The following is a 243,802-nucleotide window of genomic DNA, read 5'->3' on the forward strand; positions in this document are numbered from 1 at the left end:
TAATCAACGATAATTAAATTTATATGCATCGGTATTGGTTAATTTGTGCAAACACATCATTTTAATTAGTGAAACGCATAATTTTAATGCTTTATACACTGTGCAGTATATTTTTTATTCCAATTAAGTAGGTACATCAGTATATAGTGAACACTATGTACCTATTCATATTTCAAAATTAATGAGAATAAAGATAAAAAAATGTGGTTGCTTTACCTACTGGGCTAAAAACTCTTTCGTGACAAATGGTACTGGCGACGTGTAATAATCTGTGGTAAGGGCGATGTTTGAAACAACGTTCTCGTGTCACCGCAAATTCATCGGTTTTGACAAAAATGACAGCATGTATAATATAAAAAAAATTCATGTGAAAAATAAAATGAGGCAAAATTCAATATAACATGTGACTTTACTAAACTTCAATTTTATATATAAGTAACATTTCTGTGATATGCCGGGACCCGATGTGAGAGCAAATGAAAATGTCCTCGGCGAGATGTCGACAGAGCCCACTGCGACTGTGCATAGTGGCGTAGAAGCGAAAACTGAAAGAAAGCTTACTGTTCTTGAGTCACATGGATACGTCCTTGGTCGGACCATTGGGTCTGGTTCTTATGCCACAGTCAAGGTACCAGATTATTCCTCAAATCGAATTGGCCTCGAAACATTCGTCAAAAACAATATTCATTCTGAAAGAATAGAAGGGATCTAAAATATACAGGACACGATTGGTTTTTGGACAACACTCGATATTCTTTTTGTAATAAATGGAACCTCGATTGGAATAGGCTGCAGATTATTGGATAGTATATCTTTCAGCTGATGATAACTATGATGTTTTGGGTTCCAAGTTTGCAACAGGCTTAACTACATCTACAGACATTTGTCTGACAGACACGCTTTAGTCTTTTTGTTTTCACACTATTTTCGCACTTCTAGCCCAATCAGCTATTCTTCAGCTTTCCAGTATAAAAAATAACTTTAAATAATCATTCGTAGGTTGCAACCAGTGACCGACATAACTGTCAAGTGGCAATCAAAATAATTAGCAAGTTCCAAGCACCTGGAGACTATCTGAAAAAGTTTCTGCCAAGAGAAATAGAAGTTGTAAAAGGTCTCAAACATGAGAACCTTATACGATTTCTACAGGCCATAGAAACTACCCACAGGTAATAAGATAATCACCTCATTTTTGTTCATCCATTAAATTAATTAGAATAAAACTGCCAAAAATAAGCCAGCCATTAATGATATCGATGCGCAAAGTTTTCGGGATTTAATAAAGCTAAATAAGGCTTTTTTATCATCCAAAGACTTCTCCTGCCTTGAATAACGCGAGAGGGAGTGTCAGACTCTTACTAACTAAAAACCACTCTGCTCATACTCGTGCTCTTTGAAGCGGAACCCCGGTACCCGTTAGGTAGTCCACAGCTCCGGGTCGGGAATCAGCCTTTCTGGGCCCCATCTGTGGTAGTCTGATGGCTCTTTGAGGCGCGTACGGAACGCGAATAACTTCTCCCGTCTAGGGTTAGGAACGAGTGTCACTTACTGACTAAAAACCACCCCCGTTCCTATTCCTATTTTAAACAGGGGGGTTAGATTATCCACAGCTCCGGGAAGTGGACCAGTACCTATATTTATTTTTTCAAACCCTCAAACCCTCCTTCTGCTTCTGCTTATTATTTCCAATTCCAGGGTCTATATTGTGATGGAATATGCCGAAAACGGCAGTCTCCTGGATATAATACGCAAGGACCAACATATAGATGAGGTGCGAGGCCGGCGCTGGTTCCGACAGCTCGTGGAGGCGGTTGATTACTGTCATGAACGAGGAGTTGTACATAGGTGAACTTATATTGCATATTATATCTTACAGCATAACTTACCTAGACCAAAGTGCAATAGAATGATTGTTGAAATACCAAGTGGTAATTTAGCTGTAGGGTTTTTTTTCTTTCTTATCTGTGCAGGTCGTCCCATAATTGAGAGTCTGATGGTAGTCTTACTAACTTACATATTTTATCTAGCTCGTCGAAAAAATAAGATAGATAGTCAAATTACTGTGCAAAATATAAGGAGACAAAATTAACAAAAGAAGAAATAAAATTTATAGGCGTTCGTCTTTTTTGTAAAAATGTTCCTAAAGATATCCTGCCACCTCTCTATTTCAGGGACATAAAATGCGAAAACTTGCTAATGGACCACGGCTTGAACATTAAACTTTCGGATTTTGGTTTTGCTCGAGGTCATATGAAGCCGAAGAATGGTGTATACGCGCTGAGTGAGACTTTCTGCGGAAGCTATGCTTATGCTTCACCAGAAATCTTGAAGGGAGTTCCTTATAGGCCACAAGATTCTGACATTTGGAGTATGGGAGTGGTCCTTTACGCCATAGTGTATGGAAGACTGCCTTTTGACGATACGAATTATACGCAGTTGCTCAAAGTAAGACATTTTTGATAAATTAACTAGGTTCTCTAATTTTCTCTATTCAGAGTTTCACAGATTTTTTCGGTCTTATGTTTCGTCTTTATCATATACGATTACTTTATTGACTGTCCTAAAATATTCGGCTAAACGTGCCTTTGCGGTGCTCCTATAAAGCTAAATAATACTTATGAGTATCTAGTACAGAAAACTTATTTCAACATTCACAGCAAGTACAAAACAAAGTATCATTTCCTCGCGAGCCGAAGGTATCAACGGATTGTCGCAAGCTGATCACGAAAATATTGGCTCCTCTGAAAGTGCGTGTGAAGATACCTCAGATCCTGGCGGACCCGTGGATCAACCCGAACCAGCCAGCTAAGGACGAAGAGGTGGATACAGCACAGGTGACATTTGATGACATTTGATGACACAGAATTTTAACATTTACATAATATCAAGGTCATCAGTGGCACATGCTTTTGTTTTAACTCATCTAATTCATTAGTTTCCAATGAAATCGTAAGTATTTTGTCACCGTCCCAATATTGTGCTCGTCTGATGAACGGAACTGTGTCCGTACTGGTTTCCAAAAATGTTTCCTAGGTTTTGTAACGTTATTGGTCCAGATATGTGGATAACTTTGTTCCTCGCCGATGCACAGGCGGATCCGTGGAAAATTCTCACTGTTAGGGTCGGTACGCGCTGCGGTTAACCCCAGTAAAAAGCAAAATTATGTTCTCTGAACTGTGCTACATTATAATTGAAATAAATTCCTTTCAAAAACTCCATTCTTGTTTAATTTCATTATCTACTAGTGACCCGGCTTCGCTGTGGTGCTATTTTTTTTCATCCTGATGGGATTTTCCATGAAGTCATACGAAGACACGACGACAAAAAACTAAATTGAATCAACCGATTAGTAAGCATCGTTTTGAATTGCATTGCTCAGTAATTTTAAAGTATAAAAAATAATAATTATTATAACTGGATAGCTTTTGCAAAAATTACCTCACAACGCCGCCATTTAAATGTATTTCCCAACGTTTCAGTTTACCTAGAATAGGCCCCAAAACCTTGCAATCCGCAACCATGCTAATTAAACCAATTTAAGTTGGAACGTAATAAGTAACGTTGTTTGTTCGACCGTTTTTCCCTCGTGGTCTCATCCACAACGGGTTACTGCCCAAGTCCCTTTAATTAGAGCTACACGAATAGTAATTACGTTCATTACGTTAAAAAGGTGTCATTTTTCAGGAAAACGCGCAAGTCAGCAAAGAAGAAATAAAAAGCGTGAACATTGGCACTGTGACTTTCGACAGGAAATTAGAGGAAGTGAAATAATAATATTAATAAAGCAACCAATCAGAAAATAGTGAAACATTTAAATAAACTAATTATGCTTTGTTATATTTTTTTGTTTTTTGTTTTGTATTATAAAAACCTACATCAGCTCATCTTGGTTCCATGGGAGGTGGTTAAAAACTTGTCGATATTGTAACCTACGGGATCCAGCATACATACATTAATTTTAAATGATAGAGGTTGAAATGATAATGGCTACTACTGTTTCACATAATACTTGAGCTACAGTTTTATCAAGTTTAAAAAACATGTAAGAAACAAACCTGCTTTATCTACGACTTCGTGTTTGCAGCCTAAACAATATGGCCCTTTGCTGAAATGTAGGTACCTACTAAAGTACTTTAGTTCACGTCAACATTCTCTATAATTCAAGTCTAAAAATAGGTTCAAGTAGGAACCTCGTTGCTCTGATCTACGCTACACACTTTACGATTTAACTGTGCAGTTTTAACTGTAGAGTCGAACTGTACAGTTAGGAAATCGTAACGATTTAGTTTCATTTCGTACAGGTAAATCGTACGGTATGATAGCGTACATAATGATTGCAGACGCTACTATGCAAAAAAATTAATGTTCATTTCAGAATTTTCAAAACAATAAAGTGATATTCATCACGCCTTTTTTTACCCCCGAAGGGGTAGGCAGAGGTGCACTTGCACATTACGGCACTTAATGCCACTATACAATATACACCCACTTTTCACTATTTACATTATTATAAAGTACGTTATACATACATTTACTTTTATTATAAGTGATATTTTAGTGCTTAAATCTTTGACTGCCAATAGAAAACTGTTGAAGGCTCACCCCCTATTACATGGGACTTATAACACAAATGGTGAAAAATGGCTGTATATTATTGTATAGCGGTAATACATGTCGTAATGAGCACCTCTGCCCACCCCTTCGGGGATAAAAGGCGTGACGTTACTTTTTTATAAAATGATATTTAGGTGCTTAATGATGTTAAAAATGTAAAAAAAAAGAAAATTACATACCAAATAGAAAATCTTAAAATATTTTATTAGCTAAGTAAATACTAAAAAGGTTGTGGAATTTATTATTTAACTTTCTTAGGGTTCATCCTCTGAGGCGGTTTAGGAGTACATACGTACTCGTCATCCTCTAACTTCAACGCTTCTACCTCCATTTCTTTCTTGGCTTTCACAATACACCAGTACGACACTCCGATGAGGATCACGTATATTACTGACGCAACCCAACAGTTCACCGCCACCTAATTTTAAATTACAAACTTTATGTTAACTTATTATGTAGATAAGGTGTTCTAAAATTATCTGCCACGGCTGGAATTGGTTTGAAGATTACAATAGTGAAGAAATTCCGTATTCAATTTGAGAACATAAAGAAGTTAAACGTTAAAAGTTGACTCTACTCTGCATAACGTGGTTCACAAATATGCACGATGCGTCTCAGACAGTGAAAGAGATAGGTCTTAGGTAAGCATCTACATCGGTGCTTGTTACAAGTGCGTTGCTGGCCTTCTGGGGATATTTTTAAGGGGGGAAAAATCATCCAATGACTTCTTCCGCCTTGGGCTAGGCGAGAGAGAGTGTCAGACTCTTACTGACTAAAAAGCACCCCGTTCCAACTCCTGCTTTTCTAACCGGAGCCCCGGTAAACCCGCTAGATACCTAGTCCGCAGCAGGCCTTTTGGAGATAGGGATGGACCGGGTGAATTGGGCTTCCTTGTTTATTAGTCTGTGATCTGCCGAAAAGACTAAAATAACTAACAACTAACCGCGCGATAATTGGCTTCAGTTTTCTTAATAAAATCGTCATAATCTTCATATTCTTCTTCTTCAACATCTTCTAAAAGCGTGACCACTTCGAGGTGATAACATATTCCCATGAAAAACTGAAACCAATCACCAAGAGTTCATAAACGATTATTGAAGCTTTAAAATGCTATAGGTACCTATTTAGGTATTTACTTAAATAGATACAAAAATTACCTATGTATTCCATACAACTCCATGCCGACATGATCTAAGATTATCTCATCCAATGACTTCTCTCGCCTTGGGCGAAGTTAGAAGGAATAAGACTCTTACTGACTAAAATCACCCCGTTCGTTACTCCTGCCCTTCGAGCCGGTCTTTACCGAAGATTATTTAATAATAATCTTCGGTTCTTTACGGTACCTCTTTCTTCGTCCGTCTATTATAATATAATTTTAGCGGGTAGGTATTTCTGCAGTTCGTTTGAAGTTCAAGTAAATACCTACCTACCTGGATACCGTACTCACCAATAGCAACTGTACGGATCCTGGTCTGGATACTTATTCTTACAGGCAATTACAGGCTGTTTTTTGTCCCAATAAAATACACTTACGGTAACCGGATAAGATAGGTATTTAATTTCTTTGATATTAGACCTACCTGAGTAGAAATAAATACCTATAATCTTCCTACACTACTAATTTATATTATCCCTATACAATGTGATAGGGGTGGGACTTCTAACCCGTTAACGCTGAGTACTACATCTAATTTTATCGACAAAAAAAAAAAAATATGGGGGGTTGAACCCCTAATTGAAAATATTGAAAAAATAGTGATTTTTTCGGTAAAAATAATTCACAAATAATTTTTTTTCTCACCAAAACATTATCAAACATATGAAAAAAGTAATGAATTAGTTAGCAAAGCTTATTAGCTACCGTTTGTCGTTTTTTTTTTTTTGTTTCTACGACGCATACAACCTTTGATATCAAAAAAAGTAAAAAAAATATTAAAATAGCCATAATTTTTAGGGGAGGGGATTCGACCCCTTCGACCCACGACTTTTGTCGATAAAATTAGATGTAGAACTCAGCCTTAACGGGTTAGAAGTCTCACCCCTATCACATTGTATAATACTACCTAACCTAAAGAAAACCAAATCTATTACCAGCTGTACCGCTCCCCATATGCTGAGCAGGCCACAACAAATTCCACAACTGTATAGATAACTCATTGCAAATGTGGCTAAATAAGTATTATAGAGATATTATAATATTACGCAGCTAATCGGTAAAAACCATTCAATTTGCGATTGATTCATTGACGTATTTATTTGTTGACGTTTTTAGAAGTCAGCAGTTTTGTCAGCAACACACAAGTTCTATGTTCTATCCAAAGAGTATAATAAGTATAGCGGTATAGTATAAGTATTTTTTTAAGTGGAGAAAATTATCCAATGACTTCTCTCGCCTTGTGTGAAGCGCGAGTGTCAGACTTTTACAGACTAAAAACCATCCTGTTCCTACTCCTGCTTTTGGACACGGTATAGTCAGGTAATAATCGGCTGAGACCAAAGAGCACTAAATTGTAATCGTTGATAAGTTCGGATTTCGAGTAGGTTTCAAAATCCTAGTCCTCTTCGATTATAACATAGACGATACAAGTAGCGTCGAATAATACCTAATGTAGGTAGTCAGTAGCAATCACTAGAATGACATCACTGTTCATCGTTGGGTTGCCAACCATCAGATACCTTGAATTTGTCCTACTTTGGGGCGTCGCAACGCATTCACCTTCCCCGTCTCGTAGGTCCGGTGCGGCGCCGGAGCGCATCGTGTGACATGCCACAGATATTTCTATGTAAGACGACTCAACGACACCACTCCGACGCCACACCGCCGCAACGCATCGTGTGCCCCCGCTCCCAGTTGGAAACAGAAACGCTAGGAGCAGGCATTAAAATGGCAGGTCTGGGGCTTACTAAAAGTGAATGAAAACTAAAAATAAAAGTCTAAAATTAAACAGCATTCAACATCAATACCTTTACTTCAAGAAAAACTAAGCAATGTAGTACCTACAATAATAGAATATATTATGTACAATTTATAGCATTCATTCATTTGTAATACTTATGCACAATAATTTCTGTTACTCAATTTGATACATTGATTTATGTTGGAACCACTTGATACTTAAATTATTATAAACCATTCACATTATAAGCAATGCAGGGCAGTCCCGACATTGATAACGACAAATTCAGTTGCTAAGTCGTCAATTTGTTACAATATAATTTCAACCTTATTAGTTTGTAATAAAGCTGAATATCTATTCATACAAATTTCGACTTAGCTTCCTGTGTCTGTTGTTAACAATGTCGAGACTTCCAGGGCCATCTATTAACAATAGGGTAAATCTTAACAGTTTTAAAAGGACAACAGACATGGAAGGTAAAGCATTGATCATACTATGTGGTTTTCTTTTAAATACTTTAAATAGAATTAATTTATTTATACATGGAGTCATGTTGTAAGAACATTGATAAATTACTTTGGATGTAATATTTTTTTTTCATTAAATGCTAATTTATGACAACCTTCATGTGTTGTTAACTTATGTCTAAAGTTCTAACTTTAACACATGGATGATATCTATTTTGTCTGTGGTCAAATCTGACATTGAGTAATTGGCTGGTAAGAACCTTTTGACCACAGATTCACAATCAAAACCAGTAAGGTTGGGTAAGACCTCTTTAGATAATATGACATAAAAATTAGAGGAGGAAACATTTTTGGGAACTCTGACTCAAAGAGTTAATATAAATAAATTATTAATGGAATGGAGTTATTCAACAGTAACATAACAACTTATACCTCCGCGCAGTAGCATAGATGACAATACCACTTTTTTCCCAACTTTTACATACTAACTGAAGAACGATTGTTCATCCAGAATTGATGTCCAGATACAACGAGTGTGATGACATATAGCAGGGCAGCGATCCAGCAGTTGTATGCATTCTGAAATTATCAGATATTAAATCAATTAATATGTAGTTAATGATTGAACTTGAGGCAATTTTAAGTTTTTTAGTTTCTTTCTTCATATGCCAATGATTTTTTGCTCAAACATTATTTTGTACTAGTAACAAAGTTTGTTTTTCTGTAAGATTAAATATTTCTGAAAACAATATGCACTGAAAATACTACAAAGAATCTTCAAAAATTGTGAAATGTCTTATCGGAAACAAGATCCACATTTGGGCCAGAACCAACAGATCTAGTAAGAATATGAACTGATTGCTATCAATGATCTTAATACATTAGTCAATTAAAGATAACAGAATAACTATCAAAGTGAAAATCATATTGAAATACTAGACCTTTAGCCTTGAATAGTTTCAAATAAATTGGAAGACAAATGAACAAGTTAATAGACACAGTTTTAGATTCCATTACACTTATACGTTGATGATACCTACGAGGAAGTTAAGATCAAGACCACGGAGGGCCAAGTACACAATAAACCACTTCAATCAACCTCTACCATTCTTATTAGCACTGATGACTAACCTGAGTGTAACCAGTCTCAACGTTGGTGATGAAACTCTCCATCGACGAGTGGTGCTCTTCAAGAGGCAGATCTTCTAACAAAGCCACTGCTTTGATATAATAGAAGACGCCCATCAAAGTCTGAAACATTCACGAGCGTTAGTACACCCTCGCAAGAATCTCAAGTTTTGTCAAGTAATAAGTGTTCTACTCACCAATTGTATGATTCCCCAGACGCTGAGGACGAGCCCGCATAGCGACAGCTTAGGACCACAGATTTTGCAGGCCATTTTATTGGTTTATTTATCAGAATTACGACCACTGTAAAATAAAATGGTATCGACCACTAGCTGTCAGCTGGTGTCAAAAAATGAACACTCACATGATCTTTGCATTCTGTGATTTGTCTATGGTTATTGTTGAATTTAATTTATTTATATTTTCATTTCATTTTATTTTCCATATTGAAATTATTTACAGCTTTCATATTTCTTTAATTAATATCTATAATTAGAAGTTTTTAATTCAATTTGATGGTAGAAAAAAGACACGTTTAAAATGGATTAAATAAATTCAAATTCAAATAGCGTAAAATGAAACGTTTTACATTATTGCCATTTTATAAGATATCCATAAATTTAGTAGTTTCTAAAAAAGTATCTAGGTATGTTCAAAATGTTATAATTTTTAATCCTGTGTATTAAGACACCCAAATTCTTAAGATATAACATTTTCACTTACGTAAATGGCATAATATCATAATAAACTCGTAACTATTTTAAGTTGTTGGTAAAAAGTTTAGTTTGACGGACTGGTACAATTACGTTCTTTGTAGCTGGCAATATATTCTATGAATGACACATTTTTCTCGGTCGTATCTACGAGAAAATAAATTTCGATAATGGTGGACCGTTTAGGTAGGAAAATAATAATTTAATTTCGTGCAATAACATTAAACTACTTAGAATGTGGCGGTGTAATTTGTGTGCGATCATCTAAAATAGTTACGTGGGATATCACTGTCATTGTTTGCTTGTCGCTCACTTTCCTTTGACGTCAAACTTTTATACCGTACTGCAATTTTTAAGTAGGTAATTTTCTTTTTTTCAGTGAACAGTGAGGCCAATGCTCGAAGGATTGCTATGGTTGAGAGCTGCTTCGGCAGTTCTGGACAGGTGAGCATCTGAAGTTACAAAATATAAGTTTTTACTAAGTTTAGAAGTTGTCGAGTGCCGTCATATTATCACCGACAAACTCGGCAAGATAAAATCTTCAGTACATCGTTCGTGTGGGATTGTTCTGACAGAAGATATCAAGTGTTTATCAGCATTGTTTTTCATCATTATACTTTTATATGCAGTGTTTCGTGCTTTCTTGTATCTGAATGTTATTTTTAACATTGCCATGAAAGCACTACAGAATATAATTAAATTACGTAGATTAGGGATTGATTAGCCTGTCCATTATCAGTTAGATTGTATGTTACTGTTCCATGATTAAGACTGATGCAATGAATCATGCTAGAATCGTATGTTGTTGGATGTTTTTACTACATGAAATGTGTTTTTGTTGAGATTCCTCATCAGATTCAAACAATATGTCTTATAAGAAAGAATGACATTGTTATCTAAAATAGACAGGCTTTATCACCTAAAGCCTGATGCATTGAAGTTGAAAATCTATCCAAAAAATTTGCATACATAAACTAAATATACAAACAAAAACACTACAGATTAATTCATTAGCAATATTGAAAGGTTTCCAATTGTAAATGTCAAGTTTTACATAATAAAGAAATCTTATAAGTTGTCTATTAAAGCAGCTTATTTGATGTTATATCATTTACATTTTTTTGAAGTGATATCTTGTACAAATATAATATGCATTTTATCTTTCAATTGTGTAAACAGCGTAACAACATTGGCATTGTAATAAAAACTTTTTGGTATCTGACAGATACCTAACCCTAACATATCCTGTGCAAATAAAAAAAAACATGTTACTTATTTTTTTTAATTTTTTTTTTTAGCCTCTGGCAGAACAAGGCAGGGTCCTTGTGGGAGAGGGTGTCCTGACAAAAATGTGCCGCAAAAAACCGAAAGCCAGACAGTTCTTTTTGTTCAACGACATACTTGTTTATGGGAATATTGTTATAAACAAGAAGAAATATAATAAACAGCATGTTATACCACTTGAAGAGGTGAAGTTGGAGTCTCTGAAGGATGATGGACGTAAGTTTCTGATTTCATTCACATAATATGACCAAAATTCAATCTAAACCTCTTAGAATTAAGATTGATTTTTGGACAATACTTGTATGGAGTTTCCAACATAGATTGATCCAGTTATTTTTTATATGTTTATGTTATGGCATATTTAACCTTGTGTCTGCCACAATAGAATAAAAAATGCATTGTGTTGTATTTAGATTAGCATTATGGTAGGCTTGAGTTAATACTATGATCATTATCTACCTATCTTATATTATGCACAGGCAACTGTTAGTAGTTTATTGTATTGTATTATTGAAATGTTTGTTTGTTTAAATATCTTATAGGATATGGATTATCACTCAGTTATACTATGTTTACATATCTTGGCTCCTTTGCAAAGGAAAAGCCTAATGACAAGTGACTCATGAAGATTTCCTCTTCTTTTTTTAAAGTTGATTAATGTTCCTCAATATGAATAAGTCACAGAAAACTTTAAGGAAAAACTTTGATAACTATTTTGTTTCTACCACATATTTTTTTAAACAATTCTATAGTTAGATATAAAACTAATTTAAAAAACTTACTACTTTTTTTAACCAGTTAGACCAGTTGGTGATAAATTACCAGTTATAACAGATTAATAGATAAAGATGATAATATTAATAAGTCTTTATATAATTTTAAAAAGTTAGTTACTTACTTACTTGTTAAAAATAAATGTTTTGGTTCTTTGCCCTCTAGAACAACTGATTTCAGGTCTTATCATAACTCTAATTATATCAGAAAGGTCAACACTATAATTTAAATAAAAAAAAAACAGCTGTATAAACATCATACAAGAATTTCTAATAAGAATAAGTTAACAAACAAAACAGTGTTATCTCAGTTACTGGAGGTATATGCATTTAAAATTTACTTGCTGTCTCAGTTATAGAGGTAACTATGATGATAAATCGAAAGAACGAATCCTAGATGAAGAGGGTTTTTTTACCACTAATAAAGGTAATACAGTGCCAATGTATTGGGACCTCAGTATGGGTTCTAGTTGTGGAGGTTTCTCATTAATCCAAATCCCACTTAACGAAGTTTCACTGTACAAATAACATCAAAATATTGTACATAACATTTGTGCATCTATAATAAAGCACAAACATAGGATTAACAAACCACACTTCAAATCTAAACATCAATAAGAATATGCACATTAAATTCAAAGGATTCAGGCAGTTGTGTTCTGCTGGCTGGTTTCAGTTTTTGAATTTTCTCTTTTTAATCTTAATTGCTGTTCTGAAGTACTACTTCTTGTAACCAAAATATTTACTTGATTCGTAACTGTATAGTAATGTGACAAATTCCAAATTATATTAAAAATAAAAGTGGTTAATAGATTATTTTATTGGTCAGCTGAGTCATTGGTGTGAATGGCCAGTGAATCATCATTAACATACTAATGTATTGCTACTAGATATTATATATGTTGACATTGATCTTGGAAAGCTTGTATGACTCAACAATGCATATATTAAAACCAACTACTCCCCCATTGGTATTGGTTGCACCAATATACTCTGCTTCTATTGGTCCTAGTGTAATATTTAAACCTTCTTGAAAATGCGCTATCCAACACCAAAATTGGACCAGTAGTTCCAGATATTAGCACATTCAAAAAATGTTAATTAAACCTTAGCTTTATACACATAACCTCACGCCTCTCCCATGGGGTAGGCAGACACATTGGAACACCAATTACTACGAATCTTGCATTCTTCTTTCACTTCAAATAGTCATCAGTTTTTTCATGCATGCTTGTCAGTTAAGGGTCGGCCCTTTTTTAATATTTCTCTTTAAGCTTCGTAATATTAGAATTATATAGTACCTATACAATGTGATAGGGGCGAGACTTCTAACCCGTTAAGGCTGAATACTACATCTAATTTTAACGACAAAAGTCCTGGGTCGAAGGGGTCGAATCCCCTCCCCCTAAAAATTATGGCCATTTTAATATTTTTTTTACTTTTTTTGATATCAAAGGTTGTATGCGTCGTAGAAACAAAAAAAAGATGACAAACGGTAGCTTTTTTAATATTACTCTTTAAGCTTCGTAATATTAGAATTATATAGTACCTATATAGATTAAACATACAGACTGACATAGTCCCTATTTTAATAGCTGAAAATGATACTGACATTCTTTATCTACAAAAGAATTGATAACATCATTAAATAATGATGATGACTTTGCTGTATAAAACTTATTATGCTTGTGTGAAACTATGAAGGTCATTTTATACTTTTATTATGTAATATTATAATTAAACTGTGTGAGAGATGTTATGTCACATTATAATTAAATAATTAAGATAGTGAATAGTGATGTATAAAAAATTGTTTCAGTTGACTAATTGCCACACTTGGAGACATTTAATGGTTACTTAAATTATTCCTTAGTAACGATTTTGTATCGAAAATAATTACTAAGGACTGGGTTAAGTAACCATTAAATGACTCTGAGTATGGTGGTTAATGCTTATGCAGCTAATGTACATGAAATATGAAAATATAAGACTGTCTGGATGCCGCAACGACTAAACATGGCGTCGTAGGTTTCATACCCACGCAGACAAAATTACAAGTGTAGGATCTAGACATGGAACACAAAATCTGTATTTCTAAATTTAAATAAACAAAATAATCTGTAATTTAATAATAAGTCGGGTTTGCTAGTGGTGTGTAGATACAAAGCTAACAATTTTAGACGTAAAGATCTTATAGAATCATCCACATGTTAATTTATTTTTAAAGGTTTTCCTGCTATAACTAATTTGATTATTACAAAAATATTATTATTTCTCATTTAGGAAAATACAACTGTACTCTAACCACAAGCCACATTAATTTTAACGCCATTTCCTAATATGGGGTATCAAAATTTAATATCAATTCCGTCCAGTCCAGTTGGTCAGTTAGGTTAATTTATGTATTCATGAAGTTTAGGACACAGACAAAGTATCTATTATTATTTATTAAATGTTTAGATTTAGATTTAAATTCTGAATATAAATTCGATTTTCGCGTTTTATCTTTGTTACAGAGCTCCGCAACGGCTGGTTAATCCGTACTGCATCCAAATCGTTCGCTGTGTACGCCGCGACAGCCACCGAGAAGGAAGAATGGATGGCCCACATAGAAAAATGTATAGAAGATTTGCTAAGGAAAAGTAAGTCTTATTCTTTGGTCATATGTTCCTTTTTCAATGTGTTTGTGCTTAAGATTACTGTATTTATATCTCTTTCTGATGCAATGAGAGGAGTCCCAAACAAGTTATCTAATTTGAATAATTTGAATAGCTTAACGTTTTCGGAAATGTCAAATATTGTAAATATAAACCATAAGGGTCCTCAATTCCTCCAAATGTGGTCACACTCCCAACTTCTTTTGTCACTACAAGTCCTGCCACCTGCTTGAACTAGAGTAACTCTTAGTACGAGTTTGCTTTACGTTGAACGAAAACGACCGAAAGCGCGTTCGGCGCTCTGATTGGCCAGCGCAAATGAACCAACCAATCAGAGCGCCGAACGCGCTGTCGTTTCGTTTGGATGGAGTGTATCTTACATTTACGATGTTTCTTTATAAACATTTCACATCAATATTAGCCAAATTATAGACAGTAATATTAATATTAAGTCTTTGACTGCCAATATAAAACTGTTGAAGGCAAATCCTCCGCTAACGTCGGTCACCGGTGACCACCTCGGCGTTCAATGTGTTAAGTTTCTAGTTGTCATATTCCTATCTTATCCATTCCAGTGTTCAGAGCATGCGGCAGTAAGATAATGAGGCTTCCATAGTTGTCATTTATTCCTATCTTATCAATTCCAGGCGGCAAGCAGCCTCCGTCAGAGCATGCGGCAGTATGGGTGCCAGATAATGAGGCTTCCATCTGCATGCATTGCAAGAAGACACAGTTCACTGTACTCAACAGGAGGGTGAGTTACTATCAATATAAAAAATATTAAATAAATAAATATTTATTTCATTATGTATTGAAAATATTATGTGGTTTGAGCATTACCTATGTGGTTAATGATCAATTAATTAAAGTACCGGGTGGGTTTTTCCAACCACTGTTACATTTAATTTATAATGAGCAACTTGAAAGTCAATGTGACACATCACACTATTATTATAATTGTGAAAGTTTGTTATAATGCTGAAACTACTGAACGGATTTTGATGAAATTGGATATACTTTTTATTCCACGCGAACGCGGGCGAAGCCGCTGACAGAAGCTAGTTATTATAATGTGTAAAAGTGCCGGAACTCCTTTTCCGTCTTGCTCCATTGTGATTACTTTGATTTAGCACTTTACCTTGTTCCCTGAAAAGCCCAAAAAGTCCTATCTACATAACACATTAATGAATCGCCAGATTTTATATCATATGAATAGTAACTACACACCCACCACCCACTAGTTTCATTTATCCTTCCTACATAACAAATATATAAAAATCAATTGCTGTTCGTTAGTCTCGCTAAAACTTGAGAACGGGTGGACCGATTTGGCAAATTTTGGTCTTGAATTATTTGTGAAAGTCCAGAGAAGGTTTAAAAGGTGAGAAAATATGTTTTGGGCGGTACGAAGTTTGTCAGGTCAGCTAGTAACAAATATTTTCACGGTACAATGTATTCCAGCACCACTGCCGCAAGTGTGGGTCGGTGGTGTGCGGGCCGTGCTCGTCGAAGCGGTACATCCTGCGCGGCCAGAGCGACAAGCCGCTGCGGGTGTGCCTGCAGTGCTACGACGAGCTCAACCGGGAGCGCGCCCGCCCCACCCAGCCGCAGCCTGCTAATATCACGCCCGGTTAGTTAACATGCAATTTTTTTTTTCAGTAGTATACTCTAATTTATTGTATTGCGGGATCCAAGACAGTTATTCATGTCTCTGAGATGCACTGTATTGCGGGTTCCAAGATAGTTGTCCATGTCCCTGAGACGCACTGGACTTCAGTGTTTCGATGTTTTCATTATTGTATGTACTGTAGATCTTGGCTTACAGGAGTTACAGGGGTGTTAAAACGTTGTGGCGCGCTTGACCTGAGAAAAAAAAACATGCTCTTTAAGTCATATTTTGGAATTCTTGCGTATAGTATTGAGACTTGTTGTAATCTTTCTTAGTTATTTTTAGCCCTATTGGCTCTTCAAACCCTGCAAGGAAGAATGGGTTTGCTTTTGGTAAATTCAGGTACTTCGGAATGAGAATTATCAGTACCTCTCGCTAAGTTTTCCTATATTTTTTATTTATTACAGTAATAAATATAGTTTGAAATGGATAAAGATAAATAATATTTATATACTAAAGATAAAATAAGAAAGTCGAAGATAAATGAAGATAGCCGACCTTCGATTTAATCGGTCATAATATCATAAAGCATCCGCATACAGATTCTAGAATATACGTATCTGAAATTGAGTACGAAGCACATCTTTTATTACAAAGTGACTCATAGTGTAACCGACGTAAAGTGAGTGTCATATCCATTATCCTCCATTTCCGTCCATTTTAAACCTACACCATGGTAACACAAATAAAAAATTCTACTGAATTTCCTACTAAATATATTCCCAACCCGCCAACTAAGACCGTTATCACCAAAACTAAGTCAATTTAAAGGTTTATTTACTCTCATATAACTGTCGATTAGATAAACGTGTAGATATGTTATCTGTACCGTAATTTTAATCGAAATTTGTCGCCAATATAATCCTTAACGTAGGAATTTTATATTTCCGGATCGGTAAATACCAAATTGTGTTCGTATGCAAGTTCTAGTTGATGTAATAAATATGGCTTTACTTTTAATTTTTGTAACGTCAGTTTAAATAATCACCGGACTCGATACAAAATCTCTGGATTAAGATCTGTGTGTGATCTGTTGATATTATTTGTATGAAGTTTCTGTTGAAAACGGTGATCACATCAGCAGCCAATATGTGGTAACTGCTGACTAAACTCTTCTTTTCGCACGAAGAAGGAATAATAATAATCAACACGCTTAATGCGGGTTAGCGATTTCAAGCTTAGAAATTATAGACCTAGGTTTCCTCAAAATGTTTTCCTACACCGTTTGTCAAAGGTGTCTAAAAAGTTATAGAAAGTACATATATCACTCGGGAAATGTTACATCGGTACTCGCCGTTAGTAGGTTTCGAACCCGCACCCTCATACTTGAGAGTGGCCGGACCACCACGACACGAAAACAAAGCCGACCCGGAACCGCGGATTATCTTGTGTTACCGGGGCTCCAACTCTAAAAGCAGGAGTAGGAACGGGGTGGTATCTAGTCAGTGAGTCTGACACTATCACCCAAGGGTGAAGCCAATAGATAATATTCCCCCCTAAAAAAAGGAAAAACGGTTTTAGATTAAAATTGGTTATCAATTACAGCCGTTATCCGATTCCGTAGTTGACCAAAAGGTGTAACATAAGTTGTAAATCCAATGACTCATACAAAATAAACAAATGCAACATATTCCCCTATTACAATGTTTAGGGAAAACCCTATTTTAACTGATCTATCCGCCTTTCCTGTTATTGCAACCAAATAATATCAGTCTCAATTGCTATGACAATTCTTACTTTACCAAATTGCTATTTAAACACGTTGTAATAGCACACTCTTAAGGTTCAAAATCCAATAAATCTATTAAAGAAACTCCCATCATAGGTACCGGGTTTTATCAGATCTACTAGCCCTAATCACATGATTAGAAGCTAATGAACAATTTATTATATTTTTCAGTAAAAGACACGGCCGGTTCTGGTGGAGATTCTTCAGCCGATGAGGATAGCGATGATGATGACGACCGCGTCACTGCCGAGGAGAAACACGATGAGGTGAGACCTTATAATTAGATAGTAGATAAGCAGTAATGTATGGGATACAGAACTCTTTACAAAATATATGGCTATCGTTATTGTAAATTTTATTACACTAGGATTTTCTCCTATGTTGTTGGTGCGTTTACAAGATAACCTACATTAAGTTCGAATTATGTACCATTATTTAATTGTATTCTGTACATAAGTAAATAAATTACCAATTCATAATATACAACCAGACCCAGAATAATAAATAAATCACATAAAAAGTTGTTCTGTGATTCTGTGTAAATTGTTGCTACTATTATTATTTTAAAATTTGTTTTATAAACTACATCGGTGACTAGACTATTATCTAGTATTCTAGACAATAATTAGGCATTTATATGGCTTCTTAATTATTCCAGATTAGCTGCTACGTTCATGTCATTATGTGAATATAAATTAGGTACCAAAGGTATCTTTCCATTTTGTAAGCCCAGATTATTATGTATTTAGCCTACATTATTATTTAGATTAACAATATATTGATTGTCATAGTAAATAGATGGCCATTTCACATAAAAAATAATGCTGGCCATAAATAAATAAATATATACATAAATTTTGAAAAGATTTGTACTATTTCTTTTTTCAATTCGATCTTGGCTTTAAATCCATAGCCTATGTAGGTTTGATGTTTAGTAACAGTAGCTCTATGGAGCTTTGGGGTTGTCTTCTGCACTGCAGCCTTGCGTTCTATTTTAGTATATTTATTTATTATTTGCTATATATTTATGGGATAGTTAATAAAACTGGTAATAATTCTATTATGGTATGGGATTTTAACACGTAGCTTAAATATGATAAGCTTTAATTATTAAAGAAGACTGTTTATATAAGCAGCAAGATTTTTATTATGAAGAATGAAATGCCGACTAATACAGTATTATTGGATGTTGGTCGAGGTCAAGAGGTCGAGTGGTTGTACCGATCCGCGTGTCTCGGGTTCGATTCCCGAATTTATTACAAAATAATATTATACATACTTCCTAAAATGTGGAAGTTTATCAGAATTGGTGAACAGTGAATATCACTTTTACCTCTTCGGGAAAAAGATGAGAGTACCAACAGTATGTTATTTATTTCTAGGGTTTTACAAGTTATAACGGTGTCAAAAATGGATATGGAAATAGAGTCACAACAGTATAGTACAGAGTGAGATTGTGTAAGTGTAGCGACTGCTATAGGCGTTTTGTTCATGCTTCACGACTTACAAACACGGCCAGTGTTAACTATGTATCCTATTTGCAGATTTACTTACTAGAGATACAGTTTTGAGATATTTTCTATGGAGCTAATATCAAAATCCTTCTAGCATTACAGCTAATGCACCTACCATGTCCTGTCAAAATAATCACACTTTCAATTATCGAAGCGCAGATCTACGCCAGATAGAATGTGTTTTCTATTGTGTCTCATATATATATATATATATATATATATATATAGCAAACTAGAGGTTAATCGTTTTTACTATATATTTAACTAACTTCTGTCAGCGGCAGGTAAGAGTAAGGTCCCTTCAAACGTTTTGACGTGAAGGAGTAACAATAAACATATGTACAAACTTTCGCAAGTATTCTTCTAGCTATTACTATTTAACGCAAAAAATATTATGATTATGATCATTGAATTAGTATTTCATACAAAATTCATACAGAAGTATCGTTTTTGATATTTAAATAATAGTATTGTAATCTACCATAATATATTTCTAGTAAGAAAATCTGCAAATAGACAAGTTGTTTAACATTGGTCAATAATGGTTGAGTTTGATGTGCTGTTTATCACATTCACAAGTACTCGTCCTTCATTGGAAATAGCTAGTTACATATGTACTATTGTATGTACCTACAGTTTACATATACACAGTCATCGCAGCAATGTATAAGTACTGTGATTTTTTTAAATATGTCCAAAATAGACATTTGCTTGGTCAATTGGTGTCAAATCTCTTATACGTGTTAGTGACGTTCCACGCTTTGATTGGCTGCTTCATGTTAAATCAACCAATCAGAGAGCTAAACGCGGTAACGTTTCGATTGCGTTAACGTCAAAATAAGTCTTACTCAGTAATGAGTTGTTGTAGTCAAATACATATATAGTTAATTACATATTATTTTATTGACTTCCTCACGTAACATAATAATTACTTTAGTATGTCTCACGAAAGCTATAATAAAAAGACATACAATTATATAGTGTTGAAATTTTGATTTCTAAGAGAACAAACTAGTTTATAAATCTTAACCTTAAAACACTTAAAACTAGATTTACAAATTGATCAAGCAAATGTTATAAAAAAACAAGAAACACATAGATAAAAAGCATAATTATTTACACGTATAAAATGCATTTCTGTCACACTAAAACATACCTTATTGGTATATGCATATGTTTTAGTTTGCACTGTCCATTACATTCCAACATAATGTCCTGTGTGGTTCTTCATATTTTGTTTGAGTTTGGGTTTACTTCATGTCAATAGATTTTTTTTCACTAATTCGTTTGTCGTGTTGGTTTTTTTACTCATCCATAGTGTTTGTTATCGTTTTTGAGCTAAAAGCGTATTTATTCCATGTTATTTCGAAATAATATTTGACATTTACAGCACTGGCGCACAAAGAATAATAATTATTAGAATTAAACAATTATTGTAATAGCAATTTATGTAAGCACCATTTAATAAAGTCGCACATTCTTGTCGATCTTGCAAATGTGCACTTTAAAATTCTTCAAAACTTAGTATGTGAACAAATATTGGCACAAGTTAAGACAATCTGAGCCTAATATTGTACCGTTATTATACAAAACATACAATGATGAGGCCATTTCACTGTAAAATAGATTATCCCAGCTAAAAAAGTGTGCTAAACCTAACTACATCAGAGATGTAACATGTCATTGATAACGTTTCATTTATATTTTTTAACTGAAAAGAGATTGTATGTTCTACTGAGCAGTACTCTAAGTACGAGTTTGCTTTACGTTTAAAGTATAGTATGTATGGATACAGTAGTTGATAAGAGCATCGCTAGCCTTTGTTTTAAATTAAAATTCCATATTTTGGGACTCATAGCCATAGCTTAGTTTACAATATACATTACCAAACATTCATTATAGTGTAGAATAGTTCACGTATTTGCTCCATCTCCATACAATACACATTAATACCGAATACAAATTAATATTATTCTTTTAATTTCCAGCCAAAGTTCTACGGTGACAGTGATAAGACTGAAGAGACTAACAACCATTCGTCCAAGGATTCCGCTAAGTGAAAATCTTGTTCAAGAGACCACTGTCCGTCAAATAAATTAAAAACAAGCAATTTTTAATATAAACACTTCATATATAGGATCAGAGTCCCTGCAATATGAAAATAACCTTTATTTCTAAAGTGTTACAGCTCAATTTTGACCCTGATCTATAAAACTCCCTGTGTCTAATTCAAAAGACTGTACTTTGTACATTCGGTTTCGTAACGTCCTTCCAATCACTTTGTGAACGGGATCAATTTATTAGACTTGTGAGTACTCTACCTGTGATCTATTTAGAATTTCTTCCGAAATTTTATCAGGCAGCCTATCAGCTAACTTCCTAAAGTAGGTTAGTATGAAAAAAACGTTGATGTTAGTAATCCAGTTGCCTTTTTGCTACTAAGGATTAAAACTACCGATTATTGCAATTAACTATTTGATATCGACAATTTCCATGAAAACAGTATTAAAACTGCGTAAAGTAAATAATTAAAATTAGCGTAAAAATTCGCAGAACAATCGTGTGACGCGATTGTTTCCCAATATTTGTTTGGACGGTCTCCGATTTTACCACAATGGCCTTCGAATTTTTTACCTTAGGAAGAATTTGCTAGAAAAAAATCCTGTATCATGGATTACTTTAGAGAATCGTTAACTTTTATACAACATTACTGACTGTGGTCAATGATTTTAAGAACGAATAAAATTACTAGACGTTTCGCTGGACTTGAACAGCTTTAAACCGCTCAAAAGTGAACTGAGGTGGAGTTTTTTTGTTTAGTATAAAAATCATATTTATTATTTGATAGTAAGACATCATGGTTATAAGACGTTTTTAACAATATTTAGGCTTAGTCATTTTATGTCAACATATTAATATTTACATACGTTATGTTAAGGTTATTTTATTGTAAACTTTATTACGGTCATATTATGTTTGCTTTTTCATTGTCGCTATTTATGTAGTGAAGAAAGCAAGTTTGAATAAGTTTCTATGAGTTCTTGAAGAGCTCTGGTGCTTGCTTTGTCTCTAAAGAGGTATTGTCAATTTAATATTATTATAACTATGTCCTCTGATGAGATGAATATAACATTGTAACTTTAATGCAGTATTTGGAATCAAGTGCAATCCCAATCTACAATAAAATCATTATAATTAACTTAAAATGTCATTACGATGCATATTCAACCTTCAAGTTTGTTTCAATATATTCAACATAATCTGTGGGAGCAATATTAGAAGTAAATGTCAATAAATATAAAGTTCTTTAATTAACTACGCTGGATAACGTAGAATTTATAACGAAGTCATGATTTTCCATGCATGATTTCCATGCTTTATACAAACGTTCCTTCCAATCTTCATAACTTGCTTTCTTTTTATCTACTTACTGCGGCAAATTGTTGAAAGAATTAAAAGTAAAAAGATTGGAAATACTTAGCCGCTTCTTAGAAATGTAATATGGTACAAATATTTGCATTTTGTCCAACAAACTATGTTAGTGGAACCTCTACATTTCTTAGCGGTCTGCAGTTGTTATGTTAGAAATTAAAGGCCTAGAATTTATACTAAAGGGGAATTGGGGAAATAACAGTTTTTTATGTATTTGTTGTTTATTTAAATTGTTTAACTTTCGCTTGTTCTTCTATGCAAGTTATTGTACGTGCCCGTAAAGGTAAAAAAAGACAAAATTATACTCGAAATCTACTACAACCGTGTGATGTCTGCGTAAACGCAAGAATGTTTTAACATTCGTTGCTGTTACATTTCTAAGTCGCATCACATTTCATTAAAATGTATACAATCCAAACTAATTATAGATTTGTATGTATATTAGAGTTCTAGTATATAAGAGGTGCATTAAGTTTTGTTTCAGTGCGAAACACGGTTTTTATGTTTAGGTATTTAACACGAAGCTTGCAACACCATCTGTAATGTAAGTGTTTCGTAAAGAAATTATTTATTAATTTAACATAGGCCTAAATGTTAAACGATTTACACAAGTTGTGTTAATTCCCGTAATACTAGTAAGTGAAAATTATGTTAATAAGATATTGTTTAATTTTCAGTTGACAAATATAATATTTTTTAAAATTATTGGTTTTTATTTTCGATAGCATATAATGTTCCCTGCCCAATCCTAAACCTATCCTCAAAGAATAATAAAACAAATATATGTCATATTCAATTCGAAGTACCAGGTGCCGCGTTACCGGGGCTCCGACTCGAAAGTAGGAATGGAGTAGTTTTTAATCAGTAAGAGTCAGACTCTCATTACCCAATGCAGCAGAAGAAAAAATCAAGGACTTCATAATAATTATAGTAAAAAGTGTATCAAGAAGTGGATAGGAGAAATCTCTACCTAAGGCAGTTGGTGGGACTAACGACGACGAGTAAACCCACCCACCAAAAACGACTAACTATCGGCTATTTTCTCGCTCAAGAAACGTACAATAGATATACTTTCCGTGTGAACAAAAAGAGATGCATATACAAACAGTTGATCGCTGACTTCACACTGCAGGCTAGCACTCGTTTCACTAGTTAAACATCTGAAATAAATCTTAAATATCGAAAGTATCGAAACTACTCACCCGCTCCCCGCGGCTCGCTAACTCATTTCTAGTTCTAGCTCTACTCGTTACTCGTTGCCGGTGAGACAAGCACCTGAATATAATTTAATGTAACACGAACAGTTGCAGTCGTCGGGCTACTACCAGTGTTAGGCTCACCAAATAACTTGCTGCCTTGGGTAATAATATTATGTTTAAAATAAAAGGGTTACTGAAATAATAACACCAATATGTCCGCCAAACATTTATTTTCCAAAAAGACATACAATACGTATCTCGCTTACAGCAGTCTTTCCTATCCTCATACATTTCATCACAGCTCGAACCAGTACAATCATTTTTGAGATTTTTCAAGTCTTTTTTCATATTTTCGTTACACTTACTTATTCTAATCACGACATAATTATATTAATGACTGATTTCAAAAATTGAAAAGAGAAATTACAAAATGGTATCGGGTACATTGATACTGACTGATTAATGATTTCTGAATCTACACACTACTGGGTAATTATTACGGAGAGAAAGAATACAGTTTATTATTAAAATACGACAAAAATTGTACGATTTCACTACAGATTACATTCTTCTATTGAAACTACTTTGTGATTATTTGATTACACACAATTATAATGAAACATCAGAAATGTTATACGGGGTGATCCATAAAACATTGAGCAATTTATGCGATTGGTTAAATAGACACCTATATCTTATTGCCGCCTATCCAATGGGATAAAGGCGAGCATATTGTATACATATATTAATAATCTTATTAATTCTAAAGTTGATTTTGCCGTGTGGCGACGTCAGAGAAGAAAGAATACATTTGACACCATCGCGACAGTCGACTAAAGGTACGCATCCACGCGTGCGATGCGTAAGAGAAGAAAGAATACATTTGACACCATCGCGACAGTCGACAAGTTTTGGAATTTGCTCCGTACGCATCGACGCGTGCGATGCGTCAAACATGTCGTCGCAGTTGGTTGAAGTGTACGAGCCTGTGGACGCTTTCCTTAAAGGACTACTTAGAGACTGGGCAGCAGCGTTCTCCGATAAACCTGATCGTTTTATAGCCATTTTAAATAACCTACCTATCTGTAGATTTAGAGAGCAGCAGCGTTCTCCGATAAACCTGATCGTTTTATAGCCATTTTAAATAACCTACCTATCTGTAGATTTGTTTACTAGAAGTATTTCTACAAAATGTCTCAAACAAATGCTCATGATTGATTTGTATGAAGCTTAAATAAAAATTCTCTAGTAACCAAATCTACAGATAAATGGGTTATTGAAATTTGCCGTTAAGACTGTGTACAAAACCCCTATTTGTAGAGGAGGCTCAAAGTCCAGCAGAGGACTCTTACAGGCTATTTATGATGATTTTATTGTTTTGATGATTATATCTAACTGTTTAATTAGCGGTATTAGCGGCCAGTTCAAACCACTGCCGCAGCGCGTCGCCCAGTACTGTTGGTAAGGCTGACATGTCGCGTAGTATCAAATAGAATGGGAACGGGAATGTGTCCAAGTACGAGACGAAGCCGGTGAGAGCGTTCGTTGTTGGGTCCAGTAGTGGCCGCCTGATGTCCATTATTGAGTCCTGGAAGAGAATGGAATGGTTAGTACAATGTTTATGAAATAAGATAGGTGTTTTGAGGACTTAGTATGAGTTTGTTTTACGATTTGACGAAACGAGACTGCGTGAATGAAGCAACCAATCAGTATCGAACGCGGTCTCGTTTCGACCGCGTTTAACCTAAAACCAACTCGTACTAAGTCCCCTGTTTATTGTACTAAGTTCTAGAGTTTGTCTATCCACATTTTGAAGCTTAACATATTCCATATTTAATTTGTCGCGTTACGAGATAATGTGACGTCATTTCTCACGTCGCGTCGTGAACAAGAACAAAATTGAATTTCTACTAAAGTTATCATAACAAAAAATAATTATTTCTATATTACCTTATTATCAGGATTATCAATGATGACATAAACCAAGAATATTCCCTGCTGCCTGGCCCGGCGCACCGCCTGCAGCACCCTGGTCTCTCCCTCAGAGAATATGCCCCTACCATCACTGACGATCACCAACAACTTGGCATTAACAGCATCACTCTTCATCGTCTGCTCTTCAAACAAGACGGTGCAGAAATCAAGCAGTTGTGCGATCTTAGTCTTAGTTTGTTCAAAGCGCAGTTGTTCTAGAATCTTCGAGCCGGAATGTTCGGAAAATTGCTCCGTAAATGGATGGAGTAAGTTCGGTTTTTCACCGAAACTCAGGACGGCTAAGTCACCGGATTCGAGGAGGTTCAACGCCTGGAAAAAGAAAATAGGAATATTTTAGAAAAACCCACACACATTGCCAAATCTTTCCTGAATAATCAATGGGTTTACATAGAAAAAATCACACAAAGATGTGATTCACCTTGCAGGTACATATTTAAAACTACAAATGCAACTTTTTTCTCTATATTAATAAAAACTAAAGTTCTGAATAATCGATTACAATCTAGCCTAAACAGACTAATAAGCAGTTTAATTCTAATCTAGTTTTATAATTTTATTGTAACTGTAGTAGTCAGTAGCAGCGCGACAATCGCCGCGTCGTGTGTCGCGGAATGCTGCTCATGAATATGAGCCTCGAGCATGGCTTGAAACTAGTCGAGTTCCTCGTCAAACAGTTACGTAAGTAAGCCGTTAACATGATAATTAATTTAGTTTTAAAATGTAAAAAATGTCAAATGCAACTGATTTCCAAAAACAATTCCCTCACCTGTGAGACGAGTGCAAGACTTTCAAAAGCGAGTTCCTTGCTCCTATTATCGGACATGGAACTGGAATCGTCGACGGCGATGGCGATCTTATATTCTCGTTTAGCTGGTTTAGTGCGACGGAGCCAGATGCGGTCCTTCCTGAAGTGGGACGCTATGTACGGGATCACACGACGCATGTTGATTGAGCGACCCGTTCTGAAGTCACCTGGTGAAGGAATTTAAGATTAATTGAGTGTGGTTTTGTGATGTGAATGATATTTTATAAATCATCGTCAGCCACAAGAGGTCGACTGCTGAACTTGAGATAAGTGAGGGAGAGCCATGCGTCGGCACGAATGGGCCGGCTCGACCGGAGTTATAACTCAGCCTCATGGAAACCCACGTGAAACAACTTGTAACGCTTCTGGTATTTCGGGTGCCCATAGGTGGCGGCGATTGCTTACATCAGGTGATCCGTCGGCTCGTATACCGGCTTATAAAAAAACATGGGGTTCCCGCAAGGATATTGGGATGAATAGGTTGAAAGCGATTTCCATCCAGCAGTTTCCTTCGACCTATATACACTTTGTCGTTCCACCACCTTACGTATTGTTAAAAATTAATTAATTTAAGTTTTTATATGTATTAAGGTTACTTTTGTAGCACCAACCAAAAAGTTCATATTATATGGATACTTTCATCCTTCAACTAGGCTTAGTGTAGTGTTTATTAGGCTTTTATGTTACTTCGAGTTTCATCATAGTATCAGTATTATAAGTTATAAAACATACCAGCTTTCCTCGACCTGCCAGTAGGCTCGAGCACAAGCCTCAGTCTCTCACACAGCGCCCGTGCGGCGGCCGCAGAGTCTCTCCACAGAGAGCGCCACACGGGGACCGTCCCGTGAGCCCGCGCGGGACCGCTGGCCAGCCACTGACGGATACTCATATACTCGTCTACTGACAAATCGTCCGCGTAGCTCTGGTTTTCGTTCACCCTGTGGGAGAATGTACCATGATGAATAAGGTGAAGAAATGAGTCGTTTGGAATAGTGTATTGTTTGTTGTGTTGATTAATTTTATAATTAAAGCCACACATAAGAATCATAGATGTTACTATATAGTAGCTATACACAGGTTGTCTACATCTGTGTTCAATTAATTTTATAATTAAAAATCTAGTACAATTTTTTCCTTTAACCATTACGATAAGTAAACGATTAAAAAATTTACTCACATCATTAAAAGATTTTGAACCTTATTTCTATATCAAGAAATCGCATATTTGGATGTCACTATTTATAACAAATCAATGGCTACCACATGTTCAACCCTTACCTAGTATGATAAGTAGTATCAATCCCCCTGGGCACGTGTGCAGTAACAACGACCTCTCCCTCCACCTCCACTCCGGTCTCCCCCGTAGGCTCCTCCCCTCCCTCATTCTTACTCCCACTCTTATCATCTTCCTTCTCTTTATTTCCTTCTTTCATCTTCTCTGGCTTCAATTCTTCTGCTTTCTCCACCTGAAGATTATTTTGTTAGTTACACTTCTTCATATAGATGGTGTTTAATGGATGGTTAAAGATTAGTGGTAAACAAACTAATGTTCTTTAAATTATGATAAAGGTTAATATTGTAAGAAATAAGTGATTGATTCGATGAAATGACGCTGCTATGATCTGTACCCTTAATTCGAGTTTGCTTTACGTTGAACGAAAGCGAAACGCTCTGATTGGCTAGTTCGAATGAACCAACCAATCAGAGCGCCGAACGAGTTCTCGTTTCGATCTCGTTAAACGTAAAACAAACTCGTACTAAGCCCTCTGTTAGAAAACAAGCACAATGACGACGTGGATGATCTGTACCCTTAATTCGAGTTTGCTTTACGTTGAACGAAAATGAAACGAGAGTGCGTTAGTTCATTCGCACCGGCCAATCACAGGGTCGAAAGCGCTCTCGTTTCAATATAGTTAAACGTAAAACAAACTTATACGAAGCCCTCTGTTAGAAAACAAGCATGATAACGACATGACGAATGAACGATTAGTGACGCAATAGTACAAGAGTATAGGAGTTTGAGAAACTAGATAGAAGTTCGCAAATGCAATATGGACAGGATGCTACCAGTTTAATGTTATTAATACTATCCGTGTATTTGAAACGGGAACAGTATCCTTAGTATTAGTTTGCTTTACGTTTAAAGTAATCGAAACGAGAGCGCGATCGGTGCTCTGATTGGCCGGCTCGAATAAACCAACCAATCAGAGCGCCGATTACTTTACCCTTTATAAGGCAAAGGGAATATTTTACCACTATGTTTACTTCAACGAAAAGTTCAGTGAATGTTACAAAAAGTAAATATTACAAACATTCGCTTTGCCTTATAAAGGGTTAAACGTAAACCAAACTCGTACTAAGGGTACAATATACAAATCACAGTACCCAATTTAATAAAACATAACTTTTCCAAATCATTTCACAACAAGTACACAAATGACGCCAAAAGCTTTATTACAGACTAGATTTAAAAACTACATTCCTATTTTACTCCCTTAACTCTTATGATCCTCAAAAATCCCATCACCAGCAACAGAACCACCACCATATAACCCTGGAACTATAGAATAAATAACCTGTAGTTCCTCTTCATCAATATCCATAGGAACTTCCTCGTCTTCCTTCAAAGGTTCAGCGTTTTCTTCCTCGTCTACTAACATTGGCTGCTCGTCCGCTTGTTCTTTTGTCGCAGCGTCTATCGCCTGCACAAGTTTAGCCGTGTTATAAATATGGTCTGATTTTGGGAGGAGTAAACCTGAAAATCTGATTTCTACTTTAGTGAAAGGCCGATCAATGTACAAGCCGTTTACATTAATTTTATTATATTTGTTTGCAATTTTAATTGAGTGTTATTGCCAAATCGGCCTAATTAAATATGTAAATTTTACAAGCGTATGTTGGACAATGCATAACGTTTACTTTATTGACAAACTTTCTGTAATTAATCTTCCCAAAGACATTTTATTTTACTGACAATCCTCTTGTGTGAGCTATTACAGTCTCGCACAATTAAATTAACAATTATATGTATTATAAAATCATGGGTAGTTTTATGTAGACATCAATTTTAGAGACGCGCATCAATCTTTTTGGAAATATTTCGCCATATAAACAGCGATTATCTACTGAAAACAATACGTGTATAACCTACGGTAAAATTAAAGCCCTTATTACCCGACTGCTATAAAAATAGAGTCAACAAAATCGGTCTAGTATAAGACATTGACCGGCCTTTCCACAAAATCTACAACACCACAACTCAACAGACACTCATACCTTGTAATCCTGAGCAATCTGTGTAACAAGCCTACTGTTCGAGCACATTACCTGCAAGTCATCCTTGTTGGCTTGCTTCACGTGTTGGTACGCGTCTGCCTGTTTCTCCGCATCCTCGTCGTTGGCGCCACCGTCGTCAGCGTCTTCGCGTTCCACGTTCAGGGTCTTGGCTTGTTTGTGTTTCTTTTCGTTGACATCACCTGAAGTGGTTGTGATGGTCGTTAATTAATGTTATTTAAGACGCAATAAAATTGTTTTAGTACTGGTGAGTAAGTGCAGGACTAACTTTGGATTGTTTGAGGAGAGTAAGGGCTCAAACTGTTGTGCATGGAAGTTAACTCATGCATGAAGGTAGCGCTTTGGGTGAGGCGATCAGTATCAGTAATCTTACTGACTAAAAACCACCCCGTGCCTACTCCTGCTTTTCGAGTCGGGAGCTCTGGTAAACCCGCAAGGCAGTCGGCAGCTCCGGATCAAGCATCAGCCTTATTGGACCCATCTGTGGTGGTCTGACGGCTTTTTGACCCTTGCTCGCCGTCCGCAGACCCACAAAACTGCATAGCTAGAATTAGTGACGACTTACCAAGCGTCCGTTCCTGATCAGTCTGACCAGGTTTGTTCTCGTGTTTCTTGCGTTGTTCCTCGGCGCGGTCGGTGCGACTCGCTGCTTGCTTCTCACCGCGGTGGCCCTTGTCACTCTTGTCTAACTCCGAACGACCGGTCGATTGTTTCTCTTCGGTATTTTGATCTTGTACTTGTTCCTGTGAAATGGGATCATTATTAGAATTGGCGTTCTTGAATTAGATTAGTTAAATGTATAGAGTAGTAATCTAATTTATTGCACTTGAATTTATAAGCGCATCTGCGGAACTGGGCACTGAGTTTCATTCTAGGGCAAAAAATTATGAAGATTTTAGAAATTCTCAGTTTGCTATTGCGCAAAGCGTCCAAAATGCCTCAGTGAGGAGTAATTACTAAAGACTTTGACTGCGAACAAAAATCTGTTGAAGGAAAATCCTCCGCTAGTGCCGGTCACTTTTGTCCTCCATGGCTTTTAATGTGTTAATAACTACAAGACTAATAACTTACAGAGAACCCTTCATAAATACAAACACTACTCACATAGGGACTAGATTCATCCTCCTTATTCTGTTCAGCATTAGTTTCCACATTATCATCCGTTCCTTTCTCCATTTGTGCGTTCTCAGCCTTATCTTCTGCAGTCGGGTCATTATTCGACGGATTAGCTTGAGGATTAGCTTCTTGATTCTTCTGTTCTACTTCGTCTTCTTCATCAATCTTCTCAGGATTCTTTGGCAAATCCTTTTCTTCATTTTCTGGTACTTCTGGTGTCTCCGTTTCTTCTGGTGCAGCTGCTTCTTGGTCTACTTCTTGACCGCCTTCTTTATCATCTTCGTTCTCTTGTGGTGTATCTTCTGGAGCGGGTTTTTCACTGTCATCTTCTTCTTTGTCTTTTTCCTGGTTGATAATTGTTTTGTTAGCGATTATTTTAATGTTGAGTGTAAAGTTTGTGGGAATTACCTTTCTGCTACTTTATAATTGTATACAGTTAGCTGAAACTTAATTCTCAACTTCCAATATAACATTATCGCCTATCACATCATCAACAGCACCTACCTTATCATCATTTCCTTCATCGTCCGCACCCTGGTCTCCTCCGTCCTCCTCATCATCAGACACGTTCAGTCCGTTGTTAGTGTCCTTGCCATCTTCACCTTTATCATCCTCTTTTTCAGGCTCCTCAGGTATATTGTCCTTCATCACATCAATGTCGAATGGATTCTCTGTTTCTGTTTCTCCCTCCTGTTCCTATGGTTAAGAATTTATCATGAATTATAGTATAAAAGTTTTTAGAATAAACAGTGACATTTCTAATAATATAAAAATGAATTGCTTTACGTTAGTCTCGCTAGAACTTGAAAACGGCTGGACCGATTTGGCTAATTTTGGTCTTGAATTATTTGTGGAAATCCAGGAAGGTTTAAAAGGTGAGAAAAAAATATTGAGGCGGTACAAAGTTTGCCAGATCAGCTAGATTCTAATAATTGTCTTAACTGCAATGTTATAGGTTTTGAGGCACGGCACTAGGAAATAGATAGGCCAGACAAAACCTTTAACAGAGCTAATGACAATAGGGTTAAATTCAAATGAAATATTGACTTTGTCTAGTTTAATATAAAATAGAAAACGATTAACCTTCAAAATATGACTTAACATCTTGAAGCAATGAAAACAAAACCAGGACTTACATCATCTCCTAAATCATCACCGTCGACGTCCATGTTTTCAGGGAGCTCAAAGTCTTCCGGCTCTGGGAGGGGCTGCTGGTTACCGTGGTAGGGATCCGTCTAGAGAAATAGATATAAAATTAAACAACCTGTAGGAAGGATCGGGTTGTGGATCTTTTCGTCGTCGTCGTTCTCCGTTAGAAACAAGTTCGTGCAAGCCCAGGACCATGTTTAAACCGGACAGCGGCGGCACGGAACAAAGGATCGCCGCCGCTTACCTTTGATTTTCGTGTTTAAACATGCTTTTTAACAGGAACGATCAGGTTTAATACATGTCGCGGGCGGCTCGCTGCTTCGCATTGCTGTCTTGCACAAATTGAATGGAGACAAGAAAAGTTTTTATAATACTAATTGTCAAATGCTCTCACACCCCTCAATTTTAAGACGCTCTCAAGACTAGTTCTGTCACTACCAATTCTTTATAAAACGACAGAGATAGCACGATATTTAAGTACAATTTTAAATTGAGTAACGTTTCATTATTCAAACGTAAGAGCCTGATTTACTACCGTAGATAAAGTTGGTGTTAAATGAATCCATTCATATTTTGACACAATTCATATGACATTAATTAGACTATCAGAAGCTTAACTAGAATTTATGAATCAGGCCTTAATTTTGGTTGTTTACCAATTTTTACTCAAAAAATTTTAATCTTCAAAGGACTTGAAATACGCCTCAAAGTACAAAACACTACACACAACATTAATTTCAATTCCATTACATCTTCCTCTCCTACATCCAAAAGACTTACCTGATCATCATCCAACTCTGGTTCTTCCATTTCATTGATATCTTTCTTCTTTTTCTTATCTTTGCCATCGGCTCCATCATCAGCACCCTGTTCCTGGTCATCTTTAGCTGACATCTCTTTCTCTCCCGTACTTTCTCCTTTACCCTTTTCCTCCTTATCTTTCTGTTTCCCTTGTTCTTCTTCATTTAATTCTTCTTCGTCTTCCGAACCCCAGATTTGTTGGTCAAGTCTGTTAAGAGTAAAGTTAAATTTTATTGTCAAATGCTGATTTAGGTCTTTTTGTAGTTTAGAATTCTTTAGTTAAATGATTTATGTCCAAATACTGAAACGCCACTCAATTTCGAGACGCTTTCAAGCATAGATCTATCACTACAAAATTCTTGTTGAAAGACAGATATAGCACGATATTTAAGGACAATTTAAAATTAAGTATGTATATTAACGTTTTAGTATTTAGGCGTTAAATCCAAAGGCATGTCTAATCAGGCAGCCAGCCAGCAACATTACATCCATTTATCCAATCATTATTGGTATTGTCATATATACCCGATTTGCTACACAATCAGTTGCAACAAACCCTTGCTCGTTTCGAACCACTTTAAGTAAAATCACAACAACTTAAGCTAGTCTTGAAATATCAACTTACTTGTCAGCAGCGTTATCAATATCACCCATTTGTTTGTCAGCATCATCTTCATCGTCCTCTTGGTCTGACTGTTCACCATCTACAATTTCATAATGACATTAGACACATCATTATTCTAATATAGAAGCATAAATAGTAGTTTCTTACAGTCGCATCCAAATAATAAAACCTACCTTTTTTATCAACATCTTGTAAATGAGAATCAAAGTCATCAGTCATATTAACTCCCTTTTCTTCTTCTTTACAATCTCTGTTCTCTTCTTTTTTCTCTTCTCCCGGTTGACGAGCATCATCTAACTGGTCCTGTGGAACAAAATTAACTTCATATGTAACTAAGATATGCGTAATTGAATTCGGGAATCGAATCATATCACTCAGTAAAGTAGATAAAATATCTAAAAGGATAACTGTCATTGAACGCTTAACTTACCTGATTCTCAATTCTTTCGGACACATCTTTCTGTCCCTCTCCTTCCCCAAGTCCCATGCCACCTGAAAACTTGCCAGAACCTCCTTCGCCCTCAGCATCATCCATGTCCAGGTCTGAAGGCTTGCAGAAACTGTAGACAACATTATACATTGAGATTTGTTGGTATTCATTTCTATTTTGTTCACTTATTATTTCTCCATCTATGTTCATAATGTTTTATCTATAATGAACATATACAACTTACCCTTTCGAAGCCAAATCCGAGAAGATCTTCAACAACACAGACAGCATCTTGCACGATACTCTGTGCACAGACACTTTCTGCGTCACAAAGTATTGGACAAACAACACAGTTTGCTCCAATATTGGCACCACTCTCATCACCGCCATCCTGACTTCTTCATCAACGTTATTAATGGCCAGATGTTCCACATAGTTTGAATACAATAACTGAGTCTTAGTAATAAGAGACTCCAATTGCAGCATTCTGGTATCGTTACTAAGTTTGTCTTGCAAATGTTCCTTCAAATGTTTGTCTTCAACTATGTCTTTAGACTCTTCTTTATCGCTCTTTATAATTTCGTCTATAGCGTTTATTACTTCAGCGTTTTCTGTGGTGTCTGGTGGTAAATGCTTCTTGTACACAGATTGAACGATTAGCAGCATCGTTGCTACCAAATCTTCTGTTTGAGTTACAAGTTGGTTGCTTGTAACTCTTGTCGGTTTTGGTGTAACGCGTTTGTCCAATTTGACCAATTCGCGAACTGTTTGCTTCAGATAACTTACTAGTTTGTTTATACTCTTTAGTAGAGGGTGACTTGGTGTATGTTCGAAAGAAGAGAGTTTAAATTTGAACTGATAGTCTTGCAACAAACTATCAATATCGTTGATCATATTTTCTATATTGACTTTACAGTCATTTGCGATGGTAGCATGAGTTTGTGACGCTAAAGGATTCTCTTTACCTTGCCCATTTTCTTTGGGCATATCATTCGATATTTTATGTAGCGTGTTCTTCTGTTTATTAACGTTTGTTATTAGGGCTTTAATTCTCTTGTTTAGATCGCGCCATTCGTCCGTGTTTTTGTAACAGCGAACTATTTTTGAGTCAGAAAGGACGTTGTCAAAATCTGGTTCGGTTTCTGAATCTATGCCTTTTTCGGGACAAGATTTGAGTACGGCGTTGAATTGTTCTAGGACAATGCCAGTGTTGGCGTAGCATTCTACGAGTAGTTCTATCTTGGATCTTAGTGAAGATACGTTGGTTTCCGTATCGTCAAAGTCTAGAGCATCAATTAGGTTTGTGGAAAGGTTGCGAAGGTCACAGAGGTAACGAGAATATTTCGATATGGATTTCTTTTGTGTGTTCGTTATTTTCTGGAAAAAAATTAAGTCGGTTTTAAAATAAAATAAGTTGTTGACAAAAGATGCATTCGTTTTTAAATAAATTTTAATGAAGCATACTTAAACTTTTATTTGTCCTATCACTGAAGCGGTCAAAATCTAAAAGATCGCTAATAGTAAATACTCTATTGAAATCTTTACATATACTGAACAATTTATGTAATTACAATGCTTTTTTATTATCTTGGGCTTTATGGAACAATTTAAAGATTTCCATCAATAAGTATGAGTAATCCCTTACCAACAACTGCGCGGCAAATCCTTTCACTCTTTCAATGTTCTGCATGCCCAAGTCCTGGTGTGGAGACTGCAGTGCCTGAGTGAGGGTCCTGTGGCGAGCGATGTTCTTCTGGAAGTACTTCTCGCAACCAGACCAGAGCAGAGACAAAGTGGTGTCGCATCGTCTGCAAAAATGTATAATTTTAAGATCGTTTGTACTTTGTGGAACCAGATGGAGCTAGTGTAAACCTCTCCTCTTTTTATCCAATAGGGAATTAGCTAGTGAAACACTATTGGTTATTACAATTTTCGATATTTACAGTGATTGGGCAAAAATATCTCTTCTTATATCTGGTGAACAAAAACAAAAACTGTAACCGATATTGCAGGCCTTTTTTTGAGGGGGGAAAATCATCCAATGACTTCTCTCGCCTTGGGCGACTCCAGAGGGGTGTCAGACTCCTACTGACTAAAAACCACCCCGTTCCTACTCCTGCTTTTCGAACCGAAGCCCCGGTAAATCCGCTAGGTACTGGTATACGTATATTCCATAACACAGGATAAAATACTAGCTCTTATACCCTAGTAATAACAGAAACCAGAAAAAAAACACTCACCGGCTCTTCAAATGCCCAACAGCAGGTTCCAAATCGACGGGCGGTATAGTGAAATCATATAGCTCTTTACCCGACGCAATGATCACTAACCCGGTACGGTAGTTAAGACCGAGTTTAGTCAAGTATTTGAATAGATCAGCTAAAGCTTTACGCTTTTGTTGTATGAAGTTTTTAGCTTGCGATGTCTGTTTTTCTTTTGGTAGGGATGTGTCCACCTGTTGTATAGAAAAATATTAAATAATCTTCATCGTCCTTATAGATCAGAATCATCATTATCATTGAATGTGATCATTAGTATCATCGATCATAATCGTCATTTTTTTATTAATTTACATCAGGCAACGAAACCCCATATTAATATTAATATTAAATATTAATACAATAAAATGCACGATGCTCATAATGAAGAGTCTCACTGTGAATCGAAACTAATAGAGGTTTTCTCCAGTAACCGTGATTTTTAGTTAATTTACTATGTCTCACGATAGTTACCTATTATAAAATTTACAACTTACCTCCAAAGACCCAAGATGTTGGCTGGTCTCAATAACGATGGTAACAAAATCGTCCAAAGCCTGCACCAGCGATGGGTATCCAGTATTCGTAATAGTATCCTTGCATAAAGCCTTGGTTTTGTCCAACAAACTTGCAATCCTTAGCAACAGGCTCCCATCTGCTATCAATTTGCTAGGCTGCTCCAATACAGATATGTATCGCTAATAAAAAATAGAAGATGAAACTTTGTGCATGATATAAAAAAATATTGTCTGTTTCACATAGGAAGAGTATGGTGACGTTTTGGTATTCGTTTAAAATAAAATCATATGACATTTTAATAATGAATCTTATATTTTTTTATCATTATCTATTCGGATTCATTGTTGTGTATTTTAATTATACTTTAAAAAGAAAACTGATGTTGACATCATTGTGTCACCATTAGACTGCAAGGTTGACGCGGTGGCTGGGCAACCGGCTGCCGCGTAACATGTAACGTGTACGATTCTCGTACGAAGCGACTCTATGTGATCTATAAATTATTACACAGGAGAAAATTCTAGTGTGAGGGGTTTTTTTAAATAACCATACCTTTCCTATGTGAAACGACTAAGATATAATGTTAGCTATGTGGTAAACAAACAATTGTATTATGTATACAAATTCTACCCCGCAACCGCTACGATTTATTAAAGAAACAAACACCAGTTGAATTAATTACTTCTGTGCACAATTGAACCTTAGTTTCATGCTTTTATTTTTTATAATATAAACTATATTTAGATGTAACAGGAGTGACTTAATTATTTCTACTATTAACTAGAATTATTTAATTAATTATTTAAAACATTTAAAGTGAGGTCGATCAATTTTATTTTTGTGGCATGCGCATTAATGACGCTACCATCTACCTCTACCTTTTATAAAATAAAACTGCCAAATCAACTTAAATTAAAAACATAGGCATCTAAAAAGAAAATATATAAAATCTGTGTGCCTTCTCCATTAAAACATGCGATATTTATGTAAATAATCAAAAATAATTAAATATGTAGGTTCAACTGCATACAGAAATTTTGCAACAAAAAATAAAATAATCTGAACAAGCAATACTACCTGCAAATGCTGTGAATTAAAAATAAAACCAGCATTAGTATGTGTTTAATACAGTGTCATTGCAAAATAATAGAAACAAAAAAAGAAAAATATTAGCTACAGTGGAATGGAGGGAACGTGCAAGTTATATTCAACCTTAAAGTCTTATAGTTATAGTCTATTTTACAGGTTCGAGGCAATGTTTGAGTGGTTTCGTTATTATTGTTAAGTGAAGAGAAGAATAAGAAAAAATAAAATCATTTGTTAAATTCCCTACCGCCTTACTCAGAGTCATTTAATAGTTATGTAACCCACGTACGTTAGCTATTGTTTTTGGAACAAAATCTTTACTAAGCAATAGTTGAAGTAATCATTAAATGTCTCTGAGTACGGCAGTTAGTGTTATTTAAAGCAAATAGTGTTATTTCTTATGTTTTATTATGTTTTAACCCATTATTTCATTTTAAAAAACAAAGTATTTGTCAATTTTAATTCATTATTAACTGGTATAAGAGGCAATATATCATATTAGTTTACTATTAGATGAAGTTAGTTCTACATGAACTTAAATTTTAAATATGGACTATGCCTCCTAAAGCAATTGTAAAGTCTTTGTCAAATTTTGCACAGGCGCGGTAGCATTAATCCCTGACCTTCTCTCTTTGACACTTTGATTGACGTTAGTGTATGGTACCCGTGCATTTAAACGTACTTATACGTACTCGTACGTACGTAAAGATAAATGAAAATATTTGTGTATGAAAAATAATTATTATTTACAAAAAAGATTCACACAAACAAATCGACACAAAACAACGAAAATCCTGCACAAAAAATGACAAGGAACCTCCCATAATTTCCGACTACAATAAAATACTAAATCCAATGCACATACCTTAATATTCCTGCAGACGAGCATGTAGTTCTGCACGTCGATCATGTAGGCGCCGCCCGTGGGGGCGTTAGCCGTCGTGGTACGCTTCGGTCGGTCCCAGATACCCACGTGGTCGCCTACCACTTCCGTCGAATTGTCCACTATACAGCTCGTCACGCTTTCTTTTAGAACGTTCTAAAATAATATTTAAGGATATGAGAATATGGTTGACTATCCTTTGAATTTGAGAAACAATTTTGGAGCATATTTCTTTCTAAGTAGCTTAAGTAGTACCATTTTAGGGCGGTTAAATTAATTGAGTAGTATTTATTATTCCTATTTAAATAGAAAATTTTACAAGAATATTGTGAAAGATGACAGTTTAAGCAAATATAAACTTTATCGCACTAAAAATAAAATCGACTTTTCTAGAGCAAATTCTGACCACAAAAAACACGCACATCAAAACATACTCAACCTTCAATCGAAACCAAACTTTAAGACTACACAATAAGGTTTAAAATCGACTATTTATATAGCTCCCTACCTCAAACTCCTTAGTATGTTTATGGAGAGCTTTATGGGCCTTTTCAACAGTGTCTTTAACACTCCAGTAACTAAGGTCTCGGTCCCAAGTGCATATCTTCACAAAGTCGCGCAATTTCTTCTCAATGGGAGCGCGCTTCTCTTTAATGTGGGCGGCAACTTGTGCGCTGAATTGCGCATAGTAGTTGTATGTGTTCCATAGGACTGCTAGGAGTTCGTCTGAAAGAGAGGGAAGGTAGTTGTAAATGAGTGTCTTGTGTGCTTTGTATAATGTGTGTTATACTCCTCCAGTCGGGATGCTGTCCGGAGCTGCGAAAAACCTAAGGGATTTACGGGGGCTCTAGTGTTAAGAAGGAGTAGGAACGCGGTGGTTTTTGGTCAGTAAGAGTCTGACTCTCCCCCTCTTCACCTCACCCGGGCGGAAGAAGTCATTGAATGAATTCCACCCCCTCAAAAAAAGACTAAACATAATTTTAGCTAATTTTCATTTATATTGATTTTAAATTATGTAGTTCAGTGGCAATGAGTTTGAGAGTCAATTTACTGCAAAAAATGTCGAGCTGAAATGTTAAGACTGCTATGATGAAAATAAAAAAATCTTAATTTGCTTAAACATTTGCCACATTGCCCACTCCGAGATTGAAGAAGAGCTATCATTAACATGGTTTTTTTTGGAAAATCATCCATTGACTTCTCCCGCCTCCTGCCCTAGACGAGGCATATCAGACTCTTACTGACTAAATACCACCCCATTTCAACTCCTGCTTTTCACGCCGGGCCCCGATAAACCCGGTAGGCAGCCCCCAGCTCCGAATCATCACAGATACCTCCACAACCCACGTAAAGATTAAAACAAAATTAAAACACAATAAATAAGCCTTACCTCTCCTCTCCGAAGGTTCCAAATGCACCAAGTGACAATGGTACACGAATATGATATCCAACCTTATTTCGTACTCTGCTAAGTTCGATTTTTCCATGAAGTCTTTGAGCACTGTAATGACTCTATCGGCCGGTACGGGTTCCGTTGTCGTGTCTAGGTATGAACTGATGACGGAATAGAGGTAGAACCAGTACTTATGTGCTTCGGATTGTTTCCTGAAAATGTTAGGTGCGGTTAGAATAAATTCGTCCTTATGTATAGAATGGTAAGGTTCAAATTGCTTTCATAACAAGTCTTATAACTGTAACTATCTTGAATATCTTTTACTTAGTTTCCTTTATAAAGTTCAAGGAAACGGTCTTTAAGATTAAAGATTCTACATATATTTTATTTTATTTAACACATTTCTCAAATGATAGATATAAAATGTTTCAAATAATATAACCTAACCAAATCATCTATTTTAAAACACATCATTAAATCTATCAATGTTCGAATTATGTGTCCTTAATCAACAACGCAATATATTGAACACAAACACATGTGTATACAAATATCATTTCTCACATACTACTCACCTATTATACAGATTATTAAGACACTCCTTCCAGTGCGCCATCTCTAGTTTCCTCCAATTTATAATCTGTTGTCCGACAGCCAGAGACACTTCGATCATATTGTTGCCTTTATGGGCGTTTTTGTTCCACTCCTCTATTTTATCCCGGAGCAACTCTAGTCCCGTCAGGAACCGACTCACCGGACTTGTTACCGGGAAACTGAGGATTCTGTTTACTATTACTATGATCTGAAATGTAAATGGTGTTTTAGTAAAATGGCACTCTAAACTTTGGCGAGAATACTCTTGTTTTTAAACATTCAATCTTTAATACTTCAGCTGGAAAAGTAATGACGCTTTACTTTAGTTTCAACAAGAGATGAGTTTATGTATCTTTTATTCTAGATGAACAAAAACAACGATAATCTGAACCAATCTATTGTTAGCATCCATACATACATACATACCTTCTATTTATAGACATCCATCTATGAGGCGGGCTGTTTTTGACAAAAATATTCAAATAAATTAAAAAAACTTACCTCCTTCAAAGTAGGGAAGTCTGGCCATTGATCAAGCAGTTCATTGGTGTTCTCTTTCACCCGGTGTAACAGTGGCACACACTGCTTGGTTTCCGAGACCCACGCGGATCTGTAGAAGTCTACCTTACTTGAAGAATCTAAAATACAAAAACAATCAGTTTAATATCACCCCTTTGATACAAAACCTAAATCCAGAATTCATGTTTTAACAGATATAAGGTATTCAAATATTGGTACATATCGTCATATCGTCACGCCTTTAAATCCCCGTAGGGTTAGGCAGAGGTGCACATTATGGCACGTATTGCCACTGTGTACACCCACTTTTCACAATTTTTGTTGTAAGTCCCATGTAATAGGTGGTGAGCCTATTGCCATATACCGGGCACATTTCCAGACTCCGTGCTACTACTGAGAAATTTTCGAAAACCGAAAAAATCCCAGTAATACTTCGCCCGACCCGGGAATCGAACCCGAGACCCCTTGCCCCGGCAGTCGCACTTGCAACCACTCGGCCAACGAGGCAGTCAAATATTGGTGTCCTAAGCAAAAATTGTAGTGTAGTTTTTACCCTACAATACTGCATAAATGTAATGTGTAAAGGTTCTTCAAACGAAATATTAGAATTAATTTGGAAACAGAAGAATGGAATATAAAAAATAACATCGTACCTTCCCCATCAACCTTATCCTTAATCTGAGCAATAAGGACCATCAAACTCGGCGATATCTTCCCTTCAAACTCGGCATCCAAAGCGTCCCACGCGTTATTTATAAGCCGGCTAAATGTGGGATACCTTTCCAAGAACGGACTGACGACGTCATTACCGACCAACTTCTTTCGGTCGGGTAACCAATCCGCTGACGTCATGTTACGGACTAAATTGGAATGCCATTTGTATACTAGGGAAATATCTTCAGGTGTTATAAGGAGTTTTTGTTTGGGTTTCTCTGTTTTTGGGGTCTTTACTGGTACTTGTTCGAGGGTTGGCGGTTTAAACTCTGCGAAGTCCTGGTCAGAGTAAGATGGGAACATCTCCATCATTTCTTCTAAGGCCATCGCTTCTTCATCTTCGTCTTCGCATTTTGATCTGGAAATGGTTTAAGTTGTTATGGTGGTTCTTAATAGATCGATGCTGATTCAATACATCGTTGACTGGGATCAAAATAATTAAATAATCTTTATCGCTTAAAACTGAGAGTACAACTGATTCCTTTGAAATTTAAATAGGTCAGTTTCCTTCTAGTTAAATTCAATACATTTTTTTTAAAACCTCAAAAACTATTTTTTCTATGAATTTTGTACGAAATAGTGCTTTATGACGTCACCAGATTTTTACTTAATTTGTAGAAAATTATCTAGAATAGTTCGAAAATTAAGTAGATCATCAAATCTATGAATGAATATGTGATTATTTTTGTATATGCAATGTTTTTGTTATGACTCTTATGTATACCGGGTTTGTTTACCACCCGAAACACCAGAGGCGTTACAAGTGCGTTACCGGTCTTTTGGGGGGTTATGGATTGTTGGGGATTGGGCAACCACTAGGTGTAACTTACTTAGTAACATATAAAGCTTCTTCATCCTGCTTTTTCTTCTCGATTTCCCTCTGTTGTTGCTCCCACGCCTTCACGAGCGCGTTGAGTGTAGTCAGAATGGATTCCATAGATATTCTGTCGATCTTGTCTAGCGCTGTGCAGTGCATGCGTATCTCCAGTAGGTTCATTTTCAACACCCTGTGGATAGGTTTCATAGTTAGAATACTTCTTAGTGCATAGGTCTCTTAAAAGGTAGTTTTATTAAGAGTTTTAGTTATAGTGCGCGCGGAACTAGTTGACTTGTAAAAGTTCATTTGTCTTTTGGTTGGTCATCATTGTCTAATCTCATATGCGTTGCAAGCAGTATGCAAACCGCCTCCTCACCTCTGTCGCCGAGCGGCTAACTAGTTCCGCGCGTACTATATGTATGATTTAAAACACATTTGCACAAATTGCTAGTTACGTACTTTGAACTGATTAACTCGGTACGTATTACCCGAAAAATGTAATAATCGGATGAGTCGGATATTTAATTTAAAGTAAAATCCCTCTTAGAAATATTTATCAACAGCTAAAACTATATACTTTGAAATTGGGAATAGATGCTATTGCAAAAACTAAGATACACATTTCTTTTTTATCCCAATGTTTTTGTATAATACAAAGAAGACCCAAAAAATATAAATAAGAAAACAAAAACACTTACTGAACAACCTCCACTTCAGCAGGATGCGTCTCTTCGCTAGCACCCATGACATTTCTAGCCAACAACTGACTGAAATTCATGGACAAAAACCTGTTCAAATGCGCCTCCCTACCGCCAATATTAGGTATATCATTGGGGAACACCATCAAATCATGTACAGCCTCCTTTAACAATGTACCTTGTTCGATCTTAACTAACAATTCCTTAGTCAAATCGTTCAAAGAGGTTATACTAAAAACGAGCTGCGATATGGAACTTTGCAAAGGCTTTGCTAAGTCTGGCATAGCTTCGGAATAAGTCTCTATTTTCTTATAAAACGCGTTGACGGAATACAGCCATGAAGAAGTTTCTTTGATGACTCTCTGTGCGGTTTGCAGCACTGTTTTGTTCGTGCTGTTGGTAACTATGACTCCGTACAGCTCTTTGCTTGCGTTTATCAGGTTGATTGTAATGTCATGTGTTGTTTTTGAAGATAGAACTGATTTTGTGAAGTGTTTGCAGTCCTGTGAAAAGAAGAATAAAATGTATTACACTATTTAAGTTGCAAATTAGACTTAAAATACAACATTCCCATTTTAACAAAAGACAAATAGGGCTCAACCTAATATAATATATGTATATTTTTGTTTTTTACCTTGTCTCACACTAGGAGTGCCTCCTGTGTGTTTTAACAAACATACAAATTCACATCACACCTAGACCCGAAGCAACAAGTTGCCCGTTCGGGGATCGAACCCGCTGCCCTTTACACAGCAGCCAGTTGCCCAGTCACCGCGTCAACCGTGCAGTCGAATATCAGATAAAAGTAGGCCACAATATCTTTACACCTAAATAAATAACAAAAAACCTATACTTACGTTAGCAAAACTCAAATACTTCGGCTCTTCAGGTCTGAAAGTATTACCAAGCTTATACTTGTTAACTTTATCAACCGTCCTTTGTCGGAGCTCCATAATAGTGCGGCAATGTGGGTGCACTTTTAACAAACCGCTTTCTTTGCTTAATTTGTTAAAAGTGACTTGGGAAGGCCTGTCTACACCGCCATAATAGTCAATGGAACCTGTCACTATACCGTGGAAGTAATAAACGCTTAACAAAGCATCAAACATTTTAATATCCTCCTCTATGTACTTGACTTTAAGTCTATATTTGGCTACACGGTCCATCGGAACGATTTCAGACAAAATCTTCGTTGTTAAAACACTTGTATGTACTGATAACTGTGTGGTGATCATTTTCATTCGTAATTCGTCTGTATTCTTGTTCAATAAGGTTAAAAGTCCATCGTACGCTATGTTCGCTTCGATTAGTATGTCGTCGAAGTTTGTGTGTCTGTATCGCGCTCGAACGTTTTCGGTGACGTTGAAACGTTTCTCCTCGAACGTTTTCGTTTCGTTCTTTAGTTCGAGAGCTGAGTATAAGAAGGTTATGAGTTGCTCGTATTTCTTCATTTCGAATTTCGCGTCTGATACCCTGCAATAGAGAATGTAATAATGTACATTTTAGCTTCAAATATAAAATGCTTGTATAATATTATTATGAAATGATTAAAAAGTTGAACATTTACCAAAAAAAAGGTTTTATTTCTTTATGCAAAGTTATAAATTTAGTGAAGTCCCCTTTTAAGCAATAATAGAGGAAGTAATAGAATAATTGATTTTAGTTTACCAAATTGGTACTCAAAATATAAAATACTTACAACTTGATCGATACTGCACAATCCAGTGTGGCAATATTCTTCCACAGGACATTCAACACAGTTCCCAGTTGCATGGAGTAGTTTGTTCTATCCTCCATCGACACAGCTTCATACGCCAACAAGTGACGCGACTCTGAAATATTAGTTACATTTTTATTTGAATTTCATTCAAAACCTAAGCTGGAATGATTGCAAGAGTGTTTATCTTCATAAAGGGGTCTTATGTTCGGTTCTCATGATAGGTAAGGTGTTGGTGAGATTTTCGATTTCATAAAACTGAAGTTTGAGTGTGTACTGGCAATAGGCTCACTCCCTATTACATGGAACTTAAGTGAAAAAGAAAGATTTGAAACTTAAGTGAAAGAAGAAACTCATTTAAGTTTTCACTCAATCGGTAGTCCTCTAGGTATTTACCTAGCTTCACTAACGGACAGACTGATTATATTTTTTCTGACGTTTCAAAAGTACCTGGATATGGTATAGCTAAAATAAATGCTTTGACTTTGTCAAATTTTAACCCATACAACATAAGAGTGACAAACTTACCAGGATTATCAGAAGACACGGTAAACTTCTGCATGTAATACGGAAGCAGAGGTAGATTATTGGACAATCTCTTGCTGTTCACTGGAATCTCTTCCACTACATCTTCTGAACTGGTGGGGTCGTAAGGAGTGAAGAACGGGGCGGGGTAGAAGGCAGGAGAATAGACCACGGCCTTGTAATACTCGTCCCAGAATTTTATTGGCAGTGATGATATCCTAAAAGAGAATTTGGATGTTATACTTTTGTCTTAGAGTGTGTAAAGTATTTGATATGCTATTATAGTGAAAGTTTTTAAAAGATGCTCTAAATTTTAAGTGAATTTTTAAACCAAAACTTTGAAATGGACAAAAACTGAAATAGTAAAATCATCAATTAATACTGTATTTAATTCCGATTCGCATGCAAACAAACATCATATGTATCAAACAACAGCTATTGGACGGAATTATTAATTGAAAATATTTACATAATACGTTGTCATATCGTCACGTCGCTTATCCCAGAAGGGATAGGCAGAGGTGCACATATGTAGCATAATATTTATCTTTACATATCAGAATATCTTACCTCTCACAAAGCACACTGCCATCATCATTCTGAAGCTTCAACAATACTTCCATCAGATTCAACAAAGCCTGAGGGAATCCTTTGGTCACCTTGCCCAAGGCGACCAAACTGGCCAGCACTTCCGAGCTCTCAATACTAACAGTCACTATGTCTCCATTCTTTGATATCTCCGTCAAAACGTTGAGGAAATCTCTTTGTAGGATGGTCAGGACCCTTTGGACCACATAGGAGATGATTGGAAGTATCTTGACGTGAGATCCTGGCTTCTCAATGGCCTTGCTCTCAACTTGCTCAAGGTTATTCTGAATTGTTTTTAGCTTTTCGCTATCCGGCACGTCTAAAGCCAATGTCATGTCCGTTACAGCATAATTGTCAGCTGATAGTCTATGCAGTTGTTTCGAAATTGGTTGGTTTAGGTCCAAAGAGACTTTGTTGTAGATCTTAGTCCTTTCCATACAAGCCTCATACTCTGCCTGGTTATCCAACAATTTCGGTTGGCCGTATGACTTGCGCAGTTTCTTGCTCAACTTCGTGTATTCCGTATTGTCTTCTTCAATAGACATTGCTATCACCGCTGACGAGTCATTGAAACGTCTGAGCAAGTTCTCACGGCCTGACAGTTTTAGTAAAGGATGTATCAAATGTTTTTGGACCCATTTGCTATGTGCGTACAGTAGAGGGACAATGTCTTCTCTCAACACTTTGCGCCGACTGGCTTCACCGCTTTCTGCAAAGATCTGTTCATGAGCCGTCCTAAAGAACCTCTCCCTCCAGCTCAGAAGTTGGAACATATTGCAAGCTGTTTCGTCATCCAAATTACTTCTGTTTATGCCTATTGAGATGAACTCGTCAAGAATAGCGAGATATCTTTGGCAGAACTTTAGTATCGGGTATTCTGGAAAATCGTCTGTTAACTTCCCTTCCATTACAGCGTTGGAATAATTAGCAACAGTAAATATTCCCTCAGGTGCAGAGATCTTCAAGTAGTAAGTGATCAGATTATTGTACAACGTGAGTCCCTCTCTGTTACCCATACGTATTTCCCGGTCCTCCAAACTGTATAATTCTGGGTAGTACTTTTTATACGCTTGTAACTCTCCGTAGAACTTGTACATTTCAAAGCATATGTCATTCATTGTCTCGACGTACTCAGCGTCAGTACCACGGCACTGTTTCTTCAAGATATTGTTGATGATGCCATAGGTGGAAGTGAAATAAGTCGGATGCACTCGTTGGTACACTGAGTACAAACCAAACATGACGTGTAGTGGTGATTCTATAGTGGAATTCTTAGTTTCTTGCACAGCAATATAGCAGAGCTGTTTGGCGATTTCAACTGGAGTGTTTCTACAGAAACCTTTTACTCCAGTAGTGTGGAATGTATCTGCGTGTACGATAGCCTTTTCATCGATTTTGTTTCCATTTACCTTTTCTTCCAAGGCCTTCAACATGGAGTTCTTCATTTCTGCGAGTGAAGCGTTCACGTTGGATGCAAAATCGGCGCCGCATCGTGGTTTGATGTACACGTCTGAGAAGCTGCTGATGATGGCAGTGGTGGCAGAAATACCACGGAGTAACTGTTGCCACGTCAGGTGAGCCGCTTGTAAGAGATGCGAAATGGTTGGACGATCGAGACCTGGAGAAAGAGAATCATTAAGTAAATAACTACAAAAGCCATGTCAGTAATGAAACTAAATTCTATCTAAGCTAAAATACATACCTTCAACAAACGTCTGCATCAGCTCGTGGCATTTAATGCACACGTCATGGTATTTAGTAGGCAGTCCACTTGAAGAGAGTAAAGCCCTCAAATCAAATAAGTTCTCAGTTTCAGATACATACGAATTCTGCATCTCATCTGGTCTTAGAAGAGATATCTCCACCCCTCGGTTCCTCATAGCCCTTGAGATCTCACCGTACTTCGGATCCATAGTGAAAAACACACGGAAATTTGGATGAGGTTTTATTTCGCTAAATTCTCCCCTTTCGGGAATGCTTAGTACTCCATTCGGTTCCAATAAACCGTTCAATCTATCAAGAACGGCTGCAGACGTAAGATTCACGTTGTCCAGGAGCAACCATGAACCTTCTAGCATGGTCTTCACAAGCAAAGAGTCCACGAACTCGAACTTTCCACCAGCATTTACTGATGATGCCTGTGATACTTTGTTCTGCAGCTTCTTCAAACTATTCACGATGTCATTTAATCTCTTGAGAACTTGTTCTTGACGCTCATTGTTTTGTATCAATTTCTCGCAATGAGCAAGAAGGAACTCAATCTTTTGGTTGAACTTTGCTGTATTCTCTTCCGATATTTCATTACTGGTAGTCTTGTTCAATTTTTGGTACTCATGCAGTTCAGTTATCAGAAGATTATTTTTCCATTCAAATGCTCTTTGCATTATCCACATGTTTCTAATCGTTTGTAACGTTAGAGTCTCAATTTTTTCGAACAAGTTCTCTAGATTTCTGTTGAAATCGACTTGTTCGAAACCACCGAGGAGATCTGAAACGTCCATTGCCGATGTCACTGGTATGACTTGCAGTTCGTTCCCTGTCAAGTCTGCAAGTACTTGCACAATACTGCTTTTGCCTGTGGCTGAAGGTCCAACTAGAATTGTCAACCAATTCATCTTGATGCTTTGGGCCACCGCTTTCAATATCGGCATTTGACTTCTAAGCACAAGCAAATTCGTGTCAAAAGATCGACGGTTTTTGAACTCTTTCTGATCTTTCCTGTTTAAGATTACGTCTCCAAACACTACAGTTGGAAGGCTGACATAGAACTGTGGATTGGGATCACTTCTCGGGTAGTCAGGAAGGAATATTTTATTATAGGCTTCGATCATTTTCTCCTTATCTTCCTGTGTTCTCATACGGTTCACGTAGAGCATATCGACGAATTTTCCAGGGGAAAGGATTTCTCGTTCTTTCTCGTCCAATATGATGGCCTCGCACCACCTCTGTATGTCTCTCAAGTTCATTTCCCAAGGAGCTCCTCTGTGGCCCCAAGACTGAATCTCCGTCACTTCATGAGCTACTTTGCAGTTGAATTCTACTATCTTGTGTAGAATGTCTTTGGGTATAGCTGAATACTGTGACTCCACAATGTATATCAAGTCTTCTTTAGTCAATGTATCGATATAAACTTGAGTAAATCGGTTCAAGAAGGAAACGGGTAGACCTCTGCGCGCTCCTCCTTGCTTCAAAGGATTTTGGCAGGCGAATAGTCTGGTCTGCTCTTTGACCTTGAAGGTTCTACCAAGTTCAGGAATGAATACTTCACCTCGGTGATCCAAGCAAGCATTAAGACCTTCGAGCACTGGTTGTGGAGCCAAATTCAACTCGTCCAAAAGAATCCAGTCACCATTTTGCAGCGCGCTCAAGAATGCACCTTCTTTGAACATGAAAGATCCATCTTCTGTTGGGAGGTCCGTTCCGAATAAGTCTGTTATATCCTGGGAAGAAAGGAAAAAATTATAAGAAACAGAATCATTAAAAATACCGAAAATATTATTAGTCTAACTAAGGAATACTCACAGTTTGGTCACTCAAATTGATCCGAACAACTTTGTGGCCGGAAGATTTTGCAAGTGCAGTCACTAAACTTGTCTTTCCAACTCCTGGGTTTCCTTCAAGCAGTATGGCTTTATTCAGCTGCAGCCCACGCAACAGTCTCAAAGTATTGGCACCAGTCGTTGGAGCCGTGAACGTGAAGTTTTGTTCGCCCTCAGTACTTCCTTGACCAACTTCAATATAAAATGGCTTGATCCCAAACTTCTCAGGACCACTCTCCGCCACAAACTTAGTCTGTTTGTTACTCAACATTTCTCGCAAACCTTCCATGTATTCACTTCCACTTGATTTTATTTGTTCCAACAATAAATTGATAGCATTTTTCCGAAGTAAAACTAGTGTTTCGGAATCAATGTGTCCCGTTAGCGCTGTTCCGAAACAGTCCAAGAATGTCATACAAGCGCCGTGGACATACGCTTCTGGAGTGTCCAAAAGACCTTTGGCAACTGTTATATTAATGAAGTTGACCCACGAGAGTAGATCACGGATACTGAATGGGAATTTGTTCGTCACTTCAGAGTTCTTCAACCAATCGGTGAAGTTTAGGATCGAAGTACCTATGCCTGAGCTACCATCTTCTTGGTTGCCAAGCGATACTCCTTTGTTAACACTCTTTTCGAGTACTTTCAATAAGTCTTCCCTGGATGTGACACTATCGCACCATATTTCGGTAAATCGGTTACGAAGAGCGGGTGACAGCTCTTTCTTACCGAAATCTCCTCCAGGGTTCATAGTTCCGATAAAGTGGAAGTTCTTATTCGCTGTGATGACAACGATGTCGGAATTGTTTTCCATACCTCTTTCAGCGAGTACTAGCTGCCTTTCAGGTTCTAGTAAAGAGTTCATTCTCTCCAATACACTGTCATCAGCCAATGATATTTCATCAGCTAGGAACATGTTTCCTGTCTCCATAGCCTTGATCAATGGTCCATCGACCCATTCGAAGAGTCTGCCATCGTTTTGGTACTGTCGTACAGGACGGAGGCCTCCTAGGAAATCTGAGCTTTCCGTGTGCATGTGGCAGTTGACTGTCAGTAACTGACATTTTTTCAGAGCTGCCAGCACTTGACATATTGTTGTCTTTCCACAACCAGTTTCACCGACCAGCAAGACTGGCTCATCGAAACTGAATGACTTTGCTATTAAGACCGCAAGTCTTCTCATATTGTACGTCCAGACAACGTGAGAGAACTCCTCAAGTTGGTTATTTAAAATAGTCTCCAGAATAGACTTGGTAACAGGAGACGTGGTTGAGTGCAGAGTAAAAAGATTGTCAGGGTTGACCTTCCTTTTAATATGTTTCTCTATCACTTCCTCAATAATGGATCTTTCGTCAGTCTGTCGAACTTTTCCAGCTAAGATGAGGTAGCCCTCGTCGGCTATGTGTTGATCCCAATCGTAAAATTTATCGTCAGTCAAAGATTCCTTAGAGGCACACTTGTATCGTTGGCCCCATCGGAACAAGTCTCTCAGTGTGATGAATCCGTCTTTGCCCTGAACGGCTGCGGAACCTCGGCGTCTAATTTGAAGATCCGCCATAACCGCTATCATTTTCTTACTATAAGCTGGAGGAACATGACATCTTTGGTGCAGTATAGTTTCCAATTCTTTCTTTGGTATCTCGTCGAAGTGTAACTCAACAAATCTGTTTCTAAACGCCCTGGACAGCGCTTTACGTCCACCGTACAATCCTGGAGGATTTTGGGTAGCGAACAACATGAAGTTGGGATCCGCTTTAACGACTTGTTGGGTTTCTGGTATGAACAATTCTCTATTGTCATCTAAGACTCGATTTAGAGCCTCTAAAACGTCACTTGGAGCTAAATTAAGCTCGTCTAGGATAATCCAGTATCCTTTCCTCATGGCTTCGACTAGAACGCCTTCTTTGAAGACTAGTTTCCCATTGGAGTCTGTGGCGTAAGACCCAATGTACTCTTGAAGGTCAGTATGTTCGTGGTTATTTATTCTGACGCAATAATTTCCTGATGCTTTAGCTATGTATGTGATGAGTGATGTTTTACCTACGGAGGTGTCTCCTTGCAACAAAATTGGTAATCGACCAAGGGAAATAATTCGAGCTATATCGCGAAGGTTCTTTCTAACTGTTGGGGTAAGGATGTATCCTTCTGGGATAGCTATTTCTAATTTGCCCTGAGGGATCCAGTGACCTTCGAAGAGCAAATAATTTTGACCCTTGACTTGTGGTTCGGGAATGAGTTGGTTTGTAACTGTTTTCACATTCTTCTTGCCGATGACAGCCCTGAGAAAAAAGGAATACAAAATTTTTATTTATGAATTTTCATACATGTTTTGTACAAAAAAATAATATATTTACGTACTTGGCAATCATGGCTTCTACTTTTGGATGCGATGAACTGTCCAATTGGGTAAGGAAGGATAAGCAGAACGCTTCGTAAAGAGATCTGGATACCGTTCCACATCTTGCTTTGGCTGCAGCCGTTAGAGCTCTGCATAATGTCCTAAGAGAATAATGAGGAGTATTGCCTAAAAACAAAAATAAGTTTAGAAAAAGGACTTTAAGTGATATTTATCTATTTATCATTTGTTAAACTTCTTACCTGATCCATCCACAAGACTCAATTTAGCTTCCTTCTTGATACTGGCGTAGAAATTGTATATAGCTTCCAAAACCCCGCCACCAAGATTCATGTGGTACAAATAGTCACCAATGAGCAACATCAAGTCGTTGCGCTCATTCAACTCATCAATAAAGAACTCCGTAAACCGGTTCCTAAGACCGGCAGGCAAGTCCTTTTTACCCACATCAGTTGCAGGGTTCATACAAGCGAATAGAGTGAAATTAGGATGCCGCTTTATGGGCACCTTATCCCCTTTTTCCAATAAATCAATGGTCTCACTTTTATCTTCCAGTAGCCCAGCTAAGCATTCCAAAATTTCTGCAGAAGCCAAATTGATTTCGTCCAGCAAAACCCAATGGCCTTCTTGCATCGCTTTGACTAGAGACCCTTCGATAAAAGCGAAGGTCAACTTCGATGCTGCCTTAACCTGCTGTTCCAATTTCTGCAGCTTAACCCCAAGAGCTACCCACTCTTTCAGCTTATCCGACTTCTCTATCGTCAGCCTGCCAACTGCCGCTTTCTGACTCTGCTTCATCAACGCCAATAAAGCAGTCCAATTTTCTGTGTCATAACAGGTTTCGATGTGGCCCAAAAACTTCTTGTTCTTGTCTACATTATAGTAATCACGGAAGAGCTCTTCAAAATAGAGCCTAATAGGCCGGATTACGTATTTTAGGTCGACGGGTTTGTACCCTCCGAGTAAATCAGCCGAGTCTGATTGTTGGTTCATGTTAATGACCACTAGTTTATTCCCGGTTTGTCTCGCTATGTACTGCACTGATGAAGTCTTGCCAGTACCCGTCTCACCAACCAGCAGGACAGGTTCATTGGAAGTCACGCAACAAGCGATCCGCTCAAGCAAGCAAGCTGACTGTCGCGTAAATGAAAACACAGTCTGTTTCGTATCAAAATCTATAGTTTCTAAGCTTTTCTCTACTCTTGGCACCTTCGACCTGCCCACTTCTAAGAAATTCGCAGTCAGTGATACGTTTGGCTTGTAATGTTTGCAGTAGAATTCTGACTTAGCTTCCACTATTCCGAGACATAAGCCAATTTTCTTGGACAATTCAAGTCTGTGTTCCGTTGAAGCCACGGAACAGGTGAAAATATCTAAAGCGTCCTGCAGGACTTTGAGTGCTGACTCAGGACTGGACACGTCGAAGCCGACTACTGCTCTAGAGCACCACTTCAACAAGTCTCTCGTCGATATCAGTCTTGACCCTCGCATTAGAATTAAATTCTTTTCTTTATCGCTATCCACTACTTCAGTAGTTTGAAGGGATGTGTCATGACTGCCTACTGAGAACATCATGAATACTTCGATCATTCTAGAACATATCGTTGTAAGTGCCGGGTACAGAGCTTGTATAATCTCTGCAAGTTCAGACCGTGATAAAGGCTCCACGTTTATTTGTGTCAAATGCTTTTGAAGCAATGTGCTAGAGTTGGAAATTTTCTTTTGGAACCCATAATTGGTTGTCAAAGTTCTAAAACAAAAGACGTGTGATAAAAATAATGAAAATGAACTTTAATTCTACAAGTATAGGGATTAGTTTGCCATCTTACCGTTGTGTGACGAATAGTTGAAAGCCTGGCGTTACTGGCAAGGAATCTCGATAGCCAGGAACGCATAGTGCGTTTCTTTCTAGAAGGGAACTGAGGGTCGACGCTACATCTAATGCTGCGCAGTCTATGTCCTCTAAGAGGAGCCAATGTCCATTTTGTACAGCCTAAAATAAACATGAAAATAGTTAAAGTAATTCTGTAATTCTTACACAACCTTTTCGATGCAGGCTAAGTAAATTATTGGGTAATGGAAATCCGTACATAAGTATTTACATTGACGCCACGCACACATCTGTTTAAACAACTTATTTAAAAAATTACAGACATTAAGAAATAAGAATATTCATTAACAACATGAATAAATAAATGACATTATTACACTGTTACCTAATTTTCAAACACATGACATAATACAGGTATAATTGTTTCAGCACTTTTAAGGAAAGCGTCCACAGGCCCGCTTCGTACGCATTCCGAATGACGTCATCAGTACGTATAGCATGTAGGCATTGCCGATGATGCGGTCCGTACGATGCGGGCCTGTGGACGCGTACCTTTATACGTAACTGGAAAGAAGGAAGCTTTATGGCAGTGGATGTGACATTAGAAGAAACACAACACCATAAAAGAATAATAAACATATTGTCAAAAAACCTACCTCAGTCAAAACACCAGGTCTCCACACAAATTCTCCAGGAATGTCAGTACATTGATGTGATCCTAATAACATACGGGAGTCCGTTTGGTCTCCGAGCTGCACCTTCTTGAAGGCCACACCCTTGCGGCCCGTGATAGCAGCCAAATGTTCCACGAGAGAAGTCTTTCCTGATCCTACTGGGCCCATAAGACTTAGGGCTTGTCCTATGAAGAAGAATTTGATAATAAGTTTATTTTATTTTTTTCCAAAATTTACAATGTGATATGGGTGGGAGTTCTAAGTTAAGGCTGAGTACTATACTAATAACTAAAATAATAATGGGGTATTGAACCCCCAATTGAAAAATTAAAATAATTTAGAAATGATATTTTTTTCTCACCAAATCATTATCAAACATATGAAAAAGTAATGAATTAATTAGCCAAGGTATATAAAATATAAAGCTACCGTTTGTCGTTTTTTTTTGTTTATACGACGCATACAACCTTTTATATCACATAAAGTATCAAGTTTGCCGTAGTTAAAAATAGCCATAATTTTTATTTATATATTATTTTTTTCACGATAAAATTAGATGTAGTATCAGCCTTAACTTAAAGTCTCATGTCGCATTGTATATATGAGGAGAATCTCTACCATTTAAATAAGAACTATTGTTAATCCTCTTACCTGAAGCAACAGCCAAAGCTAAACTCCTGAGATTATTGACTGTAGATTTCACTGGAACTAAATTTCCTTTTTGGACGTTATCTTTCTCAAAAATAGGTAAAAGTATACCGTCAATGTTTACCACATTGGGGCTTAGATCATCTTTCACTATTTCATCCATAGTATGGACCGGGTCCATAACGCCTTTTTCTAGAATTTCATGACACTCATATTCTTGAACTAACATTTTAACGGAGAATACCATCTGTTGTGTGTCTGTCATGTTTGCTAGGATTGCCATGCATTCCCGTATCATCCTGTTGGTTGTAAGAAATAAGGAATTACAAAAAGAACATTTAAGACTGAATTTGTTTAGTGCTCAGTTGAGAAAGAGGTATGAAGTAACAATACTTAATCTTTTTGTACAAACCACCAAGTGCCACTAAAAAAACTACCAAATCTGTAATTATAATCTTTCATTTGACTGCATGCTTGCACAGTGGCTCATTTAAAACAACTTCTTTATGTGATTCAAAACTATGGTTGCAGGTCCGAGTGCGACGCATACGTGAAATTATGTATTTGTAGATGCACCCACAATATAGAAGAGAATAGTAGTGTGGAACCACCGTTTTATATATATAAAAAAAAAAAAAAACAATTAGAAAAACCTACCATCGCACATCCGCCCGTCCATGATTACCGTACGTCCCAATAAACTTAGTCCAATCCCATTTTGCAGACATTTCATTTGGTAATTTTTTAAGCAATGTATAGCAGCATGTAATGACTTGCTTTTCAGCAATTTTTTGCCCATAGTCAAGCAATCTCCGCTTCTTTGGAGCCACATTATAGGAGTCTTCATGATGGCTAAATACTTCAAATGGAGGTACAGGATTGACTTCAAAATATTTCAATGCATATCTAAAATGGAAAAAGTGTTAAATCTTCTTTTTATCTCTATTTTTGACTTACCATAAAAATCGATTTGTGTAGAAACTATTCGTCAATGTCACGCCTTTTAACCCCGAAGGGATAGGTAGAGGTGTACATTACGGCACGTAATACCGCTATACAATGAACACCCACTTTTCACCAATTGTGTAATAAGTCCCATGTAATAGGGGGTGAGCCTGTAGCACATATGGGCAGTATAATTACAGACTCAGTGCTACTACTGAGAAATTTTCGAGAAACCGAAATAAACCTAGTTATATATTGCCCGACCCGGGAATCGAACCCGAGACCCCTTGCCTAGCAGTCGCACTAGCAACCACTCGTCCAACGAGGCAGTCTTAGAACAACAAGGCAGAAAATTCAAAGTATAAAAATCAATTTGTGTAGAAACTATTCTTTCAACAAAAAAGTTCTTCATCAGTACTCATAACCAGGAGTAGGCAAAGCTAAGAATAGATATTGATTTTAGAACTGTCTACCACTCACAGACTGAATATTTTATCAAAACCAGGCTCGCCTCAAGCCATATCGAGGTTAATAGCATTACACAACAACTGCATAGCATTTTGCATCTTTAATAACTAATTTTGTTGCCTGCTTTGTCGGCACGACTTCTAGCAAGGCATCTCTGGTAGTCTGGTTAAATTATCAGGAGCCTTATTACGCGTTTGCTTTACGTTTAACGAAATTGAAACAAGAGCGCGAACGGCCAATCACAGCGCCGAACGAAGCAACATTTCGATCTCGAAACGTAAAAAAACTTGTACTAATCCAGGCAAAGCACCCATTATTCGAGATTTTCGTCTCACCCAGTGTTTGGTAATAGGCTCAGCTACTATATGGGTATAATAGTGTGTGTATGTGTATTGTATAACATTATGTACTCCAGTACCAGGTGTACTGGTACTGCCAAGTCGCTCAATGACACTATGTAGAGTATAATTATAGTAAATTCACAGATAATTTTATTGATTAATATTATAAATAGTTATAAAATAAACATTTTTGTTCACTTACTGTAGAATGTCAGGATGATCACTCAATGCAGCTAGTATAATTGAATATTCTAAGTGACAATTCTTTTCCGAGTCACTATATGTTTCACTATTAATGTTAGAAAATACAGGTTTTAGCGGTATCTTAGCAGACACCAATGCAAGAAGTATACTGGATAAGTACTTCTTGAATAGTTTTGCATCATCGATTTTAAGAATATATTCTGATAGCTGTGTGACGGCATTTTTAATATCAAAAGTGTTGGAACTTATTGATTCCTGGAAAAAAAAAAAGAAAATCACATTTTAAATTTGGAAGAAAATAAGTTTTCTGATTTGAATGTCTTTGTAAGTAGAAGAATTTTGTAATGGTATGTTGCAATCGTACAATATTACATAAATCAGCATTTTTATGCATACTTTAGACTAATTAAATCAGTATATTATTAGAGGCCATGGCATTTGGTCCCTCGCTCCTTTATATTTATATTATTTGGTCCAGTTAATTAACTATTTTTATAAAAAAAATATGATTCATTGGTGTGATTAGAACCTACTTTTTTATTTAAAATATCCAAACGACATTGAGTTCCAGTTTAATAATAAAAAATGTGACAAGAACTGCAACGCACATTGCAAACACATTATCCAAACAAAGACTTTACACCTACATGATATCAAGGCTATTTTATTATGTCATCACTTTTTAAATAGACAGTTCCTCGTCATAAAGTACAGTCATCCAAATTATTTGGTATCCAGGTACGAAAATGGAATTAATAAATAAATATATTGTTATGCAATAAAGTATTGAGTATTGAGTATTGAAAATAAAGATTAATGAAGTACAGGGACAGTAGCTATTGTTGTACTTAATTTTATGTTTTTTTAATGAAGCCATTATTTGTCTAACTATTGGTTTGCTAAGTAGGCGACCCATAGTTACGGTCTCTGTACTGAATCTATATCTTAATTTTTTTACCTGTATACCAAATGACTTGGCTGACTGTACATATATTAAGGAGATGATTATATTTTACAGTATGAAAAGAAGTTTGAAGAAATTAATTAGATTTTTTGTATAATGACATTGCATATGTGGCAAAAAGCTCATTGATGATGCTGGAATTTCATTTAAATTTAAATATTTTTCAAAACTTATTTTCTATTTTATAAATAGTTTTAGTTAATGTATGTACTGAAATCTTCTGGTACAAGATTATATATACTATATTGGGTCTTAAATATTTTGTAATATTGGGAAATAATTGGATAATTGGAAAATGTGCATTTATTTCTCATACAAAGATTTACTGTCTATAGTCTGTCAATAGCTATAGATATAATGGAGGGTGGCCACACCCTCGTACTTGAGGGGTCCTTTGTCTCTGAACATATCAAGAGTACACCCACATGATACCTTTTTAAAATTTTCGCAATGTGGTGAAAAAATATTAAATTTTTATTAGAAAATATATTTTAAAATTATCAGACATATTTAAGGTAACACAAAGAGGTAGAATAATGCATATATATTTTCGCTATAATTTGTTATTGGCTAAAACAATATAAATACTGTAAAAACAATTATTTCACTACTAACCTGCAGTTCCTCACACAATTTTGTTAATTCTGGGGTTTTTGTTTCAGCGCCTACCGCTTTGAGTGCCATCAACATATTGCACACCGACATTTTATCATTCCGGTAAACAAAAAATAAAAGGTTTAAGACAAATATTTGCCTAAACAAAAATAAAAACGATTACCGGCCGCGTGTTTTGCATTTACAAAGCAAAGCAACACGTGAATTTTATGTCCATTTTAGCTGTCACGGTGACAGTGACAGCCATATGTATTGATTTTGATTTATTGATTTTCTGGTAACTTTTTTAAAATACCTCGCTGTTTTGTTTGAAGCTTTGGTATTTAAGCAACATACAATCAACAAAGAATAAATACAAAAACAAGCAAGCCTGCTTTTCACGTAGACAGCTTTTCACGTCTTACTTTTGGACTGCGGAAGATTAGTAGGCAGGGGTATAAAAAGGCGAATGAAATTAATATTTTTGAAAAAAAAATTTGCATTAAATTTGTAAATATAAATAATAATTTTAAACTTTTCTCTCATTCTGATCATGACTATCTAATAACGGTTACGGGTAAAATATAAAATTAGACTTTTATCTTTATAATATTAAGAGTGCTGTAACATGAGATAAACATTATAAGCAGTGGCGTAGTGTGCCGTGCTTTGCTGAGGCCTCGTATTACTGTTTGTTTGGGGTGCTCAGTTTTTTGAGGGTGGAAAATTTATTTATTTATTTATTCCATTTCCACACAGATTACATTTTAATATACTAAGCCCCACAAAACCGTTGTAATGGTTTGACTGTGGTATCGCTGAGTCTCCATGTTAATATGTTAAACATTTCTAAAAATTATATTTAATATAATTTTTTATATATAATATAATATAATTTATATTAATTAATAATTAAAATCATTGGATAATATGTTATCCAATGATTTTTCGCTCAAGCCTCAAAGAAGAAACTTAGCAATGATATAACAGCGAGTCTAATTTTGGGGTGATTTCCATTCCCTTCTGATGACATTAATTTTCCTATAGTTGCTTGCCAACTTTTAAACACATGACGAAAAAATAAATTCATTATTTGAACTATTGTACTTTGTGTTTTTATTTTATTGTTTTCGCAAGTCGGGAGGCCCCCGTACCATGAGCGCCCGTATAATTGATACGGCAGGTACGGCACTAGCGAGGCCACTGGAAGAGGTGCCAAGGCGTCCTCACCTACCGCCTGACTCAGGTGCTTACCGGATATGGGAGCTTCGGTAGGTTACTGTTTCTGATTGGGCGGGAGAAAAGCAAACAGTCATGATAGTTAAGGAGGTAGCGGCTGGTAGCGGAGCTCCTCACGCCCTAGCCGTCGCGAAAGACACTCCGGACCTCGGGCATCCCGCGACGATCTCCGGCCATCGTAAATGCGGGTCTGCGGATGTGCTCGCTGCCCGACCAGAACCCGACCCGTACGTTCGGCGTGTCGCGTTCCGCGCGCGCCTTTAAGAGCCCACAGATGAGGCCCAGTAGGACAGATACCTGATCGGGACCTGCGTAATGCCTAACGAGTTTACTGGGGCTCTGGCTCCAAAAGCAGGAGTGGTTTTTATTCAGGAGTTTGACACTCCCTTTTTATATTTATGAATCTATTTTTATATATCTCTTTTTATATCTATGGATCATAACAGCTGACTGACAGCTTGAGCTAACTGTCAGTACTGTCATTAATGTCAGTAATATTTTGAGCGGGACGGGACTCTTAATTGCAAAATTACAAACACAAACTTTAATCTAATTATTGATGTTTATAACTAACTAAAACCATATGATTAAACATGGACAATTCCCAAAGCTCTGACTTTTTATCTGAAAGCACCGATATATTTTGTAATAGCCCTGAAGATTCTGTGATTGTATCCTTTTAAAAGTTTTCAAAACAATATTCTACTACAAAATCTTTCATGTTTTATCAGTTTATTTACTTAACTCAAATATCAGGTGGACACCGCAAGTTACGAATCGCTGGTATTGAAAACAAAGGCATCATTTTCAAATAGTAAAATTGAAATAAAGAAATCGACTTTTTCTGTTTACTTTTCGAAACTTATTGAGGACTGCGGTACTTGTGTTTCACAGGTTGGTAAATAACTTTAGTACTTTACTTTCAAGTCTACTGTGTGTAAGTCTCGGTTTATAATGATTTACTTACTTCATAGAAGGATAGTGAGCTTGAGTCTTTTTAGGAACAAATATCTGTGTTCCATTTCCATACACAAGTCGTAAACAACAAATATAAAACCATTAAAACATGTAAATTTACTATTTCCACAGAGTTTAGATCTCATCACACAACTTTTAGCAGACACAAATATAAAGCAGAGTAAGTTAAAAGAGTACATGAATGATGCAGTCTGCCTCCTACAACTGCTCTCAGATCTAATAAAGCAGGTCATTGAGACTATGTCCATGTCTTGCTGTGCCATGAAGAGCTTTCCAACAGCTACTGGTCGCATTATTATGTTGGTGTTCACACATTGTAAGGATAGGTAAGAAAGAATTTTTATTCTAGTACGTCTGGTTGCTGAACTGGTGAAACTACAACAAAAGACTACATCTCTGTCCATTAAATACCCTGGCTAAAGTTCAAATTAAACTTATATCAAAGGAGACAACTGATTTCAATAATACAAGTCACTATTTTTTTATATTTTTTTAATGTTAAATGGGCCGACATTTGGCCGCTATCTCGCCTGATGGTAAGTGATGATGCGGCCTATGGTGGAGCACGTCTGCCCATAAGCAACCTATTTTTATGAGTGAATGAGAAAATCAAAATTTTTTACCACACAAAAAGGGTAATAGTAATGGTGAATAATTATAAAAGTGATCTTTGGCCAGAAAAAGCTTGAGAAACCCCAGAAACTGGTGTTGTACATATCTATTTGTTTAGTTAGAATATAAAGAGAAAGAAACTCATTATGGAGAAGAAACACATTCATGGATTTTAAGGACAACTTTAATACTATTTTTACTTATTACATAATATTCTATTCATATGATTTCAGTGAATCCATCTATGGCAGCCAGTTAAATTGTGTAGAGAAACAACTGAAGGATTTATTCAGAACTTGCCATGAACTACAGCTGACATATTTAATGGTTTTTGAAAAACATTTCATATTTGATTTAACTGAGAGAGAGGAAAGGGATATTCTTATTGAAGGTAAGATGATATGTAAAAAAATAGATTTACATTTTTAACAATAAAAACCAATAACTATGTAATATATAATGAATAAAACTAAAGTATCATATGATATCAGGTACATTTTCAATCTCTTTGTCTACATTTACATCTATCAAGGTTTCAAGTCTGACTCTTGGGTCAAGGAGAGTCTGAATTGCTAGGTAATAGGTCTTTCGGCTCCCCCACCTCGTCTTTAGGCCCTTAAAGACTTAAATGGTGAAATCTGAACCTATTAGGGATAACAGGGCACATGTTTGTATTGTACCCTGTTATCCCTTGATTGAACTTGATTTACTTAATTAATATTTAACTTATTTTGAATTCCAGCACTAGACATCAACTTAAAAATAGGTGAAATAGTAGAAAGTCTTGATGTGAAGACCATGGCTGAACAGTGGAAGGCATACACAGTGATTTGTGATAAATACTCCAATTGTTTAATGGATAAGAAGATCTATAGTAATTGCAGTAAGGTCCTAACTGCCATGGTTGCTAATAATATGAAAATAGCATTTGAGGTAAGTTTGTTCTTTTAATCTTCAGAGAGATGGGCAGAGATGCACATTATGATTTATCTAACACCTAGTTTGAATCATTCAAGATTTCTTTATAATAATGCTTTTTAGGAAATCCGATAAGGCTAATTGGATTTTGTAACTTGACTATAAAAACGCTAATAAATCTAATTAATAAATAAAAGCACTATAATAGATGACTGGAAAAAATATATTTTTTGAAAAAAAAATACTGCATGGTTGGCGCAATGGCTGGGTAACTGGCTGCTGTGCAACATGTAGTCTGGGTGTCATATGTATTTGAACTTGTATGTTTGTAAACTCACCCACGACACAGGAGAAACTGTCTAGTGTGGGGCAACGTTTTTTTTAAAGAGAAAATGCCTGAAGTGGCATTAAAATCCACTTGTACATATTTTTGTGAGTTTATATCAATAGTCCAATCCTTTTAATTTCAGGAAAGTCAAGAAGAGAAAGTAGTGATAAGGTCCCTGAAAGTGAGCAGTTTCATGTTGAAGATATTGTTGAGGGTGTGCAACACATTCAGGCATGCAGTCATGAAGGATTACACTCCTATTGTTGAACTCTTGCTGTATATTCATGTGTAAGTTACTTTTTAATTTATATATTCAAGGATTGGCTACAAAAAGCTTTACATAGAGAATGTTCATGGAGTAGCCTTTGCCCTGTAGTGGCTGAATCAAAATCTAATCATGGATTATATCGTATACAATATTACATACCAGTACTCTTAGTACCAGTTTGCTTTACGTTTAAAGTAATCGAAACGGGAGCGCTGATTGGTTTGTTAATTCGAGCCGGCCAATCAGAGCGCCGAACGCGCGAAAATGAGTTTTACACAAATATAATACAATGACATAAGACATAAGACCATGAATAATTGAACATAACATAAACCCTCTGGATGGATAGACAGGGGTACGGATAGTACATATACAATGTTACACCTACTCTCCTCTAGTTATGTTATGAATCCCATGTGGTATAGGGTTAGCCTATTGTCATATGAGACATAGAGACTATACAGATGATTTTGGAAAAACCGCAAAACACCCGAATAATTAAATTATTTAATACATAAATATATTCAAATTAACAAACAAACAACCAACAGTCTTTAATTTCTACAACCAGTTTACCTATCCTGACTCATGAGATCACAAAAGCGTAAACAAGGTGATAATTTTGTTTTTTTTTTCAGTAACAATGAAGCTTATCTACAAACAATGCGTGGGAAACCTGTGCAGTTTGTAACTCTCGTCAACACTAACGTGACTGCCCCGACACACCTACTGCTCGCCGAGTTGATAATGGATGATAAGTTGTTACAAGTATGTAATTAAAATAGATGTATTGTACATATATAAAGCTGAGTTTGTTTGTTTGTAAGAACGCGGTAAACACCGGAAGTACTAGTCCGATTTTAATAATTATTTTTGTGTTGGATTTTGCATTTATTGGGGAAGGCTATAAAACATCACGCTACGGGCAGAGCGGGTAAGCTGTACTATGAAGATGCGCCGCCGCAAAGTAGCTACATGAGGAAGCTACGCTGCTCCAGTATGCGTTGTATCGATAGTAGGGAAGCCATCCATAGCACGCATCTTTTCATATAAAAAACATTGCTTAGTTGAGTTCCACCAGTGCTAAGTTATGTTTACCAATGAATATGATAGGTGGAAATAAAACGCATCCACAGTAACGTAGCATAGCACGTCTATGGCGGAAAAGCACCCTTCAGCATCTTAAAAAATATGCTATAAATCAAAGATTTCTTTGTCGTCCAACATATCTGTTACCTATAAACACAATATAATAAAAACACAACACGAGTATCACAATAGAAAAACTATCTTCCTATTAATTATTACTTGTGAAGTAAATTCACACATTTATAAACAGTTATTGTTTTGTCATTTAACACTCGACAATGTCTGTTTAACATGTTTCTATTACAAGATCCGTTTATAGTGACCTTCAATATTTAATAGTACATAACACATCATTACTCCATTTTTATTGAAGTCCTAAGTAGAAAAGTGTGCCGACCCGGAGCTGCAGACTGCCTAACGGGTTACCGGGGCTCCGGCTCGAAAAGCAGGAGTAGGAACGGGGTGGTTTTTATTCAGTACGAGCCTGATACTTCCGCTCGGAGAAGTCATTAGATGATTTTCCCCCTTTAATAAAAAAATATAAAAGTAAAAACTAGAAATGTTAAATGTAACACACTTTTCATCAGTTGTGTCATGAATCTCATGTATTAGGGTACGAGTTACTATTACATTTTGAGACCCAAAAAAACTAAATAGTCCTTTAGCCTTGACAGTCGAATTTGCTATGCTCAACCAAAGAGGCAGTTTACTTCTACCTAATGTAAATTTTATTTTCAGGTTATCTATAACTACAATATCAATGAAATAAGAAAAGATGATAAGTTACTAGGCCTAATACTTGTAACACTGTCCGTTATGAAGATAGTAGCACAAAGAAGTGGAGACCAGACCTTACAAGTCCCGAAACATAAACTGGTCAATCTTGTATACAGTTTTCTACCTTATTGTAAGTATATATAATGGTTAGTTTGGTGTGATTTGATGGCTGAGTAGAATACATTTGTTACCAGTCATTATCCTTATCCTTTAGGCGATTCTAGTAAGAGCTATGAAGTAAATACAAAGAAGTGTCATAACTGGATTTCCATTTTTTTATGGCCTGATAGAAAGCAATCGGCGCCGCCCATGGATATCCGAAACACTAGACGCTTTACAAGTGCGTTGTCGACATTTTGCGCGTTAATAACCTTACTCACATAAGGAAACACAACTCAAGCTTTGTTTTACTTCGGTTTCCTGTAAGGTCGTGGTATCAATCCGGTCGATGGAGCCCCAAGCGAGAAATTACAAACCGCGCCCCTCCATTTTCCATCTAGCATTTCCCTTGCTACGAAAGCTTTGCTAATTGTCCACATTTTGGGTAATGTGCCACTTTCCGTGCGTTTATAACCTATCTACGCTTTTTTTAATATTAGGTATGTATGTCCTTGGACACTGCCGTTGAGCCAAGTAGAGTGAGTGAAACTGCGCACAAGTAGTTAGTAATAAATATCCAGATTTGGTTTATAAAATAACAGGCTACTACTTACTTCATCCTCGTTTATATTATATTACGCATTACGCATGGTTACTGAGAATTTCAAAATGGAAAGCCCAAAAACTCTGACATAGCGGGTACACTTGCTATATATTTATCTCCTTTTATCCCTAAAAAGATCAAATAGAGGTAAGTATTGAATTTAATGCGTTAATATCACGTTTTGCCAGTTGAGGCAGTTTAAATAACTCCTATTACAGTAGCTACAAGGTTTAATTTTCATTGGTCAGCCTGGAAAATATTTTATTGCTTTATTTTTCGTTTGTCCTTGCACATTTTATATGTGGTCGTGAATGGTCGTTTCTTTTATATTTTAGTACGTTCGTGACGAATTCTATTCTGTTTTAGGGAAAACATTTCCTAATGACGCACATGATATACGGTGGCATATTTATTTATGCTTTTTGTACTCTTCATTTGATTTTTACGTTTCTTTCCTCAGTAGGTATGGTTTTAGGGCAATAAACTTCCTTAAAACATGATTTAACCTGATGCCTACAGCTTGGTCTACGTGGATTACCACCCTTGTGATTTTATTTTGTAAAATAAAAGTAGCCTAAGTTACTCCTTAGTACATCAGATACCTGCCAATAAAAGTCCCGTCAAAATCTGTCCAGCTATTTCAGAGATTAGGTGGAACGAACAAATAGACAGACAGATTGAAAATAATTGTAAAAAGAAAAATATCGTCTATATATCGTATATATGATGTATGATGCATGTATTAAATACTTACTTACCAATCTTGATCCAAACGCTGCGGATCGATCTAAGGTTTTCCCAGAAACTATAGGTTCTCAAAAATCGATCCTAATCTAATAATTGGTTATGACCTCTAACCGATTTTGATATAACATGTGATTTTAATAACAATCTATAATTTCAGGTCATGTCTGGTTCAATATGGGACTTAAGTTCAAATGTGAGAAGACCAGTCGTCAATACCAAACATACGGCTTATATGAGCACTTACTAATGCATATGGTTGCATTAGCCGCTACAATGAATAATGAAGAAATTAATATGTTGGAAAAGAAAATGCTTGAAGCTCTGCTCAGCACTGAATGCTACAGTGCTATGTTTTCTGCTAACCTATGGGTGTTATTGGCCAAGTAAGTGTCTTTGTAGTTTTTGCGCTAAGTAGAGGGCGCTGTAATAGATAATGGGCGTGTCGTTGAGTTTTGTGACGAATTTTAATAGAGTAAAGTTATGTGTGTCTGGATCATTCCATTTGTCTTATATTAGAGAAACAAATACGGTGATTCATTGTATATAAGGTGTGAACAGTACCACTACCATAAGTTTGAAGCAATAGTATTTGTCGATAGTCGCTAGCGACGACGTACATTTTTTGTATGTAATCTACAACGCATCTACCAGTTACTTGTGAAACTAAAAATATTTGCTATACCTACAAAAAAATTACGTCGTTGCTAGCGACTATCTACAAATACTATTGCTTCAAACTCATGGTAGAGGTACAGAACGCATCCAAAAATCGCAAACTGGTGGTGGCAAAAAAAGTGTTTTATTTACAAAAAAATAATGAAGTTATGTTTATTTTATGTAATAATAGTAGTACTTAATCTTGTATAATGTTGCATGAATAACATGAAAACTAAAACGATTAAAATTATAAAAAGAAAAATTGTAGCGTTTTTCGCGAGCGTTCCGTTTACACCATGCATTATGTTGCTTATTTAAACGTTTTATTGTAAGATATGGTATTTTCTATTCATTTTATCAATATGCCATTTTAAAGATGTCTTATCATTTACTTTACGTGTTACTCATCCATTGTTTTTGTTACAGAATGACAAGCAGACAATACTTACTAACACAAGTAATAACATTATGCAAAATATATCAGAAACTAGAAAGTAATAATCGTCAATTTGTTGATTCGCCTCAAAGACTCCACCTTACTCATACATTAGCTCGATTATTTGAAATAATGCAGAATGAAGATAAAATGAAAGTGTATCACATGTTTTCTATAAAAGAAGAGAGGAATATAAGTTTGTGGGTCTGTCTAAAACTGAGTAATTTGTCTAATGATACGCAATTAGATAGTGAAATGGCTACTATGGAGAAATTACAACTAGAAATGCAAAGGCTTACTACTGATGAATATTGTAGCAATATCTATGAATTGGTAAGTTTCATCGTTTTATTATTATAGTAGTTGATTCCCGTCCTCGCGTTTTACGAACTTTGTGATAACTTTTTGTGCAAATTCATCAGCAAAGAATATCATTTCATGATCCACATTGGAAGGGCCAACTCCATATTGATAGAGAGTCAGCGACCAGAAAAATAAAGCTTGGTAGGTAACCATAGGTTTATTTGCGAAAAATCATGTTCTTCACAGTTTAAATGATAAATAATTACGTTATAAGGATACATATACGGGCTCGAAAATCAGGAGTAGAAACAGGGTGGTTTTTAATCAGTAAGTCTGACACTACTTCTCAATTCGCCCAAATTGGGGAAGTTATTGGATGATTATCCTCTTCAAACAAAAAGCTCAATAAAACCATTTAAAAAATACTTGTAATTGTCTCGGACCATATAAATCTGAAGACTAATTTGCTCTAATAATACCTGTTTTTTCGTTTGTCAAGTCGAATTTTTAAGCATTCCATTGCCAACAAAAAACTGTTAAAGGCTATTCCTCCACTAGTGTCGGACAACGTTGTCCGACATGGCGTCTAAGGTGTGAAAGAAGTTTAATTAATAGGTAAGTTATTTATAGAAATAAAAATATCAATTATCCGATGTCCTTCGCATGTTAGTCGTAGTTGTCGTTGTCTAACTATAGTAGCGTGACTGGTTATGACAAACGCAGTGTTCAAATGAAATAGGGCTCTTAATGGACGCCATGAACAATTCTCTTATCTATCACTTCACGTTGTAAAATTCTGTATTTTATGTTATATTGGATAATTTAATGATACTGTAATTACTGTAATGGTACTTACCTACAAGATATATGGATAGGCGCCAGGAGATCAACGTACTCGGTTAATGAGTATCCTTTATTTGGGGGGGGGGGGGGGGATATCATCCAAAGTCTTCTCCTGTCTTGGGCACTCCCGTGTCAGGATCTTACTGATTAAAAACCACCCCGTTTCTTCTCTGCTTTTCTAGCCAGAGTCGAAGCTCCGGTAACTTGCTAGGCAGTCCATAGCTCCAGGTCAATGAGTATCCCTAAGACGGAATTCTAGGAGCATTTTTTATCTTTGTTTAGTAACCGTTTTTTTTTGAGGTTATTTATATATTACTATTATTTAAAAACGGAGTAACAAGATCGAAACGAGAGCGCGTTTGGTGCCGATTGGTTGGTTCATTCGCGCTGGCCAATCAAAGCCCCATCTCATTTCGTTTTCGTTCAACGTAAAGCAAACTCGTACTAAGGGTACAGGCCGAAATACTTACCGCAACCACGAAAAGAGTAGGATGGTGGTAAATTCTTGTCTTATTTGGAAGATAATTAAAATTTCTAATTAATATTCTTCTAGATTTACTTTTCATTCATATATTTTTTATAGAATTTATCATGCGACAGACTAATGGATTACCTAATCATAATTAAGACACATTACACGCGATGCTATCTTTTTAGCTTTACGACTTAGAACAATAGTCACTTTATCATTATTACAGTTTTACAATAAAATCATAATTTGGAGATTTAATTTTGACATAACAATTGATAATAATGGGGATTCCCACTGAGAACCGTCTAATTCTAATTAAATTCAAATCTTTATCTACAATTATATTTTAGATTAAATTAAATACTGCGATGGTCTGGTGATTTCGCGATAAGTTTTCTTGAAATGTTTTCTGTTTACAAAATTCTCCCTCTTATTACGTCTCAAAATACTATCAGTTTGTCTCCTTTTGCCTACTAACGAGAATAATATACTTTATATTATTATTTTCAGATAAAATTAATGCATTTAGCATCTACATGTACAATTATAAGCAGAGAAAATGACATGGAAAACATATTACTTCAGTTATGGGCTAAATCATGCCCAAAGAACATAGTAGACATAGTCAAACGTATAGAAAATGCAACCTTATGGTACTATAAATATATAGAAGCGCTGATTGCACTCACATTTTCAATGGAACATGTATTCCATAGCAGTAGCAACAATTTAATAAAGGTAAGTTTCTAAACTACTTAGACAGAGGTGCACATTACGGCACTTAATGCCCCTATACAATGTACACATACTTCACAATTTGTGCTATAAGTCCCATGTAATAAGGGGTGAGCCTATTGCCATATACTGGGCACAATGTCAGATTCCATACTACTACTGAGTAATTTTCGAAATACCGAAAGAAATCCTGTAAGTAATACTTTACCTGACCCGAGAATTGAACCTGAGACCCCGTGTCCGGCACTTGCGACCACTCGAAGCAGTCAAACTACTTTATTTACGTTAAAATACTTAAAATAGCCATAATACAAACAATGATAAGTTTTACGAGTTGTCATATTAAAAGAAATGGTAATATTCTATTGTTGGTTAGACGCTTAAACATGTCGCGTGAAGGACGGTGTCACTTGTAACCGTTTTTCTTTGTAGAAGTCATCTTTTTAAGTATACACTGTTTTGGCATGGTACATTGGACTGAAGTCCACTGAATCTTCTCTGAAACGTGTTGTTTATCTGCGGGAAAATAATACTTGTCTAAGTTTTTTCAATACTTATTTCATAAATCAGCTTGTTTACGTTTTTGTCTCAGATCTCTAAGTAGATAGCTTCAAGTATTTAGCAATTAGATAAGTACGTGATGAAGGTCTTATATTTTTGTTCGGATAAACCTTGTACTGGATTTGTATCAGCAAAACAGATTAGTGACGGCCCTTTGTAACCAATTCACATATTTTTCAAAACAAACACTTCAACTAATTCTCATTTTACGATTTTAGGTTCTCCACATAATCTCTAGCATTGTCCAAACAGGGTGTAAAGAATTGAAACTGCTATTGATTAATATTCTATGCAAATTAGCGAATTTCGAAGCGTACGATGTGAATAAAAGTGCCGTAGATTCTTTACTGACACGAGCATTCAGTGATTTGTTGCAAGAAAACGACGTTACCGTGAAGAATAAATTATTCAATATGATGAGGATACATAGAAGTGTGAGGTTGGATCAAATAGTTTCTAAGATAGCCAAAGAAGATAGCTCATTGAGAGAAACTTGGAGCTGCTTTATAAGACATGGAAGACTAAAGAATGAAGATAATAACATGAAGGAACATTTACTATCGGCGATGGATTATAAATATTCTCATAAATGTATCGAAGATAGCAACTTGAGGGATTCAGGTTCCGTGACCATGCAGAAATCGTTGAGTAATAATTTCGATCTTGTTGATATGGACTCGCTGTTTGACGCTGAAAGCGACACAGAGCCCGCGTGCAAAAAAGCAAAACTAAACACCAATGAAGTGGAACAAATTATTTGCAGGCTGGAAACAGACGCATCTTTACTTTGTAAGATAAAAGAGAACATTTTCACTAATGAGTACTTGAATAGAATTAAAAATGTATGCAACAAGTTAAACAATATACTGGAGTGATGAGCTCACCTTTTGTTTTATTATGCTGAAACGAAATAAAACAAAGAGTATTTCACATTTATATTTATTGTTGTGTTAAAAAAAAATCTTTACAAATAAGTGAAATATAGTAATCATTATAATAACCGTACTTAAAACCAGTATTGTGGTTACACTGTCATAGAAGATCTTTTCTATAAGTTGAGTTACCAAACGTTCGATAGGGATAACATGGCGGTGTGTTATAGGTATGGCAGTGTAACAATACTGGTACACGAGAGTAAACTAAAATAGATTTAATTGATACTCGGAGGTAATAAGACCTTAGCTCACATGTCAAACAGTATCAACTATCATCAGTCGCACTTGAAATTTATGACTTCACCCTAAATCGCCGCAACACTTACACCTTGGTACAGTTGTACAATACCGTAAACCGAAGTATAAATGTCATGTAACACAGCAACAGTTAGTAAATAAATTCTAGTTAAATATTTATATCTAACATACATCATTCACATAGCTTAATCCTATTCGTCCTATTGATCTCTTCATAATTGTGATGGCGAAATTTTTACGAAAATACTTAAAAATTGGCTAACTAATAAAATTAAAATTATTGAATACATTGATAATATTGCCGTAACATGTACATACATAATGGGAAACGAGTAGCGGACGTAGCCATTTCAATAAAGCATAAAGCCTAAAGCATATCATACAGCTAAAACTTAAAGTATTACGAAGAAATAAATTATAGAAATAATACACGAGAGTAAACAATAATAATGTTGGAATTAATTAATTATGTGAAATAAGATCGTACGACATGTTAATATTAATACTTGGCGGACACATTTCCGAAGCCTTGACAGTGAACACTGTGTTTATACAATTTTTATATTCAAAATGTAATTCAATTTATTGATCCTAGATAATCGTGCTCTATCCACAGTGCAGTGAGATAATAGTCTGGCAACGAGTGACACGGAGTTTGATGGGGAACAAGTTTACTACATTAGAAAATGATTTCGACAAACAAAATGACAAAAGAACGAGGTCAGTCTCGCACAATCAGGAGGCGGTCACTCGTCGCAGACCATACAATATTTTGTGACGTACAAATGCAAATATTTCAGGCACCTTACAAATACGTTTACGAATGTATATTTGTGCGATATATCAAGTAGTTGTATTAAATATTTTGTCGTGATATCAACAATATCATCTTTGTAAACTACTAACTTTGTTTTTCTTGTCGATTTCGGTAATATTGCCTTGATCCAATTGGAATGATCGAGTCAGTGGACCGTTGAGTATGAAGCACACTGCTATACCATAATACCAACATTCTTAATATCACTTATTACCATTACAACCAATACTAAACTGGAACTATTTACAAGTTAAAATTGTGGAAAGTTCAATATACATGACAACAAAACATTGTTGTACTGTTTCTGGTATTAGTAATTCATTATCAAATTAAATAAATGTTTCAAGCTTACATCGACAGTTTGTTTAAATGTTCTGAGGATGTAAGTTTACAATATAATCTTTCGTAGCATACAAATACAAGCACCGGCTCAGAAAACAATAAATATTGCACATAACTGTGACATTTTCAATAAAAATGTGCAGTTTTTAACGAATGAGAATATTTACGTCTGACATTCAGTAATATAATTGAAAATATCTAGTATATACTAAGTTACGTCTAATAAGTTAGGATACAAAACTTACACATTCAAAAATACTTATTTACTTAGGCCAATTATATCTTAGCTTTAAAGTAAATGATTAAATACGTTCTTAGTTTGTGTCGATACAATTTAGATTACATGTGGCCACTTTCAACTTAAACTAAAAGTCTTGGCACAAATAAAATATCAGTTTGGATGTATAATTTGATACAATCAAATAAAAATAACAAGTTCTTGAGCATGATAAATATTAAAATGATTACGAGAAACTAAACTTCGCGAGTGGTGTATAAATGTCATCGTTACAATTATATAAATAGTTAAGAATAGCGTTCCATTAATCAGGTTTTAGAACAGCCTAAATTAAATAAAATTCTAACGTCTAAATACCCTCAGAACAATTAATTATGTATATAAAATTCAGTTCTTTATTAGGATTATTTGGCATCTATCACCAACATCGTTATTCTACTAAACATGGTATACGAAGGTGAGAATACCTAATCTGTTAATGCGCCTCATCATAACATAAATCCTTACAAAACGCGTACGTAACGCTGGTTTAATTTAATTCCCTGCCGAGCCTAGAGTTCCTCCTGTCCACACACACTAGCACTGTCCGCACTACTGCCACTCCCTCACCACAGCGCCACTAGCATTCCACTCTCGTATGGAGACGAAACCAATTACATGATAGCCTCTTACCTCGAACTTGAACAATACAACTACGTTGGATTTCTTTAGAGCCTGAAATGTATCCTTAACATTTATAAATCGATTCAAAAATGCAGCGAAGCAGAGAACACATTTTATTTGATTGCAAGAGAAATGACGTAAGAAGCGATCCGCGCGCGGCGCCAATACATAGCCCAATGTAATACCGATGGTCTGAAGCATTGTGGAAATGAATAAAGCGCTGATATGTCACTCATATTATTGCCATACTTGAGATAGTTATTAGACGCTGTACATGCGCACACTCCTTACAGCTTACTTCGACGTTTTCCAATAATATCGTAAGTGATCACCCTAAAGAGGCTTATTAATACTTCAAGAATCGTAAACGTTAACCTATGGCTAAATACATTTAGAAAATCGTAGGCAGTCTAACTAAACTTATTACCGATCGAGGAGTAATAAAATTACGTCTACGTCGCCATTTCATATTCGCATAACATCTCGAACTCGCTTCGTCTTGCAATAATAAAATCATGACCTCTCACGACGAGGTTCAAAAGTAATCATATGTCACAATACAAGTGACGTTCCTGCAAGAATTTATGAGCGGGAGCTCGGAGCTCCGTCAATCATAAAGGGAATGTAACGGAAGGCGTGTGTCCTGCACATCGCTGGCGGAGGTACGAGGCGCGGCGCGTGGTGCGGGCGGGCGACTTAGGGCGCGCGGTACGTGGCGGCGGCCGCGTGGCGCGCGTGGTGCTGGCACAGCGGGCGCGCCGCCAGCTGCAGGCCGGCCTGGTGCGCCGCCTGCAGGCTGGCCTGGTGCGCCTGCAGGCTGGCTTGGTGCGCCGCCTGCAGCGTGGCCTGGTGCGCCTGCATACTGGCCTGGTGGGCGGCCTGCAGACTGGCCTGGTGCGCGGCCTGCATCTGTATGCTCGCCTGGTGCACGGCCTGCATCTGTCCGAGGCTGGTCTGTGCCATCGGGTGCATCTGCAGGTACTGCATGGACGTGCTACTGTGCAACATCTGCAGCTCGGGCGGCATGTGATACAGGCCTGGAGTCTGTTGACAAACCAAATTGAAACATTAACTTATGTCCAGGTCTAATGTTTATATGCTGTAGTACAGTTTATGCTGGAGAGGTGTGACTTACATGATGCGAGTGTGCGTGTCGGTGGGGCGGCAGGGAGGGCCGGGCTCAGTAGGCGGATGCCTCCTTGTACTCGGAGTTGTCCATGGTGAAGAAGTCCTCGAGCTTCCATTGCAGAGTCTCGAAGGTGGGTCGCTTCAGAGGATCTTTATGCCAGCACTCCAACATGATCTCGTAAAGTGCTGCGGGACAATTCTGAGGACACGGCATACGGTAACCGTGCTCGACTTGATGTAAAACTTCAGCGTTTGTCATACCTGTTGATAAATAATGGATTTTGTTAATAAGTGCAAGTGCAATAAGAATAAGCCGTATTGAAGTTGCAAGTAATTTTTTTCGCATGTGTAGAAAGCAGTCAACCGAATCATTCGACGTCCTCATTTCAAATTTCATCGGAAGCCTTCAAAAGTTCAATTGAAAACCACTTCAGAAAAATGTGTAAACAAATTCATACAGATGAAAGATGCAACTTCATGACAGCTTGCAGAAACTACGGTTATTCGAAAGTGGAAGCACTCACCTGGATAAGGTATTCGGCCGTAAGTGACGAGTTCAGTCAAGAGGATACCGAACGACCAGACATCGGATTTAATGGAGAATTTACTGTAGTTGGCTGCCTCGGGCGCCGTCCATTTTATGGGGAACCGTGCGCCTACACGGGCCTCGTACTCATCTTCCTGTTAACGGAACACCATGTATGTAGGTTTAACGGACTCTTGTTTTACAATGCTGTGAGGTATGTGTGTGTGACTTGTCAATGGTGGAAGACCGTAGTACATTTTGATTGTCTTGTCGAACAGTAAAACTAGTTATTTTTATTACATCCGTAAATATCTGTACATACGGATGTACTCGGCTTTATATCCGTATGTATATTTTACCAAAAATAGACAAATCTACGACAATCTTATTTATACGCAGAACAAAGAAAATAATTTGAAAAATCCAAGCGAACACGAGTAAAAGTGGTCATACGTGGTGAGTTGTGTGATGGCGTTTCGTCAACCACAAGCAGTTTATCGTTATTTATTACTCATTGTTCTAATCAAATACATTAATTTAAACAGATTGCAGTAGAGGGAAAAGGCAGGTTTGTGACTCATGGAAAACCACACATACAAACATACCTTTTGTGGTGAGATAAAGTTTTGCCTGCTCAGTAAGTAGATGAAAATAAACGTCAAGGAAGGAAAAGCTAACCGCATTTGTTCTGTCGTAACTAACCAGAATAACTTCTTAGATTTACGTTTTTCGTAAGAAGTAAAAAGGGAACTGGAACTACGCAAGTTAGTCTCGCTTATTGTGTTCAAAAGGGGTAACAAATAAAACAATAAATATGAAAGGACTTACTTTGATAAGCCTCGCAAGACCGAAATCGGCGATTTTCACGATATTAGCATCGGCAACCAGCACGTTCCTCGCGGCCAAATCGCGATGTATGTAATTCTGTGATTCGAGATACGCCATGCCGGCGGCGATCTGCGCAGCCATGTCGATAAGCTGCTGCAGCTTCAGACAACGACCTTTGCCTGGTAAACGAAAAAAAGGAATTAAAATTTAATAAAAATCTGTTATTATTATTAGGTGAAAATGTACATTTTCAAAGGAACATTTTCGTTGATTATGAATTTAATGTAAATTACCTTGTAGATAGTCCAAAAGGGATCCATTCTTCATAAGTTCAGTGATGATGTAGATAGGTTCCTCGAGCGTACAGACAGCGTATAGTTGAATGAGTTTGTTGTGTCTCAGTTTCTTCATGATCTGAGCTTCTGCGAGGAAGTCTTTGGGATCCATGGTACCGGACTTCAAGGTCTTCACGGCCACTGGAGTGGTGTTGTTCCATAGACCTTCCCATACTTCACCAAACTGACCGTGCCCTAGTTTCCTCACGAACTTGAGCGATGAACGGTCGATTTCCCATTGATCGCGCGTTCTGTGCGAGAGACCTTCCGTCACTGGTTTCTCAATCTGTGAATAAATTTAGTAATATAATAATCTGTTATGATTAGTTAGGTACCTCATTAAGTCTGTTTACTTGATACCACCGTCGTTTAAGGAGAAAAACGTTTATAAGATAATCGATCGGTCAATTATAGTTAAACAGGCAATATTTTACTAAAAAAACTTAGATTCCTCAGAATTATAAATTCATAAATGCAATTTTAATAATGTTGTTTCTTCGTATCGTATTATGGACGTTGTGTACGTCAACGAGTACGTTTGATTATAATCATGGTGTGTTATTATTTTTATATCCTAACTAATTATTGTTAGGATATAGGTATACAGTAGGTAGTGTAAGACTGTAAATATGAAAGCGTCTGTTTGTAACGCTATCACTTTTAAATGGCTAATCTTATTTTATAGATATACTAGCTGACCCGGCAAACTTAGTACCGCCTCAATTTTTTTCTCACATACTGAACCTTCCCTGGGCTCCCAAACAATTTAACAATTTAATTTAATCCCAAAATTTGCCAAATCGGTTCAGCCGTTCTCGAGTTTTAGCGAGACTAACGAACAGCAATTGATTTTTATACGTATAAAGAGATAAAACTGTCTCCAATGTAAAAATTGAACCCTGGAGGTGATTAAACGCTTTTTTGACGTGAGCAAAGTTGACATCTTAAGACCGAACTTAAATTAATATTTCGGTGTGTATTTCGCTACCTTTTAAATCCTGGAATTTTACAGCGAACCTGAACGATGTGATTATATTATAGCCGATTAAATAAGTTTTTTTTACCCTATAACAATAGATCGTAAATGTAACAATGTCGATTGTCATCCAATTAAAGTAGTTTCATGTAATTATTCTGATCGGTTCAGTTGTTAGACCGTTTCTCACTAGTGTTTAGATCCTCAATTACGTTTTACGTAACGCCTACAGATTATAAGGCAGAACGCGTGTTATTTGTATACTTTCAGATATTTATCTTCAAGCTTTATTAACTGGAAATATTATTATTTATTACTACGAGGTATTCGTGGAAAGGAAACTATAAAGAGAAGTCATATTAAAAGGCAAACTGTCAGGATACCCGAGGCAAATTAGACAGAAGTCACACATAGATTATTCGCGTTCGATCAAGATCTGAATACAATATCGACATGAATGAGTAACCGTACTGGTGGCAAAAAAACTCTTTTGTTACTTGTTACATAATATTAAAAACTAAAGTTTGAAGTCTTTTATGAAGTAAATATATAAATGTATTGCTTTTATCTCCCAACTATGCGAGCTACAGGTCTGTCTAGACAGCAGACGGTATCGTCCTTTGGGGGTATTCATACAAAGAAGTCAATGGCCTGCATTTTCGGTCGATACGTCTAGAATCTTGTTTAAAGAACTCATTATGGAAACAAGGTTACATACTATGGAATTATTTGCTTCGAATTATAATAAATTGAATATTGCATTGAATATAATTTTATATTTTATAATAAACAGTTTACGTTACGCGGAACACGCTAAAAACTAATGTCTAATATGGGTTAGTAATATGTACCAATAAAAGTTTTAATTTGATACAAAGTAATTGAATTACTTCGTTCCAAGTGATCGTTAATGTCAAGTAGAAATGGAAACTAATAAAATTCGCACGAAACGGGGCTAAACGTAATTGGTAACTGTTCTCTTACTATAATACAAACAATGGGCAATACTTTTTATTAGTAGACTTGGTTTATTGTCGGTAAAAGGTGAGCTAACGTTATGTAAGTGTCTGACTTAAAAACGCAGTACACAGACTGAGTGACAGAGTGTCAGACTGTGAGGCGACACGGGCCGTCAAGGTTTAATGCAGACGTCCATTGCAGCGTACACTACAGCCACAATACCTACATAAATAATGGCACACTGTCGTATAGAGTTACAGAAAATTACAGGGCTTCTCAGGGTTACGCATATAAAATTATACAGTTATTTTGTAAGTAAACACAGCAAATACTATATACTATTTCGGAAAGAACGCCCGTCCACCGCTGGGTAAATGATGGATGAGAAAACTTTCCAAGTACCAAACTCGACAAACTTGATTTAACTTTAATCTTGTTTGTTTTTGTGGACCGTACTGCGAAGACAATGCGCGGCTCAGTTGGAAAAGGCATTAAATCCGTGCGTTATTATGTAGTGTTGCCATTTTTAATTCACACCGCGTTGTGCGTTTGTAACATGAGACTTTGGTGCTGTCCACCGACCGCGACCGTCCGTCTGGTGTGCCTGTCACGCTCCACTCCATTGCTTATACAATACCTACATGCTCGGTAAATACTTGCGACCCTTATACAATACTCGAGATGTACTTCAGAAATACCGTTTTTTGCCGAGGGGTGACGGAGCTAAAAGTGGTGTTGCGATACCACTTCAAGGCTAAGGGTGTTACAGCATGGTACGCAGAACGGGTTCAATGACAACGTTGGAAAGAATAGCTGATGTGGCAACGTATTGTTTAGTGATGTTGCGGAAGAGAACGATCCTAAATTTCAAAGCAAGCGTATTGTCGTGCCGTTGTTAGAGCTGCACTTTAATGGCAATAAAAGATAATAGTCATTGCTCATTACAGCGAATGTCGCAGGTTTATTGAAATGACGCGCTTTTCGTTTTCATTACATTATGTTGACGTTAATGCAGTCACATAAACCGCGTTACGAAGGCGATATTTTACGTTGGTAAATAAATAGTCAAATGCACTAATTGTTATGTATTACGATTTTTGGACATTCCTTTGAATGACGTCTTTGTAAAACAAATAGCTTAGTAATGTTTATTTTCCGCAAAAAGGACAAGAATGTCGTGAATGTTTAGTTTTTCCTGAACGGGTTTTAGCCTTTTAATATACGCAGTTTCGGCTGGTTCTAAAGTATTGGTATGAATAGTTTGGTAATATGTATATGAACTGAAAACTGAACGACCAAAATGCGGATGAAATTGCGGACAGAAGTTGCAAAATCAGTTTACTATAATACATATATAGTTACATTAATTACCTGTTAATAAAATAGTTATCAGATTACTCATCAACAGAAATATTCGATATATAAATATGATAACATAGAATTTGCCCTAAAGTAAAGGCAATAAATATGTTTGCTCGTGTGATTCGAAGGGCGTGAAATACTTGGTCAGACGTCATTGTATGCCATAATAACATAACACACTGAAACACGTTTCTGAACAATGTACGAGCCGAATTAATGAAAACCAAAGTATGCATACTAAAGAGCACGTATTAGATATACACGAGGCCTTAATTGAAAAATATAGTTTGCTAGTAAATATGATAATTTTATAACTCTTCCGCTTTGCCATAGGAAACAGGAATATCGAATTTATAACCGGCAAACTTTACCAAGAATTGGTTTCGCGTAAACGTTATGTGCTTAAAGTTGATGTAATAGACGAGTAAGGAGATAAGGTGATCGCAGAAAGTGCTATTTATGTTTATTACACAATCAATCATATTGAACAGTTAGAAGTGAAATCACAACTATGATGGATCTCGTAACAAGGAGCAAAGCAAAGCTCTACGCCAAAATAAGATGTAATAAATTAATACTATCAATTATTTATATACATGTAGGTGCTTAAGTGAAAAAACGACGATTGTAAAATTTAAAGTGATTGGTTTTCTTGGAAGTAAGGTGTTGCGGTTATCGATGCTAAATATGGTTATTTTCTCATCTGACTGCAGCTTCAAAATGAATTGTTTACCTATCCATAAGGCTTAGAATAGAGTGATTAAAATATTGAGGTCTCGCTATGTAGGTACTCGAGGTCTGAAACGAGGCAGTAAACCGCATGCTCGCCGAGAAATGGTGAGTATAAATAAACGCATGGAAACAATGAAATTCCGCAAATGCTAACAGTACACAGTTGATAAGGTAAAGAGTGAAGGGGGGCACTGCTGTACGAGAGACTTTTGTTACGTCACTTGCGTAGGTCAACCATTACATATTATTGCAGGTAGCCACTCAATTAACGAACTTGAGTTCAACATAAAGGCTAATTTACCTGTCGAAGGTGTACTTTACAACGGCGTGACAGGTATTTACACCTCCACAAAGCTTGAATCGACCATGCAGATAAGGCTAATTTCAAATACAAGTAATAACAAATGGCTATACTTGTATTATCTAGTCGTTTGGTTTGTCTTTGTAGAATTAAAGTTCACGAATACGTCCTTGAACTTTAACCGTCGGCAGCGACTGTCTCGATGCACAAGGCAACTTTATTTTTCATTTTTCATATCACCTTTGCTTTGTACAATACAACCGTTGGTACGAAAGTCGTAAAATTACAAAATAATTTGAAACCGTGTACGCTACTGCACTTTACATAACTTTCTATTTTAATGGCATTTTGTAATAGTTAACAAGACGTATGAGCAAATTAATTGATATGACTATTTTATTAAATGTACATGTGTACGGTAAATGTCGGGTATCGACGCATATACTTCCCTCCATACAATGTGAGTCCACACATCGATAAGAAGGAACCAGCCGCTAATTAGAAAAGTAAACACAATTGTTGCAACGAGACACAAAATGAACAATAGACCTCGTTTATAATTCACTGACGTCACTGCAAGGTATTTTATACCATTTTTTGATAAATACTAAATACTTAATTGCACTACCATTCATAAAGCGTAAAATGTACATTTCCAGGGGCCGTATTATGAACTTTTAAACATCCATGCAAGTTCCAGGCAATTCACTTCACGCCCGTAAACTGCCTGGCTAAAATTCGTATTATGACATACATTTATTAGGCCGCCTTCTGAATTGTTCACTTGGTCTATGGCTGGTTTGTAATATTTGCCGGCGACGTTCGGAAGTATACATTTTTATTTTCGGTAAGTTACGGTTTTCTTTTAGTATTGAAACATAAGATAATATATTTCCAAAACAGAAAATATCATAAAACAATACGTACAAAACATAGTGAAATATAAATCAAATAATATTGAGTTTGGATAACAATTTAAATTGGACTTGTACGTTATGTGATATAGATATAGTTTTCGAACGCAGCTTAAGCTTATTTTCGATACAAATGCGCGGCACCGGCGCGTTTAAAAAACGTGCTGTGCATAGGCCATTAGAAGCAGTAGGCACTAACCTTTTAAAAACTAAAAAAGGGACAGGAGGATATATAAATAAAACACCAATATTAGTATAAAATATGTATTATTCATCTTCAATAATTAGGAGAATGTCATCTTAGAATTGTGTAGGGGTCGGGGTACGTATATTTTTTTAGTATCTTTCCCAACTGAGATACCATATTATACAGGCTGAGATGCACGCCACTGTCGAATAACTGATAAAATCGCCTCATCTTCCAAGACTCTTCTGCCAATAGAGTTACTGCGACCAGTCGCAATCGTACAATTTACACAGCGATCCATGTCGTCAATATCCGATTGATAGGCTTAAACAGTTGTCCAAAATAGAGAGTCAGGTAATTTAGAGATGCAAGGTCCGTCAAAAGTCCTTTATAAAGCCTAGGTCGTGGGGTTAAACAATAAAACATGGAAAATACGTGCGCACTCAGAACGAAACACAATGAACGAGTGTCATCTGTCAATCGGTGACTGACTGATGTCAGACAGAAGTGTTGTAAGAAGTTTAAATCACAGAGTACGTTATACATAAATGATTATTTAGTTTTATATTATAACTTAAGTTTTCTCGCTTCCTAGATAGAAACAAGGTACCATATTTTGTGATTACCCTTAGAAAAATATGACGATTTTTTTAATATACATTTCAACTAGTTAACTGCTGGGCCCAAAAGTCCCCTTCTCCTTTATTTGCAATTTTATTCGGTTGCAACAAGTACTTGTTGAATTTTTATTTTCGATTTTCAATTTTTAACCGACTTCACCTGCACCTGCACCTCTTCCTTGGTAATGCCACGTCACCCACGTGAACATTCATGCCTGAGGTGGTATATTCTCCATTGTAGTTTCGGATTTCGTCAGACAATAAATGCCTCTTCTGTTGATGTCGATGGGAAGACATCTTCTGGATATTTTTGCAATTGATGTTTTTGATGTTTTTTTTTATGTTTTTTGCACAGGCATGAGGTTTAAGCACATCGCAAAGATTCGCACTAAATCTTCGGTAAGCCTATACCTTTTAACCAATTCACGGTCTTCGATCGAGAATGGGTCACATTGTTAGCGTATTTTACAATGTATGGCCATTTGGCGCCTCGGCTCCTCGTCAATACTTGCCAAAAATCAAATATTACCAATTTCTCACACATTATGTTAAAAACACTAAATAAAAACCCTAAAACAAACTTTTCAAAACTAAGCAATTCAGTTTAAGCTGCAAGTAAGGCGCTTTTATTGAATTGTTTTGAAAGTCGTAATTTGACAACTAACATGAGAATTGAAACGTCAAAATAGGGTTCATAATACGCGTAAACGCCAGCCAGCCAGCCAAAAGTCGTGCAGAAATCGGTTTGTATTGTCACGTGACCACTGACTGGCTGGCAGTAGTGTTCATAATACGAATTAGCCGGGCAATTCATTTCACGGCGTAAACTGACTGGAAATAAGAGTTCATAATACGGCCCCAGCTCCGTTTTTTGGACTTGAAACGTAGAAGTAACCTCCATTAAAAATGTTTGTAAAAATAATTCATCACTGAAGGTTTCCAGTGATCAGGTATAGGCTTCACCAACCTCGCAAGGTCGTAATTATCATCTTTTTGTACTAAACCATCTTTGATAACACACTCGCGATTAAAAACTCGTTTCTTAGTTTAAAAAATATGTAGTAGCAGACGCATTAAATTATACGTCTAGTGCAGTTCCTACAGTAGATAATTATTTGTTATATTATATCTTTGTAGATAAAAATAATTTGAACTATTCTGTAATACTTGTTTAATCGTTACTTCACGTTTTTCGCTCTGAAAAATTCGGTACAAGTCGTAATTTCCTTAGTAAACAATTACACAGTCAACGAATTAATCTCGATTGGAATTAGATTGACCGTTTGGTTTCATCAAATCTTTCTTGACCTAGTAATATAGCATTTTTAAACGTGTAGTTCTTACATGCAGAGCTGATAAACAGTTAAGTAATACAACACGTTTCATATAATTTTGTAATATTCAGAGTATTTGTAAATCAAAGTGTCGTTCCCACACGATTGCCGATGCCGATGAGATAACTCGTGATCGCCTAAACTGACTTTAATGATTTGCGAAAACAGTAATAAGGACATAGTTAATAGCGTCTAAGTTTATTTGCATTATGGGTTGAGTAATATATGGTAAAGGAGATGAGAAATAAATGTTGCTGACGTTGTTGTGACGGTGGAAAACATCAACAACAATGGAGTTGTCATCAAGCGGGATGGCTCGTGTTATGTACGCACTGTCCGTGACGAAAGTGGGGCCTTCGCGGCCTTGGCGCTAGGTCGATCGCGAAACTGGAACGGCGAATTTTGTGTGTTCGATGCTTAATATGTTAATTGTGTAGCATAATATTACAAACACATAAATTGCAAGATTGTTGTGAGAACAACGTAAACAAACATCACGTCACGATTTCCTCAATGACTTTCGGTGTATTGTATTTCGACAGTTATGTTAATTATATCATTCTAGAGGGGACGCGTCGCGCGCATTGCCAAATATTGGTACATGTCCTGACTCCAAGGTACATCATAATAATGTACATGTACATAATCAGCCCTGTGGTTACTAGATCAATTAAGGAGGCCGTAATGAGACAACATAAATTGCCATTCTGGTTTAACTGCAATAAACAAACAACGAAACGGTGACAGACTGTAACGTGTCGCACAGTCATTAAAAAAGAATCCGTAAAGCTTGCATTTAATTACGTGCTGGTGCGCCATCTCTGTACAATTATAATCAAAATGGAATTTACACGTGTTGCAAGGAGTGGAGCATTGTTAATTCGAAATACGCATCTGACGCAAATCTAACTTATAATTCGCTTCGATACGTAACTTATAAAATCGTTCTTATATAGTTTGAGAAAATAATTTGATACATAAAAATCCTTTCCGCAATTGCATTGTGAAATGATCGAGGGCATGCCGGAAAATGTTCATATAACAATAAATAAAAGTTTGAAAATGTTAACGGCCTTTACTGGGCCATGTACACTCGGTTTAAATAACTTAAATATGACGATGCTCTTTGTCCGAGAAAAGCAGAGTCCTTCGGTGAATTTAAAGTATCCTCGAGCTCGTTCAATGCCTTGTAATATTTCTCACGCGGCGGACAAAGGTTGACCCGTCGAAAACCATAAATTTTATAGTCGTCCCGATATTGAATTTTGCAATTTATGCGGCTCCGTTATAATAAATATTCTGCTTGTAATTCGTTATTTATTTCAAACCCGTGACCTTGACTCCACAACACTATGATTCCATGATTGTGCGTTTCTGTCAAATGTTGAGTTCAATCATTTATTATCGCATCGAGCGGAAGGTCGGGTCAAGCTCAAGTGTATGTGGTATTATGCATTCGGAAAGAATGTCAGATCACACTTGGCAGAATAACTGTTTTACAATTTTAATAAGGCTTCTAGCAATAACTGTTGACTATGGATAAGAAACGGGTACTGAATTAGATTTGTATTTACGATGTGCATTCGATATACGATTACCAGGGAATAGAAACGGACACCTAGTCGAAGAACATCCTGTGTTTATGTAAAACGTGAAACTTTATGTTTGCGTTACCTGTACGCAGGGTTTGTTGAGTGATACGCAGAGGCCGTCAGCGTCCTTGCTGTAATGCTCCACAAGTTCCTGCAGCGTACGGAAGGTAGTGCGCCTCGCGATGAAGAAACCGCCCTCATCCAACTGCCTGATGCGGTAATGCTTCACCGTATCTCCGTCTCGCACTGTGAACAACAATTATTCATTAATTTGCATTATATTGCAATACAAATTGCGTAAAACTGGGGTACGAATACTCATAGCGAATTAAATATGTTGTAAGTTCTACAATGTAATGTCATAATACGTAGAATTGATTAAGACTCGCATGATCTATATATGGATTGTTATGAATCATACATGGTTTATTTCAAAGTTCAGTGCGTTCAAACCGAAACAGAGCAAGCCGTAGCTAGTGGGCAGCACTTGCACCAAAGAAAAATATTAGTAGTACATTAAAAAACGCCGCAAACCCTGTCACCGATGAAATATAGAGCCATTCATGAAGCTAGCGCCACAGTGGCGAGCCAACGAGTTCAACAGAAATAAGAACAGTATATCCATCAAAATGTCTCAAAAAGAAAGTTTTAATTCTAGGAAGTCGCTAAGAGAGACTATCTGGCAATTTATCGGGGCATACATCTCGGGTTTTTGAGACTGTCATACTTATCTTAGGTCGTGCAACTTGCATCTCGACCTTGCTAATGCCACGCGAATACAGCCTGAATAATAATTAATGGGTGAGCTTCTGCGAAACGTCGCGTCAGTTTTTGGCATTTCGATTGTAGTTGATGAAGGTAATATTTAACTGACATTTAATCACGTTTTCATATGTTTAGAATTAGTAATGTTGTTTCGCTTTTATTTTCATATATGCGCTGGCGGTTATGTAAGTGTTACGATGTAAATAAATCTTGATTGCTGCTGATGCATAAAATGTAGTAAGCATACGAGAGAAAATATGAAATAAACGCAAATTGAGATATTACAACAGTGTTATCTGCGTTCGATTTTGCTGAAGTAATCCTATTGGTGATGATAAGTACGTGATCAATAAGAAAACAGAACTAGAAAGCCGTGTAACGTCCGCGTCTTAACGTGATTTGATTGAGTTTTAATCACATATTATTACAAGTTTTTGTGTATGGCGTTGCGTGAATGTGAGATCAATTTTCTTAATGAACCCTGCACTCTCTCTTCTAGAGCTTTATTGCCAGCATTCTTGAAGAAGATTCATCGGAATGCACCAGTATTTAACAATAACGTTTATGTAATATGTTTTACTATTAACAACAGAGCAGAAAGACGGAATTTAATTATAAATAATAATTTTGGGAGCAAGAACTAATAAATTTTCGAAAATATTCATTATGAATCTCGAAAATAAGAGATTACATTATCATAACTGGTTTCATTTCATTAATGGATTCTTCAACAATGAATAATGAATGCGCGACATTTTATCTTTGAAATAGATGGTAATTATGTCAGACACACATATAAATGAATAGTACATAGATGGTATGTTTATATGCTAATATTGGATGAACAATATTTGCTTGTTTTTAATAATGATACTTATGAATAGCGTGATTAAGTCGAAATCGAATTGATCTAAATTATCATAGCTAACATGTCGAGATTTTATTATTAAGGGAACCCTAAAATAGAGATGAAATGTCATAGCTTTAGTATGCAACAAGTTATAAAACTGGTACTAAATGGCATGTGGTAAAAGGCTGTAATAATACGCGTTAAGTTCTGACCAGGTTTTAGGTACTGACGAGCTGATTGTTATTAGGATTGTAGATTAAATAAAGGTCCAAACCTGTCTAGAGGTTCGCTCTCATGTTTTATGTGTAAGGCTAATTAATTTGTTCTATTTTGGCATAATATTTGACGAAGGAGTCCGTAGTGCTTAAAGTAAATCCGAATACCTCAAACAAACGACTCAATTCTAGCATTTAAAAGTGCAAAATTTAGCTGCAAATTCTTGGCGACTTACAAAAGATCGTATTCAACAAATTTCCAAATTCGGACGGTAACAAGCACATACGACATTGTTCTACGTGAAATTTTAATTTGCTGAAGTGAAAGAATCGAAACTTCACTTTCATTGATCGAGAAAGCAGTCGGGAAATTTATGCGACACCCGTACTAACTTAGAAATATGATTTTATATGTTAGCCGTACTGAATGTAGGAAGGTTTTTACGAGGGAGCAATTAGAAGGCTCTAGTGGTATTAATTCAATATGCAGATATAAATGTACGAATCAATAATAGGATCGCTCTTTCTAAAACATAAATAGATAATGCATCTCCCGACGATCGATTGTGAAAGTTTATTCGAACAGCACACTGTTAGGAAAGTGATACCAAAAGCACGCACAGAATTCTCCGATAGATATATAAAATTGATTCCGATAATTATAGCATTTCCTTTGTTCATAATTAATTTTATCACATTCAATATTCATGGTTATTCGTCGGAGACAATATTAACACACTTTCCTCATTTCCTGTGTACCCCAGGTGGGATATCGATTGAAGTTAAATATAGAACAGATTGCCGGAATGTAGGCCATAGCCATTTGAGACCCAAATATGAGCAGGAACTCTAGTGGAAAGGTTCTGCTTCACAAAACAATGGGTAAAACCTCGCTTTATATGGAAACGGTGGATTGGACAGTAAGTGACGCAGCATTTTATTTGAAAACAACTTTATCTTTTAAAAAAATAAGTACTATCTACTTGTATGACAATGAATACAGATTTCACCTTCGGTTTTATGAACGTCGCATAACACATACTTACCGAAATACAGATAAAAATGTGTATTCCGGGAAAAGTCATAAAACAAGTGGTATTACAATATTTTATAAACGGATTAGGCATGTTCATAATTTTTTTATCGAATTTATCTTGTAAATCTCGATCGTATTTACTTAATTTGACTTTGCGTAAGTAGTACTCAAATTATTTGAAATACGTACTAATCGGCATGGGCTTATTAAAGAACACAAACCGGAGCTAATGTAGATTGACTGCATAAATGAGAGAGTATTTTTATGCACTTCAGTTGAATTCTGTAGTAAATCAGACTTGTAAAAAAGGGAAACAATGTACAATAAAATGTGGAACGTTCTATCGAAGTCTTATTGTTCTTTGGACTGATTAGTTAGAAATGTAGGTATCCTTGTGTGGTATTCGACAGTTATTACATAAATTATGTTCTAAGAAACCACAAGAATAATAAAAAAGCAGCTAAACGTCCTTGATGTTACAACATGATGTAACATTGTCGCGCGACCACATTACTGCTGCTCCACATTACATCAACGCAATACCTAACATCTATTAGAAAATTTAATTAATAAATCAAAAGATTCCTACATCGCAAGCGTCCAAGGAATATTTTAAATTATTCTCGTTTACGTTCCTTTTATTTTTTCCTGCATCAATTAAAAAATTACCAGCAATTTTATGATCACGAGATCTCTTTTTTTTTATCAAGGTAACATTTTTGTTTTATGATGCACTAGCAAACTCCGGCGAACTCCGTTTCGCCACCAGATGGGCTTTTTTTTGTGTTTTTTTTTGCTATAAACCTCACGGTGCTCAAGTCCTTTCCAACGAATGCAAAACCGTGAAAATCGGTTCATGCTTTCTGGAGTTATAGCGTCAGGAAGGAAAACCAGACTTATTTTTATATAATAGATTAGAGGAAATCATCGGAACTATGGATCATCAATTTAATATGGATATTGCACATAATCGAATAAAATTAGAGGCAATTATGAATGATAATTATGGTTTATTTGTGTTTAATTTATTTGAAGAAAGTCGTTGAGTGAAAGACTAACTAACGTCAGAAGAAGTAGGTATCGTAAATAAAACTCCTGAACAGTCCAGTGTGCATCTTTAGAAAAAAACGTATTCTTATTTCAGTAAACAATATCGCAATTATCTCGTGGAAAATACAAGAACAAAACTGAACGCTGCGGAAAAACCAACGTAATTAAAGTTTAGTCGCGTTAACCTTCACAGCCAATTTTGTAACCATTATCCAAAGAAAATTATCTAACACGGTAACAAGTAAAAAGTTAACAAAACTGCAGAAGACTGCTTTTATTAGGTACTTGCTTCAAATGACTAAAAACAATTATTTAGAATAGGCAATTAATATCTCCACTCGACACACATTTTTAGTTTTATAGAGTCACATTTCATTCATAGCGGTTCGATTAAGAATGAAATCAACTAGACAAATAATAACCCGTATTTTATGCAAATGCTAAATAAATATCTCGGTTGTATAAGTCTGGTTGTACGTGAGAATAAGTTCATACATAGATGACACCGGTCACGTCTCGACGTTTTGTTCGGAATGCTGCAAGATGGCCGAGTAAATCAAAAATAGTTAAAAAGTGTGTAGCTAAAGCCTTGCATTTATAAACAATACTAATTAGCAGATATCGAGGCAGTCATTCAGTTGTTCGGTCTTTGTTCCCACGGCGCCTGAGCTAGGGGCCTTAGAAAAACTTTCAACCGGTTTGCGTGGTGATCGAATCGGCCAGAGCCATTGGATGCGTTTGTAACAGGATAGCACTTAGCACTATCCTGCGTGCCACAGGACGCACGATGAATCATACCCATCTAGTGCCACATTACATAAATATTCTTATATTTTCCGAGCAAATAGTTGATAATAAACGCTGTATAATGCAGTGTATGTAAATTAACGACATCCTATTAAGTTGAACACAGAATGTATTGTTTTATGATGTGTGTGTATGTGACGTGATATTACCTGATAGTGAGAAGTCATTATGGCGGCTTTCGGAGTCTCGGATGAGGAAAGCACCATGTTCGTTCTCGGGCAGGAGCAATTTCTTCTCCGCTTCGATTCGTTTTATTTTGCGGAAGTACCATCTGTAACAACATTGAAAAATATATAAATATGAGTTATCGAAATTGCGATCAATATTGAGGCCGTTGATAATAATCATAACAGCAACCATGCAGTGTTAAAATATAATATGTTTGTAGTATAAAAAGGTAAAGAGTATGAATCATATGGGCGAGAACATATAAAAGCAAAACGAATTTAAAATTGCATTACATTGCCTACGAGATGAACAGAAGTAGCAAAAACTAAAACAAACTCGAGTTGTAAAGTTGTAACAATGTAATTAATATTGAACATCTAGTTGCTGACAAACTAATGAATTGTCCATCTGAGGAGCATTTCATTACGTTGTACAAAGTGATTATCATTATAATGACAATATGACTGCATTATAAAGGACTGGTATCGCTCTCGTAGGGCGTTCAGAAAGCGGCTTGTCGGTGACTCAACGAGCACGAATGAATAGTATTCTGCATTCAATTGACGTACGCTCACTGCGTCCGCGCCGGAGACAAGCTTATTGTAGTAAGCGCTTTTAACATGAGCCCCACTGGCAACAATGAATCATAATTTGTCAACTAGTCGAAATAACAGAACTTGTACAATAAAAGCGGGACAAATTTTGTTCAAGCGATGCCGATGTTTAGAGACGAATCGCAATTATGATAGCCGTACTAATACATGAGTATAAATCAGGTTCATTTCTCATTGAAGTATTGCAAAACAAAGCTGTAGGGGTCTGACAATAGTATTGCATCAAATCCCGCGCGACAGACGGGCGAGGTCGACGGGCTCTTGATATAAAAATAGTATCTAAGTGGTACAGCTGTAAAACGGTAAACTGTCAGCAGTAAAAAGAGCCACGATCACTTCCACCGGTCATATTTTTAGAATTGCCGCAACATAATATAACAACCTTGTGGTTTAACCGAAAAGTGTAGAAACAATTACCTAGTACGTAAATTACTAATCTATTTACGTGAAATCTAAATGGATTTGGGTTATTTTTAACCGACTTCTTGTTTCGTTATTTTTGTCTCAATGGTCAACCGGCAACAATTACTAGATCTACTATTAATTCAGCTTTAGTTATCTTTGATAGAGTAGAGCTGATTGATAAATCATTATTCAATTAATCGACCAGAACCTTGTTGGTTTTCTTGGAACGAACGTCATGTGGGTGTTGAATGGTAAAGATGAGTGATAATTTTCAGAGGCTCAATGCCGATAATATCGTCTGGGTCTGTACAATCATTTCATCTTGTTCGTGACTGGAAAAACTGATTGATCTGTGATTACTATTGTCCAGTTGATTGTTCCGGCTGAGAATCACGGAGGACCCTCGTACTGCAATTAAATGGACGACTCACTACACGATATTAATCAGAAGTCTGATTACCTATTTGCGTAGGTACAGTTAGCATACAGAAGTGGGTTTGCAAGTGCTAGTTTCGTAACGCAATACACAAGAGGTACTCTTTTTAGTCATTTGAAATACCGATGCTATTATATCACACTTACTAAAATTTTTGTTAGTTCTATCTTACCGTTGTGTATAGAAACTTTACAAAAATAAACTTGATACTTTCAAGTATATAATGTCTTTTACACAACAGCTCGCTAACCGTTTTACAAGAATAAACTTACGTGGCAATATCTAAGAGCAATCGCAGAATAATGTGAATTTTTGCAATTCAGAAATGCACATCACAAAGGTCGATCTGCGACCTACTTTTGCCAAAAATCACATTAAAACCACGCAGCGTTACAAAATGATCAAATTATGTATTGACAAACATCTGTTGTTTTTATCCTTCAACCTATAGTAAGCCTAGCAGCCGGCGACTTGCAGCATAGTAGCATATTTCAATGGCCCAGCTGCATCTTGATCTAGTTAAAATTCTATAACCGTCAAACAGGCTATCCAGCCCATAACAATTTCAGATGATATTATAGAGGAAAATTATTATGAACAATGTCGCCGGAGCTATAAAAACGCGACATGAAAAGGGCGCCACGGGATGTAGCTACGAATACCTTCGACGGGACCTCGGCACGCACTAAGGGCATACTTAGGGTCATAGATCGGTAACTAACAGATAGCGTCGAAGGTTCTAACATGGAAAACGCACTCAGAATAGATTTATAATGCACATGTTTATTAAGCTAATTAATTTCCTTGATAATAAGAAATAGAAAGTGTTCAAAACGATGTAATCATGACTAGACAGAAAGTATGCTTCATTGAGAGGAGGTGTAACATTTAACTAAACTCCGCTCGTACAAGAAGAAATTATCTAAGCGAAAAAGATCTAGAAAGTCAATTCATAAGTCTATCTAAGCTGGTTTTAATTAAGAATTAAGCTGGTACTTGTTGACTACTCGTAAAGTGTTATACACCCTACCATTACTTAACTATTCATGGTAAGGATATTTAAATATATTTATTTTAGAAGAGGTTCCGGATAAAAAATTGAGCCGTTTAATGTCAACATCTATAAATCTCATTGTATCAGACAGAGACTACTAAATGGGCGACCTTGACCTCCTAAAGGCGAAGAGAAATCGTCATCTGTATCATGAATCATGCCCACATATTATTAAATATTAGATAGACCTTCTCTCTCTACACAGAATTCTGTATGGATGATATCACTTATCGATTTAAGGTAACTTGCGTAACTCTACCAAGAAGACAAAACAAAAAAAAATACAGATAACCAGTTAAAAGATGAACAATGTTCAGAATCATATCGATTAAGGTACTTTAAATAAGTTGAACAAACAAATAGCACATATTTGTCCCAAATGTCGGGCACACGACATCGATAGTACACAAGCATGGTCCCGATTTGATCAAACATATTTAAACAAGCTAGTTTTCCGCTATATTTATTCTAGTGGATACGTTTCAATTGCAGATTTTCGAAAGTTCAAATAGCATTGTGCAAATTTGACTAGCTTCTTTGTCTAGACTTCGGAAAAAGTTTAGTAAAAGTGTTAGTTTGTCAATATTAAATGTAATTTTACACGTGTAAGTAAGATAAATACATATGTTTCTGGGAATCACATTATTGTTTGTCTTTATATCAGAAAACTTAAAAATCGCTTACATAATTAACTGTCAAAGCATTGAATACTACGAAATAGAATGTCGTAGGCACGTTGCCAGATGCACAAGTGGGGGACGGAAATTCCTAATAAAATATCATTATTGGCTTTGTTATATAATCAAGTTTCCGGTTTGCAAACATCTCAATTAGAATAATCCTATAGTATTGATAACCCGCAGATAAATTATAAAAATTTGAAATGCTAATTTTATTTACGATAATTGCCAACATGTTGACCGACTATTATAGAGAACCACGTGCCGAAATTGAGGCATAATTCGATATCATCAACATTGTACCTATTATAATAGTTTTATCGTGATAACAAAATAATTTAATCCACTATCTCTGCCGTCAACGAAACGGTCTATGTTATATAAGAGGATTTGGTTATCAATGTGAAGAAAATTTGGTCTTAAGCCCTTTGACACCGAGACGCTAAATGGCGCAATCAGGGAGAATTAATTACGTGACTTTCGCTTACAATTTTATAATATAGCGAGTTAAGCAGAGGCGCCGGTCATCGACCTTCGCGTGCCGATGTAGCCACAACTTTTTTGCTAAGCCAGTCTCGCCTGGCTCCGGGTTGCTCGCTAGATGGGTAATCTAATTATAGGGTCTCACTCTCGGGATGGACAAGTAAGTTTGCCTTAAACTTCTATACTAGTTGTTTTTTCAGGAGATAGGGTGACACCGTTACAATAGGATGGTTATAGACTATCCAGTAACGACTTGATCAGCTCAGTGTCTTTAAAGCAGAACTATAAGTGGTCATTGTCAACTCACTGAAAGAAGAATGTGATACTGACAACTTGATTAGAAAATTACAGAGATAGCAGAGATGAAGAAAAGTATACACGTGTAACAAATGCTCAGTTAAAGTGGTCTATAATTACTGATGCGTGTGTACTTTAAGAATCAAGTGAAGTAGATTTAATACTGTAACAACTTCAACTTGCATTGTCAAGAGCCGTGGGAGAATTTTTTGTTAGAGAAGGATTTTACACTTCGTTAAATAATTTTATTGTTAGCATCCTTCATTTTTCCAATATTTTAAAAACTCTCACGAAATAACACACACATTAGAAATTTGAGGAAATTGAACTCCGGAAAAGTTAAGATGTGTGCTCCAAAAACCCCGTTTGAGGTAATTGTATTTGAACGGTATATTCACGGGCACTATGGGTTTGTCCGTTAGTTGTTTAGGCAGGAGACAGATAAGGATATCAGTCATACAAATGACGACATCGATTGAATTCACAATAAGACTTCCCAGATACCTTGGTAGCTTGCTAGGTGTTAAGAATTGTGACACAGATAATGCGGTACAAGAAACCTAGTCGCGATAACCAGAGGCTTTACAGGCACGATAGAAATCGTCATATCGGTTGCGACGGACGGTAACTGATAAACAAACCAGTCATCTGGACTACGTCAGAACAACCAAAACGGCACTGTTATTCCAGATATCAAACATTTAGAAATCTGTTAGCGTAGCGAGAACTATTAGCGAACTTTACAATGAGTCGTTAAATATTACTGCCTTCTGTTAATCAAGTAAGGGCATGATGCGAAACGTAAAATAAATAAGTAACGATAAGTACTGCGAAATGCTAATAGAAATAAAGTCTTTGTCGACAGTAATCATTCAATAGATACAGTAGTAAATGACGCGATTGTTTAAGGTAGAGGCTCTACTATTGATTGTATTTAAAGTGTAATTATGTGCGTGTCCTTAAGATATATTACCGAGCACTAAGGTTCGTTCAATCACTTTGATTAAAGTTCATTGTGATGTCTAATCACACGGATATAACCAGTTAATAAAAGTAGCAGTGTAACATGTTTATACGACTGCATTGCTGTTATAATAGTTAGTCGCATTCGAAAATGGTTTGCACGAAAACATCCGCAAGAGTAACAATTATCGGCGGAGGTCGGTGCGCCGGCGCAGGCGGCGCGCACCTCAGTCGTAAAAAGCAAAAACAAATCATAAAAACCAGTTGTATTGTTCTTTCGCAAGAGACGACCTCAGGCCTTTTGATAAGAAACGAGTCATTTTCATCGATTTTCTAACACGTGTCTAGTTTGTATAACAAAGAAACATTTGCAATGCAAAGTTATTGTTCGATAAACAGAGCGTTTGTCGGAGGTACGCAAACAGACTTAAACGATTATTGTGGTGCACTCTGTCCAGTACGAGAGTGTCATTGACAAAATATAATAAACGAAATGCTTCACGATTTGAATAGAAAGCGAAATGTAAGATATTGAAAAAGAAGCAAGTTAATTTTTAACGCTATGGAGACTACTAAGTGAGACGTCACGAAACGGAACCTAAATGTTGGACATAGTGAAAGTGAGTAAAAAGCAATTCATGTTACAAAATAATATTTAGGCTGTTTTAATTTTTTTATCAATGAGGTTACGCGATGTTTGGAAATACGCAATATATATTGTTGTGACAGCGCAGTGATAGTACTAGTATTCAGCTTAATGTTGTTTGTTTGTGCACAAGGAAAATGGAGTTGTTACTTTTGATTCTGATAGTGTTCCTTTTCGTCGTCGTCTTCAAAGGCCAAATCAGCTTGCATATTTTGATGCACAAATGAGCATAGCTGGCGTTCACAGGCACACACGGGATATTTCACTATTGCAATTGTATCACGAATTAATGTATCGAGTTCCATTTGGTAACAAAAGAATAATTATTATCAACACATAAACACATACACTCGATTTGTTTATTTAAAAATGATTTCATATTGAAATACATAAAGCTTACACGTCAACGTCATGTGCGTCTGCAAAACAAACACTAATGACGATAAGAAAACATTTACAATACCCTATCAATTTTAAATCAAAGTATTACTACATAATAAGATAAATGCGATTTCCTGGCGATTGATAAGAGATATAAAATACAGGTACAAGGTATACTACTTAAAGACATCGTTTCATTGTCAATAATTTATTATGTTGAAACGAACGGTATTTGAGTTTTTCACATTTTACCAAAGAAAAATTCACATATCGAATAAATTAAAGTTTTTCTCGAAAAGCAACAAGAAACTGTGAGAAACTGAAAAACAAGCAAATATTTCGATGTGAATGCGTTTGTTTCCGTCAAAGAAAGCGTATAGCCATTTGGTACAATAGCAGTGTTGATGCACATTGAGAACAACATTCTTGTTTTCAGAACGGTAGCTCCGCACAAACAAAGTTAACTGATGTCGAGGCGATGGAGAATGAAAATCACAGTATATTACGGTGAATTGAGATCTTTCTAGTTTTGCATCCATCGCTATTGCTGAAACCATGTTTACCGTGGGCGTCCTTACGAGCTTAGAACATGTTCGTGCATTATATTTATAGTAATTCACCCCATTGAAGCAGCAACTTGTGTAATAAATTTCAATTATTATGATAAGCGGTTTGTGTTGTGCAAGTAGAGTAATTCTCAAGGCTCGTCAGTGAAACTGGCGTCGATGCATCCGTTTGCCTCGCTGCACCACTACTGTTGCTATTTGTTTGTTTACTCCAAAGTATGTAATCCAAATAGATGTAGGAATTTCCTCTTGTAATTTATTTCCTACTCAAGATAATAAACACATGACTAATCTGTTTATTACGATTCGGCAAAACATGTATTAGTTCCGAGTTCAAACGATTGGTATGAATTATTCGTGTCCTAATTATTCAAGAAGATTGAGGAAGCGCATAAATTTTTACACAACAAAAGGTAAGTCAAAAATTCAAAGCACAGTCGCTTCCGATCAACAGGCAGTTAAGTTTTGTGTTGGCGTCACCTTCACAGTTTACTTCCTGAGCCTGTTTCCAATTGCCGAACTGTGGGGAGGAAGACAGCGGCCACCGGTGCACCGACCGGCCGCGCAACCGTAGCCTTGGACGCGAGCTCCCTGCATTCTAATCGGGCGGCCTTGCGGAAGCGCGTGCCTCGAACCCGCTCTCGTAACACGGCCCCTTATCAACAGACTCAACAAATCACTATATTGACAGTTATCGAATCCCTATCACAACGTGTTGGAATCAAAAGGAAAACCGCGACTGTATATTAACAAGGACCATAAAATTAATGTTGCGATTCCCGGTAGTGACCGATTAATTGGCTATGGATTTTTATGTTTCATATAGAGAGACCATCCATTGGAAATGGTTGGTACAAAGCTATGGACGGACGCGGGCCTTTCGTGAGGTGGTAACCAGTTCCACCCGCTGGACGGGTTGACTTTGGTAAGTAGACCGAAGTGGCTGGCACGGATAGCCACGTCCAAAAACATGAGTACGATAATAAACGACATATATCTATGAGGTTAGTTTTAGAGTGATAATTATAAGGAAGATGACAATATTATGTACCATGTTTACAAATTAATTACAATTTGTTACAGCATATTTTGGAAAATTGCCATGAAAATTTGCCTTGACCTTACTTAATTCGACATTTCGATCTCCTATGCTATTATGCAGTCTTCATTTAAAAGAAAGGTAAAAGTTACGTTTATAGTGTCATATTGTTATTGTTGTTGAATAATATATGGCAAAGGAAAACCGTGGAAACAGGACATATCTATCATAACCGAATAGTTTTACTTGACGTATAAATGCAATACAATTTTAACTCTGACATTTTCTTATAGAACTGATTATTACTTGAGCAATATTGGAATGCACTGTAAAATTGTATACATAATGGATCGGAGATCGAATGAACATCAAAAACATTTGAATAGTCAATTCTAGGTACGCTGTTTCGTGAGTACGTATTTATGAATTGCATCCTCGTTACAATAGAACAATTTGCTTAATTAGTATTCGAGGATTCATTACTTCGACATCATTTAAAATTAAGATATTAAAATCATGAATAACAATAACTTACGGCATAGTCTGTAGTTTCATGTACGTATCCAATGGCAAAGACTCCAGGTCTTTGTGGTTGACATTAGTTCCAGACAGACGTCTCGCCGTCCTCATCCAGCTACCTTTTTGCCGTCTGAAACCTTTCTCGCTTTTCAATAACTGAAGGTGACGTTTAACTATATCATGCCACTTCCATTTCACTGTAGCTGGAGAATCACTGGCGGCGTCTTCTTTACATATTTGTAAACTGTCACTAAATCTTCTCATATTTTGAAGATATATTTCATTCGATTTTGGCGGAAGACTCTTTCGTCTCTCGTCAGCAATAATGATTGAGTCCTGCGAATTTTGCTCTGCTATCCATTTCGTAATGAAATCATTTTTATCACAGACTTGCATTATCACTGGCTCTTCTTTGGGAGGCGGTGGTATCCAATCCAAACTGACCCATTGACTAGATTTAGGCTTGGATTTGAAAATTACATCTACCTCGTCGTCGCAGTCCGAAGAGCCAATCGAACATACAGACGTTTTTTTCCTCGGAAACCGAGAACGAATAGATCTGCCAGCGGGTGATATCTCGGGATTCAAACCGCTTTCATTGATTTCCTCTTTTCTAACATCCTGCAAACTCTTTAAACACTCAATATTAACGTAAGAGTTTTCGGAGCACGAAGAGTCAAGACTAAACCTAGGAGTACTTCGATGCACAAACTTAGTCCTAACAGTCACTTCCTCACTGCAATTTTCAACATTTCCGCCTCCAGTTTCACGTTCATTCGTCAGGGAAATTCGTCGTTCATTTGATATGTCGTTTTCCATTTCAATTATTTTGGTCATACTCGGAAAGTTGTTTTCTTTTTCAACTTCCATTATTCTACTTAATCTTTGAGGACATTCTTTGTCAAGCGACTCTGTACTATTTGTAATGGTTGAAAATGAATTATCTTCATTCAATTCTATTATTCGTGTAATCCTTTGCAAAGTCTCATTTTCGCCATCAGTACAAACTGGCGACGGCGACTTGTCATTTTGAAATTCAATAATTCGAGTTATCCTTTGTGGATGATCTCTTTCCGGCTCTACATTTATAGTAGTTGGATTTAAATCATCTAATTCAATAATCCTCGTTATTCTTTGAGGATAGTTATTTTCGGTTAATGAAACTGATGACTCAGAAATATTTGATTTAAAATTATCTCTCATAATTTCTGAATGACTATCTTCAATTTCTTTCATTTCTAAAATATCAGATGAACTTAGGAAAGAGGATGAACTATTATCCAACATTTTGGTTGTAGTAATATTACATCTTTCAATTGTTACCTTTTCTTCTCTAGAGTTACTGCGGCTCTTAGCTTTTTGTAAGGCGCTTTCAGTGAGGAAAACACAAGGCACTTCAACCTGCATAGACATTTTTCGTCTTCGAGTTGAATTTTCTTTTTCTTGATTAATGTCATTATCGACGTCTTCAGGAACCGCCGTATGCGGAAGAACAATTGGAGTCCCTGCCACCATACGCAAAAAATCTGTAACAGCGGCTATATGTGCTCCTGTTACAGCTCCTTGTAACTTAACACCGGATACTTGGTGAGGCACAAGTTGATTATCGCGTATACACCAAACTACGGGCAAAGCCCCTTCAGACACCATCGTCGTTACGGTCCAGAGTTCGTTTCGGTATTGTCTCTACTACCTATTGTTTTCAATAAATACAATAAAATATCAACAAATGTCACAATGGTAAAGTTTTAATTCACTGGTGCATATCCGGACTACGGCCTACACTTAAAAATTGAAAAAAGTTCAAGTAAGAGTGCACATAGAACTGTTGTCGAAAAGACGGCATAGCGCGAACGCGACGCGGTAACGGTGGTGGAGCGCGGCGTGCGTGCGCGTCCGGCGGAGGTCGCGAGAGATAAGGCGGTGAGAGTCGCACGCGCACCACTGCCGCCCGCCGCACGCCCCGCCACGCCACCGCACCATCACCTTCGATCATACATCAATTTTCATCCGATGCACTCCTCGAGGGAATTATGTAACGGTATGGATAACCCATTTTAACCGTTAACCAACCTAGTCGAATCATGGCTTAAAGATTTGGAGTTATTGAAAACACTCATTTGCTTTCAAGAGACCCGATAGTAAGTTCAAAACTAGATGCTCTTGCCAGAAAGCTGTTCAGTGTACTTGGTAAATATCCATTAATAGTTAGTCTAGACCGATGCCAATTGTTTCTTGTATTGCAATCTTCAATTTATTTGCATAAAATATGCAAGGACTGGAATTCAAGTAGGTTTGCTACGGTGACGTAACGAATACGCACCAAAATTAGTAAAACATTCGACGACCACGGACGTCGTTTATAGTCATTATCAACAATTTAGATTCTCAGTGATTAATAACTTATACTGTTTTCAATATTGTACATGGAATCGGATTTCATTGTTGCAAGTTAAGTAGGCAATCGAGAGCAAAAAGTCGTAAGTCACCCCATCTGATGTGGGGTCATCCTGTCGCATACAGTTAGGCCGCTTTGTGTTGGCCCTATTCGTGTCAGGACGGTCCATCACTCAGTCGTCGCGCCAGCCGATGCAATACCGCAAGCTTTATGCAAGCTCACCTTCTTGTTTGTAATATTCTCAGCGTGACAGCTGATCTTATTCAGTAAACGCATTGTTAGTTTCTTACATTTTAGTCACGAATTAAGTTGATTACTATTCTAGGACATTATTGAAAAGAGTTTTGGAATTTGATAATAAAATGCGAAGTTTTATTAACTGTTAAAATGGTTTTAGAAGGCAATAATCTTAAGAAACATTAAATGCGATAAGCTAATTAATAGCTGCTAGATAAATGTAGTAAATGTGCATAGATAGAGGCTACGCGTATACACATGTAACATCGTCATGCGCAAATGCCAGTGGACAGTTAGGCTCGGCGCCATCGCAGCTTGCGATGCGCCACCCGTATCTGGGACGGGCAAATCAAGTATTAATTACCCATACAACGCTTAATGAACCCTTTATAGTTAAACGTGGAAGACAATTAAACATTCCCTTAAAATAAATGTAAGTGCTTCAAGTACTTAGACCGAACTAACCACAATATTGCTATTTGCAATCACCAGTTTCATTTTATCGTCATAGGGAAATACTTAAGGTCGCATTAACTATTAGGTATCTCTATCCATGCTCATATTTCCATAAACTTAAGAATATGATTATTTCTCTTCACGGACTTACTGAATATTATTTATTCTTAGTATTCTGAGTTCATATAAAATTAAATGAAAAAAAATAATGAATCATTAGGAACCTAGAAAAAGTGCATACGACTGACCAGTTAAATTACCCATTATCTTAAACATACATATAAGAATATTCTATCATCACGATTTTTTCTTACGTAGGTGTATGCACGAATGATTATGAACGTGCGCTCAGATCCTGATAGCAAACAAACTCTCGCATCAGTTTCGAAGAATTGCTTTCCGTTCAATGAAACGGCATCGACGTTCAATTTGGGGAAGTCCAACGGTCAGTTACAGGAAAAAAATATATTATTTATTTAGATAGACTTCAATCAGATGCACTGAACAATAGACAAACATCGACCTTGTTGTCGTTTACGATGCTGCATTTGCTGCTTGCTCTTATGAATTAGAATTGACCAAAAGGTAGGAAGTTTATTTATTACTACCGTAGAACATTTTTAATGAAGTATGCGTTATATAAACGGAAGCAGCTTTGTAAAAGATTTGAAGCTTCTTCAATGGAATTTATTGTTTTGATCAATCACGTGTGATGTAACAGCGGATTTTGCGGTTGAAGGTTTACGTTATAAGGCTAATCAGTTATAAAGTTTTGGTGTTCATTTATGAATCACACCTCAGAAAATATTGACATTCAGCTGTATTTTATTTTGACAAAGCTAATTTAGGTAACGGTCATAAGAAAAAAAATGTAGCTTAATCATCAAATAATACCCGTGTCGTTTGGTGTACCTACCACTTATTAAGATGTCACTCTTCAGTCTGATCAAAATTCACTTTTGTCAATTTTTCCCGAAAGGTATTTGATAAAGATTACTAAAAAAACTTTCTTGCTTTGTTTTATCATCATAGAGTTATTTTGCACCTATCATTAACGGATACAATTTGGCAATACGTGTATTATTTTTTCTACTTTATGTGTGTGCATAGTCAACAAAGTTTTCTCATTGAAATTGAAAACCAATATTAGCACATGACACTGACAGTATTTATTTTAAATGGAAATATTGTTATTTATACCCCAGGAAAATAACATACTTCTTTTAATGTTGTTTCTTAAACGAGGGCAAGGACGAAAGCGTGTGTGTGTCACATTTAATCAGAAACAACGTATCAGTCGGGTTTTTTTGCATGAGGTTGAAATGCATTTACATATTTTCGATACATTTCAAAAGTGACGGGTGGAGTGTTAAGTATTTGAATGTAGGTAGCAATGCGTCACATCCCTACACAAACTCACAAAAGGGCTGTAAGAATGAACCAAGAAGGAAAAAGTCAGAGGAAAGTTTGCAATCAACTGCAACTAGAGCATGCAGTCTCATTGGGTCACTCATATACGTAGAAGATACAGATGCGTATTTATTACATCTGAAATCTAGGTCTCACGTACCACGCCGTGCAGAATCCGAAACACTATTTGTATTTTAATGCAAAATGAAAATTCATTCACCCCAAGTTGTTAAGTAACTTGGTTGCTACGCAAAATTCTAAGCTAACGCGCATTCCTTGAAAGTGAACATTAACATAAAATCCTGTAGACTTAATTGACACTGAAATAAATTAAGGATACGGACCATTTAAAAGAATTAAAATAATTCCACCATCATTACCTTCTCTACAGGAATGACAATAGTTCATAATGAAGCTTTGATCTGAGAGTGCTAGAGTATGCAAAATTTATGATGTGCAAATAAATCATCATACAAAATCTTCACATAGCTGACAAACAAGGATGACATACAAATGAAGATTTCTCTGCTGGTGTGTGTATTAATGAGGCGCTTTAATGACGTGAAGGTTGTCGAATTTGTTACTTATTGTATAATGTCGGCCAGTGATAGCACGGTTCGAGGAAGCAAGCGGTCAGCGTCGTCGCCGGCGCGGTCTTGGCGCCATGACATGGCGCCCGCTCGAGCAATTCGCGACGCGCGATTTTTTCTCGACATCATAAAATTATTAACCGTACCCCACGTCAAGTTATCACGCTACCGTTTGATTACTCATAGCATTGATAAATGAGAGCACAAACGATGTAGCTACGTACCTATATACTATGTACCTAATCAGGTAAGCCAGCGGGTAATTTAGATCGATACCATTGTTTTCCGATCAAATGAAACGCAACTCAATTACGCTAAGGGAACGAAAGGCTCGTGTTCCAACACATGTTAGTAATTATTGATGCTGTATGTATATTTAATAATCTATTTTGAACAGTAGCAAGTTAACGTGTGTACAAACACGTGCATATAAGAGCAAGCCTATCATAGGGCAATCTTATATAACTATCTACACACAAGGCAGGCATATTTTAAATTATGCATTCTATAATCACATACCCATCTAATGAATGGTTTATTTATTTTGCTGTGTTTTGAAATGTCAGTATTATTTATAGTTACATCGGGCTATTAAATATGTGAATATAAAGTTTTCGTTTCAGTTGTTGATGAAACGTAACGCTGCTGTAACTATGTAGTTATATGCAAATTACAAAAACCGACAATGACTTGACCGTAACTAATTGAGAGGATTTCACAAACGTTCTGCACATTCATTATACAGGACGTATTTTTAACATTGAATTTAACTAAAGTACGAACTGGACGCTGAAGCACAACGCTTCAGAATCCAGTTCGCGCAAGAACGCGCAGAGGTCGGCGTATCAAAAGATACATGACAGCTAAATAATAAACCTACCTACAAATGTAAATTAATTTTTAAAATGTTAAAATATTCAGGGGTCGCGTCATTTTTCATGAACGTTTTTGCAATGAAATGCAAAAACCAGCAATAAAATATGCGACATTGGTGTCATCAAATGTTTCCTCTGATTTGAATGTTGAATCATAGAATATTGTTTTAATGAAACCGAAGAACAAGGCTATAAATTAAAATTGTTACATTTGCATGCGAAAATTGTTCATCTACGTTGATTTCAGTCCGTAAATACCGCCCGCCTTTTGTTTCAAACCAAGGATAGTTTTCTAATTAGCATATTTTATTTCCTTATAGCGACAAAACTTTATTCAACCTGTACATACAATTGTTACTGCTGTTATCTATCTTTATTGGTATATATTCATGACACTTGTTTTCCAACCTTGTCAAAGTATAATATTACAATTAGTGAGCAGACATCGTTACTTTAAAGCCAGAGATGACAATATGAACAAAGTTGCGGACATGAATAATAAACAAGGAAAATACTGAATTTTCGCGTACCTACTACATTCATACATTTCCGGAAAACCAGTTTCTATACTGTGTCAGAATTGATAAAGTATTCATATTCTGTACCGCTGTTACTGTCATCTTCATGAAACTTGTTCATTAACTCCAGAAAAATGAGGTTTAAATAAACCACTTTCAGAAGCTTTTTATTTATGTACTGAACTACTTAAGGTTTAAACGAACAAGCGTGGGTTGAGGAAAGTCGTAAAATTAAACCGATTGTGTGCAATACCTATATGAGTTAACTATATAATAAATAACAGCTGATTTACAGCTCTGTTACGACCCGCTTACATCTTGTCTTCTAACAGAGAGAAATCCACGGTCAACTTGGCCATCAGGGAGGAAGATTTTCAAAGATAATTGCACATTTTTAGCACTAATGTGCAATTTAATTTGCCTGTCGTAACCATCTCCAAGGTACGTCAATCTGCAGATTACGGTTTAAAGCGTTCTAGACGCGGCTGTAGAAAGTTGCTCGCGGCGCGACTCTGCGGCGCCCGCGCATGTCCTGCGATCCGCATTCTCCCTACCAAGCTTTAAAATAAAACTAAAAAAATAAAAGCAACATCGTAAAATACAGTGTATCGCGGAGTAATGACTTTAGAAGATTAAGTAGGGAATAGAGAAGGCCGTGCCTAGAATGAAATAAAACAAGTCTCTGAAGACGACTTCGCAACGCCAGAGGACATATCGAATAAAATCTTAGGACGAACGTTTAGTATGGCTCGTACAGCAATGTAATATCTTACCTAAATATTTCAAATGTTTTTGTAGAAAAGGCTTGTAAGTATTGTCTAGATAAAAACCTTTGTCTTCACGTATGGGTAGTAGCCCAAAGCTACCACGATCCGTTAAGATTTCAATGTATATAAATATTCGTTTTCCTTAATGAACTTCGATACCGTATCGGAACATATTTCATTTAAAACCTAACTGCACACTCATCTTGTGTCATTAATCTTGCGATCCTCTTGTCGAGGATCCGATCTTTCTTTGTAAAGGGAATTACGTATAATTTTTTTTCTCTTATGAATGCATAACTGTGAAGTCGTGCTGGTCGAACATCTGAAAATTATGTAATAACTTAAATCGACTGATAATGTCAATTTAACAGAAAATGCAACAAAGAATAGATATTGTACAATTTCGACAAAGGACTACAGTGAAGTGAAAAGTGTCTTATGATTTCTTGAAAGAGAAGCCTTAACCTACATTTCAAAATGATTACAAAGGAATGTCACGAAGTAAGCAGCAAACAGTGTTTAGATAATGGTGGTGTATAAACAATCGCATCTGCGGTCGCTGCGCGGCGGCGGCGGCGGCGCGGCTGCGGCGGGTCGATGAACGACCTAGCTCAGTGTGAGGCTGTATCCTCGGCTGCCGACTGTGGACCCGCCCCCGTTCCGTCTGCCACAACACACCATAATAAACAACTCCCAAATCGAAATACCATTATAATAACGTATATTGCTTTTTAAATTGAAAAAAGAAAACAATGGCAAATTAGTATTTTCACAAGAACTCAACCAATTTGCGTTTATCTCTTAGTCAAGTCGAATTCGGTATCTAGCTAAGCACTAATAAAAATCAGCTTATTACATCAGAATATCTGATGTTAAGTTTTCTTTGAATTTTAATACAAAGATGTTTCATTGACGTGTTATGCATGTTATGAACGAAAAGTTACGAATAAAAACACATTGATGTCTACGTAATGAGCTGTAATTTATGGCGTAAGCCAATTGATGTTTATATCTGGGAGTTTAATGAACGACCTCACTTACACTTTTGCTGACATATCGTACCGGACATATCAATACTCTCTAGGCAATAATAATTACATTCGTGTTTGAGTGGTTCACGGTACACATACCAGTTTCGGTGACAAGTCGCAGAACTCTCACTTGCGGATGTCGCATCGCATCTCGTGTGCACGACGCTCCATTACCGATAAATTGGCACTAGCAAAAAATATCATTTTCGCTGTACGTTGACGTACATACGTTTCTAATCACATCATATCTGGGTCAACGGAAATTTACGACGCGAACGATTCACTGAAAGCCTTTTACATCACATCTCGACGACGGACACCTGGTACTACCAGGATCCGATCTGCATGAGCCGTACCCAGCACGCGCGCTAATTGGTGGGATGTTTTTTTGGATGTGGTTCGCTAGCTAAAATCGAATTAGATTCAAGATCATTTAAATATTAATTTGTAATGCAACGTCACATTCTATTTGATTTAAATTAGTAATTAAGATTAACAACGACGACATCGAGACTTATTAGGAGACAGTGAAAATGTAATGAATGACAGGCGCATTCGAGATCGTTAGATAGCTATGCAAGAGAAAAAAAATCTGGGAACAAGAGAAAGTATTCGTAAAATATCACAGTGAAACACTGCATCAAAACTGATCAATAATCATGTGTGGGTGTATACATCAGTGCAGTGATAATTGAAAGTGCCATCACTTGCAGGCACTCTGTACCAGATAGAAACTGTGTCAAGTCGTTTTCACGGTCTTGTCGATGTTCTATACAAAATTGACCATGACTTGGGATGGGCGCGTGTCGTACTTGTGTAGGTGTCTTCTAACAACATCCGTTCAGATACAATATCATTATTATCACAGCAGTATCACTGTTTTACAGTTAACCCCTTTGCAGATTATTTCGTGCATGATGTCAAAGATATAAAATGTCAGGAAAATAATACACACAAAGGCAGTTTGCTGGAGTACTAGGAACTGACTGTTGACACGGTTAATGTATTTCAAACGGTGTTTTGGCCTAATTTGTGGCAATTTACGTTGAGGAGTGTTGGAGCTCTATGGGGAGGTACCTTAGGCACGCACGCAGCATTACGCAGAACTCGAAAGCAAGGGAAACTACTTAGCGACCATTCTGTAATCTGCCCAACATGGTCATTTCAATTTCGTCATATCTGGACACTTTCTAAAGAAACTGCAACATGTAAGTAATAACTGTGGCAGACAAGACGCAGCCTAGCTTCCAGTGGAAACATGCGATAATAAGGTGTAATTGCACACCACCTCTGTGACTATATTTAGCAGCAAACGCTCTGGAACTAGCTGCGCATGCGACTAGTGCAATTACGTAAAGCGGTTGAGCCATTTCTAATCTAAAAATAATCGTAGGCTTTGCAGACATCGGCGCCACTGGGATCGTATGAGAAAGTAAAGACAATTATTTCTCACAAAGTTGAATATGATAAGTACACAGTTGTCATTCCTTCGATAGCTTTGTTTACGCTGGACTATGCAAACGTACTCACTTTATTATAATATTTTAAGAAGACAACAATATTAAGGAAGGTATTTAGGATTAGGTATTTTTCGAAATATGAATTTAGGGAAAACCAAAGCAATCCATCACATTTAGCGCTGTGCGAATGGTAATATTTTGTAGGGAGGTGACATTAATACTTTGCAGTAGTTAAGTATATCCGTGACGTGGACTAATACATCAGTGGCGCCGGTTAATCGTTCGTCTGCGCGTGCGATGCGAATTTTCCCCAGCACTCGTACCATTAGGGAAGCTATCATTACTGCGGCGACAGGGCTGATCACCCGTTACAACCGGCTTACGACTTGACATTTTAATATTTACGTGTAAATTGCAATTTAATTTCGTTACATTATTTATCTTTACAAATTTTGGAACTTTCTTATTACATTCTTGTGGGTACACGATTTAAGGTGCAGTTCTTCTAATCGGCCGTAGCTTAGGAACGTTGGTCGACACGCGACACATCGTCTGCACCGACCTTAATTGCACGTATGATCTGGGCCACTGCTCTCTCTTAAATCAAACTCGAAAGCCCTAGAACCCCACTTATTAACATTGGATGATCCGCCCTGCACGTGAACGTTACTCGCGTACCTTATGCAACCAGTCACTGACCTCTTCGGCTTGTTTGTGTTGTATTTCATTCAATGATAGCATTTCGTGATGAGGGACACGCTAATTTCGTTTACTGTTACTTGTATGTAAGTGATCGAATGGTTTCTGAAAGTCACTAATGTTTTGACTAGGCGTAGGTATGTCATATGATGTAAGACATCTACGTCTGTAAATTATTCAATTACAGAGTATGTGCGAAATATTATGATTACGAATTCGAATTAATTTCTCATTCTTCCGTTTTGAGTATTTAGGCGCATCCGAGTGAAAGATGTGTCCCGTCCGAAGTATCCATTTAAAAAGCACATAAATGTTTATCCAGTGTAGGTTTACAACGTAGTAAGTATCGCTCGAGGGACGGGAGCAGGGCGGTGAACTCAAATGCATCCTGTATCCGAAGTCGGTGATGTCGGCCAACTAACTATCTTTACTAGGAAATGTGGGTTTTTAGAAGCCAGTGTTAGTAGCACACCCCGGCTCACACATCTTCTTGGTCAGGTTAATTGGTCGCTTTGTGTCTCTCTAAAGTTCCATTTCTTAAGTTTATTACGCGTCAACTAAGTGGGTCTTGTTCTAAAAATAATTACATATCTCCTCATTCTGTTTGAACGGATAATATTTTACATAGTTATTTCAAAATTTTGCTGCAATATTTACATTAAGTATAGACGATAAGCGTTCATTAAATTAACATAATATACGGGTAATAAACCTTACATATACCCACATGACATTTGTACTGTATTACGAGGACACTGAATCAGCAATCATCTTCCATCTCGAAAAGTCCTAAATACGCAATAATATGCAAAACTAAGAATCGCAGGACCAATAAACTGAATAATTTACACAGATATATGTGTTGATGGTACCTAGTTATTGTCTGCGTAAATGTAAAATGTTTATTGATAATGGTCGATCAGAATGCGCTGGCGCAGTGTCGTATGTCGGTTGCCGTCGTAGGCGCACGATTCACCGAACCGGCTAACTTCCTGCAGTACAAGCATGTGTCATGAATAAACACATCTTCAAATGTGTCTGTCCTCAGTATTCATATTAATTTCCAATTTGATTATTTGGATATAATACGTATGTATATGGCATTTTCTAAGTTCACTGAAAACAATAATCACGGACATCTGACTGCACGTCGGAAGTCTCGGTATTCTCAAATACTTAGGACCGATAAAATGTTTGTTTTGTTGGCTCCAATGGTTTTATTCAAGTCATCAACCATACCGTTAAGTAAGCTGCAGCTAGGGAATAGCTATTAGTTGGTCGTCGGTGTGTTAGCGGTACGACAGCCACATACAAAGCATAGGAACCTCGCCATTTTAATATTTGCCATACAATTTGCATGTTTGACTAGGAAACGTTTTCCGGTAAGCCCCCCGCGTTTACTCGGACCGCATTAACTATTGTTTATTTTCGTGCATGTTACAAAGATTCAGCAGACTTCAGTGCAAACAGGTAAGTCAAGTAACGCATCTCGTCTCGTCTCAAGAGCACTCAAGGACCGTTTTAAATTCAGCAGTAATTAACAGTCCTGGTGCTGTTTGTTGCAGCTGACCTCGTTTATGCAGCCAGTGTTCAGCTCGTGCGGAACGCGATGCAGTTTTAATTACCGAGGCCGTCCGTCGTTCGCGCAACTTTGATTGTCATTATTGTCTGAAGGTGACTTTTCATCGCCATAAATTTAAGTGTCTAACAATTTGAGTTCCGTTCCTTGCGACCTTAGCAATAATGAATTATGGTGAAGAAACGAAAATTCCAAGTCATACTATGACGTCGATTTCTTTGAATGGTTAAGGTTTTTAAGAAATAACATTGGTCAGTGACGTCAACTAAAGTATCTGAGAATATATGCATTATGATCTCAGCTATCGACTGATAGAGCTTTAAAGGTGTGATCTGTTCGCAGTGTGATTGCAGTGGCAGGTTGTTCTGCTGTGATTGATGTTTGTCCTTCACGAATCACTACATCTGCTAGGGGTATCAGATAGAACAAGCAAACAAATAAGGACAACGCGACACCAAAGATCTGTGACGTCAATATCTACTCTGCGGTTTTTCAATATCGTGATAAACGTGAGTTCAACTGTCTGAAATGTTATGTCGAATTATTCACGCAAAAATTGCAGGGCATTATTTTATTTATATGAATGAAAATGTCATAGAGATAAGTACTGCTGCATATTCATCAAATAATGTAAGGCAGAAACAAGTCGCTCCAATGGCCAACCCGAGTTAAAATATTTTGCATAACATTAAAATTCTTTTCTTCTTGTCAATAAAATTAATTGTACGTGTCTTGTTAGCATATCATATTGATTATTATATTCATTCGTAGTTGGCACTTATTTTTTATACGGGCCTTATTATGTAAGTAATATGATAAATAAGTGATAGTTAAATTAATAACAAGACAGCACCGTCACAAGTTTCAAGTGGGTTTAACTAAGTTGTGCATTTGACAAATGTGGTTAATAAATATCTGATCTTGAGCCATGACGTAAAAATATAAAAACAAATAATTATGTGAGCGATAATTAATCATAACCGGCATGTGAAATAAGTATGATCTGTCACAATGTTGTACGTCAGTGTGGTGCCTACTTTCGCTTGCAAATTTTCTAGTACAACGTCGAGTCCACTTGCTCGTTGCGCAATAGACAGAAGCGTGGCAAAACACTTGTAATTATTATTGTAATAGCGTTCTAATCTAAACGAGGTGCAAGGGGACTGGGCGTGGCGAGAAAGCGCCTTAACGACCCATCTCTGTAACTAAACTAGGTGTTCTCTGCTCACAATGGAATGGATACTTAAAAGCAATTGCTATGGGCATGGAAATCCCAGCACGTATTCCAATTCCAGAACTCTAATATATGTTTTTAGAACGAAATAATATAATCTGTGTTTACAGATCTCTAACACTACAGTAGATTTTTAGCAAAATAATAAATAACAACTTAGTTGGTAGATATACTAGTCGTTAGAATTTCTACCTTTAACCTGGTTTGTAAAGGAGCACTCGAGTATCGTCTGTCGCCATACGCTATCTTATTTAGCAAGAAAGTTAGTTGCTATAATCATCGATGTAGGTATGTGCTTTTTTAGAGATCTGTGCACAGGTGCTCTATAATAGTGAACGTATTTTTGGTCATGTGACTTTTTTACATACTCTTCCTCTTTAACTAAAGTGGTTTTTATATTTCTTTAATTATGTCACGATGCTAAGTACTAATCAAGTGACAAAAAGATATTATAAACTAAACAACATTTGCGATGCCTTCACAGTTTGCCTGTCCTGTAATACTTAACACGCGAATAACTAATCGCGAAGGCCGTGAAATTAATTATTATTCGTTCCCATTTCTAAATACCTAGAAACTAATAGCAAAGAAATATAAATCTTGTTATAATTGGCTATTGTGGTGTGAGGAGGAATGAATAAACGCTGCTTAGCCTAAATAAACCGATGAAGAGAAGTCATTTACCGAATAATAGGTCAGATATTTGAATTCTGACGCTATCTTTTGCGGATAGCAGAAATGGTGATCTGAAGCGGAAATTATTTGATAAAATACGGTACTCTTACATTTGCTGTTGGTAGTCAAAATGGAACATACAGGTTAAGTAAAAGATGGCAGGTTTTACCTCCATCAAAATATAATTTATCTGTATCGTATAATAAGAACTGATAAATAATTAATTCGAGGTTTTGGGTTTCGGATTTTCGAAGAATTCGCGTCATATTCAGATTAAATGTTTGTGCTTAAGGTGACCGCACAAAAGTTTTGGATTTTAGACTATTAGTTTTGCAAACATGAATAATACGCAAAATGCGATAATGATTGGATATTTTCTAAGAGTTCTAATATGTCTTTGAGACGTCGACAGATTAGATCAATAGAAATGTCGGCCTTCCCCATGTTACATCAAAGATTAATCGCTGTAGTTGGTGTAGGGATTTCCTTCTAAATTATAATAAACAAACAGTGAATTGAAAGTTGTCTTGAGTGTAGATCGTAATGAATAATTTTGACTTCACTTACATGGTAACAGTACATAGTATGTGCTTGCCTTCGCAAGTCGTCTCATGTCTCATCGTGCGGTTTCGACTCAGGATAACCACAACCGGAGGAAGTAAACGAGTTCCAGTTCCAATCGTAACAAAGTTTATAGTAATTCAAGGAGAAGTGGATAAACTGTAAATTGGTCTACATTTTATTTCAAAAAGTTTCCACAAAATGGCCGCCACTTCATAATTCAACAATAGACAGTTTTGTTCCTACAACATACATGCTTTTAATTTCCATTAGCTTCTAGGAAAATCTTCCCCCAGCCTTCTTAAGACCTTAAATGTTTTACGACACCTACGAGGCGAGGGCGTTTGGTTTTTTATTTTACCGTGTGCTATTTTAGTCACTAGATTCCTGAGGATGACGCAGCCTATCGTTTGAATGACAGAATTTCGGACGAGTTTTTGTATAGGCAGGATATCCGCTGATAGGACGATCGGATCAATTACATGGACAATGTTGAAGGGCTTCCGAGACAAAGAAGAAAATGAGTAACTTCTTTTTGTTTTAATAAGTTCCAAGATTTGCATAGCTACGGGCTACGCCTTAACATCGTGGTTGGAATGGAAACCACAGAATACCAACTGATTTATTTGCTCACCAATCTGTGAGTGAATCAAAGACAACAAAAATTCTAGAAAGTAGGTAGTTACCAGGTGTAGGTAACAAATTATTATTAGACTCTGTTTCCTGGTACCCATCAAGTTGGATTGTTATAAACTGAAATTGGCCACACCATGAATAGATGTGGTTAAGGATATTCTATTAATTTCATAGATTTTATGGCCCAGTTAGTCCACAAGGTAAAAAAGATAAAAACACATTACACAATTTTAGTTACAACGTCATAAATGTCATGAAACGAATAGAATTATTTTTTGCAACATACCTATGACCACACAAACACCTAATCTGCGGGTTTTACGTCCATCGATATGAAAGTGCAGTGTGTAACTGGCTGACCAAAAAATTTTAGGTATAGAATATAGATAATTTTTCATCTACTTTCAGCTAAAAACCGGTCCCATTATAAATTGTATGAATGACTATGGATTTTATAGTACAAGCTAAATACAATTAATCACGCATAACAAGTTGATTTAGTTAATTAAGGCCAATAGAAGTTCTCATTAATTTAGGGGGCGCTCAGTTTAATAGTCGTAGAAAGTAAACAGATGAATGTATTATTAATTCAGTCATTATTCTAATCTAACAAGCCTTTGCAAAAAGTGGTTCAAAATTGTTTTCATTCACTAAAGAGAAATATAATCATGATCAACTTCGTTTCCGTGAGATAATTACTGGACATTCGATAATTTACTAAGTTTGCATGCTTTATTAGATTTAAGGAAACAAATAATAATATTTCTTGTCTGATACATCTCTACAAAATTACTCCACTGAGCTTGATCTGAAACTGCAATTTACCTTATAAAATAATATTTAAAAAATCATCAACATTCAAACTAGTTATGGTACATTCCTCAAATATTTTAAAACTGGTTAAAAAGATTTCAAAACACGTATTAAGACGTTTTAAATTAATGCACCGCTAGTTAGGTAGAGGATAAATATCTATACCTAACAACGTTTAGGGATAAGCTTTAAAATACCTAACTTTTGGGTGATTAATATCGTACAACGTAATTATCTGGATAGGTTTAAGGGTGGGTCGGCACGGGCGGGCTAGCTTGACAGGAGTGATGGATGCCATGGCCCAATAGAAATTCAGCGTGAAGCAATGCTGGTGTTAAGTGTTTTTCTTTGTTGAAATAACGCCGGCCACGCAGATTGCATTTCGTCTGATGTTGCTTGAGTCCATGGGCGTAGGGGCCCTGAAGCAGGTCTATTGGAGGACCCGGTGTCCCTTACAGAAGCTGCGGATGGCCACCGGGTGGTTTTAGTGAGGTAAATATTCCACACTCCCTAGTATTTTATCCCAAAAAGATAGGTAACTTCTACAGGTTTCCCTGCGTCATAAAAAAGAACTTTCCATATTCCATTCATCATTTCTTATCTGATAATGCGTCTGTTCCTTTAATTGTATCCAAGTAAGACTGATAGAGATATAGTATCCTACAAAAAGGGTGTGCGTCGTGTGTACTGTGTAGGCTTCGAAAATGTAGTTCTTATGCGTATGCGTCATAAATTTTTGCTCATCCAATTAACTAAGCATTACACGAGTCATAAGTAAATATAAGTATAATTAAATTAAAACACTAAATACCCATATGTTTAAAAACCCACCACCGAGATTTGACATTTCTGTCTGATTCATTAGTTGACGTTTAGCTCACATTAAAATATAAGTGCAGTTCGTATTTATCGCTGTCGAGATCGGGTTTTCAACATTTTTTACTTTCAGAGTTCTCAGTAGCAACACTTATTCAGAATTTGTGCTCGGTATAACTATTATGACGTTGTCATAGGTTCGTCCCCTAGCACAAAAGTTCAATTTACAATTGACAATAATAACACCACAGAGAATAGGCATAGGATTTATTAAATTAAATGTAACACCCTATTTTCGACAACAACGTGACAAGTCACATATGGCGAGCCTTTTTTTTTTTTTTTTTTTTTTTTAAAAAAAAACGTTGCCCCACATTAGGATTGTCTCCTGTGTCGTGGGTGCGTTTACAAACATACAAGTTCACATGCACACGACACCCAGACCCGAAACAACAATTTGTGGATCACACAAAGAGTTGTTCCGTGCGGGAATCGAACCCGCTACACGTTGCACGGCAGCCAGTTGCCCAGCTACCGCACCAACCGTGCAGTCAAAACAACATCTTTTGTCAATACAACATCTCAATCTTCGTGCCAGGTGTCATCTATACATATAATAAAATCGTAGAAAAGTGCTGTCTGTACATTGAAAATAAAAATAAAAAAAATAGCCGGGGTTATTGTTATGTCGATGTCGAACCCAAAAATGTAATTAACTTTTTTTTGTCTGTTTGTCTGTTTGTCTGTTTGTCTGTTCGTCTGTGCGCGCTAATCTCAGAAACGGCTGATCCGAGTTGGATGCGGTTTTCACGAATATATTGTGGGATGCTTAAATTTACATTTAGTGTTTGTTTCATGTCAATCGGTTCATAAATAAAAAAGTTATGTCAAATTAAAGAATCACGTCGAACATTCTATGCTTATACCATTAATCTCCGCAACTATTTGACGGATTTGGTTGAAATTTGGTACAGATATAGTTTAGAACCTTAGAAAGGACATAGATATATTTTTATTTCAAAAATCAAAAAATAAAAATAAGAAATAAATTATTTATAAATAATTCTATGTCGATCGTTACACGACTTCGGTTCATGTTATTGTTTTAATTTATCGAAAAAAAGTAAATAAATAGTAAAAAGGTATGAAAAAAATAATATCAATATAATAAAACATTTAGTACAAAGAAAATGCTCTAACGGAGTATAGATAATTCTATGTCGATGTTACACGACTTCGGTTCATGTTATTGTTTTAATTCATCGAAAAAAGTAAATAAATAGTAAAAAGGTATGAAAAAAATAATATCAATATAATTAAACTTTTAGTACAAAGAAAATGCCCGAACGGAGTATAAATAAATAATCCAAGTTGTCTTTATCCTCGATAGATGGCGTTGGGATCGAAATAGATCGCGCTATGGTTTCGTTACATTCATTTGGTTGGGTATCGGCCGAGCGCTTCGGTACTATCGTAGAAAAAGTGTATTATCAGTCGTATGATTATTTGTCTGTAGTGGTCCTGCTGTTTCGTATATTCTAAATTGGTTTCGTTGTATTTGTCAATTAATAAGTTTATTTGTTGGGGTTTCCTGGTTTTTTGGTTAAACTATTTAACGTAGGTTTAGTTTGATATCGATTATTAGTAGTTACTGTAGTTAGTTTTTTTAATAAAATTGTAAGTCTAATTTTTTTTTTAATTAGATTAGATTTAAGTCGTTTCTTTTAAATTATTTAGTTTAAGCTTGGTTATTATAGCATAGAGGATAGGTTGTAATATAGTTTCTTTTTTAATTGTTATAAATTCGTAATTCGTAGCTTTCTTTAGTTTTAAGTTAGTTTAAGTCCGTTTTTAAACTATTTTTTCAATGCCCTAAGTAAGTATACATCTATTAAATTCAAACGCAGAGCTCATTATGTTGATTTTTGAAGAGTTCCCTGGAATATCTTCCACATCTCATTTTTGAAGAGATCCCGCGAGATCGGGAACTATGTGGTTAAAACCAAAAATTTGCCGGAAGTCACTATTCCACGCGAACGAAGTCGCGGGCAAAAGCTAGTTACTAATAATTTTCTAATAACCTCATTAACTAATACTTTTGCGAAACCTGTAAATCAGAGAGTCAAGGGCCTTTTTGCCTCTCTGGTTCGGAAGCCACAATCAGTCAAATAATAGTTATAATTATTGAAACATAACATATCTAAGATTGGACTGAGAGTTAATGGCATTAAGTCCACCTATGCATAGTTTGTCGATATGAAGCCTTAAATAAATAAGTAAAACACAGTCGACACTACCTACCCCTTCCTAGAATCCATGAAACTAGGGCACATGAATAAAGGGGTTAAATTAACATACAGTACTGTTCAGCAAGAGGTCATCGCCCTGTTGTTAACTATGAAAGTGTGGAGTGAAACACTGAAACATGACCTACATTGCCAGTAACAAATTGTGTTAATGGAATGTACATATATACAATTTTTTCAGTATGAGCAACTGATAATAGTTATTTTACTTATAGATAAGTTTGTACTGCCACGCAATATCATTTTATTTCAATAAAACTGATAGGTTTCAATTAAACATCTAGAATCTGGTTAGATTTATTATATAGTTATATAATGCGGTTTTATACAGTAATATAAATAATTATAAACTAACTAGAAGCCATAAACTTACATTTCTTAGTGATGCATACTTTTATCTGAATACATTTATTATAACATGTAATTGTTGTTATAATGACGTTATCAGCATAATGAGTCAGAGTCCTCCATTTTAATTCATTTGTAGATTTTGTTGTTGTGGGACAATAAATTGACTCAGCAAAAGCTCATAGTTTATTTTAGTCTACTATGTAAGTGCTCCTAATAGGAAGTAATATATTTTGATGTCATAGCACAGTTAGCTGGGTAACTAGCTACTAGACTTGAATCCTAAATAGTTACGTTCTATTTAGTAGTTTTAGGGTGTAAAGGATCACAAATGTATATATCACATAACATATCTAGTACAGAAGTTGTATGTAGATCAGGAGTCGGCAGGATTTTCAACATTAAAATGCATATTATATTAACCAGAAGCTTGTTTCCTTGTATTGTGAATTAATAAGTGAATACCCATCTAAGGAAATTTTAATGCATCATTTTATAGGTACTGCATTTTATAAAAATAACCTAACCTAGTTAGTTATCAAAACTGGTATTTGATGCACAAACACAACGGTTTTCAATGGAGCATTACTATAGAAACCTATAGAAATTACCCAAGTATGTCATTGCGCACACAATGTGTGTAGCAAAACAAACAATTAATTAAAACAAGCAATTTATACTAGATGCTAATGGCACCAAATGAGGGCAGTAACGGGTGTCACTGTCCTAATATCTATCATTACGCACTATGTCACAATGAGGATATGTTCACTGCCAAGAGTTCACTACTACTATTGACTTTTAATCACAACTTGTTACACCATTAACTAAACATTCAACTTTTACTTCATAACATTTGATAGCTAGCCAACTGAGCCAACCATAATGAAAATAGCTAAACACTAGCCAAGAAGGACAGGGACAAATTATCAGACTGTAAAGAAAAGTAGGGTGACTATAGAAATGTAGAAAAAACAATGATTACATGATACAATATATAAGTACTATGTGAAAGTAAGAGCCAAAGAAGGCATTGCTTCGGAAATTCCATAGTAATCGCAGAAAACAAGATTTCTAATATCACTTAATCATTAAATTAGTCTGGTTCTAGTATTAGTCATACAAGTGAGTACAAAGTCGACCACTGCCTGCTCCTTTATGTATGCCCAGTACATTTGCATGTTTGAAGACCATAAAATTGAATAGACAGTATGTATGGGAAGAGAATAAGTGTGATTTTAGCTTAAACAATAACCTTTCTATGTCATGTTCACAGCCTATTAGCAGTGTAAGTGCTCGTGATAATGTGAGCATACCAGTAATGCTTTCACTTTGGATTCTGATGAAACATGGCACACGCCAAAACAAGTTAGTTACAAAATGTTTCATACATTCAATTATGACTCTTATATTAAAGTAGCAGTGTTATTTTCCATTTTCAAAATAGGTCAGGTCATGACCTGACCTCTAAAGAATCGTGGGACAAACAGCAGCCACATAACAGGATAGATCCATGTATTTGCTGTTATTCATAGTTTCAACTGGATATTGAAAAGCACATATTTATTTATATACATGTGAGTAAGGAAAATAAATAGGTTTATAATATGAGATTATCTTTAGAATATGTAATTGTATTATTGTTCAGTGTGTTGGCGTTAATTGTAGGTATTTATTGACAGTCAATTAAAAATACAGAAGATGGCTAAATAGATAGCACCTGATAACTAAGTAACGCACTTAAAAGAACATAAAACATGCCGACGTCCCTGTAACTGGCAGCCTTATGTATGGCCGTAAACATGTATGACTGGTTAATGCACGTAAAGGAAAAGAAATCGCGCAGGAACCGCTCACTATTGAAATGATTGCATAAAAAACAGATATGATTACTCACGGTTCGGCCTCTATAGATTGCAGGCGTGCGACATAATTCGATGGAATGTAGCCTTCTTGTTTGGTCTTCTTGCTTCTAGCTAGCCACCAGTCACCTTGTGTATCATTTAAGATTTCTAAATGTTCCCCTTTTCTAAAGCTAAGGTCCTCATCAGTGCGGGCATCGTAATCGTACAGTGCTACGAATATTCGGGTGGGAGGGACCTCGCTCGTATCTGTTCCTTGATTCACCGTAGATCTAATTGGATCAGGCGGAGGGGTCGGCACTGGGGTCTGGAACTGCCTAGGGTCTTCTTCATGCGGGTTCGCCCTTTCATTTTTGCTTTTAGAATCCTTTTCTCCTGTACTACTAAAACAGTTCCCCATTTTCTCTTTACAAGGTGAGTCTGGTACCACTCGTTTTATGTCAAATCACACACTTGTATGAACCCAAACTATTGTCCAAAGTTTCTATACCTATAAACATTTTATTTTGTCACATTAAAGTCAAAATTTTGAAACAAATAATATGTTTTTATCGTAAACAAAGAACATAAAACTCCGATCGGACATCACCACAGTCGGCCATTTTGATGCTCCATAGACAATTTATAAAAATAAACACAGATAATATAAAAAGCCTATATCAATAGACATTATCAAACAAAAACGAGTACTTTTTAAATATTAATATTGAACTATCTAAATATGTGTTGCTTTAATTTTAACAATATTTTCCCCCAAAATTGGGATCAAAATGATTATATCTTAGAATTCTTTCTCCTAACTTTCTTTGCGCCATCTAGTGACTTTACTAAGAAGTAATTTAAAGCCCGCCATCTATCGACGTTACTATTAACTTCATGCATTCGTAAATGAGCTTTAGTGACTATGGCTTGTAATAGATGGCGTTACTATTCAAATTTGAAGAATATATTTCTAAACTTTCCACGGCTTTTTATTTTTATTAAATTCTATATTTACGACATAATTGATTTGAAAACATATTAATATGAAGATTTGACTTTCTTGATTATTTTTTTTCTAAATTATAAATAAATTAAATTGACAGCTGTGTTGGACCAAGTAGGTAGTCTTAGGTTCGATTCTCGAGTCGTTAGTTAATAAAATTGGGATCTTCGATTTTCCAATATCTCAGTAATGTAACATACTGAAGTATTTTTATATAAACAACATGATTTCCAGTCTCTCAGTAAAAATATTTAGGTATCTCTCGCGTTGCTTTATCCATTTTTCTTCTCCCAAGAGAAAGCAAACTTTACAGTTTTTATTTTGTTTGACGGTAGAGAATAGTGATACTTAATAAACTGTATTAAAGAATTTCCAAGCGTCTTATTAACGTTGCGGTAAATTGAAACTACGCTACGAAGAATAACTGAAGTTGTTCCGAACTTTAAGCTTGTAACTAAAGTACCTAATCTTGTCTTTGAGCTGAAGTGGATAATGTTTTACGCCATTTTATAATTTACTATGAAACATTCATGTTAATTTTTCTACTCCTGACAATAAGATTATTCAACAAAATAGGTACTTAGTTCCCTTTTTAGTGAGAGAAAATCATCGAATGACTCCTCCCACTCTAGGTGAGGCGAGAGGAGTGTTACTGACTAAAATCCTGCTCCGAGCTGGGCCCCTCGATCCGGTCCATTTGTCATGCTGAAGTCTGAAGCACTCCTCCCTCACGTGTCATCCCTCCAATTACGCCCCTTCCCAATCTTCCAAATCCCTGATTCCCCAACAACCCTTAAATTCTTAACCCCAAAAGCCTGGTAACGCGCTTGTAACAACGCCTCTGGTGTTTCGGGTGTCCATTATGTCCGGGCGTTGGCTTACCTTTTACCATTAGTCGATCCATCTGCTCGTTTACTGACTTATACCATAAAAAAAAAACATACAACAACTATCTACTACATTTTTCTTTTGTTAATTGTATTTTCTTTTTTATCGTGAATAGCTAATGTTAGTGCGTAAAGGGTAGAAAGAGGGTCTTATCTTATTACTGACAACATTTTCTAGAGAACCGTTGAATAAACGGAATGTTGATAAATAAATTGTAGTTGTACCTAAATAACTATTATTATATATGTACAGCAATAGCTATTTCATACGACTTTCCCTTTGTATTGCTTGAAGACGTTAGTGCAACGTGGGTATCGGGTATAGGCCATTTCTTTTTGATGGGGGAAAATCTTCCAATGACTTTTCTCGCCTTGGGCGAGGCGAGAGGGAGTGTCAGACTCTTACTGACTAAAAACCACCCCGTTCCTACTACTGCTTTTCGAACCGGAGCCCCGGTAAACCCGCTAGGTAGTCCGCAGCTCCAAGGGTACTTTTTCACCATGTACAGATGAGCTTTTCGATATTGCTGTGGATACGTTTGGCTTCCACCAATTATATTCATTGGTACACATAGCTGGTAGAAATGGACTCAGCCAAGCTTATTTTTTTTTTTTTTTATAGAAAGATGCGTGCTTTGGAAGGCTTCCCCTATCGATACATCGCATACTCGAGCTACGCATCTTCCTCGCACAGCTACCTACTTTGCGGCGGTGCATCTTCATAACACATCGTAATCGCCCAGCTACATAGCTTAATATCAGTGGAAAAGAAAGAAATCGACATAGTTTCACAACTTAGTTATTACATCTACGTAGCATAGCTACATAGCGCATCTGTGGTGGAAAATCCCCTAAGACAGTCACAACACATTGGTCACCCGGTCTCACCCAGACCAACGTCCGACCGAAATAGTTTCTTTATAATAAATAACTAAATTATAAATAAATTATTATAAACTTAACAAATACTTAATTGATCCTTTAATTTAATTAATTTCTGACATCTTATATCGAAGGGAAAAAGTCTTCGAAGTTTTAAAATGTTTGACTGTAATTGAATCCGATGTCCTTGGCTTAAACAAAATTAATTTAAAAAAATACTTTTTCCCTTTGGAATTTGTTTTTAAACTTGTTAAAAAGGTATCTTGTAACTGTTCCTTCCTGAATGATTAATTTTTTTTTGGTTTCGATTGAAACCAATTTAATCAAATTGGTATTTATTTGGAAAAAATAAAGCTACACTACCAGAGTCAAAAAACTGGCACAGGATGTACATTTTCGTGGATAACACAAGTCATTGTAATTTAAAAATTATATTACTTAAGATTTTTTTTTATATTTTTCTGATAACAGTTGGAACCTTGCCGATTAACTGGTGCCATATGGACGTCGACTTCAGGGACAACCTGTATACATACTTACATAATATATACACAGGTCAAACTGAGGTTCTATTTTTCGAAGTCAGTTAATAAAATTGAATATTTTCACAACAACTCTGTTGGATATATCATCTAGCACGCTACTCTAAACAAAAAAGTTTTCTTACAATGTACTCTCTAAAACCGTGATCATCTTCACAGTTATTGGTTCCTAGTTTTCTTAATGCCGGTAAGTACGTACCTATCTATTCGGAACTGGAGTGAAGTAATCCAAGATAGCTGATGTGATTTCCCAAGACATCTCGCTTTCCTTCGTTGTAATCAAAACAAGTACTAAAAGTACAATCGGCTAATTTGAGTTATGATCCACTAATAAAAGCTTGAGAAATAACTAGGAGAGGCAAGTGTTCAATAGTGGATGTTCAAAAAAATAAATAATTTTTTTTATTGTGGATCATTAAATAGGTCTTAAATATTTAAATAGATCTGAAACATCTGTCCCACCCTTTGGGCATAAAATACAATAGTTAGGAAGGAGTCATGTACGTCTTGTGGTGTTGTGGCTGATATAAGCTAGAAGCTAATAAGATATAATATGTGATTGTCATAATGAACATGATGATGTCTTAAGTTTATTTTCTTAGAACATTCGCGCGTTGAATTTCATGAATCGACATTTTAAGGTCATTTTCTTGGTCTTTTTGTTTTGTCGATATCAAACGGTTTATAGTCAAAGATGGAAGAAGATACTTAATGATTCAAACGTGTCGATTGTACCCACTGGATGGCAGTCTCTCTTAATTAATTAAAGACGTAAACATTGACGTTTTTTTACAAACTTCAAAATGATTTTTAAAAGAAATTGTTTTTTCGAGAGGTGGGTAATGACCTCGGATGGGATTAAATTTTAAATGAATTAGCTATAGGTACGTTCTTCCATATTTTTTAATAAGTTTCGAAGTCGACTTCAAGTTAATGGTCTCAAAAGTTTTCTGTTTTGATAGGAGCTCGGTAAATTACGGTTCTACGGACCAACCAATAGGTACTTTGGTTTGGAAAATGTTCACGATACCGTTCCTCGTACAAGCTGAATTCTTTCTTAGCGTGCAGCGATTTCCTTCTTTTAAGAAGAATCTTTTTAAAATAAATCTTCTTATAGGATATTTAGATTAACAGTGTTGTGTTGAACTGTTATTTCGAATAGGAAGTTAATACTTACCTGTCTAAGTTACCTATATACCTCCAATTTTACATCTAGCCAAGTAAAAACAAACAAATATAAATGTCAAGGTAGTCATTTTTCCCGTATCTCGAAAAGTTTCCAATCCAATTAAGGAATCAAAGTAGGTATCTATTTAAGAACATCAAATTAATTAGATTATAGGTGTCAAGAAAATTTAAACAAACGATTAATTAAATATATCTTGAAGGACTTGGAAAACATTAATTAATTTGGGAACCGTGTATAATTTGTTGCTATTTATATTTAATTTTAATTAGGTACTTAGTTGAGTTTTAGTATTTGTTGTGACTCTGAAAATAGATATAGGAGTGAAAATTTATTTTTGAGTAAAGTCTTCTCTAGATAACCATTATGAACACTAGGTAGATTAATTATTATGTTATCGGCTTACTCACGTAAGTATTAGACTAGGAACTCGACTAGAGTAGCAACGCGACAATTGCCACGGAATGCAGCTTATGAATATAAGCCTCTAGTATGACTTGAAACTAGTCGAGTTCCTCGTCAAACAGTTACGTGTGTAAGCCGATAACATAATAATTAATTTAGTATGTCTCACGAAATGTAGATATAAACAAATACAGCTCAATCTTATATTTAGTATAACCAAAATATATACTAGGCTAAAAAGAATTATTCCATCAAGCTGCGAGCCTTTCAATTTGAATATTTGAAATTGCGATCACGGACGGCATAAAATCGCGGCGTCGCGTCGCCCTGTCTGTCGAAGCACTCTTTTTGAATGAAAGAGTAACCTATTTTTTAGTATTTTTTCCAATCTGATTCCAATCTTTGGTATTGTGAGGTAGTTCTTTCTGGAATCATACTACTGTAAGCCTTTGTGAGCCTGTGTGAGTGAGCCATTACATCATTCTTAAAAGGAACGAGATACCGATGTTTTGAGGATGCCCAAAAATGGTGTTTCATAGTATTTTTGGCAAAGATGGAATAGTGGTGATTTTATGGTATAAGCCAGTAAACGAGAAGGCGAATCACCTGATGATGAAGATGAAGGTAAGCAATCGCCGCTGCCCATGGACACTGGAAACACCAGAGGCGTTACAAATGCGTTGCCGGCCTTTTGGCCATTGGGAACTTAAGGGTTGTTGGGAATCGGGAATAGGAAAGATTGTGTTGTTCACATCGGTTTTCTGTGAGGCCGTGGTATCATTCTGGTCGAGCCGACCCATTCGTGCCGAAGCATAGCTCTCCTACACATAAATGCTACTGAATGCTTTTTGATAACTTAATTTTAAAGTTAGGACTTTCTTGACAAATTTATACATAAGTGTTTAGCTTCAATAGTAAGTAATTTAACCGCTAAACAGAAAAGATTATTCCTCTAAAGATGGCTTAGGTACCTCTTCATAACATCCTTTGCTAACCTATTCCAACAAACATAGGTACTAAGTACTAATATGTAAAGGCATAATGGCAAATACATCACGGATACTAAGGAATGTCATCAATGGAGAAGCTTTACTGAGGATGTGGCATTGTCGTGTCGTGGACTCCTCCACCGGTCCGACAATCGGATGCCATTAGCAATCCGTTTCCCTTGCTGATTCCAACTACTTGGACGGAAGGATGAATTCTGTTATTGTTATATTAATATCTTTATGTTTCTATAGATATTAGTGCCTATTTATGGATTGTGGACGGTTCCCGAGATTGGTTGTGTGGAATTTAGATACCTATGTATGTGTTTGTGGTCGGGGAGTAATTGTTACTTCAATTTTGAATAGAGTAGAATGTTTAATTGGGCCTCCGGTAACCTCAGTCATACAACAAACACGACACAAGCGTTGTTTCACGTCGGTTTTCTGTGAGGCCGTGATATTATGCCGGTCGAGCCGGCCCATTTGTGCTGAAGCATGGCTCCAAACACTTGATGGTGAATGATGGAATAAAATATATTCTGTAAATACTCTTAAATATTTAATTAATTAGGTATTTTCGGTCACATTAAGTAGAAGCCAACAGAATACAGATATTTAGAGGTATAATAATGAATACCTACCATATTTTCTTCGGTAAGTATTTAGCCATAAATAGAAATACGTAATATTATTCACCAAACAAATACAGGATGTAGACGGAACGTTCCCGAACGCCGCAAACAGGTGATGGTAAAAAAGTAGTTTTATGTAAAAAAAAGAAATGTATGTTGATTTATGTACCTAATACTAGCTACAATCAAATGCTTAAGGCCTTTTTAAGTGGGGAAAATCATCCAATGACTTCTCCCGCTTTGGGCGAGGCGAGAGGCAGTATCAGACTTTTGCTGACTAGAAACCACCCCGTTCCTACTCCTGCTTTTCGAGCCGGAGCCCCGGTAAACACGCTAGGTAGTCCGCAACTCCGGATCAGAACTGCTCAAAGCTGATGTTGCACGAATAACACGACAACAAAAACAAACAAAAAAAAAAATTATAGCGTTTTTCGTTAGCGTTTCGTTTACAATATCCTGTATAATAAAAAAGTTTTTGTGAATGTCTATATTTACCGATCCTATATTTAGCTGGGCAGTGGGCACATCATAACTTTTGGCCTGTTATTTACGAAATTCTATCAGAACGAACTTATAATAGAAATACTTGAACTTATCAAGTCATTTCTTCTTTTTTTGCGTCCGATAATCAAATACCAGTCACGATTTCGAACCTAATTTCAATTATAGATATTTTCATTTAGGTACTTTGAATGGATCAAGAATAAAATTAAAACATAAGCCTCTTTGTCCCCGGAGCTGCGGACTACCTAGCGGGTTTACCGGGGCTCCGGCTCGAAAAGCAAGATAAGGAACGGGGTGGTTTTTAGTCAGTAAGAGTCTGTCACTCCCTCCCGCCTCGCCCAAGGCGGGTGAAGTCATTGGATGATTTACTCCCCTCAAAAAAAAGCCTCATTGTCCCCACGACTTACAAATTAATATATGTACAACCAGCACACCTATTTACTATGTAGGTAAGAATATAAAGAATGACTCAGTACATAGACAGTAATAATTGTACTTTAATGTCAAATCCTTTTTGTTATACTTATGTGGACAAAAATCTATATATATAAAAATCAATTGCTGTTCCTTTGTCTCGCTAAAACTCGAGAACGGCTGGACCGATTTGGCAAATTTTGGTCTTGAATTATTTGTAGAAGTCCAGGGAAGGTTTAAAAGGTGAGAAAATATCAAATAATTGACGGAAAAACCCTAAAAACTGCCCTTTCCTTTATCCCATACAAACGTTTTCTAACTAATACGTAGAGTCAATTTGAGCTTTATTGCTATTGGATAAAGTTCATTGTTGGATAAATGCTATTGGATACTAAAAAACAAATGCTATTGAATAAGTGTGCGTTGGAGACTTGGAGCACAGAATCCCTACTAATATTATAAATGCGAAAGTAACTCTGTCTGTCTGTAATTACGCTTTCAAGTCTAAACCAGTGAACCGATTTTGATGGAATTTAGTACTGAGATAGAATAGGGTCATATGGAAATTCGTCATTTTAAAAGCTGTAACAGTAAAACTTTGTATTTAGATACTTAATGAGGAACGAAAGAACATGGTCTACTTTTTATTGCAAAAAAAGGGGAGAGTGGGTAAAAATAGGGGATGAATGGTCATATGGAAATTCGTCATTTTTAAAGCTGTAACAGTGAAATTTTGTATTTAGACACTTAATGAGGAGCGAAAGAACATAGGCTATTTTTAATAAAAAGGGTAGAAGGCATAGTATGTTTGATATAGGAGATTAATGTTTGCTTGAAAATTCGTCATTTTCGTTAATACGTTTCGATTCTTATTTAAATACACATATACTTATTTAAATCGCCAATATCCCTACTACCATACTAATGTTATGAATGCGAAAGCACGAATGTTTTTTTTTTTTGGAATATAACAACGAAACAATGTATTTTTTTATTGATAGGCAATATATAGGAAATTAAAGGATAATAATATAGATAACCTTGGTTACTTTTCATCATGATTATAAAATGATGAATCGGCGGTCGTGGTTTCTTTGGAATACATATCTTTAAAAATGCTAACAGTAACATATTCTCAAGTAATTCACATTTTAGATGACATACGGCAGCATTTTGACCATTAACACCTCTACGCGGACGAAGTCGCGGGCAAAAGCTAGATTCGATAAATTTTCATTTGTACATGTCAAATATTTGTTGTTTCTAAATTCAAATTCTGTAAATAATGATTGACATTTATGCATAAACTATGAAAAGGGTGAATAAACAATTGTCTGTATTTTTTTTAATCTATTGAAAATGTTGAAAAGTGCATTAAGCATGAATAGAAATTCCTCAAATATTAATTATGTGTGCGTTCAGAAAGAATGACAAATTATCAACAGTTACGCGTGTGTTCAGAAATGTATTATGTGTAAATTAAAGTTTCTATTCACGTTTTCGAACAAACGATGCTCTTTCAATATAGTCTATTGGTGTGAATGACATTGACATTCGTATTGCGCGTTTTTTAAAATATGCAAAATTAAATGTATATTTTTCAATATTTCTGAGAGATTATCTTAATATTTCTTCGAGTTTTAAAAACTAAGAAGATTTTTATTTGCTAATAAGTGTTTGTTAATCAAGGTAAGTTCACATCTTCATTATTGATTTTTAGTAACTTTTGGTGACTACACAATACTACAATTTGGTATACACGGTTATGCAGAAAATGTATGAGAGCTTTTTATTTTCAGTTGGAATTTCGGTTTTAACAATGCTACCAACCAGATGTACAAGCTTAGGCCGCAGAACTCGAAATACGGCAAGTCAAAGAAATATAAGAGCAAATCAAACTGATGAGCATCGCGAAGCGCGAAATGAACTTGAACTGAATCGATATCAAGATAGAAATGTTGTGTTTAATCCCCACAAAGCTGCATTCAGTTATAATGTGGCAATTGATTACAGTTCAGAGCAAATTGTTACTATTGGACTAATGAACATTGTGTGTCCACATTGAAAACTAAACACAGGTTTTGGATTGAACTCGCTTTACTATATTAACGTTATAATAAAATTATATAAAATAATTAGTTTTTGCAACGCTTCGAATTTGGCGCCACGCCACAGTGCTACCAACACAATAATCATTTAAAAAAAGTATAAAGAAACATAAACCATAGACAATTATTTGTAACTATTTAAATCCTATTTTGTAAAAAAGTATTAATTTATTAAACATTGTCAAAATTAGTAATAACTAAAATTATATAAACATTTTATATGTTTCCATAAATATGATTAGCTTACAATCGGCCATTCTGACCCAGCACGCGTCCCCGCGTGTGAAAGCAACTAAAATTACCCACAAGAAAACATTAAAGAACCAAAACAAAAAAAAATCAATACTTTGTTTCAACTTACATTATATAGAATGTGAATAAGATATAATATCAGAAAGTCCACATCTTTAACAATAAAAGGGTTTAACACATAAGCAACAATAACTGTTAGCTAGTATTACATACTATTTCTAAAACTAATTACAACATGGCCATGACAACAGCACAATGTTAATTTTATATGAAATATAAAAGTAATCTAAACAGTTTTAGTTTTATAACAAAAGTACACATAACTTAGTAAACATAATATAACACATAACTTAAATTGTTAACATTCTCCAACACATATAACAACAACAACATAAAACACAACTCATCCTTTTTAGGCATATAAAAACAACAATGTTTTATAACTTTTAACTTATAACATAAATCACCAATATGCTATTATATACACTTCTCAAAAAATTTAACTAAAATCTTGTATCGCCATATAACACTGGTATCACCACAACGAGCCAATATCGCCAGCAGGGTATGTTTCGCCACAATGGGCTAGTATCGCCACAAGGGCTAGTATCGCCACAAGGGGCTGGTATCGCCACAAGGGCTAGTATCGCCACTAGGGGCTGGTATCGCCACAAGGGCTAGTATCGCCACAAGGGCTAGTATCGCCACAAGGGGCTGGTATCGCCACCAAGGGCTTTTATCGCCACAAAGGGCTGGTATCGCCACAAAGGGCTAGTATCGCCACAAAGGGCTAGTATCGCCACAAAGGGCTAGTATCGCCACAAAGGGCTGGTGCCGCCCGAAGGGCTGGTATCGCCACAAGAGGCTGATATCGCCACATAGGGCTGTGTCGCCACAAGGGGCTGATATCGCCACAAAAGGCTAGTATCGCCACACAGGGCTGACCATTCACTTAACGCTAACTATAACTTAACCGTAACAAACATAAATTAATTTCTCCTTTAATAAATCACTTAAATTTTATTTTAACTATAACTAATTAAATTTACTATTGTTTTATTTATCATTAAAGTTATCACTATCAGAATCGCTATTCATGGGATCGTTGGAAAATACTAGCCATGGGTGTATTTTGTCAACCGCAAAAATTGCTTTGTATGATGATTTACCATTTTTCTTGGTTATGGGAGTATCTTCGACTTCATATCGGTCATTTTCAAGCACCCTAACTACCCTATACGGCCCATAACATTTCGGTAACAATTTCTTTGATTGCCCCGGAATGGCACTATTTACATCCCTTTCTACTCGTACAAGGTCCCCGACATTATATTTATGTGCTAATTTACGTTTTTTATCAAAGTTTACTTTTTGTTTGCTTTGCTCCGAGACTATACGTTCGCTTACTTTTAATCGTAAATCTTCACGATTTCCGCATTCATGAATTTCAGACACGACTGAGTTCATTGCACCATCCGAAGCTCCCGTAGGTGCTACTCCAAATAACACTTCAGCGGGTGTTTTACCCGTAGCCTTGTTCAAAGTGTTATTCAAACCCCATTGAACTTTCGGAATCATTGTATCCCATTCGTTATCTGGTCGACCATTATTCATTGCAGTAAGTGCATCTACAATGGAACGGTTATAACGCTCAATTTGCCCATTGGCGCGAGGAGTTGCAACGGCATTAAGCGTATGTTTAATTCCTTTTTCCTTTATAAAAACAGAAAATTCTCGGCTAGTAAAACTTGTGCCCCTATCAGTTATCAATTGCCGCGGAACTCCAAATAAAGAAAAGTATTCTTCAAATATATTTATGGTAGTTTTACTTTTACAATTTTTAACCGGTTTTATATAGATATATTTTGTAAATGCATCAATGACTGCTAGAATATAGTTATTACCCTTTTTACTTTGTGGAAATGGCCCACAATGATCAGCATGCAAGACTTCGAAGGGTTTATTCGGTTTCGGTATAGGGTGAAGCATACCTTCTTTAGGTCCACCCGGCACTTTGTTGTGCGCACAGTGTAAACACGACTTACAATATTTCCTTATGAAACGACGCATGTTTTTAAACCAATAAACCTTTCGCACTCTATCGTATGTCTTATCGAAACCGAAATGTCCAACGTCATCATGATTGCTTTTCACTATTTGCCATCTTACCGATTTTGGAACAACCCAGAGCAGGTGGACATGACTTTCTTTTTTAACTACCCGGTATAATCTTCCGTTTTTAATGGTAAAGTTATTTTTCACTTCGACTATATTATTACTAGCTGGGTCCTTTAAAATTTCTACAATTCTTTGTAATTCAGCATCTGCCTGCTGCACTGTTTGAAGCCATCTCTCATCATCAACATCAATGTTGCAAACATCTATGTTAACGTGAAAGATGTAACTATCGTCGTCACGAGATGGTGGATCCTTATTGTCCACTGGGTTTCTGCTAAGAGCATCCACATGCGCCATTTTCAGACCCTTTCGATATTCAATAGTAAAATCGAACTCCTGCATAGCAATCCACCATCTAGCGACACGTGGTATTAAATCTTTTTTTGTCATCGTGCTCTTAACAGCATTACAATCGGTTACATGTTTAAATTCTACACCCAACAAATACACGCGAAACCTATTTAAAGCAGTGACCACAGCGAGGGTCTCTAGTTCATACGAGTGAAATTTTTGCTCTTCTGGGGAAGTCTGCCTACTAAAATACGATATTGGCTGAAGACCCTTGCCGCTATCCTGAAGAAGAATGGCACCTACTCCAAATTTACATGCATCTGTATGGACTTCCAATATACCACGTGGGTCATACAATGCAAGTACTGGCCTACACACTAATTTTTCTTTTATTGTATTATATGCTTCTATCTGTTCTGACCCAAAATGCCAAGGTTCATTCTTTTTAGTTAATCGAGTCAAAGGTCTAGCGATAATTGAGAAATCTTTAACAAATTTTCTAAAGTAACTTGCCAATCCAATAAATTGACGTACTTCGTGAACATTCTTGGGTACCGGAAAGAGTTTGACTGCGTCAGTTTTGTATTTGCCAGGTCTAATACCCTCACCGCAAATTTCATAACCAAGATATTCTATCTTCTCTTGAAAGAAAACACACTTTTTGGGATTAAGAGTCAGTTTAGAATTTCTCAAAAGATTAAAAACTTTTTCCAGCTTCTCAATGCCCTCTTGAACAGTTTTAGAAGGAACCAACAAATCGTCCATGTACGCTAACACTAAGTTTTGACCCACCCCATTCAGCATGGAATTAATAGCTCTTTGAAAAACACTAGGTGCGTTTGCCAATCCAAAAGGCATACGATTATACTCATATAAACCATCTGGAGTGACAAACGCTGTCAAATGCTTACTCTCTTCGGCTACAGGAATTTGATAATAGCCTGATGCAAGATCTAAACTAGTAAATAAACTATTTCCTCCTAGACAGTCCAATTTGTCCTCTATGCGAGGTAAGGGGTACTTATCTTTTAAAGTTTTTCTATTAAGTGCCCGGTAATCTACGCATAAACGTTTCTGCCCATTTTTTTTATTAACTAGCAATACAGGGCTTGCATAAGGCGATGAACTCTCACGTATTATGCCGTTATTAAGTAGGTCCTCAATAATTTCTGAAAGCTGCTCTTTCTCTTTTAGTGACATACGATACGGGTTGTATACTACAGGAATATCATCTTTTAATCTAATTACCATCTTAGTCAAATTTGTTTTACCAAGTTCGGATAAATCAACTGCAAAACAGTCCCGGTACTTATTCAGAAGGTCTGTTAAATTTTGCATCTCAGACTGTGATAATTGTGTTCCTACATTTATATCGTTTAAAGGCTTTGGATTTTGACTAGTGGTCGTGGTATATCCAATATAATTATCTGTTATTTCATTATATTCAAAACCTCTTGCTATAGTTTGACCTTTTCTGACACAAAGATTCCCATTAGCCAAATTTGTTATCATTATATAGCCAGAACCATCAAGGTAATTATACAATCCAGGCAAAACCAAGAACTTTTTGTCATCACTATAGCGTAAACCAGATGGGACGTATAGAGACCCGGAGAATTTAGCAAAAGTAACTACTTCGACTGGTGATGTCGTATTAGGCTCAATAGTGATATCTTGGCTCGAATTAAGTTTAACCTTGACAGAAAAAATATCTGAAACAGTCAAGTTAGGTGCCTCATAAAACCTTAAGTTATTTGAGGTTTTATACAAAACTACATTTGGCAACTCAGTAAATGTTTGACCAATAATGGCGTCATATGGCATATAAAAATCTGACACCACAATAAAATCAACCTGTGCCGATATGTCATCGACGGTTATTAACCCCTTAACCGTTCCCAGAGGTTTCACACTTGAATTACCGAATCCTCGTAGGTTAGGAACATTTTTATCTTTCTCGTAATCTCCAAAAATTTTATTCGCAAGACTTTCTTTCAATAATGTACAAGTACTGCCTAAATCAATAAACCCGTGTAACACGTTTCCATTAATATTAATCTCTTTATGAAATTTATCACTTTCTGAATTATTTGACTGAATACGCATAACGTTCTTATCACTAGGTGGAGCTGTAATTTGTAATAAATTTGTATCTCCATTGTTATCTGTCATATTTGGTTTAACACGGCAGTCTTTACTTAAATGACCTACCCTACGACAGGTGTTACATCGTTTCATGGGTTTATTACATTTTGTCCTAATGTGACCTGTTTCGCCACAATTAAAACAAACAACGCTTGGTCGTGAAGAATTCGTACCACTATTTGGTAATTCTTGTTGAGATCCGAACTCTTTATTATTTATTTTGCGCCTATTTGACATATTATTATTATCGCTTTGAGCCAATGTTTTTAAATATGAAAACAGTTGCTCGGGTTCTTCAAAACGGCAAGCGTTTGCACTCATCCTAACAAATTTATCATCAATGCCATGTACTAAGCATCCTACAGCCTTTCGACCTAATATCTCGCACCTGTTAATTAATATCATTTTTTCATAATAGTATACGTCCAAAGGCTGACCTATTCGACAACGATACTGTAACATTTTTTGCAGCATATCTCCGTAATTTTCCGTTGACGGAAAGGCTATTTTCAATTTTTCGGTCCACTGTTCCCACGTAAACAATAACGAAGGTAGACCCTGATACCATCTTTTAGCTAAACCTGTGAGCTTAGCTAAAGCATAGTGACGTATCTGGGTATCGTTCCAAGAATATATTTGCGCACATTCATTGACTTTATGAATCCATGATTCAACATTTTGAGACCCGTCACTTGGATCGAATTCAGGTATAACATTAATGTGTGTTGAAAACATATTATTTATTGGAAAATTTACGCCCGCCACCGGAGTTGTACTCGTATCATTATTATTATAAATTCGTTCGACTACCGGGGGAGTTGTCGTCCCGAATGTATTATTTATTTTTGAGGAATCAAATTTATTCTTTGAACGACGTTGATGAGTTTTGTCCTTTTTATATTGAGTTTTGGAACTTTTACGCCGCTTGTCATGTCTTATATTGCTAGACATTGACGAATTAGAAGAACTAGCAACACTACTAGAATATCGGCGACGATGTTGACGTTTTGACGTACGCCTTTTACGAGACCTACTCCGCCTATTAGATCCCATGGTTAGCAATTTCAAACAACAACAAATAAAATAATAACTATATACTACTTAGGTATCTAATAACAGAAAAATAATTCTCATTAAATAACTTATAAAGGAGTCACACATAGAGTTTATCATAAAACGAAACTATTACATTTTTAGTGAATCGACTTGACTTTTGTAAAATTCGTTAGTAAAGTCACTTGACAAAATAATAACAAAAAGTTAGCAAAGTCGACCAAAACAACAAATTAGATATTAAGTATATCTAATTTGTTGAATACGGAACAATGTTACAACTTGGTAGACATTTTTTTTTTTTTTTTTTATATATAAATAATTATACGTACGGACAGAGCGTACGGGATCATAACATTAAATTAACAAAACTATAATGTATCCACACACAGAAAACAAAATGCTAAGGTTAAATAGGTAATATATCCAATAACTACTTTCACGAAAAATATTTTTCAGACGACAGCGACGATTCTCCTTCGTCGTAATTAACGTTGCACAAGATAAGTTTTATTTTAATAACACTTCTCGAGGAAATCAGTAATATGTAGATGGTTAGTGAAAAACCAACCCAGATTATAATTAAATAACACGTTATAATCACTATTATTTTGGTATTTTCCAGTTTGACGTAATTATTTTAGTAATAGGGCGGCAAAATTGTCTTCCGTATCGGGCCGCCGATAGTCACGATACTCCACTACGTGAAGAATAAATATTTGTTCTTCGCGAACTCACTGTACTATCTGTTCTTGTATTATAGCTTTACTTATTTGAATCTCACGTACGATTCACACATCACAGGCAGTTTTATATCATTATAATCATGCACAATAAAACTTCTAAATAATGGCGATTACAATGTCTCAACAACTTACAATTTCGGAGCGGTGAATTCTGTCCAGCACGTGAATATGTTCATCCCACTTCTGAATTGAAAACTAAACACAGGTTTTGGATTGAACTCGCTTTACTATATTAACGTTATAATAAATTTATATAAAATAATTAGTTTTTGCAACGCTTCGAATTTGGCGCCACGCCACAGTGCTACCAACACAATAATCATTTAAAAAAAAGTATAAAGAAACATAAACCATAGACAATTATTTGTAACTATTTAAATCCTATTTTGTAAAAAAGTATTAATTTATTAAACATTGTCAAAATTAGTAATAACTAAAATTATATAAACATTTTATATGTTTCCATAAATATGATTAGCTTACACCATTGGGATTGAAATTAAAAAATGAAGCCTCTGGATTGTGTTGCGCCAGCGGCCAAGTCAAATTGACGCCACTGGTACCGCCACCAGAGCCACTACATTCATTGGTTCATTTTTTGACTCATATCCAGCAGTACAATAATTGCTTTCAAATGACATCATTTGGGGCAACAAAAGTTATACGAGACAATTTTTTGCCTACTTTTAGCAAGTAAGTATAATGGCAAACGTTTTTTTTTTTAGTTTTAAAACCATGTAGCTGGTGCAAAATATGTCGAGTCAGTGATGTGTTTATTTTGTAAACAATAAATCAAATACATAATAATAGTCTATAATCCGAAGACTTAATCAGCAACATTTATAACATGTTGTATTTTATAGTGGCATGAGCAAGATGTTCTTGGTAAAGCCTACTACCTAAAGCTGCCGTGGAAAGCTGTTTAATGTCGAGGTTAAAAGTAGTTTTAATTTGAAATGATGTAAAGTATTGTGGCAGTATTTTGCGAGCCACATGGTGGTACAATTTGCTATACAATTGCCTGTATACATATTTATATTCTTGCAGATTCAGGGATTCAAATATATCATCAAACAGGTTCCTTATTGCCAGTGCCTGTTGAAGACTATACATTTTTGCAAATATATTTTATGGACAATTCAGCAAGAGAAGTCGATCAGCGTTGCGCACACAACAACTCAGTAAAGAGATCCATTGTGATGAACAACTTCAAATATTTTTCCTTCAACACAATGAATTAGTTGCATTAGACCGATGTATTAGACATTCACAAATGCATTAGACCGCATGCCATCAGATAATCACAAAATTGTCATCAGAGCCGATAAGGCGCCTGCAGGACAGTGAAATGATTGAATCCTATGAAATAAACACTGTTATGAAAATATATTTTGTTTTTTTTTTTAAATTAGTAAAGTCCTTTTCAGGTATAGTGAGACCAGGAAATTATGGATTCATTTTTATATGGAGGATATTTATAGATTCCAATTCAAATTGAATAGGGACTCATACATAACTCAGCTATACAAAATAAAGGAGAGCATCATTGCTACGCGAAAGCGGTACGAAGTTCGCTGGGTCAGCTAGTAATTAATATAAAAATATTAGGTATTCTAATTGCTTAGTTTTTTTTATAGTTTTTTTTAATTAGTAGTTGATATAGTTTTTTTTAACCAAACTACATCTTCTGTAAGCATTAGTCGGTTCTGTAGCCAACCACTGGTTACTGTTTCTTTACTAAATCAGTGTCTGTTTTCTTACCTGCATAGTAAACGAAAACCTTATTTATTTTGTAAGTAAAAGCGTTGGGAGTATGTACTGTATAAGGTTACACAGATAAATAAATTTCCAGATGTACAACTGTGGACACATGCGCCTGACCACCATTAAGTTAATGTTTGCACGCACCTGATGAGATCCGCTGTCTAGCCTCGCTCCGTGCCCTTAAATTGAGGAATGAAGTGGGCAGGTGGCGAGCAGGTAGCCGAATATCAAACGCACCACTGACTAAGGGATTATTCGTGTTGCGCCATTAAGCTGAGACGTTATCACTTTTCTATCAGATGAGATATTTATGGGGCGTGGCTTAATGTTTCTGTTGGGTTCAAGCAATTAAATGTTTAAATGGTCAGGCGGATTTGCCCTCCACTGTACTTACCTACTACAATGCACCTTTATATCATCCGAAGCGGTTACTTTACAAGAATGAACATGCAAATTTTGCAAAAGTTAAAATGGCTGCAACTTGTTTAAATTAAACTACAACCCTTTGTTAGCTCGCAGTTTGTTCAGTATTCTGTCTTAATAACGAGTGAGTTTCGCCATTTCTTCTCTTTGTGGTAAAGGTTAATTTAATTCAAAGAAGAAACTGAAATCACGATGTACGTACTCACGTAGAGTTTATATATCGCTTTTTTTAAAGGCGAAATCTTCCATTTACTTCTTCTGCTTAGGGTGAGGCGAGAGGGAGTATCAGTAGGGTGGAGTGAGTAGAGTGTGACTCTTACGGACTAATAACCACCCCGTTCCTGCTCTTCGATAACCCGCTAGGTAGTCCGCAGCACCGGGTAAGGCATTAGCCCTACTGGGCCCCATCTGCGGTGGTCTGATGGTCCTTTGTTGCAACGCACCGTGTGTTTTCCACACGACAATTTCTTCTTTATTCCACCCACTAGAAGAGTAGAGATGGTGATCAATATCTTAATTCTTCATTAGGAATAGAACAATCAAGAAACTCCTAAAGCAAAAACCTCCTACCATCTTGAGGTACATTTAAAATATTTTCTAAACCAGAAATAACAGCCACATTCAAGGCACCATCAATTACTGAAGTTTTCCACGAACAATCAAATAAAATCCTTTTGTTAGAGGCCGCAGTAAAGTGGGACAAAACGAGCTTAGGTTCACAAAAAGGAGGTTATGGTTTTACCTCGTACCGTTCTGGCTGGCCTCGCATTAGGTCATAATTTGAAGTGCCATTCAAGATTATATGAAGGTTCACACAATATCTGTTGAAATTGGAAACACAGTTTAGAAATTTCCAGAACGATGTTGATGGTGGTCAATTCAATAGATCTAATTCTATTTTTGGTTTTGAGGACGTAAAATGATAGCTTATTATGGTTATGTAATAATATTTATGGTACAAAGCGGTTACCTCACAAATGGGCCACCCCATATGGACATCTGTAACATCGGAAGTGTCGCTCCCGCTTGTAAATCCATGCAACCATAATCTTTTAGATTACCGATATGTATGGTAAAATGAAAGTACCTAAACAGAAATTACGAGTATTTTCTTATAATGTATAATCGATAAAAGTTCCTCATTTGAATAGACCCTGAATTAATCTAAGACTTTCCAGTCGCTCCGTTTAGCAAAAAGGATAAGCCACTTATAATGAAATCACCTACTTATTAAACCTATTAAATAAAAATCTCAATTCGGAATTACAAGGACCCGATGTTCCATAGAAAATTTCCACAACATTTACTAGGTTGGGTCTACGTACGTGATTAATGGAAATTCTTAACTGAATACTAAATAAACTAGAAAATCTCTCCAACATGATTAAAACGAAACTTTTCTATATGATAGAACAAAGAAAGCTAAGCTCAACCTTATGTAAGAGAAGAGCTTAAGACTGCAACGCAAAAATTCATTGGAAAAATCCAGATTGGATTAGTTTAAGTCAGCAATGGATTATCTGGGAATTTGCCAATCTGCGATCTCGTTCGACCGACTTGTGAAAGGGTCCTTATCGAGATCCCGATCACCTATCTACACGGTGACTTTATTTGCTTTCTTTAATTAACATTTGGAGGTCACATGGTGGTTAATACGGTAAGACTCCACAAGACCTAGTTTATTCTCCAGGATTCACGTCCCAAAACTCCCTAAGACCTAGATATTCTTTCTAAAAGGCCGGCAAACCACGTGTACACTCCTTTAAAGTTGTGGATCTCTAGGGCCGGCACTGATTGCTTACCTCAAGTATAGGAGAGCCATGCTTTGGCACGAATGGGCCGGCTCGACTGGAGTGCTACCACGGCCTCACCGAAAACCGACGTGAAACAACGCTTGCGTTGTGTGAGTGAGGTTGCCGGAGGCCCAATTACCCCCCTTCGCAATCTTCCCAATCCTCGATTCTGCTCTTCCCGATCCGTCTGTTAATTTGTCCTCAAAAAATTAATCATAAATCAGACAAACTATTGTTTGGTTTTTCAATTCGATAATCATTATTACTTTGCTCATCACACAACAAAAACGTGTTACAAAACAGCATTAAATTACAAATTAGATGTAATAAACACCAATTTCCCTGTAACGAGCGTTTTAATATTGAAATTATGGATCTAAAAATAAAATGGACTCCATAAAAACACGAGTCCACATTGTTATAACGGGCAGGAAATGTTTCCTGTGGGCAACACCTCATTAATTGTATAACACAAGGCCGTGCTTTCTATTTGTGGACACAACACATGCATTGTTTGTTATAATGTTGCCAGCGTTAAATATTCGCGTTTGTATTGTTATCACTATGAGAATGTTGCGTTGATTGATTAGTCGCAGAGATGTTTTTGAGCCTTTGTAGGGCTGGGGAATTTAATATAGGACTTTATATTTTCAGTATTTAGTGTTTTTTTAAGTAGGGAAAATCATCCAATGACTTCTCTCGCCATGGACGAGGCGAGAGGGAGTGTCAGACTCTTACTGACTAAAAGCCACCCCGTTCCTACTCCTGCTTTTCGAGCCGGAGCCCCGGTAAACCCGCTAGGTAGTCTGCAGCTCTGGATTTGGTGGAGTCTAGAATTATAGTATTCAGTATTGGACAATAGGCCTATAATATACCATAATGGAGCAGAAATAACCAGACAAAAGACAATAAATTAGACTTTTCAATCAAGTTTATTCCTTAAAACTTACCTATTTTAAGGTTCAAAATGAGATTTTCCTTTGATAATGTTCTGTACTAAGATTGCATCACGATATAACGGTATCGCGTTTCTGTTTGATATATCAATCTTTTTATTTTAAACGATGTTCAGTCTACTACGATGGACGTTTTAATGGATTCTGGTAGTAATGTCTGAGGTTCCCTTTTGTATGGTCTATTTAACTTGGTGCAGAAATAATAGCAAGACTATAAGAGCATCAAAGACCTAAGGATCAAATCTAAGGGGATCTAATAAGTATAGAAAATGTGTAATTAATAGATAGTTATAGTAACTGCTTTTATTGCCAAGGTACTAATTATAAATAAGCCAAATAGTAATTAAAGAGAATTACAACATTAAATTAAATTAATTATACATCCATATTTTATTGACGGCTAAAATATTGGCGTTTCATCCGCATATGCTTAATAAGATCCTGCTCATTTTATTAATGAGATTGAGATATTTGAGATCCCCCTCATTATCAAGCTTGTGCGCTTGCGACGAATTGATATTTTCTTTTGTCAATGCTTGAAACCTGCATACATGTGACACCATTCTCCAGCCCTCTATAATTAGCATGACATCCAATCTGCCCGCATTTGGCTTCAAATGGACTACACATAATAGTTTTTTAGGCCTGGTGCCAATATTTAGATAGATGGTGGCGCCACTGTGCTTTGAATTATTTAACGATTTCACAACCGCGTCGGCGCCGGCGCATAATTTTAAATAACTAACAAGTGGTAGAAGTTAATTAGCTACTTTATGAGTTGTATTTAGTCGTTTTTGTAATAAATAGTCATGTAGAGTACTGACTCGTGATGCTAAAGAGAATAATTTTAATTTAGTGCTGAGGTGACTGTTAATATTTTCATAAGTGGTAGCTCTGACTTGCCGTGCGTGGGAAATGTATATTAAATAGCGAACTATGTAAATGGGAGTAGGTCTTGTATATTATATCTTGTTGATATAAGTCGTAAGTCGCGGGTTACCGGGGCTCCGGCTCAAAGAGCAGGATTAGGAACGGGGTGTCTAGAGAGCAGGAGATTTAGTCAGTAAGAGTCAGTAAATCCCTTTCGCCTCACCCGAGGCGTGAGAAGACGATGGTTAAGCCTTTAACTGCCATCAGAAAACTTAAGGCAAATGTTGAAGGCAGGAATTTAGTCCGTTAACGTATGTCACCGGTGACCTACGTGGCAGTTAGCGTGTTAATTTTCTCCCCTCAAAAAAGGATACCTACATAAATGTGTATTGTAGTTGAAGCTATTTACTACTAGCTAAACCAGCAAACTTTCTACCGCCTCAATAACTTTTTCTCACCTTTTAAATCTTTCCTAGACTTCCACAAATAATACAAGAGCAGTGTTTTTACATTACTTGACGACTATGTTAAAGCCATTACTTTAATCTTTGGTAAGCGATAGGCAACCTACTTGATTCCTTATTATAGACAGTTTGAGGTAATGAATCTTTCAGCTCGAAAATTTGAGTGTCGACGCGCAAAACGTATTACCAAAACAGTTTCGATCCTGGTATCCGCTGATTATATTAACTTGGAAACTAAAGTTTTGGAATTTCGGTAAGGTTTAATTTGAATACTTACACCGAGTTTGTAGATTTCATTATGTCAACGGTTCATTTCTTTGATGAGTTCGAAGATTTTAATTGATGACTCTATATTGAATGTATATTACGAATTTGTTGTTGATTATATTTGTTGTATGAACTGTAATTAATGTTGGTTAGTTAGTCAGAATTTTGATGCGAGAACTTAAATTCCTAACCCCTAAAAGGCCGGCAACGCCTCTGGTGTTTCGGGTGCCCGGACGGCGGTAATTGCTTACCATTAGGTGATCCGTCTGTTTATTACCAGCTTAAAAAATGGGTCATTGTGGCTCGACCGCCAGTTGTCAGTGATAAAGGTGAATATCATTTTTCATTGCTTAATTACTAGCACAATAATGTACCTTGATTATAAATTATAATAACATTACGAAGGCACGTCAGTTACGGAATATCTGTGATTAAATGATGAAATAAAAGTTTCTCTCTGACGATTTGAATTTGGGACCTATATTTCAGCAGTCGCGTTTGCTACCAATGTAACAGACAATGAACTTAAAACCTACTAAGAAAAGTAGCATTTCCGTATTATTTTTTTTGCACAGTATTGGTATCATTCCAAAACGTTGATATTCCGAGAGCGCTCATTTATTACCCATTTCAATAGGTACCTACTTACATAAAATCGCGAGATCTATTTTTACATTCAAGAATCATGGCCATGACGTAATGAGAGACGAGAACGAGTGTAAACAAAACCTGAATGATGTGTAAACAAATAAAGATTCGCTCTCAAGGGACTTCTGACTTTCAAGGCAAAGGTTTTAATTAGTAGGTATATTTTCCCTTTATTTTTTTCATAAAAGATCTCTTCGAGAGTTTCAATGTTATTTGCAAAATGTTGGCAGTCTTTTTTTGCTTGATGATTGGGGACAGTTTTGTCTTAATTAATTAATGTTTGAAATTGGATTTCGCAATTAATTTTTTTTCCTGTTAACTCACGTAACTGTTTGACGAGGATCTCGACTACTTTCGATACACAAAGCGGCGATAGACGCGGAATGCTGCTCATGAATATGAGCCTCTAGCAAGGCTTGAAACTAGTCAAGTTCCTCGTCCAAACGTTACGTGAGTAAGCCGATAACATAAGAATTAATTAGTATGTTTCACGAAAGTTATAATAAAAAAATGTTAAGGGTCACCGATTCCTTTAGTAGACCTTCTCTGGAGCCCCCACGTTGCGACGCCTGTTACGGCACATCCGTGGAAGACGTGCGTCTCTCTGGAGCTTCGCTGTGCAAGATGCACGGCAGTACGTGACCACTGTGGTGTGCTACCATCTTCCCTGAAACTACTGGGTACGCACCTAGAGTTCCCACTATATGCACCCGTGGCCCCAAAGGTCCGCCTATAGTTTGTGCAGGCGGGTTTTCTAAATGGCATTAACCTGAAAATGTTTTTCTTAATTCAATTGACCGTTTCAAAGATTTATGCATTCAACTTTCAAGTAGGTATAGGAAAAGCTCCATTGTTAAAATCTTAAATGAAATAAAGTCTCGACTTGATGAATGTTATATTAATAATTGGTTAGGTAGGTACAATATGTATCCTAAATCAGGATCATTGGGGCCCGGCCGACAATTGTCGTTATGACATGCAAATCCGACTCTGTAAATAATGATTTTCAATATAAATCCTTCATTTCCCTCAAAACTTTAACTGAGACATAGTTATTGAATTTTCTGAATTTCACAATAAGCTTTGTCACAATCGGATTAAATACCTTCGCCCAGTCTACGAGTCTGCCAGTCGTTATTAAATCTTGGATTTTCGATATTTCGTATTTTATTTTATCCGGAAAATACTAGCAACCGACTTGGTTAAGGTAGACAAATATTTATACACGGTGTTACAAAATGGGGGTGTGGCGACACTCTGACAAGTGACAAATGACAAATGACAGATGACAGAAGTCGCACATAGACTATTGACGAGCAAATCAACGGATGACGTCACAAATATCCTGCATCGCACATATGAAGTTTTTTTTTTTTGAGGGGGGAAAAGCATCCAATGACTTCTCCCGCCTTGGGCGAGGCGAGAGGGAGTGTCAGACTCTTACTGACTAAAAACCACCCCGTTCCTTCTCCTGCTTTTCGAGCCGGAGCCCCGGTAAACCCGCTAGGTAGTCCGCAGCTCCGGATCAGGCATCAGCCCTACTGGGCCCCATCTGTGGTGGTCTGATGGTTCTTTGAGGCGCGGGCGGAACGCGACGCGCCGCACGCACGGGTCTGGTTCTGTTCGGGCGATGAGCTACCCTTGCTCGCCGTCCGCAGGCCCGCACTTACGGTGGCCGGAGATCGTCCCGCGATCCCCGACGCCCAGAGTGTCTCTCGCGACGGCTGGGGCGTGAGGAGGTTTGTTCTCTCACGCGCCCCGCCTCCTCCTTAGCTAGCATGACTGCTTCGCAGAAGGAGGAGACGGCATCCCAATCCCTCTCGCTCCGCACCATGGCTTAAACCAGTGCCGGGCGCGAGAGGTCGCCGTCGCCGACCACATCCGGTGGCGGTGCTCAGCCCACGCAGGGCACACCGCCACCGTATGTTCTACCGTGTCCTCCGGGCGGTTCTCGCAGTACATATGAAGTATACATGCGAATTAAGACGGATAGAAAATCTCAACGAACAACAGTTGGGCAGAAAGCCCGTTAGGCATGATCACCTCGCCTGGTCGGAGGATCCTCCTTTGCTTAGAGAACTTTACTCTCTGTTCCCTAAAGTGGTGACCCCGACGTGATTGAAACCAACCTTCACGGAGCAGATCAGCACCGTCATCCTTATCGCCATCTCCCTCACCCATCACTTCTCCGCTGAGCGGTAATCAAGTCGCAGCCAACCAGCATCCTCGGCCTCATCAGGGACCACCACACGCTACATCGAAGATATGCAGCCTGGTTCTTCCCTACGGCCTCATCAGCGTCTAGGCACGGCATTCTCTGCACACGGTCTGAGGACGTCTTCCTCCCGTCAACGCAGACGCCAGCCACTACGCACCTACCCTCGCAGCATCAATTCCCCGACTCACCGTGGGACACTGCGAGCTTCACTACTCCGACTCACTGGAGTATCACCCTGCACCGCTCACCCGACTCACTGGGCATTCAGCGGCACAGTTCCGACTCACTGGAACTAGGGACATTCTACACTGGCTCTGGCACCGCTTATCTCAAGCATCGACAACCGTCTCAACAGGATCGACCTCCGGTCTTGGGGGGGGAGTGATGTGGCGACACTCTGACAAGTGACAAGTGACAGATGACAGAAGTCGCACATAGACTATCGACGAGCAAATCAACGGATGACGTCACAAATATCCTGCATCGCACATATGAAGTTTACATGCGAATTAAGACGGATAGAAAATCCCAACGAACAACAGTTGGGCAGAAAGCCCGCTAGGCATGATTCATGATCACCTCGCCTGGGGCCTTAGTCTGCTATTACAATTGTGTCAGAATGGTCGATCACTGAGCAGTGCAAGAGGGATGGAGCTATACAACCTACGTAGCTCCGTCCTTCTTGCACTGCTCAGTGATCGACCATTCTGACACAATTGTAATAGGAGACTGAGGCCCCTGGTCGGAGGATCCTCCTTTGCTTAGGGAACTTTACTCTCTGTTCCCTAAAGGGGTATACATATCAAGTGCACGGATTCTAGATAACATAACAAACGATACGAGAAGGGTTTTTTAAACTCATGTTTCCATGGGACGAAGTTATGATTTTTTCCAATACATACATAAAATTCCAGAAACCGAACATCAAAATTAGGTAGATAAAGGTACTAGGCGATCAGATTTACAGAAGAAATGTTTCGTAATTAGCGAGTGACCCCTGTGGTGTTGTGACACGTTTGTATGATTTATAAAATCAAGAACCATGCACCAAGTATTTGTTACCAATTTTTTAAGCTGAAACTTTGTGTAGAGATTCTATTCAACCTGTATTCTTCGTACTTCTTGATGTATATGGGTATTTTGTTACACGCTGTATAGGTACTTACCTACTTTATCAGTCGTTCTGAATCCCGCAGATTGCCCGCGCCACCTGCCAATTAACACGAGTTACTTTCCACAGATAATATAACGAGTATTTGGTTTAATTATGTCTGGAATTTGCGTCATTCATTAATATTCATAGGGTTGTATGTTAGTAATAAATGGAGTTTCTAGAGTTTCCAATGGAAGTAGATATTTAATGATAGGTAAATAGATAATTGTATGGGTTGCTGTGAGCATTATAATACCTTGTTCATTCTTGTTTATTATCTGGAGATCTGAAACATTATATACATACCTATATACGAGTATCGATATAGACTATTATAATATAACGATTCTGGACTTCAGACATTTTTATATAGAAATAATTAATTGGGAAACTTCTTATGTAATTAAGGCCTTTTTCCCCGAGTTAAAATCGGATCGTTTAATGGGTATCACGGAATCTGCTGTCCTACGATGACTCACCTTAAGGGGCGGGTCTCGGGTTACCTTTATTGGATAAATTACACGGGATTCATACTTAACGCAAATGAAAGTTATTTAAATAAGAAAACATACTGAGCAACTCCAAACTTTTTGCGTTGCACAGCAAAACTGTGGAATGAGCTGTTGTCGCCGGTATTTGCAAACCGATACGACTTTCAAACCTTCAAGAAAAGAGCATACTCCTTTTTAAAAGGCCGGCAACGCACCTGTGACTCCTCTGTGTTGCGGGTATCCATGGGCAGCGCTGATCGCTTGCCATTAGGTGACTCATTTGCTCGTTTGCCACTTATTCCATAAAAAAACTGGTTTTTCTTTTGCCATCTGCTAGTCCCATAGTCCCATACAAAAAAGACCATTACTAATTATGAACTAAATTAAACCTATTTCTTTTTAAGAACTAAGTATACAAAACGATACAGCTTCCACTAATTAAAACCCAAAATTCGATATCTAACACCTTAAAACTCAACGATTATTAGCCCGAATAATCGGATATCGATATAACATCGGATGAACATCGGTATGGCTGTTAATGTATGCGAGAACATCGACCATTGACCGTTACCATAATACCTAAGTACCGGCCACATTTACATATAATGCAGGGTTTGAGCCAAATTATCCTTAAGTAGTTGTATAGAATATTGTGATTTGCATACAAGCGTGTACATCGGTTTGTAATGTGTTGTAAAATTCTTATGTTGATGTCAAACAAATGCAGTGTTTTTGCCTTTATATATTTTATATTGTTTTCTTAATTTTTTATCTCAACCAAACACGATTTAATTTCAAGCTTAGGGTACTTTTTTTTTTTCCCCCGGAGCTGCAGACAACGTAAAAGGTTACCGGGGCTCCGGCTCAAAGCAGGAGAAGGAACGGGGTGGTTTTTAGTCAGTAAGAGTCTGACACTCCCTCCCGCCTCACCCAAGGCGGGAGAAGTCATTGGATGATTTTCCCCCCTCAAAAAAACTTACTTTTCCCATCAAAGATGTACTATGCTACGTTGCTGTGGATGCGTTTAGCTTCCACCAATCATATACATTGGTTAGCACTGGAGAAAACTCAGCTAAGCTTTGTTTTTTATATTATTATGGAAAGATGTGTACTATGGATGGATACTAAATATCAATCAGGAGTAGGAACGGGGTGGTTTTTAGTCAATAAGAGTCTGACACTCCCTCTTGCCTCGCCCAAGGCGGGAGAAGTCATTGGATGATTTTGCCTCCTTTAAAAAATGTTTCTCGGTATTATTTGTTTGTTACACCGACTTCCGAAATTAAAGTTATTTTTAACTTTTTTAGTGAAGTCGGTTTATTATTTTGTAAAAAGTATATTATAAATTTTACTTTACATGTCTTCATTCGCTCTCGCTTCTCTTATACCCAAAATCACAACCGAATATCGAAAATCAATATTGTTGACTTCCACAACACCGCAATTAATTACCTCCTTCATTAGCGAATGTGGCTACGGGCTAAATGTGGGCGCGAAAATCTGGTCAGGCTTTGAAGATCTATGTACCTAGGTATAGACTTCTATTAGACATAGATATAGTAAATAAAATAATCAATAACAGTGGCGTTGGTTAGCGCCACGGATGGGTCATCTGTCACCCTTAGTACGAGTTTGCTTTATGTTGAACGAAAGCGCGTTCGGCGCTCTGATTGGTTGGTTTATTCGAGCCGGCCAGTCAGAGCGCTGAACGCGCTCTCGTTTCGATTACTTTAAACGTAAACTATTAATAAGCGCACGGCTTCCTTTTTTTAAAGGAGGCAAAATCATCCAATGACTTCTCCCGCCTTAGGCGAGGCAAGAGGGAGTGTCAGACTCTTATTGACTAAAAGCCACCCCGTTCCTACTCCTGATTGATATTTAGTATCCATCCATATAATAATATATAAAAAACAAAGCTTAGCTGAGTTTTCTCCAGTGCTAACCAATGTATATGATTGATGGAAGCCAAACGCATCCACAGCAACGTAGCATAGTACATCTTTGATGGGAAAAGTACCCTAAGCTTGAAATTAAATCGTGTTTGGTTGAGATAAAAAATTAAGAAAACAATATAAAATATATAAAGGCAAAAACACTGCATTTGTTTGACATCAACATAAGAATTTTACAACACATTACAAACCGATGTACACGCTTGTATGCAAATCACAATATGGGTCAAACACAAAAAGTGAACATTACAAAATATTTATAATAAAACTTCACTATTTTTTACAAAATGTTGTATTTATTTAAAGTTCCATATTAGTATTCTTACAATAATATCACTAGAGATCAGTCTTGGATATTTTAGGAAAAAAAACACGTTTTTTGTTTTTTTTATGTCTATAGAAAAGATTGTGTTTTCCACAGAAGGGATAATAGGAAAACATAATTAAGTATACAGAATATTAAAAAATGTTTTCCTCATCAGAATCGTCCCACATGAAATTCGTCGGCCGTTTTCTCTGTGGTGAATCTTCAGAAGCTTCAGAGTCGTCTGAATAGATTCTTTTCTTCTGGGGTTTATTCATCTGGCTAAATATTTCGATAGAAAGATCTGGTGTCAGTCTATCGGAAAGTCCTGGTGAATTTGGCTCAGTCGAAGCGTCAGGTGTGGCTGGAGCCATTTCAAAATTACGCTCAGATAAGGAGCCTGATGATCCCGATCTTTCGAGGCAATCAGGTGACAAATTGTACGAGGATGAATCAGGAGTGCCTATCGTTCTAGATGTGCTAGGCATTATTGAATCCCTAATATGGTTTATTTGGATTCGACCCATTTCATAATGTGGACATACTTGGTGAGGGGGACACACCAAACAACTTAATCGTCTCGCGTGGATAATTCCTGGGTTTTTGACACTCCATGTTAGCTGATGAATACCAAACGTTCCTTTAAAAGGTCGTGTAGTGCTGCTGTCAATAATTTGTTGAATTTCAGGAAGGGATAGGGATTCATTGATTCGATAAACTTCAATCCCCTTACAATTGTTTTCTAAGCATAACATTATCTCGTCCAAACTTGCCACATCATAGCCTCTTGCGACGTGGTTATCACAAGTTCTTTTTATGCAACCACCCACTCCATCAGGTGCACCTTTGCCGTGACCACGTTCGCTATAGTGCCAAATAATGGAATCTACGTTAAACTCTTTGCTTAGATACGTTGCAATAATAATAATACATTAGCATTTATATAATAAATTATTTAACTTCGGTGTTAAAATCTTAAATAATATCAAACACAAAAAATATATATTTTCAAAACCTTATTAAATGATCTTAAAAATTCATCATCAGATTTTGAGCAATTAACCCACAGACAGACCCCAGACATTATACACGTATAATATGAATTAAGATGAACCTCTTATCTATAAATCAGCTAAAAGTGTTAACACAATTGTTTTTTTTTCGAATATAGGTAGTCAAAGTTCTTGATTATTCACTTCTGTTGACATACCTCCCTCCTGTAGACACTACGTCTACAGTAAAGATGTCTACAGGAGAGACACATTTTTATAAATCAAAGATGGCAGCCTTCCATTAGAGGTTAGAATTTAAGCAATGTAATATTTGCAAACCGCGCCCACATATGCACTTACTATCTATGTTTTTATATATTTGCAAAGGTTACTTACTCAGGTATCCTAGTCACAGGAAAGACACACTGATCTCGACTGAAAAATTGTGTATTTGAATAATATAAAGAGTTTCTCTTATCACACGCACGTATCTCTTACGTAAAATTACAACCGAGCAAATGACAGAGAATGCAATGCTACCAACACAAGAGACAAAATAAAAACGATGCCTTCATCTTTAGCAAATTTAGGCTCATTTTATTTGTCTACAGAAGTAGACCCAAAATTTGTGAACATCATTTTTATGACGTTTAATTCAAAATTAAGTTTTATATATTTTTTTATTCGTTATGTTATGAATATTTGATAATATGACTGATGTAATAAAACGAATTAAATGTATCAAAAGTATCTGTATATATTTTTAATTATCACTTGAACTCAACTACCTGCCATCCGAACAGTCTACAGAAGGGGATCTTTTCAGATTCAAAAGCGAGAAAAATGAAATAAATTTCGGTTAAGCTGATTTTTTTTATGATCCAGAAAAAGTTTTCCAGACGAAATAATTATTAAAGCGATTTAATGGTGATATGATATTTAAATAACGGTTTTTAAGTTGTATGAACATTTTTTTTTCTCCTTTTGTGTTTGACCCATATTCTATACAACTACTTAAGGATAATTTGGCTCAAACCCTGCATTATATGTAAATGTGGCCGGTACTTAGGTATTATGGTAACGGTCAATGGTCGATGTTCTCGCATACATTAACAGCCATACCGATGTTCATCCGATGTTATATCGATATCCGATTATTCGGACTAATAATCGTTGAGTTTTAAGGCGTTAGATATCGTATTTGGATTTTAATTAGTGAAAGCTGTATCGTTTTGTATACTTAGGTTCTTCTTTAAAAAAAGAGGTTTAATTTAGTTCGTAATTAGTAATAGTATTTTTTGAAAATCTAGTTGATCCAGACGTTTACTTATTTAAGGACTTTCATTTGCATTAAATATGAATACTGTGTTAATTATTTGATTTATATAACCCAAGAACGTAACAGGTTGCTGGGGCTCCGGCTCAAAGCAAGAGAAGGAACGGGGTGGTTTTTAGTCAATAAGAATCTGACGCTCCCTCTTGTCTAACCCAAGGCGAGAGAAGTCATTGAATGATTTTCCCCTCTTAAAAAAAAGGTAATCCGAGATCCGCCCCTTAAGACGAGTGAACATGATACCTACAATCAATAGTCCGATTGTGAATAAAAAAAGCCTTTATTAAAAAGAAAGTCTTCCAATTAATGATAACGATTTAAAAATTTCTAAAGTCTAAACTCTTAAGGATAATGTTTCAGATCTCCAGATAATAAACAAGAATGAACAAGGTATTATAATGCTCACAGCAACCCATACAATTATCTATTTACCTATCATTAAATATCTACTTCCATTGGAAACTCTAGAAACTCCATTTATTACCAACATACAACCCTATGAATATTAATGAATGACGCAAATTCCAGAGATAATTAAACCAAATACTCGTTATATTATCTGTGGAAAGTAACTCGTGTTAATTGGCAGCTGGCGCGGGCAATCTGCGGGATCCAGAACGACTGATGGAGTAGGTAAGTACATACAGAAGAATCCGTTTATTATGACTCCGCCTATATTGACCAACCGGTTATTATAACGTAATTGCATGACGAAGTTTGGTTTTCATATAAAATTCTTTATAACAAAGTTTCAGCTTAAAAAATTGGTAACAATGACTTGGTGCCGCATGGTTCTTGATTTTAATAAATCATACAAACGTATCACATGACACTACAGGGATTCTTTACGCTCAATTATGAAACATTAATTCTGTAACGTTCTGATCGCCTAGTACCTTTATCTACCTAATAATTGATGTTGAAGGTTTCTGGATTGTTTTATGTATGTATTGGAAAAAATGTCATCTAACTTCGTCCCATGGAAACATGAGGAGAAAAACCCTTCTCGTATCGTTTGTTATGTTATCTAGAAACCGTGCACTTGATATGTATACCCCTTTAGGGAACAGAGAGTAAAGTTCCCTAAGCAAAGGAGAATCCTCAAATCCTTAAAAATAACTTTAATTTCGGAAGTCGGTGTTTCTCGGTATTATTTGTTTGTTACACCGACTTCCGAAATTAAAGTTATTTTTAACTTTTTTAGTGAAGTCGGTTTATTTTTTTGTAAAAAGTATTTTATTTCACACTTTTTAGTTGCGATACTGAGTATCGCAACTAAAAAAGTCGGTTAAAATTCTCTATCTCAATAACTACTTTATTTATTTGTATTGTCACAGTCACTTAATTAACTTTATTGTGATTTCTATGTGAGTATGAAGTTCCATTGGCCATTTCTGGTCTTCTTCATCGGTTCCACCTCTTCAAAGGTTACTTTTTGACTGTAAATGCTTCAATTCTAGATGAATATACCAAAATCACTATATAGTTCCCTATAATATTTGAGGAGTTCCCTCGATTTCTCTAAGATCCCATCATCAGATCCTAACTTGGTGACAATGGGACCACCTCAGAACTATCTACTTTCGAACAAAAAAATAATTTTGAAAATCCGTCGACAATTGACGGAGTATTCGATGAACAAACATACAAAAAAAAAACATACAAACAGCCGAACATAGTACCTCCTCCTTTTTGTGAAGTCGGTAAAAAGAGGAAAGATTTTATTGTTTCTTTGTACATTGAATTGAATCAAGAGAAATATGCTGCGACGATCAAATAAATACTCAATTTTTTCAAACTTAATTTTTATATAGGTAGGTAATTGTATAGCCACGATTTGTATTGGATGTCTTATAAAACTAAATAAATAATGTATAATTCACAAAATCGACTTAGCTATTGTTTGTACTGAATTACAAATTATATGCCTACTATCATTGAAAAAGGAATTGTGTTTAAAACATAATAATACGCTTTGTTTAGCGTTCAACGTGGAAGTGTAATAAACTTATTAGTGGAAAACCGGTGAAATAATTAAGCTCTGCATTAGGTATTTCACGGAAAAATAAATTAGTATATTAGGTAATATATAAACACTGAATTGTTTATTACATCAAACAAATCGGACATTAAAGGTACGCGTCCACAGGCCCTGATCGTACGCATCGCACGCAACGGATTTTAGTTTGTCTTGTATAGAAACTCATGCAACTGCGTCCACTGATCCGCATCGTACGCATCATGTGTATACATGCGATGCGTACTGATGACTTCATACAGAATGCGATGCGATCAGTGCGATGCGTACGAAGCTGGCATATAGACGCGTACCTTTACCGCTTACTGAACATAAATTCGAAATATAGTTACACCAAATAGCAAAAAAAAAAAACTCAATAACGCTTTTATTCCAAAAAATATAGAGCCCGGCCAAATCCCCATAGATATGCTAAACGGCGCAGTTGCCATTTTCCAAATCATAGTTCTTTTGTTTTCTATTCGAAATTCGAAAGAGGCGATGGACAGCGGCTTTCCTGCCATAAATTATGAGATGCCCATACCATTGGAGTTACGTTGGACATCTCTATGTCGATTTATCACTGGCCAGCTATAATTGTCTATGGCACAATTCAATTTTAGAACGAGCTTGGAATATTCTAAAAAGAATTTAAATTGAAAATTAGAACACTTTTCCTTAAGAGTAGCTTATTGTATTTTATAAAGGTATTTTTGAAGTTATCTGGGGCATTTTTATTATTGAATGACTGCTTTGAAAATGATGTTGTACTTTTAAATTATATTGCAATATAATTTAAACGGAAAAATAAATTAGTTTTAGGTAATATGAAAAATATATTGTTTATTACATCAAACAAATCGGACATTAAAGGTACGCGTCCACAGGCCCTGATCGTACGCATCGCACGCAACGGATTTTAGTTTGTCTTGTATAGAAACTCATGCAACTGCGTCCACTGATCCGCATCGTACGCATCATGTGTATACATGCGATGCGTACTGATGACTTCATACAGAATGCGATGCGATATAGACGCGTACCTTTACCGCTTACTGAACATAAATTCGAAATATAGTTACACCAAATAGCAAAAAAAAAAAACTCAATAACGCTTTTATTCCAAAAAATATAGAGCCCGGCCAAATCCCCATAGATATTCTAAGCGGCGCAGTTGCCATTTTCCAAATCATAGTTCTTTTGTTTTCTATTCGAAATTCGAAAGAGGCGATGGACAGCGGCTTTCCTGCCATAAATTATGAGATGCCCATACCATTGGAGTTACGTTCGACATCTCTATATCGATTTATCACTGGCCAGCTATAATTGTCTATGGCACAATTCAATTTTAGAACGAGCTTGGAATATTCTAAAAAGAATTTAAATTGAAAATTAGAACACTTTTCCTTAAGAGTAGCTTATTGTATTTTATAAAGGTATTTTTGAAGTTATCTGGGGCATTTTTATTATTGAATGACTGCTTTGAAAATGATGTTGTACTTTTAAATTATATTGCAATATAATTTAAAGTTAAAAGGACATTTTTTTGTAATATGAAAAATATATTAGCCTGGAGCTGTTTCTTGGCTGTTAAATTTGTTGTGTACACAAGACAACACTGGGTGATGAAAGTGAAGTGTGAGAAGCATTTGGTCTGCAGTGGCTACTTTATAGGCTGTTCATGTGTTTTTTTTTTATGGAACGCAAACGAGCAAACGTATCACTTGATGGTAAGCAATCGCCGCCGTCCATGGACACCAGAGGCGTTACAAGTGCGTTGCCGGCCTTTTGGGGGTTAGGAATTTAAGGATTGTTGGGGAATCGGGGATTGGGAAGGGGGGAATTGGGCGTCCGGTAACCTCACTCACACAACGAAACACAACGCAAGCGTTGTGTCACGTCGGTTTTCGGTGAGGCCGTGGTATCACTCCGGTCGAGCCGGCCCATTCGTCCCGAGTGATTTAACTAAAGCACTTGCATTCCAAATTTCTATACAAACTACACGGCAGTGTTTTAAGGGTACCACTTACTAGGGTACCTACGAGGAAAGGGTAACAAGTAATAATACCGTTAGGAAAGGGTAACAACTAAATTAATAAGGGTAAACTCGATCAGACCTTTCGGTCCTACACGTGACTTACACGTGCAAAATGAATTCTCTTACTTATGATAATGTGATTATTATTGTTATTCATGTATTATGTATCAACAATATTAACATTAACGAGTTTGCCTAATCAAAATTAGATATTAGGTGTCTATCCAAAATAGAAACTGGTTTTCAAATAAACTTGATTGTTGCGAAAATCAAAATAGGTATTTTGCGAGGTGGAAAATGTTCCTCATTCAATTTGATGATTTGTATTTAAATCAAAGAAGGCATTGTTACTTTGATTACTGATTGTTTTTGAACTTCTATTGTTACTCTAACAATACAGTAAGATTTTGTTTTAATTCCGCTTATACATGTAATTCTTAACATGCGGTGTGCAGCACCGCCCTTCCATCCGCAATTAAATTCTCATGCAGCAGAGGTGCAACATAAAACACACAAATAACATGCAATATACCTGATTCTATTCTATCTATTCTATTGTTACTTATTAGAAATTCCTAGAAAGAAAGACCCGACTCTCATCTATTTGCCTTCGAAGAGTACTTGAGTTCTTCGGTCACATCGCCAGAAAAGAAGGAAACAACCTCGAGCAACTTATGGTCACCGGAAAGGTTGACGGCAGGAGACCAAGAGGACGTAGCCCAACTAGGTGGACTGACCAGATCCGAACAACCTTGGAGACCAACTTACACGTTGCCCTCCATTCGGCCAAGGAGAGGAAAAAGTGGCGTACAACTGTTCGGAGCAAGATCATTCCTCAAATAGGGAATTACGACCCTCAGTAATGAGGATAACGACGCGAGGAGGAGGAGAAATTCCTAGGAATGAAATCAGAGCATATGATGGGTTGCAGCGGCGGTGCGGAGCCGTAGCGGTGTCGCTGCGTCGTTTTACATAGAAATATCTGTGGCATGTCACACGATGCGCTCCGGACACCTACCACGGAGAGCCGACGGCCACTGGGGCAGAGTGGAGACCGCGTACTGCCGCAGTGTAGGACGTCCAACCACAAGGTGGACAGAGGACCTGGGGCCTTAGTCTGCTATTACAATTGTGTCAGAATGGTCGATCACTGAGCAGTGCAAGAGTGACGGAGCTATGTAGGTTGTATAGCTCCATCCCTCTTGCACTGCTCAGTGATCGACCATTGTGACACAATTGTAATAGCAGACTAAGGCCCCTGATTAAGGTCGCAGGGAGCAGCTGGATGCAGGTCGCTTCCAACCAGCCTATCTGGAAGTCATTGGGGGAGGCCTTCGTTCACAATTGTAATAGCAGACTAAGGCCCCTGATTAAGGTCGCAGTAGAAGGAGCAGCTGGATGCAGGTAGCTTCCAACCAGCCTCTCTGGAAGTCATTGGGGTAGGTCTACGTTCAGCAGTGGACGTCTTATGGCTGGTATGTTGAACTTTGAATTTTGATTGAACTTTGTATATTGATGAACAGTTTTTTAACAAGCTGAATAAGTAAATATCAATCAGGTCATACAGAAAACAAGGCTTTGAGGCACCGCACGCAATTCCAAACTCAAAATATTTTTTTTTTATCTATTTCCCTCAACTCGTATGCATTCAATACACGACAGACTAAATGAAAATCGATTCTTTATTTAAATTTTCAAACATCGATATGTTATACAGCGCAGTTTCGAATTCATAGCAGAAATACTTGCATGTACGTCAGAAAATATTGAATATTTGTGCGCTTTTAAAATAATTTTGTGAGTGATATAAATATAGGAGTAGACTAGCTTATGTCTGCAGCTTCGTTTGCGTGGATTACTAACTTTGTAACTAAGAAAAGTTAGCTTTACTCCTTAGTACACCAACTCCCTACTAATAAGCGTCCCGTCAAAATCAGTCTAGCCATTTCAGAGATTAGCTAGAACAAATAGACAGACTGACAACATTTGTAAAAAAATATTATTTTGGTGTATAGATTGTATGTAAACATTATTCACATTAATATTAAAGTGTTTTGTTTGGATACTTTCAGATTGATATCCTGATTTTAATAGGAAACTTAATAATATTGAACTCGAGGATAGAACTGATATTTTGAGAACCTGATAACCTGACTACCAGTCTGTCTGTAAAGTAATTAAGACACAAGACATGCACATTGGAAAATAAAACAGATATCCAAATATCCTAAGTATGTTAATTTTAATAATACATCGGATTTTTTTATTTAGTAGGAGACAAACGCGCAGACGGATCACCTGATGGTAAGCGGTCAGCGCCTCCCATGAACACCTACAACACCCATCGAGGAATCGCAGAGTGCGTTGCCGGCTTTTTAAAAAGGAATACGCTCTTTTCTTTAAGGTTTGAAGGTCGTAATATACCACCCATATTTCTAGCTACCCGTGAATTTCGTAGGCTTTCTAAAATATTCTGGAAATTTCCTGCCTCCATAGAATTTCACACAAACCTATTATAAGCTCATACGACATATTTAAAGCAAAGTACGTTACGTTCATATACAAACATAATACACATAATTACCAAGTTGCTTCTAGTTATTTATACTTAGCGCAAACTTGCAAGATAGTGTTTCATAACATGTAGGAGTTAAACATAAAGTTTAAAATAACTGCGTTTAACTTAACTGTTACCTAGGCATGTTTCGTCCAAGTTTGATTTTGTTCTAATAGGTTGTTGAGTGGGCTAAAGTTTAGATTCTGTTATAGATATTCAGCAGCGGTGTAGTGTGTCTTGACGGGACCCATATAAAAATTAGTTTGGGGGCCCCTTTTTACCAACCAACTGATTAACTGACTGACTTTCTGACAGACTTTCTGACTGACTGACTGTCTGACTGAGTGACTCACTGACTGACTGACAGACTGACTAACTAACTGATTGACTGACTGACAGACTGACTAACTAGCTAACTAAATGACTATCTGTCTAACTGACTGACTAACTAACTAACCAACTATAGATAACTAACAACCATTACTCTGAGATCACTCACTGACTTCACTAAGATTAACGACACTACTAGTAATAAAATAGACATGTCACATTCGATCAAACGATATAATGTAGAACATTTACAATCTTATTTCGTTAGCAACAGTCTCCTTACGTATGTCGATCATAAATTACATGACGAGTATTTGTAACTAGAAGCACGCTGCACTGCAATAAACTATTCTCTTCTATGTCTATTTTTAATACTACCACTACCGTAGCTCATTACTAGTGCGAATTGATCCTTATCACTAACAAAATAAAGTCTATTAAAATTAATTAGTTGACGTACAAATGTGGTTTGGTTACGTTAGAACTGTATGTTTGGAGTTTTGCTCGGATTAAGGGTGCTTTTCCATCAGATGTGATATGCTACGTTGGTGTGGATGCGTTTGGCTTCCACCAATTGTATACATTGGTACACATAGCTAAGCACTGGTGGAAACTATGGAAAGATGCGTGCTATGGCTACTTTGCATACTCGAGCACAGCTACTTTGCGGCGGCATCTTAATAACACATCTTACTCGCACAGCGACATAGCTTATTATTGGTGGTAACGGTCACATAGTTTCACAGCTTAGCTATTACACCTTTGTAGCAAAGCTACATAGCACATAATATATTTGGTGGAAAAGCCCCGAGAGTTTGTATGATCCACAAATTGTTGTTTCGGGTTTGGGTGTGATATGTTATGTATGTGATAACTTGTATGTTTGTAAACGCACACACAGGAGAAAATCCGGTAGCGTGGAGTAACGTATTTTAAAAAAGAAAGATAAAAGTTATTTGTTAGTTAATTTTTGATCTGCAATGCCTTAATAATCGTACCTGTTGAATAGACTTTCGTCTTTCATAAAGTATTTATTATTTTTTTACATTAAAATTCGAAACCTCACTTTGAGGTATGGGTTTTGAAGAATATTTGTAAGTAACGCCGTAACTCATGTCTAGACAAAGTTTGTATGTAATATTGTAATTAGGATTCATTTACACATGAATGTGTTAGTGGTAATGGCTTCTTTAATGTCATAGGCGGTGTATACTGAAATATAAGTATATTTATTTTATGTAGGTGGTAGAAATGAGCGGTGGATGATTGTAGTAGGTAGAGTTAATGGTCACTTAAATTTTTTAAGAATGTTGTAAGTACTTACATAGAAAAGGATGAATAATGCACTTTATCATTACTTTGACTCACATATTGCTGTTTTCTATTCAAATACCGTTTTATTTTGAGGTTTGATTGAATCTATTTAATGGTGAGTCACCAATAACAGGTGGTTCACCAATAAATAGGGTCCATCGCAGGGTCTGACACATGACACGCACACATACTTGCTACGTAGTAAGGTCCTTAAATATTTCTTCTTCTGGTGGCCATTCTGATTGTCACCTGAATGACCTTTTGGATAATATCTCACTTTTCATCTAATTTCTCATATCTCTGGTAGAAAAGCACCCTCAGTCCGGTCAACCAGACACGTGTCGCGTCCTCATTTAGATCCGTGACCTGTTAAAAAAACTGTGTTATACAAATTATGCATTGTTCTTGAGGCTACAATATTTTGACAGTTATTAATATAGCCACTGTTTGGCATACAAATGTACAATAATAGGCGTTATAGGCAGTGATACGAATAGGTAGTGCTTATTAGCCCTCAACTTTGATCAGAGAACAGAGAAAAGAAACGGAGACCTCCTTAGTACTATATTTTTTCCTGGACATCTGCTTAAATCACAATCAATTTATTTTTCTCTTACCGTTTTAGATTTTTATATGAACCAGTTCAGAAAAATTCATAGTTGTAACGACTGTGTTATGTTATATTATGTCTATTCGCAAACTTTAGGTAAACAACACGAACTTATTTCAAATAACATAATTTTTTATGTATTTTTTATTATAACGTCACGCCTTTAATTCCCGAAGGGGTAGGCAGAGGTGCACATTATGGCACATAATGCCAATGTACACCCACATTTCACAATTTATGTTGTAAGTCCCATGTAATAAATAAAGCCAATTTTTTTATTGTCCTATTTTTTTTTTGTATTTTTTATTGTCCGGGAAAAATATAGTACTAAGGAAGTCTCCGTTTTTTAACAAGCACTACCTATTCCTATCAGTGGTTATAGGTTTCCTAATCGGTTGCTGTCTGCGATGAATGATCGTGAATAATTATTATGGCCATAGATAATGCTATAATCACTTTATTCGGTAAACACGTTGCTGTATGTCGTCTTTGTTGTGCTAGTAATGATAGAAGTATAGCACACATTAGTATTTGGAATGTTATTGGTGGTTCGCGATCATACATTCATTGTTGGGTCGTTGTTCGGTGGTTTACTATTAGGTTTCAAGTGTGGGAGAGCCATGCTTCAGCACGAATGGACCGGCTCGACCGGAGTGATACCACGGCCTTACAGAAAACAAACGTGAAACAATGCTTGCGTTGGGTGAGTGAGGTTACCGAAGCCCCAATTACCCCCTTTTCAATTTTCCCGATTTTCCAACAACCCTTAAATTCTTAAACCCCAAAAGGCTGGCAACGCATTTGTAACGCTTTGGTGTTTTGGGTGTCCATGGGCGGCGGCGATTGTTTACCGTCAAGTGATCCGTCTGCTCGTTTACCGGCTTATACCATAAAATAACCTTATTATAGCAATACCGACTGGAAAATATCTTAACCTAAGAATAACTTAAGATCGAATAAGTCTCATTGTCCCATAACCAACAATACGATAGAAAATAGAACTGATTGAAAGGCAATTACGGTATAAATTTAATAATAGCATCTATTTGGCGTATTTACGAGAGCTTCGAAATAAATTGGCAGTGATTTGTTATCGTTATTTGATTTATTTAATTTCCCTCCGATCTGGAATATTACCTCTTTTATATTATGAAATTGGGTGGCCCTGGATAGGTAGATAGATTTATTTGTTTATCCTATTTTGTTGTTTTGGGTATTACAAAATATAATGAGCGCTTCGTTATCAGGGTACAAAATGGGTTATATAAGGTATGATTATGTACGGAAATAACAGTTACAGTTATAACAAAAGGTATAGATAAACCTAAAACAAAAATGCCTAATTCAATCACCTTATTTTTATTTATTTAAGCTTTACACACAATCATACATTAGGTAAGCTGCCATTGGCATTATCTGCCAGCCCGACCTTTGGGTGATGCAGAGAAAGTAAGTGATGAGTTTAAATGTAAATAAAATTGTATTATTTATTTACACCTCTTTTACTACATTTACAATTGTGGACTTAATGCCTAGTGGCATTCTCTAACAGTCAACCTTCGGGTGATGCAGAGAGACATGAAAGTACACCAACTTTTCACCAAAAAAATTAACAAAGAAAAAGTTGCGAATTCTTTTAACATACTTAAATGAATTGATGTAAATATATAACATACTAACTATAAAAGGAATAAATGTCGCCTTAAAAATAGTTTGTAAACATCGTAGACCTATGTACCTACGTGTAGTAGTTCTGTTATCAGAAAAAGAGGAAGTATTATCTATATTAGGCGAAGGTAAAGCCATTCATCAGATATGATGAAGCTGATCATTCATAAATTTTATCTGTTATCCGCGAGATAAACAAAGCTGCGATAGGCAATCAATTCTTTGCCAAAATATCGAACAAACTGCAGCATGACTTATGTGAGATCACAGATATCCCTACCAGCTTGGAATGGCTTCTGGGAAATGTCGATAGATGGCAGAATCAGTTTATTCCATAAAAATAGTTGTAAGGGAAATCTGTGATGTAGAAGCATTTGCTATAGGTACAAGTGTATGTAACTGCTAAATTGGAGATTTTAGATTGAATCTAATTTAATTTATGGAAACAGGTTCTAATACAATATTTATTCACTAAAATCACGGTCTACTCACGTAAATTAATGGAGAAAAACTACCTATTACAGTAGATGATGAAGAGTCCATCTGTGACTCGAAGCTAGTGGAGTTTTTCCCCACTAATTTATGTGAGTAAACCGTGATTTTAGTTAATTTATGTATGTCTTACAACAGTTTTTATAAAAATGTTACAATAATTCATTCTTAAATGCACTAGATATGTTGTTTTACACACACACACACACACACACACACCTTCATAAATAGTTTATTACTATTCGACTAAACTTTTTACCTCACAAAAAGCATTGCAAAATACTTTAGACCAATCGTCTCTGAACTATTGTAGCGTGAACCATGAAGTACGGAATTTATTCTTCAGCTCTCCGCAGTCAATATTTACGCAACTTGATGGGGTTTCGGGAAACGTTTGCATCATCAAGTGCCATTATGCGGTGCTGCCGGTGGAAAATTCCTCGATCGTATTGTTCAGGTAGAATGCTTTAAATTGTTCCCAATGAAAGTTCTCTTCGAATTTTTTCGCTTGACTATCTTATTGTTGAAATACAGTTTAGTTTAAGCGTAGCAATTTTGAATTTTATTCATGGGTATTTATTCATATATTTTATTGTTAGTTTTTCAGATAATTAACTCTTCAAAATCTAATATGGGTGGAAGGGGAGGGGTATATAAGAAGTATTTACTTTATTTCTCGTAGGCACCTGTAATAATAATTAGGCATGATTAAAACAACGATGGTTGAACATGTTAAAAAATCATCATCTTCATCTACCGATCGTTTGATATCTGGTTGCAGATTTTTAAAATGCACTTACTATACAATAGTACAAGTACAACCAATAGCGGAATAGTGCCGGAGCTGCGAACTACCCCGGAGCTGCGGCCTGCCTAGCGGGTAACCAGGGCTTCGCCTCGAAGAGCAGAAGTAGGAACGGCAGTGGTTTTTAGTCAGTAAGAGTCTGACACTCACACGCCTCGTTAAGGCGGGAGAAATCATTGGATGATTTTCCTTCCTCAAAAAAAAAAAAGAGCATTTAAGTAAAAAAAAACAACGAGGTCACGGCCATTCTCCAATAGACACAGGGTGTTATAAACAAACGTAGCGTCCCATCCGCGAAAAAACCCACAACGTACAAACAACGGTTATCGTCCAAAATAAACGTGTGACGCAACTGGTGTATCAACATCAACACTACGATACTATACATTTTCAGCAATAACTCACTGAAGGTATTTACACTGTCAACGTTATAGTTGTCACTTGATAGTTAAACTGCCGTTTTAGACTTTATGATATAGGTTATAAGACTTAATAACATATCGTATTCTGTGTCGTAGGTACAGATACGTCTTTTACTAGCTTTAGCTATGTTAGTATTATGTAGTAGGGCTATCGGTAAGCAGCCTCTTTATTATTAACATTGGTTGGTGGCCAAACACCATTCTATTCACAATAAAAAAAATGTGGGAGAGCCATGCTTCGGCACGAATGGGCCGGCTCGACCGGAGTGATACCACGGCCTCACAGAAAACCGACGTGAAACAACGCTTGCGTTGTGTGAGGTTACCGGAGGCCCAATAACCCCCGTCCCAAATCTTCCCAATCCCCAATTCGGCCGGCAACGCACTTGTAATGCCTCTGGTGTTTCAGGTGTCCATGGCCGGCGGCGATTGATTTTCATCAGGTGATCCGACTAGTCGTTTACCGGCTTGTACTATTAAAAAAGAAAATTAATGTTTTAGGTTTATTTATTACTAGTTACTTCCTTGTGATATTTAAATCTATAGTTTTCCTCGATAAATGGGCAACCCAACACAAAAATAATTATTCAAATCGGACTAGTATTTCCGGAGATTATCGTGGTTAAACAAACAAATAAACTCTTCAGCTTTATATAATAGTACCTATATATAAGATGATTATATAAAACAGCCTATGGCCTACGTTATCCAAGAGTTGGTAATGTGGATGTAAAGTTTGTCTTCCATGGCTAAAAGTTTCTACGGAAACTGATGTTAAGCGAAATTAATACAATAATAGCAACCGGAAACCAGATATATTATGGGTTAGATAACTCGTTATGTATTCAAGAATAAAACATTTCCATAAGATAACTTCATTGTTATTGTTTGATAAAAATAAGACAGAAGGGTATTTTTAGCACAGCTGTGGTTTAAGGAAAAATATCTATCTCTATTACTATTTAATTTAGGTACAAACTAGATATTTTCCGATATAAAAATAATTCACATTGCGGGGTTTTATTCCGCTTTTCGAAAATTCCTCAGTTGTAGCACGGTGTTTGGAATTATGTCCAGTATATGGTATAGGCTCACCCCCTATTACATGGGACTTAGAATACAAATGGTGAATAGTACAGTGGTATTACGTGACATGATGTGCACTTTTGCCTACCCTTTCGACAATATGCGGCGTGACGATACGACGATACGGAAAATCATTTCACGAATTCGCTTTGCTGCGACGTGAAAGTAATATGAACAAACAAACACAAGTTCGTATTTATAATTACATATTATACAATTTCCAAAAATATTTAAACCAATACGAATTTTCTATTTATATTCGTTTTCACGTCACTTCTTTTCAACCATCTCATTCGTAAGATGTATCGATCAACTTTTCCAATAATTAATCATTTCCATTGAAAACCCGATAAATATAGAGTTACATTTAGTACAAGATTTCTTGAATAAACACTATAAAGTCTTAATGAAACGTCTGAAGTTGAACGAACGTAATCCGCAGATGCGATTTTATGAAGATCCGTTTATTATAAGTACTGCGAAAGTTAAAATTTCCACGTTTTCTCAGAATAAGGGTGCGATTCCACAGACGGATTTAGCGGTGCAGAGCCGTGTAAATAGGTAGGGGGTTTTAACTAAAGCTGAGCGGAGATGAGCGGTGCTGGGCTGAGCTGTGTCGCTGGGTGGTGTAGTGCCGAGCGGCGCTGAGACAAGTGGAGTAGAGCTAAGACGACGATACGGCTAAGCTAAACAACCTACAGCTAAACAGCCTAAAAAAAGAACTAAGTATTATCTTGTTCTCTTTCCCTACAAATATGTATCTTTAGTAATGAATGTGCTAAATAATATGTTATTTAATACATTGTAGTATAGTTACCATACGGTTTGTACAATTAATTACATTAGTGATGAAAATTGGCAAAAAATATTTACATTTTCTCAGCTTGGCAATCGAACCCGAGTCGCTCGGCAGCGGCTTTTTCGACGGCCATTCCCTCGATCAACGAGACAGTTTATATATTTAAACCAACACAAAATTAATTAAAATTATTCATAATCACACAATAAATTACTGGTATCATTAATATTTAAAAGCAATTAACAATTTTGTTTACTTAGCTGCGACCCTTTTTAAATAATGGCAACACACGTGTAGTCGATTAAAAATCGTAAATTCGGTATAATGAATCGGATATCCGATTCAAATCATGCATGCAATTGGAACATGCAACAGAAAGTAAAATGCTACAAAATATACATTTAAATAAAACTTTTTAGTAAAAAGAGGGAAGCCGTATAATTTTATTTACCGCTTCCATTTACATCAGGCAATATTTCTAAAACCTTCTCCTAATTCTGAAAAATACTATGCTGAAAACTTCATCAAAATCGGTTCAGCTAAACGCGAGACAATTGCGAACAAACATACATACATACAAACAGGTCAAACTGAGAACCTCCTTTTTTTGAAGTCTATTAAATGGATTCAACAAATACAAAAAAAATCGTTTTCGTTTTGGAACACAGTCACGCTAATCTATTTGTTAGTTAGCATAATTTCATTACTCAAGACCGCAGTTGCAATCTAATACATAGGCATAGCTAATAGAACAACACAGTGGATTTCCATTGTACATTATAGTGTCAACGATAGGATATCACGGATAGGCTTTCATCGGAGCTTGTTACAAAGCTATCGAAGATAAAGTACCGATAAAGATGGTTTCAAGTTCCGAGGCTGTAGCAAGGCGCGATACACAGTCAGTATTCTGTGACGCGTTGCCGCGACCGACCGCGGATACTCACACCGCGCGTTCACGATAAAACATTTGAAAAAATATCGTGTCTCCAATCTGTATACGCAAATATACAAATAAAAATAATCTCACTGTTTGTTCTGATATAAAGTGTTTGTTAACAAATACTGTAAGTACTTAGTTTTTTTTTCTTTTATTATCTGTGCTAATTAATTGTTTTGTAAACATTGAATTTCGCGGTCTTGTCTTTTTTTTCGTGGTTTAGTTTTTATTTTTTGCGTGTGTGTGAGGTTGTTAGTGAACATTCTTGATAGTTGAAAAGTATTAAATGTGAAAGGATGCCAAGTTCGATAATATTGGAATGCTTCGGTAAAAGAAGTGATTTAAGTACCAAGTTCCATACACAGACCTCAGTTAAAAATGATATAACAAGTTGGCAAGTTTTCACACACTTTGTTATAAACCTACTAAACGCAATGAGTCAAGTATATAATTTTCTATTAAAACTTGCCAAGTTATATCATTTTTAACTGAGGTCTGTGTATGGAACTTGGTACTTATTTAGATCTCACTTCTTTTAGCATTCCAATATTATCGAACTTGGCATCCTTTATTGGGTGGGATTTCATTTATTTTTGTAAGGAATGTTTTTTCTTATTTTACTTTACTTTGACTAAATACAAACCTTCGTACGTTTTAGGTCGGTACGACCATTGGAAGATATAATATAAATTTTTTGTTTTAGTTTTAGGGGTATGAATTTACACCTTCATTATTTTTAAAACCGACTCACACTTGGCCATTTTCAGATTTTTTCCTTTACCTTGACCTAAAGACCTACCTCCATGCCAAATTTCAAGTCAATACGACCATTAGTGGTCTAGGTTTTTGATGAGTGAGTCAGTCAGTGAGTGTATAGTAAAAATAATTTTCTGACGTCAATATCTCAAGACCTACAATAGGTACATTAATGAAATTTTGTATAGATAAGTAAGTAGATCTCGACAGATACTAGAAATTTCATATGCGTAGATAAAATAATTTTGAGTTATAGGTGGGTCGAACTTGGCCCGAAATGGTTCGTGTAATATAACCCACGGCCGGTGTTCGGTTTTTTTGCTCGAACTTGGCGGACACACTGCCGTGTGTCTAGATTATGAATAGTTTTTTATTTAGTTTTCAGATATTTTAAATTTTAGTTAGTTATAGTCATAGTAATTTAATCGGTTATTTTTTGCAATAAAACAGGTAAAAAAAGAACACTATGTTCTTTTTTAAGCTATACAATTTACTTATTTCTTTTTTATCGTTTAGTGTACAATTACGGCACGGTGACTATCATAATAGTTTATTTTTGTCTAAAACTTTTGAATAGGCATTTACACTTATCTTTTTTCATTCTAATACAAGGTGTGTTACAATTTTTAAAGAAACATTTTTGCGAATATGAAGAAAATGTAATGACGAACACTTTGTAGAATAAATATACGAAACAGACATACGTTTTACAATAAACAATGCCTTCTATTCATAAAAAAACTACGTTTTAGTTTGAGCTCGTAAATTCGTAAATAAATGGCATGTACTATCCGGTACCAGTTCGCCTTCGATTTTTAAAACAGAATAGATTTAAAAAAATATAATTCATGTAATTATCATTTTAAAAAGCGAACATTTTTTTTAATTCTTTTGTGCCAGTGTAACATTTTGGCAAACGTATTTTAAATTATTGTTAAAAGTATTTTTAATAGTCTGTGATGTATTTGTATAATATGTAAGAGAACATGTATTGTGACAGTCGCCATAATAATCTATAATAGGTGTTAATTGATTTATATAAAACATTTATACTTAGGTACATTATTCATGACAGTGATAGACAGACAGACAAATACAAATGGTGTCTTTCCATTTATCATGTCTATCTAGTATGTTAATCTATACTCTAGACTTCAAGGGTGGAAAACCACCACAGATGTGCTATGCTACGTTGATGTGTTTGGCTTCTACCAATGTTATTTATTGGTATACATAAATTAGCACCGGTGGAAACGGACTCAGCTAAGCTATGAATTTTATATGGAAAGATGTGTACTATGGATGCGTGCTATGGAGGTGTGCTACAGTTGGTTTCCCTTCTATCGATACATGACAATATCGAGCTGCGCCCTTCCTCGCACAGCTACTTTACGGCAGCGCATCTTCGTAGCACATCTTCCTCGCACAGCTACATAGTTTAGTTTCAATTACGGTCACATTTGTCAGCAGTTTATCTATTAATACATAGCACATCTCTTGTGGAAAAGCACCTTATACTAAAATGTTACAAATGAGACGTTTATTTTATCCACTTATTTCTAATGGTATAAAACCTTTTCAAGGTTGTTTGCGGTCAATAACTCAGTACATTGTATTCTAATAAGTCTTTTCATAATTGATAATTAATTTTATCTTAGACGGACTCTTGTATTGATAATTGTCTTCTGGGCATTGACTTACAAATATTGTTTGAATATCTAGGTACTATGGTTTAGTATTACAATAAGACTAGGCCTTCTGGGAATAATAACCTTAAGATAATACTTGGTTATACTCCAATACCAACACTCATTTCTACGTTTTTTTTTGAGGAGGACATAATATCATCTAACGACTTCTCTTGCCTTGGGCGAGGCACGAGGGAGTGTCTGACTCTTACAGACTAAAAACCCGCCCCGGTAAACCCGCTAGGTAGTCAGCTCCCCGGATTAGGCATTACCCCAACTGGGCCTATCTGTGATGATCTGTTGGCTCTTTGAGGCGAGTGCAGAGCGGTTGGCATCATAAGTCGGAGATCGTATATTAATACGTTCAGGCTTATCAAAGAGCGTTGCTTTTCAGTCTTTAAGGATATGTAATTCCATACGATACCCGCGGGAAGAGATGGGGTGGACAAAAGCGTCATCACATGGCTTTGTTTGCTTGTAAATGAGTGTTGATGCATTTTTCGTAATTGTTTTAGTTAATAACTAACTGCCGTACTCAGATACATTACTTCAATTATTCCTTAGTAACAATTTTGTGTCGAAAACCATTGCTAAGGGTTGGGTTAAGTAACAATTAAATGACTCTGAGTACGGTGGTAAGTGTCAAATTCTAGTTAAATCTCCAATTTATGAACATTTTGAAATTTTCATAATCAAACAAGGGGAAAGTGGGTTAGCGCTGACCAAACTTTGAAAAGAGATTAAAATAATGAGAACTCGTTAATTGTTTATTGTACGTTCAAATTTCAAGGGTCGGCAATATGGTGGAGTTAAATAATTATTAATATTTTAAGCCTTTCGTTCAAAATCTGTAAAATGGCATAAATATTTGAATTGACTGGACGGTTGGCGCTGTAGCTGGGCAGCCGGCTGCCGCGCAACGTGACGCGGGTGCCATTCCCGCACGGAACAACTCTTTGTTGTTCCGTGTCAATAATCCACAGATTGTTGTCCCTGTTTTAGGTGTCATGTGTAGTTGTGTATGAGTATGTGAAATCCACCCACGACACATATGAAAACCCAAGTCTGGGGTAACGTCTAAAAATATTTATTTTGAAATTATGTTAAAGTAAGCTCTGACAAACCTCCATGGTTTGTTAATTTAGGGTATACATATTTTTCTTTTGTTCTATAAATTTTAAAATATTTTATCAAATGGTGTTATTGGAAAGTGTTATTTTCTAACTACCAAGATGATTATTATTTTTGCACATGGCTAACGAAGCAGTGTAGTTATAAAATGAACATAGGTATTTATAAATACCATTTGAACTAAAATATGAAGTAAGAAACTTTGAAACACACTTTATTTGCGTAGGTACAAACTAACACACAAACATTGACACACGTGTAGAGTAATGTAGAGAATATCTACACTATACACAGCAGCCATTTTGGTTTTGTAAATTTATTTTCCTGTATACATAAACTAACTGCCGCACTCAGGGACATTTAATGATTACTTAAACTATTCCTTAGTAACGATTTCGTTCCTGTAACGATTATTAAGGACTGGGTTAAGTAATTATTAAATTACTCTGAGTACGGCAGTTAATCAGTGTGTTGTGAACAAATAAATAAGTTTAAAACCTATATCTTTTTTGTGACCATAATAGGTGAAATTTCATTATAACTTTCGTGATACATAATAAATTAATTATTATGTTATCGGCTTACTCACGTAACTACGACGTAACAACGTACGCGTAATAGCGCGATAATCGCCGCGTCGTGTGTCGCGGAATGCTGCTCATGAATATGAGCCTCTAGCTTGGCTTGAAACTAGTCTAGTACCTCGTCAAACAGTTACGTGAGTTAGTCGATAACATAATAATTATTTTTTGGTGAAAACGGAGACATTTTGAGTTTTTTTTTAATCACTGAAACTGCTCTTATTGTTCTTCTAAATATGACTGAAGTCTGCATCCCCCATTGCGCTGGGATCTGTCAAATCAAATCAAATCACTTTAATGCATCCATAGTGTACAATGTGGTCTTCAATTTTATATAGTAATATGTTTCAATTCAACTATGGGCCCTATTGGGATATAAAGTAGATACATTGTTTTATATCTGGGATATGTATAGTGGTATACAATTACATATATGTTGTTACTATACACATGCAGGTGTTCGTAATGAAGTCTTTTACGGCTTTCAGTCACATTCTTCTGATTTCCCTCGAGTGAGTTTTACGAGTTATTTTAATTAAGAGATATAAAGCAACACCGATGTTCTCTAAGGATAAAACCCTTAAAAGTAGTTTAAACTTTAAACTGTTTCAATATCAAATTAATTATTAAGTTATCGGCTTACTCACGTAACTGTTTGACGAGGAACTCGACTAGTTTCAAGCCATGCTAGAGGCTCATATTAATGAGTATCATTTCGCGACAATCGCCGCGTCGTAAGCCGAGAACATAATAATTAATTTAGTATCTCTCACGAAAGTTAATATAAAATTGTATGTTTCAATATCGATGGGAACTTCTTTTAATTGCCACGTTGGGGCAGTCGACACAACTTCACTTTGGTGTTGAGGAGTTAGGCATTCAGTTCCTGCGTTGGGTGATGCATTATTGAGCTTGTTTTTCGAGAAAAACAATTTAAATAAGTATTTCGAGTTCCATGTTCCTTGTTACTATGACCGATTGTCTATGTGCGACTTCTGTCATCTGTAATTTGACATGGAGTCATCACACTATAATAACATTAAAGCCAGAGTATATTCTACTAATACACCTATGCCTATATGTATATAGTATGATGTTATGTTTCGTTTAGCAGCAGTTGTGCAGCTTAATTTAATTACTATGTTGATGGTGATAGAAGGAAGATGAGAGGTGAATATACATTGCGCGTTAACTGAAGTACGATGGTTTGTACACACACTTGTGACCGGCAATGTATGAGAAACAAAGGCTTAACTTACATGAAGGCATAGGAAATTTCTATTTTATTATTGCTAGCTAAATTTCAATATACGCCCTGAGGTTTAGGGTGCTTGCTTCTCATTTATAAGGGCGTTGGAAATATACCAACGGCAAGTACCAATATGACTTTTTCCAAGTTACCTAAATGCATTTTCTACGATTATTTACGGTTTTTTTAAATATGTTGCGCCACTACAACATTTAAGGAATGTATTTAACTTTGATTTTCAGCTGAAAAATGTGTTTTCAATAACGATAAATCGAAACTGTACCTGCCGAAAATATTTTTAGCATGGTTACGTGAGCTTAAAAAGAAAAAATAGAGAGAAGGCTCCCCCGGCTCTAACTGAAACTGTATCTACGGAAGAGAGGTGCTGGTGTTGAAACTTTACACCTTCTTTTTTTATGTACATATATTTCGGACATTGGAGAGGAAAATTACTATCGAAGAAATACTTGAATGGTTCATGTGTCATAATCATTACTATGTAAAAATCAACGGAGAATCTTCTTCATTCAATGGATTTTGGATTTTATTACAAAACAATAGAAGTTAAATATATGTTTTTAAACTGACATCTTCACTAACACTAACATTAGAACTTAAGACGGGATATTTACCATGTTTATTTATGTCTATGAGTTTCCGACATTTCGGCACTGTTGCAAGCGCAATAAATCGACACAATTACGCTTATATACGGCTAACTTGCGCTAAATCAAAAAATAGAAATAATTAAGGAAATATAAATATGAGATATTACAATGAATAAATTAACTATTAAGCATACCAAATTTCAAAAAAATATCTTAATAATGTAAAAGTTATCACGTTTTTCCCTTTAAACGCTTTTTCGAGTTAGCGTAGTATAAATTGCTGGTGTCGAAATAAATATGGTAAATATCCCGTCTTAAGTTTTAATGTTACTACTGCTGCTACTAGTCAACTGTACATTAACCACATTAGATATTCCACTACATTTTACCATATATCTTAGTCAGTACAGAGACAAGCTTCTAGTAACAGGCCTTGAGAGAAAGGGCCCAAGACAACAAGATATACTACCCGAGTCGCCTGTCCCGTCCGATACGCACGTTTCTCGATCATGTCCTCAAAGCTCACTGTAGCTACTTCTAAATATATTTCGAGACAAGCTTCCTTCATTGTTGCATAATAAATTGTAAGATGGTTCTCTATTGGGAGATATTTGTTCCTTATTATGGGACTGTTGCTAGTGAAATTTGTTGCGAAGGATTATTGCGTGTATGTTGAGCGTATAGTCTTCTTTGTAATTTATTTATTTACTAGCTGACCTGGCAAACTTCGTACCGCCTCTAACATATTTGTTTCTCAATTTTTAAACCTTTCTGGACTTCCACAAATAATTCAAGGCCAAAATTTTTTAAATCGGTCGAGCTTTTCTCTAGTTTTAGCGAGACTAACGAACAGCAATTGATTTTTATATATAGAGATTATTTATTTGGACAACTAGTTGTTACATTATCTAAACACTAATGTGATAATTAATTTAAATGCACAACAATTTAAAGTGTCACAAGCACTGTAAGACAACATAACGATGAAAAAGTTTTGTCAGAAGTCGGATGATTTTTTTTTTTGTTTTTGTTTTTTTTAAATAACGTTGCCCCACACTAGGATTTTCTCCTGTGTCGTGGGTGCGTTTACAAACATACAAGTTCACATGCACATGACACCCAGACACGAAACAACAATTTGTGGATCACACAAAGAGTTGCTCCGTGCGGGAATCGAACCCGCTACCCGTTGCGCGGCAGCCAGTTGCCCAGCCACCGCACCAACCGTGCAGTCAATTTTGATGTAGTGGTTTTTTACTTATATGCTTCCTGAAGTCCTTAATGCATAAAGTCCTCAAAATCCGTGCCTTAAAACTAAATCAAAACAATTCGAATTAACAGAGGAAGCATAAAATACAAGGAAGGAAAGGAAGCGAGTAACAGACGAATTACCGTTTAGCAAGTAGATACGAAATACACGATAGATGAAGTATGTGAGATGATTAGATGAAGTATGTAAGATGATTAATGTGTTGTCGTAATGAAGATACGTGGCATTAATTTTAAATGTCATATGCTGGGAGGGTGGAACATAAATGTAGAAAATAATTGGTATTTGTTGTCTATAATTGAGATATTCCACATGAGTGTATGTGATTGCCACGGTGTCTCTTTCATAATTTGACTGCACAGTTGGCGCGGTGGTTGGGAATTGGCTGCCGTGCAACGTGCAACGGCTTTGATTCTCGCATGGAGCAACTGTTTGTGTGACCCTCAAATTATCGTTCCGGGTCTGGGAGTCATTTGCAAGTGAATTTGTGTGTTTGTAAATATAGCCATAATTTACAAACACACAAAGATACAGGAGAAATAATAGTATACGGCAACGATTTAAAAATAATTGTCAGTGATGTCAGCACAACTATTCCATCTTCTGTTATTTTCAACTATCCGACTATCCTTTTTTTTATGAAACACGCCGGTAATCGAGCAGACGTATTACCTGATGGTAAGCAATCGCCGCCGCCCATGGACGCTTGAAACACCAGAGGCGTTACAAATGCGTTGTCGGCTTTTTGGAAGTTAGGAATCTAAGGGTAGTTGTTCGGGAATCGGGGATGGGGAAGATTGGGAAGGGGGGAACTGGGCCTCCGGTAACCTCACTCACACAACGAAACACAACGCAAGCGTTGTTTCACGTCGGTTTTCTGTGAGGCCGTGGTATCCTTATTAAAAATCACCATATCGACATCTGGTAATACTTAGTAGGTAGATACGACGCAGTTCCGGAGCTGCAAACTACCTAGCGGGTTACAGGGACTCCGGCTCAAAAAGCAGGATTAGGAACGGGGTAGTTTTTAGTCAGTAAGAGTCTGACACTCCCTCTCGCTTCGCCCAAGGCGAGAGAAGTCATTGAATAATATTCCCCCTCAAAAAAAAAAAAACCAAGTACGACATAGTTATTCTTCCCCAATACCTCTAAGCTTCAGATACCGCTAAGTATCACCTTGGAAGTATTTTGTAAGTAAATAAGTAGAGGTAGGTTTATATCGGAATATTTGTTGGAAATAGAAAGCCCTTGGGAATAGCACCGGCTGCAGTGGCATTGATAACGAACTTGGATCTGTCCACACTATAGCGACGTTTCATGTAGATAGTAGGTAGGTAGGTAGGTATGTTTTCCATAGTACGAGTATTATACGATACAGAGACACAGTATTATAGATTTCGTGGAAAACGTATTTTTATTCAGTTTTATTTTTGTTTAAGTAAAGCTGTTATTTTAATGCTTCTCTTGAATGAGCGTGTGGGTTCCTGAAACCTAACTACGGCAAAGTACCAATGTGACTTTTTCAGAGTTGTATGTACTTTCTAAGATTATTTAGACACCACTGACTATGACTAACGGTGAAGGAAAGAAAACTTCGTGAGGAAACCTAGGCTTATAATCTCTGATTGTAAATTTGAAATCGCCAATCCGCATTGAGCAAGCGTGGCGATTAATGCTCAAACTTTCCCCTTGTGAGAAGAGGTCTTTGGTCAGCAGTGGCCACTTATAGGCTATTGATAATGATGATGGGTCGTGGAGGTTACATACCTAAGTCCAGTGTAGTATTTACACTCACACATTGGCCTCAGTTTTATATGCTGTTTTACCAGTAGTAATAAAAATTTTTCGAAACTCACTTTAACCTAATCAGATCTCGACTTGCTACTCGACTAGGGACTATTAAATATTCTGTGAAACATTTCTATTACGGTACTTAAAAATTTAATTTGGAACTTGTCGGAATTATGACAATATATAAAGGATTCACTTTAAAATTTTCTGCAGTAGCTACCTACTACCGAAAATTTTAAGTAGAGATGCTTTTTAGTAACTTGTAGGTATACATATAAGGGTGCTTCATGTACCACTATGATAATTGGCTCATATCTTGCCTCTGTTGCAAGAGAAAACAAAAACATTACAGTACGGTATGAAATTATAATAATAATGTTATTATGAATAGTTGTTTCAGTAAGTTCCTTCTACGACTCCTTACGTCTGAGGGCTTATTACGAGTTTGTTTTACGTTACCGCGTTCGGCGCTGTGATTGGCCGACTTCAATGAACGGACCAATCAAGGTGCCGAACGCGGTCTCGTCTCATAACGTAAAGTAAACTCGTATTAAAGCCCCTGGTTTTCTTAGCAATGCTCTGTATATACCTAAAGTAAATCTTGAATATTCATGGTTTTACTTGCTTTCCTTTCCCATATTACCATGTAATGAAAGCCATCAGTGAAATTGAATTTAAATTATTCATGTAAGTGTATAGTGCGAGCCAAATGGCTAATAAAAAGCTCGTTACCACTGCATTATTTAGCTATAGACGTAATGTACTGAGTTTATCGAATAGTTGGTATTATTGATATTCAAATGAAGTTTGTGGGCAGAAGTAATGAGTAGGGTTCGAGAAAATCTGTGCTCTAAGTATATGTCAACTGACTATGCTATTGGTACATGTTCAGAAATCTTGTTAGCTTTTTTATTTGCATGTAGAGTCGACAAATGTTAGTATGTAGTCGACAAAAGTGTTAGGCCATAGTTATGTTAAAATGTTTTTAAGAACATTAGCTTAAGTCCTGTAGTTTAATGATTACTTTTACAACAATAATTTCAGATTTAAAAAGTAAAATAATCGTACACCACACTGCACATATAGCTCACCAAACAGGTAGTTGACTGTACCTCGCTTCTAAATGAAATATTCAAGCTTGCACGTACGCTTGGAAATAGCTCATAGCTCCTGTTTAAAAAGCTAACCTAAACGTGGCTTATAACCTGGAACAGTGTTTCCTAATTATGTTTAAAATGATACAGGGGTTAAAAGTGTTTCCCTGGGGTCAAAAAATTAAAACGGGTGAAACGATGCCGTCTGATGTTTAAAAGGAAATGTGCTCTTTTCTTTATTGTTCTGCTGTGGTTCAGTAATTTTTTCGTGACCCACTTAACACGTGTGTAAAATAATACACGTTTATTGAAGTTGTAAAACACAAAGGTTTTAATGTCTTTGGTATCTTGGTAGTAAGATACGATGATAGATTACTAGCTATTCTTGCACGGTTTCACTCGCTGCTCGGCTCCTATTGGTGTGCGTGATGTTATATCACCTCATAACCTTCATCGATAAATGCACTATTCAACACAAAAATTATTATTCAATTCAGACCAGTAGTTCCGGAGATTAGCGCGATTAAACAAATAAACATAACACGCAAAACAAACAAACTTTTCAGCTTCATATATTAGTTTAGATTTTGATGGCCCCCGTACTTAGTCGCAACGCTGACCTAGCGACGAACGCATTTAAGTTCCCATAGAAACACTTGCAACGAACGTGAAGGAACTTGCAGTACAAACTAGTAAATAAAATGGAAATAACGCGGAACTATTTTTCATCGAGCTCCAACTACGAGTATGACTCATGTATGGTATAAATATTACACGAGGTACGAGGTACGGGCGATGCTCGATGCGTTTTATTAGCTAAGAATGCTGTATTAAATCGTGCGGATGTCTTAGCGTGTGGGGGTAAAGAATTTTATTTTATTTCGTATTGTAATCTTGTTTGCTTTTTAGTATCGAGGTTAGAAAGGTTTGTGATAAGTATAGAATCATTTTATCAATTATAAATCGTATGTAATACAAAGAAAGACTCATATAATTATTAGGTTAAAACTAGGTATAGGTAAGTTAAAAGTTATTCTTCTATGTTAACATTTTGCAACAAAGAGTATTAATACGTTGCTCCATATTAGGACTTTCTCCTGTGTCGGGTCCTAAAACATACAAGTTCGCATACACATGACACCCAGACCCGAAATAATAATTTGTGGAGACACACAAAGACTACTCTTTACGGGAATCGGACCCACTACACGTTGCTCGGCAGCCGGTTGCCCAACCACCGCGTCAACCGTGCAGTCGAGTATACATATAATGAAGTATTATTAAAATTGTAGGATTATTATTTGTATAACTGGCTTAGCGATCTAGCTTATTCATACAATAATAATGCTGACAGTTATCCGATAGTATGAGTACTTAAATTGGTAGCAAAGGTTAACAGGTTATCGTTAGAACTACTAGAAGAACTATGAGATAATTATTCATAGGATGACATAAGACATAGGATATAATAGTATGCCATTGTGCTACGTCCAGTAGCATGGGTCAATATTATTTTGGAAAAGTACCACAGAAAAAAGACACGGGTTCATTTTCAAGACTTACTAGACAGAGTTGTCTTATAACGTCGACCCATTAAATGTAAAAAAATAAAAAAAATATCATAATAATATGTGATAAAAATGACTTAGAAATAATGTAGGTAGGTAACACTAACGGATGTTAGTGGATATAAGGATTTATAATAAGCATGCTTACATTTCCAACAATTACTCTCGTTACTTATCACTTCCATAAAAATACGTCGAATAGGATAAGTATTCTGTGTTATTTTTACATGCATACATAACCTCACACCTGTCTCCTACGGGGTAGACAAATACAATGAAAAGCCAATTGCTACAATATTACATACCTCTTTCGTTTGATGGACAGTCATCAGTATTTTCATGCATGTTCGTCGGTTTTTTTTTGTAGTTGGATTAAGGTGGTAACAAGTTTTCTTACAAGTTATATATGTATTAAGTAACGCAAACAGCTATGTATCTGAGTATTAACGCATTGCATGCTGACCTCTGACCATCCACAGATCATCAGATAGATAACCAGTACTGCTCACACCGTTGTACCCTTAAATTAACTTGTAAACACAGCTAGCACGTTATCTGATTGATCGTTTGCATACAAATTACATATTATTACCTAAGCTACATACAACTGCCAAAGCTAATATGAAGGACTGGCTTCCTAATTATCTACACATTGGTATTTATTTTATATCTATGTTGTCTATAGAAAACTATGGGTAAAAGTTACCAATTTGATACGAAAATTATACTTACTCAACTAGAGGAGTTATTTGCTAAGAAAAAGTTATTGAAAGGAAAGTCTTCATTATCAGTTATCGAGACATGTTAGTAAGAAAAAAACATTTTGTTTGAAATTATTTGCATCATAACTTTAATGATCACATTTGCAGAACTATCTATTATCTGAATTGTCATACCTGTAACAATCATAATTATGTGAATAATAAATGACGTTTTAAAACGTTGCCCCACACATGTTTACAAACACACAAGTACATATACACATGACACAAAAATTTATGAATCACACAAAGAGTTGTTTCGTGCAGTCAAATTCAAATTTCATATTTCATATTTATTTAATACCAGAGATTAACGCTTCAAACAATCACGTTTTAAACATCCAAAATGTAAAACAAAACTAAATTTAGATCTCATAGAATATTTAGGCTAAATAAAAATAGAAAAACTGAAACAAAATACAGGTTTTTATGTCCCAACGGATCTTTTTACACATGGCTTAATGTAATTCGAAACTAACGAATGGATTTGTTCAAACAACATTTTGTTGGGCCACTCAAATGTTAGCGGGGAAATAGTGAAGCTTGTTTTCCTTATAATTAGTTAAACTAACATCAATGTTTGTTATTAAACGTATAATGTTACTGAGGCTACTGATGCATAGCTACAGTGCAAACCATACATTACAGTACATTAAAATCTCCCGATCAATTTCGATCACGATGACTAGTCTGTCTAATTAGACTAGCCTACTACACAAGATATATTATAGTGCACAAGTGTGTGCGCAAGCACAGGTGTACTCTCTGTTCCCTCACTCTGTAAACCCGATGGAACGGCAGACCGACATGACCGGAGAAAGGTCAGGCGCGGGACCAACGGTTCTATGTGCTTTCCGAGGCACAAAGGTGAAAAGCCGTCGAATGGTCTAATAATGGTCACTTTACTTAAAGAATGCCATTATCACTTTTTGACTGCTATAGGAATTGAACCCACAACACGTTGCACAGCATCCGGACACCCAACTACTGGGGCATGTAGAATGAACTTTTAGAAGCTAAATCTAGAGACACTTTTAAAAGCTTAGCTGAATATTACCAATTTTTGAGACCAACGGATCGAATCTGCGAGCTTGCATAAGATTTTAATATACACAATAGAGATTAGGTTTCGCTCAGATCGATTATGTAAAGCTCAGAGGAGCTGGAGAGCCAGGTTGGAGATTGCTTTTCTTTTTTTTTAAATGCGTTGCCCCACACTAGGATTTTCTCCTGTGTCGTGGGTGCGTTTAGAAACATACAAGTGCACATGCACACAACACCCAGACCCGAAACAACAATCTACAAATTGCTGTTAAAAGGTTCAGGATGTTCAGTCAAGTATTGTTTTTGCATCTACTTATATCGGTTTGTTAATTTCACTCCAATACAACAATTACAAAATTTATCTTTATGTAAACAGTTTTGCATAAATAAATAAATGCAAATGGCGGAAATGAGTCCATTGTTATTATATTACGTGTATTTTGGATTTATTTATGCAGCTTTTACAGTGTAGGATGGTTCACCTAACATAAATAGGTATACCAACCTCACTATCGATTCAATTTAGTATTTTTCTATTATAAAAGTTTTCAGCCGAGGTATTCCTCGAAGCGCAACTGTTTTGAAGCGCACCTCTCCAAGCGCACCTATTTTATTCCTCGAAGCGCACCCGTTAGTTGCGCTTCAAGGAACTATTAAAAATATTAATTTTTATTTCCTCGAAGCGCACCTATGTTTTATTTTCGACTAGAGAGGGGATGCTAACTGAAACTATCGATTATAAGATATCGATAATCTGATACACGTAGCGCTATCTATGAGCTAATAAGGTTAAACCTTTAAAAATAGTTTCTTGTCGATGTATGACATCGCAAAATGAAATGTTCCGCTTGAAACCGCCAATCAACGACTATTATTCGTTTTTTTTTTTTTTTTTATAAAAACTTTGCCCCTCATTAGGATTTTCTCCTGTGTCGTGGGTGCGTTTACAAACATACAAGTTCACATACACATCACGCCCAGACCCGGAACAACAATCTGTGGATCTCACAAAGAGTTGTTCCGTGCGGGAATAGAACCCGCGACACGTTGCACGGCAGCCAGTTGCCCAGCCACCGCGCCAACCGTGCAGTCGAAAAGTTATTTTATACAATATTCAAGAACTCTGTACTCGTCGACCATAGATTGTATTTTTTTTTTAATAATGTTCCTAATGAGTGGACAAAGACCTCAACCGAAAGTATTAGTATAATACGTATAATTATTATTACTTACTTGAACATCTGTTGGACATTTCCCAAACAAACGACAGTCCAGTTTTTACCCGACTGCGCCAGAAAGGAGGGTTATGTATTTCGAGAGTATGTATGTATGTATGTATAATTGTTTGGCACGCTCTGCAGTGGGTGTCACTCTCACAGTAAATACGAATCAAACGACACCTCTCAAGCCAAAATCCATCGAGTCGTTTAGGCTAGAGAGTGAGCAATATTCGAATTTGGCGCCAAAAATCCGCCATTTTGTTTTTTTAAACATTTTGATATATCCAGTGTCACTCTCACAGTAAATACGAATCTAATGACACCTCTCAAGTCAAAATCCATCAAGCCGTTTAGGCTGCAGGGCGTGCCAAACAATTATACATACATACATACTTATATACATACATACTTACATACATACAATGACATACATACAAACATACTCTCGAAAAAACATACTCCTCCTTCTGGCGCAGTCGGGTAAAAAACCCGACTGCGCGACTGGACAGTCACTAAGTCTTTATATTTAGAATGGATCCCGACTGTTTCAATTTTACGATGACTTTCTTGTTATAGGGTTTTTTCATTTTCATATTATAAAGAAACGCAGTCGGGTCTTTGTCCACTCATTAGGATCATTATAAAAAAAAATAACAATCTATGGTCGACGAGTACAGAGTTCTTGAATATTGTATAAAATAACTAATAAAAGTCGTTGATTGGCGGTTTCAAGCGGAACATTTCATTTTGCGATGTCATACATCAACAAGAAACTATTTTAAAGGTTTAACCTTATTTGCTCATAGATAACGCTACGTGTATCAGATTATCGATATCTTATTATCGATAGTTTCAGTTAGCATCCCCTATCTAGTCGAAAATAAAACATAGGTGCGCTTCGAGGAAATTAAAATTAATATTTTTAATAGTTCCTTGAAGCGCAACTAACGGGTGCGCTTCGAGGAATAAAATAGGTGCGCTTGGAGAGGTGCGCTTCAAAACAGTTGCGCTTCGAGGAATACCTCCTTCAGCCTACACTAAGATTAATTATCTCATATACCTTTAATAAAGATAGATGTGAAGAAGTTGGTATAATAGCGTGGGTGTATTGCGGTATAACTTTTAACAAATATCAAATATCATAGGTAAATGTCAATGGGGTCATTAGCCAATATGTCTAGATAAATGGTGCTTGGTATAATCTGCGGACTACCTACCTACGCAGGAGTAGGAACGGGGTGATGTTTTAGTCAGTAAGAGTCTGACACTCCCTCTCGCCTCGCCCAAGGCGGGAGAAGTCATTGGATGATTTTACGTTTGATTTTACCTGGATGATTTATTTATAGTATTTAATGTTTTAGTATAGTATTATTGTATTAATATGGGCCTTTGTTACCTGATTTAAATGAATAAATAAAAATGCCCCATAAAAAAGTATAACCTAAGAAGTTTTCGTTTAAAGACCCCCCACCTATTCTTACACGGCTAAACAGTACGTTAGATATTTTGTAAGTAACAGCTGTTACTTCAATTCTTCTTTTTACAACATCAGTAAATAGTTCTGTCAGTAGTACAACATCACTAAGATGTTTCTCAGTTCGTTCCACAACCGACTTTGTTTTAATAACACGAACCATCTGCGGTTCGTTGATGCTTAGATGAAAGACAATGACGGAATAATCCTTTTGTTTTTGCTCATTTATTTTGAAGTTTCTTCTATTTAGAAATTCCTTGGCTATTGAAATCGTTTGTGTTATGTATGGTTGTCGATCTGTAGTCTTTTATACTTTGATCGTTATGTTAGCGTGCTGCCTGCAGTACTGGTAGTGTGATTACAAGATGCATTAGAATTAGTTTGAAGATTTCGTTGCTGCTTAGTCGAGAATTTATGGTTTTAAGATATCAACAACAAATCAAACAAATCTATGAAATATCCAGATATCAACCCTTATTATGCTCAAAGGACCTATTCTTTTCCATTTTAATATCTGTTGTTATTATTAAATTCCCTATTTATTGCGTACAATGCAGAATCAAAACAACTGCACCAATCTACTCTATTATGTGCAAATGATAGTGATGATGATTATGGTTATCGGTTGTAGCTCAAAAATAAGTTTGTAGAATAACATTCTACTTTATTTTTGGTTGAAGACGAGATATGTCCTTGAGCTAGAACTCTATGTACCAAATTACTTCTCCATACCTCCAAAATTGAATCAGTACAACGTTACCTGACTGAAAATGCTCTGTATGATTAATAATTGAATTTCGTAGAATTAGCAACAGCCTCTAATGCATTGTTTCAAAGTGCAAAGAGATTGTAAGTAGCTTTTAGTCGCAGCCCTGAACAGCCATAAAGTGAAGCCCTTAAAGAAAATTACCTTTTGTTCATTGTGCCAAGCTTTTTGTCCCCAATGGGTATGTTGGTGGAAAGTAGCGTTTTAGAAAATAAGACATTTTAGTTTAGTATTCTTGTTTATTCTGTCTATATTTAGGTTATTAAAACTGATTGTTTATTGCAAGCAAGGCCAAGTGTGCTGTTGTAGGATCGATTAAGGAACTACACATTTGACAAAAATTGGTAGGGCTTTCTGATATTCAGAATTATCAGAGTATATTAGCGGTTTTTATATATGAACTGTTTTGGGTGGTCTCCATTCTAAACACGATAACTCGTGGTCGATAGTCATGCTTAGTATCTTCATCTAACGGGATTACCACCGCCAAAGAAGGCAGAAGTCATTGGCTGATTTTCCGCCCTTAAAAAAAACCTGCCCCCTACTAGTAGAGAAAATTATAAGCTCTCTTACAAAATTCACAATCAGACTTCGACAAGAACAGACAAGGAGTCTTGTTTTAAGAAAAACAATTAATAAAATATTCTGCGTCGATATATCTCTTAAATTTTAAATAAACTTATATTTTATATCTTAATCACCGTTTTCGCCATCAATATATCAACGGGAATCCATCCACGATGACGATATATTATATAGCAGAACATACAATACTCGTATGAAAATTGCTTGCCATAAATAAAATTAATTTGGGACACCGGCGTGGCGTCTGATATTTTAATAATAACAATGTTTTACCAAGAGCAAATTAGCATCGTTCGTACCTATATATTTGTTGCCATTTTGACCTCAGCTGGATATATGTACGGTAGGTATTATATTAGTATTTATTAAGCGATGCCAGGTGTATGATTACGTGGGTCAATATTAAGATATATATTATGCAAATTATGTCCATTAGCGCCGTCAAATAAAACGTTATGTCGCTACTAATGGCTACTATTAGAATGATAAAGTTCATCGTCCACTTCATTGGTGGTGGGATTTAAATATAATTATTTTTGTTTTATTTATTTTGATGATTTGAGCTCATGGTTTTGTTGTCCTAGAAAAAGTAGTGTTGTTTTTTTCTACCTATTTATTTTGGTACTGTGATAGTAACTACATATTATACATTTGAAATGGAATTAAATGAAGTCCACAGAGAGGCGTCTGATCAAGAAATCCGTAGAAGAAGCCTATGGGCAGCATGGGATGTCTTGTGGCTGAAATGAGGTTGATAAAAGTAAATATTTTGCTACGGTGTACTTTAATATTAGTAAAGTGTACTTACATATGTTATTAGGAAAAAAACCTCTTCACGTCACAAAAATACCTCGAAACCATCACCGATTCAGCGAAAAAAAATGAAAGCACCAATCTTAAGGGAGATATTTTGGAAACACATTTGAACTTTTCGATAAATAAGTATTAATATTCTTACTCTTCTGGGAATAAAGGAGATATTGTGTTTCATAATCCGTAGAATGTGCTCTATAGAAGATAGAAAGTAGTATATAGTTCAAAGTTGATTTCTTAGTTTTCAGCAATAATGCTGAATAAGTTTTTAAACTGACTTGGTCACTAACACTATTATTAGAACTTATGACGGGATATTTACCATGTTTATTAATTTTGATGAGTTTCCGATATTTCGGCACTGTTGCAAGCGCCATGATCACGGATTAACTCGTTCAGTTAATCCTAATGCTGAATCTTAGTTACCATGTTATATATAATTATGTTTGCGTCAATATAATACAGCCTCTATATAATTGAGTGTTCTCACCTCTAACAATCATTAATCTTAAACGAATGTCCAATAATATGTCTAATAGTGAAATAAAAATACTAGAACAAAATGGATTTTACAACAAAAACACTGCAAAAATAACAATGATAGGTTGACAGAAATTAACGCTAGACATTTGTATTCCATCGGCGTCGGTCGAATAGATTCTGACCTACATTCGGCCGTCTTCGATAATGTATCGACCACTTGTTCCATAGCCCGGATTCGCTTATGTTTTAAAAGGGATGTGGACATTGCGTTGTATTTGTTTATATTGTTATTGGTATTGAATGAAAAGGGTGAACGTGAGTGTCAAAATAATATGTATGTATAATAAGTATAATGGTTAAATACTCAATTTGAAGCCCCTACAAGAATAGTTTTGTTGCTACAAATTCTTTATAAAAGACAGAGATTGAAATATATTTAAGTTCATCTTGAAATTGAGTAGCGATTCAGTATTCGGGCGTAAGCTTCACCTTTCTGTCCTGACTGAATAATTTTTGTAATAAGTAGATGATGGTTTCCTGTGATGCCTGCTGCTAAATACGATTTCTTTGCACAGAAAAAATCGTTGCATGATTCATATTTTTTGTATATAAACATGACACAAAATAAAAGGACTGCAGTGCAAATAACTACTCGTAGCAAGTCTGCTAATATACATATTAAAATCAGATATCCAATATCAAGATATCCTGGAAAAGTTCACTACAAGTACAAGTTTAGAACCTACAGGTTCACTAAACTACACTACCTACAATTGGAATTTTGACATGTAGAGCCCTTAGAATAATACCAATACAATTCAATTTGGAGCAACATATCTTCAGCTGTCGAACGCAGACAAAACTCTAGAGTTATGGATTATCGGATATATTCAGAGAAAATAATCAGAATCCATATCCCGATTATCACAAAGGATCCATTTAAACTTTCTCCGGACTCGAAATTAAATTGGTTTCACTACGAAGTATGTTATTATCGTATGGAGTTATTTCGCAGATGATGTGATCTCAATTTTATTGGCAACTGCAGAAATATATTGGATGTTTCATCAACTGTAGAGTTTTCGATTCGATAAGATTGTAAAGTCAATGTACTAGCTTTACAGTGCACTTTACTAGTTTACTCACAAATGCTGGGCGTCATAAACTTCTAGACAAGGAAGTGAAGTGTGTGAAGTGAAAAATATCATATCACATTAACAGCCTATAAGTGGCCACTGCTGACCAAGGGCCCCTTCTCGCACGGCTTCTCCGTGTTTGAGCATTAATCACCAAACTTGCTCAATGCGGGTTGGCGATTTTAAACTTATAATTAGGAATTATAAACCCAGGTTTCCTCACGATGTTTTCCTTTACCGTTTGTCAGTGGTGTCTAAATAATCTTAGAAAGTACATATAACTTGGAATAAAACACATTGGTACTTGCCGTTGGTAGGTTTCGAACCCACATATATGAAAAGCAGGCTCAAAACTCGGGGCTACCACGACTCCTGAAAAATATATTAGGCAGTATTTTAACCGTAACATTATGGTCAATCACGTGCACCTGGGATGCCTGATACAATACATATTAAGAAACTTACATCTGCTTTTGTTTCTCATTCGTATTGTTCGCTCCTCTGAATATCATGTCATGCACCGTCTCATCCATTACTCTCTTTCATAACTTTCATCTCTTAAAACCTTGACAAACAGTTTCCGCTCAGTTCTTCTGACGCGTCACTGTCAGACATAAACAAACTAAATTGGATATTATGAGAATACAAGCGACCCACCCCAGCTTTGCAATGGTGACATATTATACTTGTATTATACATATAAACCTTCCTCTTGAATCACTCTATCTATTAAAAAAACTGCATCAAAATCCGTTGCGTAATTTTAAAGACATAGGGGCAGAGAGAGCCACTTTATTTGATACTATGTAGTGATTTCCAACAATCCGAGTCGTATGGTAGTCGCCAATAAATCGAAATATACAAACATGGCTGCCATGCTACAACGCGACACGTGACGGCATCATAATACAATATTATGTCTAGAATTTTAATTTTAAAACGCGCGGGTTTCCTCGCGTCTGCTGTAAGACGCGCGATAAATTTAAATTTTATGCATTATATTTGAAGAACATATTTGTTTGCGTGGGTCTGCATTAATGGGTTAAAAGAAAAGGAAAATTCTGTTATTTTTGGTTCCCTAATCCCCATTTGGGTACTTCCTTGATAGAGGGCGTAGTTTCGATCGATGACATAGTGTTATTTATGTGGTTCTAAGAATATAACTGGTGTTGGGAATATGCGGTCATCGATTCGTCTGCCAATTCTTTGAATGTTTATTGGAACGGATAGCCCACGTTCAAAGTGGGTGGTTACGGCGTACGATTTCAGAAAAAAGTAGAATATCCATCTGTAACTAACAATTCTTTGACAAATAAATGTTTAATTTTACGGATTCCAGTGGGCAGTTGAATTAAATAAAATCAGGGCACTGATTTTTCATGTATTTTTGCTAAAATCTAAATTGTTTGGTACAATAAAATTCACTCATCTTGTCTACTTGATGAGGGTTTAATCCCTTTTTTGCTTAAATATTTATACCTGACGAAATAAAAATAAATTCTAGCTTAAAAACTAACCTTTATGCTTCTAGGCAGTTGCAAAAGTATTCTTGGTTTGTTTTGAATACCCACGTTCTTATTAAAAACATATGCATTCTAAGGTATTCGAGTTCTTGTTTTTTGTTCGTAGTATGGAATTGGATTGGTCCCGTCAATAATTTTAAATCTTATGTTAGAAATGATACTCACTGTTTTTATAAACGTGTCAGTAGTTCTATAATCAAAAATTTTTAAGAGGAATGTTACTATTCTTTACCAGTTTCAAGCAGAAGAAAATCATTTGAAAAACGCGGCGATTTAGTGGTTTTAAAGCCATGATTGGTTACAACATGCTATAATAACAAACAATAAAGTATTGCTTGCGTGTTATCGAGTCCTAAGTGAACACCAAGAAATAAATTCCCATAGAAACGGAAAAGACGATAAAGAGGCCGCGTAGGACGGTCCACTGATCCATGATAAAAGAGAACGCGAACAACCTCTCAATACAAAATCCTAGTTTAAAAATAGATCTTATTATAATGTCACTAACAGACATTTTAAATCGAAACGTATTTTATTTAAGTCATATTTTACAGAATAAATTGCTTTTGTGTAATAGGAAAATCCTTTGTTTAGCTAAGTTTTCAATTAAATGTAGAAAAAGGAAAACGCGTAAGTGAACAGTAACCTTAACGTAAGAATAAATTATGCAAATAGGAAAAATAAAAATAGAACCAGAACCGTGATTCAAATTTCGAACACAACACGTGTTCAATTCAAATAAAAAATAATGTTTCTATTTTTTTAGATATATTGTTATCTAAATTAATTAATAATTAATTTTATTGAATACACAATTCAATAAAATACATTAATTTAATTAAGATATAACTTTAATTATAGGAAATTATGTATTCAATAAAATTAATTAATAGTAGTTATAATTATGAATTAATTTTACGATAAGCTGCCTACTCATTTTTCGTCGACAGGTTGACATTATTGAATTGACTTATTAAAATATTTTGAAACAATATTGTCACTTTTAATAGTACAATTTACATAATCCGTACTTAGAAGGGAATAAAATCTCTACGCTTTGCAAACGGGATCGAGTTATAGTTTACCAGAAAGCGCTGAAAATGTGTAGCTCTATAGTCGACTCTAACTAGTCTCTATAAAGTTTTTATAAATAAAATAATAAATATCGTCACGCCTTTTATCCACGAAGGAGTAAGCGAAGGTGCACATTACGGCACGTAATGCCACTGTACAACGTACACCCACTTTTCACAATTTACTCAATACTCAATTTATATTATAAGTCCCATGTAATAGGGGGTGAGTCAATTGACACAAACCGGACACATTTCCAAACTCCGTGCTACTACTAAGAAATTTTCGGAAAATCGAAATTATCCCAGCAATACATTGCCCGACGGGGAACTCGGCCCCGAAACCCTTTGCCCGGCAGTCACATTTGCGATCACTCGGCCAACGAGGCACTCAAGTTTATAAAATTCACAGAACACAGGTAATCGTGGTTGACAACATCCTTATTTGACAAAACAGTGATTCTATTTGTCCTTTTGTTGGTTTACTTGCAGTTGTTGAATTATTCAATATGGCGCATCACAGTTTACTCATCCTTTATTATGATTGATGCGTGAACGACTGACTTTTTCCGAGTCACGCATCCGAACGGCCGGTGGGTCACGATTCTAAGTAATTTCTACCTATTACTTACTTCGACTTACCTACTATTACTTCGACGTATTACGGGTTTTGCCGCGTCATTATTAGTTATTGTGAAAATCACCATTTTGGTTGTGGCATCTTAGAAAAAGCCCGATCAGAAGACGTATCTACATTAAATACACACAATTTGTAACTTTAAAACTTGCAACGAAACTTTCTTATTTCCTACTTTAATAGAGTGATGGTTAATTGTTGTTTCTGAGGATCAGAAGTCTTGGTACGAGTTTGCTTTACGTTTAATGAGATCGAAACGAGACGAAAGTGCGTTCGGCGCTCTGATTTGTTAGTTTATAGAGATTTCGTTAAAAGTAAAACAAACTCGTACTAACGGTTATAGTTCTTAAATTCGATACCCGAAATAAAAAAGTATTCTTAGATTCTTCAATTTTAAACTCAATGATGTGGAATTGGAAGAATGAATGAATGGGAAGTGTACCATCGTATTTTATCTTTGACTATACACTTCCAATTCCAATAAGCCACGAAGTACCTTCAGGTAATAAAGTTTACTAGATATGTCACCTGTTCAGACAACAAAAGCACTTAGACTTCACTTAGTGTCTCAATTTCCAGTACACATGTATCAGATGCACTATCCTCAATAGTCCATTGTGTTCAAGTGTTGAAAGAGCAGTTACCATCGAGTATCAGGTGTTTGTATGTCCGTGCTAACATAGGAAACGAGGTGAGACGGTACATTCAATGATGCAGGGAGACACTGTTCTGAAGTTCTCGTATTTTCAGGGATGGTAGTGTTAGTATGTGGTTATATTTGTGGATTTAATCTTGAGTCTATTGTATTGATTACTTGAATGACATAATGTGAAAAATCACGCCTTTTATCCCCGAAGGGGTTACCTCTTCTGCCTAGCAGAAGTGCACATTACGGTACGTAATGCCGCTATACAATGTACACCCACTTTTCACCATTTGTGTTATAAGTCCCATGTAATGGGGGTGAGCTTATTGACATAAACTTGGTACAATTCCAGTCTCCGTGCTACTACGGAGATTTTTCTTTTTTTTTTTACTTTTACTTGGTCGACGTTTGGCTGCTATCTCACCTGATGGTAAGTGATTTCTAAAAACTGAAAAAGCCCAATAATACTTTGTCCAACCCGGAAATCGAATCCCCCTTGTTTGGCAGTCGCTCTTGCGACTACTCGACCAACAAGGCAGTTGACTGGTATGATAAGAATATATAAAGTATAATCATACGTGGAATTTTACCTCGTGTATCTCTTCTTGTTTCTCTTCTTAGCTGTCATTTGTGGTCACTGAATCAATTTATACATAGTCGCTATCACTATATACACCTCCTTAATTACTTTTCTTGATAGTTGCCTAAATATAGTACCTTAATAATTAATAACTTACTATACTAAGGTATTACAGAGAATATCTTCTGGAAAACTATGTACTAACATGCCTACGTAATCTCATGAAATCAGAGAAGGCTTGAATTATCTCCATTAGTGTAGAAGGCTTTGTCACATTACGCTTCAAGAGTAGTTGTGAATTGTTCATTAAATGTGGGTAGGTGCACATTAACTGAGCGACTAGTAGTGGGGGTGAAGATCGTTTGAATAGTTCATTCGATCGATAGCGTTTGTTGAGTGAGGTAGTCTCTAGTTGCGTGTAATTGTAATGTTTATCCTGTATGGATGAGTTAATTTGATGAATATTTTATTGATATAGCTTTGCATTTGGGTATTGAATGGAAATCTACTAAAGCTCTCTGTTTTGGTATCTTCGATATTGTGATAAAGATATCTTTATATTATAAAAAAGAAGGTTTGTCCTGGTCTGGAATATTAATGTATATGTATATGGCAATAGGCTCACCCCCTTACATGGGACTTATAACACAAATGGTGAAAAGTTCGTGTACATTGTATAGCGGCATTACGTGCCGTAATGTGCACCTCTGCCTACCCCTTCCCCCGAAGGGGTAAAAGGCGTGACGTCGCTGGAATATTAATTCAATTTCTTTAATAATTTTACCAACCAATTAGTTACAGCGATGTCCTAAAATAATTTCTCGATACAGTCTTAATTGAATTACGATATTATTTAATCGCTTTAACATTAATGAAGGGTACATAAATAGGTAAAATATTTATTTATAGCCATAATGAACAACGTTGAGTGCAGTACAAACATTTTTATCCAACTGATATGAAACTTGCAGTTAATTGTTCAAAAGTGAAGTTTCGTGTAATAGGTACTGGAACACACATTAATAATGAGGACTACATTGCATGTGTATGTTTTGCTTCGTTAACTAAATGGCTGCGTCTGTTAGAAACTTTTCCCGGCACTTACGAGTACCACAAAAATTGGAAAATGGTGTGTTAAATGTATAATACATACAATGGTAATGGTGCAAGCGACGTTATGCACTAGTTCTTTTAGGTACATGGATATTTCGATAGTAGCAGGTTACCGGAGCTGCGGCTCGAAAAGTAGGAGTAGGAACTAGTGGTTTTTAGTCAGTAAGGGAGTCTGACAAAAAAAAAAAAAAAACTCAACACTCCCTTTCGCCTCACCCAAAGCGGGAAAAAATATTGGATGATTATCGCCCACAAAAAAAGATGTTAAAGACATATTATGATTACCACCATCTAAAACATAGGTCCCTTCGTATTACAAACATTTACCACTTATATTTCCCAGCTACCAATATGCAAACAAGAAAAGAACAGTATTTGTACGGCGCGAGGCTAATTAGTGGCATCTGTTTTAATTATGTACTCACTTCGTTAGCGTATCTAGTATTCATTGAAACAAAATAAATAGATGTGTTAGCTGAATGGATGTGGCTACTCGTGCGTACGCGGCCGATGTAATTGCATTAAATTAGCAAATGTTTACTTTACAAATCTGACCGTACGATTGATTTCTCTGAAACTTTTCTGTTGTGACGTTGGTCGTCGTAAAGTGCTCAAAATGTGCTTTATTTAATACTAATTAATGGTTTTTGGGAAAACGTAACTTTTTTTATGTAATAAGCCGGTAAACGAGCAGACGGGTCTCCTGATGGTAAGGATTTGCCGCCACCTATGGACACCCGAAATACCAGAGACGTTATAAGTGCGATACCGGCCTTTTGGGGGTTAGGAATTTAAAGATTATTGCGAAATTGGGTTTTCGAAGATTGGGAAGGGGGTAAACGGACCTTCGGTAACCTCACTCTCACACGTCGGTTTTCTGTGTGGCCGTGGTATCGCTCCAGTCAAGCCGGACCATTCGTGCCGAAGCACGGCTCTCCCCCACACTCTTTTATATCTTAAAGATTCTCATGTTATATCAAAAAGCGGTTGCTATTCCATATTATATCGTGGTGCGGAAATATTTAGATCTGTTTGTGGTTAAGAATCCAACACTTCCTACAAATCACTTTTTTTTTAAGGGGGAATATCATCCAATGACATCTCTCGCTTTGGGCGAAGCGAGAGGGAGTGTCAGACACTTACTGACTAAAAACCACCCTGTTCCTACTCCTTCTTTTTCGACCCGGAACCCCGGTAACCCGCTAGGCACTCCGCAGCTCCGGGTCGGCTCCTACAGTTCACTTAACTCCTAACTTCCATATTTATGATACCACTACTTCTAATGCAGAATACCTTTAGTATTTAGCATGCCTTTAATCACTATTGCTTTTGGCACGTTGTAGTACCGTGGCTTCCGTTCTCATGCGGCAAGAGTTTACGATTCACACATCCGTCCCTGAATATTCATACCGTGTCATTTGTGTACAAGTCGTTTCCAGTGCATAGCTGTATTTCTATGGCATACGAGTAGTACCTAGTTCTATGTTAAATCGTGTGGGCGAATCGGTTAACGTCTACGTTTATGTTGGAAAATAATAAAGTAAAATGGTTTGGATTTTGTCTTTTGTTTTCATAACTATTTTTAACAGCTAATATCATTCGTTGAATACGACTTAAAGCAAGCGTCTATAGACCCGCATCGTTCGCATCGCACTAATCGTACGCATTCCGTATGACGTCATCAGTACGCATCGCATGTAGGCATTGTGATGCGCATTATTGCAGATGATGCGGTCCGTATGATGCGTCCGATGTGGATCAGTGGACGCAGTTGTGTGAGTTTCTACACAAGATAAACTAAAATCCGATGCGTACGATGCGGGCCTGTGGACATTTATTTGTGCTTTTCACATTTACTAGTGCTTTTGTGCAGTTGTCCTGTTCACTGTTTACCAAAAATACAAAACTCTAACAATAAGCAGCCATATTTGGTGACGTCACAATTCATGTTCTAAATTTGAAAACAACGGCTAAAAGCCGTGATTGACTGTTTTTCCGATATCAAAAAAATATAATTATAATTGATATAATACCTTCTTGTGTTGTTCATTGAATTTTACAAAACAAAACCACTGGCTGGAAATAGATTAGACGAATTCTTATTTCAAATTATTTTGAATTTGATTTATTCGATAACGTCTTTCGAATTGGATTTCAACATTTTAATCTTTTTATTGGTAGAAACAAAAGCAGTTGGGTATCTAGTAATCTATCTTAGTTTTATGTTATTGTACCTTTTTCTTTGAAAATTGGATTTACTGAATGTAATGAATATGTAAATCTGTACCGAAAATTGGGTGTTATCTATTTACATCTAAGTTTTGTATTACATTAATTCAGAATTCTTGGAGCTAGGTTCAGTAGCCTTAGTACTAGTTTTTTTTTACGTTGAACGAAATCGAAACGAAGCGCGTTGAGCGCAGTACCCTTACCGAATTCAGTGTTTATTGCTATTATAGTGTATCATTAGATTAGGTACGAACCTAAGTCTTGTAGACATTAATTTTTATTATCGCATAACACACTACAGTCACCAAGTTGTTCAAGAACCTATATTTTAAAAATAAAGAAAAATAAAAAAGACCTTTATTACAAAAAACATCAAAAAATATTTCAATACCTACCTGTGTCATGACAGCATCTAGCTTGTGCAAATTAAAAAAAAAAAACAATACAAAATAAATACATTAAACTCGTTCTGAAATCGAAAAAGAATAAATACGTTTATTTCGATGTACGTAACTGTATATTGCCAGTAAATATTTTTATCCTAATTTGTTTTACATAGCAAATTAATATAATACGGTGCTGGTAACTATTGTCATGTATTTAGACATAACGCAACGTCACGCCTTTTATTCCCGAAGGGGTAAGCAGAGGTATACATTACAATGTACACCACCTTTTTACCATTTGTGTTATGAGCCCCATGTAATAGGGGGTGAGCCTATTGTTATATACTGGGCACAATTCCAAACTCCGTGCTACTACTGAGACTACTACTCGACCAACGAGGCAGTCAGTATTTAGAGATAGATTTAACAAATATTGGTACATTATAAATTCACCTTTTTGCTACGAAAGTTCATTACTACCGTACCTGGTTAGGCTATAAATGAATCTCACATGATGAGTTTGACCTACTGCTTATTTCTGTATACTATAAAAATGTTGAGTAGCAACAGCAGAGTATTAACAGTGCGTTTACCTTCAGTATCATACTATGATGTTCCAAACAAATTTTATGGAGATCATCTGCAAAAGATTTCTGTTCAAAGTGTTAAACTATTTTCAGTTTTGTTTCATTAAAGTAGCCAAAACAAAATTGTGTAAACGATATGATAAAAACAACACACTCGCGAGAGGAGTGCGATGAGTTTTAGGTCACCCTGTATATACAATAGGTAAATGATCAAATAATGTATCAGAGAGATTGTAAACATTTTTATTTTTTTGAAACGAGTACCGATGGATTATTTTGCTCGTTCTTCTACATTCAAAGTTACACTTTGGAACGAGCACCTAGCTTCACTGACAGACAGACTGACGGACAATTCAATTTGACGTCTTAAAAGTGCCTAATTAAGGATTAATTAAAATAAATGCTTTGACTTTGACTTTGAAGAGTGCAATGACGTCATATGAGATTTTTTGCAAATTTTGATCTCATTATTAGCTCGTTAATAGGTAACATTAATATTAGTGTTTGGTCGAAATTACGACCTTAATATCAAGTTCGTACTCAACTAATTTGCATTCAAAATGTAGGAGTTTGTGTGTAATTTGTACGTTTTTCTTTTTTTAGTTTATTTTGATTTGATTCACGTATTACTTACAATAGGTATATGGCGACACATGACATGTGACAGAAGACAGAAGTCGCACATAGAATAAATAAATAAATAGAAGATAGAAAAGTAAATAAATAAATAGAAGGTCGACGATCAAAATCAGCGGATGACGTCATAAAGCCTACACCGCACGTATGAAGTTTACATGCGAATAAACATGGACAGAAAATCCTAACGAACAAAAGCCTGCCAGGCATGATCACCTCGCCTAGTCGGAGGATCTTCCTTTTTTTAGGGAACTTTACTTTCTGTTTCCTAAAAAGTGGTGACCCCGACTTCTGACGCCTGATGCTATATTTCCTTACTGGTAAAGTTTCCTTTTACTAGAAATAATAAAACAATAGACAAGTTTCAACTGTTTTAACTATTACAAACGGAAACTTGCATTCTGAACAGGGTTTTATATACTAAACAAATCCTTATATTAGAATTAGAACTCGCAATGGGATATTTACCATGTTTTTCTACTTCTATGAGTTTCTAATATTAGAATTAGTGACCATGTCAGTTTAAAAACTTATAAATCCTTATATATCGTATAGTTTTGTTTCTTTCTACTCGATTTGACTAGCCAAATGACAATAAATATCTTCTTCTCTTCGACAATAAATATTGTAAAGACACCCTGTCTTTACCCAGACCACCAACAGAACTGTACTCCTATATATTTTTAAACGGACTATAAAACCCGTCCAACATACTACCCAGGTCACGTGTCGCAGCGTCTAGGATTACATTCATTGCTGTCTCCGTACACAATAGGTAGACGACGTCGTTAGTAATGTAGCAATGGACATAAAACGTTAACATGCGCTGTAGGTACGGCAGTGTAAACTGAGCAAGTGAGATACAATGGACCGTAATAGCTTGTAGTATGTTCTGACTTCCTAAGGTGGATAATAATGTGTGGAAGGGACTGTTTGTTTGTTCAATTTCTTTAAAAATAAAAGTATATGTAGTATCTGAAAGTATACTATTTTATTTATGGAATAGGGGCAGACGAGCAAACGCGTCACCTGATGGTAAGCGAATAGCGCCGCCCATGGATACCCGCAACAACGAAGGCGCCACAGGTGCTTTGCCGGCCTTTTAAAAAGGAATACGATAGTAGTATACTATACTAAACTTCTATCTAGCAGAGATTCCATTAAAAAATCTAAGTGACTGCTTTATTTAGCCCTTTGGACGAATGGCATTTTAAAGTTTGTCGAGAGAGTGAATAGAGAAGTCAATGTATGGGCTACATACTAATAATACTGACTAATTAATTTCACACATTGATTCTATTCACTCGATCAACTAGGGCTTAAATAAATGGAATGCCTTAAATGCGATTTATCTAAGCCCCCCCACTACTACTTTAAACTCTAAACCCCTCCGGGTTTAGAATTAGAGGGAACTGTAATTATTCTTAGGGATTGAATGTGTATGTAAAAGGAATGACAATTCTTATAACCCACTTTTTATACGTCAACCTGTACCGAAACAAAAAAATAATAATACAGCAAGTGAACCAATGAACAAAAGGTAGTGAAAAAAGTAAATTCCTCAACGTTGTTTGTAGAGGAACTTTAATAATGTTGAAGAATGTGTTTGCCCGGCTAGCTACCTATAATACTAAAGTAGCTGGTTTTATACAGAAGCAAAATTTCGATGGAGTAGGCTGCCCTTAGCAAAATATCACGTTCCTTTGCCTCCATCACTCATACAAAATTGTATTTTCCGACAAGTCAAATATATGTATATGAATTTGTTTGATATTATCCTTATATTCTAATATGTATTTTTGCTACATTTTACTTTTAATTTCCTTTGTAAGTAGATTAAGTGAGTTTTAATGCTTATGCTATCAAATTAGAAGTTATGATTGGATGTTTTAGATGTTTGTCCAATTTTATTATGACTTGAAATTATGTCATTAAAGTAACAAGAAACAAAACGTTCTGTTTTGTTTTATTGTCATTAATGTCTTTATCTTTCGAGTTTTAAGGCTACTTATTCAATCGAATGGTCGATATTGTAACTACCGATTTAGTACAATAATTTTAAATTAGATTGTTTGTATTACTTTTGTTGGTAGTAACCGAGGTGTAATGGTAAATCATCATTGGCTAATATTATTATTATAAGTGTTATTAGGCTAATAACACTGCAAATTTAGGAAACTGATTAGTTGTACCATTGTTTATAGAGAGCACCGGGAAAAAGATGGTGCACCACTGGGTAATGTCAAGAAGTCTTAATCGAAGCATAGAGCCATTAGAACAAGGAAGTTTTATACACTACAACGAACAACATTTTTTTATTTATTTATACTTTATTGCACACATACATAAAACACATAACATTGTAATAGTACAGTAATTAGAGTACAATGGGCGGTCTTATAAAACCTTTGGATGGAATTTGACAATTGTTTATCTTATAACATAAAATAGTGGAAAATTTCGAATCAAATAGAAATTACTTAAATGGAAATGATCAATACGCAATGAATATTCAGAGTCTGGGCACTTGAGAGGCGCCGGCTGGTCCGACCACAATTAGACACATTAGAGTATCGTCCAGCTACATTTGCATATTTATTTGCTAAGATATATAGGTAGGTGTTTATGTATATTATTCAAGATATACTGTTGTTGACATTCTGTCTGACAATTTGTCTATTTGTTATAATAATTACATTTTTAGGGTTCCGTAGCCAAATGGCAAAAAACGGAACCCTTATAGATTCGTCATGTCTGTCTGTCTGTCTGTCTGTCTGTCCGTCTGTCCGTCCGTCCGTATGTCACAGCCATTTATTTCCGAAACTGTTGGGCCTACATAGTTGAAACTTTGTAGGTTGATGTATTTCGGTAACCGCTATTCGAATTTTGAATAAAAATTAATAAATTTAAAAATTAAAGGGGGGCACTCCATACATGGAACTGACTCAAAAAAAATTTTTTTTCATCTAACATATCCGTGATGGGTGTCTATGGATAAGTCATTAAAAAAGACATTAAGTTTCCTAAAACCACTTTTCATCAAAATCAACCGTTTGAAAGTTAGACGCTTCCAAAGTGGAATAATGAGTGTCCCCCCCTCTAACTTTTAAAATAAGAGAGTGAGAAAACTAAAAAAAAAATATATGCTGTAGATTTCAATAGAAACTAACAACGAAAATTGGTTTGAACCAGATATCATTATTAGTTTTTAAAAAATAAAAAACCGCAAATATAAGTTTGTCGTTCATACAAACACTATGTAAAACCAAGTTATTTTGTAACTTTTATAATATGTCATCTACTTGTTGTTACGGAACCCTTCATGGGCGAGTCCGACTCGCACTTGGCCGGTTTTATTTATTCCTATATCTTAAAAGAGATCGGTGGAAGTCCTTAACTTAAACATCTTTTAGACCTTTATTCAACCATGTTATTGTTTAAAAAAATAATAAACCAGTTTCATAATTATAATATACCCACTAGTTTCTGCCAGCGCCTTCGCCCGCGGACCTGTGGGATAAAAAGTCTCTAATCGCATAACACGTATTCCAGACTGCTCCAAATCCCATCCCATCACTTCAGCCATTTTGACGTGATTATGTAAAAAACAAACACACTAATTCATAAACATTCGCATTTATAATACTGGTATTAGTAAGATTATAATATTATTAAGCACGTGCTTTACTTGAATTTTTACATTGCATATGGTCTACGGACGCGTTTGCCGTCAGTAGGTCATTAAGTCACACTTACGTACACCTCACAATACATAGTCATCACAATGCTACCAAAAACTTGGTAGCACCTCCAAGAAATTAAATAGGTAACCGTAATACTATATTATAAGGTATAAATTACAATACGCGTCACAATAATTCTGTAAACTTTATAGAATAAGGTAAATTACGTTTCCCTGTCAACCCGTGTGACGTCACTGTACATGTCGTCACAGCGGTCTACGCCATAGGCCTGTAATGAAGGGTCTCATAAATTATTTAAACACCCTTATCACGGTGTAATATGTCTTCTTTTTGAAACCTGTCAGGGGATAAGAAATCTTGTTTTAGCTATTTTTGCTGGTATTTTGAGGTCGTTTTGTTGGCTAGTTTATAGGAATCTGACGTTTGAATTATTCATACTATGTGAGATATTGGGTTTTATGTTTTTTGAAAACATAAGTAAGCACACATATATTTTTATATTTTATAATAATCATCACATTGTGCGGAGAACCGATGGCCGCTGAAGTAGAAAGGTTCTCGAGTGGAGACCGCGTACCGGTGAGCGCAGTGTAGGACATCCACCCATAAGGTAGACAGACGACCTGATTAAGGTCGCAGGGAGCCGCTGGATGCAGGTAGCTTCCAACCTGCCTATCTGGAAGACATTGGGGGAGGCCTATGTTCAGCAAGTAGACGTCTTATGGCTATGATGATGATCATATCAATAATTACAATTATTTAAAGTTTTCTAATATGAAATGTACACACACAACACAAATTAGAACTCCTAATCCACCTCCTGTTTGAAGAACTCTTCACCCAGCATGAAGCAGACTGATAACTATGTACTTAATAATTAAACACAATAACACGTTGTTACCTATACAACCAGGAACAACTAATAATGTCGTATCAAAGTACCTATACGAATATTATCCTTTATTCCATGAACTGAACCATTTTCCTCTTCAATTTAGATACCAGTTTATTACGATCGTCGCCATTTTGTATTTATGAACGATGTTAATAACAAACGCTGTTGTGTTGTGACGAGACTATACACGGCTACAAATCAAGCCATGCAACCAGCATAAACTGGCCTTGGAATGTGCGGATAGATTATATAAGGGGAGGTCATGATAAGCTGGTATTGTATATCTTGATGTGAAATCGTGTGTACAAGTTGAGAGAATGAGCAGAGAAAGAAATGGCAGAATATTACTTCGTGATCAGTTGATGAATGGGTGAATGAAACTCGAATTCTTTTTACTCTTAGTGGTGCAGATTGAAAAATGTTACTCGTTTGTTTATCTGTACTCTGATTGGTTGATTTATTAGAGCTGGCCAATCAGAGCACTGAAATCGATCTCGTTTGATCACTTTAAAACGAAAAGCAAACTCATACTAAGTGTACTATTGTGCATACTGAGCTTCTGAAGCTGTTTCTCATATATGTTTTGTTTTTAATAGATTGTGGGGTTGATTGAATACTTTTTTAAAATGAATACGGAATTGAATTTGTGTTTTAACAAACTATTGCATTGTTTGATACTAGAATTGGGGAACGTAGAATAGATAGTAAACATGCACTATTCATTACTAATTTGAGAATTAACAATGGTTTGATACTCTTGCTTTTAATTTATATTGGAATGTAAATAATGTCACTGTACAAGATCATTATGACAAAAAAGAAACGAATTAGAAGAAATATTATTGGGGACGCCCCATTGTCAGAGTGTAACACAAAACAGACATTGCGTAAGCAAAAACAAGGAGACACATTTCTTTGTAATTAATAAATGGGATGAAACATACTATGATGATGAATTTACTTGACGTCTGAAACATTGAACTAAAAAAATGGGTCAGCTTCAGTCACTCCTCAGACATGGGCTTGTGACGTTGTGGTTCTTGATAATAGTTCTAATATAGCGTGAACTAATTATTAATTCAAATATTGGGGCTATAGATAAAACTTGAAAAAAACCCATTCGTGACAAATGTCTTGAAGTTACGTAGTCTGACTGTGGTTATTTCGGTTTATTTGCTTGTAAGGTAGTGTGAATTAAAGTGCTGAGTTAGTCGGTAGCTGTTATTTAAATGTAACGGTGGTTTTCATTTTCAACAGTGACTAGTGTTTCGTTTTGGATTTTGACAAAAGGATCGTTTTGTTGTAAGTAGTGATAATAATATATTTATTTCGCAGTTATCAATACAATGTTTAGAATTTATTTGGTGATATAATGACTGCCTCGTTGGTCGAGTGGTTGCAAGTGCGAATGCAAGGGAAAGGTGTCTTGGGTTCGATTCTTGGTCGGGCGAAGAATTGCTGGACTTTTTTCGGTTTTTCGAAAATTTCTCAGTAGTAGCGCGAAGTCTGGCAATGTGCCCGGTATATGGTAATAGAATACATAAATTGTGAAAATTGGGTGTGCATTATACAGTGGCATTACGTGTCACATGAACCTCTGCCTACCCCTTCGAGGGTAAAAGACGTGACGATATGAAAAAATATATTATAATGAAAAGGTATTCTTTTGCAATAAATACCTATATCGTACACTTATACAGACCTCTTCATCTTTATTTATACTATCTGTAATAGTTAATAAGTCCAAGTTTCCTGACGATATTTTGCTTTACCGTATGTCAGTGATATCTAAATACAGATTTGCAAAGAGATAAATCTTTCTGCATCTCAACTAGCAAATATTAATCTAAAATCGGATAACTAGGAAAGGGACGTGACTGCAGACGTAATGAACTCGGGCAGACGATAAATTAAGAATTATACGGTCGTATATACTGTCGGTCAAACCGGAGTGATGTTGAGAGATTTACAATTTTGTGGCTAACGCCATTGAAAATAAGGTAGTGTTTACTAATACTTATGGTGATAAAATTGTATTTTTTAAAGCAGCAATGTTTAAGTATTGCATCGTTCACGACTCTTTTTTGTTTAGGGGTGTAATTAAATTGATAATTATTCATTATACAATATAACTAAACTAGTTATTATCTTGTTCTAATACCAAACTCTATAATTTTTTGTAATAGGTTTTAAAAACTGAATACTCCCAATGACGCTTATACCAGATTCCAAGCTTGGTAGTTGTACTTTTGACCACTCGACTAATAATTATGCGTATCATATAATAATTAGATTGGGTGCAATTCCAACTTCTATCCATCCATTATAATTATGAAGTACTATTAGTAATTAGGAACTGATTATGACCCGGGAAGTAGTCCTTTGCTTGGTAACACTAAATATATTCTGCTGGAGCAGGTCGGCTCGGTTGCTCATCGTGCTCATGGTGTGTGATAAACTACTTAATTTTCGATTAAAAAAGATGAACTACCTAATTTTCTAGCTAGCAAAATTTCTAGAAATAAGTTTGCTATTTGACGTCAAAAATTTATGACGTCATAATAGAGTATTTCATATAAAGTTCATAGAAAATATCATTTTTGACGTTTCGAAAAAAGTATTGAATTTGACTAGTAGGAAACATGCCTATTTTACAGCTGTTAATAGGTACTGGGGCCGTATTATGAACTTTTAAACATCCATGCAAGTTCCAGGCAATTCACTTCACGCCCGTAAACTGCCTGGCTAAAATTCGTATTATGACATACATTTATTAGGCCGCCTTCTGAATTGTTCACTTGGTCTATGGCTGGTTTGTAATATTTGCCGGCGACGTTCGGAAGTATACATTTTTTATTTTCGGTAAGTTACGGTTTTCTTTTAGTATTGAAACATAAGATAATATATTTCCAAAACAGAAAATATCATAAAACAATACGTACAAAACATAGTGAAATATAAATCAAATAATATTGAGCTTGGATAACAATTTAAATTGGACTTGTACGTTATGTGATATAGATATAGTTTTCGAACGCAGCTTAAGCTTATTTTCGATACAAATGCGCGGCACCGGCGCGTTTAAAAACGTGCTGTGCATAGGCCATTAGAAGCAGTAGGCACTAACCTTTTAAAAACTAAAAAAGGGACAGGAGGATATATAAATAAAACACCAATATTAGTATAAAATATGTATTATTCATCTTCAATAATTAGGAGAATGTCATCTTAGAATTGTGTAGGGGGTCGGGGTACGTATATTTTTTTAGTATCTTTCCCAACTGAGATACCATATTATACAGGCTGAGATGCACGCCACTGTCGAATAACTGATAAAATCGCCTCATCTTCCAAGACTCTTCTGCCAATAGAGTTACTGCGACCAGTCGCAATCGTACAATTTACACAGCGATCCATGTCGTCAATATCCGATTGATAGGCTTAAACAGTTGTCCAAAATAGAGAGTCAGGTAATTTAGAGATGCAAGGTCCGTCAAAAGTCCTTTATAAAGCCTAGGTCGTGGGGTTAAACAATAAAACATGGAAAATACGTGCGCACTCAGAACGAAACACAATGAACGAGTGTCATCTGTCAATCGGTGACTGACTGATGTCAGACAGAAGTGTTGTAAGAAGTTTAAATCACAGAGTACGTTATACATAAATGATTATTTAGTTTTATATTATAACTTAAGTTTTCTCGCTTCCTAGATAGAAACAATGTACCATATTTTGTGATTTCCCTTAGAAAAATATGACGATTTTTTTAATATACATTTCAACTAGTTAACTGCTGGGCCCGACTTTTGGGCCCTTCTCCTTTATTTGCAATTTTATTCGGTTGCAACAAGTACTTGTTGAATTTTTATTTTCGATTTTCAATTTTTAACCGACTTCACCTGCACCTGCACCTCTTCCTTGGTAATGCCACGTCACCCACGTGAACATTCATGCCTGAGGTGGTATATTCTCCATTGTAGTTTCGGATTTCGTCAGACAATAAAAGCCTCTTCTGTTGATGTCGATGGGAAGTTTTGGCTGACATCTTCTGGATGTTTTTGCAATTGATGTTTTTGATGTTTTTTGCACAGACATGAGGTTTAAGCACATCGCAAAGATTCGCACTAAATCCTCGGTAAGCCTATACCTTTTAACCAATTCACGGTCATCGATCGAGAATGGGTCACATTGTTAGCGTATTTTACTCTGTATGGCCATTTGGCGCCTCGGCTCCTCGTCAATACTTGCCAAAAAATCAAATATTACCAATTTCTCACACATTATGTTAAAAACACTAAATAAAAACCCTAAAACAAACTTTTCAAAACTAAGCAATTCAGTTTAAGCTGCAAGTAAGGCGCTTTTATTGAATTGTTTTGAAAGTCGTAATTTGACAACTAACATGAGAATTGAAACGTCAAAATAGGGTTCATAATACGCGTAAACGCCAGCCAGCCAGCCAAAAGTCGTGCAGAAATCGGTTTGTATTGTCACGTGACCACTGACTGGCTGGCAGTAGTGTTCATAATACGAATTAGCCGGGCAATTCATTTCACGGCGTAAACTGACTGGAAATAAGAGTTCATAATACGGCCCCTGATTGTACTTAAAGCTGACTTTAGGATTGAATTTTTGTGTGTTATTGTTTCACCTTTAGCTACCAAACCAAGTGATATCGTTCTTTGATATTTGGTTGAACCTAACAACCTCTTTGTGGTATTGAAGTGGTATTATAATTTTCTTTACGTTGACGTTTGCTTAACCTTTTTTCTTTTGTTTTTTTTTTCTTTTACTTTGTGTCAAGTGTAGTCTGGATGTTTTGATGAAGTGGGATGTGAATGACTTGACGATATTACGTAAAGACTGTGTTATGTTTTTCTACTGGGTTATTATTTTTAGATAAGGTTGGTGACATGGGAGGAGAAATAATAGTGAATGATAACGTTGTTTGTCAATGAGGGTTAAGATCATTACGTTGCCTAGGTGGCGCTAGTGAAGCGTTAGGCTCTTTCTAACTAGAGTCGAATAGGATAATAGTTTCATAATTAATTTTTAATATTACCTACATTAAAAACGAGAACCTTAAAATCCTTATTACATTAAGTTGATTGCGTGTTTAGTAGTATAAGGAAAACTATCGTGAGCTATACTAAATTAACTAAAAATCCTAGTTTACTCACGTAAAGTTCTACTAGTAGTTTCGAGTCACAGAGGGACAGAGGGAATTCCATAGCAATATATTATATTAATTGAATTTCCTGATAACGTTGTCAATACAACAACATTATCAATAGGTACAATTATCTATAAAAACGGGACATTCTAAATGCTCATTTTCTTGAATTCAAATTCTATTATTGTGCAAAATAAACAAAGTATTCAAATAGAAAATGCATTGAAAATATGGAAAACAGGGCAACAAAAGGATACCTGGATAAGAATGAAGAGCATGCAGTGTGAATAATTCATGCTACACAGCTACATATCAAGGTATACAAAACCAGTATAACCTGGCCGTCGAATGTACGGGAAGATCTTACAAAGCTAGACCTTTATAAACTGGTTTTGAATAGGTCGATGTGTACCGATGTTGCTATTTTTATAATTGTCGATGCTATTGGCTTTGGCTTTGTTGTGCAGACGTATGTAAATTGTATACCTTTTAGTTTTCTTTGTTACTATTAACTTATGTTGACGTTGTTTTCAACAATAATTCTTGTTGTACCTATGAGCTAATATTCAGTAGATAATCTTAGTACGAATTTGTTTAACGTTGAACGAAATCAAAACGAGAGCGCGTTCGGCGCACCTGCTTGATATAAGCCTCTTCCATGGCTCGCCACAAGACAACAGATGATTTCCTGCCTTCCGTATACAACCACCCTTATAGGTACTTTTAATATATAGCATAAGTGCCTTCCCAATCCTCGATTGGTGAATCAAAACAACCCTTAAATTCCTAACCCCCAAAAGGACGCATTTGTTACGCCTTTGGTGTGATACGTTTGCTCGTTTTTAATGTTGTAGTATTACATATTTCTTTAATTCTTTGGAGAGAGATTTTTATCCTTAAATATCAGGATTTCAGCTAGTATATTATAAAAGAATAAATAAATATTGTGTAATGCAAATTGCAAGATACAGCTTAAAATATATGTCACACTGATCCATTTAAATATGTACGAAAATATCGAGTTTCATCCGTGAGTTTTGGATTTATTTAGAAAAGAGGATTTCAGGATATTAAATCTCGTATAATCTTAAATTTTAAAGTAAGTGCAACTCGAGCCACTGGAATTTATAACGTGCTAGCTTTTGCTCGTAACTTTGCATGAGTGGTTGAAGACGCAGTAATGGAAGAAGGAGTGTTTCAGATTATGTGAACTCTTTGGATCAAGCAGATTGTTTACATAGAATAGATTGTGCATGTGTTCATTCAGAGTATTTGGTTCCTCTAAAACTAACAATGTTTTCCAATCTAAAGCAGTTGGCTAAAAATTTATGATTCCATATTACTGGAGCACTATTCAGGATAATGTAAGGAAGACTGCAGACAAAAAAATAAAGATTTGTAGCAACAAGAGTCAAAAGACTGGCACAGGGTGTACTTTTTCGTGGATCGTCACTGTAATTTAAAAACTGTAGGACTTAGATTTTTTTGTATATTTTTCTGATAACATTTGGAACCTTGCCGATCATCTGGTGCCTGTTGGACGTCGACTTCAGGGACACCCTGTATACATAGTTTGTAAACGTATGTTTTTGTACAATATATACTTGCTCCTGTTAGCAGCTTCGCCTGCGTCCCCGTGGGATAAAAAGTATCCTAATACCCAAGTCAGCTTATATCCTGTCTGTATACCAAACTTCATTAAAATCTGTTCAATAGTTTAACAAACAAACTTCCACAATATATTTATATTATGGTGTGATAGAGTGACATGTGTGTACAATTTTACACTTGATAAAATGCTCCCATATTAAAATAGAGGGCAGTGAACTTACCACAAAAAGTAATAAGAGTATTACAAAAAACGATAAGCTCGAGGAAAAATTATATTATTAAGTAATAACAATTTACTAGTAAACATAATGAGTATGTCATTAATTGACGTTTGTTAACTTTAAAACACGCTCATTTCCTTCCTTGCGGTAGGATTTCCTCCTTTTTTGTGTTTACTAACACTCATTAATCATACATATCCCTCCTGTCGGAGATGACGCCTGACGGAGCTGATAAATGTAGGTCACTTTTAATTTTAATTGGCTGATCTGAAAGTCATTAGGCCTATGTTTAGGCTCCGGAGCAGGTCTAGTTAGAGGACTCGGTGCCCCTTATCGGTGCTGAAGGTGGCCACCGAGGTGGTTTTAGTGAGGTAGAAATCCCACACTCACTAGTCTTTCTCCCCAAAAACCTAGGCGTCTTTTGAAGGTTTCCCTTCGTCATCAAAAAAAGGCCTATGTTCAGCATCTTAATTACAAGAGAAGCTTAGACGACGATGATCACAACCATTGTGAATTTAATAAACAGTTTTAACTTATGGCAATTGAAGCCGCGATATGTTGCATAGCATGTTGTCATGAAACCATTGTGTCAACTGAGTAAAGAAATCGTGACCTACAGCGACTATTTTCCAATAAAATCTGACTTCTAAACCAAACCAAACGTTTCAAATGAACTATTCATTCAATCGAGTTGTAATTGAATCTATAAATTGACACACAGATAGACAGATGTAGGCAATAAATCTATCCAAGGAACAAAGTTTTATGCAACTTTCAGCCCTATGTCATTCCCTTAGAGGATAATTTCCAAAATCTGTTCGTTTTCAGTTAGGTTCGTTACGTGGTAAAGTTTCATTGAACATTTATGTGCGCAAGTTCAAGGATACGTCCTTGACCATCGATAGGTGTTTCTAGAAATATCTTTACCCTATAGATGATCCAGTGGTGAGTCCTTTAACTACGTAGCATAACTTGATGTTGCATACATTAAAAGGAACAAAAAGAAATACCAACACAAACAAAACGCTGACTTCAATCTGATACCGGCCTCTCCTGTGTCAACAACCTGTTTCTTTATGTACATACTTACTCATACAACAAAACAGAAGATTTACTTTTGTTCGCCATTCTTTCTAGAATACTATAAATGAATGTAACGTTACTATCAAAATCACGCTTCTATGTTTAAATCTTAAGGAAAACTTTGTGCTGTAGTTTATATAGATTTGTAGTATTCCTTGACGCAATAGCTGTTATCAGATGCCAAAGTATTAATAAAAATTACTCCTATTTATTTAAAATTTAGCATCCAAGTCTATGTTACGTCTGGCTATTATTTGATCAAAGATTTCCTGCTTCATATCAATATTATTATCATATTATACCATACGGTGGAAAGCGATAAAGATATAATTTACGACTTGATAAAACAAACAATAGGGTTGTTTTTTCTTTGAAGGAAATGAAGCATTTAATTTTTGTTTGTTGCAGGATTGAGAAACACACGATATGAGAAAGCCGTTGAATAGAATTACAAGAAGATTTGTTGGGAATAGAAACGGCACGTGTCGCGCGAGTGATGAATGAGTGCTTTAGCCGTCACAATGCTCGCGGAGAATGACACTCACAGTTACGCGGGCTCAAACAGTTCCTTTAACTTTTTCTTCGAAGATCCACGGTTTATATCCATTCTGAAACATCGAGGGCAGAACCACACGAACAATATCGGCGATGTTATTAAAGTTCTCGAAGACTGGCGGAGTAGATACAACATTTCTGTTGTAAAGGAATGTGAGAAGTCGGAATATTGCTCCGGGGAATTTCGAGATCTGATTCTCGCATACAATAGCATCCATGGATACGTTAGTTTGTTGGTGAGTTTAAGGAAATTGTGCTTTAGTTGTATGTGTTAAGATTGTAATTTCAAGGTCTCGGTGATGTAAATATTAAAACCAGAGGTAAAGTGAAAATGTAGTATTTAAACAATAGAGTTATTAGAGTATAGAAGCCTAAAGCCGATCGAAAATCTAAGATTTCTTATGTATTAGGGGTTCAAAACCAACCAACGGTAGGTACCAATGTGACTTTTACTGTGTAATATGTGAAGGAAAACCCTCTCGACAAGAGGCCTTTGGTCAGCAGAGGGCTACTAATAGGCTGTTAATAATGATGAGAGTATTGACATCGACTGTAAGTACTGTTCTCATAATACAAGTACAAAGAGCCAACAAGCCAAGTCAAGTGTAGAAGATTAATGATTACCCAGATGTAGATTAACGTTAAATCCAAAATCACAAACAACACAACATCACACATCATGTTAATAACACATTTACTAACGTAAGTTAATTAAAAATTAATCACAAATACGCGTCTACCGTATAATTGTTTTAGTAGTTTACGATGAGATGCCAGCACATTAAGCTTTCTGAAATTGACAAAGTTCTTTATAGATTCTCAACTTTAAAGCAAAGTGATAAGGACTAAAATATAATGAAGCAAATTGGTATTTTAGGGTACTTTGATGTGCTTGTTCCCAATAATTAGACACGTTCTTCCATGAAATTTTCGAAAATGTGATTTACCGAATTATTCACACGTAGCTAACGCTCTTATGCTTAGGTACTAAAACTTGATGAATGTAAAGACAGACAATTTAAAATTAGTGAAAATTGCCCACTTGTAGAACGGTAGAAATTACTGGAAAACATTAAAAGTAATGGGCTCGTTATTCTCTAAATAATTTAAAGAGATTTCGAGTGTAACGTTAGACAAAATTACAGCTTAGTTTCTGACACGAGGGACTAGATAACATTAATTCCACGTACTTTATAATCAAGGCAAAAGTGTGTACATTAAAATGTAAATATATTGTTCTTCGTAAATATTTTATAAGCCCTTTGTAGCTTATTTTTTGTTTTTAGTTTTTCATCTGGAATCAGCACTAAACATAGTTATCTGACTCTAGTAACGCCCTGTTAAAAAAGGTTTTCATGTGGATACATGAAAGATAGTGGAGAGTATTTTTTTTTAAATCGTATTCCCACACTAAGATTTTCTCCTATGTCGTCGGCACGTTTACAAATCCAGACCCGAAATAACAATTTATAGATTACACAAAGAGTTTTCTATACGTTGCGCGGCAATCGGTTGCCCAGCCACCGCGCCAAAAACGCAGTCATAAAATTTGACTATTTGATTCCGATATTCTCGAGATAATGTTTATGCTCAATGTTTAGCAATGAGGAATCAAAAAAAGAATTTTAGCGAAGAGGGAAATTAAATGGGTCAGTCCCATTCTTTCCCAACGAGCCAAAATTGTTAAAATATAGACTCGTCTTTACAACAATCTTACAAAGAAATTAAAGGGATAATTTTATATTAAGTTAATCATTAATATCAATTTTATACTCATTAACTTATTATTTGTACTTCAACAGGTCTGTCTCTTCGGTAGTTTAGCTAATGCACTGAACGTAGCGGTATTGACTCGACGGGACCTTGCTGTGACCCCCATCAACAGGCTGCTGAAGTGGCTGGCGGTGGCTGATGTCTTCGTCATGTTGGAGTACGTGCCCTTCGCCATCTACAGGTACCTGGTGAGTGGTAGCTGCGTCAATATTATGTAGATAGACTAGTATATTTTGCGTATATTTTGCGTAGACTGCCTCGTTGGCCGAGTGGTTGCAAGTGCGACTGCCGGGCAAGGGGTCTCGGGTTCGATTCCCGGATCGGGCGAAGTATTACTGGGCTGTTTTCGATTTTTCGAAAATTTCTCAGTGGTAGCACGGAGTCTGGAAATGTGCCCGGTATATGGCAATAGGCTCACCACCTATAACATTACGAAAATTAAGTTGTGCATCAAGACTTGCAACATAAATTGTGAAATGTGCATCTATGTCTACCCCTTCGGGGTTTAAAGGCGTGACGTATGTATGTATATTTTGCGTCGTGCTGGCCTGGAGGTTTAAGACGCCCGCTTCTTATGCATGAGAGTGCGGGTTTGAAACCTACCAACGGCAAGTACCAATGTGACATTTGCGAGTTATATGTACTTTCTAAGATAATTTAGACACCACTGACAAACAGTGAAGAAAAGCAGTAGATACAACCATGAAAAGACTGGAACACTGAAGTGCCAGGGACAAGAATGACTGTGTTGGATCCCGCAATTAAATAAATTAGAAGATAATATTTGAGGATAAGAGAAAAGAGAAGAAAATTCGTTGTTAGTAATAACAAATGGGATATAAAACAGCGACGTTAAAAAAAGACATATGCTCAATACTGACTTTAGTTTTCTTTCCCCAGTTATTCCCAGACCAAGAGGAGCGTCCGTACTCCTGGGCAGTGTACATGCTGTTCCACAGCCACTTCACACAGATCCTGCACACCGCGTCCATATTGCTCACGTTGTCACTAGCCGTCTGGAGATATATAGCTATCAAGTAAGTAGCTGCATTGTTGTGTTTGTTTATTTATTTATTTTGTTTGTTTAATTATTATTTAAGATCTCGTGAAGATTTACGTAGGTATGAGTGTTTCTTGAATCACCTAAGTATAAAAGACTATAGCAAATACTTATAATAGTTAATTATTTTTTAATAAGACATAGGTATACTACAGGGTGTAGTATCAGCTCGCCCCCTGGATCTTGCCCCTTCCGATTAAAATGTTCCACTCGCCCCGTTTTTATTAATTTGGAGTTGTGGTTCGCCCCTTACGAAAACCCTTACGGGGCGAGTGAAAAATTTAACAATTAAATAATTATTTTGATGCATCGACTCGCCCCTTGCGGCATTTAAGTGTGGGAGAGCCATGCTTCAGCACGAATGGGCCGGCTCGACCGGAGTGATACCACGGCCTCACAGAAAACCGACGTGAAACAACGCTTGCGTTGTGTTTCGTTGTGTGAGTGAGGTTACCGGAGGCCCAATTCCCCCTTCCCAATCTTCCCCATCCCCGATTCCCGAACAACAACCTTAAATTCCTAACTCCCAAAAAGCCGGCAACGCACTTGTAACGCCTCTGGTGTTTCAAGTGTCCATGGGCGGCGGCGATTGCTTGCCATCAGGTAATACGTCTGCTCGGTTACCGGCTTGTTTCATAAAAAAAAAATCTCTTTGAAATTTTTGAAGTTTTATTGAAGAAGAGAGAGTTTTATAAGAAGCATTATTGAAGTTTTAAGAAAAAATATTCATTTAAATATTTTATAAACTTAGAGTGCTGACAGTACTTTTAACTAACCAACAATCGGGGGCGAGATGGAGTATCTAATAATTTAAGGGGCGAGTTGATGCACTTAGGCAATCAGGGGCGAGATCCAGGGGGCGAGCTGAGCCTACACCTACTACAGTAGTGGCCTCGACTCGACTGCCTCGTTGGTCGAGTGGTCGCAAGTACGACTGCCGGACGAGAGGTCTCGGGTTCAATTCCCGGGTCGGGCAAAGTAGTACTTGGCTTTTGTCGGGTTTTCGAAAATTTCTCAGTAGTAGCATGGAGTCTAGAATTGTGCCCAGTTTATGTCAATAGGCTCTTGCTTTGCGTTACTACTGGCCATACTAGGTTTTGCACAGGTGCTAAGTAAGATTCTTGGTAGGTAGCCAGATATTTTATTTTTTTTCTTGTCCTAGGAATAATGGACACGATAAAAACCAAATCAGATCAGTTTATGATGAGATTCCAAAAACGTTCTTTGAAATTGAACCATTATTTCGGGAGATTAGACCGTTCATACAAACAAACAATCAGCCAATCGTTCTGACGTGATTCGATTTCGATTGTTGTTTGAATTCCATCGCGCGATATTTCGGAAGCTAATGTCAATTCCATACATTTTGATTTGCGGTACGAAGCGTTTTCTATTAAAAGGCGCTTGATATTTCTTATCTATTTGTTAGGGACTTAAAACTTAGGGAGGCACATTGTTGCTTTTGAAATCTTAATATTTTATTCTGTTTTTTTGGGGTGAAGGGGATCATCTAGTGACCTCTCACGCCTCGTTGTTTTGAGGGGTATAATCATCCGATGACTTTTCCCGCTATGGGTGAGGTGAGAGGGAGTGTCAGACTCTGACTAGAAACTACCCCGTTCCTTCTCTTGCCTTTGAGCCGGAGCCCCGGTAACCTGTTACGTTTTCCGCAGCTCCGGATAATATTGTAATCTCTAAGGTGCATCTTTCCAATATCAACAGTATCAACACCCACGTTTTATCAGCTGTTGAACGAGACATAAAACCATCCAAAGATTGTCTGTGAGAAATCGTATTATGCGATAAAATCACGCATACATTGTACACTGTATTATTCTATAAATCTGTATAATTTTACATTGGTAAATTAAAGTACCTAAGTAAATAATAAAATTAAACTTTTCGACTATGAGAAACCGTGAGGAAAAGTTAGTATCCTAAATAATCTAATTTAGGTACTCAGGTAGTAACAGTAGCAAGAAGGGTATATTGTTTAATTTGTTTTGTCCCAAATTAATTTACATTTTTGAATGAAGTGAAGTTACATTTCTATTAACTCAGTCACTCCTCAGTTGCTTAAGTTGTTGTTTTCAGAGAACCTTGTAATTTATCTTTGTGTGAAACTTAATTTCATTCTACAAAACATCGCTCCCTTTCACGCCTAGGAAGTGAGAAGAGATTGATGTAGGTACACGAGCACGATACACCCATTGTTTGTCATTTATTCTAGTAGGTATAACTCCTATTTAAAGTAATGTAATAAGGAGTGAGATATATGCGTATAATCTTAGAATCAGTGTTGTTATCATGCTTTTAGCGAGACCTAATTATGAGGGAAAGGCCACAAACACTAACCATCGTACTCAGAGTCACCGTAGTCTTTCAATGGTTACTTAACCCAGTCGTTAGCAATTGCTAGGGACAAAACAATTGTATTCGGAACAAAATCATTACTAAGGAATCATTAAACGACTGTCATTGCGGCAGTAAGTCCTCTTCGTTCCTGGCACCTATTGGAGCATGTGAAATGACACTAAAGGGTTGATCCAGAAGACACGAGCTCTAATATTTATAGATACGGCTTTAAATTGCAAAGAGAAGTGTATTATAAACTAATATGTACCTCTACAGAATAACAAGACACTACAAGACATGCCACGTCCAATTGTAACAACGATAATATCTTACAAATCTCATAATTTAATCAATTTGTTCTAATTTAACCTGTAAACAATATTTGTTTACAATCAAAACAAATAGTATAACTAAAACAAACACCTTTCCTCGAACTATAAACTTCAGTCCTTGAAAAATACTTTGTTTTACTTATTTGATTTATATGATTTGTATAGGCTTGTCTATCGTCTAGACCTTTTTGTTATCAAATTAGATTGTACCTAAGGGTTATTGTATAGCAAACTTTATTGGGGTTGATAGAAAATAAACCATCGCGACGATGCGTACAAATATTTTCACGTACTTATTACTAACATTGCCCCAAGTGCTTTCATTTTTGTTCTATAGTGTACACAAACCTAATAAGAAAAGAAGGTTTGGAGCGTCCCCTACTAAATGCAATTTAGCTTCCGTGACAATAATGCACATAACCTTGACCATTAAACCATAACTAAAGTTCGGCACTAACCGCAACAGTCATAACAAGTAAATCACAACAACGGTTATGCAATAATCGCAAAAAGAAGTTTTCACCCGAGCGAGTGGTAAATTAAGTGTGCATCTATCCATACCGTTGTATCATTCGTTGACTAGTGCTGAAGTATCATTTATCTAGCTATTACAGACTGATCCTAAGCCATTTTTCTCCTGAGTCTGTGGTTTTGAACCTTCAGTGAATTAACCTCTATATCGATTGATTTGTGTATACATACTGTTTTCAATATTTAGGTTACCTAAATACTCAATATACGAGTAAACAAATGCATCCACAATTTCCCTGTAGGTACAAATAAGCATTAAGTTGCAAATGACGCTTTCACCTTTAAAAAAACATATTAAACTTGAAGGTCAGAAGTGCCATTTTGTTTATTTGCTAGCTTATCGCTGTAGCTTAGGTATTTAGGACATATTGCTCAGTCGTAGGTAATGACAACTTGACCGTTTTTATTTCAATTAGGTCAATGTGTTAGTGCATTCTGTGACTGTCTACCTACTTGTTGTGTTTAAACTTTATTGTATAGAAGTACCTAAATATTTAGGACTTTTGAATTGATCCTCAAAATTTTGCAGAGGTCATTACTCCCTCGGAGATTTTGAATCGATAATAATTATGTATGTTACAGAGTCATTTTGACTGAACGGAACGCCTGCCGCGCAACGTGTAGCGGGTTCGATTCCCGCACGGATTGTGAGGTCCACAAATTATTGTTTCGGGTCTGGGTGTCAAGTGCATGTGTACTTCTATGTTTGTGAACGACACAGGAGAAAATCCTAGTGTGGGGAAACGTTATTTTTGTTTTTATTAAAAAAATATATATTTATTGGTTTGATTGATCACAAGAGTGACTGCTGTGATTGGGGTTTCGGGTATGATCGACAGAAAAAGCCCCCATTTTTTATGGTCTCGAATATTAATAGACTGGAAATATAACAGGAAAATGCTTTAGATTATTAGAAACTTGAGTGTGTTTTTCTTCTCTGGGCATCGACATAATGAACAAATATATCGATCATAATAGAATGCTTCTCCCCTCTCCCATAGGATAAGACACACTGACCCAATTTGTGCATGAGCTTCCTGATGATTAAGCAAATGAGCATGACGCGGATAATACTAGAGCAAAATTTCGAGCAAGTCATTTTCTGAACGCTATGTTAGTTAATATTTTAAGTGTGGGAGAATGATGCCTACGCTCGCCCGCAGTGATACCACGACCTCACAGAAAACCGACATGAAACGACGCTTGCGTTGTGTTTTGTTGTGTGAGTGAGGTTACTGGAGGCCCAATTACCCCCGTCCAAAATTTTCCCAAACCTCAATTCCCCAACAATCCTTAAATTCGCAATCCCCAAAAGGCCATTCGGGTGTCCATGGGGGTTTGTGTGTATATTTGTTACTCAATCACGACAAAACGACTATAGTGGTCGGGATGTAATTTGGAACAGGGGTAGATTATGGTCTGGAATAAGACATACGCGGGTTAGTTCACCACAATTAAAAATCCTTGTTCACACAGGATTTCAAGACCAAAGTTTTCCTCAAAAAATAATAACATGTTACTAAGGCAGTTGTCCCACCAACGGCGAGTGAACGACTAACTATCAGCTATTTTCTCGCTCAAGAAACGTACAATACTTTCCGTGTAAACATAAGAGATGCATATACAAATAGTTGATCGCTGACTGTTCACACTGCCGGCGAGTGCTCGCTTCACTAGTTTGTCGCTGAGCGACAAGAGCTATGAAAGATAACACTCGCTCGGCGACACTCGCCAAGCGACCAATGGTCATTTTTCTACAGTGCGCTGATGCGAGTAATCGCCCGCCTCACTCGCACACTCGCTTGTAGCCGAGCTACACAAATATCAGAACTACACACTCGCTCGCCACGTCTCGCTTAACTCGTTTCTAGTTCTAGCTCTACTCGTTACTCGTTCATCGTTGCCGGTGGGACAACTGCCTAACTAAGGACAGGTCAAAAACTGGACTGAAATAGAACAAGTTAACAACCTTTGACCTGAATTTACGAACGTTGTTTGGTCTCATAATTGCCATTTTAAAATAATGCTGGCTTTCAGTAAAATATGATTTACTGGGAGGTTTATGGACAATGTTAATTAATGTAAATAATTTTAATTGGGTTACATTGTGTATCTACTGGAAAAATGCGTGTTTAGTATCTTTTACAGTATCTGATATGATATTTTGTTATCATCATGGTGGTTTCTGATATCGATTAAACCTGTTTCTTATGATTATAAGTTTGAAATCGTCAACCCGCATTAAGTAAATATGGTGATTAATGCATAAACCTTCCCCGTGCGAGAAGAGGCCTTTGGTTAGCAGTGCTAGTGCTTGCCACTTATAGGCTGTTGTTGATGATAGTTTATAATGTTCTGGTTTATTAATATATAACTTTGTCCCCAGATACCCAACATACAGTCCGTCGCTATGCACGGACCGGAGATGTACGCTCGCCATCCTGCTCAGCTTCATACTGCCGCCTATACTCTGCATACCTTCGTATTTTGTAAGTATTAAAAAAATATATATTTTCCAATTTTATTAATTATTATTAACACACTGACTGCCTCGTTGGTTGCGACAAGGGATCTCGGGTTCGATTCCTGGGTCGGGAAAAGTATTACTGCGCAAGGTGCGACTGCCGGACAAGGGTTCTCGGGTTCGATTGCCGGGTCAGGCAATTTACTGGGCTTTTTTCGATAATTTATCAGTAGTAGCACGGAGTCTGGAATTGTGCCCAGTATATGGCAATAGGCTCACCCCCTCCCTATTACATGGGACTTTAACACAAATGGTGAAAAGTGGGTGTAGGTACATTGTATAGCGGCTTTGTGTGTTGTAATGCCTACCTCTTCAGGGATAAAAAGCGTAACGTTGCATTTTAAAACACTGTATTTTTTATTGTTATTGAGTGATAAATAGTATCTCATCCTTATTTACAAAGATTTAAGGTTCATAAGTCTCTCTACATCTTGGAAAAGTTTACTGACTGTAAGATAGCGTTTTGGCATTTTCCAAATATTTTAAAATATGTCTGTACATGCATCTCCTAATCCTATAAAGGTTGAAGAAATATGAGAAGAATAATGGAGATGAAATGGATGTTTCGTACAGAGATAAGCAACAGCATATCCCATTTTATTATATTCAAAAAGTTAAGCAGGAATGCATATTTTATACGTAATAACAGATTTTCAAAGCGCATGTTGTAGGTGAAAATTTGTGTATATAAATTATATCACGCGTTGACATTCTGTAAGGTTTCATACTATATATGACAGTTACGCTGTGGAGGCAATACGAATGATATGGGGTATGAATATTAAAAATCTATTCGTTCCAGAGGCGTTAGAAGTGCGTTGCCTGCTTTTTGGGGGTTAGGAATTTAAGGGTTGTTGTACGGGAATCGGGGATTGGAAGATTGGAATGGGGGGAATTGGGCCTCCGGTAACCTCACTCACAAAACAAAACACAACGCAAGCGTTGTTTCACGTCGGATTTCTGTGAGGCCGTGGTATCACTCCGGTCGAGCCGGTCCATTCGTACCGAAGCATTACTCTGCCACACTTATACTTATGGTGGTTATTTCGGTATTTTTTACTGTGGATTACCTACATGAGTATTTTATTGGCTAAGTAACATTAAACCTCTTAACCATTAGTACAAATGGGCTCTGGGCTCAAGGCTATAGTTACCCAAAGTTAGTTTAGTAGCCCCTAACCGACTTTAATAATTACTTCCAATTTACTTACTTTTAGCAAAGAACTAAATAACACTTCAGTTAAAGTTTAAAGTTTAACAGGTGCAGTTAAAACGTCTTACTAAGCACAGGGAAGGTTACCGACTAACCAAGTTCATTAACTTTGCTCGCGAAATTGAGTTTTTATGTCGAGTACATGTTTTCTTCATGGCACTTTATAATCGTAAAAGAAAGATGGCCGCTTAAATTTTTACTCGGAACATGTTGTAACATGATATCATGTGTGCTTCTTGGAGCGTAGTAGGTACCTAGGTGGTTACTAGTTTCATGTGGAGTACTGCAGTGGAAAATACTAAAAAGCTTGCTCGACTAAGACAAAAAGCAGGGGCCGTATTATGAACTTTTAAACATCCATGCAAGTTCCAGGCAATTCACTTCACGCCCGTAAACTGCCTGGCTAAAATTCGTATTATGACATACATTTATTAGGCCGCCTTCTGAATTGTTTACTTGGTCTATGACTGGTTTGTAATGTTTGCCGGCGACGTTCGGAAGCATACATTTTTTATGTTCGGTAAGTTACGGTTTTCTTTTAGTATTGAAACATAAGATAATATATTTCCAAAACAGAATATATCATAAAACAATACGTACAAAACATAGTGAAATATAAATCAAATAATATTGACCTTGGATAACAATTTAAATTGGACTTGTACGTTATGTGATATAGATATAGTTTCCGAACGCCGCTTGTACACTGCAGTTGATTCAACTCAACGAGAGGCGGGAATTACAAGTGGTTGGTGGCATTGTATGTGCTTTGTATACTTATACATTGAAAATAAAACAAAAAAAAATACGTTTGTATCGATACAAAAGCGCGGCACCGGCGCGTTTAAAAAACGTGGTGTGCATAGGCCATTAGAAGCAGTAGGCACTAACCTTTTAAAAACTAAAAAAGGGACAGGAGGATATATAAATAAAACACCAATATTAGTATAAAATAATATGTATTATTCATCTTCAATAATTAGGAGAATGTCATCTTAGAATTGTGTAGGGGGTTGGGGTACGTATATTTTTTGCTTTCCCAACTGAGATACCATATTATACAGGCTGAGATGCACGCCACTGACGAATAGGTAACTGATAAAATCGCCTCATCTTCCAAGACTCTTTTGCCAACAGAGTTACTGCGAACAGTCGCAATCGTACAATTTACACAGCGATCCATGTCGTCAATATCCGATTGATAGGCTTAAACAGTTGTCCAAAATAGAGAGTCAGGTAATTTAGAGATGCAAGATCCGTCAAAAGTCCTTTATAAAGCCGAGGTCGTGGGGTTTAACAATAAAACATGGAAAATACGTGCGCACTCAGAACGAAACACAACGAACGAGTGTCATCTGTCAATCGGTGACTGACTGATGACAGACAGAAGTGTTTTAAGAAGTTTAAATCACAGAGTACCGTTATACATAAATGATTATTTAGTTTTATAACTTAATTTAAGTTTTCTCGCTTCCTAGATAGAAACAAGGTGCCATATTTTGTGATTTCCCTTAGAAAAATATGACGGTTTTTTTAATATACATTTCAACTAGTTAACTGCTGGGCCCAAAAGTCCCCTTCTCCTTTATTTGCAATTTTATTCGGTTGCAACAAGTACTTGTTGAATTTTTATTTTCGATTTTCAATTTTTGTTTTTTTATTTCTATGAGTAGCCGGTGCACCTCTTCCTTGGTAATGCCACGTCACCCACGTGAACATTCATGCCTGAGGTGGTATATTCTCCATTGTAATTTCGGATTTCGTCAGACAATAAAAGCCTCTTCTGTTGATGTCGAAGGGAAGTTTTGGCTGACATCTTCTGGATGTTTTTGCAATTGATGTTTTTTATGTTTTTTGCACAGACATGAGGTTTAAGCACATCGCAAAGATTCGCACTAAATCCTCGGTAAGCCTATACCTTTTAACCAATTCACGGTCATCGATCGAGAATGGGTCACATTGTTAGCGTATTTTACGCTGTATGGCCATTTGGCGCCTCGGCTCCTCGTCACTACTTGCCAAAAAATCAAATATGACCAATTCCTCACACATTATGATAAAAACACTAAATAAAAACCCTAAAACAAACTTTTCAAGACTAAGCAATTCAGTTTAAGCTGCAAGTAAGACGCTTTTATTGAATTGTTTTGAAAGTCGTAATTTGACAACTAACATGAGAATTGAAACGTCAAAATAGCGTTCATAATACGCGTAAACGCCAGCCAGCCAGCCAAAAGTCGTGCAGAAATCGGTTTGTATTGTCACGTGACCACTGACTGGCTGGCAGTAGTGTTCATAATACGAATTAGCCAGGCAATTCAATTCACGGCGTAAACTGACTGGAAATAAGAGTTCATAATACGGCCCCTGGTCGTAACACGATATCTATGTAAGTATATGTATGCTTCTTGGAGCATAGTTATAGATAACTGGTGGTAAACAGTGGAAAATACTATTAAGCTTGCTCGCACTTATACAAAAAGCTGGTCGGTAAATCATAGAAACTACTGAACTGATTTTGATGAAATTTGGTATACAGACAGGGTATTATGAGCTGTCTTAGGTGATGGGATACTTTTTATCCCATGGGAATGCGGGCGAAGTCGCTGGCAGAATCTGGTAATTATAGAAAATATTCTGGAGTAAAATTTAGAAATTAAAACATCTTACAATATGTACTCGTACTTGCTCGACGTGGCGATACGCTTTATTGGCGGTTTTTATAAAAAATCAACTAAAGAAACCATAAAAATAAAAATAAAAATTAAACTTTTTATAAAAACATGAACATGTATCGGAATTTTTTTTTTCAACCGAACTTTTATGCCAATGAACAAATTATTCAACGTTACATCATTAAGCCCTTTTCAGAAACTCAAATTCAATACTGTCGTTTATTACAGAAATTGAAATGATATTACAGGAATGAAAATACATTGAAATATGAAACGAAAAGCGTTTATACCAGTTTATACATTAAATCCAATTTTCCATAGCAACACGTATTAAAGAGCTGCAGTCATAAATTATGAACATTAAAAAAAAATAATGAATCTGTGGTCTTTGGATGTCTGTGTCCAATTTGAAACTTTGTTTTGAAGAAATTTTTACTTAATTATCTCTTAATGATTATATGAAATATCGAACAATCGTATTGTTTTAAGCATAAAGCTCTTTGAAAATACATAGATTTATTTAAATATTTATTTATTCATATACTCGTACATCCCTTCGTACAGTTTGTGTGTTGCATCCGTAACACATTACAGGTACATACTTATAGGTACTGCCAGTCAGCTACCCAGTAGGCTAGCTTGCTAGCTTATAGGTAGATAAATACGCAGTAGGCATTTTTCCTGCAGTCATTCGACAGAGGAAATGATTACAATCAGGACACTGAGTGTAACTAAGTAAAGTAAAAAGTAACAAAAGAATAATAAAACAAAGCTTAAATCGAGAATATACTTTAAACCAAATATAATTAAAGTAGTAGTACTAGTATGTGTAAAGTAGATCGTATATTAAGATTGACATAGGACTATCATACTATACATATACCTATATTTGGAGTATACTCCATACTCCATAGTCCATACTAAATTATTTTGTAGCCTTCAACCCTTTATCACACAAATGATTTACCATTGATCTTTCAAAAGGTACACAAGTGTCAGTCATATAGGATATGTTCATGTATATTTGAATGATTTCCTATACTACAAATTTATCTAGCATTTTTTAAATTATTCAGTGACATTTCACAGTGATATTTGCCAGGCCCAGGTTCTGTGTTTCAGCTATATTCGGTTCAAACCTGTTTGCTGATGAACAATATAATTTTAATTAGCAACAAAGTTCAACCATTATTTAATTTTAATATAAAGGCTCTGGCATGTGATATGAGATAAACGAAATAACTTCTGAAAACTCTTACTATTACTAAATATTTCTAATATTACTTATAAATGTGATTGTGAGCTTTTGAACTTGTGGATGTATATTTGTTACTGAATCACGTCAAACCGGCTGAAAGGATCGAGCTGAACTTTGAGACAGGGGTAAATGTCTGTAATAATACATAGGCCACTTTTCATCACATGGGAAAAGTAGCTTAAAGCGCTAGAAGAATCTAGTAAGAATATATATCTCACAATCCTACCTATCCCTACTTTCTAGACAACCAAGACGTAAGAGTTATTTAGACTCAACAGAACAGACGAGCTACACAGTCCATATTTACATTTACTAACAAATATTTCTTTTCGTCAGTCCATTTATAAAAGTAGATCATGGTACATTGAGCGTACGTTCTAGACGTGTTTTAGACATATTGATATATAGGTAAGTAGATAGATAGGTAGGTACAAATATATAAACCCGCTAGTTTATGATTCTAAAATAATTGTATTTCTCCTCCTCTTTTATCCTCAAAGGGGTAGGCTGAGGTGCGTCTCTGCGGCACGTAATGCTACAATACAATGTGCACTATTTGTGTTATAAGTCCTATATAATAGAACGTGAGCCTATTACTATATAGGTATACTGGACACAATTCTTTCACAATTCTAGACTCCGTGCTGCTAATGAAAAATTTTTGAAAAGCCGAATAAATCCAAGCAATACTTTACCAGACCCGAGAAATTTAAAAATTATAAAAGATTTTTTCGTTACTTTCCTTTGGTCCAGCGATTTAAACATTGCGACATGACCACCGTTACACATTAGCGTAACAGTTGTACAAGATGTCTCTTTAGTTGACTTAAAAAGAGACTCATTTTTCTTTTTCACACATTTCAAATACCACCATTATGCTGTATAATATGTTTGATATATCTTAAAAGTGAGGCTTCCTTAAGTACACATCTCCAAAGATATACGGTAATATCCTCTCAACAGTATTCATTCTAAGATTCCATTCAGACAATAACATATACTCCAGAACAGGTACCTCACGGGATAATGTCTAGGAATCTTCCAAGCAAATCTCGCCTCTATCTCGGTTGATTGAAGTGTTATTTCCTACACAATGATTTACGATACTCGTTGGTTCCTGTAGAGCGATTGATGTCAGTGGAATAGCGTGGAACTATGCCATTATTGTAGCCAAGGTTGCCTCACCTTAATTAATTGATTTCTCCAACATTATCTGAGTTTCGTAGGCATCCATGTTGTAGGGGATTAGTTTTAGTGTTGTTGGTTTCGGTGTAATGTCTTGTAGTGGTTTGTAAGTATGATTTATGAGCTAGTCCTATGTCGCCAGTCTCAAAAAATCTCGCTTGTTACCTATAGCCTAGTCTTTCGAGGAATAAAAAAAACATGTTATGTAATGTTATGCTCTTCAATTTGATTCTACGCGATCTATATTTATATTTGATTCTATTTTATTTCTACGCGTAACCAGAAGGCTGGCTATTTCTTCGGTCAGAAGATAAGCATTGCCATTCAACGTGGCAATGCGGCCAGTCTTCGGTGTAGTATCAGCTCGCCCCTTCCGATTAAAATGTTCCACTCGCCCCGTTTTTATTAATTTGGAGTTGTGGTTCGCCCCTTACGAAAACCCTTACGGGGCGAGTGAAAAATTTAACAATTAAATAATAATTTTGATGCATCGACTCGCCCCTTGCGGCATTTAAGTGTGGGAGAGCCATGCTTCAGCACGAATGGGCCGGCTCGACCGGAGTGATACCACGGCCTCACAGAAAACCGACGTGAAACAACGCTTGCGTTGTGTTTCGTTGTGTGAGTGAGGTTACCGGAGGCCCAATTCCCCCCTTCCCAATCTTCCCCATCCCCGATTCCCGAACAACAACCTTAAATTCCTAACTCCCAAAAAGCCGGCAACGCACTTGTAACGCCTCTGGTGTTTCAAGTGTCCATGGGCGGCGGCGATTGCTTGCCATCAGGTAATACGTCTGCTCGGTTACCGGCTTGTTTCATAAAAAAAAACCCTTTGAAATTTTTGAAGTTTTATTGAAGAAGAGAGAGTTTTATAAGAAGCATTATTGAAGTTTTAAGAAAAAATATTCATTTAAATATTTTATAAACTTAGAGTGCTGACAGTACTTTTAACTAACCAACAATCGGGGGCGAGTTGGAGTATCTAATAATTTAAGGGGCGAGTTGATGCACTTAGGCAATCAGGGGCGAGATCCAAGGGGCGAGCTGAGCCTACACCCAGTCTTCTGGGAACGTTCCCCAGTAACAGCGATGCGGACGAATATTTCGACGCCTAACGAGAATTTTTATTTTATTTTTCTTTATTTCAGTTTTAAGTTAGTTTTTATTCCTTTTTTAGGTATTTTTAAGTTGTTAATAATGTGTAAGTAAACGATACTTCTATTTGATTCTGGATTGAATTTAGGTGTTAGATGCACAATTAGCTCATCGGTTGCAAGTTATCGGACGAGTGTTAGATTGCTAATTTCGAGTTCGGTCAGGCAAAAAGTGATATCGAGAATCGAGATATTATCTTATCGATACCAAAGTGTTTCTACTGAATTGTTGCGGAACATGATCGATGTTTCTATAAAGTAAAGGTCGAATTCAAGTGTTAAAGGAAATTAGGGAATAGGGGAAAAGGAGCCTTTTCTATTGTAAATGAAATTGTAAACAAGATATTGCTTTTAAAGAGGTCTTGGTAATAGCTGTTTATTCTGAAGAAATTGAGAAACTAATAATGTAGAGAAAAAAGAAATTGCTTTGTTCAGTTTAAAAATTGGTGTTTGCCAATACCTTCGTCACCTGTAGAATACAGATAGTGTTAAATAAAGACTTGTAAGAAATAACTATTAGTTTCAGCCAGCGTCCTTGCCGGCGGTTCTCGTGGGATAAAAAGTATATGATAAGCCTATGTGTTGTTCCAGACCAAAACCTAACTCTGTTCTAAATTCCATCCCGATCCGTTCAGCCGTTTTGACTTAAAGGGGTAACAAACAAACATATACCTAAACTTTGTTTGTTTTGATGTTTGTCCGTCAATCACGCTGAAACTACTGTACGGATTTTTATAAAATTTGGTAGATAGACAGGGTATGAGTTGACTTGAGTAATAGACTACATTTTATCCCACGGGATCGCGAACGAAGTCTCTGGCAGAAGCTAGTAAAAAAATGAATAGAAAAGGTAGACTTAGACATAAATTAATATATCTAAAAACATAACCAAATAAAAACAATTTCTGTTACAGGTATTCACAATACACAAAGACTTCGCTTTCGACAAAAGCGGAAACATGCTGACCAAAGTATACTTCGTGGATTCAAACTACAATGGGAGCCTGTACCAAATAAACTTTTGGGTGCACGCCGTACTTATAAAGTTGCTACCATGCGTCATTTTAACTGTGATCAGCGCCTGGTTGATAAGAGCGCTATACAGAGCTAATAGTAGGAAAAAAGCGCTCAAAGGCTACAGTGCTTGTCCAGCCACCACGGTTGTCAATGGCAACGGGAATGTCTTCACCAGAAAGTCCACTAAACGGTCTAAAGCTGAGAGAAGAACTGACAGAACTACGAAGATGCTGGTTGCAGTGTTACTGCTGTTCTTGCTGACGGAGTTTCCTCAAGGAATATTAGGTGAGAACAGTTCTATTATGATAGGTACCTACTTATTTTAACATTAGAACTTAAGATGGGATATTTACCATGTGTATTAGTTTTTTTTTCGAGTTTCCGATATTTGATCATGATGATGATATTCGTCTTTAGTTCTAATGTTAGTGTTAGTGACCATGTCAGTTTAAAAATTGTAGGTTCTTATCTATTTATTTATTATAGATACGTATTTGCTTATTATAAAGCGAGTGGTCTTCTGTGTTATAAACGAGGTAGCATCGTTTATTCTTCTTTTCCCAAAAGGAATAATCTAATATCTGTGACTCGTTGATAATGTAGCTCTGTACAAGTACGAGTTTCCCTTACGCTGAAATAGAAACGAAAGTGCGATCGCGCTTTGATTGGTTGGTTTGCTCGAGCAGGCCAATCAGAGCGCCGAACGCGCTCACGTTTCGATCTCATTAAACGTAAAACAAACTCGTACTAAACCCTCTGTTGATGCAAGAATTACAATTAAAATATATGTCCTAAGGCAAAATCCCACACTTTTTTAAAGATATTGTAATTAAAACACTAATCAATCAGATATGATCAACAGTAAGCAACATTTCTTTATTCTCTAGACAAATCTTCGCTTAATTTACTACGCACAGTGAACTTTACATTTGTTTAGTAAATATAATGTATACGAGGAGTTAATAAATCCATTCTCTATGATGTTAAACATACAAGATAGGAGGTTTTATGAGTCTGGTATTAATCAAATCGCCCTTTCAGTTTCTCGGAGAACTTTATAAACTGATTTATTAACCAGTGAAGTTTTGACGAATTGCTAATCATTTATCTTGGTTTTCATCGGTACAAAATAAACTTTGAATTAGATTAAAGGATTTCGTTTTGTTCGTGAGTTCATTTGTTTTTATTGAGTTTTTCAGCAATAAGACACGGTATATGTATACAAATGGAATAGAAAATTCAATGTCTGGGACTTAATATATATTGACATGATTAAATAAAATGTCAGTGTCAAATAAAATAATATTATAGACCAGGTACACTGACTTTTTTCAATTGTGTATTTATAACTAACTAGCTGAACCGGCAAAAGTCACGTCGTACCGCCTCATACATAATTTTTTTACCTTTTAAACCTTCCCTGAACTTCTACAAATAATTCAAGACCAAAATTTGCTAAATCTGTCCAGCCGTTTCCTAGTTTTAGCGTGACTAACGAACAGCAATTGATTTTTATATACTTAGGTATAGTTATATAGATTTCTTTGCTATAATATAATAGTTATTTTTATTCATTCATAGAATATAGAATTACAATCACGAGTTGGCCAATGTAAGTATTATTAGATTTTTCGATTATGAAATTCTTAAAAATTAGCTATTGTTCTCAATTTCGGACAATAAGGCATGTTTCTCATTACAATGAGACTATTAAAACCGTAATAAAAATTTTGTTTAGAAATCCTTCGAAGAAATAACAAGCTCATGAAGTTTGTTATGTTATGAAAATCAGGCAAAACAGTCAGCAATAAATTTAACCGACCACAGAAATAGAGTGGGCGTGTGTTTTCATAAACACCGCCTATGTAGTACGCAGTAGTACCTATTTTTAATTACGTTGGCTTCAGATTTTGTAAACCAATATCTTTGTTTTCATTTTAATTTTTCTTGTTGTCCTAATAAATGAGTGCTATTTTGTAACAGTAGAGAGTGTAAACATCGGTTTTTAGAAAAAAAGCTTTATTGCCATTTTATGTAGTCTTGTTTTAATATGACAGTTGAGTTCAAGGTTCTAGCTTACGATTTACTTGGTCTAGGTTTTATTAGATTTTGGATTTTGTAAGATTTATACGTAACGACTGACTAGGTTTATGGATTTAGGATTTTGATACCTAGACATGTAAAAATAAATCGAAAACCAATGATACTCCTACTAAGTTTTAGAGACTAACTTTATATTCAGAATTCTGACACTGAAATTGTGTTTAGTCTATAGATTTTGTGATCAAAAACTACGTAGATAGTCATTGTAACACAATATTTTTCTTCACAGGTCTTCTAAGCGGAGTTTTAGGAAGATGCTTCTTCAAGCAGTGCTACGATCTCTTCGGAGAGCTGATGGATGCACTGGCACTCCTGAATGGAGCTATAAACTTCGTGCTTTACTGCTCCATGTCAAGGCAGTTTCGAACAACGTTCGGACAGATGATCCGAAATCGATGTGCACCCACACAGAGAGCGAATTCACATACGGAATTACAGACTACATATGTTTAAGTGTGTGTGAAAATAAGTGGAGTTTTGTTATTCAACATTTAACTTTATTGTTTTGTGATAAAGTCGATAATGGAAATGACAGTTTCGGGTGTTTGTGCGGCGATTAGTTTCATTAAGGTGTATAAAGAGAGAAGATTTGAATAAGTGTTTGATAAAAACTTTGTGGAACTGTGAACATTTTGTTAGTTAAAGTGTTTGATAGATTTTAGAGTGCAGACATGTTGATTGGTGTTAATCTATTTAAAGAGTCCATGGAAGTCAGACCTTGGATTAAATAGTGTTTGAAGATAAAATGGATGTCGAAGCTGCTCAAGGCCTAAGTTTATCAGAAGATTTGAATGGTAAAACCTGTCTATAAGTATGATAAGTACTATCAGCACCCTTAGTATGAGTTTGCTCTACGTTTAACGCGTTCGGCGCTCTGATTGGCCTGCTCAAATGAATCAACCAATCAGAACGCTGAACGCGTTCTCGTTTACGTAAAGCTAACTTGTATTAAGGGTACTGAGGATGTAGCTTAAGTAACTTCATAGGGAACGTCATGGGATTTAAAGAGTTAATTCCATTTGAGTAAAATTAAACTTTAAAAATATCCTACTAAAGTTTAAAACTTGTTGAGTTGTTTAATCGAACGCTTTATATAGATTACTAGCTTCTGCCAGTGACGTCATTCACATAAATAGGTGCTTCCCATTTTTCCAATTTCCGTGAGAATTAAGGAGAAATAGTGTGCCTCTTCTCTCTCCTATACTCTTTAAGGAATATACATGCCAACTTTCAGCTCCTAAGTCTAGTAATGTTGACTGTGCGTTGTCTGTCAGTCAGCCAATCATTCTCTTAGTAACAGAAAACTTTTATATAAGTATACATTACAGATTATGCTAAAACTGTTGGAAAAACAAAATTACACTTACATATTTTTGGAGCCCAAAAGCCGCTTGTGTTTAACGGAAATTGCAATTTGTTAAAGGTTATGAGAGTCAGAGTGCGGAAATTGTATTCTCTCTTGTTTTTGTACATAGTTACTAGTTATAAATAAAGCTTGAATATGTTGAATATAACAAAACAGTAATTTAATTAGACAAACGATATTTCTAGAGATTTGGAATGCATAATGGTGGCGAACAAATGCAATCGAAGAATATTGACACAAAAATATTGAAAAAGAAAATACTGGTATGAACGTTTTGGAAAAACACCACCCTACACACTCGGGATTATAGGATTATGCCTAATGCGACTGTGAGGCTTACATCAAAGTCGTAAATAAAATACAAATTCGTGAGCAATCCTTACCGTTGTTACCCAAGTGACCTCTAATTTTTATTTTTATTTTAAACTATCTATTTAGTTGACATATTTAGAAGAACCTAACCTTAGCCTAAAAGTCTGAAAAATAAATAATTACGAATATTTTCCAATATACCAATGTCTAAAATTGGGTGAAACAGCGATATCGATTGTGATCATAGACTGACCACGACAAAGATAAATGGAACCGTAAATATTCAAGACAATGATTGAAACTTTATACAGACTTCAAAATGGCCGTCTTTAACTCGTTTAAACATTGGTCCTTTGCCTCCAAAAACAATATTTTCTCTCAATTCTGAGCCGTTTCATGTAATATTCAAATTTAGAACAGAAAAGGTCTCAAGATCATTCTGCCTTTTATTTATTTTTGTGATCGCCTTTTATTTTTTAGACTAGGTCCAAACCTTTTTTGACAAAAATAAATATCTGTTACGATAAACTTTTTTATGAAGTGTTGTTTTATATTATACAAAATGTCGCCTAATGTTTGATGAACAATTACATAATGTAAACACTACCTAGTTTAAGTAGAATGGAACATAGAAATAACAAAGTCACAAAAACTAAAACTAGTACGTCTCAATTAAACATGGGTTTTCAAAAAGGTTGGGTAAAACTAATGAACGTTTGTTACGTTAAATCAATTACTAAAATCATACCAATCAAAAAATGCTCCACTCCTGGAAATATTTCCAATCTTATCACCGATATCCATTTTACAAATCCCTTTTGTAATCCTGATTTCATTTATTCTCTCATTACGCCTCAATCGCCAAAATAATTGCGAAACAATACATTTTGTAAATTAAATGGCAATTCCTACCTAATGATGAAAAGCGGGATTAAAATCAAATCAAACCTTTTTAAAGATAAAAAAAAAATACTTTGTACACTGCTCTACTTTATAGGCACAATTTAAAAAAAGAACAAATTCCTTTTTTATTTGTCTGGTCCCATAAATACAGGGTGTGTCTTTTCCAAGATTTATACAGGGGACTGTTCCGCTGACTCAGTAAATAGAAACTAAATGTAAATGCTTACATAAGTCACAGTTCACGGCAATTTTATGCTCTATTATGATTTGCATAGAGCCCCAAACCGTTTGTTCTAGTTTATTGTATGTGATTGCATCGGAATTTAAGGTTTGTGTGGAATTTTGAAATTAGAATATCGCGCAAAAGACTGTATTTAATATTTGTTATAATTTTGGCACGTGTAAGTTTTAACCAATCGCCAGTTTATGAACATAGTTGGACGAGACATGCTTCGGCACGGCTCAACCGAAATGATACCACAGCCTCACAGAAAACCGTGAAACAAAGCTTGTGTTATGTTTCGTTATGTGAGTGAGCTTACCGGAGGCCCAATTACCAATCCCCGATTTCCCAACAACTCTTAAATTCCTAACCTCCAAAAGGCCGGCAAAGCACTTGTAACGTCTCTCGTGCTTCAGGTGTCCATGAGCTGTGGCGATTGCTTACCTTCGGGTGATCCGTCAGATCGTTTACCGGCTTATACCATAAAAAAAAATATTTAGAAATTAGGAGATTGTAATCTGTTTGCTAAACAGTCAGTTACTAGTTCAACTTACGTTATGTGAATGGACGTAAACCTATTGCAATGTTCTACTTTAGATTCGAAGTCAAGATCAAACATCCGAATCAAACTTCATAAAATCGAAATTTCAAAATTTATAGTCCAAACATCAATGTAGAAAATAAAATTACAATCGTTTATTATTAACTGGCAATAACTTTTATACTTCTGGGGCTTGTAAACGCGATATTTTATAGTGGAATAGCCTGGGGGCTTGTTAAACACCGTGTCGTCGACTCGTTTGATGTAATAAAATGTCTCTCACATTGCTTCCTGCTTCACCATTTCGCTTGAAGCCGTATAAATGTTTCTTGAAATCGGAAAATAGAAGTTTGAGAACAATTCTAAAACTCTTTCCCTGGAAAATCTTTGTGGAATGCCGAAAATATGAGGCATTTTTGCAATTTTGCAGTAGTATGACAAAGGTTTGGTAGTGTAGTCGCATTTGGAACTCGCTCTAAAGAATACGAAAATATGGCCTATAAGCTTTGTAACAGGAAAAACTATGCCAGTTGAAAATAGTAAATGAAATGTAGGTCACCTAAATTTTTCTTTATCAAGTATCTAAACTTAGACAAAATAAATGTTCTACATTACTTATGGATTCAAGGCCGAGCTATCTTTCACCTATTTTTTATGGGTGCATATATTTAGCAAATGGGCAAACAAAATAAAATAGTAAAATCTTGGCCGTCGACCGCTAACATATACGAGTGAGATGTACACAAAGATATACTTAAGTATATATATATAATGTATACAAAGACTCCTCAGTACCTATCATCTTAGGCGTGTTTATAAATTGTGTAGATTGGAATAAAATTTTGCAGCTTTATAATATTTGTAAATCTCAAAACTGCTTATTTAGACAAGATTGTTATATTCAAAGCGTGTTTTAGGATGCTGTCTAAGTTGTCAATCTAAAGATTGGTTACATTTGTGTCTAGATAGCCTACCCATGTGTATTTTTTATGGTATAAGCCAGTAAACGAGCTGACGGATCATCTGATGGTAAGCAATCGCCGCTGTCCATACTTTATGGGATGCTGATTTGGGGGTTAAGAATTTAAGGGTTGTTAGGGAATCAGGGATTGGGAAGGGGGATAATTGGGCCTCCGGTAAAATTGATAGTTGAGTAGCTATTTAAACGATTTTTTTACTGCCAAAGAGGGTCCTAACCGGGAATTATGCTCGGTAAGAGATTTGTCACATAACATACAAAATTTATATTTTTTATAGTTTTCAAACCCCATAAAACTACTATCATTTCAAACCAGAAAATTTAATAACTACATAATAAGGAAGTTACCTTTATAATCCGCACGGAGTCCACATAAAGTAGACAATAAAAGCCAGGAATGTTCAGCCTTAAATACTTGATATGAGGTTTTATTGAGTTTTTATAGTCTGTGGTCATCTCACCATTTGCCCCAAAGGCATTGGCAACATACAAACTTTTAATATTAGAACATGAATAACTTCACAGCAGTATGTTTACGCAAATAAAAATTGATTTAAACACTATGGAAGCAGTACTAAATATTGCTTTTTACGATTTAGCAAGAAAGTGATTAGGTATTTTGTAGCGTTTCAGAGAAAATTGGTTTTTTGCAGAAGTTATTTTCGATTAGAATGTATTTCGAGTAAAAGGAAAATCGAAATTAATCCCAAAATAGTAACTACGTATGCTATATATTTTCATATACCTAAACAACCCGTTATTGACTTTTAGCAAGTTAATTATCAGAATGTTATTCGAAGTTTGTTTTTACCGATTTCTTATTTTATTTTCACAAAACTATGTAAGCAATTTCAGATTCCCTTTTTGGTATTACGACACGATTTCTCGTGTAGCAACACGACCTCTTCAAAAACTGTAATAAGAATTTTATTAGTACCAAAATTGCTTGGTTAGACACGTTAATAAAAACAAAATAACATAAACTTTTATGTCTATTGCTTTCGAAATTCGAAATTCAGACAATTTGTTTCAAATAGACCAATTACAGATTCCTTTGAACATTTGAATTGTTCACTATCGAGTCTTTTTCCATGGAGCTAATTGCTAGAACCTGCAATGTATTAGAATGAACAGTTAACGAGCATTTTATTAGAAGTAGTATTACGTTTGCACCTAACCATTGCAGTTTGAACTACGTTGTGTGCTACATAATGTAGGTACTATAGAAGCTGTTGGTATACTTATAATAATAAATAAATAAATGTTTCATCATGTCATTTATATTTCGGAGATCTCATACCAATTACGTAAATCTGAAAGAAAGATAAATTGAAAGTTAAGTTCTATTTTTCCAATTCATCATTCTTAAATGACCCGGAGCTTCGGACTGCCTAGCAGGTTTACCAGGGCTCCAACTCGAAAAGCAGGAGTAAGAATGAGTGTTTTAGTCAGTAAGAGTTTGACGTGTCCTGTCGCCTCACCCAAGGCGAGGTAGGATGGATGGGGGAAGTAATTGGATGATAAAAAAAACACATTCTTAATTATTTAGCAGACGACGGAATTTTTATATAAAACAAACTTTATTTCTCCTTCATAATAGTTAAGGGAGAGCTATTAATAAAAAAAAAAACAACTCATAAATCCAATCTTCGATAGTCCACTCAATATGTCTGCTTCAATAAATAAATAACAAAAAATACACAGTCCATAATACAAGTTGACGTATTTTCATAGCGCCGGCTCCCGCCATGATGACGTCACAGCACTTCATCTGTCAAACCTATTGACATTTGATTAAATAACCCCAAAATTGGTGGTAGGTGTTTTATTTATTGATGTCTTTACCCAATGTGACACTATAGGCCTCGACAACAGGGCCTAGACAAAATAACATGCTCAGTGTTTATTTTAATAATAAATAAGATAGGGAACGATTTCACTGCTCTTCAATTACAATAATATTTTGACTTTGTTTTGTTTCCAAGCTTGCGCGAACAAACAACCCCAAACCTTTACCCTAAAGTTGACAAAACTTTCATCTGACATATTATTTTACTGACAGGCAATCGTCGTGTTGTCTGTCGGTTAAGGGTGCTTTTCCATAAGAGATTTGCTATGTAGCTATGTTACGAAGATGTAATAGCTAAGCTGTGAAACTATGTGACCGTTTCCACTGATACTAAGCTATGTAGCTGTACGAGTAAGATGTGCGATGCACCGATAGTAGAGAAGCTATCAATAGCACGGATCTTTCCACATAAACATAGCTTAACTGAGTCCATTTCCACCATTGCTAAGCTAGTTCTACCAATGAATATGATTGGTGGAAGCCAAATACATCCACAGCAATGTCGCATAACCACATCTCTAAAGGAAAAGCGCCCTTAGAGTACTGTACTAAGAGTGAATATGTGAACATAATATCGAGCTAAAAATATTAGTTCACATTTTTCTGCTATATCACCCAAGTACTTAGGTATTACTAGCAAAATTACTTTGGAGTTTCCATTCATTCTTAATCCACCAAAACTTGCTTATTAAATTCCATGTAAGCCACATGTAAACTCTTTTAAATTTTCCTTCATATCACGATAATTTTCTCATAACATACAATGGAATTAGCATAGTATTATGACTGGGTACAATGTAACATATTTTTGTGCAAATTGTTATGCAGATCACAACATATGAGCGTGTCGTTATGAAATATTACGGAATTTTCCCTAAAATAGGACTCAGAGACGTATTGTGTGTATGTATGAAAATGGGTGAAGTCAGCTTGCTTTTGTGTGCTGTTATTTTGGAGACAGGTTACTTTGTATATTTTTTTGGAATTCGCCGGTAAACGAACAGATGGATCACCTGATGGTAAGCAATGACGGCCGCCTATGGACACCCCACACCAGAGGCGTTACAAGTGCGTTACCGGTCTTTTGGGGGTTAGGTATTTAAAGGTTGATGGGTAATCGAGGAAGGGGGGTAATTGGGCCTCCGGTAACCTCAGTCACACAACGAAACACAACGCAAGCGTTATTTCACATCGGTTTTCAGTCCGCTCGAGACACATTTCTTTTAAAATGGTCACCCAACCACCCTTAACATCAATTACTAGCCATAGAATCTTTCCCATAAACCAGTAATGTGCATTTCAATATCCATTGCCACATTTATTTATATAGAAACAGTAATGAAACTAACCAATCCATCAATAGACGATAAAGTTTGGCCACTGTTGGTTACGGCTATATGATGAATGGCCGTAAACCTTTGGTTAGTAACATCGGTATTGGTTACAAGGTTGGCCCAAATGTTGGATATACGTGATTCCATTAGATTAATTCTATCTCTTCTATCTATTATGATAGTTGTAAATCTTGATATTGATAACATACCTGTGTCTGATAGTTAATCGGAATTCTCCCTTAGGCGAGTCGTTGTCAATACAATGGCCGAAAAAGCCGTCTCAACTTTTGTTACTAGGTAGGGCAAAAGGTTTATTCACTATACCTACTGATTTGAAAAAAAAAACTTAGCACATGGTCGGAGCTCACTCTCTTACTATCAATGGAGGTCATTATTATAGGTGAAAGTCAGTTTACATTACATTTTAATGTGAAGGTCCTTTCGGCAATAAAAGCCATAATATCCCGTCATGAAATATAAACTAAACCAAACACCATAAATGACCCAGTTCAAAAACTTTTCTCTTATCAAAACTAACACATTTGGAAATAAACTCTAAAGTTTATGGGTTTAGGATGAAATTCCAACGTTTAGGGGGCAAAATGTATAAACAAATGAAGGTTGATGAACCAGTAGAGAAGTTGAACAAAGACAGTCAAGAGGTTTCCATTTTCAAATACAAACTGTCTGTATCAATAGCGCTTTTGATTTGACAAGAAGTCAGCAAGTCGAACTAAGTTTATGGTTTTCGATGGAAATGGGAAGTTGCTATTATTACTTTGTTGGAGCTATGCGGATATAGAAACGGGGTTTGAGTTTAATGGTGAGTCAGGGATATTTTGATGTTGTTCATGATTTTGTTTATGTTCGGTTTACATAACCCCCATAACCCCTGTCAGTGTATGACCATAAGCTTATTCCTTATAACATGAGACTTATACCAACTGAAAAAAGTTGGGAGTCACGTATTGCATCTCTACCGTTCCTTACGGGAAGTAATAGGGGGTGACGTTTTATACGATTTAGGTAGTAGTAGAATCATGGTTTACATTATATTATTATAATGTATTATAGTAGTACAGTCATCAGTCATTTTATGCTGATAACTGCCGTGCATTTCATTATCGTCACACTTCACATTAACTTGGTTGACATATGTCCATCTAGGGCGCCCTCTGCCGACGACGGTCCTTTTCGTATCCAACTATTTTTCATTATATTTGAGACTAGCTTCCGCCCGCGACTCCGTCCGCGCGGATGTCGGTCTTCGCGTGGAAGTTTTATTTCTCCATTTTGAGTAACTCTGACAATGACGTCTTATAAATATCTATTGGACCCAAATACGGCGAGGCCCATAATAATTAAGGAGATCCCTCTATTGGTCGTTCTGTAGAATAAAACTGAAAAATAAAGATTTTATTTCTACGTATTTTTCCAGGATAAAAAGTATCCTTATGCCCAGGATAATAAGGTATAATTATACCAAGTTTCATCAAAATCGAACCGTTAGTTTTCACGTGATGCATGAACATACAGACAGACAAAAATTAATCACATATTTGGGTTTGGTAACAATCCAGTGCCATTTATTCTTTCAATATTTTCAATGTACAGAATTGACCCTTCTACAGATTTATTATAATATAATATAATATAATATGAATGAATGAATGAGATTGTTATAAACGTAAGAGTAGGCAAATATAATCAGAAAGCTTCGAACTGCTTAGCTATCGGGAGTTATTAGTGTTATTGTGAGTCAACCATAAGAGATAGACATTTGCTGTCGTGGAATATTTTTTAAACAATTTTAAGGAGAACATTTCCGTCATACATATTTTCTATGTAGCTATAACCATTAAGGCTGAACACGCGACGGAAGCTTAAAAAATGGAGTAAGTTCTCCTGTTTTCCCAACATTTCCCTTCACTGCTCTGCTCCTATTGATCGTAGCGTGATGAAAAGTATACTATAACCTGCCCAGGAGTATGAAGAACAATTGTACCAAGTTTCATTGAAATCGGTCGAGTGGTTTATGGTCGGTTAAATAGTGGCGGAGATTAATGGTATAAGCATAGAATGTTCGACGTGATTCTTTAATTTGACATAACTTTTTTATTTATGAACCGATTGACATGAAACAAACACTAAATGTAAATTTAAGCATCCCACAATATATTCGTGAAAACCGCATCCAACTCGGATCAGCCGTTTCTGAGATTAGCGCGCACAGACGAACAGACAAACAGACAAACAGACAAACAGACATAAAAAAAGTTAATTACATTTTTGGGTTCGACATCGACATAACAATAACCCCTGCTATTTTTTTTATTTTTATTTTCAATGTACAGACAGCACTTTTCTACGATTTTATTATATGTATATTTATTTTTATTTTCAATGTACAGACAGCACTTTTCTACGATTTTATTATATGTATAGATACGAAAATCAGTCTAATCGTAGATACTTAAACAGATAAACCTAAAACCAAATAATAACTTTCATACACCGTTTTCAAAATTTTCTGTCGTATAAAAATATTTAATGTATGCATAAGTATTTGCGACTCAAAGTACCTAAAATAGAAATTATGTTTTTACAAAGGGACCCGTAACAATTGGTGTTGGAGTCATTTTGATTGGGATTCACAATACGTTGTATTGGTATTTTCTTTCGTCTATTTTCGTACCTACCCATTGAATTGTATTCTTTACCTTCTTTGATTTTGTTCCGATCAGGCAGATTAATTAGTTTTTTATACAATCGTGTGACAGTGGTAAAAATAACGGCAAATCTTCTTTGATTTATGTACGCCTGGTAACGATTCTTATTTCTAACCTTCTTTTTTCTGATTTTGCCAAAATATAGTGAATAGAGGTTATGACTAAAATTATTTGTTTAATCACCATCATATTATAAGCAACTATATTAATGTTATAATTCAAGTGTGGGAGAGCCATGCTTCGCCACGAATGGTCCGGCTCGGCCAGAATGATACCACGGTCTCACAGAAAACCGACGTGAAACAATGATTGCATTGTGTTTCGTTTTGTGAGTGAGGTTACCGGAGGCCCAAATCCATGATTCCCAACAACCCTTAAATTCCTAACCCCCAAAAAGCCTGCAACGCAATTGTAACGCCTCTGGTGTTTCGGGTGTCCATGGCCAGAAGCGATTGCTTACACTAGCAGGTGATCCGTCTGTTCATTTACCAGCTTATACCATAAAAAAACCAAGATGTCGACTGATAAACTTAGGCCTCCCCCAATGACTTCTAGATTATCAGGTTTGAAGAGACTTGCATACAACGGCTTCCTGCTTCCTTAATAGAAACGGAATATCTCTCAAAATAATACGCCATATTGTAAAACCATTTCTCTAGACATAAATAAAGAAATTAAAATTTACTCTAAATTGTAAATTGTTAAAAATTGTTTATATTATAACTTTTGTGAGACATACTTAATTAATTATTTTGTATTTCGGCTTACTCACGTAACTATTTGATGAGGAACTCGTCTAGTTTCAAGCCATGCTAGAGGCTCATATTCACGAGCAGCATTCTGCCACACTCATCAAATAGTTAAGTGAGTAAGCCGAAACAAATGATAATTCATTTGTTAAAAATTGTTTTCAAATAAATTGTAATGCCAAAGCAAATTGAATAATTACGATACTGATTTGAATTATATGCTACTGTTAATTTTAAGAAGTTATTACTCATGTAAATATAGTTCTAAGCTACATGTAAGAGTCAAATTAAATGTAAGTTTAATAGTTTTAGATATAGGGTTGATAATGCATTGGGCCTGTTACTTGTAAGAGAGCTTAAAATCGTTTATACAGAATGTTAATGTATTCGATTAATGTTGTTGTTTAATCATGTAAAATTGTTTATGTGTGTTTGACAAACATATATGAAAGTGTTGATTAATAATTCATGATACTTTGATAATTTGGAAATTGTAATTAATGGAGTAACGGCTACACGTAATCTGAGAGCCATTATCCACCAAATTGATTATAACATTGTAAATTGAAAGGTATGGTCTTTCGCCCGAATACTGAAACGACACTCAATTGTACCCCTCTGTTTTTTATAAAGAATTTGTAGAGACAGAACTATTTCTGAGGGAGTCTTAAAATTGAGTGACGTTTGAGTATTTGACCGTATTAGTACCCTTAGTACGAGCTTGCTTTAGGTTTCGAACGTAACGCGTGTTGGGCGCTCTGATTGGCCGGATCGAATAAACCAACCAATCAGAGTGCCGAACGCGCTCTCGTTTCGATTACTTTAAACGTAAAGCAAACTTGTACTAAGGGTACAGTTCTATTTATCAGAAAGTTACAAAGATTATTGAAAGGAATTGTAAAATTATGTGAAAACAATTAGAAAATGACAAAGTAACTCAACATTGTATTCTCAAACTGTAAATATAAAATCTTGTTCAATATTTGTTTATATTTTTAAGTACGAATAAAAGCTTACAAGGGCAATTAAAAATGCTATAAAAATTTAAAATATCAATTGTGTTTCTTATTTAACTTTCCTCTTTTTCAGTAGTTCCGTATGACCCATTCATATACATAAAAAAATTACGCCTCTAGGTTAAAAAAAATCTAACTATGTTCAATAATACGAGTCGAAGCATGGTCGTTTGATTGGCTGCAAAATTGTGTGATACAATTGCCATCATTCTCAGTTCCTTCCCTATAAATTAGGTACTAAATTCCACTATTACTCTTTTCTTCATCGTTCATTCCCTGCCCTGGGCCTAACTCTAGAAATCAATCTTAATTTCAATCCAATCAAATCTTAATAATCATTAACTGCACGGTTGGTGTGGTGGCTGCCGTGCAACGTGTAGCGGGTTCGATTCCCGCACGGAATAACTCTTTGTGTGATCCACAAATTGTTGTTTCGGGTCTGGGTGTGACATGCATGTGAACTTGTTGAACTGTTTGTAAAGGCACCCACGATACAGGAGAAAATCCTAGTGTGGGATAAAGTAAAAAAAAAACAAAACTACAGCTACAACCTCAATTGTAGCTGTTGAAAAATCATTAAGAATACCTAAACATATAAAGCCAAACTCAATACGATTTAGTTAACTCGATATCCACGCAAAACTGAAGCAATGGGCGCTAGTATTGCAACTCAAGGATACGAAATTTCACAATATCAATGTAGCGTGATCGGAATTGGATTCAGGAGCAAACCCCCTGGTCACTCCTGTCGATGTTATTAATTAATTATGTTGAGGGAGATTAATGGCACGAGTAATCAAGTAATTAATTTAATGGCTGCCTTGCGGGCTGACAGCGGTTTGTACCGTGGAAGTTAATGACAACAGAAGTAAAGCCTTCTTCATTTGTTGAAAATTGAGGTTTGGATTGCGACAGAATGATCTATTGTTGTAGAATAACAATATAATAATTGTGGGTATGTAGAAGTATGGATAAGTCAAAGTTTATTGGAATATGAACTCTATTTTAAAATATTAAAGTAAATTTTCCTTCAAAACATGGAATGTAGAAAGATCTGAAGGCCTTGTACCTACGAGTTTGTTTTACGGTTAATGAAATCGAAGCGATATTGCATCCGTGCATGCGGCGCGTCGCGTTCCGCGCGCACTTTAAAGAGCCATCATACCACCACCACTGATGCCTGATCCGGACCTGCGGACTACCTAGCGGTTTTACCGGGGCTCCGGTTCGAAAAGCAGGAGTAAGGAGTAGGAACGGGGTGGTTTTTAATCAGTAAGAGTTTGACACTCCCTCCCGCCTCGCCCAAGGCGGGAGAAGTCATTGGATGATTCCCAGGAAAAAAGCGGTATCGCATTTAGCCTTTATATTTGTTGGTTCATTGGAGCAGGCCTATCTGAGCGCCAAACGTATTAAATGTGTCGATCACTTTAAGCGTAAAACAAACTCGCAATAACTCCTCTAGTCCTGTAGGGCTACTCCGGTTCTCGAATGCGAAGTTTCGTTTAATCTTCGGCCGTAGGTTTTATTGATTTACTAATAGAATTACTTAAAATAACGTTTTATTTTTAATTTAATATCAAAACCTATTTATTTATCTTCATTTTAGTTTTGTGAAGTTCGCAATAAATAGAATTGTAGTACGAAATCTGCGATATTTCGGACGAAACTTCGTTTTTCGTTGAATTAGAGTAGGCCCCCTGGTGTGAGTACAAAAATATCTGTCTAATGGAAGGCTGTTTATATTTTGACAAGTCTAATTTTGATTTATCAAAACGAGTAACACACATACCTACATAGTTATTTATCTCCCATGATATTAAATATGTATTACTTCTGAGACTTAAGGCTGTAAATACGCACTGAAAGTAACTGTTTTCGTAAACTGAAAGCATTTACTCGTTTGTTCTAGGAACTCTTTGATGGATAAATTACATTTCCAGAAGTATAAATGCACATATCAAATGTAACATCCAATTTTGTGTGGCGTAATGAGTAAAGACTTCGACAGTATTTACTGAAAATTTCGACAATCCAATAACAGTATCCTTAGTACGAGTTTACTTTACGTTGAACGAAAACGAAACGAGAACGCGTCCGGCGCTCTGATTGGTTGATTCATTCGCGTCAGTCAATCAGAGTGCCGTTTCGATTTCGTTAAACTAAAAATAAACTCGTACTAAGGCCACTGATACAGATGGGGCCCAGTAGGGCTAATGCCTGATCCGGAGCTGCGGACTACCTAGCGGGTTTACCGGGGCTCCGGCTCGACAAGCAGGGGTAGGAACGGGGTGGTTTTTAGTCAGTAAGAGTCTGACACTCCCTCTCGCTTCACCCAGGGCGGAAGAAGTCAATGGATGATTTTTGCCTTCTCAAAAAAGAAAAAAACTAAGGCCTTTGATTGGCCGGCTCGAATAAACAATCCAATCAGAAAGCTGAACGTAAAGCAAACTCGTACTAAGATACTGTTATCTGAAAACTTGTCTGCGTCACGTTTTCGATGAGAATATAATATAAGTATATTCTGATAAGAGAACTTTATAAAACCAAATAAAAGCATCACGCTTGACCAAACAAATTATTTGAAAAGTCTTCTGGTATCACGTTTCCAAAGAATTAATGTGAAGCATAAGTTTTAATGGAACGCAACATCTTTTAATCTCATTTTCATTTGGGATGATGGCTCCATATTTTTTATATTACGTTGAAGATGCTGAAATTAGGCGAATTTGTAAAGATCACTCTTCGCGGGGACGTTTTTAAAGGCGTTGCTAAGTGAATTTATTATGATACTCGTATTTTTGGAAGCGTTATGGGATAATTTCGCCGACTTTTTTGCGTTATATTCAACGAGTCTGCTGTTTATTGGTCTTTTAAGTGAATTTAACATTAATCTGCATTTTTTATGTTAGTACATT

At 36.2% G+C, this 243,802-nt stretch overlaps 8 protein-coding genes and 1 long non-coding RNA gene across 17 annotated transcripts; 5 read left to right on the forward strand and 4 right to left on the reverse strand.

Moving 5' to 3' along the window:
• The first annotated feature begins 301 nt into the window (after positions 1-301).
• LOC126910866 (testis-specific serine/threonine-protein kinase 3-like) lies at positions 302-3,839 on the forward strand. Of its 2 annotated transcripts, none has more exons than XM_050694782.1 (6): positions 302-628; positions 1,000-1,169; positions 1,696-1,845; positions 2,172-2,445; positions 2,658-2,819; positions 3,685-3,839. In XM_050694782.1, the coding sequence occupies exons 1-6, from the start codon at positions 452-454 to the stop codon at positions 3,769-3,771; spliced, it is 1,020 nt and encodes a 339-aa protein (XP_050550739.1). In that variant the 5' UTR covers positions 302-451; the 3' UTR covers positions 3,772-3,839. The 2 variants fall into 2 exon arrangements, with proteins under 2 accessions (XP_050550739.1, XP_050550738.1); XM_050694781.1 differs by having other exon boundaries at positions 303-628; positions 2,658-2,834.
• Positions 3,840-4,797: 958 nt separating this feature from the next.
• Positions 4,798-7,416, reverse strand: LOC126910839 (ribonuclease kappa-A-like). The gene is made up of 3 exons (XM_050694697.1): positions 6,709-7,416; positions 5,558-5,674; positions 4,798-5,032 (listed from the first exon to the last, which is right to left on the reverse strand). The coding sequence occupies exons 1-3, from the start codon at positions 6,772-6,774 to the stop codon at positions 4,856-4,858; spliced, it is 360 nt and encodes a 119-aa protein (XP_050550654.1). The 5' UTR covers positions 6,775-7,416; the 3' UTR covers positions 4,798-4,855.
• Positions 7,417-7,567: 151 nt separating this feature from the next.
• LOC118266305 (ribonuclease kappa-B) lies at positions 7,568-9,475 on the reverse strand. Its single transcript, XM_035579708.2, has 3 exons — positions 9,307-9,475; positions 9,113-9,232; positions 7,568-8,560 (listed from the first exon to the last, which is right to left on the reverse strand). Exons 1-3 carry the CDS (start codon positions 9,379-9,381, stop codon positions 8,459-8,461), a joined length of 297 nt encoding a protein of 98 aa, XP_035435601.1. The 5' UTR covers positions 9,382-9,475; the 3' UTR covers positions 7,568-8,458.
• A 423-nt stretch (positions 9,476-9,898) lies between these two features.
• LOC118265814 (pleckstrin homology domain-containing family F member 2) lies at positions 9,899-23,582 on the forward strand. Of its 2 annotated transcripts, XM_035579029.2 has the most exons (9): positions 9,899-10,008; positions 10,202-10,266; positions 11,121-11,322; positions 14,396-14,521; positions 15,184-15,290; positions 15,998-16,166; positions 18,106-18,200; positions 19,317-19,392; positions 21,437-23,582. In XM_035579029.2, the coding sequence occupies exons 1-8, from the start codon at positions 9,993-9,995 to the stop codon at positions 19,374-19,376; spliced, it is 840 nt and encodes a 279-aa protein (XP_035434922.1). In that variant the 5' UTR covers positions 9,899-9,992; the 3' UTR covers positions 19,377-19,392; positions 21,437-23,582. The 2 variants fall into 2 exon arrangements, with proteins under 2 accessions (XP_035434922.1, XP_035434921.1); XM_035579028.2 differs by lacking the exon at positions 19,317-19,392 and having other exon boundaries at positions 9,900-10,008.
• A 1,470-nt stretch (positions 23,583-25,052) lies between these two features.
• On the reverse strand, positions 25,053-59,422 carry LOC118265815 (midasin). 4 transcript variants are annotated; one of them, XR_007705405.1, is made up of 42 exons: positions 59,191-59,422; positions 57,610-57,866; positions 56,311-56,559; positions 55,657-55,952; positions 54,988-55,190; positions 54,330-54,493; positions 52,743-54,250; positions 52,503-52,668; positions 50,128-52,423; positions 48,308-50,045; positions 46,588-48,223; positions 46,021-46,235; positions 45,475-45,607; positions 44,633-45,248; positions 43,776-44,278; positions 43,091-43,267; positions 42,200-42,618; positions 41,529-41,665; positions 41,009-41,235; positions 40,431-40,645; positions 39,549-39,766; positions 39,023-39,196; positions 37,050-37,250; positions 36,535-36,749; positions 35,940-36,102; positions 34,539-35,671; positions 34,295-34,424; positions 34,038-34,167; positions 33,865-33,943; positions 33,219-33,447; positions 32,426-32,524; positions 31,794-31,985; positions 31,278-31,634; positions 30,739-30,916; positions 30,207-30,355; positions 29,456-29,581; positions 28,158-28,345; positions 27,612-27,817; positions 26,841-27,046; positions 26,030-26,383; positions 25,200-25,667; positions 25,053-25,125 (listed from the first exon to the last, which is right to left on the reverse strand). XR_007705405.1 is itself a non-coding variant. In XM_050694677.1 (41 exons), the coding sequence occupies exons 1-41, from the start codon at positions 59,278-59,280 to the stop codon at positions 25,479-25,481; spliced, it is 16,161 nt and encodes a 5,386-aa protein (XP_050550634.1). In that variant the 5' UTR covers positions 59,281-59,422; the 3' UTR covers positions 25,174-25,478. The 4 variants fall into 4 exon arrangements, 2 of the variants coding, with proteins under 2 accessions (XP_050550634.1, XP_050550635.1); XR_007705406.1 differs by having other exon boundaries at positions 25,061-25,154; positions 25,229-25,667; XM_050694677.1 differs by lacking the exon at positions 25,053-25,125 and having other exon boundaries at positions 25,174-25,667.
• A 1,482-nt stretch (positions 59,423-60,904) lies between these two features.
• On the forward strand, positions 60,905-71,718 carry LOC118265817 (uncharacterized protein C1orf112 homolog). The gene is made up of 12 exons (XM_035579034.2): positions 60,905-61,079; positions 61,165-61,302; positions 61,498-61,712; positions 62,232-62,389; positions 62,741-62,931; positions 63,387-63,532; positions 64,151-64,280; positions 65,340-65,508; positions 66,986-67,211; positions 67,912-68,254; positions 70,050-70,277; positions 71,054-71,718. Exons 1-12 carry the CDS (start codon positions 61,002-61,004, stop codon positions 71,708-71,710), a joined length of 2,679 nt encoding a protein of 892 aa, XP_035434927.2. The 5' UTR covers positions 60,905-61,001; the 3' UTR covers positions 71,711-71,718.
• A 40-nt stretch (positions 71,719-71,758) lies between these two features.
• On the reverse strand, positions 71,759-120,758 carry LOC118265816 (tyrosine-protein kinase Src42A). Of its 3 annotated transcripts, none has more exons than XM_035579032.2 (8): positions 120,164-120,758; positions 90,756-90,877; positions 85,966-86,129; positions 76,864-77,191; positions 76,571-76,749; positions 75,741-75,897; positions 75,224-75,477; positions 71,759-75,132 (listed from the first exon to the last, which is right to left on the reverse strand). In XM_035579032.2, the coding sequence occupies exons 1-7, from the start codon at positions 120,526-120,528 to the stop codon at positions 75,269-75,271; spliced, it is 1,524 nt and encodes a 507-aa protein (XP_035434925.1). In that variant the 5' UTR covers positions 120,529-120,758; the 3' UTR covers positions 71,759-75,132; positions 75,224-75,268. The 3 variants fall into 3 exon arrangements, with proteins under 3 accessions (XP_035434925.1, XP_035434924.2, XP_035434926.1); XM_035579031.2 differs by lacking the exon at positions 120,164-120,758 and adding an exon at positions 98,874-100,782; XM_035579033.2 differs by lacking the exon at positions 120,164-120,758 and adding an exon at positions 96,503-96,772.
• Positions 120,759-136,819: 16,061 nt separating this feature from the next.
• Positions 136,820-137,714, forward strand: LOC126910837 (uncharacterized). Its single transcript, XR_007705407.1, has 2 exons — positions 136,820-137,020; positions 137,375-137,714. It is a non-coding gene; the product is annotated as an uncharacterized LOC126910837 (long non-coding RNA).
• A 29,300-nt stretch (positions 137,715-167,014) lies between these two features.
• On the forward strand, positions 167,015-231,109 carry LOC118266407 (G-protein coupled receptor dmsr-1). 2 transcript variants are annotated; one of them, XM_035579854.2, is made up of 7 exons: positions 167,015-167,163; positions 209,560-209,942; positions 211,509-211,667; positions 212,380-212,516; positions 218,144-218,246; positions 226,681-227,068; positions 229,116-231,109. In XM_035579854.2, exons 2-7 carry the CDS (start codon positions 209,652-209,654, stop codon positions 229,337-229,339), a joined length of 1,302 nt encoding a protein of 433 aa, XP_035435747.1. In that variant the 5' UTR covers positions 167,015-167,163; positions 209,560-209,651; the 3' UTR covers positions 229,340-231,109. The 2 variants fall into 2 exon arrangements, with proteins under 2 accessions (XP_035435747.1, XP_035435748.1); XM_035579855.2 differs by lacking the exon at positions 167,015-167,163 and adding an exon at positions 202,265-202,365.
• The last annotated feature ends 12,693 nt before the right edge of the window (positions 231,110-243,802 follow it).

Source organism: Spodoptera frugiperda, chromosome 7, assembly GCF_023101765.2.
Source record: "Spodoptera frugiperda isolate SF20-4 chromosome 7, AGI-APGP_CSIRO_Sfru_2.0, whole genome shotgun sequence".
NCBI lineage: Eukaryota > Metazoa > Arthropoda > Insecta > Lepidoptera > Noctuidae > Spodoptera > Spodoptera frugiperda.

What these genes read in the sequence shown, in the direction of transcription:
- LOC126910866 (XM_050694781.1), top strand. Translation starts at nt 452, where the DNA reads ATGCCGGGACCCGATGTGAGAGCAAATGAAAATGTCCTCGGCGAGATG. An exon ending in GCCATAGAAACTACCCACAG is followed by an intron (nt 1,170 to 1,695) that starts GTAATAAGATAA and finishes TTCCAATTCCAG; the next exon opens with GGTCTATATTGTGATGGAAT. An exon ending in AAGAGGTGGATACAGCACAG is followed by an intron (nt 2,835 to 3,684) that starts GTGACATTTGAT and finishes GTCATTTTTCAG; the next exon opens with GAAAACGCGCAAGTCAGCAA.
- LOC126910839 (XM_050694697.1), bottom strand. Translation starts at nt 6,774, where the DNA reads ATGAGTTATCTATACAGTTGTGGAATTTGTTGTGGCCTGCTCAGCATA. An exon ending in TATGGGGAGCGGTACAGCTG is followed by an intron (nt 5,675 to 6,708) that starts GTAATAGATTTG and finishes GATTGGTTTCAG; the next exon opens with TTTTTCATGGGAATATGTTA. An exon ending in CTGAAGCCAATTATCGCGCG is followed by an intron (nt 5,033 to 5,557) that starts GTTAGTTGTTAG and finishes ATTTAAAATTAG; the next exon opens with GTGGCGGTGAACTGTTGGGT.
- LOC118266305 (XM_035579708.2), bottom strand. Translation starts at nt 9,381, where the DNA reads ATGGCCTGCAAAATCTGTGGTCCTAAGCTGTCGCTATGCGGGCTCGTC. An exon ending in TCTGGGGAATCATACAATTG is followed by an intron (nt 9,233 to 9,306) that starts GTGAGTAGAACA and finishes TGAATGTTTCAG; the next exon opens with ACTTTGATGGGCGTCTTCTA. An exon ending in TTGAGACTGGTTACACTCAG is followed by an intron (nt 8,561 to 9,112) that starts GTTAGTCATCAG and finishes TGATAATTTCAG; the next exon opens with AATGCATACAACTGCTGGAT.
- LOC118265814 (XM_035579028.2), top strand. An exon ending in TCACTGTACTCAACAGGAGG is followed by an intron (nt 15,291 to 15,997) that starts GTGAGTTACTAT and finishes AATGTATTCCAG; the next exon opens with CACCACTGCCGCAAGTGTGG. An exon ending in GCCTGCTAATATCACGCCCG is followed by an intron (nt 16,167 to 18,105) that starts GTTAGTTAACAT and finishes TATATTTTTCAG; the next exon opens with TAAAAGACACGGCCGGTTCT.
- LOC118265815 (XM_050694677.1), bottom strand. Translation starts at nt 59,280, where the DNA reads ATGTCGGTGTGCAATATGTTGATGGCACTCAAAGCGGTAGGCGCTGAA. An exon ending in GGACGGGCGGATGTGCGATG is followed by an intron (nt 55,953 to 56,310) that starts GTAGGTTTTTCT and finishes TACAACCAACAG; the next exon opens with GATGATACGGGAATGCATGG. An exon ending in TTGATGAAGAGGAACTACAG is followed by an intron (nt 28,346 to 29,455) that starts GTTATTTATTCT and finishes AATAATCTTCAG; the next exon opens with GTGGAGAAAGCAGAAGAATT.
- LOC118265817 (XM_035579034.2), top strand. Translation starts at nt 61,002, where the DNA reads ATGGACAATTCCCAAAGCTCTGACTTTTTATCTGAAAGCACCGATATA. An exon ending in GCCCTGAAGATTCTGTGATT is followed by an intron (nt 61,080 to 61,164) that starts GTATCCTTTTAA and finishes CTCAAATATCAG; the next exon opens with GTGGACACCGCAAGTTACGA. An exon ending in AAGGGATATTCTTATTGAAG is followed by an intron (nt 62,390 to 62,740) that starts GTAAGATGATAT and finishes TTTGAATTCCAG; the next exon opens with CACTAGACATCAACTTAAAA.
- LOC118265816 (XM_035579031.2), bottom strand. Translation starts at nt 100,507, where the DNA reads ATGGTGTCTGAAGGGGCTTTGCCCGTAGTTTGGTGTATACGCGATAAT. An exon ending in TAATGACTTCTCACTATCAG is followed by an intron (nt 86,130 to 90,755) that starts GTAATATCACGT and finishes TGTTGTTCACAG; the next exon opens with TGCGAGACGGAGATACGGTG. An exon ending in TCAACAAACCCTGCGTACAG is followed by an intron (nt 77,192 to 85,965) that starts GTAACGCAAACA and finishes ATTTATTCACAG; the next exon opens with ATTGAGAAACCAGTGACGGA.
- LOC118266407 (XM_035579854.2), top strand. Translation starts at nt 209,652, where the DNA reads ATGAGTGCTTTAGCCGTCACAATGCTCGCGGAGAATGACACTCACAGT. An exon ending in ATGGATACGTTAGTTTGTTG is followed by an intron (nt 209,943 to 211,508) that starts GTGAGTTTAAGG and finishes GTACTTCAACAG; the next exon opens with GTCTGTCTCTTCGGTAGTTT. An exon ending in TGGAGATATATAGCTATCAA is followed by an intron (nt 212,517 to 218,143) that starts GTAAGTAGCTGC and finishes CTTTGTCCCCAG; the next exon opens with ATACCCAACATACAGTCCGT.